At 45.2% G+C, this 288,358-nt stretch overlaps 3 protein-coding genes and 1 long non-coding RNA gene across 13 annotated transcripts; 1 reads left to right on the forward strand and 3 right to left on the reverse strand.

Moving 5' to 3' along the window:
- Positions 1-8,506: 8,506 nt before the first annotated feature.
- CTNNBL1 (catenin beta like 1) lies at positions 8,507-151,049 on the reverse strand. Its single transcript, XM_033095138.1, has 16 exons — positions 150,902-151,049; positions 123,670-123,858; positions 119,835-119,941; positions 109,964-110,103; positions 100,780-100,877; positions 93,177-93,270; positions 90,466-90,557; positions 84,835-84,907; positions 84,539-84,597; positions 82,892-83,040; positions 67,112-67,293; positions 34,777-34,874; positions 32,649-32,729; positions 18,666-18,803; positions 18,354-18,426; positions 8,507-8,709 (listed from the first exon to the last, which is right to left on the reverse strand). Exons 1-16 carry the CDS (start codon positions 150,929-150,931, stop codon positions 8,621-8,623), a joined length of 1,692 nt encoding a protein of 563 aa, XP_032951029.1. The 5' UTR covers positions 150,932-151,049; the 3' UTR covers positions 8,507-8,620.
- A 74,562-nt stretch (positions 151,050-225,611) lies between these two features.
- On the reverse strand, positions 225,612-261,340 carry LOC117015823 (uncharacterized). 2 transcript variants are annotated; one of them, XR_004421802.1, is made up of 6 exons: positions 261,245-261,340; positions 260,115-260,198; positions 237,920-237,986; positions 234,892-234,980; positions 232,402-232,482; positions 225,612-229,323 (listed from the first exon to the last, which is right to left on the reverse strand). It is a non-coding gene; the product is annotated as an uncharacterized LOC117015823 (long non-coding RNA). The 2 variants fall into 2 exon arrangements; XR_004421803.1 differs by having other exon boundaries at positions 261,227-261,259.
- Positions 261,341-261,496: 156 nt separating this feature from the next.
- On the forward strand, positions 261,497-271,895 carry BLCAP (BLCAP apoptosis inducing factor). 5 transcript variants are annotated; one of them, XM_033094584.1, is made up of 2 exons: positions 261,497-261,641; positions 269,975-271,895. In XM_033094584.1, the coding sequence occupies exon 2, from the start codon at positions 270,151-270,153 to the stop codon at positions 270,412-270,414; it is 264 nt and encodes an 87-aa protein (XP_032950475.1). In that variant the 5' UTR covers positions 261,497-261,641; positions 269,975-270,150; the 3' UTR covers positions 270,415-271,895. The 5 variants fall into 5 exon arrangements, 2 of the variants coding, with proteins under 2 accessions (XP_032950475.1, XP_032950476.1); XR_004421799.1 differs by lacking the exon at positions 261,497-261,641 and adding an exon at positions 261,656-265,048 and having other exon boundaries at positions 269,975-270,155; XR_004421800.1 differs by lacking the exons at positions 261,497-261,641; positions 269,975-271,895 and adding exons at positions 261,656-265,048; positions 265,641-266,073.
- On the reverse strand, positions 265,721-269,945 carry NNAT (neuronatin). Of its 5 annotated transcripts, none has more exons than XM_033094587.1 (4): positions 268,032-269,935; positions 267,748-267,850; positions 266,948-267,028; positions 265,721-266,725 (listed from the first exon to the last, which is right to left on the reverse strand). In XM_033094587.1, exons 1-4 carry the CDS (start codon positions 268,277-268,279, stop codon positions 266,636-266,638), a joined length of 522 nt encoding a protein of 173 aa, XP_032950478.1. In that variant the 5' UTR covers positions 268,280-269,935; the 3' UTR covers positions 265,721-266,635. The 5 variants fall into 5 exon arrangements, with proteins under 5 accessions (XP_032950478.1, XP_032950477.1, XP_032950479.1 ...); XM_033094586.1 differs by having other exon boundaries at positions 266,953-267,028; positions 268,032-269,921; XM_033094588.1 differs by lacking the exon at positions 266,948-267,028 and having other exon boundaries at positions 268,032-269,945.
- Positions 271,896-288,358: the final 16,463 nt, after the last annotated feature.

Consider the following 288,358-nt stretch of genomic DNA (forward strand, 5'->3'; position numbering starts at 1 on the left):
CCTCAGAGCAGCGGGCAGAGTGTGTGGGGTTCTTTCAGGCTCCAGCTGATGGAAGTTGTATGTGCCTCTGTCTCCCCCACGAGGCTGGGCATCCCCTGAGGGCAGGACTTGGGCTCCTACTTCCCAGAGAGGGCGTGTCTGGCCCTGAGCCGGTCTTGAGCACCGAGTAGAATGGGGGTGGGGGAGGAGAACGGGGAAGTGGGACCGGCCAGAGGCCAGAGAGCAGGAAGGCATGGACAAAGGGGGGAGAAGGGGGTATCGATGAGGGATGTAAGCAGTGGCTGGACAGTTGCTCAGGCCCACCCAGGGCACTTTGGTTCAACTCTCCAACCCCCTAAAGAGCACTTGTAGTATACAGGCACACTGTTTACTCTTTGTTCCTAAAGGACCATGGCTTGGGTGTTTGCTGATTGGTGGACTGATGCTCATGGATTTGTTCATTCATTCTGGAAGGTATAAGTAAAGGCAGATCAGTTCCCAATGTACCGTTTCCCTGGAAATAAGACCTCGCCGGACCATCAGCTCTAATGCATCTTTTGGAGCAAAAATTAATAGAAGACCTGGTATATATTATATTATATTGTATTATATTATATTATATTATATTATATTATATTATATTATATTATATTATATTACATTACATTACATTATATTATAAAGGCCCGGTCTTATGTTATAGTAAAATAAGACCAGGTCTTATATTAATTTTTGCTACAAAAGACACATTAGAGCTGATGGTCTGGCTAGGTCCTATTTTCGGGGGAACAGGGTAGTGGAGAAAGTGAACAAGGAAATACAAGGAGATGAGGATATGGGTGGGGATGACGGGACCGTTGATCAGGACTTTACAGTTGGTCAAGAATTTTCTGTGCATCAGCCTGTCGCGGGTCCAGACAATGAGTAACATTGGACAGCATCTAGAAAACTGAGGCTTGGGGCGGTGAAATGACTCACCCAAGGTCACACAGCTGGGGAATAGCAGGGTCAGATTTGAACCCAGATAGCCTGTCTCCAGCGTCCATGCCCTGTGCTCACTGCCCACATGGGTCCACAGGGCCAGCCTGCTGAAGCTTTGCTTGATATCTTTTAATCTTCGCCAATTACAGAGAGACTTTGCTTTTAGCTGCTAAAAGCAGGAGCCTGTCCTCAGGCCTTGTTCCCAAGAGAGCTGGTGTGAGGAGGGGCGGGGAGGCAGCTGGTCCAGGCCATGTCCTGTCATGGCCCACTTAATGAGCTTAACTGATAACCATGGACTCAGGCAGGTTGCCAGCCAGGCCTGTCCACTTGGCCAGCCTGTTTTCCTGGCCTTACACCCTCTGGCTGAGGGAGGGTGGCAGTGGGGCCAAGGGAGGGGCCTGAGCAGCCAGTTGTTTGAGTGCTGGCAGCCACATGACACAGCTATGTGACCTTGGGCAAATTCCTTGATCTCTGCATGCTTCCTTTTCTTGTTTGTGAAGTGGAGGTGAGCATGGCAACCTTGGAAGATGCTGCAGGGATGCAGCAAGGCGCTGGGGACAGTGGCCTTCAGTTCAGAGACTGCCTCACATACCGTAGGCACTCAGTGAATTTTCCATCCCAGTCCTCCAAAGAACTCACACTTGGAGGATTTCTAGGCTCAAGAAAACAAATACCAGCCTCAGCACACTTAAAAAGACCAGAAAAAGGCTGCTGTGGTAGGTTGGTGACCTGAACTCCCATCTGGCTCTTGTCACTAACTGATGGGGTGACTAATCCTCATTTTGTCTGGGCCTCAGTGTTCTCATCTGCACAATGGGATGGTAACAGTCTCCATCCACATCCCAGGAACATGGGGAGGATTCAATGGAATGGTGCATGTCAAGGGCTTAGAACAGAGCCAGGCGTTTAGTTGGCACGCTGTGGTGGTTTCTGAGGGCTGCATCGGCTTGCTCCTGTGTGATCTTAGCACAGTCACCCACTTTTTTGTGGCTTCTGTTTTCTCATTTGTAAAACTGAATGACTCCAAGGTGTGCTTCCCCCAGCTCTGTTGTTCCAGGAATACAGCTGTGTCGTTTACTGTTTTGAAACCCATCTAATCTGCATTCGGTGGGGAGGGGTGAGGGCGGGAGCAGGAATTGTTGTTCCCACTTCCAGCTAAGGTGAGTGAGGCCCCAATTGTCAAAGGCAAGCCACACCTCCGGCCCTGGCTGTTCAAGTTGTGGGGGTGGGACAGGAAGGACAGACTTCCCTGGGCCCTGGGAGGACCAGGGGAAAAGGGCCTGGGTCTGGCGGGGAGGGGAGTAGAGCTGAGTAGGCTCAGAATGGAAGCGGGGCCTGAGGGGGGTGGGCAGATTTATTGCAGCCATTCCTCTCCCCCTGAAGCGCCTGCTTCTAATGAAATTTTACGGCAGGTGGAAATGATACGACTCCGCCAGCCCTAAAAGCACTTCTATTTATTCATTAAAGATATTTATATACTGAACAGCTCTCTCTGCAGGCCCCACCCGACTCCTGCTGGGCCCATGACGTGGCACCCAGCCCTCAGGGCTGGGGGAGCCGGGGCAAGTGCCCCTCTCTGCACCCGGACTGACTGGCTGTGCCTCAACCCGTCTCCAGTCTCCTTGTTTCTAACCCGATCAATGTTCCTGGTGAAAAGCACCAGTATCTCCATTAGTATCTCCTCCCGGGACGAGAGTACCAGCCTCTTCTAGGGTCTCCAGCTTTCAGACCGCTCTCCAGTGTTGTCCTCCATTGAAAAAAGGGATGTTTTCAAAATCAGCTCACATCCCTTCTATGCCCAAATCTCATCCACAGCACTCAAGACCCTGCAAGATCTGGCCCCTGCCCACCTCTCCGGCTTCATCTACCACCAAGCCCTGCCTCACTCTTGGGTCCACCCACCGTGGTTTTTTTTTGGCTTTTTTTCTGGAGAATGACGGTGTTCTCTCTGCCCCAGGACGTTTGCACCTGTGCCTCTGCTTCGAACCCTCTGCCCCCAGCTCTTGGGCTTTCCTGCTCCCTGACCTCATTCAGACCTTACTGAGCTGAAAGTCACCTCATCAAAGAGGGCTTCTCAGACCACCCCACCTCAAGTTACCTAGTCTCCATCACTTTGCCTGTTGTTTGCTTCTGTATAACACTCATTAATTATCTTATGTATTTGTTTACATGTTTCAATCTTTCCCACGAGGATGTGAGAGCCTTGAGGTCAGCGGCAACGTCTATTTTGTTCCCCACACAGCTTATGATGGGTGTTTAATAAATGATGGGGTGGGGGGGAATGATACCTGGGTACCAAGAGCTGGTCACAGGTACCGGTCTCTGTGGGATTCCCCCAGGCTGGCTTCTCAGAGAGCCTCTCACTCAGTCCTTGATGGAAGGAAACGGGGATTCTGGGAGGGTGAGGGACATGTCACATGTCACAGAGGCGGGGCTGGGGGCACTGGCTCCCTACCCTTTCCTGCTCCTGGGTGTTTCCTGGGTGGGCTGCCTCCCTGAGGCCCAGGAGCTGGAGCCAGGCTGGAGCCTTCCTCAACTGTGGCTATTCTCAGCCTCTCTGGGGCCTGGGCACTTCCTGGACGCCTGCGTGAGGCCAGGTCTTGATTTAGGGGTCAGAATCGCAACTTCGTCTCCTTCCAATGGAACCTGTTTCCCCATCATTCGAGCACCGAAAGACCCTGGGTGAAGTAGAGACAACTTGTCCTGGGAGAAGCTCTGTGACTCTGGACAAACATGACGCCCAAGCTCCCATCACGCACAGGAATCCAACATGTGTATCATTCTCTCCAGTTCCACCCCAGCCAAGAGCTCCTTCAGACCCTGCCTTGCCGAGCTCAGGGTACTTGGGGCACCCAGTGAGGCACGTGTGAAGACCCCCAGGTCCTCACAGGCCCCGTGCTTACTCGTGTTCCTAATTCTCTGCCTGTGCAGTTCCCTCTGCCTCGAGTGACTTCCTACCTCTCCTTTTGTGAGACTCATGGCCAATCCTGAGGCCCCTGTGACAGTCACGCAAGATACAGCGAGGTGTAGGGTCCTGTCTCTCCCAATCCCTCTGCCAGGTCAAGGGGCCTCCCCTGTCCCACAGCCTTTGCTGACCTCTCTCGAAGCCCATTGTCGCTTTCTTGTGAGGCTGTTTGGCTACTGTGGGGAGTTCAAACGGCATTTCAATGTGGGGTGCCTGCCCCCAGCGCCCAGCATGGGGCCTGGCCCAGAGTAGATGCTCAGCCACCGTTTCCTGGGAGACGACTGGGAGGAGGCAGTGAGGCGTGACTTGGGATGCGGGCAGAGCAGGAGGTGCTGGGTGAGGACAGGCAGAGGTGGGGTGGGTCCGGGGAAGGTGGTAGGTTAGGATCCGCTCTGCAAGCATGCTTGCAGGTGGCACCTCCTCCTCACTGTTGGAGAGGGAAAGCTTCCCACAGCAGAGCAGCCAGGGCCACAGCTGCATGACTGCCCGCTCCCCCAGCCAGGAAACCCCAGGGCCTCCGTGCCAGCCGCCCAGTGGCAGAGAGCAGGGGCCCCACAGAGCCACTGTGGGCTTGTCATGAGGCCGGTGAGTGGCCGCTTCTCTGTGGCTTCCTGCATGACTCCACTAAAAGCTTCCAGCGCATTCTGTGCAGGGAGGGTGGACCCTCAACCCCTGCCGCCCTCTCCAGCCTCATGGAATCCCTTCTCTACCAGTTAGTTGGGAGATGGTGTGACTCTGAGATCAGGAGTGGGGCTTCTGGAACCAGTTTGCTTATGTTCCACTCCCAGCTCTGTCACTTTGTAAGCCACTGATTGTCTCAATCTGGTTTCCACATCTGTGAAATGGGGTTGATGATAAAAGTACCTACACCTCAGCAACGAGGGTTAAATGAGCTAATCTGAGTCAAGTACTTGGCTCATAGGAAGAGCTCGAGGAGTATTAGCTAATATGGCACAGACTCGATAAATTCATTCTTCTAAAATGCTAAATGACTTCACTCCTAAGAGAAATGCAAATTAAGACCGCAAACAGGATACACTGCTCCCAGATCAGAGAGGCAGAGAGGGAGTTGGCTGCGGCTGTGCCGGGGAGGGCGTGGGGTGGCACTCACAGACACCGCTGATGGAAGGTGGGCAAGGTGACAATACGTAGCACAGTGAAAAATGCACCTTCTCTCTGACTTAGCAATTCTGCTTGGGAATTTAAACTCACACATGTGTGAAATGACGTTCTAGGCAAGGATGTTCACTGCAGCATTATAATAGCCAAAGATTGGAGACAACCTAAATGCCCGTTAACACGATTAACTCAATTACGGTACAGCTCTGCAATGGAGCCCAGCGATTAAAGCAGTGTGTGGGGGGGACTCTGTGTTTAGCAGATGTAGAGTGAAAAGCAAGGTGCAGAACGCAGGACATTTGTGTTACATATATTTTTATTCACTTGAAAACATCAGACTATCTCCGAAAGGATATTCTCGCTAATTAGGGGTTGTGTCTGGGGAGGGGGGCGCCGGGTGACCAGGAGACGCAGCTGGCAGGAAGATTTATGCTCTGTACACCCCTGTGTACCTTATGCCCAGGTCCTGTGCGACCAGTCAAGAGAACGTAACTGGAGAAATGCTTGCCATTTCCTCGGCACGGATAACGAAGGACCGCTGCTGTGATACCACCACTTTCCATGTGTACCAAGGAGCAAGACAGATTGAAAAATGTGGCTCCGCTTTTACCTCTACTGGTGGGTAAGCAAATCTAATCAAGGAGTTTTTGCCTTTAGGAAAGTGAGTCTCATCTCCCTGTTGACACTAAATTGACGCTGTTGGTAATGGCGGGAGATGCCACCTGGGCACCGGTGCTACTGTGGGGGTGACTGGAGGATGCCTTCAAGCTTCCCTGACAATGCGTTCCCCCTCAGATAAAGAAGGATGCAGCCTGCATGCAAATCTCTCTAAATTAGACAGGGCCCATCTTGCCGCCGATGAATTCAGGCGTGCCGACCACCACAAATGGAGCAGCACGCTGCGAGAGAAGAGGAAAATGAAATCATTTCCCTCGTGAGGAAATTCTGGCTAATATTGCTTAAAGGTGAATTTGTGGCCATGTTTGGGTAGGAAAAGGAGCAGTGCCCTGCTGGGATGCCGTGCCCAGGTACCACTGAGCTATGGACACAAGGACAAACCTGAAGGGGCTTTTCGTGAAGGGGAGGGCATGGGAACCCGAGAGTGGCAGATACAGAAGTCCAATTCAGAACCACAGGGCAACAGTGGTCTTTACTGGAAGCCCAAGACGTCCTCCCTGAGGGGTGGTGCTGCTTGTGAGACAGACGGCCACTCACACCTCAGGAGCCCATCCCAGGAGCCCACAGGTTAACGAGGATCTTTGCTTTGTTCCTAAAAGCTTGGTCCCCCCCAAACCCTGGAACTGTAACCTCCTCTGACTTCCGAGGGATTATACCTCACGTTTCCCCCAAACCTTCCCGTCACAAAACCGATGGAAAAGGGGACCACTTCATGTGTGAAGTGAACGTGTGATTTCAAGCTTGCTTTTAGCACAAGGGTGTTTTGGTCAAACAAAATCTTAGGAGGCACCCCAAAATATGAAGCAGGGCAAAATGGAGCGACTATAGTGGAAGGGGTCTGGAGCCCTACCCACTCTCTCTTCTCTGTTGGCTTCTGGTGCGCTTGGGGCTTCGGTAGGACACAGCTGGAAAACTGCTGGACAGAATTCTGTGGGATAATCAGGTGGCAGCAGTTGCCTCCGGGGGTGAGGAGGCCTAGGCGGTGGGAGAGGTGAGGGGAGACTCCTCACTGTATACCTTTGTGTTAAATTTCGAACTTATGTACCAGGCATAAGCATTACCTGGTTAAAAACAAAATTTAAAAAGAAAATAAAGCTGAAGGACTAATGATCTCTAAAGTGCCAACCTTAGGTCAAAAAGTCTGTGAGGTTCTATAGGTTATATCTAGACATGCTTTATTTGTTGTGAATTCATTAAACCCCACATCCGCAGTGGAACAGATTGAAGCATAATGTCAGTCAGTGATCTGTGACTGTCTTCTAGACAGAGGCAGCCCGGTCGAGGGGAGAGCTTGGCTGGCGGAGTCAGATAGACCCTCTGCCGCTTCCTGGCCATAGGCCCTCGCCCGAGTTCCTGACCCTCTGAGATCTCAGTCTGAGCTTCAGGAAATTGGGGATAACGATGCCAGCAGGGCTGTTACGCAGGTGAGAAAGCAAGGGTGGAAAGCAAGTAGCACATAGCAGGCGTTCAGTACATAGGAGCTACTACAGTTACAGAAGAGTGAAATAAAACAATGACTGAATCTGAAATGTCACTGTACGGCAATTCTGATTCTGTAACAGGCCGTGTAACACACTCCCGCCACCTCTGCGGGAACACTCACCTCATGGAGACGATGGCCACACCTTCCTCTTCCCACCGGGTGGGCCAGGCCTGTCTTCCTCACGGTTCTATCACCAGCCCCACGCCGGGCCCGACGCAGGTGCCATCTGATGCAGAGTCCTCTCAGGTGGCTGTGTGGAGCCCTGTCCCTTGGGGTTCAACAAAAAAGCTGCGGCTGACTGACAACGTCACTCATGGGCATACACAGGGCGGGTGGCGTCCCCTGTAGCCTATTTGCTGACCTTGGACTAAAGGTTTCCTTTTAATGAAATGCAGCTTTTCTAAATCAGTTTTTCTTCCGCCGCCTCACTCACGAGGACTCTATTCTTCGTGACAGATTAAAACCATGCTCAAGGACTGCAGACTCCTACAAAGGGGGACACCAACTCCCTCATAACCCGTGTAAAATGGGTGAAAGCACAAGTCTTCTGAAGCCACAGATGTGTAAGGACAAAGAAATCACCATTTATAATGCACCTACTGTGTGCGCCTCGCTCGAGGGCATGCTTCAGTGAGTGATCCCCATAAGCACCAAGTGGGTATTAGTACCCCCGCTTTGCAGACGAGGGAAGAGCGACTCAGGAAGGTAAAGCCATTTATCCAAACTGCCCCAGCTGGTAAATGGTGTAGCCGGGATGTGGACCCAAGGCCTGTCTACCGTAAAGTGTGGCTCTCCTCCTGACGCAGGGAACCATCGGGAAGCTTAAACCACCACCAGTGCCTGGGACACCCCCTGAGAGTCTGATTTCTTCATTCTGGGGGTGGGAGTGGGGGCAACACGGATGTGTTTTTCAAGTTCCCCTCCCTCCCAGATGATGCTGACAAAGTCGGGGTTCAGGACGCTGCTGTGAGGGCCGCGCTCTCTGTCCGGCCTCACAGTGCCACGGACACCTCCCTGGGGGCTCCTGCACGCCCCACGTGCCTCGTGTTACACGTCCAGACTCTGTCAGGGCAAAAGCCCCAGCGAGCTCACTAGTCCGTGCCTTGTCCCTTCCCAGTTGCACCCTCACCACAGAGAGTACCACCAGAGGGGCCACAGGGGTCACTTGATTACCCTGAGCCTCAGTTTCCCCACTGGCAGAGTGAAGCCACTCACTGACCTTCCTCAGATGTGTCCCATGGCGGCTGCTGAAAGTGCAGGTAAAGGTTAGAGGGTACTGCTTTGCTACAAAGAATGCCAGCCCAGGAATAAAAAACACTAGCTTTAATTTGTCTGAAAGTCACACTGAGCTGTGTAAAAACTGTTTGTGGGAGGCAGGTACAGAGAAGGTCCACGCTGCACAGGGCCAGGGGCCTCTAGAAGTTCTCCAGCAAGGCCAGGATGCGCTTTTGCTCGCTCTCCCGGAACTCCGGGCTCCGGCCGTCCCCGATGTTCTCTGCATATTCTAGGGAGACAAAGGCAGGGGCAGGTGTGACTCCGAGGCGTGAGGCATGTGGTCCATCGTGGCTGGGTCACTTCACACCTTTCCCCCAAATCCCACCTCCCAGTGAGCTGCATGTCTCCAATGCCTGCAACAGCCCTCACGGCCGCAGCTGTGGCCAAATTCTGGTCTTGCATTCGAGGCCCTCAGTGAAAAGGGCCAGGCTCACTCCTCTCTCAGCCACAGCCTTTACTCACTCATTCAGTCACTACATACACGCAGTGGATGCCGACCGTGGGCAGGCACTGTTCTAGGCCAGTGGCTCTCAGAGTGTGGCCTCGAACCTGCAGCATCTGCCTCACACAGGAACTTCTGGGCCCAACCCAGCCCACTTCCTAGGAAGCTCTGAGGACGCGGCCCAGCAGTCTGAGCAAGCCCTCCGGGACCGCTGGGGCGCGCTCTAGTTTGAGAGCCACTATTTGAGGCAATGGGGATGGAGTACCGATCAAAAGGGATGACACCTCTGCTCTTGTGGAGCCCTTTGCAGTGGGGGAAACAACCCAAAAGTAAATACTGTGTTTCCCGAAAATAAGACCTAGCTGGCCAATCAGCTCTAACGCATCTTCTGGAGCAAAACTTAACATAAGACCCGGTCTTATTTTACTATAAGATCGGGTCTTATATAAGACCGGGTATAACATAACAAACATAACATAACATAACATAACATAAACATAAACATAATAACATAACATAATACTGGGTCTTATATTAATGTTTGCTCCAAAAGCCGCATTAGAGCTGACTGTCAGGCTAGGTCTTATTTTTGGGGAAACAGCTTGGTCCATCTCAGGGTGAGCAAGGACGGCTGCGTGGCCAGTGGCTGGAGCTCTGAGCCAGGGGCAGGGGCAGGGCACAGATCGCGTGGGGACTGCGGGCCGCTGTGAAGAGCGTCTCCATCAGGGCCTGTCTTCCATCCAGGGCATCCCCTTTCCACTAGACCAGGAGCTTTACTAGTGGGGGGGCCCGGCCTTACTCTCAGCTTAATGCCCATTGAGCCTGGCTGAGAGCCAACTATCAGTCTGGTGAAGAAACAGAGCAGTTGATTAGATGACTGCTCGCATATCTGCCCCCTGCTCCCGACCCGACCTGGGAAACTTGAGAGAGAACAGAGAACTCGCAGGTAAGAGGCTTTTGCATAATAAAACATCTGCGGATCCTAATCAGACAAAGACAGGAGAGAGAAAGTGTGGGAGCCCTCCTTCCTACCTCCCACCCCACCACCATGCTGGAGGAAGGGTCTTGTTCCTGCCACGTCTTCATTTTTCCTCCTTCCTCTTTATGACTTTGGACATGTGCTGGGAAACGGGGTTTGGGATTCAGACATGTGCCAGCTGTGTGTCTCCCCCCGGAAATCATCGTCTTCTGTTAGGCCCATCCATCACCTCCCACAGCAAATGGTTGTGATGTCTTCTATTAAGGCCCCTTCAGGAGCGGCTGGGTGATAGGAGAGCAGGAACAGGGCTGCCGGGAAGGCGGTGGGCTGGAGGTGAGTGGTCTCCCTTGCTCACACGTGAGTGATCTAGCTGCTGCCCCAGGAGGAAGAGAAATGACCATGATAACATTTAATACCCCCAGAGGCATGAGCTGGAAGCAAGAGGCTTAATGGATTGAACTAACACTTTGCTCTCCTAATGTACTCACCGACCCTGGAGGGAGTGAGGCGGCCAAATACTCTGATCCTCTGGGGCAGTGATTTTCCAAGTAAAGCCCGCTTCCCTGGAGGGACCTAATCCCTTTCTAGGGACGCACACAGTAGAGGAAACCAAAGTCTGTATCAGTGCCCTTGCTGAATCCCCGCTGCCAAGGCCTCAGAAGAAACACGTGCCAGTTCTGTACACAGAGCACCCATCCCACGGGCAAGTCTGTCCTCTGTCAGTGGGGAAGGAGGAAATAAGGTCAGATTACCTGTTCTCTGGAAATGGGCTGTGAATGGAGCTAGTGCGATGTGGAAGAGGGGCTGTGTCATGCGCAGTGGAATGGAAACTAACATGCAGTGAACACTGATTATGTGCCAGGCATTTGTATATGTTGTCTCATCTAATCTTCGCGGCAATCCTATAAGGCAAAGAACATCATCTCTATTTACAGATGAGGAAACGGAGACTCACTAGAGAGCTGAAGCATCTTGACTGGTTGAGGATGACAGAGGAGCTGAAACTCAAACCCCAGAATATGTGTGAGCAGTGAAAAGGCACCTAAAAAGCCACTGGGGTGGAGCCGGTCCCCAAAGTGGCATCCTCTTACCTAAGCAACATCCTCCCCTGCCTGTTTCCCATCCTTTGGGGGAAAAACTCCGGCTCTGCGAGCATTCCAAAGCATCCCAGTCCCAGGAGAGCCCCTGGCTATGAAGTCCTGGTCAAAGGTAAGACTCCAGAGGGGCTGTCCTGTGGGTAAGGGGCCACCATGGCCACAGATGTGGAGAGGGTCACAGGGGCCACACCTTCTCATGCCAGGTCAGGGCAGGTGACTGGCCAGGGTCCCACAGCGCACCAGCCACAGGGCCACGCAGAACCAGGTCTGATGAGCCCCCAGTGTTCCTGCACTGGCTCTGGCAGCCGGCACCAACTGTGCACCTCGCCCCGCACCCTTCACCTGTACCTCTACTCATCTTTGTTTCTAGAGTGGAATTCGATTTGGAGCAAATCTTGGTGGTACCAGCTACCTGTGGTTATTATAGCTGCTGCAGCAGTTTATAAATATTGAACAGATTCCTCCCAGAGGTCTTAGGAAAGAGTTCTCTTTGGGGTGTGTGTGTGTGCGTGTGTGTACACGTGTGTGCGTGTGTGTGTACGTGTGTGTACATATGTGTGTGTTTGTGCGCATGTGCGTGTGTTGCTAAAAGGAAGAATTGCAGGGTGGGGGGAGAATGAGAGTGAAAGAGGGATGGGGAAAGAAGGGAGGCAGAGGGGAAGAGGACGTGTCAGGTTGGAGAGTGAGAAAGATGGTGTACACATCAACTCCCTTCTCCACTTGCCCAGCATTTTCAAATAATAAAGGCTTTGATGGAGCTCAAAAACAGGCAGCAGTGCTGAACGCATAAATATTAAAGCAAACTTTAGACAGCAGGTTTACTATTCAGACATGGAATACAAGCTGTTCTGTTTATGTCAAAGGGGGGAGGGAGGGTGCACCGGGGCTGCTGGATGGGGGAGTGTCTTCCAGGGCCGGGGCCGGGGCCAGCGCTCCCCAGCCTGGTTCAGACCCTGGACCTTTGACTTGAACGCTCACCCTTCCAAAAATGCACAAGGAAGACGGAGAGGGGAGACGAGGAATGCCAATATTTTCCCACTGAAAACGCTAGAAGACACAGAAATAACCACAAAATGGAAACTGGGAAAGGAAAATCCTTGCGGTCTAACAGGTTCCTTAACGACACCAATGAACGTGGAGGGTCTAACATTACACGTCTCTAGAGGAGAACACTTCGCTGGGGTTAAAGACCAGAAGTTCATCAGCGATATCATTAAAATGAAACCCACTTAAAGGAGAAGGAAACTTTGCTCGCGATGCTAACAGAGTCATGTTCCTGTAATCCCGAGGACATTTCAGCTGGTCGGAGAAGCACGCCTCCTCCCCGACAACCAGGGCCCAAGGAGGCTGCTCTGGTGCTGGTCCTGCCTGGATCTGAGTCCAGGCTGCTGCCAGCTCCAGGTGAAGGGATTGGACGAGGAGGGGAGGAAGGAACCTCCATTTACTGAGCACGGACTCTGTCCCAAGCTCCCGACTGCATTTCCACCTCAGCTTTCCAGAGGGGCGGTATTCACAGAGGAGGAAAGCAAGGCTCAAACATGTTATCTGCTGACTTACCCAAAGTTACAGAGAGCCAGGGTTCACGCTGCTCTGTGCATCTCAGCTCTTCTTATTCCTGGGTTAGGTCAGATCCTAATCACCGCAGTAAAGGAAGCTAACATTACAAGCACTGATTGCGTGCCAGCCACCACGTAAGCGCTTTACGTGGTACCTCACCTAAGTCTCACAGCAACCTTTGGAAAACGCAAGTATCTCCACCTTACAGATGCAGGAACCGTGGCTGCGAGAGGGTAACCTTAGCTGCCAAAGGTCAATACACAGGCTTCTCTTGGATCCTTTCCTGCCTCCAAACACCCTGGTGGCCACAGCAGTTACGACCTGATGCAAGTCACATGCACACCAACATATGTCATCAAAAGATAAAACCCTATCAGCTTCTGCAGCTTTAAAATCGCAGAGGCAAAGCTCAGGTTACCAAGAGCCCCAGATCAATATGGAAATATATGCTTATAGGCTTCTGAGAGGAGATTTCAAGCCATGAAGAACACAAGCAAATCAAAGGGCGAGGAGCCAATTTCTGAAAGCATTTTGAAGTCTGGCTCAGTCTTTTCACCACCAGTGAGAGTTTGGAGTCAGTAATCCTCTCAACTTTCCTCTGCGAAACAGCCCAGCACCCACAACTTTCACTGGCGACTAACACATTTAAGAGACTCGCCGGCAGCTTCCATGGTAACTCCTGGCACAAGTATTTATACTAAAAAGTATCCCCAGGTCACAGCTCTTATTCCATGTCCAAGGAGACGACCACTCGGTTCCTGCATCTACCCATGGGGATCCTTCACCTGCTTCAAGAAGCCACGTCCTCACTTAGCCATCACATCTTCATAGAGACAGAACGCACAGAGGTGGGTGCGAGGGGCTGGGGGAGGAGGGCGGGGGGTGAGTGTAACATGGGTACAGAGTTTCAGTTCTGCAAGATGAAAAGGAGGTCTGTAGATGGATGGTCGTGATGGTTGCAATGGTTAAAATGGTAAATCTTATGTATATTTTCCCACAATTAAAAAAAAAGAAAAAAAAAAAGGCCAGCACCTCCTCTGTGTAGCCTCCCTGGATCTTCGAGCTCCTTTTAATCTCCCGCAGAATTCACTGTGCCTCCTTGATTCCCACTCCGTGTCTTAGCACTGACTTCATTCTGCTTTTTGTGGCAGCAGTTATCTCACCTGTGACGGGACTGTCCACCCTTCGGGCAGGGCCTCCTAAGTGTCTCATTTGTCTTAGGTGCCACCTAGCACCCGGTGATGCCAAGTGGGTGCTTTGGGAAGGTAAATGCCCTGACTTTTCTTTCTTAAACGGCTGCAGGAGTAAATCAGCCAAGTGACACAGTTAGAGCTTTCCTTTCTGCCAGATGGAAGAGTGTGTGTATAGTTCTGAGTTTGGATATGGTTTCCAACATTATGAGGGACTTGGGTAATATCCCTTAGCCTCTGTGAGTCTCGGTGTCCTTATCTGCAAAATGGAGACTGTAAGCCTGCTTTTAGGGCTGTCGTGAGAGCCAGAGAACATACATTAAAAGCCTGGCACGGAGGACGTGTGCGGGAGTGAACTCTTCCTACGGTGGTCCGATGTCCGGACCGGCACAAAGAAGCTTGAAGCACCCACCACCTCAGCGAGCACCCCCAACAAGCATTAACTGAGTCTCTTCTCTGAGCCAGTCACGGACCAGGCACCAGCAGATAAACGGCAGCAGCACACGGTCTGGTCTGCCCTCCTCTAGCTAAGAGGCCACTGTGTCCTGTGTGGGCACCACCGTCCTCAGGCCCAGAGCGGCTGCCAGTTCCAGGGGCGCTGCACTTTGGGAGCGCCGAGGAAGCGGTCTGCATAGAGAGGGGCTTTAATGAGCCATCAGTTATTCCCAGTTCTCTTGGCACCCCCAACAGAGGAGGGAGGAAAATCATGAGAAAGGGGACCGAAATATAGCATGGAGTGGGAAAAGGCCCCCGCTGGGCTTGCCTCATCAGCGTTTTCCTGAGACCTCAAGGGGTACATCAGCTGTCATCCTGCCAGCGAAACTTGGGAAATATGTAGGCCATAAAATCAAAGGGAAAAGCTTGCATATAATTAGTATGTTAAAAAAAAAAAAAGGAAGCAACCCAACTGAAAAACAAAATTAAAATCTAAGAGGACAGACTGATGAGCTGGTTTTCTTTATGAGGCTTTGTGTTTTTTTTGTGTGTATGCTTTTTGATGGAATGAAGGGTGGAGGAGGGGGAGGGAGTGAAGGCTTGTAAGAAGTGGGCCTGAGCACAGCCAGCCACCAGCCCTGCGGGAGCCTCACCCCTTCGCGACCCCTCACTGCCCCCAGGGTGCTCGCTGCACCAAGTTCAGGGGTTGCTGAGAGGCAGGCCACGCGCCAGACCCCGCCATGACTCTGCAGGCAGATGGGCTTCCCCGAGGAGGCACGGATGAGCCGGGCGGGGGCATGCCAGTGGAAGGGTGGCTGAGAACCCTTTATTATGACCTAAGCCTTCCATCTGGACAGAGCTGGGTGTTTTGTTGTCTTCTTTAGTGGCCAGTGACCTGTGATGGCCTCTTTGACCTGGGCAATGGCATCTAATTCCCTGGCTTAAAAATATCACCTCCACACTAATGACTAGCCTCTCTCCTGAGCACTAATGAGAATGTCTGCAGCACTCACTACCTGTATCCCCAGAATCACTGTGTACCCAACAGAACCCAAGGGTCTGCCCAGCAACACTCCCAACACCCCCCGCCCCCCCAATGCTCCAGCCTCCACATCCTTGCCTGTCCTCTGCTGATGTGGCCGGACGCCTTACGAAGGACACTGATATCCTGTCCTACCCAGATGAGCTTTCCCTCTGGGACGCGCTCCCTGTCCCGGGGAGAAGCCTCTCCCTGGGGTTCCACGGCACGGCCTGTGCTTCCACGACTGTCTCCTTACCACCCCAGGGCGCACTGTTCGTAACTTCAGTAGCACTTAGGACCTTCTAATTAGTTGACAGTATCTTTTCCCACTGGACTGTGAAGGCCCCAGGGTTGGGTTCTTGCCATTCCCACCTGCGTGGGAGGGCTGTGCTGAACCTGGAATTTCCAGTTCTCAGGCCTCCACTCTCATTGCTCCTTCATTCTGGAATGTCCTTGCCCTTGAAGACCCAGCTCAATGCTACTCCTGAGTGTGGAGCCCGGCACCCAGCAGTGATAGCTGAGTAGTAGTGGGAGCGTGCATTTCAGTGAGCTTGAATTATGGCCGGTCATTTACACATCTACGTCCCACAAAAGACTACAGACTCCATGAAAGCAGGAGCTGGGTGACACCTTAGGAGCAAAGTATGTAGCACTGCAGGGCTGAGGAGAGTCGCAGTCAACATTTGCCAGTTTAAATTCACACAAGGGTGGGGTTTAACTCACCAGTGTTTAAAATATTCACTGGGTTCCCATTATGTGCCAGGCATGGGCTCTAGGTGACGAGACAGGGTGAACAAAACAGACAGTGTCCCCACGTCGTGGAGCTTACATTGTAAGAGACACATGAAATGAGTAAACAAAGACATAAATAAAAACAATTACAAATTGTGGTAAGGGCTCGGAAGAAAATAAACTGGGTACTATGATGGGAAATAACAGATGCCGAGAGTGCGTGGATTCCAGCTTGTGCTTGGAGTCAGAACTGGTATATGTACTAATACACTGGCTGGGAAGGGCGAGGGAGAGAACCGCAGGGCTGGCCCTGGGTCTGGAAGGCTGGGTCTGAGGGCCTGGCCTGGACAGAGGAGGGGAGAGGAGTGTGAGTGGCGGGAACGCACACGGCTTCTGCGCAGGCCACTCACCTGCTCGCTGCCCAGACACTCAGCCAACACACATCTAGTCAGCGTCCGCTGTGTGCCCGGCACCTTAATAGGCACTGGGGAAATAAACCACGATCTGAAGGAGACAAAGGCTGGCTCACGGCAACGGAAAATTCTGAATTACCTAAGATATGTGCGGTAGGATTTCCGACAAAATAACAACATCCACCTACTACGTGTCAGCACCCATTAAAAACGCTTCCTCTTTCTCAGATCATTGTTTTGATTACAGGGATGGAGGTGCCAGGAGAAGGCTCAATGCAAGATAGTAGAGCTGAGAGTAATAAAAAGTTCTAATTGAACACGTGGGCGTAAAAAGTAAATGGCATTTAAAGGCTGGAGTTGCAAATCACTACAGCTACACCTCAGGGAGGAGGCGTCATGACACCCTGAGCAGTAATTCATGGCAATGTGGCACTGCAGATGAGAGAGGAGCATCCAGGATGCCACTATGGAAGGCAAGATGTTCATGAACAGGTCCCCCTTTCCTCGTTCTCTGACGGAGAAAACCACAAACTCCAAGGCCTCAAATGCTCCATCTGCAAAATGGGCCCAATGGCCTTCCCATTCCCACCTGTGTGGGAGGGCTGTGCTGAACCTGGGCTTTCCAGTCCCCACGCCTACACGTACACTGTTCCTTCAATGTGGAATGTACTTGTCCCAGCCTCGAAGACCCAGCTCTCACAAGGCTTCCCATGGGATTTTAGCTATTCCTCACTTATAATAATGACGATGGTAATTATCACCGTAATAGTTCATAATAGTCATTACAGCTAACATTTACCGAGAACTTATTAAGGGTCAGACATTTCCCATATATCATCTCATTTAATCCTCTCACCCATTTTATGAGGTCACAGAGCAATTGGGCATCTTGCCTGAGGTAACACAGTAAATAGCAGAGGCAGGACTCAGTTCCGGGAGCCAGATGCCAGAGCCTATGGCTCTTAGCTTCTCTTCGATTTTTTACATGTATCTTTTGTCTTCACATTTCATCTCTCACCTTTAATGGGAGTTAGAAGCCACTTACAGGAAAACCCTTTGAGTACATCTGGCCTAATCCCTCATCTTAGGAATGGGCAGAACAAGTGCCAGAAAGAGAAAATGATTTGCCTGCGGTTCCCTAGCCCATCCTGACTCTCTGAACTCAGGTGTTATCAGTTCTGCCAAGTCCAATGCGGGCATCTACCCACCGTGTGTGTCAGTCCGTGCTAAGCAGCCTGAGGGTGGGGCTGCATTGCCGAGCTCAGTTCAGGCGCCCTGCTCTGTGACAGAGCTCCCTCACTGACTATGCAGACTAGAGACCTCTCGGGAGCCACTCCAGCTGAGTCAGGTCCAGCCAAAGATGCAACTGCATTTGAGGGACTCCCCAGGGGGTGGGAGGGCAGGAGGGAAAATCACCTGACTGAGCTCTTTCTGTGTGCCGGGCACTAGTCTGGATGCTGTCATGTAGCATCTTATGAACCTCTGTAAAATTTCTTCCCGACCAGCCAGGGTAAGGCAGAGCAAGGACACAGCCAGGGTAAGGCAGAGCAAGGACCGGAAGACAGGCACGTTCTTTCTATTATACCCACTGCTTCAAACTCACTTCCTTCTGTCTTGTGTAATTCCAAGTATTTCTTGTTACTTCCTTGTTTTTTCCCCCCCTAAGTAATTTCCTTCTACTACATGCAGTTTGGAATGGAATTTTTTGCTTCTTTCTCGTTTTGTCCTTAAAAAAAATTTGTTTTCAACAAGTATTTCCAAGCTCTAGTGCTTGTCTGTTCTGTGTTTTTCAAATTCTGGAATTGGAAGGTCAGAGGCAGAGAACACCTAAGTTAGTCTACGGTATTCTGACAAAGGTGACCTGGACACACAGCAAACTGGACAACACACTTCAGCTTGCAGGGCAGAGAATGCTGGGCCCCAAGTCCCAGAGATATGAGCAGAGACTCAGAAAGAAAGCATCATCGAATTCCCCGGAGCCCCAGACACAAGCAACGTCCCACTCACCCTTGATGATGTGCCTGACAATTTTGATGGAGCTTCCTCGCATGTTTAGGATCTGGTGAACTCTCTGGCGAATCTATTATGGAAGAGGGACGAGTGGGGAGAGACAGAAAAAGCATCATTTGTCCTGGTTGACACCAGAATACACTGTACTGAAAGGGTTCACCTCCCTCCCTCCCCCGAACAAGAGGGCCCATGCAGAGTGAAGGAATTCAAGGAGAGTGTGATCCGCTTCTTTTTTTTGAGCCTCTACCTACGCAGGTGGCAAGGAAGGAGCAGCGATGGACAGGCCCATCCCGGGGCAGCCCCTCTTACCTGGGGGACATTGGCATTGCAGATCTCCGCCATGATGTAGCAGATGTGCTGCAGAACAAAAAGCCCTGCGTCCAGGCGCCGGAGGTAGAACTCATCCTCGGTGTCGTTGTCTATGATTTCTCCACGCCGGACCATGTCCTGGAAACGAATGAACATGTGGGAATAGAAGCTGGGCAGTGAGCGGAGGAGGAAAGAACAGGCTTCTATTCTGCCCGTAATACCCAACAGAACAGCAACCACAACCACCACCACAAAAGAAAACCACTCTGCCTTCATTTGTCTCCTACACTCCCATTATTCTAGAATCTTTCCTCTATTCTCATGGTTCATGGACTAGAGGCCCAGGGAGAGATGATTAAAGCCCATTTTTTTTCTATACAATGAGTCAAGGCCAAAATGACCTCATCCACATATTTAACCTAAAAAAATAGGCTGACAGGGACACAAATCTAAGGTATTTATTATCTGCTTCCACTCATTTATTTACTCTTTGGTTCCGGCCTCCATAAATAATCCTTCTATGAGATATAGTTACTTCTCTTTCTCTTCCAAATCAAACTAAAAGTAGGGAAGAGAGGTCCCCTTTCTCCACCGCTCTGTCTTGGGACCCTGGCGAAACTGAGGGCACAGGCCCCCAACATACACATATGTGTTCCTTTCGGCTCACACTTTGTCAGATGCAAAATGCTGCCAACCTTCTCAGTTCATGTCATAGTCCATCACTCCTCCAGGCCAAAGCCCTGAAAAGTGACACGCGTCTCTTTCCTAAACCTTAGTAACCCAGATCTATCAGACTTCTTGTCCCCATATCTATTCCTTTCTAGTGGATTCTTTATTTTTTTTTTTTATAAACAGCTTTATTGAGATACAATTCACATACCATAAAATCCACTCATTTAAAGTGTATAATTTAATGGCTTTTAGTATATTCAGAGTTGTGCAAGCATCATCACACTCACTGTAGACATTTCCATCACCCCCGCCCCGTTCAAGCCTCTCATCTAGTGGATTATTACCGCCTCTGCCAAGAGAGCCCTTCTCCCCACCTCAGGCCTTCACTGCCCTCCTACCTAGGGATTCTGGGGTATCTCTCGAGTCAACATTGTTTTCAAGCTGTCTCTACCACAAAGCCTTGCCTGATTATTTAAGGCTAAAGACTCCTTTCCAAAATTCCTGAGCGCACCCTCAACAAGCCACTTCAGGACACGATCTCTCGTTGTACATCATATTCACACAGATTTGAGTTGTCATCAACGCCCTCTGTTTCTCTAACTCCCTCTAAGGGCCAACTGTGAGCTCCGTGAAAGCAGGGACTGTGTTTTGTTTTCATATCCCCAGCTCAGTAAACATCCATGCAGTGAATGAAAAGAAAAGGACATCTCTGTTTTGGGTTGTCAGCTCTCTCTCAGGACTAAGAACTGGGTGAGGGACTCGTTCTGCACGACTCCCAGACTTCCTGAAGAAGACAGGTGCTTAATACGTGCTTTTGGTGACAACAATCCATTTCTTAATTCTGTCGGTCGTTTTATGGCCACGGTTCCCTCTGACAACTCAGGCTCCTGTCACTGATCGAAGCCCTTGGGACCTTGCTTTCCACTCTCCCAAACTCGAAGGACTTAGCACTGCGGTCATCAATCTCCTACAAGAATCCTTCAGAGACTATTTAGACGCAGATAATGCACTTTTTTATTTGCCCCGGGGGGCCCAGCCCATAGCCACACAAGACTACTTTTCATCTCGCTCCTAAAGGCCTAGGAAGCAAAGGAGGGCGGCAGATGTGCCAGGCCCAACACTGCCTGGCACGTCACCACCGATAATTTCCAGCCTCATTTAGTAGCAAATTCCTGGGTAATCTGGTCATGGTGTTGGTGCTCACGAGGCAGCCATGACTGATGTTTGTGAGGTGATGCTGGACTGACGTCCGAGGAGTGTAGAAACAGGAGAGCCTCTTTAGCTTCTCATTTCCTCATAATCGTAACCCCCTGCCCCGAACTCCTGAGCACTCAGCGCAGGGGGATCGGGAAGGAAAATGACTCCCGACTTCCACTCACGCAAAATGCATTTGCTGCTAATACTTTACATTTGTATAATGCTGTGGAGTTTAAAGTGTTATTATATATATATGGTCCCTACTATTAAATTTAAAGAGAGCAGGGAAGGGGTTATTATTAATTCCCTTGTACAAATTAGAATCTCAGGCACACAGAGGTTAAGTAAGTTGCTCATAATTACATAATTACCAGTTACCAGAATATGGACTCCCCCGGGAAAGGAATCCTGCCTGCCTGATTCATCTCTAAGGTGCAAAGGAAACACGTGATATGGAGTATTCAGATCCCAGACCTGCTTAGTGCCTAGTGGCAGGGTACCATTCTAAACACTGTGCTAAGGCCAAAAAAAGAATGAAAACGGAGGTAAGGGGATGACCTGGTCTTGGTCATCGTGCAGGTGAAGGTCTGTCTGGGGAGGTCACAGGGACACGGGAAACGACCACAAAGTAAAGGGATACAGTAATTACAAGTGCTGGGTGCTGATTAGTGTTGATTAAGATGTGAGGGCATCTGGGAAGAATGACTTTTTCAAGGCTCCTGATGGGCAGACACAGCGAAATGAAGGCATTCGTGTGCGAAACGGCTCACGCTCTTTGTAATTCCTGCTCGCGAGTCCCCGGCGCAGACACACAGCACGAACAGGCCTGCCCTCCCTCTCCTGGCTTCCTTCCTCCTCCCCGCCAATCTCTATCATGATATCAAGTCTAAAATGATATTCCTTACAAACATTTTCCTGAGATCTTTGAAAAATTCTCAAACCCTTCCAACTCGAAAACGTTTCCAATGAAACGTGACTTTTTTCAGTCCTTAAAACTCCCAAGCCTTGGATTTGTGCCTCCGTTTACGGCGCCTCCCAGGGCCTGCCTGGTAACAGTTACTCAGCTGGGCGTCTCTTTCCTGTGTTGGTTCTTCGGAAACCAGAGTTGTGTTTTACTCATCTTTGAACCCTAGAAGCACCTTGCATGGTACTTTTTGCATAGTAGGCTCTTGGAAAGCATTTGTCAAACAGGACTAAAAACAATGCAGGGAGAAGTTCCGTGCTATTTAATGAGCTGTGTGCGCTGACTCATATGGGTGGGTAGAAGGGGAAACATCAGGAAACGGTGAGGGACGGTGCCTGAGAGCGCTAGCTGGTGGGAGGCGTGAAGGCTGCCCAGATATGATAGGCTGCAGGCTGCACACGAGGCAGGAAGCTGTCACGAGCAAGAATGTGCAAACACCTGTATGACGAACACAAGGGCTTAAGTGTTGAGAGGCAGGCTGAGTGCACAGCTGGGAGGCCACAGTACCAGCCTATGTGAGAAGTAGATCCTATGGGGAAGAGGAGGGGAGAGGGGAGAACGAGAGGGGACAGGGGAGAGAGGAAAGGGGAGAAGAGATAAAACCCTCAGAGGTTTACACACAAAGGAACTGGAGTGGAACATTCATTCCCTTACCTGATAAAAGATTTCCTGAACACCTCACTATGGGTATTATATGACGTGCTCGGAGCAGCAAAGATAAATAAAACAGTCACATAATCAAGGAGATTGCAGTCCAATGAGGTTAACAAATATAAACAAACTGTTGTTTTAAAATGCAGTGATGGCTATTATAAAGGACCTCTCAAACTATACTGAGTGCCACAGGAACTCACAAGAAGGACAGACTAAGTCTTCCGTCTGGGGAAGGCCAGAAAGTTCAAGGGAAATGTTAACGTTTGAGCTGGATTCTGAAGGAATTTTAAAGCTGGGAAGAACATTCCAAGCAGAGGGAATAATAGCATGGATAAAGGCAAAGAAAAGTCAACTTGGCTAGGGTGGGAGAGAACAACAGTGGAAAATCACTATCATTAAAAGAGAGAAAGAATAGACTGAAGTGTGTATTTTTCTGCTTGTCAGATCCTAGCTATCAGCAGGTCATATTATTTTTGATTGGTTACCAACACTAGGCATTGTGGGAGGCAGTCTGACAATACTGCCAAACAATACCCATTGCTACCGCCATCTACCCACCTGGGAGGAGCAGCTAGGGTTTACTGAGGGCTCGTTATGTGTCAGGCTCAGGGCTAAGAGCTGCACGTATGCAGTATATTGACTCCTTTAGTGCTCACAAACATTGGGAGGCAGGGACTATTATCCCCATTTTAGATGAGGACTCGGACTCAGGCAGAGCAAGCTCTGTAAGGCCAGTGGGTGGTCGGTAGACCTGGAATCCAAACCTAGGTCTGCGTTCTTTTCATACTACCATATTTGTGTGGTATACAGATTTCAGAGTTGTCTAGAGAACAAAGGAAGATGCTAAATAGGAGAGGTAGAAAGGCTTAAGAATGGAGCTCAGTGAAATTATGTTTCTCCAATTAGGTCAGACACGCCCCTTGTGATTTTTTTCCTTTCTTCCCAGTTTTCCCCACAATCTGATCTTCTTTTTACCAAGAAGGGACATACTGTACCTTATAGTTTCTCTAAATATTGTCATCTAGAAAGGATGGACCCAAGAGAGCAATGCCAAACTCCACTTTTTCCTCTTTCTTCATAACTTCAAGACTCTGACAATGTTGAATTCGACATTCTACTTTTAAACATACGACCACATGATTTGAAAGTGAAATTTTCAAATGTATGACTGAGATACGACGATAGCTCATCTCCAAGAAAGGCGCCACCATCGCTGCGTTGAACACGCACAAAGATGAAAACAGAGATTGGTTTCTAAGACGGAGTTTCTACCCTGACAGTTTTAGAAGCATCACAGAAACCAGCAGACAGAGACGGCGGCTGCCGTCAGGATAGCACCTTATCTAACCTGGTACAACTGTGTGGCAGGCGATAGTTACCATTGAGTGCATTCAGGGAAGCTGAACACAAATATGCACTCCATGTTTAAACGGAAATCAAAGGAGCAGGATGATTATGTATCATTCTGATGGAAAATAGGAAGTTTGGGTACAGCTCTTCTAGGAGCCTCTTCTCCAGTTTTGGTATGTTTTAAAAAGAAGTGGAATGGTATGTCACCTTTATTATCCACCCCTGTCTTACAACTATGTGTGGACAGGGTCAACTTATTGGAAATGGATTGATGAATTTTTGGGTCTTTTTTGGAGTTTCTAAGATACTAGATAAAAAACTGATCTTGACACGAGGACTTGACATGGTTCTTTGGCTGTCTGCGTTGAGGAAGTAGAACTAGATGCCTGAAAGAACTACTAAGGGTATCTGAAGCTCCAAAATGGCCGTCAGTACCACTAAACTCATGATCACCTAGCTAGGTAGGGTTCAGCCTTTGGAGAAGTCATATTAAAGTAATATAAAAGCTCTAGGAGTTAACACATAAACCATCACAAACTCCTCTCTACCCCATTATTTCCCTTATACCAGATTCCACAAGAACTGAAGGAGTCTGACGAAGAACACTCCGATGGTTAGGCACTAGCAACCTACAAGTGGACTTGCTTCACTAGTGGTAGGGAAGAGCTGAATTATGCCAATTGACCAATGAGACACATTTCAAAAGTGATTAGACAAAGAAAAGAGCAAAGCCCGCTGGCCCATGCAGAGCTGAAACTGCAGCCCAACCTCCCGAGGGATTAGATCCCAGCTCTAACACTAACTTACTAGTGTCCTTCGGCAAGTCATTTTACTTTTCTTGGCCTCGGTATCTTTGCTTGGAAATAAGGAGTCTGAAATGGATCAGGGCAGAGAAATAAGGTTCATTCTGAAAGTCAACTCTAATCCCCTGCAATGGCTGCAGAGCACTATACTGGGACAGTGTTGTGAAACCGAGCTGGAGCGTAGAGGGGAAAACACTGAAAGCAGTGAGCGACGTCTGCCCTGATTGTGGGATGGAGAGCGGTCACGGGCTTCGTCTTTGTCGTCCCTGATCTGGTGCTCTTGAGGGTTTCTTTTAGCTTTGATAACCTGTGACAAATCTAGGCCTGAAGCACCTTCATAACCAGATTAACACCTTCCTGCCTGTATACGGGTATGTGGATAGACTGAAGCTATTGACTGACGCTGCTCCTGGAACTCAGAAGAGCCACTGTGAGAAATGCCTCAAGTAGGAGACAAGAACTGTCACCTCAACAGGACGTGATTGCTAGCACTGACAATTAGCCCATCTTCTCATCAATAAATTAAACTTCCCTGTAAGACAGCGACTACCCCTGGATCTGCTGTTATAGCAGACAGGCAATTCTAACATGATTTGGGCAGGTAAATCGAGTGCTCTTAAAATGGGAATATGATTAACAGAGATTAAAGAGAAATTCCAAAAATCCGGTAACCTTCTTAAATATTATACACATCTTACTTTACAAAAATTTCAGAGTGAAAATCTATATAAATGTTGAACTGCATTTGAAATAAGATAGAAAAGTTAAGATTTAAAGAAGCCTTCCATAAATTAGCTCGTTCCACTCTCACCTCTGAGAAGAGTGAAGGTGATTGTCTTTGTGAAGCAATGATAACTCAATGGCCACATACAGCACCTTCTACTTTTCAACACAGAGTATCTGCATTAACCTCACTTGCTGTATATGTCCCGTGTTGTGTATGCACAGCAAATATCATTTTCAGATTTCACAGATGGAAAAACTGAGACAGATGTCAAACGACTGTCACTGAGTTTCGATTAGAGACTTGTGGGGAATACGATTTCTAGTACAAGATCTTTTTCTACGAGCCCTTTCACTCTGAAAAGAGATGGGCCGCAAAAATGGAATAATAACAGTAGCAAAATTTCCTGAGTCTGTACTGTGTGCTAGGCGCTGTGCTAAGCACTTTCATGGATCCCTCATTTTCCCTTAAACCGCAAGAGGTGAGAATTATTACTATTTCCACTTTTCAAATGGGAAACTGAGGCTTTATTAAGGAGGTGAAATCTCACAAAGCTCATGGTTGAGTAAGTATTGGGAGACAGGATCAAAACTCACACAAGTTTGGTTCTAAGCCTGTGATCCATTCCATACCATAGTTCAAAGAAGGAAAAAGTTTTTGTCTTATAGGCCTTCTCCAGTATTAGCTTATGAGCAAATAGATGGGATTTTTTTCTTTATGCTGTAGCTGGGGACTACTGTAAACGAGGTCATCTAGCTTCTTGGCCTGTCTTTCCTTATGAATTGGAGAAACTTAAAAAAAAGGGGGAGTGCGGGGGAGCGGAATCTATAGCTAAACCAGCAAATTCCACATGCAGTTTGGAAGAGTTAAAAAGAAAAAAGATACTCTGAAAGGTTTTGTTTTGTTTATTCCATAAGAGAGGACTAGAATAAAAACTTAGATGGAATTCAGTGAACGGCGCTTTAAGTAGAACAGATTGCAATTCACAGTAGCATACGTCTGTTTGGAGGTTGCTAAAATAAACAGGTTCATCTCCAAAGATACACAAGGAGGTGGTCTGTGAGGCATCAGGTGCCGTTTCCGCAGGGGTGTGTGTGTGTGTTCCCCCCGCCACATCCTCCCTCTACGTTACTCTGTCTTCGGGAGCACGACCAAATCCCCACCTTTCCAGTGGCCTCTATCTCAGCAGGCAAGTCGCAGGCCTCCCAGCGAGCATGTGGATGCCATTTCTAATCTGCCCCTGACAGGCAGCGAGCTGCCCCTCGCTGATGCAAGGAGACAGTCATGAAAGAAGCTGCTACGAAGCCAGTAGGAATCCCTTTCACTTTAATAAGAAGGGACATAACTCAGAGCCCCACCAGGGGTCACAGTTACTGTCTATACTCATGGGCAGGCACTACCCCATCATTTAGAAAAGGCCAATTTCTTTTCTTCTTCCAAAGCAAGGGGAACATTTAAACCATGGATGAGACAGCTAAGTAGAGACGGGGGAGGCACAAACACTGGCAAAACAAAATCTTCTTCCCAGAGCTTCTAAAATAGGGCAGACTGTTAGAGAAGGATCCTAGAGACGGGAGGTCATTTTCAGCTGGGGAAACCAAGGCTGGAGAAATAGTACAAGGTATTTTTCTTTCTTTTCTTTTTTCTTTGAGAATGCACAGCTAACTGATAGCTCTGATACAAATCCAAGGGTCTCAGGCCAGAGCTTTGCCCAGAAAGGGGAAATTGACTACGTGTTAGGCCGGCCTGAACAAATGAGCATGTGCTAGGTTTTGACAAACAATTTCATTAATCTTCAAAATGATGCTCTAATAAAGCTACCATGAAAACCAGCCTCCACACCTAGGGCGAGGCGTTTCCCAAAAGAACAGAATTCGTGTGTGGCAGAGCTGGGTTTTAACCTTGGCTGTCTGACCTCAGGGTCCATATTCCTTCTGTTACCATAATGCCTCCGTCACATGTGTGTCTTCCATTTCTAAATTTACTAAACAAACAAACAAACAAACAAAAACCCACCCAGACTTCTCATTTGTACTTTGACAACCTGTCAGCTAACCTTGAAAGAACCAGGGCCTCCAAGAGTCAGTAACCCCACTGAAAGAAGAGAGGATGAGAAAAGCAACACATCGCGCTCAGGGCCACACTGCAAGGTAAGCGGCAGAGGCATGGGACTGGAGCTCAGGCCCTCCAACTTCTCCAAGGGGAGAAAGGATGACTGGCTCTGGGGAGGGGGCGGACAGGGGCAGGGAGGCAGTAGGGAGGGTAAATGGGCACACGGCAGAATCTGTGGTTCCCTAAGACAGAAGGAAGCAGGAGAGAGGAAAAAGCACCATGACACCCCTCCCCCACCACCTCTGGCTTCTACTGGCTGGAAGCTGTGTTCTGGCACATTCATGGACTAGGTTTGGGAACCACTGGTTTAAAGAACAGCTGAGAGGAATTCTCAGCAGGATTTCCTTTTTGTAAGCTGGCCCCAGAAGCTTCCAGCATAGTGAGCAGAAGAATCAATGGCAATCTCATACTTCCATTGTCTACACACTTACCCAAGTGCTTTCGGATCAAGTACTCCACATATTCATTCCTGAGCTTTATCCCCTTTTGTACAAAGCTTTAAGTGAGTTTCAAATGCCAGGGAAATAGTCAAAGTCTGTTTCAGACATCAAGTCCTGTGGATACTGTTTCATTAAAAGGAGTCCATCTTTCTCATTCCAGAATAAAGCCTGGAATGATTTCACTGTGGCAAAATTAGCATGCAATTTGTAAGTCATTACGGTGCAAAGTATGTGGTGAGAACCCTACTGAATAAACCTGCGGAGAATAATTTTCCCAGGAACTAAGAAAGATAAAACCTTTCTCCCAGGCTCTCTCCTCCTGTAAAATCCCTGCCTATATAATTATGTCTTACTTCTGACAGTCAGAAGCCAGGCTTCTCGGTACATTTAACCAACAGAAGCCAGAAGGAACCAAGGGCATCCTCCCAACAACAGGGACCTTGGTATTTTCTGGGCTGCTTCTCGTTTGGGGAGTTGGGTGAAATCTGCTGAGTCAAACATCTGGGAAATTTACGGGTCATGAACAGCTGCTCACTAGAAGAATCTTCAGAATCACATGCCCTTTAAAAGTTCATGTCCAGTCTCGTTCACCAGGAATGCCGAGCGTATGTGCAGATACGCTGTGGCCCTGGAAATGACAGGGACACTGAATGTGACATGGAAGCAGCCAGCGGGCAGCTGCCCAACCCCTGCACATCTTTGCTGGTTACAGATGATGGCAATAACGTAACCTGAACCGGACGTGTATCAAATTATCAGTTTGTCCCGTAGACTTTCTAAATAGGAGTCTTTTTCCATGTTGAAGATCGCCAGTTATGCCACAGACGCTACATAGTTAAATACTGCTGAGGATGGGGTTCATCGGAGAGAAAACAAAACGAGGGTGAAAAACGAGGGTTAAGGAATCATGTAGCCAACCCAGGACTGTCTATCTTCCTTAATACCCACGGACAGATATTAATTTCGTCTTATGAGCACTGCTCCTTCATTTACTGCATGCCAATCACTACGTAAGTGCTGAGAACATGATGAACCAAAGAGATTACAGTCCCAGAGATAAAGAATAAACAAGTAAAATAATTACAGGTGATGAAGAAGCACTGGGGACGGGAGGCGTTCCTTTACATGTGGAGATCACTGAAAGCCAGTCTGAGGAGGTAACATTGAGGCTGAGACCTGAAGGTGGAAGGAGGCACCAGCGTGAGAAGAGCAAGGCCAGAAGGCAGACGCAAGGCTATGAGGCAGGAGGAGAGCCAACATGGCAGGAGAGGATGTTAGAGAAGCAGGGAGAACTCAGATCCTGGAAAGTCTTGCAGGACTAGGACAGTAAGGAAATGTGTGTGTATGTGGAGGGGTGGTGGTGCAAACAGTCCTTATAGAGCAAAAACGAGAGGTTCTCTGGGTTACCCCTACAAGCCAGGTCCTGTGGAAGCAGCTTTCACGCGTGTTCTATCTGTGTCACCAATCCCTACATAGGTAATTCCTCAAAGTACAGAGGTTGGGGAATACGCCTTAAAAACAGAACACCAGGAAGAAGAAAATAAGGCTGGGGGCACTTAGGCTCTTTGTCCGCAGCTGGAGAACCAGGAAGCAGCCTGGCTCTAAAGCCCAGCCAGGCTCTCCCTCTCACACCCTCTGCTCCTAGAATTTAACTCAGCTCAGCTTCCCACTGCCGCTTCTCTGCTCCTGTTCCTCTTTAGACTGCAAATGCCCTATATGTGTCTCTACCTTTTAAGGCTCACCTGGAATCTTGCCTCATCCACAAAACTGCTAAGGGTGCCGGACTGACTCTAGGTGCAGACGGCTTCTCCCTGCTCCCGGGATCCCTCCAGCCCTCAGCAGCAGCGCCCCCTGGGGCCCATTCGTCTACCGGCACTTCCACCTCTCACCCCTGCCAGTGCCTAGCCCAGGGCGCCGCGCGGAGCAGGGGCCTGAGGAATATCTGCCAAATGACTGGATTCCCTCCAGTGAATTCTGGTCAACTGCAAACCATGGACACTTGCACTGTACCCCTGCAGATCTGAAGTTTACAGGGCTTCAGATGTGGCTCTAAGACTCTGAAAATGTCAATACCTGACCCTGTTCTCTAAGAATTTTTTTTTTTTATTGCCGACTTGGCAAAGTACGTGAGATATTTATTCAGCAGTGATCTGACAGTCAACGCCGTCAAATGCCTGAGAAATAAGCATTGAATCCCAGTCAACAAACATTTGCTGAGTTCCCAATGGGTGTAGGACATCCAGGTTTAATGGAGGTGGGATGGGGTGAGGCGACAAATTGTTTATGACTTACGAGAGAAGACTGCATGAAGGAGAGGTGAAAAAGAGGTCGTTTTGTTCCAAGTCACTTTACACCCGCGAGGCGGCTTCATCTGCCAGGACGGAGCCTGAACGCTGGCAGAGAGCTCTGCTCACAAATGCATCCCTCACCCCTCAGCCCGCCCCGTCTCTCGGAGCAACACGGAGGCTGCTGAGCACTAATGGCCTTGGAATGTCTGCCAGTGCCCAGCAAAACGGCCTTGGCATCAAGGAGACAGATGTTTGTCAGGGAACGGCGAGGGCCCCCGTGCCTGTGGCATGCATGCAGCTCTGTGAAAGCAGGGGAGAGTGGCTGCAGCGATTCCTCTCCGTCAGTGCTAATCAATTTCACAGCCTCTTCAATGCTGATAATAGATAATCTTGTGGGAAGCAGGCCAAGTTTCCTAATGGCTACATGCAAGCTGCTCCCTGCCGCCCAAGAGCTTACCCCATCACACACACACACACATCACCACCACCACCACCAAAAACCAAGCCTATTTCAGCTTTACCTCAAACAAAGCATCTTATGGTACCAACACAGGTCTGCTAGGGACTCCTCTTGGGACATCTGGCAAAGAGGATCCTCTCAGGAAAGGACCACCTGGCTTACTTAAAAGTTACGCAGGAATTCTAAAGGAAGCTAGGAAAACCTAGCAATCGCAGCTGCTTTTACTTACTGAGCAAGGTACTTTGCATCCTTTATGTTTAGTCTTCATAATAACCCCGAAAGGGAGATGTTATTTCCATTGTACAGAGGAGAAAACCAAAGCTGAGAGAGGTCAACTCCTTTGTCCCAGGCCTCAGAACTAGCAAGGGGCAGAGCTGCAATTCCAGTCCAGGCTCACCTGACTTCCCACCTCATGCCCACCTTTTCTACCAGGGTGCTCTCCTGCACGTAGAAGGCTGCTCAGTCACCGATCAGCCTCTCATTGTGCTTTTAATCCATTCCATTTCAGAACATGGCAGTTACCTAAGGACGTTCACCTGAACCTAAGGGGAAACGTTAAGCTAGAGGGGACCTCAGAGATTGCCTTTGCTGATACCATGTCATAGCTCAGAAACTGGGGCTACAGGAGGCACGGTGACAAGGCGTGGCTAGGCAGTCACTCAGAGGTGGTGCCTGCACTAAAATTGCAGGTGTCCTGGTTCCTAGGCGCTCCGTCTACCATCCTGAAAATCTCCTCCAGCAGGTAACACGGGGGATTCCATCAGACTTGGAGTCTAAGGGTCTCATGGCTATTTCCCTACAAAAGTCTAGGGACATTTCACTTTGTTTCTAATTATCATTCAGACAAAGAGAAAGAATATATTACTCCAGCACTTTAATAATCACTAAGTGTCCATCGTGTACGAGTTACTGTAAAGGAAAGAAAAGGTGGAAAAGGAAAGTTGAATCAAAGAACAAAATAAAGAGGGTCGGGTGTGTGGAATTAGAGGACTGTGTGTAGAACATGCTAGTATCTGAAGTCCAGCCTCAGAGTTTAGAGTCTCTGCCTTTTATCTTGTAGTATCACCGTATAAAAGATGAAAAATCCCAGTCAATCAATTCAATCAATCAACAGACATCTGAGGACTTACCAGGTTTCGGGAGCACAGGGAAATCACAAGAATAATAAACATAGTTACCTATCTACTGGCATTCATAACTGAAGGTGTATTTTGTGAAAGGGGAGGTGAAGAGAAACAGGGCACAGACAACAGGTTTTCCCCGGCTCTAGTCTCTTGCCCTGGCCTAAGGCATAGCTTGAGGGAAAATGCTAGTATACTTCTCAATGCACACAGCTGTGCTGCATAGCTGGACTGCCGCAAAATAGATGGGGGGAGGTTCTGAACCTGGCTCTCCCAGCGGAGAGCCTCAAAAGCCTCAAGTGTATCTTTAAAGCAAGAAGAGTGAAAAGAGAATGCATATAGCAAATAAAGATCAGAAGGAAAATGAAGTCTACTACAGGCTTTGCAAGAAAAGGATCATTTTGCAATGTGACCAAAGACTGAGGAATGTCTTGTCGGAAAGAGAAAACAAATCGGACATTAAAACACAGACATGAAAACCTGCCCTGATTAAGGAGACAGATGAGAAAGCTACAGAGGCCAGAGACAGCAGAGAACAAAATGGAAGCAGGTGAAAAATACAGGAGGTAGGATGACACCATAGTAAGCACAGCCCCTCAGGGAAAAACATTTAGCAGGTTTCATTTCCCTCAGCAACCGTCAGACCCAAAACATTAGGGTCTGTCATTTTGAACCTAGTGTATGGGTTTTGCTGCAATGCATCTGAGCTTCCCTTCTCTAGGTCGCCAGTTTTTCGTCTGTAAATGGGGGAACTGGATTCAATGACCTCGCACTTTCCTTTTAGCTCTTATATCCTGTGATCACCCCTGTCAAATGCTTCCCTTATAATTACAGAAGCCAGCAAATATGTGTATCAAGACACCCTCTGCCAACGTGGTACCAAGTCACAGCACTGCACCTTGATCAGACTTTCTAAGAGAAGCTCTTGTCACAGGTACTGGTACTGTCGCCCAGACTCCTGGGTCAGGCTTGGATCAATCCTACACATCCTTCCCCTTCAAGGAGTCGTTCCTATTAGAAGAGCTATTATAACCACTGGCAGCCCCGTCACCTGCTCTGCTCCTACAACATGGCAGGTGGTACATGAGGGTAGATGGCACCTTTGCCCTTGCTTGTCCTGTGGGTAAAAATAAGGTGCACAAGGGCCCCAAATGGAGTGCAGGTCAATAGCTGGCAAAAGATATGCAGGGATACGTACATGTTTTTCCCCTTCAATCTTCTTGTCGGCCACCTGCATTGCATCCAGATATTTAAAATGCAACTCCATCAGTCTGTCAACCTGAAAGCGAGAGATTTCACAGGATGAGTGAGAAGGAAAGAGAGTATCAAGGCAAGAGAACGGTGGAGTTCCTATTCATCTCACTGTCACTCCTTACAAAGGGAGACCCCCTCTACCACTTCTTACATGGGAGACGAGCTTTGCTTAGAACCCATCAGGAATGGATCAAAGAGCTGGGGCAGAAGAAAGCAAACACCACACTTTCGGGATGAGTGCAGCTGGTGAACACAGGCCTATTCCCCGAGGGTATTCCCAGCCCTTCTAGGACTCCTGTGAACTCAAGTTGTTAAAAACAAATAAATAAATAAAAATTCAAGTCCTTTCTTGCAAAGACAAGGGGCTTGAAGTTACACACTTGATATTCACTTAGAACTTGACAGAAATTTCTCTTTTCGAACTGAAACCTTTCATGTTCAGATTCTGCCCCAGAGCTGATCTTTTTTTAAAAAGGCCTGAGTAAAATCTCTTCAGTTGCTTTTGAGTCAGAAGAGAGTGTAAGAAAAACTCCTTCGGCGATTTGAAAAAAAAAAAGGCCCTGACTTTTGCTCAGCAATAACTTAAAAATCAGTTTTAAACTTAGTGAAAGTCATGCTTCAAATATGGCCTGAGGAACACTCAGTAGGTTTGAAAAAGTTTCATTTTCCCCTTAGACTTCCAAAGTATTGAAAAATACCATGAAGCCAGCCTAGACTTCTAACCTACCTTTTTACTAGTTTGGCACCACCATCGTTCTTGGCAACACTGGTGTTTACCCAAGAGCTGATAGTGGTTAACAGCAGATGTTGCTTCAACATGGCATTAGATAGTCCAGGAAGACTGGGCCCAAACCCTCTCTGGAAAACCACGATGACTCTAAGATCTTACGTATTTTCATGTCCATTATTTCCTTAAACCTTAAAAAAAAATCCTGACAAGGTAGGCAGAGACGAGAGATTGCAACCCTGATTTTAAAGATGAGGAAGCTGAGGCACAGACGTTAAATGATGTCACCAGGGTGACGTGACTGCTCAGCTGTTCTGTGCCCTAACCTGGTGGCCTTTTCACCATGCTACACTGCTCATGAAAGTGGAGAAAATGGTTAGAGGTAGGCTCAAAGAGACAGTCTTAATGTCTCTCCAAAGTGGGGAAAAAATTTCAGCCTTATGTTGGACACAGGAAGGAAAAAAATTACTGTAAATTAAAAGGGGAGGGGCTTTGGTCCTTAATTTTTACTCATCTGGAATTACTCAGTTATGTCTACTGTGATAAAATACCCAGGCTTTCTGGACTTAGGCAGCCTGGGTTCAAATCCCAGCTCTGCTTACTTCTGGTATGATCTTGGGCAAGCCGTGTAATGTCTCTAAGCTTCAGTTTCCTTCTCCGTAAATGGGAATAATAATGTATTACCCAATCCACAGTAATCATCTGATAAATGGTAGCTCTATTACTGTTAAAAATCTTATGGTTTGGCATGTTAGATAATAATATAAAACACTGAATCTCATTTACATGGTCAGTCCCATGTCCCACAGCCCATCTGGGATAGGCTGTACCATTTCCTTATCATCATCTTCATTTTGATCACCACCACCTAGTAAGACTTCATTTGCTCTTCGTCTCATTGACTCTCTTCAAGATGAGAATCAGTGTTCCCATTTTAAAGCTAGGGAAAATGAGGCTCAGAGTGGCACACATCTCGAAAGCAGCAAAACCTGGTTCAAATCCAGACATCTAAATCCCAAGCCGATGCTCTCAATCACTCCGATATGCTGTCTCCCCCCCACACCGCCCCCAATCCTATTACAATCTACTTCCTCGGGTCTGAAAATCCCCCTTAAGTGCTAGCTGATACCATCCAAGGTGCTCCTACTCCCAGGGGAATGCATCTGGAGAGGATAGGAAGAATAAGCAGACAAACCTTTGGGAGCCACAGCAATGGGGCCCAGATGCCGGAGAAGATATTTTAGGGCAGGAGCTCTCACCCAGCACCCCCTCAGGCTGCATCAGGTCGAGAGCCCTTCTCTCCCTGCCAGTCTGGTCCCATTCTCACCGCCCAACAAGCACCCACCTTCTCACTGTCATTTTCAGTGAATTTATTCAGAAGCCGGGTTCGCTGCTGCCCTCTCAGGTTCCGCAGGAGGGAAGCCAGGATTGAACAGACATGCTCTGGGTTGGGAAGGAGAAAAAAGAGAACATGCTGTGATCAGAGCAGTAATTATTACCTCTGTTCAAGCCTGGTCTGGTTCTGTTGAAGGAGAAGTAAGTAGGCCTTCCCTGACTGCTGCTCTTGATTAATAAGACAAGAACCTAAATTGTGTCACTGGAAAACTGATCTTCACATACTGCACAGAAATGTATTCAAAAGGGATGATACCCTCAAGGACAAGTCGAGCAGGTGAATCAAAACTAAGTTAGAATCTCTCTTCTGCCCGGAATTAATTGATCTTTATTGTCCACAACAGAACCTCACACTAACCCCCATTTACAGAAACAACCTGTGGACAGAGTGTGATTACTACTGGCCATGAGATGAGCATATAATGAACAGGTAAGACATGTTGTATCACATTCTCAAATTACCTTATCACTTTCCCAACTAAATATGCCAGAATTAAGTATGAAACATGATAGGGCATCGGTGCTGTCACATACATTTTGGTTCAGCTAAAACCCCCACTTCAAGTTTAAAGCCCCTGGACAGTAAATATTTCAAAATGGTAACAGTGCTTTTTGAGGTCACACAACCCACAGGCTTTTATTAACGAGATACTCTTCTTCTACCCTGGGAAGAAGAGGGTAATTGAAGGGTATATTATAGGCTTCCGTTGTTAAGGGATTCTTTTCTTTATGAAGAATTTTTTTAAAAGCAAGAATAATGACCTTGAAAAGGAGGTGGCAGAAGTCTACTCGTGGAGAAATGGCTGAGTCAAGTTTATTTTGAAATAAAATGCGCATGGTGTGGACAACAGATATTCTACTTGAAAAAATGACTGAAGGGCATCTTCCTCTGCCAACGTTACCTTGAGTTTTCAAAAATCACTATTAATTAAAGCCACCAAGTAAGCATTCTTACCGTAGCACAAATATAAGTTTGTGTTTGTTTCATTTCCTCACCTCTTTCAGAAGCATTCCCCACTTCTTCATTTCCCCCATGTCTTACAGCTGGAGTTATTTAGTCCTTAGACTATTTTCTATCTCCATTCACTTCCCCGGGGATCTCATCTAGTCCTCTGGCTTTGAAAACCATTTACATGCTGATGACTCCCAAACTCATAGGTCAGGCCTGTTCTCTGAACAGACTCATCACCCAGTCGTCTCTCTGCTCTCTCTACTTGGTGGTCTCACAGGTCCTTTACGTCAACACATCCAAAACCAAGCTCCTCACCCTCCTCCTCAAACCTGTTCCCCATTGTCTTTTCCATCTAGTTAAAGGCAACCAGGTTCTGCAGTTTCTCAAACGAAAAACAGTGAAGACATCCTTGAGTCTCTCCTTTGTCACATGACCCTCAGGAAATGCTGTAAGCTTTACCTCCCAATTCTATCCAGCATCCCATCTCTTCTTAGTACTGCCCCCACGGCCGCTACTCTGGTCTGCACCACCACGCCATCTCTTCCCGGAACATTCGACAGCCTGCTTCTGGGTCTCTCCATTCCCACCCTGGCCCTCTTTGGCCTAATCTCCATAGAGCAGTCAGAATGATCCTTTTGGTTAAAAGCTCAAGTCAGATCCCATCATTCCTCCGTTTAAAACTCTCCAGTGGCTCCCCAACTCGGAGACTAAATGCTGTGCCTAGCGTCAGGCACCTCCTGCTCCCGGGCCTCTGCACTTGTTATTCCCTCTGCCTGCAACGCTCCTCAGCAGATGATCTGCACAGCTTGGTCTTCAGGTCTAGTTTGACTCAACTGTCATCTTCTCAATGAGGCATCCCTTAACCTCCCTACTTAAAAATGCCCCAACACTGTCTATTCCCATGTCTTAGCTGCTTCCTTTTTCTCTTTAGCATGCATTATCTTCTAAAACACTGTATTTACTTATTTATTTTATTCACCGCCTTCCTTCAAATAGAATATAAGCTTCATGAAGACAGGGATTTTAGTCTGCTTTGTTCACTGCTATATTTATGGTCCCAAAACAATGCCTTGTACATAGTAGGTGTTTTGAAAATATTTGCTAAATGAATGGGAAGAAAGCCAGCTCTCAATACAAGTTTTCGGTGGTGGTGGTGGTGTGGTGCTGGTGGTGGGGGAACAGGACAAAGAAACCACTCTTGAATTCTGGATACCTTTCAAATAGCGTTCACCCTTTTGTATATAAGCGCCAATCCCAACTTCAGAGGAATATCACCTTTGCATTGCTAATATGCTCTCAAACTGTCAGTTACAAAATGGTCCTTGAAGATTTTTTGCATTTGGGAATAAGTGGATGGCTTTTTCCTAGGCTGCTAACAGTTTCAATAAAATATCTCTAAACGGTGGATTAATTATTTTGGTTTTTTTCTTGCCAGGACAGTCACTTTATTGACAGGAAGGAGGCCACCCCTCCACCCCTCCAGAGTGTTGGGTGTAAGGTCAGGTAACAGAATTCCAGGAGAGGCGCTTGCAAGACCCTTCCCGCTCTGTTCTCCCGGCAGGGGCATCAGACAAGGCTGAGGGGTGGTGGTCCAGCCAAAGCCCACCCAAGAACCTCACAGAACAAAGGGTGGTCTGCCTAGGGACTGGAGCCAACAAATTATGAGCAGAAAATCACAGAACCTGGTGATTGAGGCTGGGACAGACCTGCCCCCCCAAAAGGGGCATCCAGGCAGGAGGGAGGGGTCCCCAACAAAGCTCAGAAGAGGGGCCGGAGTCCATGGGGAGGTGGTCGCCTGGGCACTGGGGGTTGCAGGGGAGAGGGAGAATGCCGGGTGGTGGATTCAATTTTTAAGTATAAAGTTTTTCTTAAAATATGTTGTGGACAGAGGTATTTTATACCTTCTCAGGACCCCAGGTTGACCCGCAATATCTTTCTTTCAACTTTTGTATAAAGCTGGGATTGAGGTGGGGTAATCTCTATATTGAACAAAAGGAAGGGAGCAGAGAACAGGGAGTAAGGATGGAGTGAGGGAAGAAAGTGGAGAGTGGACGGAACAGGCCCTGTTTTCACAGGAAAGTGAAAAACATCATGAACTCGGGGTAAGGACAGAGACTCAAGACAGCTCAGCTCAGGGTGAGAAAGCAGGAGCAGAAAGGGACGTCTTTGGAAGTACATGTCAGGGAAAGTCCTCTGACCTCTGTGTAGGTCAAGGAGAGAAGATGAGAGGAAGGAAGAATGGGGGACATGATCAGCTCTGCAGTCTTGGGCCAAGCAGGTTGGATATGGCTCTGCTCACTTCAGCTGGTGCCCAGCTGTGGGACAGGCCATAATAAATGCAGTGAATTCTAAGCAGCTCAGTTCTGAAACTTTGAAATCACTCAGCATGACACCTGGTAACAACCTCCATGTATATAGGGCAATTTGACAACCACAGAGAAAGAACAAAAATAAATAAAGTTCTCACAGATTATCTGGGCCAAGTCTCTGTAGAGGTGGAAAAACCGAGGCCCAGAGAGAAGTGACTTGTCCGCAGAGCTAATTGGTGAAAGAGGTTGAACTCTAACTTCAGATGATTCGGTCACATGATCATTCACTGACCACTTAACTCTGTGCCTGGCCAGCGCTCAGTGTTAAGGCCCCCAAACAAACGACGCAGTATCCCTAACCTTAAGGCACTCCTTATTTATTGGGAAAAACAAAACAATAATTACAGTGCGGCGTGACAAGTTTCTTCACTTAGGTAGGCACAGAGGAGGGATATCTGGCCTAGGAGGATTCCCACTGGAGGTAACAAATAACTGAAAATCTTAAAAACAAAAACAGAAAAACAGCCAAGGCCGACAACTAAGTAGAGAAGAGGAGAGAGCATTCCAGGCAGAAGGAACAATACACACAATGGCCAATTTGGATAAAGTGTCACATATATTTGCGGGAGGCGAAGCCAGTCAGATGGGCAATGGCCGAATCCTGGAGAAAAGTGACAAGGATCTATCTACCGGTGAATTTTAAGCTGGGGAGAGACAAGACAGGACTTTAGACCAATCCTTTCGGAGATCAAGATCAGGAAAATGTTTCTCTTTCCTGAAGAAGTTTTTGTGCTTCTTATCAGGGTTCCCTCTTTGCTTCGGCTATTAGGAAGCTCAAAGGTACGTTTATACTTAACCACAGGAAGCAATTTCTTTTACTGTTTTCTTATTGATTCCCTCTATCCTCCACCAATGGATTTCAAAATAAAAACAATGGAAGCACATGGTAAAAACCAAACTATACCGAGGAACCAAACAAAAAAAGGTATAAAATGTACTCAACAAATATTTATTGAGCATCTACTAATATTTTTCTTTTCCCATACTTCTCTTACTACCCTATTCCTCTCTCTCAAGGAAAAAACCCTACAAAGTATATCACGTACATTTTCAGAGAAGTAAAAGAAATATATACATTTTTTTCATATATTCTCTACTATACCTATCCATATCAGCACACACTTCATTTTTTTTCCTTAAATGGCTATGTAGAATTCCACTGAACCTATTTATCGTAATTTAACTTGTGCCCCAACCATGAGTATTTTAGGTGGTTTCCAGTTTTTGGTTGTTGCGCTTTTGCTATTAGAAATAATGTTGCAGTGAACATTTGAGTACACACAGTCAGGCAACTTTTGCATGTGTATTCTTATGGTGAATTTCTAGCAGTGGAATTGGTGAGTCAAAAGGTAATTACATACAGAAAGGTTGAAAGACACCAATAAATTGTCTTCCGAAAAGGCTGTACCAATTATATTTCCACTCTCTCTGTGTGTGTGTGTGTGTGTGTGTATGTATATATATATATATGTATATGTGTGTGTATGTGTGTGTGTGTATATATATGTATGTAAAATGAGAGAGTATCTGTTTTCCCATATCCTCTCTCAGACTATGTATTATCCAACTTAGAAATTACAAGAACATGGTAGATAAAAAATGGTATTTTCTTCTTTTGATTAGCAAGTTTTTGTTCTTGTTATGAATAAGATGAAGCACCTTTTCTGATATTTACTAACCATTTGTATTGCTTTTTTGTGTGAACTGTCTGGCCTTATCCTTTCCCAATTTTGATTTCTATGAGCTCTTTGTAAATTAAGAATATTACCCTTTTGTCATGTATGTTGTAAATATTTCCCCCGTTTGACATTTGTCTTTTGACAAATTGTTATTCAAATCTAATATTTAGTACCACCATATTGTTTTGCTGTAAGCTGCTTCAAATTCCTATTTGAAGATAAGTAGGGTAGTTTACTGTGTATCTGTGACAGTAGGTTTATTTGAGTACGTACACAATTTTCTCATTGAATCTCACTACTAAGCTCTGAGAAAGGCACTATTCTCATCTCTGTTTTATAAATGTAGAATCCAAGGCTCAGACAGGTTAATTAATTTATGTTAGGTCATGTCCTTGAGTGCGCGGTGTGAGCTTAGATTTGAACCCAAGTTGTCGGATTCCAAACTGTAAGCTTTTCCTACTATGTTACATGTTCCCCACATATAAAAGGTAAGATAAAAGAGGCCGGAAACTAAGCCACGCAAAGTCTGAAAGTGTGCTTCATGTGGGGCTCACTGTGTCCAAAAGATAGTCACTGTGTTGCAGGGAGAGCAACACACACACACACACACACACACACACACACGCGCGCGCGTAAATTAAAAATAAAAACCAGCAGTTTTAATGAGGAAAACGCAGCAAAAGGCCATATGGAATAAGATGTGAATAGCAAACCCTGTCTCTCTTTTACTGAATTACTCTTTCCAGAAGCGATTTCTACCAGAGTCCAAATAAAGAAGAGACTTTGGGTTTTAGGCAGTTCCACAAATACTGAAACAGAACTTCTCAATCAGTTTCCCTTTTAATCTAGCTGATTAAGATGGACGAGAAAGAGCTGCAAGAGAATGTATTTTATATACCTCAACAAGACAGGAGGTGGGGTTCTGGTGGCACACAGAGGGGATCAGGCGCTGTAATTTTCAAAAAGGAAAATATACAGAAGAATCATCTTTTTGGGGGGCATTAGATGATATTAGCATGCATTTCCACAGCTCATCCCCGCCTGGTGCAAGCAGGAAATACCCTAATCAACTGGAATAGCATACTAAGAACAAATGACATTTACCCATTTGTTTGGGATTTTAAGTAAAGGACAGGTTGTCAACTTCAGGAGCCCCGAAGCTGCCTATGTCCCTTGCATCTGTCTCTCTGGGTGTCAGGGCGGGCTGTAGGTTACTGGCGACTGCCTCATAGGAAAACACTTCAGCCACCCCAAGTTTTACACACACACACACACACACACACACACACACACACACAGAGTTTCATTAGCTACTAATAAATGTAGCTTCCCCAGGAATAAATTTCAGCCCAAGATGGTGTCAATTTTTCATGCACCAAAAGATGGGGAGGGCTGCTGGCACAGAGAGCCGGGGGGATAACAAGTTTATCTGCTGGCCAACACCGCTCAGCTGCTCTGTCATTTCGACAGGAGAAAATGGAGGTGAAGGATGGCTATGGAGCTGTCACCACAGACGAGGTGGATATGGTGACTCCCACTGCAGAGAACAATCTCTACGGCAGGGCCCAGGGAGAGCAACACACACACACACACACACACACACACGTGCGCGTGGCTCCAGAGAGGGGAAGGCCGCGAAAATCTCCATTTTCAAGTCACTAGGTATGGAAGTAGAGGTCTCGGTAGAGTATTAGTGCACCAGTATTGAAATCGGGCCAGCGAGCGTCCCTGCCTGCTAGGTGTCCTACTCAACAGTCAGACAACTGGCTGCCTCAGACACTAATTAGTGGAACTGCCTAGGGGGATGGTCTGGGCCACTCTTCCCCCAGCTCAAATCTCTTCATGGTCTCCCAAGGGCAATTAGCATTGGGTTAGACCCCTGATTATATGCTAAAAGTGTGATTCCCTAAGGTGAGTTAAAAGTTCTGTAATTTCAGAGCTGGAAGGAAAATTAGATATCTTTGGTGTTAAATTCCTCTGGGGTTTTGATTATAGAAACAATAGCCCTGATAAGGGATGTTATTTGCTTTGGGTCAAAAGCACCTTTATGGGCCACTGCAATCTAGATCTGCTGTGTATACATATATACATTTAAATCACAACAGACACTTTTGAGAATCTCACGAACCCTTATGCATGCTATCCCTTTCAAAATACAGAGGGTGCCAAAAAAAATATACACATTTTAAGAAAGGAAAAAACTGTATTAAAATTGTAAAACTCAATATATACAAATAACGAAAGATGAATACAAGTCACATTTGACTTCTGCAATTACAAGAGGTGCTCAAAGTGGTTACCATCAGCATGATTTTAATAGTTTTTTCCTTTCTTAAAATGTGTATACATTTTTTTTGGCACCCTCTGTATATACACAAATGTAACAATTTCCATGAAGTTTCAGAGTGTTGCCATCTCTTAGGTGTGGCTCCCTGGTTAAGAACCCACGGTCTAGTACACCTAGATTGGAGGTCTTTCCAGAAGGGCACAATCAATCAGACTGTGGCAGTCACTCCAACCAGCTTCTGTGTGCACCATTTTTGTAAAGAATGGGATGGACTAGCATTTTCTATGTGCATTCTTTAAAAAGTATGGTCCAAATTCTAATAGCTTAACATCACCTCTCTCTGTGAGGAGAGTGATTTATGCACAGACAGGCCAGGCCTGTTTACAACTAAACCTATCAGTGTCCCATCGCTGAGAAAAACATGAGGGTACACTGCGAGGATTAACTCCCAGGATGGGCTCCAACAAGCGAATTAATTAACCTTATGCAGGGCATTAGGATTAGACAGACTTGTATTCAAATCTTGCCTGTGGCACTCGGTAGCTGGTTAAACGAAACCATGTTTAATCTCTGAGTCTTTGTTTTCTTTCTATGGCTTCCATCTGGTTAAATCCATTGTATCAAACGAGGTTATGTGCATAGTAGGCACTCAACAGACATTAGGTTGAGATCTGTACTGAAAAAGAGCATTACACAAGATTCCCTCACTTATGTACCTGCCATAGATCTCCAGCACTAGCTCCTTCCATATTGCATCCTGGCTACATGTCCACCACTGGACCCGTTTCAGTCTGCTAGGGTCCTAACTTGCCCCTCCTGAGAAATACAGGAATTTAGACTGCTTTACTTTCTTAGCTGGTAGGGCTATTTTCTATAACTCAAAATTTGTTCTAATCCTAAAATGGAGCAAGGCCAACTTCACTCAGACTCCTGAATCCCATAATCAATTAAAATGACATGCTTATGTGTGGCCGGCTATAAAGCCAATATAAGATTCTGGGAGAGCTGCAGACAGCTCTGGGGTGGGTAGTAGCTACTTACTAGTAGGCTGAAGGACATGGCATATCCAAGCAAAGATGGTCTTACCCTTTAATAAAAATAAATGTACTTGGCCACGGTAATCATCTGCCGATCTTGCTGCACTACAAGCACACACGTGATGTGGAGAGGAATTAAAAAATACCTTCTCCTTCATGAGTTTTATAACCACAGGGCAATTAATTACAGGGCATGGAGTGGTACATACACCCACGATCCCTTCACTCAAACTTCTGAGTACCTTCTATATACACGCAAACATGAGGGCTGTAGAGATGAAAGGAGATAGTCCACTTTAGAGAACTTGTCTAATGAGTGAGGCTAAGAAATAAAACGGCTACAATAGAGTACGCAGTTAGCTGTCACACACCCAATATGCCTAGCTCACGTGGGAAGGGCCCCTAATTCAGTCGGGGATGGGGTAGAAAAAAGGAGGGAATGGGTAGGGGAGGCTATACAGATTGGAAATCAGGAAGTTAGAATTGAGAGAAAAGGAAAACACTTTTCTCAAAGACTTCTGGGAGGGATGCAAAGCTGGATGTGTGACGCTGGCAAGTGAGTCGCTGGGCGCTCTTGGCTCCAAGTTTTCGGTGGTAAAGTTGGCAGATAGAAGCCAGGATTTTGGGTTCTATGGGCACATTTAATTCTTGAGGCACAGACCTGCACCGTATTCCTGGACTCTGGGATAAATGTAATTCTACTGTATTAACAAGTCTCCCCAGGCGGGTAGTGGGATGGGAGGCGCGGAACAATCCCTAATGTAACTTCCTCAACCTTCTGTGCCAAGTGAAGCGCCTCCAGATTTCAGAGGTATCTTGCTTACATCTCTGTTGAAGTTTTGGTCCTATGAGGTAGTGGGAGATTACACTGACCAGACAGGAAGAGGAGGCACAGTCAAGCTGAGCTGAGCCACAGGAGAAGGCCCCTGGGGATCTCTGACACTGATTCATTCCTTTATCATAAAATGGAATCCTACAGTGTATAAGATAACAGTGTTTGGGGACAATCAGACACTGCTCCTGCCCTCCAGGTGCCTGAGGTCTACCCAGTTTCCCCGAAAATAAGACCTAGCTGGACAATCAGCTCTAATGCGTCTTTTGGAGCAAAAATTAACAGAAGACCCAGTCTTATTTTACTATAATGTAAGAGCAGATCTTTACTATAATATAATATAATATAATATAATATAATATAATATAATATAATATAATATAATAAAAATATAATATAATATAATGTAATAGAGCGTCTTCTATTAATTTTTGCTCCAAAAGACGCATTAGAGTTGATTGTCTGGCTAGGTCTTATTTTCAGGGAAACAGGGTATTATGTCTAAAATTACTTGACAGAAAGTGACAGTGAGTGGGAAAGGGCCAGACACTACTGATGGAGGAAAAACTCTCCCTGGCAGGGGATTTGGGAAGACCGGTCGGCAAGGTGGCGCTTGAGCTGAGCCTTGAAGAGGCAAGAGAAGAGCCTTGAAGGGACAAGGGGCAATGGGAATGAGGATATTCCACGTAGGTTGACAAACATGAAGCACAGGCATTAAGTTGGAATGCACAGGGTATGAACAAAGAACTGGGAAGAGATCAGTGTGGTGGGGGGAAGGGAGGATGAAAGGTAATGAGGTTGGAAAGGTGGGGGAGGGGTGCAGATCACGGATAAATATAAATGCTGGACTATGGAAACTGGCCCCTAACCAACATCCTGATGGCCTGGCATTTAAATATTGGCCCAGCCTGGCTGGTTGGGGGATGAATTCAGGGCCACTCTGCCCACCCAGCTTCAGAGACTGCAACGGACTTCCAGCAGCCCAAATGGGTAAGAACAATATGGGTCAGCTGGCGTTCTAAGGGTGGAAATGGTCCCTGCACTTCAACCATCGGGCCCTTCCATGCCTTGGCAAGATCTTGTAGGGCCAGTTTAAAATTCAAGGCTATGCTGCAGAGCTATCTTTGTTTCCAAGGACCATCTGAGGCCATCAGCTCTTTTGTTTTAAAAAAATCGTACAGAAGTGTTCTTCTCTCATTTCTAAAATTAAAACCATCTCTTTTCTTGCTGAACCTAGCTACCCACCCCCACCCTGCCCTGAGCTCCCCCAGATGGACAGACATCCTGCTTTCTGTAAGATTCTACATGCAAACAGGCTGTTTAAAATCCCCTAATTAGATCGATCTTGACTTCAGCGGTGGTGTGTTGGAATACAGATTAATCTGTTCCATGCCTGGCACTGGCAGCTGAAGTAGCAGGAGGCCCTGTCAAATCAAGCCATAACATTACACTCCTCTGCCTTTATTATTATTTTTTCCCCTTTTTACATTTCATTATAATGGACATCTGCCTAGCAGGGAATGTGGTAACCCAGGAAGAGTCACGTGTGCGCGCTCAGCCACTCCAGTTGAATATTGATGCAAGTCCAATCAAACACTCTTCTCAAACAGATGGATCTGTGTGAGCCTCTATATATAGGCCCTTTTAACACATACACAAAATACATCTCTCTCTCTTCTTCCCAAACATTTACTGAATCCTGAATATGCAGCAGGCACTGGATTCAAGACTGGGACCTTAAAGAGGCAACATGTGCTGTCAACCTACTATGAGCCTATGTGTGCTTTACACATATTACTCCTTTTCATTCTCACAACAATCCTACGCACATGATTCCTTATTCTCCCGATGTTACAGATAAGACACTAGAGATTCAGCCAGGAAACGAAATTTGCCTCCCAAGGTTTCACAGCCAAACAGTGACCTAGTTAGTTCCATTATAATAAAACTTGATTATTTTCCTCAAGAGTTAAACACCCAATAAGCATTTGAAAAAAAGCATTCAACCTCACTAGTCCTGTAAATAAAACCTTGAGACAGTTTCACTTGATGACGTTTTCAGAATACGGAAGGCCGCGGGGAGGCGAGGTGTCCTAAGTGCTCGCCAAGTGTACTGTGACGCCGTCCTGAAACCACTCTGCTATACGATCTCCCCATAGATGGTAAGCTCCTCGGGCAGCGCATAGCTGACTCATCTATACTTTCAGTATCTAGCCCTGTGCCAGTTCAATCAATACTAAATTTGACATCCTAACAAACATCATGGTAAGTTCGCTGTGGGAAGTGTGTGTGTGCGTGTGAATAACTGACTCCCGAGAGGGTCTGGATAAGCCCAATTTTGAATAACGAGGAGGGATTTATTGGAGAGACAAAGTGGGAACGGCATTCTAGACAAAACCCAAGTTTTAAAGGCTTGGTGATAGGGAGGAGCACAGCATAGGAAAGGCTCGGGGGTGGGGGGTGATGTGATGGAAGAAGAGCTGGGATGGGGGTGGAAGTAAGTAAGAACCTCGCACACTTAACTAAAGAGTCTGGACTTTATCCCGCAGGACCTATAGACTAGAATAACCAGGGAATAAGCAGCACGATCAGATTTGTGTTCCAGAAAGATTATCCTGGGAGATTTATAGAAATGTATACCAGGGAAGCAGAACCAGATTCAGAACATGACAGAAACACATGCAACAATATATTGCAGTTGGGTGTATGTAACAGTAAATTCTCCCTAAGCAAAAACTGAAATAGTTAACGATCTTTCAGAAGGAAGCCCAGTTTCCCTGCTCCTTTCTCAGGGGAAAAAATGGAAATAGGACATAAAGAACACCAGAGTAGAGTTCAACTTTGAGAAAAATCTGTGACTCCGTGACTGAATCTGTCTCTTCATCACCTCCCCTGGGTCTCGATATCCTTGTGAACAACAAAACAGAAGTGGCCTGGACGATTGATAAGGTCCTCTCCCAATTCAATGATAAGATTCTAGTAATTGAAAAAAGATGTGAACAACTACTAAATGAGCCAGCAATACCACTCCTGGGTATTTACTTAAGGGATAAGGGTGACACATGACTACAAACATATGAACAAGAATGTTTATAGCAGCTGTATTCATAATGGCCAAAACTTAAAACAGTTTGTCAACAGGAAAAGTGTATCCACACAATGGAATACTACTCAGCAATGAAAAGGAACAAACTACTGATACATACAACAACATGGATGAATCTCCAAGACAGAACCCTGAGTGAAAGCTTTACTCTCAAAGAGCATACACTGTACAAGTCCACTGATACAAGGGTCTATATGAGGCTAGCCTAACCTTTGGTGAAAAACTCGGAACAGTGGACACCTTTGTGAAGTGGGGGAACGGACTGACTAAGGGAAAAGCATGAGGGTAACTTTCTGGGGCGGGGGCGGTGTTCTGTACCTTGACAGAGCGTGTGTTTGTCCAAAGTCTTTAAATGGTGCGCTTAAGCTCAGAGCATTTCACTCAATGCAATTTTATTTTAAAAAAATTGAACTCTAGGTTAATGATATTCATGCGGAAGTGTTTAAGGGTGAAGAGTACTGATGTCTGCAACTTAATTCCTGCATTAAAAACAAAATAGATGGATAGGAGAGGGACAAAGCAAATACAGTAAAGTGTTAAGTGTACAATCCAGGTCGTGGGCACATAGGCATTTGCTGTACAGTTCTTTCAACTTTCCTGTATATTTAAATTTTTTTCTTAAGAAAATGCTGGGAGGGAAAAGGCTAGGGAAAAAAGTGAGAGATGTGAACTTGGAATATAAATGATGAGATTCCTAAAGGTTATTTTTTCAAAAAGTAGTGTTTTAATATGTCTGTTGTTTGAAATTTTGAATGTATTTTCCACTGAAATAGGCGCACTGAAACCCATTTAACCTGAAATATAGCCAAAATTAATTCAGTGTTCTCAATTTTCAGTTGCAATGAGATTCCACAAACTGTCTAAGTACCTACTGGATGCAAAGCAATATGATAGGTGTTGCTTTTGGCTGACTTATTTTCAGTTCCCATGGGATTTCTCTCCCTCCTTTCAGAGTTCCAGCAGCACTAGGGATTTTAAAAACTGTTTAAGTGCTCTCTTAACTAGTTTACAGCCCTGTATTTGTGGGGAAATGTGCCTCACAGCAAGAAAGGGATATGCGTGCTCAAGAAACGCTTTTTTTCTGCTACACAAATATTCTCCAAGGGCTCAGAGAGAAAAGAACAGAACGACTGATGTGGCATCTAACATTCCCTCCCAGGGCTTGTGCTAGAAGCACGAAGTTCCCCAGGTCAAGTGTTCACCTGCAGGCCCATATCTCAGATGGGTTGAAGGAGAGCTCCAGGAAGGTTTAAGTACCTGCCACGTGCGTATACAAGTATCTCCAGTGGAAAAGGACTCCGATGTACAGTTTCCTATGCCTCCTACAATGTGCTTTGTCAGCGAAACCAACTCGATCCCTCCCCCTGGTTCTGGCAAGTGCCATGACGAATGAGCTGGGCACCGATGACTTCAGGAGCTTTGAGAAGGCCTGGCCAAACTCTTCCCGAGAGAGATGTTCTACGCCAAGTGGCAGCATCCTGACTAGATGAGAATGCCAGTTGCCTACCCAATCTCTCCTCTTTCTTATTTCTCACTAAAACAACCCATATTTATTTGGTAATGTGCCCAGCTTTAAAAAAAACACCCCAAAACACAAATAACAAACGGCAGCTTCCTTTATAGGTATGACCTACACCCAGGTGTGGCCATGTGACTATCTTCGGCTCAGAGACTTAAGATGAACTGGTATTTGGGACTTCCGGGAGAGCATGTCCCCTCTGCTCCGCCCCCTCCCCTTTTTGCTTTCTTGCTGTTTGGAATCTAGACATAATAACTGGAACTCTAGTAGCCATCTGAGACCATGAGGCAATCTTGAAAATTGAAGCTAGGCACTTTTATAGGTGCTTGGGGTACATTAACAGGCAAACAAACATCTCTGGTTCCATGATAAGGGTGGCGGAATAAAAGGACAGGAGGAGCCTGGGCTGCTGCCGACACTGTGAAGCTGCCAGTCCAGTCCTGCTGACCTCTGGACGTGTTTTAAGTGTGAGGGAAATAAAACTCTATGTGTTCTATTTTGTTTAAATCACCATTGTTTCCAGTCTGTTACTAGCCATCGACGGCAATTCCTAACTGATTCACTCATCCAGCAACATTCTTTTCTAGAGAGACTGTGCGTCCTGAGAGTTCGGGCATGTACCCCAAGAAAGCTGAGTGTACAGTCTCACTCATTTTTGGACCAGCCACACATCCCAGTAGGGAAAGTCCTGGAACCAGGTGTAACTGCTGGCAAAAACACATATTACCTTGCTTTTACCGCACTGTCTCAAAGGGTCTCGTTTTTCCATTATATTCTGGAGAACCTGGCTGGAAGGACTGATAGAGCTTTTTTTTTTTATTAACCCCCATCCTATTGTAACGGCAGAAAGAAATACCTGGTGTTTCAGCACGTCTTTTTTATCTCTGCATCCCTACCAATACGCATATTACCAGCACCCACGCCTGGCAGTATTCTGAAGAACTGGCACAAGACAATCCAGACACAGGGTTTCTGACCACCAGACAGACGCTTCTACTGAGACCCTTTGATGAAGACAGCGATATGTTGGCTGTGGCTGGTTAGTTTACTTTCCTACCACATATCATTTTTAGGAGTATTTCATCTAAATGAATTTAAACCGATTCTGTGGCCTAGAAGCTCTTTCTTGGGGTTTGAAAAGCACATTATATACCATTCCTCTCACTACCCACACCCAACAAAAAAAAACCTAAAAAATCTTTAGATCTTAAAATAAGACAATCACCCTGAATGTCAGTACTGTGATTTTTATTTTTTTAAAGAGGTCTTTTCAATGATTAGCTTTACTGTATTCTCAAATAGTCCTAAAAAGCTGGAGAAGCACAGCGTGACACAGTAAGTACTGCCTGGATTTGGAAACACCCAAAGTTACCCACCAATGCCAGCATTCTCCCACACCCTCCCCCGCGTCAGTGATTTTAGCACTATTCCGATTTCCCACTTTCCAAGTATCAGCCTGCCTTGGCACAGAAGAGCCAATCCTCACAGACCCAAAGCAAGGGAGGTGTTTCCACACGCCTCTGACAGGCATTCCTGGATGCCTGTTTTAGATGAGACATTCAGCTTAGGAAAAAAAGAAAAGCCTGTTCCCGGGGTATTCGGGGAGTGATCTAAAGCCTCCTCTTCACTGCTTCCCCCTTATTCACCAGTCCTGCCATTGCACTCCTCAAACAGCCACGGTCTCCCCCTCCTATGCTTCCCACATTGAGCACAAAGTCCTTTCAACTGCTGCAGCCTCTCCAACTCTTGAGCTCTACGCACTCTTCCTCCAAACTCCAGGGCTGCAAACTGATTTCCACAGAAACCACAAAACCTGCCTGCGAACCCAAGGAGGCTGTATGCTCATTTTCTTGAAGTCTGACTTAACTCTTTTTCCATCACCAGTAAGTAACACGGCAGAGTGAAGGACAGAAGGAATTTCAGTGATGCACTAATAGAGTTCTTTCATTTCTAGCTTGAGACTAAGGAACAAAGCCATTCTGTAATCGGGCACACACAAAAACTCCTCGGAAAACACGCAGTCATCTCTGTGAAAATGCTTCAGGATCACAGTCTAGCAGGATCAGACTCGTAATCGGGAAGAGAGAAAAAAACCTGGCTAATCCTGAAAAACACACTGTGTTTGTGAAGGACAATTCCATGCTCTGTTTTACTAACAGGATATAATCACCAAATGGCAAATCTATGAAGCACTTTGCCATCATCCTTCCCTCACAAGCTCATCTTTCCAATACACCCAGTGCAACCATTTTATAGTCGTACAAATAAAGAACTAAGGGCCTGAGAGATCTATGTGCCTTTACCAACATACCTTTATTAAGAGGGAAATGGTGTTATATGCCAGATTACTTTGCCAGGTGCTTCACATAGGAGGTCTGACAATTAAGTTTGCAAACTTGTTGCAATGATGTTGCTAACCTTTTTTGATATCAGAGGGATTATTCATTGTGCATTTGTACCAACTGGACAAACAGTTAACCAAGTTTACTGCTTGGAAGTGCTGAAAAGGCTGCGTGAAAAAGTTAGATGACCTGAACTTTTTGCCAACAATTCATGGCTCTTGCATCACGACAATGCACCAGCTCATAGGACAGTCTGTGAGGGAGTTTTGAGCCAGTAAACAAATAACTGTATTGGAACACCCTCCCTACTCACCTGATCTGGCCCCCAGTGAATTCTTTCTTTACCCGAAGATAAAGGAAATATTGAAAGGAAGACATTTTGATGACATTCAGGCCATCAAGGGTAATATGACGATAGCTCTGGTGGCCATTCCAGAAAGAGTTCCAACATTGTTTTGAAGGGTGGACTAGGCGCTGGCATGGGTGCATAGCTTCCCAAGGGGAGTACTTCGAAGGTGACCGTACTGATATTTAGCAATGAGTATGTAGCACTTTTTCTAGGATGAGTTCATGAACTTAATTGTCTGACCTCGTCCTCTTTCTCAATATTCATGACCACTTTTGGAGTAAATTATTCTCCCCATTTTACAGATGAGAGAAAATAAGGCCTAGAGACGTTATGTGTTTTACATCAGTTCTCAGAGCTAGTAAGAGTCAGAGACTGATCTGACTCCCAAGGCCAGCTTTCTTTCCACAGCCCCCGAAATCTGCCTTTCTAGTGATGACCTGAATTTACTAGTACCCAAGTTTCCAGGGTACTGCTTAGCAAACTGGGTTGTGAGAAACAAGCAGAGAGCCCGTTTTGAACAAAACTATAAACTGAAATGCCAAAGTCCCTTTGCTTTACACAAAACAGATGGTTTCTGGCAAAAACTGACTTCAAAGTAATTTCTGTGAAACGAATCCTACTTGTCTACCACTATGGAGTCCAAAAAGCATTCCCAAAGAAAGAGCTCCCCAGCCCGCTTCATCATCAATATTTGGTAAAGGGGAATGGTGAGCAGCCTCGGCAGATTCGGATTCGGGCATGCTGGCTGCAAATCAGCAGCCCTGTGTCCCTATTGGTAGCGGTGTTCCGGAACTCCCCTCAGCCTGGCCACAGGCTCTTCCCTCCTCAGGGACACTACCCATCCCCCACTCCACCAGGGCCACAGGAATTCTTCCTGCTTTCGGGAAGCCTCTGACACCACCCTGTGTAGTAGAGTGGGGCACACACCGGCACAGGGATCAGAAAATACAGGTTTGATGCTCCAGAATGACACCCAAAAGCACAGTAATAATCAGAAAGATACTCCTCTGGGACTCAGTTTCCCCAACTGTCTATTCGACAGTCCTCTCAAAATCTATAAAATTCTTCCCTTTCTCTAAGCCAGTGGTTCTCAGTGGAGGTGGAGGTGGGCAGAAGATTCCCTCTTGTCCACTTGGGACATTCCTACTCACTTTCAATCTTTCTAGTCCTTCTAACCTCCTCAGGGAAGATTTCCAAGGCTCTCCCAAGTAGATCAGAAGCCTATTTCTCCCTTCATTGCTTCCAGCTGCAACATGTAACTACCTCCTTTATAACCTTTGACATACGAGGTGTGATCAGAAACTATGGTGAATGTTTAAATTAAAAAAAAAAATTATTACAGTAAAAGACACATTGCCATTAGCCCCCCTCAAAATACTCCCCCTCGCTTCGAACACACTTCGCCGTTGTTTTCTTGCGAGTGTCTTTAGTTGCGCTGTCATGGCTGCCTCGATGTCCTGAATCGATTCAAAACGTTTACCTTTCATTGTCATTTTGAATTTGGGGAAGAGCCAGAAGTCACACGGTGCCAGATCTGGTGAATAAGGTGGATGAGGACACAACATACTGTTTTCATTTGACAGAAATTGCCATATCAGAGCCATGTGTATGACACGGAGCCTTTCTGTTGTGATCACAAAATACGGTGAATGCTGCTGCCAAGTGCCAGCCAACAGAAAGGCAGGGATCTTCAATATGGGAAGCGGCCGGTTGAACCTTAGTAACAGTGTGTGACAAGTTTCAACTTGTTTGGTGCAGTCAGTCAGGTGTGAGGTATGGTTGAGAGAAGGTGTGTTTTAAAGTGTGCTGTAAATCATCCTCCATCATCGTCTGTGTTACACATCGCTTCTGGTACAGCAATTTCTGTCAAATAAAAACATGACGGTGTGTCCTCATCCACCTTATTCACGGTTCTGGCACCGTGAGACTTCCGGCTCTTCCCCAAAGTCAAAATGATTCAGGACATCAAGGCAGCCACAATAGGGCAACTGAAGACACTCACGAAAGAGGACTTCCAGAGCTGCTTCAGAAAGTGTCAAGAACGATGGGATAAGTGTGTTCGAAGCGAGGGGGAGTATTTTGAGGGGAATTAATGACAATGTCTTTTACTGTAATAATTTTTTTAAATTTAAACATTCACTGTATTGTTTGATCAAACCTCGTATTGTATTACAATCATTATTTGCATATTGTCTCCCCACCTCAGGGCAGGGGCCTGAGGTGGTTCATGTGTGTCTCCCAGGGTCTAACACCCTGCCTGGCATCACTAAGTGTTCAACACATACTGGCTGAAGAACTGAAGGGTGAATGAACTCCTGGAAGAGGCCAGTTAGGTTTCCTTTAGGCCACCTTACAGACAAAGGTTTTCCCAGAGACGTCCTCAATGATGACTAGCTCTGGATGAACTCCTTCAGACCAGCCTCCTATGTCATCAGGATGTGTTCAGATGTGGGCATCTCTCATTTTAAAGCTTCATCCTGAGCTCATTATTTGTGAAAGGCCTTCTGTAGCCTGGGACTTTTGACAGAGATAGGACATGCTGTTAATACGTATTTCCAGACCCACTTCTTAAATAAAGGCTATCCCCTAGGTATGTTAGAAAGAGAGGGGAAGAGGGCTAGCATTTGTAAAGCACCTACTATGTGCCACAATAACCCTGTGAGTCAGATGTTAATATCGCGTTTATAGACGCCTGATGCTCAGAGTGTGGGAGGAGCGGCAGCCACCCCACCTGGGAGTGGGTTAGAAATACACCATTCCAGGCTCACCCCAGACTTAGTGAAGCAGAAACTGCATTTGAAAAGATCCCTGAGGTGATTCATTTGCAATATAAACACTGAGAAGCACTGTTACAGACGAGGGATCTGGGATCAATAAAGATAATGAACACGCTAAGGTTACCCAGCTGACATAAACTGGGATTTGAACTCAAGTCTGCATGTTCTGAAAGGCTGCGCTTTCCCCACTATTAAGATCCGTGCCAAGCCAGAGCTTAGAAAAATACGTCTAACTTAAGATATACAGTTGACCCTTGAATAACACAGGACACTGACCTCCCTCCCCCACAGTCAAAAAATCCACGTATAACTTCTGACTCCCCCAAAACTTAACTACTAATAGCCTACTATTGCCTGGAAGCCTTACTGGTAACAAATAGTTGATTAACACGTATTTTGCGGGCTACATATATTACATACTGCATTCTTACAATAAAGTAAGCCTAGAGAAAAGAAAATGTTATTGAGAAAATCACAACGAAGAGAGAACACATTTACAGTATTTATTGAAAGAAGTCCACATATAAGTGGACCTATGCAGTTCAAATCTGCATTCATGGGTCAAAGACATAGAAAAAACTATTCTAATAAGGTTCATTATTTCAAACATTTAGACTGAAGTTATATTACAAAAATTTCACAACCCATATTACCAAATACCAAAAAACTTGGTAACAGAGCTTTCCTGCCCTGCCATGTCAGCAGTAGAAATTTTCCTATCTTACTTCTAGAAACTACTAACAGTCTTGGATTGTTGCTTCGGTGATTCAAGAGTCATTGAACTTCTTGGTTTTCGGATGTCTCTTGACTGAAGCAAGGTATCCAGAACTTGGGCTTTAGATTCTCGCAGACATTAAACTGTGTGCGCAATTTGAGAGAGAACTTAACTTCTTTGGGGCTGTTTCCTCAGTAATAATAAAACAGGCTAATGACACCCGCCCCCCACAGCTGATGTTATCTATCTATCACGACATCGTGGACACACTGGAACACAGCAAACACTCAATAAATGTGACACTATCACCACCATCACCACCAGCAGTAACCTGGACTGGCTGACACATCATCAGGAAAAGGAGCCTGTTAACGATGCGAGCAAACACTGTTATTCCACAAGTTTGCCAGCCAGCAGGGATCCTTAAAGGAGACATGATTTATTAGTAATCAATAACATTTAAGAAAGTTGTAGGCATATTTTTTATTGATTATCAAAAGGATGTGCTTAATTTAGTTTATGGTAACCTTGCAGCAAATAGGGAACAAATTAACAATCATTTTCTTTCTACTTTGGAGCCAGGGACAAGGAAGAAAAGTGTTACAAGGAAAAAAAATGTAAGGAATGTGTAAGAGACAGGGGAAAAACACTAGATGGAATACACACCACTACAGTATTGCACACATGCATAATTTTACACTATACAAAGCACTTTCCTCATACATTATCTTATCCACGTCTCACATACTGCAAACTACTACTGTCTCCATCTTATAGGCGGGGACTCATATGGGTTCAGAGAGAGCAAATGATTTGTTCAGTCACAGAGCCTGAGCTTAGGTTATGGCAGAAACACAAATCCAAGTCTTCTGAACCCAGCCCGGTCTCCTTTCTACAAGGCTACTTGAGGAGTTTAAAGTTACTACTCTCACAAGCAAAAGCGCTCGGCTGCAGAAAAACAGCCCCATGACAGCCCACGGCAAGGGCCTGCCACCCCATCCCCAGTGGTGACGGCCCCTGCCCAACACCTATGCCTTCACAGGTCAACATCTAAAAAAGAAAACAGCTGCTTCTTTTGAACCTGCTACCTGAGAATAATTTCTGTTGGGGGGGGGGGGGGGAGTGTCCTGTTGTTTAGCTACCAGAAAAGAATGTTCGACATCTTTCCAACCTCCTTCTTATGCTAATTACAGCTCATCAGCATCTGGACACCCACAAGCACAATCAATCTGACTATAAAAGCAAGCCAAAGACATTTTCATACCCTGAAAAAACAAAAAACAAGTATGACTGCAACATGATTAAATACACAGAACATTTCCCCAGCAACCTGCAGTCTGCCGCGTATAAAAATCACATCCAATATCACAAGAGTCCGGGAAGGTGGACACTAACAAACGTCTCACACATGTAATTGTATTCTTTATGAGCAGCGACATGTATACAAGTTTATTTTCAGTTTATCCCCTTCTACATTATATCTACTGTGAGATGCCAACATTCAAATACTCACATATTTTAAAAAGATACCATTGACACGCATCTTCACTTCTTATATTATAACCAAATGAACTTAGACACATTAGCCTTCAGTCCATACCTCACTTCCTTACCATCCCGGAGTCCCAGCATGTTCACAACACTTGGAAAAGCCAATATCACCCTCCAAACACAGGTCACCTTTCCAAGAGTTAGCACCTCCATGACCTAATCATTTAACATGAGATCTATCCTAACGTATAAAAACAGTCCAGCTTTCTAAGTGTATTAAGAGACTCACCCCTGACAAATACATCTGAGACAGAATGAGTAAAAGCAGCAGGTTACAGAATAGCATATTCCATTTACACAGAGTTATATGCACACATATACAACTTCCACCCCTAACACAGATGTCTGAATGGATGGTATCCACGATGTTTTCAGTAATTAATTCTGGAAGGTGAGATTGGGGGTGATTTTTACTTTCCCTCCATCATTTTAGACATGCTTAAATTTCCTACACCAGTTAATTTTATTCATATTCAGAAAAAGCAATAATGCTATTTTTAACAAGCCTCCCCCAAAGGAAGACCTACCATGTCAAAATCTTCTCTTAGCACAGAGAGAAAGTAATCAGGATGCTTACAAAGCTTACGCTCTGAGCATTTTGGCCAGTGGTTCTCAACAATCACTAAGTAACAGGCTCTGGAGATGCTGGAAAACAGGCTCTGGAAAATACAGATGCTGAGGCCCAGCCCTCAGAATTTCTGGAGGTGGGGCCCAGGCATGTGTATGTTGTCAAAGCTTTTCAAGTGATGCTGAGCAGTCAGGGCTGAAAACTACAGACTTATGTCTCATTCTCAAGAAGGGACCGACAGGGGGCGAAAACAGGGCCAGAGTGCTGAGTGAAGTGTTTAACTAAAGGCAGGACATTGCGAGGTCACCAGATGGGAATGTTTAGGAACAGAAACCGAAGGCTGCAGCAGTACCCCAGGCAAGAGGATGCAATCGGTGGGCAAATACAGCCTAAAGGTGGAAGCCAAGAAGTGAAGAAAGTGTGGCCGGGCAAAATGTTTGGACAGAGAGAGATGGAGATTATTTATGCAGTACCGGGGCCAGGACCACTGATAACCTAAAGAAATTGAATAAGAACAGACACCCAACAGTTTAAATTAGGCCCACTGCAGGAGAGGAACATGGATTTATGGGGAGCAGAAGGGGGAGGAGGGAGAGCAGCCGTGGAAAACTCCTGGGTTAAAATCCCGGTTAAGACCATGTACTAGCTGTGTGATCTTCGGCAAATGACAACTTCTCTATGCCTCAGTGTTCTCACCTGTGCAATGTGGGTAATAACACATGGCTCATAGGGTTATTGTAAAGATTAGATGAAATGAGCTCAAGAATGTAAAAGCCTATCAAGAGTGCTCAGGAAAAAAGCCATCAAATGGGAACATTAAGAAGCATATCCCAGTAAAGGTTATGTGTTGAATTTTCATAAAACAGGGTCCACAGTTAATTACTGGCTAGCCCCTAAGTTATTTCCTCTTTTTGGTACCACCTAAAAATGCTGGAGAAATAACCTAAAAAGGGTTTGCCTATTTCTCTATTGTTGCTTCTACATTCCTGGTATTTGTTTTACTTCTACAAAGAAGATACATCGCATACTAAACTATTTCTATAAAATTTAATCAAGATTATAAATGAAAACTAACAGTCATAGTGACAAAATAAAAAATGTGCCAGTGGAAAATCCTATATCCAAAATAAGAATTCAGCTAATGCTGTCACTTAAAGAACTAGGTCTCTACCTGGCAAAATGAAAAACACAGGAGGAAAAAAGAAGTGATAAATGTTTCTTCTTCATCCTCTCCACTCAGGCCCTCAATATCAAAACTGAATTTGTTCTAAATTCGCTGAAACAGTCAAAATAACAAAAATTAGTACTATACCCCTGACCTGTAGAAATGTGGGGAGTCCTTTTTTTTGAATAACGTAATAAAATGACTGTAAAAGCAGCAATAACTGCTAACATTACGGAATGCTTACTGTGTTCCAGGCACTGTCCTAAGCATCGGACATGTATTAACTCAGTCAATTCTCTCACCTGCTCTGCGGGGCCGCAGAGGTATTCCCGGGGAGCGGAATAAAGTGCCGGTCCGCCAACATTGTGCAGACTGGTGGACCTGGGAACTCAGATGTTAAACAAGATCCTAGATGATTCTGATGGGCAGCGAGGTTTAAGGCTCACTGCAGTCTGTCCCTCCCAACTTTTATTTTACACATGACGCTTTTTTTCACTTGACATTCCTACACCTGGCTAAGTCATGCCCAACGTGTGTCTCAAGAGCCACATGTCTAAAGGGGAGCTGCTCCTAACCTCCCCCTGTCCTCTCACCACCAGGGCTGGATGAGGAACCTCTTGTACGTGTTCCCACAGTGTTTCCCACTTTCTTCTACCTTTTTACCTTGTAATATAAGTGCAGGATTTTACGTCTGTCTCCCTAGCTGGGCTGTGAGCTTATTAGTCACCTTTCATTTTTACCTTGTAATATAAACACAGGTTTCTATTTCTCCCTAGCTGGGCTGTGAGCGTGTTCACCTTCCCTCTACAGCACCAAGCCTGGCACAAAGGAGGGGTTGTGGTTTACTTAATTAAAAAAAAAATTAACGAAGCCTCACTGACCTACCTTTAGGGTTCTTATCCCTAGAAATAAACTCTGCAAGAGCATCAAATGAAAATAAAAGGGTCTTGTAACTCATTCAAGAAGTGATCAATTTTAACAGGGCTAGCTAGCATAACCAGGATTATAACTCAGGTCCAGGTGAACAGGCCATCACGAGACCTAGTGACTGGCCCATCTCTGTTAGCTTTTGTTGTGACCCAGCCTGTCAGCTACGGAATCCTGGTGCACAGCTGGGCTTCACACCCACAAGAGACAAGGAATCTGATCCTGTCTGTCAACAGGAAAACGAGGAGAGGCAGGGATGACTTTTTTGAATGGAGGCTGACAGGCAGTAACTTTACTACTCTGTATGGAACGTCCACCTGCTAGAGACTATGTGGGATACACATGACCATCATTCTTCTCACAAGTCTGAGAAAGATTTGATCAGGCTTATTGACTGAAGAGAAAGTCAAGGACCAGAGAGAATAACTTGCCCGAGGCCACCAGCTCGTTTGGGGGTAGCGCTGGGATTCAAGGACGAGGTCTGTCTGCCTACAAACACAGTCCTCCTTCCAACTCTCCGTGCTGCCTCGGGATACCCACCAGGAGATCACTGGAGTCACCTGGGTGCTGGAAGAAGTTTTATTAGGTGGGTGCAAAGTAATTGCGGTGTTTGCAATTATTTTTAACCTTTTAAACTGCAATTACTTTTGCACCCACCTAATAAAAGCAGACCTTGGCTTAATTTCTGCTTCTGTCACCATTTGTTCAAAGGTATTTGGTAATTAACAAACTCTGTGAGATTTATCTGTAAAAACAGAGATAAAAATGTCTAATTCGTAAAGTAGGTACACTTGTAAAGCCCCGAGGATATTAGTAGATGCCCAATAAAGGTGAGCTGGCCATTAGCCTGCTTCCCCCTCCTCCCTGCAAAGGAGAATAACAATTTTTTCCAGGATGGCAAATAGATCCCACATTTCACTGTCTTCCTCATTGGCAAACAACTATGCTGTGTTCTACTTGGGAAAGAAAGGCCTGAGGGTAAATTCTTAACACGACTGGAACCAGTTAGCAAACCAGATGTGCAACACTCAAAATCATCCCCTCAAGCCCGATGAGAGGAACCCCAAACCCAAACACATTACTATTTCAGCATGCCCCCATTTTGTCATCCGAGGTCAGGAATGAGACAAGCAGCTGGAGGGAGAGAAAGGGAATTGATCCAGAAACTGTTCAGTTATAAGGTTTTCAAATAGCAACAAAAAGCAACAGCGAGACATTTCCATCTTTGTTTAACGTAAAGTGCCTGTTAGCACATGACTTAATGCCATTCTTAAAATTAAATACTGTTCATCCTTCACTTGCTCATTGTTCTGACCACTATAAGCAACCCTTTGTGATTTTTAATCTTGGGGAATATAAAAAGGGGTGGGAGAAATCTTTGAATTATCTGTTTACAGGTAATATGGAGAAGTGGGGACCTGGGGCTCCCTGGTTTGTCTTCTCTGGGGAAACTTTCTGTCTTATATTCTGCAAAGGACCGGCATGTTTGCAGTCCACCTCTATGAATGGCAGATTTAGGGAGGGAAAGCAGTTCTTCAGACGAGTACTTCTAAAATGACTGGCAGAGTAGAAAGAAGAGGAACACAAATAGGAAAGCCATCCTCATCGCAGTCATGGATATTAATTAATGAAGCAGGCGCTGTGCTAAGCACTTTTTGTGTATTATTTCGTTTAATCCTCATATAGCACCCTTATTGAGAGATTCCAATATTATCCCAATTTTACAACTGAGGCAATAGAGGCTCAGAGAGGATAAGCAACTTTCCCAAAGTCATACAGCTAATACATGACAGGACCAAGACACCAACCCAAGTCTTGTCTTCATCCAAAACCTGTGTTCTTAATCACTCATATCATCATAACTGTTCTACATGCCTTAGCGCTCACTGTCCTCTCTGCCATTCCCCTCATTAGTATAAAAATTAAATACTGTTTATCTTTCAAGGAACACTTAAATGTCATCTCTTTTCTTAAGCCTTCCCAGAATCCCTAAAAGTCTGGGTTTCCACAACCTCTAATCTACCATTTAGTATAGTATGATGTCTGGGGTCAGTATTAAAATAGTGATTCATAATAAACAAACGTTTATCAAATCCCTACCCTATGTTAGACCTGTGTAAGTCATCTCACAGTAATTCTCACAACATTCCAAGGAGGAAGGTATTAATCCTATTCTTATAGATGAATAAACAGACATGTATTGCACATTACCCTGGGACACATACTGTAGTCTGATGGGAGAATCATAAACTGGTTAACATAAGAGTCCACAATTTCTAACTATAGGCATGTGTCTTGATCATGATTGTATATGGTACACAGGTGTTAAATAAATGCATTTATTCATTCACCCAATACTTGCTGAGCACCTAACATGTACCAGCACTTAACAACAATTTCCCCAAGTCATTTGCCATTTGTTTCTAATGACTTGTGCAATTTGAAAGGATAAGTAAGAGTCCCCTACACCATGATGACCAGCTCTGGGTCAAAGCACCAAGATGAGAACTAAGGTCTTCTGATTGAGAACTTTTGACCTCACAAACAATCCAGAGAAGAGCGAGCTAGTTTGGCTGGACCCAGAAGAACAAATACCAATGGCATGGCTTCGTGAAACAAGTGTGAGATTTGTCATCAGAAGCTGAGGGTCTAAGACTTAGTTTAGCTACTTACACACTGTGTGACTTGAAGTCATGATCTCCTTGAGTCTCACAATTTCCCCATCTTCAGAAGGAGAAGTTAGAAGCCTTAGGGGCTGTTATAAGCCTCAGACAGGATGGGTTGTGAGAAGACACTCTTCCACTTGCTGAATGTAGGTAATAACAACTTAACTGGTAAGCTGAAATTCCAGTGCCCTTTATTTGAACCTGTATGATACCTCCTTTCTACCAAAAGTGTCTTCCTCTCTAAGCATTCCTGTTGTTCTGATTCCGTTTAATAATGAAGTACTCTTGTCTGCTCCGTCTTTGTACATGCTAATATGGTTTTCCAGTAAATATCTGCAAAATTGCTTCCCCCCCCTTCCTTAAACTATAAACTCGTTGAGGGCCGGGAGTGCCTCTCTGATTTGGGTGGCGGCATGCAGGACAGACTCTGAGAGGGGAGGAAAATTGGGAAACTAAAGCAGAGAGGCTTACTAAGGCTACAGTGATAGTTCAGGAGAGGTGACGAGGGCAGTCAATGGCAAGGAAGAAAAGAAGAACTGATTCAAGAGCTTTTTGTAAGGTAAAATTCATAGGACTTAAGATCAATTATCCATGGGGAATGGCAGAGTTAAGCAGAGTGCACTGATTTTTACTTTGGGTGGTGGAGTGGGGAGTGGTGACATTTACCAGGGTAGGGAAACAGAAGAGACTTGGGCAATGAAGGGATGGTTTTGAAAGAGCTGGGTAGCTTATCTAGTGGGATTGCCTGCTGGTTAATTAGCTGTGCTGACTAGAGCTTGGGAAAGAGACAAGGTTGAAGATTTGGGAATCGATGGCAAAGAGATCGAGGTGAAAGCTGCGGGCAGGAGATGCGATCACCTAAGAAGAGTACATGGAGATAAAAAAAAAAGAACCAGGGGAGACGCTGCCAATGTACAAGAAGACACCTGATGGACAGGCAGAGGAGAAGGACCCGGAGACGGAACACTAGGAGAGAGCAGCTTTCTGTTTTGGGGCAGGCATTCTGTTTTCTTCCCTTTCTCCCTGAGACCTGTCACATACTAGGCCTTTGTTAAATTTTAAACACAGCAGGAGCCCCCCATAAAAGCTGGCCCCAAACAATGCCACGTCATTGCTATAGTCCACCACGGAGGCTGAAAATGTTTCCTTCTTGCCTATGTTGGCTCAACTCCCTTCTTTTCTGACTGCAGTAAAGGTTTGCCCTTTCCCTCCTCTAACCCTAGCAGGTGGTGGGAGCTCTCCTCTGCACTTCCTCCCGGTGAGGAATCCAAGAAGCACCGGCCACTGCATGCGTCCTGACGCATGGAGTCCACCAGAATCGCAAGTCTTTGCAGATGACAGCAAGGCGTTCCTTAAAGCACTGACCTGGTATCAACTGCTGTCACTGTTGATAAGGTAAAACATGTGCACATGCCCGGCACGCACACCACACACACCACACACCTACACACTGCCTGGGAGCTCACCCCCGTAAAGCTCCTAACAGCCTCCAGGGGAACCTGGAAAATAGCACAATTAACTAGAACTGCTACAAACTCAATAACTCACCAACCTAATGAAGCAATACAAGAAAAATTGGACCTATTTTAATAAGAAGTTTAAAAAGAGACAGGAAATAAAGGTCAAATGCCATTTCTGGATCCCAGCTCTTTTCTTCTCCCCTCCTATTCGGAAGCAGTCACTACCAAGGAGACGATATATATATATATATTCCGCTATTCTTTGTAAAACCCGGGAGGCAGCCAATCATGCTATTGCACACAAGGGCAAATTTTTTCTTTCCAACCATCCCCCAAGCTAAGTGCCTCCCCTGATCTATTTCTGAAGGTTTTATTATGCAAACCTGAATGGATTTCAATTACAATAATTCTTTTCCTTCTCCACCCCAACTCACAAAAGAGGAACTAAATTACCAGCAACTCTAGGTTACAAGGACAGTTTCTGCTTCTTCCCTCATCTCTAGATTCATCTAAATGGTAAAGTTCTCTCTCAACATCCCCTCTTGTGGGCTTTGGGAACACAGATGCTTTTATGCCACCCCACTACTCAGCATGAAGAGAACCCACACTCTCCCAGTCCTGCCCCAATCCAGGTCTGAGCAGTCTCTTTGCCTGGCCTTCCTGGTGACCTCTTAGAAGGATGGGTGCATGTGACGAAGGCCAGGCTGAGCAGAACCGGAGATAGGTTTGGTAGAGAGAACTACACTTCTTAAGGTGCCTCCTCTCTTCTGGCATCTATGCTAACTGAGCATGTGTCATCTCACCCGACCCTCACAAACACCCTGTGTGGTAGACCTAGCCTCACTATTGTCCAGAGGTGCCAAGTGAGGGCCAGAGAATTTAGGAATTTGCCCAAGATCGCGTGGTTGATAGCAGTGGCCCCACCTGTACCACACTGGGCTACACCACTACCAGAGGAGTCTGGGGAAGGTCCTGAGACGTGCTAAGGGCTGACACGGGACCAGGATAAACCTAAAGGAGGCTAACCCTGATATGTGACAAGCCCCTGAGCTCTGACGAGAAAGAACGGGAAGAGTGCAGGCAGCCCTCCAGAGCTTCTGGAAGGGCAAACCGATTCCCAGCCCACAGTGTTCATTAGGAGTTGCTGGATCATCGAAAGAAGCTTGTCATAGGGTGAACTCACCTACAAGAAAGTTCTATCCACAGCCCGGCTCTTAAGGATGTGGCTCTGAAGGGGAGCTGCCGCCATCATCGCCACGCCCATGAGACAAAGTGAAATTGATGGCTAGTGAAAAACCTCACTTGCTTTTGCTGCCAAATAAGCTGAGTGAAAGACACTCACCCCAGGTGAGTGACTGACAACTATCAATCTGAACTAACATCAAGTACTGACGTCAACCTTGCAGGGTTCTGAGGAGAGCCCCAAACTGATGTTTTTTTCAGGAGCCGTCTTTCAGGGAAGTGCATCTTGCAGCCAATAAACATTTCCTGTGCACCCACCACGTGCCAAGGCTGGGCTCTGGGTCCCAGAGGTGACAAGGCTGCTGGGTCCATAATCGTCAAGGCTATGAAGACAAAGTCCCAGGACCAAGAGTCCATTTAATGGGAGGCTCTCTGATGGTCGAGGTGCTCATGATATGCCTCCCCGAGAAAGTGACACCTGGAGTAAAGGGAGCCAGGCAGACAGAAAATTGTTGCCGCTGGAGGGAAGGGCCTGGTGGAAGCCTGGGGGCAGGACTGAGCTGGGCATGTCTGTAAATACTCTGGATGGCCTGAGGCTCCTGGGCTCTAACTCAGCCTCCAAAGCTAGTCCACCTGCATGAGAAGGGCCAGCACACAGACAGTCACCCAGAGGACAGGACCGGACAGAGAAATCTTGCACAATGCACCCAGCCCTGCTCTTCCTTCGTTCTCAGCCTGCCTGCATGGCGCGCGGGCCAGGTGGCCAGCAGCAGCAGCACCGAGCTGGGGCTTCCTCCGAGAGGAGGCCCCGAGCGGTACTGTCTCCTTGGGGTTCACCTCTTCTTTCTGGGTGCTCAGTTACTGAAGATGCGGCGCTCATCCTCACCAGCCAGTACAGTCCCAACGTGCCTTCCAGGAGCTGTCTCACCAGGCCATTGCCCTCACTAATATAATGTTATCAAATCCCTAAGGCGAGTACTCTGGAGCAAATGTACTGTTTCCAGCATGCCACCGGGCACATTTTTCAGAAGGAAAACAGCTGCTCACTGAATCTGTCACTTCTCCTCCTCTCAGTACCACGCACACCAAGCAAGAGCCCGCTAAGGGCCGTTTCCGTTTTCCTTCGCTTTCCTCCAGCGGGATGGAGATGCAGCATAGTCTCTCAGCAGAACCCAGCAGGTCAGCCACAGCACAGCCCTTGAGGAGTTTCCTGGGTTACAGGGCAAAGCCTTGACAATAGGACTGGTGCCTCAGAATCTTAAGGTATAGATGTCAGGGCTTCTAGTTCTCTGGTCTAGTTTCCCCATTTTATAGACCAGGAAGGAGAATGCAGTACAGAGAAGTTACATAAAGGGTTAAAGTCACACAGCTAGTTAGCTGCAGAACCAGAGTGTTCTTCCTTTCCCAGCTGATTTCCTTATCTGTAAAAACAAAGGTATCACTGTATACTTCATTGGTTGTGAGGCCTCAATAAGACAGCCCATAACACAGCAGTACTAGGACGGTGGCAGGTGACTGTCTCCAAAATGTTACTTCCTAGATCTCCAAGACCACCTACGCCCTCTCCCAGGGCCTCATTTGCTGAATCTCTACTGAGGAAACAAAAGAGCTCAGCACTAGGATTAACGTGTACAGGTGGCGGTGATCGGTCAATGCCGGATGTAAGCTGAATTGGGCTCTCTACTTGTCCTCCGCTCTCTAGTCCAGTTCTTTGCACTGCCAGTGCCCCGCTGGCCAAACTTTCTCTTGTCTCTAGAGAGCTGATGTGATCATAGGAGGTGTCACTGGAGAGGATCACAGAAGACAAGTGACATCACCTTTCCTTTAGCCACTCCAGTTGGAAGACACTAAGCCAAGTCCATCTGAGAAGTGAAAACTTTTATCTAGGAGGGTGAGGAACGCAAAAGATCCTGCAGATACCTACACCAATTCTAACAATCAATGCCAAAAAAAAAATAAAAAAATAAAAATAACCCAAACCAAGGGACAGACGTTAGCTTTTGACAAGACAACCAAATTAGTCAGCCAATCAGCCAGGTTCTCTTCCCCTCTCACACACACACCAGCTCCTCCTCCCCCTTCCGGCCCCCTCCCCACACTTTACAATAACCACCCAACCATGTAAATTCCCTGATGCAAGTGTCTGTTAGCCTCCAGTAGAACTGCCAGTGCCCATAAATCCCTGGCCTTCCAGATTGCACTGCGGCGATTTACTGGGGGGAGGGGTACAGCAGGCCACCAGACAATAGCAGGAAGAGATTGGCCTGGCAGTAACTACTGTGGTTACAGCATCGCAATTCATGGCAGCATTTTGCTGGGAGTATGCACCATCAGGGAGGAGAAACATAAAAAGGGGAATCTGGGCTGTAAATAGTTTATTTCGGCAATTCCTGATGTTAGCTGAATCATCCTTTAATACAGAAATAAATGAAAGCACCACTCTGGAGGTGACATGTGTTGTCACCTCATTACTCTTTTCAAAAGGGTCTTCCATCAGAGAGACAACTTGCTACAAATTATGGTGAAGAAAACAAAACCTTTACCCATAGACTTATTAACAGGCCAGAAGGAAATGGAACCACTAGGATGCAAGCAAGCAGAGAACCAGTGGAACAAAGGCCGTCAGTGATCTGGGGTCTCTGGGGGACTTTTCCGTACACAGAAAAGAAAAAGACAAAAAAGAAAAAGGTAGCATAACAGTCCATTCCTCAACGGCACGTCTGAGTTTTTCAAAAGTAGCTCTCATTCCCCCCGTTTCTCCTATTGCACCTAAATTAGACTGACTTCCTCAGGGAATCCTACCTTCATGTTCCTTCTCAGTGGTCCCCACTTTCTTGATCTTCCTGGGAGATTTCATAAAGAGGGGGAAGATGGTTCGTAAACCAAGAATGTCAACAAACTTATGGCAATTGTCCGTGCCCTCAGGTCCGATCATGGCATGGTCCAGTACTTTCAGGGCGCTGCTCCGGGAGACCTTCTTTTCTCTGGGAACAAAAGAGGTTTCATATAAGGCATTTCATGGGGATGTTCTAGATTTTAATAATGATAATAATAATAATAATAATGTGTATTTACTACAGTACTCATTATAATGGGAAAAAACACAGAACACAAACAACTTAAATACCCACCAATGAGCCAGTTATTACATTGTGATATATCGACACGGAATATTGTACACTTGGTAACAATTATGAGAGTATACAGTAAAATGAACGACATCTTCTGGTGAGAACAATAAGCACAAAAGGTAATACATTCAAAATTCTATATGGAGCATTATCTTAATATCAAAGATTGGAGAATTAGAAAAGATAAACTATTTTCAAGAGAAAATAAAGATGATTTTTTTCCCCCTTGAATTCAAAGATCATAGAATAATCCTGCCACCAGCTACTGCTCTTGCAGCTACTTTTCGAAGGACTATCATTTTCTATTAGGTTGGGGCAAAAGTAATTGCAGTTTAAAAGGTTACAAATAATTGCAAAAACCGCAATTACTTTTGCACCAATGTAACATAACCTTATATTGTTTCCTTGAACACTCTGAGAAAGAGAGGAGCAAGTCAGCTGTATTTTAGTACAGCTGATAAATCTACCAACCAAGCGATGACTCAGTATTTACTGAGCACTTAGTATTGTGGCAGGCACAAGAGAAAAACAAAAATTAAGACATGGCTTCTGCTTTCAGAACTATTTAAATCTATTTGGGGAAACTAAATTAATATGAAATAACCAAAGAAAAGTATAAGTCAGCATATAATTTTTTCCCCTCGCGTACTACTCAATCTACAAATATTTACTGGACTCCTCTTTTGTGAATAGGACAGATCAAGTCCCAGGGGTCATGAAGCTGAATTCTAACTGCAGGAGACAAATGGAAATGCAAGATACTTGATACTGGTTAAGTGTGGTGGAAATAAAGCAACGTGAAAGAATGGCTGGAGAGGATATTTGGGGTTCGGTAATTAAGGAAGGCCTCTTTAGGGGTAACATCTGTATTGAGGTCTGAGATGAACTGGTCATATACACATCAAGGGCAAAATATTAGAGGCAGAAGGCACAGCTTTCAGAACTATTTCAGAACTAAGTAAGTACAAAGGCCCTAAGTCCAAAACCAGACGGAAGCCTGGCATGTTTGACAGAGAACAAGGACCAGTATTCTGGCTTAGATCGGAGAAACATGAGCTGGATGAAAGGCCGTGCCACCTACCTAGTCTTGCTTGTAGAACACAATGAAGCCTCCAAGTAAACAACTAACTCTGTCAGTTAGGAAGATACAATTCAACATGTTTGTTCTGAAACCATTATGTTGTGAGTTACTTTACAGTAAGAGAGATTATATGTACTTCGGGGAGTATGGAGAAAGACAGATATATATGTAAATATTTGAAAGGAGGTGAGCAAGTGAGAGGGGTGAGCGTGGGGCTACTCATCAGTAAAGACTAGAGAAGAGTCCATCAACTTGAGACGGAAGCCAGGGTTAAGATTTTTATTATTATTATTTTTAAAAACATGGGCAATTTAACCATATGTTAAGGGTGTCAAGAAGCCAATGGTGATGAAAAGACTAAAGATAAAAAAGGGCTAGAATTAATACATGGAGCAAAGTGACTGGTCAGGCAAGGGGAGGCAAGCCTGATCAGAAAGGGGGTAACAGCAGAACCTAAAGCTCTTCATCCAATTTCTTACCTGAAAGCCAAAGTAAAGGAATTAGAAATAATATCCCTTTGGATAGTCTTTTGTAGAGGAAAGACTACTAAAACATTCCATTATGAAAGTGCTATAATGATGCCAAAGCATCTATCCTGGCTCAGACTAGCCAGCCAGGACTGGGACCCAATGAGTGGAGGAAAGGAGAGTAGGTAAAAAGCTTGCCAACAGTGTCCCGTGGTGCTAGACCACCCTGGTTTACCTGAAACTGCTCCATTTTTTAGCATTGAAAGTACAATATCCCAGGAAACCCCTCAGTCTGAGATTCCTGGTTATCCCACTTGGTGCCAAGCCCAAATATCAACAATGTATTGGAATATCCCTACCTTTATTCCCCTTGCTGTGGGGATCAATCAAAACAATCCACAGATACTAACACATGCCATTCAATACAACTACTGAGTTTAAAAAGAAAAAAAATGGTTATTACTGAGCACATGTCTTCATGCAGCAGGCACTACACGAGCTGCTCAGAATTATAAGCTCCCTGTCTTTAAGCAATTGAAGGACAGGTAAATAAAAATAATTTCAAAAGCCTGACGCATGGAAATTAAGTCCAAGGAGGTGAGAGCTAGAGATAATTAACTTTATCCGGGAGAAGTCAGTGAAGGTGTCAAATGGAAGGCGACATCTGAACTGAGTCCAAAGAATGAGTATTTGCCAGGCAGAGACGAGGGAACGACGACATTGGTGGCAATAGTGAGTAAATAGCTTGTGCAAAGGTACAGGAGGCTTGTAAGAACGTGCCACCTGAGGGAACTAGAAATCATTTTGAATGACCGGTGGTGGAAGATGACGAAGGAGAGGTGGGCAGGAACAGGCCATGGCAGGCCCTAGACGTGCTACCAGGGTACCTGGGCTCCCTGCCATCGATGTGGAGAAGACATGAAATGTTAAAAAAAGGAGGGTACTAGGTGGATACATTTCAGGTACATTTCAGAAGGCTTAATAAGGCAGCAGTGTGATGAAGGGACACCGAGCTTCGGGGCAGGGAAGACAGTAACAACAGTGTAAGTGAGAAAGGACAAAGGGGTCTGACGATGGCAGTGGCATGAAAAAGGCCTATTTGTGAGACATGGTATCTTAAATATCGGGGGCAGGGCAAACAAGACTCCAAATTCAGCAGGAAAGGGTTTTCTGCATCAAGATGAAATTCCAACAGGAAACCAGACAAAAAAAATATCCATCTGTTTTCACTGCAGCTGGACTTTAGCAACCCACTTTATAAACTTGAATTCACAAAGGTTATGACTAGGGCAGATAATCATGTGAGCACAAATTAGGAAACTGAGACACCCTTATTGTTTAGTCACTCAGGAAAAGACCTCTTGAAATGAATGACAGCCATGTATAATAACAGGGCGCCTTCAGTTACCAATCAGCATACATTTAAACCATTTCACAAAGAGCCTGGAATTGTCTGAAATACTAAGGGCAAAGGACCCTGGTTTGGCCAAGTCTCTCTCTTGCTTTTCCCCTGCCTAAGCAAATTCAATAAACCAAAGATTTAAAAAGTAAAACCCTTCTTCAGGTAGGCAGTGTAAGACATGTTTAAAGGGGGGCAGTAATTGCATATTGATCACCATTTAGGCAAGCTGCATGGAGGTGAACTTGGGAATATTCATTGGGCTTAAGTTCAGGCTTTTAGCAATCAATAGCTGTTTGGCCTGACTTTCTTGGGTTGACTTTATTTGAAATATTTATTCTACTGGAGGACAAGTCGTTTATCTTAGTCTTGTCTGGGTTCATCGGTTGTCGATCATGCCAGAACCAATGTGAACGCAGGCCTCCATGCCAGTGGGCGGTTGTGGGAGATGACTGAGCGTCCGCTACCGCTCTCTGTGCTGCCAAAGTAAACCATCTGATGAGGAGGAGTGAGGAGAGGGACGTTTCTGTTCTTGTTTTAATTAGCTTATTCTTCTTTACTATACAAAAGCACTTTTGCAATGAACATGCACTCTGAGTGTAATTTTTTTGTTGTTCATTTGTTCTTTCATCAAATATTTATGAGGCACCTAACAGGTGCCAGATATTAAGCTGAGGATGTAGCGACAGGCACAGCTCGTGCTTCTGGGGAAGCTCCGTTCACAGGGGAGGCAGATACGCAGTACTGCATCTACTGAGAACAGCCAAATACAACAGTGGAGGGGTATACAAAGTAGGCCATGAATACCGGAAGGAGGACTGACTATGTTTGAGTCGGGGTGGCGGGGTAGGAGGGTGGGGGCGCACAGGAGCTGATGCTTGAACCAAGCTTCGCTGGAGCTCTCTCCTGGACAGGCAAAAAGGCAGAGGGCATTTCAAGCAAAGGAAATAGCAGCGTTTGCAAAGACATGAGTAATCATGAACTTTCAGGGAAGTGGTGCATGGTGTTCCTGGAAGAGAACGAGCAAGAGGGGCAGCAGCAAAGCACGAAGCCTGCTGACGTTGTACATTAGAAAGATTATACTTGCCACAGAGGGTTGGACAGTATTGGGGTGGGGCAGGGAGGCAGAAGAAAGAGGGAAAATGTATTAGAGGTAGAGAGACTGGAAAAAAAAAAAAAAAAAAAAAAGCAAAGTAATAGGAGGCAAGAAGCAAAAAGGGTTGCGTTCAGACTGAGTTCAGGATGAGCTCCGTGCCTGAGAGACATGGCAGTGATGTCCCACTTGGACTTACAGGGCTGGAATCCAGGAATAAGATTACAAATGGGGGAAATTTGGGAGAATCATTAAATCTATGGGTAGTAACTGAATCAGTGGTATGAGGTATGAATAAAACTACCTTGAGAGGGTGCAGAAAATATATACAAAAGAGGGACGGAGCCCTAGAGAAAACTTATTTGAAAGACAAAGTGAAAGGGTCAAGTCCACTGCCTCCCTGACCTGAAAACCAAGGAATGAAAAAAAAGTGGGGGCGGGGGGCATTTTTAAAAAGACAGGGAACCATCAGCTAATCCTGGTAATCCTGGCAAGAAACTTGGATAATGCCATATGAAGGCATTTTTGTTTGCTTTGCAATGTAAATGATAAAGTTCACTCCCTTTTAGCTCCCAAAATATAAGATCACTTTCTAGGATCCAGGATTTAGACAGTGAGATCAATATGACTAAGTTCATAGCTGCTCTCAAACCATAGTGCCAAAGAACACTGGTGCTTTGGGAGCTGCTAAGGGACATGCCGCCACTAAAATAGAATAATGGTGGTCTTCTATGTTGCTAGACATAATTTTTCAATTTTAAATTTCTGTTCTCATCCATTTTTCATAAACTATGGGTCCCAACCACTGTTTGTCTATGCCAGAAAACAAAACAAGTATGTGTAAAACAGAGGTTAAAATTTTTGTTTCTAGCCCTCGGGTGGGCTAGATAGGCAGAGAAACCACTCACAGCATGGCTGAGCTGACAGCAAAGTAAGATCAACAATCAGTGACCAAAAAACCGGAACTCTAGAGAGCACAGGTTGGCAAACTATGTAAAGGGCCAGATAGAAAATATTTTAGATTTCACAGGCCATCTATGGTCTCTGTGGCATGTTTTTCTTTGTGTGTGTGAGTTTATGTATATACACACACTTTTAAGATATAAAAACCATTCTTAGCTTGCTAGCCATACAAAAATAGGCCTCAGCCAGATTTGGCTTATGGCCTTAGTTGCCAACCCCTTAATAAAAAGGATCAACAAAGCCCAAATGTGGTTCTTTAATTAAAAGGACCAATAAAATTGACAAATCTCTAGCAAGAATGATCAAGAATAAAGGAAAAAAAACACAAATAAACAATAACAGGAATAAATAGAAGGGGGGGGAACTACTGATTCAGCAGACGTTAAGAACAGAAGAACTAATTTTATGCCAAAAATTTGCAAAACAGGTGAGATGGACAAATTCCTAGGAAAATATAAATTTCCCCAACTGACTCAAGAAACACAAAAAAAGAAAATCTAAAACCATTTAGAAAACTGAATCAGTACTTAAAAATCTTCTCTCAAAGAAAATTCAAGGTAAAGAAGGCATCATGATCAAGTTCCACCAAACATTCAAGAAGGAAATAATTCCAATTTTTACCTAAACTCCTACAGAAAACAGAAAATTAAGGAATATTACTCATTTAATAAAGCTAAAAACAAACAAAAAACAACCTCTGATACCAAAACCTTTCCAAGAGAGTAAAATTACAGGCCAATCTTATTCATAAGTGTAAATATAAAATTCCTAAATACAGAATCCTAGAAAACATAAAAAAAGATGGGCCTATCCCAGGAATGCAAGGTTAGTTCAACACCAGAAAATTCATTAATGGAGTTTTCATTCTATTAACACTAAAAAACCATCTCAATAAATACAGAAGTATTTGATAGCACTGATTGATCAAGTATGTGACTCTGATGTCAGAAAGTGAAAAAATTTTCTTACTCTGATCAATACTCTCTCCAAAAAACTCAAAGCAAACACACTGAATGGTAAAATGCATTCCTTTTAACACTAGGGGAAGACAAGTTTGCCCTTTATTTCTACGCCTATTCAGTACTGCACTAGAGATCATAGCTAGTAAAATTTAAACACACACACACACACACACACACACATTAAAATAAAATGTGACAGAAAATAATGTTCTGAACTATTAACTGCTACTCTCTAAATCAGGCATATACGTATATCCAGTGGTTTGCTACTAAAAGTTTAACAATTAGCTCTCTAGGAAAAAAGTGCTGATTTGTTGTGCTTGTCCATGTACATGGTGTAAATACTCCTGCCATAGCCAATTTCAAGTTACCAATGTGGTGTCACTAAACTCAGTCTTGGAAGGAGATGTGTATAATCAATGAGCCTGTATGAGCCAGCTCACACACATCACTGCTTGTACATCCCTCCTCCCACCACGGACATCATGCCTGGTCGTGTGACTTTTTATGGCCAATAAAATGTGAGTGTAAGTAATATGTGTGTCTTTAGAGAAGTTTTAAGATTTATTACATCATTCAATATTTTCTCTCTGCCATGAGAGTCATATCCTATTAAACATTGCTCCTTCAGCCTGAATCCCAAAAGAAAGATGTGGAGCAGAGCTTTAGATGGCCAGTGAGGGATGTACCAAGAGTGAAAAATAAACATTTGTCATTGAAAGTCCTTGATTTGAGATTTGAGTGTTGTTACAGTACCAAAACCTTACTGATACATTACAAAGCAAAGTTGCTTAATAAATGAACAATACACAAAAGTTAATTGCATTATATCCACCAACAATAAATAGTAAGAAAATATAGTTTAGAAAGTATTTTATAAAGTATATAATATATACTGTTTGACTTCCACTTTGGGCCAAGATAGAGTAACAGGGATTGGATTCACATCCCCTCCCATGCCTAAAACAAATGCACAAAAGGACAAAATACAAAACAGTGGTTTTCAGACACCTGCCATCAGCTAGCACAAGACAGGGATCGTGGAGAGAGGGAAGCACATGCCATGAGACCAACTGGCTGCGTGGATAGCTTCTAGGCCTCAGAGCAGGGAGGACTCTGGAGAGACCCATGTGCCTGGAGTTCACAGGGCAGAGTCCCAGAACCAAGAGCTGCACAGAGATCTACAGAGGGTCCCCTCTGAGTCTTCAGTTGAGTTCTGATTCCAACATGCATGTGAGGAAATTAACCAAAGTGCAGAAAGGAACCACCTGAAAGAAGGAGGAGGAAGCAATCCCGATAGCCCGTCACTGAGGGCCAGGAATAGTTTGTGTTCCTACCAGTTACGGTGGAAAAACCTTGTGAATTCACAGTTTATCACGTAGAGTACCGGGAAGCATATTGCTTCAGTAATGACGCCAAATTAGTCACAGACTCAATGTGAGGCTGGTCCCACCTAACAGAGCTTAAAAGTAAGCCTCAAAAGGAACAAAACTATTTCAAAGTGATTTAACTACATCCTAGAACAAAGCTCAAGAATATTTATAAGGATACAAAAATAAAAATAAAAAATCCAGCATCCAACAAGGTAAAATTCACAGTATCTCAATTTCGGAAAATGAACAGGCATTCAAAGAGGAAGGAAAATATTAACCATAAAGAGGAGAAAAATCATCAGTAAAAATAACATGGATGACAGAATTGGAAGACAAGAACATTAAAAACAGTTATTATAACTACATTTGATATGTTCAAGGTAGAGAAAAGCTTCAGCATGTTATCTAGAAAAAAGGAAGATACAAAAAAAGACCCAAATTGAATATCTAGAGAAGAAAAATACGACGTCTGATGAAAAATGCACTGGATGAGAGTAATGACAGATCACACACACTGCAGAAGAGTGAGTTTGGATACATAACAGTAGAAATTATCTAAACTAAAACACACAAAGAAAAAAAGACTGACAAAAATGAATAAATCACCAATGAGCTGTGGTTGAACAAATTCAAACAGCCTAATATACATGTAATTGGAGTTCCTGATGGGAGGAAGGGGGCAGAAAAAGTATTTGAAAATATGATTGAAATTTTTTCACATTTGATAAAAACTGTAAATCCATAGATCCAAAAAGCTCAACAACGAATCCCAAACACAAGAGACATGAAGAAAACGGCACCAAGGCATATCCTAAAACTACTCAAAATCAATGAGAAAGAGAAAATTCTAAAAACATCTAGAAAAAAGGGATACATTACAGACAGAACATATGAGCAGACTTCTCATTGTAAACCAAGCAATCCAGTGGAGCAACACTCTTATTTAGAATAAGAATAAGTGGGGAGGGGGACCCTATTAATCTAGAATGCTGTACCAGGTGAAATCGTTCAAAGGTGAAGGCAAATACTTTTGCAGACAGACACAAGCTGACAGAAGTCATCAACAATAAATCATCAATCCAAGAGATGTTTGAAGGAAATCATTTGGGAAGAAGGAAACTGATACCAGATGGAAATCTGGATATACTACACAAAGGTATGAAGAGCACTGGCAATGGCAAATCTGGGTAAACAGAAAAGACTTTTTTCTGACTTTAAAAAATCACTTTAAAAGATAATTGACCACTTACACAAAAAGAACAACCGTATATAATGAGATTTATAACATATGTAGAAGTAAAATGTATGACAAGCGTAGCACAGGACCAGGAGGGAGAAATGGAAGTTTACTGTTGTAAGGCTTTTATGCCATAGATGATATGATATAATACTACTTGAAAATAGACTGTGATAAGTTAAAGAGGTATACTGTAAACCTTAAAACAACCACTAAAAAAGTAGAGGAAGATCTAATAAGCCCCCTAAGAAATAAACATGGGATAATAAAAAATATTGCAAAACTCATCAAATCATATACTTTAACTATGTGCAATTTAGCTACACTGAAATGATGAATAGCTATGAAGTCTGGTGGAAGGGCTGAGATAGGTCCTACACCATATCCTGCCTGGTAATCTTGCTTCAGTTTAATGTGCCTTTCTCAGCCACAGCACGTTCCCATTTACGCAGAGGTAACACCAGCCTGGAGGGCTGTTGGAAGAATTATTTTGTGTTTTTGAAGCATTTTCTCAGGTGCAAACTACTATTAGCCGTCTAAGAGAGAATGGTAATATTCAGTAAGCAGGGAAAAGGAAATGCTTGTTGGACAAACAACAAGGAAGACCTGTGTGTGTGCAGCTTGGAGCACAAACTGTATCAGGAATCACAGCTGACTTCTAAAAGATTTGCATTATTATTCTGCTTTTGTAGGAGAATCCCGGAGACTGAAGGTCAGAAGAAAAGGCCCTAGCTCTTAAAAAAAAAAAAACAATAACAACAATAACAAAATCCCTATAAACGACCACAAGAAAAAAATGTAAGAGTTTGGATCTACACATGTTCATTATGAACAAAACCAATACAGAACAAGGTAAAAACGAAGGGAATAAAATGTCAAGGTTAACAAAAATCCCCCAGGCTGGCCTACCTATCTATATGGTTTGGTACAAGCTCACAGCCCAGAATTGGGCCTGCAAAGACTTACTCTGCAGATGGTATACCATCGCTATTTCATTTGTTTCCTTTGTCAGAGACACTTTGCTTTAAAGAAAATTTTAGTGAAAAACCTCAGAGGAAAAAAAAAATTGGTGGTTCCTGAAATGGATGTGTCTATATGTACCCTTCTCTTTCTTTCTCTCTTTTTTTTTGCCTATACAGTTAATAACCAAGATGGGTTCACTGTATTTCTGCCATACAACCCCAAGCTGCATTTGTACACGTCCCTTGGGATCACGGTGGTCTCTTCTCTTTCTAACTGGAACAGGGTTTTACAACAGAAATAATAAGCTTCATGTCAACATTTTCAAGGAAACTGACAATGTAATTCTTCAGTCTCCCACTGCTTTTGTTGTTTCTTAAAGAACACTGAACCATTTGATACAAGGACACACTGTGAAAGAGTGCTTTGTGGTGGCAAGAAGCAAATGATTTGGAGTACAGGCTATAATTAAACCTGATATATTGGAATCTTCTATTTGTAGCAACCATCTTACCAGAGACATCTGTAACCAAGAACATGGAAATGGCAAACCAGTCTCAATCCAGGAGATAATGAGGGCATTTTTATAGCTCAATTCTCATTTTCTGCTAAATTCTAAAATGGCCATTCCCCTATAAGTATAATTTAGTTTTATTTCTATGAATTGGACCTTCTAAATCCAATCACTCTGTTAAACTGTGCAATAAATTGTGACTTTCTTAAATTTTATTTTTCTCTCAACTATCCCTGACTACAAAAATACCACTTGGCTCATGTTCTTACCTTCACCCTTCTGCTGCTAGCCAAAGACCACCTAAAACATCCTCTCTGTACCCTATCTCTTGATTTTCACACCAAAAGAATGAGGCCTAGCTGCCTGACATACAAGGAGTAGTATTTTCTCCATCAGAAACTCTGGTTCTCTCTTGGTTTCAGGGCTGCTCTGCCCAGGAGGTTCTGTACCTTCCACTCTCACCTCATCTTTTCTCTTTGTTGAAATACTATGGCCAAATGAAAAATTCCTGTTTGGTTGTGTTTTTTTTTGGGGGGGGAGGGGGGAGGAAGGATTCTATACTTTAGAATGGGTACCTGATGCTTTTTTCCACAGCATGAGTTCCATTTTTAAATATCACCTCAACAATCTTTGCTTCTTTTTCAAAATGTCTTCATCTGTCCTTTGGCAGAGAGAGAAAAAAACAATAGCTTTCTCCCCCCTTATTGATTCTGTCAAGCACTGTGAAATCCAGACACTCTTAATGCAGGAATGAAAAAAGTCACCTGACAACTAAAGTAGCACCTGAGTGGGAGGGTAAACCAGAGGGCACAGGCCTGTGAGGTAAGGGCAGAGAGGTACTAGACCTCCAAACAGACCTCGGAAACAAAAGCTGAGAGACTACAAATCTGCACGAAGGACTTCTTAGAACACTGAGTACAAAGGTTACAATAAGAAATGAACAGCTAAGCCATAACCCTAAGATACCTCGGAGGAGGATGGGAGAAGAGATTTGAGAGGTTCGAGTGTCCCAAAGGAGATAAACTGAAGTGTGGCCACTGTCGGTTTCTGCTCTCAAGCCCAGTGGTTGCCTGGGGCCAGGGGTGGGCTGGTGGGAACTAACTGCAAAAGGGGTCAAGGGAATTTTTGGGGGGGTGATACAAACTATATATGCATTAATCAGTATGGTAGCCAGTAGCCACAGGTAGCTAGAGAGCTATTGAGCATCTGAAACGTGGCTAATGCAACTGAGGCGCTAAAGTTTAAATTTAATTTCAATAAATTTAAGTTTAAATTTAAAAGAACTGATACTTGATTCAGCTACTGGGAAACATTTAAGTATGTTCCAGAAACTTAGATATGGAAATCTACTTTTCCCACTGTAAATTTTACGAAATCTAAATATAAATCAAGTATTTTAATAAAAATTTAGCATTTGAATTGAAATGTAAATGTAAAATACACTCTGGATTTCAAAGACTTACTTTAAAAAAAGAATGTAATAATAGTACTTTTAATAATAGGCTCAATAGTACTTTTTATTGATTACACGTTAAAATGATGCTTTTTAATATAGAGCGTTAAAAAGAATACATTATTAAAATTAATTTTGTTTCTTTTAACCTTTTACTATGGCTACTACAAAATATAAAACTACACATCTCACTCACATTACATTTCTACTGGACAATGCTCTTCTATAACTTCATTATGGTGAAAACTAAGGCATATATACATCTGTCAAAATTAAAACTGTATACTTCGAATGGGTGCATTTTATTGGATTAGGTTGGTGCAAAAGTAATTGAGATTTAAAAGGTTAAAAATAATCGCAAAAACCACAATTACTTTTGCACCAACCTAAAATATAAATTATGCCTCAATAAAGTTGACAAAAATATTAAATTGGGTAATATATATTGTGGACAATAAAGGGGCTACATACTAACCCTGATAAAGGGGCTACATACTAACGGCAGGCACTACAAACTCAGAGACCAAAATTAACCACATAGCATGGTCTGAACATACAAATTCCTAACGAAAAGAGGGTCATGACCGGTAGTCACATCCTTGGCCTGGAGCTTCCTTGACAAAGCTCAATTTTCACCTTGAGAGAGCCTGTCTAGTGTCTCTTTGCATCTAGAATGTCAGAGTGATCCCTTTTTCTGGACCCCTCAGGGCACAATCCACTGCACCAGATCAAGAGACCACAGAACCCTCATTGTTATCTTGTTCCCCGGATACCATCTTTACGTGCTGTAATATGTTCATTATTAACTATCCTGTACCCACCAATGTAAAAGACGTATCTGTCTCTCCAGTTTACTTTTTATCCAATTCCAGACCTTTCCCCACTTCACTTTCTCCCACCCCCTTAATCTCCCACCAATGGATTTCATGGAACCCTCCTTACGTCTCCTCCTTTGATTCTAAGGCATAAAATAAGCTGCAAGACTGCCATTCTCTGAAGCATTTGCAATTAATCCATGGAGATTTTACTTAGCAGCAATTGTCATCAGTTTGGCTCAAATAAACTCATTAAAGTTCTCTACAGGTTTGCACGTTTCTTACATTGATAGTATGTATGCATGTGTGATAATGTGTGTACATAAATGACTATCTTTCCTTATCAATAATCATACATTAAAAATTCACAGGATACAGACATGCAAAATTAACCGTTCCTCTTAATGGTTAACAAGTTAAATTATATTACAGTTATTTAATGTCGGTCTCCTTCACTAACTGTTGAAGGTGGGAACCCTGTCTTGTTCATCTCTGTATAAGCCTAACACTTAACATTGTAAGTTAACATAGTACCTTTTCAATGTTTTAATAGTTGCAGAATTGTCCCAGCCTACGTCCCACAAAACCTCTGCAAATTTCGCAGTGTTACACCCATTTTTCAGATTAAAAAACTGAGGGTCAGAGGTCAGAAAGGCTAGAGTAACTCACCAAATATCCAGAACTAGTAAGTGAAAGAGCTGTGTTCTAAACATACATTTACAACTCCAAAGTCCCTTCTTCCACACTATACCATACTGCTACCTCTCCAGGTGGGCATTTCATAACTGTTTGATGAATGCCTGATTCAAAGTAAAGATTAATGTTTAGGGGCAATGGAACCACAGAGATTTTCCAGAACTTGTCGCATTGCAGCCTCCTAGTTTTTAATGGGTCCTCTCTAGACAGAGCGATTTGGCAGCTCTTGCTAAAAGATCAGGAAGGACAAATCTAGCTGGAAATAAAAAAAAAAAATCCTTCCCAATTAAACTTTCCATTTGGGAGCCTGAAGAAGAAAAATAACATAGAACAAAGAGCATGGGAAAGAGAAAAAAGGAAATGCTGAATCTGCTAATATAGCTAATTAATGCAAAAGAATTACCTAACAGTAACTTCAGCACTCAAAAATGAAAAGTTAGGAGATCCTAGAGAGGTACAGTTTCTAAGTCTTTTGGAGCTCCTTTTTAATTAGGCTCCCCGAATCTCAGCATTCCTGTTTGAATAATCCATTTCTGGTTATTTATTCAGCTCCTCGCTGCTGCACACTACCAAGCCATATGGTTGGTATACAGGAATACATCACTTCATATCTGCACTCGACCATCCGAAAACACTGGCGATTCAGACCTTTAAGAAGCTTAGGGGAAAGTCCCTGCAGAGTATAGTTTTAAGGTTAGATGGTCCAGGAAGCCAAATGCACTTCTTTACTTGCTATTTGCTTGAGAGAAGGTGGGTCATTTCAACAAAAGGACAGGTAATTAGAAGGGTAAAGGAGATAAACAAACAAAAGACTCAAGAGAGTAAAGCTAGCAAAAATCAGCTGAACACTAAACGCCTTTGAATAATTTCAATGCATCCCCACCCTCTGCACTTTAAAATAAAGATTTTAAAGCAATTCCACAAAGGAAGACTTTCAATCAGTCCAGGGTCTGGTATGCACTGGACAAACAAAGAAGTCTACTATGTTCCTAGCCCTACACAAGCCTTTAAGAAGAAGACATTTTAGAAACACAGACGTTGGTAATCTTAAGTACAAAAACAGTTTTAAGCACAAAGATGGTCACTGTAGAATTTGTTATAATAGCAAAACATTGGCAATAACCTCCATATTAACAACAGAAGAATACTAAGTAAGCTATATTCCCTTAGAGTCCATTACACACTTATTGAAAACTCTCATGAAGATTATGTCACAGCATGGGAAACAGCATGTTAAATTTAAAGAGAAACAGTAGAGAAAATTACATATGTGGCAGGCCCCAAAACCTGTTAAAAACAGGGAAACAATTACAGAAAAAAAAAGACTAGGAATATACACCCCAAATTGAGTTCAATACTTCCAAAACTGAGTTGTGTTTGGGGGGCAGAGCCATGTTTTTTTCTTGGGGGCAGGAATCCTGTCTTATTCATTTTTATATAAGCCCAGCACTCAACATAGTATCTTACCAGTTTTGCATGTCTACATTCTAAATTGTATTTAATAGATACATATCAAATACGTAAAAAAGTTGTCAAAGAATAGTAGTTTACCAGAGTTTTCGGTTTATGTAAATAGAAGTTTCAAGACAACAGACTCTGGCTCAATTTTATACAGAGTAATTCAATAATGGTTAGTCTTCCAATCATGCAACATGTTCTAGTCTCTCTCATTTAAAAAAATTGTCCCTTGACCCTGCCCCACGTTCCAGTTACACCTCCAACCTCCCATTTCAATATTCACCTTCCTAGCCAGATTTCTCAGGAATTATTCATACAGCTGCCTCCTATTTACTTCCAACTTTAGGATTCTATGAAATACACTAACATGGTATCAACTTTAAATACTTTAAGAAATTAGAACATAAACAATAATATATACAAGGAGAGTACTATAAAGGAAAGCTCTAGAACTGTCTTGCATGTTTTCCTATCTCCTATGCTAGCCACATAGCACATGCACAATTCATTACCGAAAATAATGCATAATGATAATTTGTATGCATGAAAAATATGAACGATATCCTGCTGCTGATAACAAAAATATAGACAAACATATGGCATAGATAGGTCTATGTGGGATATAAAGAAAATTGGGCTAAGTGTAGAAATTAACATAGGATACATTTAGAAGTTAATGACTAGATTTCCCAAAACCAACACACTAAGAGAAGGAGGAAAAAGACATTCCCCTTGAATGGAGTGGGTCTATTACCAACTGACACAATAATAGAGCACAAACAGACCAAAAAAAAAAAAAAGTGCTTTTTATCCATCTACTCTCACTTTAGAAAAGACCACACATACCCCTGAAGACTCTGCGGTTTTATATATACAGGAAACTCAAGGGAATAAAAGACCACAGCTACAGGTTCTTGCACCCAGGCTAACAGAGAGGAGTTGGGCAAACAGGATGGAGAGCTAGGAGGCAGGAAACATACCTGAGCATGAGATTCATCAGCTGGAGACCTTCACCCTTCAGGAAGCGCTCCCGATTGGAACTGAGCATGAGGCAGGAACAGAGTGAATCAAACAAGTTCTCCATCATCTCCTGCTCCTCAGCCGTGCTGGGATTGTGTCTTTTAAACACCTGTCAAGCAAAGACATCAGAAAGCACAGAACTGTAAGAGGATGTCTTTTCATCAGCCAGCACCCAACAATTTCCAAAGCCTGCCTGGCATGAAAACTCCACGGTTGAAACAGAAGCTTACCAAATAAAATTCTCATCAGCTTTCATGTTATAGAATCTGGCCTTTCTGATGCATGGGTATTAAATAAATGGCTATCAGTTCATGCGAAAAACCAAAACACTCCACTGACCACTGGGTCCAAGGGTGATTGATTCATAGTTCCAAAGAGGGAGATTAAAAAACAAAACAAAACACCAAAAACCCTTTTACTGTGAGATATAACACAAATATAGACAGAGAAAACTCCATAAAAGCCATGTATAGCTAAATGAATAAGGTGATCATCCCTGAAATCACCATCTTAGCCAAGAAACAACTTTTCCAGTTACCCCCAAATCCCTCCACTTGCCCAACCCAACCACAGTCCATTTTTTCCCCTTCTAAAATATCCCACAGTCCAGAAGGGCAAATCCTGGCTCAGTATAAGGAAGGGTTTCCTAACCATGAGGGCTACTGAATTGCCTCACACAGCAGCTGTGGCTCTAAGTCATGGGAACAGTTTAAAGCACAAATTCTGTCTTTGCCAGAGATATCCGCGTATATGGCATGCTAAGAGGAAAGCCTGTTTACAGTATACGCATACCCATACAGTCTACTATAAAATGATCAATAGTCTTGCAGGAACAGGACTAAGCACCTTCCCAGAACTGAAAACAGATTCACATTTCAAAGCTCTTTTTTGGGGGGTGGAGGCCAAGCCACTCAGACTGCTGGCACCAAGACGGAAGCTGTATGCAAACTGACATCTCAGACACTCCCAACACTCTCGAGATTTTATCCAAATGATCTATTTTCAGTCCTGTTTTTGGAACAGCACAGATGAGATTGGTTTGAAGGAATATGAACAGTATTTTCAGAATGCCAGCAGAACATTTCAACTGGATTTACAGTTCTTACAATGAACAAATGGCGATTTCCGATTTCTCCTGGCCGCCCCCAGGACCACATCCTTCCCCATCCTCCTCTGTGGCCTCTCCCCCACTGCACTGGCACTTGCACTCCTTGAGCTTATCATGATCCTAAATGAATAGACTCCATTTTAGGGGCAGATTGAAAGGAAGAAAGTGAATAGTGTTGGGAGTGGGGCAACTGCCAATAATTTGGTCTTCTTGGCCCCAAAACATACACTTAAGCAGGAAGCACACCTCTTTTGGGCTCACAAATATCAGAAGACCAAGACAGTTCATACCAGATACACAGTGGGATCTGGTCACGAAGAGCAAATGACAGAGGAAAAGAGGCAAACCACATAACCTCCAGTGTAACCTCAAACCTGCCAACATACTCCAAAGGCCTTGCATCACATGGCTTATTCCTTCACACAATTTCCAGCTCCACCTCCCATTTAAAGCAGGCCATGTATCTTCATGGCAGACAGGAAGCATAAGAATTACTCACGGATAACTGCTGAAGAAGCACATCGATTCCATCCAGCTCCCCAAGCAATTCCCTGTTTTCTAAAAGGGGAAAAAAATAGAGGAAGAAAAAAAATGAAGCTAACTGTCAGATTTTACAGCCGTCTAACACTGATACATCAGCAAACAAAATCAATACAGCTTGACAGAGTACAAAAGCTGCACAGAGAGCGCGAGGGAGAGCAAGGGGATGCCAAAGGCAAGAGAGCTTGCTGTCATGATCTGAAACAAGCCTGGTTCCTATCCTAACAGAATATCAATACCGAGAGGGAGTCTCACCATCATTGTCCTGGAGCAATATGGCCAGCACTTCACTGCAATACAGTTTGTTGGCATCGAAAGGCATCTTTGCCTGTGGGGAAATAGGAGAAATGAGAAAAAATGGGAAGGGGCCTTGCGTCTCTCCCCAGGACGAATTTTTCACAAGTATTAGGATGTGAGCTAGAGAGAAGTAGAAGTTAGAAAGGGCAATGGCAGGTCACGGGTTAAAAAAAAAAAGTCTGCCTCTGTGCTAGCTCGAGAGACAAGACTCAAGTACTACACAGTAAAACCATAAATGGCAGATGGACACAATGGCTCTCACAGTCCCAAGTATGAATGTCACCTCCTCTGTGAAGCCTTCCCAGATTCCCCATTGGGAGTCCAGAGACCAGTTTGGCACATAGTACACACTCAAATGTGAACTAGATGAATGATTGAAAGTGTTGAATTTTTAAGACTAAAATCCATCACGAAGCTTTGTGCACAAGTTATAATCATAAAAGGAGGCTCTAAATTAGCTGATCCATCAGAAAAGCTGAAAAGGAAGCAACTCAGTATTTAGGTGAATGCATTTATAACAAAGTAGTTCCTTTGGATTTTTTTTAATGCTGAAAATTTAATTTGAAATCATAAACCTATCTGCTTGCGTGCCATAATCTGCCTACTATTTAAAAAGGAAACCACATTAAATATGCAGAAATGTGTTAATATTTTAACACCCAAATTACTCCCCACAACTCTTTCCCTGCTGCATCCTCAGCTCCTTGGAGTTTCAGAGGGGACACACAGACTGCAGCGATTATCTTTCACGGCTGCCCCACTGTTGCTTTAGTAGCGAGCCTCGGATCTCTCGCCTCACCGTTAACTGTGTCCCTTGGATGAAGATGCAGGGAGGAGCAAACCTCATCCATGTGTTTGTATTTAGCGCACCCTTGATCCTTAAAATGCAGGCATATAGACGACAACTGTTAATCAGCAGCAGCCTTGCTACCTCTCCAGGTTTTTGAAATGACAAATAATTTCTGTACCTGGAAAGGACAGGGGAAGTGTTTATCTTGGAGCTAACACCTCCATCACCTTAGCACCATTCACAGTTCTGTTTGGACATTGATTTTGTACTTAAGAAGGAAGAGTGGCCCCTAATGAAGCAACACCCAGCATCTTTTGTTTCCTGCACACGTCCTCCTTGTCAAGCCTAAGTGCCCCCCACAGGGTTTCAGAAGGCTGACCAGGTATGACCCATCTTAGATTAAAAGATCTGTAAACGCAAGGTCTTACGTGTGCTGACTGCAAGGTATGCTCCCTGGGCCAGCTTGAGGCCTTGTTTCAAGAAATTCAGTTTATAACAGCCAGGGTTTAAATGCAATCTGTGGCATGTTTCACATTAAGTAAAACAGTTTTATAAAAACTCAAAACAAAAGTGATACCCCAGGGATGAGCATATCCATCACCATCGAGGATTTGCTAATAAAACTACTGACTCAAATTATTGAAGTTACAAGTATTGCTATTTAAAATTACTTAAGCCACACCAACTTATATGCAGCCTTCCAAGGGTCAGGGTTCTTTTGGAAACAAGATACACTTAACTGAAAGAAGCCAAAAGACATCAGGCCACTAGAGCAATGGTCTTCTTCCATGGTTCCAATGCCTCTTATCCTCTATTTGACTTTATAACCTCCTGTCTCCAAGGTAGGGGATAGATTTTCTCTTTTTCAACAAATATTTATTGGGCACCTACTATATATATGCTATATGCAAGACAAAGAATTGAATGTGACAGCCAACAGAGGAGAATTTGACATGAACGTTGTACATTGTTATAGCATTAAAAAATTACACTGAATTAAAAATAATTTTATCAAGTAATAAAGTCACATTAAAAAAAAGGACACGAATCTGGGATCAGACACACCTAGGTTTGACTCATTAGCACGTACTACCTAACGGCACAAAGTCTGCAGTTCCCAAGTTGTGTGCCAAGGTATCACACAGGTTGAACCTGGGGCATCATATTGAATTCATAGGGGCACCATTTTCAGATTCCGAGGAAAGCATAGTGACATGTGACATCAGTTGAACACTGCATTAACTACTAGCTCCAGGTACATTTCTTTTCATGACATCCTATCTTTATGAAACTGGGTTTTGGTGGTTGCTGTGACAAAAGAACTGTGTGAAAAATCATTGTGGAATAGGAATGAGGGTGGTGGTGTTCAATCTGATTCCAAGGTTTTAGAAGTTGTGCAGAACTCAAAAGGCACACACTTCTGGTAGTAGGTAACTGTGATACTGAAGAATGAAATAGAAATATATTTTCTTTTAACCCATGTGCATTATTTTCTCAAATGGCTACTAAATTGTGAGGACATAAATATGTATTAAACTGTTTGGACCTAACTATTTAATACATGGGGCTGCTATGTCCTTTATAGCATAGGGACGCTATAAAAACAAAATTACTGAGACACAAATGGCACCATGAAAGGAGAATGGGCATCTATGACCCAAGAAACATTTCTTAGTCCCAGGTTTCCTTATCTGCAAAATAGAAATAATAAAATAACATCTTCTTTGGGGGGTTACTATGAGACTTAAATAAGATAATACGAAGTACCTACCACATAGTAGGCCAAATTACTCTGCCGCTCTAACTCAATTTCTTTTATGCTAAGTGAAAATAAGTTTCCTCATGAGGAGGATGGATTAAATAAACCAGTACACACATAACAGGCACCCAACAGCGGCGTTCCCTTCTACTGAGAATTCCTGATTCCCTCAGAAAATCTCCAGCTTGTGCCACGTGACATTTCAAGAAGTTTCCAAATTGTTCAAAGTAAATTTTTAAAAATCAAAATGATAATGTCGTCACCCTTTTTTCTTAAACTATAGGATCTTTAATTGGAAAACTGGCATGGAGAAAGACTCTAATCAGAAAGTCAAAATGATGAGGCCCCATAATTCCCCACCATTGAGCGCTGCAATGCTTCAGAGCATGAAAGGGGTGTCAGCTGGGAAGAGGGGGAGGCTTTGGAGACGCCCAGGCCCAGCTGTCACAGGCTCTCCCGTGCACTTCCCGTGGGGTTTGGGCAAGGCGCTTACTTCCTTTCTCTGGGATTCTTTCCTCATCAGCAAACTACGGATAGCAGCACCCCCTTCGAGAGTTGTTTGTGAGGATCAGAAATAATTTATGTAAGGGATGTAGAATCACACTTTGCACACAATAAACAGCCAATAAAGGACATGTGCATGGGAGCGGGAAAATGTAGTGGCACTGGTGACGACGATGATGACGACAACCAAATATTTTAATCTGGTGGGAAAAAAAAGAAACTCTGGGCAAGGGGGGATGAAGACTAATCTTTCATGTCTAGCCAAAGACAAAAGTCATCAAGGAAGCTGTATTTCTGTTTAAATCTCAGCCAGAGATGACAGCCTCCAAGCTTGCAAAATACCAAACTACCAAATTCCGAGGACATTTAATCACAACTAGGAAGAAGGAGAACCCATTTAGCAGATATAGTCTCTTAGATTTGGCAAAGTTAACCAACCGTGCTTGAAACTTCTGGAGCTCTCTTTTATCCAGGAGCCTGTGATCCTAAATCTTCCAGCTGTTAGAATAATTACAGAGTTAAGGATAGGTTTGCACTCAGCACGTACTAGCCTTGAATAAAATTAAATGTCACCTTTTTGGGAGCTGCCACTTTTTTAAAAAGTACAGAACAATTATGCTACCATCCACGGCCAGAAGCTGCAGGTGACTTCTGCGGCTCACCTCTGGTACCTGGAACACGTCGGGCAGCCCTGACAATTGTCAATGCAGACTGTGCCCTGCGAAGTCCCCACTCCTGGTCATGAGAGGCTAAGGGCTTAGCTTCAAGCAGGTGTCCATGTTGTATAACGTAGCAATTCTCAGTTCTTTTTTTTTTTTTTAGCTCACGTGTTGAATAGTGCAACTGTTTTTTGAAGCACTGATTTAATTGGGGAAAAAAGGGGATCTGAATTTTGTTTCCTTAGAAAAGGAAAAATGAAATGTTTGGTTTTGGTGTTACTTTCAATGGTACATGATCTCCTAGTAAGTCTGTATTCCCTGTTAAAAAATAAACCGTGCGGCTGTGTCTCTCACATTACTGTTATTTGCTTACCTGCTAAACCATTTAATGCAATCATCTGCAATGGGAGGCATCCTCATTAGCACAAATTAGTGTGGTTTCATTTGGTGGATGAAGAAATCCATGAGTATCTCTATACAGTGCTAGGCTACCGATACAAAAAGGAGACTCACCAGTGTGCTACTCACTTAAGAATTATTCAAGGGCTACGAAATAAACAGGGGATGATAGTTAAATAGCAAGGTTTTACTAAGCAATGTAAACCTAAATAATCTCAGGCGTAAGCACGCATCAGAATCACCTGGAGGGTTGGTTACAAAACAGGTTGCCGGCTCCGCCATAAGCTGGGCAGATTCAGCGGGTCCAGTGGTGTGGATGCAAGAATGTGCATTTCTAACAAGCTGCCAGGTAATTCTGACACACTGGGTTAGGAATCACACCTTGAGAACTGGGAGGAGACGACAATCTGACGGAGACTCAGTCCTTGTTCTTAAGGAGTGTAAGGATCGTTGGAGAAAGACAATGAGCACACAACATAAAATGAAAGCCTACCAGGTGGCGAAGGAAACTTGTTCCACAAGGGTAAGTGTCACACAGTTGTGGGTCTGCATTAGAAGCCAGATCTGCTAACTCCCACAAGAGAACCAGTAGGAACAAAGGAAAATGGTTGATATTCAGAAAAGAAAGATGGCAGTATGGGCTGGGGGCAAAGTTGTGCTATGGAAAGGGTGTGTGAAGGAAGTCTGGGGGTTTGGGTGTTGATTCTAGCTCTATCGTTAACCGCTATGTGAATTTGGGCAAGGCACTTAAATCTCTATAGGTCTCGATTTTTCACTTTTTTTTATCTGCAATAGAACTTACAAATTTCCTTTCAGTTCTAAAAATGATGGAGGCGACATGGAAGTGTAAGGGTTTGAGCTAGTTAGTGAAGGGTGCGTATACTTTAGAACTACATGAGAAAGACAGGAGTCGTTCTGCTGGAGGGAGGAGCATGAACAAAGACAAATACAGAGGTCAAAATAATCTGGACCTTCGCAGAGCAGGGGGTAGGTAAAAGACATGTCGGAAAGGTAATGAGACCAGTGTTCCACAACTAAGAAATGGAGGGGTCAGACCAGGCCGGGTTAAGGGGCTTTTAAAAATATTGTTTTTCTATTTATGAAAGTCTCCCATATACACACAGAGAATTTCTGGAAGGACAGATAAAATATATTAACAGTGGCTGCCTCTGGGAGGTGGAACTGGAAGGACTCAGCAGAGGGGAACTTCTACTTTCAGTTTAATATCTTTTGTATCACATGGATTTGTTTGTATTTACATGTTTGTATTATTTGAAGAAGTATTAAAGGCTATTTTAAAAAACACCTTCTTTTAAAACAACAAACAAAAGAGGAGAAACAAAGAAAAAGGCAAGAGGTACCAAAGGTTCCCAAACTTGATCATACAGCCCGGGTATATGATCTATGCCAACGACCCTGCATGAGCCTTGCCCAGAGTAAAGAGAGGTTCTTGCTGCCTCCCACGAAGCCAAACTTACCTTGAGCCTCTTCAGCAGCCACTGCAGAAGACCCTGCTGGGCAGCCTCTGTACACATCTCGGGCCGGAACTCAGCCATGTTTTCCACAATAGCTGAAGAGAGACAGACACCAGTCATCTGGGAAGGCAACTCTGTTCCATCTGCAACAAGCCTCTTCCCATGACAGGCATTTAATTCCTCTTCCCACCTCCCTGTATTGCCCTTAGCCAGATGCTATGTTGTCATTTTTAGATTAACCAGGGAGATGCTATGGGTTTTTTTCTTCAAGCTATGACACAAGAAAATTCGTAACGGAAAATGATGAAATTCACAAAAGGAATAAAGTGAAAGATTTTCTGTGCTAATAGGGAACAACACTAGAGCAGAACACACAAAAGGGCAGACATCTACCTAAGAAGACCCTCTTGGTCCTCACAGTACTGGAGTCCCAGAGACCCATGACTGAAGAGGCAGGGGTCTAGACAGAAGCCTTAGGAAAAAAATCAAGTGATGATGAATTCTGAGTCTCTTCCTTTCCTGATTTTCGGTTCTCTTTGTCTGGACTGCAAGGGAAGCAAGCATGATCTCCTTAACTGAACAAAACAACGTGCTTAGACGGAAAAGGCCATGCTGGCAGGGGTAACTGTCAGGTATCAGAATCAAACATAATTGGTCCTGCCATCTCCTCCAACAGCCAAAATTGCTGCTTAATAGTGAAATTAAAATTTAGGAGGCCAAAAAAAAAAAAAAAAAAGAAAGAAAGAAAAGGTATTGCATCACTATGATACCAAAAAGGTGGTATATTTTTAAAGAAATCACTTATAGTGCCATTCTAATACAGCCAACGCTTTCATTTCCTTCAGGGCCCCGCTGCTCCACATCCCAGGATATGTAATTACACAGAAGACAGAGTTCTGTGTTCTCTGAGCACAACGCCCAGAACACATCGGATCTGAGTTCTGAAGAAGAAAGGACTGAAGAAATCACCGCACCTCCTATCTCCTTCCTCATTCCTTTGCCCACGTCAGTCTCGCCAATGGCAAGTTCGAGAATGACCAGGCAGCCCCCTCAGGGAGTGGAACACAAAGCAGAGCAGCCGCAAGACCCCTGAGATGAAGATCATCACAACACCTTAAATTATTTTCTCACATAATCTAAGAAAATGAATTCATTCACTTTAGTCAAGTCATTCTGCTTCTTCTGCTTATACTTTAGATGGCTTCCTGGTGCCCACTAGAATAAAATCCAGACATCTTACCATGGTTTACAAGGTCTTCCAGAATCTGGACACATTTACCTTCTCCGGTCCTATCTCCCACCACTCCTACCTCCCACTGCTCCAGTCCATTTCCATAATACTCCTTCCTCACGGCCCTGGCCCATTCATGGCTCTGCAAATGCTACTCTCCTGCCTGAGGGACCATCTCACAGTCCTGTCAAAATGCACCTGCCTTCACATGCCGCCCCAGTGGTCCCTCCTCTTTACTTCCAGAGTGTTCTCCACCGACTCCCATTACGCCATGTGTCACCCTGTGTTATCTTTCCCATCAGTCGGCCTCTGAAGAAGAAGAACCAGGCCTAATTCATCTTTAATCTGCACCAGGGCCCAGCACAGCGCCTGACCGACGTCGGGTGCTCCAGAAGGGAGAGACAATGAGCCTCCTGAGCTGTGGGCAGGTGAGCGCGCTGCAACTAGACAGATCTCTACAAATTGCCAGGCAGGTGCTTCTTCCATCAGGTAAGACTTTTGATAAGCTTTGCAGTCAGCAAAATTCAGCGTTAGGCTAATAGATGGCAATGCCAAATTCTGGCTGTAAACTAGAGCCAACCCCCAAATTACAGATTATATTGTGTTCTCTTTCCTCTCCCTCCCTAGGTGCTACGTCTTCGTCATTCTTGGTGATACTCCTCACAGAAAAGCGTATAAAACTGTAAGAGAAATCTGTGGCGGACACAGAGGTACTGAGAGAAAATCTAATCTCATCAAAATGTCTGCTTCTGCTGGGCCTCGTTCATTTCTCAAGCTCTGCTTACAGATATGTCACCTATGGTTTTACACGACAGCGACCGATGATAAAGAGGACTACCCAAAAGCACAATTTTAAACAGGCTATTGGTTCGGCAACTTTATAGGGGGAAAGACGGGGTGATTCGAAGAGGAGTGTAGGAGGGGAAATACTGCAGAGGAATCCACTTCAATGAACCTATGATGAAAGGGCAGCCGAGTGAACGGCAGTATTTCTCCCCCAGCTGACGTGGCAAACTACACACAAGAAGAGAAAGAAATGTTACCTCTTTTTCAAATAAAAAGCCCTCTAAAGATACACAGTTGTTCAAAAGTTTGTAGTTCCACTGAAGGGAAGTGGAAAGGAAAACCAATATAAGGGAATTAAAAAATTGCAGAATATCCAAAGTTCCCAAAGCAGGGAAAAAAAAAAAAATCACGCTACGCAGACTTCATCCTAACTTTCGGAGGCCAGGGCCTGCTAAAAGGAGCCCGCGGTTTTGGTCCAGGAAGGTGAATTTCTGCTTTTACGACCCGCAAGCCCAACCAAAGCTGTAGTTACGTGAAATTTACACAAGGTCTTCGTTTCTGAAAAAGCAGTTTGGGAGCAGAAGGGAAAAGCCACCACCACTGCTGTGGACTCTGTTAGGAAAGAGGAAGGGACACGAGCACCAAGCCCCAAAACAAACACAGAGACTCGGGGGGCGCTGGGCGTGCTTCCCCTCACCCAGAGTGTTGTGGACGCCGTCTGCCTCTTCTTTCACGGACTCGTCCAGGCGCTCCAGATTCTGCACGAGCAGCGCAACCACCTGCCCATCCACCTGCAGCCACAGGAAAGCAAAAGGAGACACAGATACGTGTCACAACACAGTCCCCAAAATGTTCCCATTGCCGTACTGGCTTCTCTACTGAATAAACAAAGTAAACCATCAGCCCCCCATGGTTTACACTGTGCTCTCCCGTCCAATTGTGTCCAATTGTCTCCGTTGGGCCTTGAAGTGGGTGTGAGGCCAGGGAAAGGCAGGAATCGTTATCCCTACCTTAAGACTGAAGCTTAAGGAGACAAAGTAAAATTCAAGGTTACAAAGTGAGGGAGTGACAGGACTAGTACACTTGAACCCACACCTTCTGAAATCAAGTCCAGTGTTCTTTCTACTTTTCTGTGGCACTGTTTTTTAAAAACCTTATATAAATGCCATCTTAAAGTCAGGTCAACAGATCAGTCAAGTCAAAAGCAGGCCTGAAGACCACAGCACCGAGAGATGTTTAGTTGTTGGTAAGTTTACCAGCCACTCTACACTGGCCTCAAAATTTAGGGTTCAACTCAAAACATTCCTAACTTTCCATGCTAAGCTTTTATGAAATTATTACTTCTGATAAATTTCTAACTCCTTCTTAAAAAGAGTAGTAACATAATAAAATGCCTTATGTTTATATTACATTTGGTGCATAAAAGAAAAAGCAACTCTTTGTCTCTCATTTAATTTGATTCACACAACACTTTACAGGAAACTCCCAGTAGCCACATCGAATATTCAAGAGATTAGTGATTTAGCCAAGACCACACAGCTGCTGAGCAAAAACCAAGCTTCCTTCTTAGGTGAAAGAATGCTTATAGGACTCCACACTACCTTCTGGCATAACGTAGGGAGACTGTTCTCTGGGTAACCCTGTGGCACACCAAGGAAGGTAACTAAGGAAGCACCTAACTATCAAGAAGTGATTATCTATCTGGTAACACATTTCTAAGTCGTAGCCAATAACTGACCCTGTATCGGAAGGTAAGACCTGCTGTGTACCTGTGCTGTATACTCTCTCTCACTGTCTCAGTTCCCTCACTAGGAAGTGGAAATAAGTTGTAAAGATCCAATGAAAATATGCGGCATGCCTTACCCTGAGTCTGGTTCAAAAATTAAGGAGGGAGTTAGAATCTAGCACTTTACACCTTCTGATACCTGGTTATTCACTGGTCGTATCTCCCAGGGGCTAAGAAAAACTCACATTCTTTGAAGGCAGGCACACCTTCATTCACCTTGATAAACTCTTCAAAGTCTATACATAGCAGACACTCAGTAAATTTTGCTAAATTTAAATAAACTGATGAAACACTTTATGTACTGTAATCCGATCTTTATATATATTGCTCCATTTACTCTCATGTAATCCTCACAATTTTGCAGGTGAGAAAACAAACGTCCAGAGAGGTTAATTAGCCTGGCCAAAGTCACAAAGCATGGGGCAGAAATGACCGACGCTGGGACAATATTTTTTCCCCATCATGCCCTATCACTTTGGCAAGGGGAAAGAAGAGAGAGAAGACAGGCGAGAGAAGGAAATGATCTCATTCAATTGACACAAACAGCACTTGTACATAAGGCACTCTACAGGCACAATTCAAACTGAGCCTGAGGATGGAACAATGGGGAAGAGAGATGGATCTTGAAATAAGGCCTCTTTACTTTTCTTTGTGAAACTTAAGAGAAGCATCTGGGTGCAAGGAAAGCTGAAGTACTGATTAATTTGTGATACCTGAGTCACAAATGAAGTAGATTTTTCTAGGCTCTCCTTTAGGACCTGGTGAGGAACAATGAAAAACCACCAGCTGCGTATTGGAGGGGATACTGATACCAAAATTGAGAGCACCCATAAATACAAGGAGCTGTTTACCCCCATTGTATACGAAGGAGATATACAATCTTGCTCTCAAATCTCACAGCTAGCAAAAGCGTCACCAAAGAAATCCATTGCAATGTTTTCTTTAATTAATTGGACAATTTGGGTATGTGAGAGAAAGCAGAAAAACATCTGGGGGAAAAATATGAACCATGTCACAGTTTGTTTTTCCCCTAAATCACCCTGATTGACTTATAATCTCCCTGAATCCTGAAGCAGCAGACTTTGCAACTCCACTGGGTATCACATTGTCAGGTCTGCAAACTGCTTCACCAGTTCCAACTGCTTCGTGCTGCTTTATCTGCATTATTTGTTCCCTTTTCCTTGATTCTTAGTTATGTTTCCCATCTCTGCTGTCTGGAAAGTGGCGGGGACAGTGGCAGTAAGTAACACATGCAAATCCCAGAACTGAGTGGTTATGGATCATGGGTGTCTGGCCGGAGGTAGGTCTTTTTTCTTATACGCAAACCTAACTTCTAACAGACAACCTTTTTAAGCTTGCAAAGTGTGAAACTTTATGTTTAGCTGGATTAAATGCAATTTTATCTGATTGCAGGAAGGTCAAAGCAGTCAAAATACATTTAGCTCAGAAAACCCTTGGAAAAATATATTATGCATAGCTCTGGATATCGCCTGGTAAGAAGCATAAATTAGCATTCTGTCCCACTCCCTCTAAGCCTTGGGTCTACCACCTTCATGCCTATTTTTTGGATCTGTGACTAAGTCTGAAACTAAAAACAAACCCTGCTTAGGAATTAAAGCATCAGCCAGAACAATCCTAGCCTTGCAAATCATTACTGTTTAAGCCTGACATTTTCTGATAAGTCATTGGTTATTTCTGCTTGTAAGCAAGTCTCCCAAACAATATTCCAGCAGGTCCTATTGAGACAAAGTTCAAGGGCATCCTGTGATCAGACATCCTTTTCCACTTTCCCAGAAAGAATAAAGACAAGAGAAGAGGAGGAAATCAAAAAGGGACAGATGAGGGGGTTTGAAGGATTCTTTTTCTGTCTTGCACAATCTGCCAGTAAGTTTTTTCAAGAGTCTGACTACAGTTTTTCTACTTACTAGGAGTTCTGGAAATTTCATATTTAAAAAACAATACTGAAAAATCCCCCACGTCCACTGAATCTTGAGTAAACAGTAAGTTCTGAGGATGCATGTGGTAATATGGTTATAATGTAAAGTTTATGCCTGCTGCAACCTATCTAGTAATGCTTTAGCTCCCACTCTTGCCCCTGCAATCCATTATCCACACCGCATACCAACAGCGGTCTTTTAAAAATGTTAGGCCTATGTTACTACTCCCTTGCCTATAACCCTTCAATCACTCCCCTTCACACGGGCAATTCCTCCCAGACTTAGGGCCCACAAAGCCCAGAGTGGTCTGGCCCTGACTGCGCTCTCCCCCCTCACCCCAGCTGCGCTCTAACAGAACTGCCTGTTTTCTGTTCCTCGAATATGTCAAGCTTACTCCTGCCCTCGGGCCTTGGCATCTGTCCCATCTTGCCCTTGGTCATTCTGAATGGCTGATTTTTTCTTATCATTCAGAACTCAGGCCTTTCCCCACTATCTAATCTAACGTGATTTCCCAGTCACTCTACGTTCCATCACTCTATTTTAATTCTCTGTGTAAAAGAGAATCACTATCTATTTCGTTGTTTATTTACTGCTTCTTCTTACACTAGAATGTGAGCTCCGCAAAAGTAGATTGTCAGTTTTGCTCACTGCTAAACACCATTTCCTAGGATCCAGTATATACCAAGCACTCAGTAAAGATTTGGTGAATGAACAAATGAATTTTGCTTGGGAGCAAATATAGATGAAGGTGAGGATGTTAATAAAAATGGAAAGGGACAGAAGTGATAGGATCCAGAAATTTATATAATAAGTACCCTCAGAGCAACCGCAAACCTGCCAACCTGAGCAGCACACACGCATCGCCAACCAGCCCAAGCCAAACTAACACAGAACTTCAAAGTCTAACATTTAAGTAGGGTTAATTGAGGGCAGGAATGGGTACGGAGGGCAGTCCCTCGGCTTTCCACATCAAAGTCACTTTTATTAAACTCTTTAGAGCAACTGATGGCTCCCAGCCCCCCTGACCAGCTTCCCGGCTGAGCCACATTCACCCCCTCTGGTTGTGACCCCGCCACCCTCCATCACGTTAACGCCTCCCTATAGAAGCCAATACCTGCAGCTCTGCGGTCCTTCCTGATTCTTCCCCGTCAGAAGGGGTCACTCCTTCCTCACTTCCAAAGACACTTGCGTCTCTCACGACCACTCTTAATATTCTGCCTTGTATTATCATCATTACTTATTTCATTCTTTTGTAAAAACAACTAAACCTCTATCCTACCATGTCTTATTCAGGCCCACACCCTTCAAGTGTTTTTTGTGAGCATTTGTTTGCGAGTATTCAAAATGTGTTTTGAATATTTGTTGAAATGAAACAGAATGTTTGTTTGAGCTCAATAAACATGCATAAACATTTCACTGCGTGTACACGCTGACCTTACTAAGTGCTTCATCTGTGCCTCTATGAAGAGAATACCAGGCCTAGTCTCTTTACAGAGATAATGGTCAACATTTATCAGCTGTTTACACTGTTCCAGACACTGTTCCAAAGACTTATTAAATATCTCATTTATTCCTCACTTCAGCCCTTTGCAAACTACTACCGGTATCCCCATTTTACAGGAGAAGAAACTGAGTACAGAAAGGTTAGGTCACTTTCCAAAGGACACACAGCCGACAAGTGACAAAGCCTCCACTCTGGCCATTGCCCTGACAGGGATCACAACTCAGGAAAGACAAACTTATAGACACATGTCTATAAACAAATGTGACAAGTGCCAGGATGTACAAGTGCTAGGGGAACACAAATTCTGCTGAGGTGACAAGTCTGAAAAAAACTCAGGAGAGGTAAGGTTTAAGTGAGGCTTTGAAGGATGAGTAGGAGTACTCCCGGAGCCCAGGAGAAGCAAGGCTCATCAAGCTAGGGCAGACGTGACCAAAGGTGTGGGACCGCCAAGCACATGGCAAGTGTGGGGACTAGCAAGTAGAAAAATGGCTGTAATCTAATCACGATTCTCAAGGAGTCCGGAGACTTTTTTAGATAGGTATGCCAGAGAACTGCCACCAAAGCAATATACCCTTGCATTTACTACTCTTCAGAAGAGTCTGTTTTCCAGGCCACCAAATCAACGTGTTACAAAGCACAAACATTCACCTTTTGCATAAGTAATAGCAGAGGATGCATATCCAATTTTAAACTCCAAAGATGCCTGAGAATGCCAGGACAGCACTCTCTCCCCACAAATGTGCTATTCTATTGCTTAGGACTTCCAACTGGGAAAAAGACCAAGGCAATAACTGCAAACTGCACAGCACAATAAATTCTGCTACATGCCCTCTAGCCTCTGCTCATGCAATTCCAGGCCTCTGATATTGGCCCCAAATTAAAACTAAGAAGACAACTCAACCTTTGTAATATGAGAATACTTATCAACCTTCTTCCTGAATGCAGCACAAGTGTAGAAAAAAATAAATGGAAGGCCACCCATTGGTTCTGCTCTCTGATATTTGCTGATGGCTTCTGACTGGCTGCAGACAAGCAAATAATATATGGGAGTCTAGGAATGTTCAATTGTTTGTGAATCACACCAGCCCCAGCAACATAAAGCTATGAGTCGAAATCTTAAAATAATATAAAAACAAAACAAACAGAAAAACCCTGTATAGCAGCTATCTAATGGCTCCCCAGATTGAGGATGAACTGTTTCTTTCCAAGCAAACAATAAAATCTGCAAGATCCAGCTTGTGTTGGTGGGCTCGGCGACACCGAAAACACAAAGGGGGCTTTTATGCGAACTGCTGTTTCTGAGTGTGTTTTACAGGCAGCAGCCAGGCTAGCTGTTCCTCTCTCGTCTCTTCTATTCACACAGGCAAAGGATGGTAATTAAAATCAGCCCAGGGAATAAGCAGGAAGGCTCATTCAGGGCCACTGTAATTAACCTCTGGAAGGTAAAACTGCACAAACGACATTGTGGGGACACAGTGAAAGAGCAAGTGCCACAGCCTTCCTTCAGATGCTCCTCAAAACAAAAGGACACCCCAACATCATCCTTTTCTTTCTGCACAGTGGTTCAAAGGAAAACTAAAGGTCCTGAATTCTACAAAAGTGGAAGTTCACGCTAGGAAGAAAGACAAATGACAATAGAAATTTTCATCATACTCAAGTCACAAATGGCCCCGCTGGACTCCAGCCTCGCTCTCTGTAAGAGATAGTTCTTCATATCCAGTGGGTTCACAACCCCTTCATTCACACCAAATGCCAGCAGCGAGCATGGCACAGGGGAAATTTCTAGGTGTCAAGAACCGTGAGAGAGAATGTGTGAGGAGGGGGTGGGCAGTGTAGTAACGGCATCTCAGAATCATTTGGGACCCCAGTCCCAGCCACTCTGCTTCAGTAGGTCTTGGATGGGGCCAGAAGGTAGCCTGTCAAACACTCCAGGGGCTTCTAGTAGAAGTGGCTGCACCAACCTATGATAAACTGCAAAATCCATCAAAACCAGTACTTATTAACATTCTTACCAGAGAGAAAAGACCAGACAACAGAAAGGAATGAAAAGCAACAGAGCCCTGAGGAGGACGGTGGCTTGGTGGGTGGACAGAGCTCCATGGAAGTATCAGGGTAAGAGGCTGGGCTAGACTCACTTCTGCCACTGGGCAGCTGTGATGCTTTCACAGCCTGGGAGCCCTCTCTGATCACCGGAGAGAGAAGGAAACAGAAGGAAACAGGTGTGGGGGGCCAGGACCGTGTGGGGATCAGGACACGCCGGATGCGCAGGCTCTAACCTCAGCTGTTCCAGGGACTGGCTAGTGACCCAGTGGAAGTCTTCGCTTTTGCAGCCGGGTTCCCTCGTGTGTAAAGTGAGGCGATGAGACTAGATCAGTTCACCTCACATCTACGTAAACCACTTTTGATTGGCTGCTGCCTGGAACAATGGCTGAGGAAGATCCAGAGGCCCTGCCCGGACTCCACGAGAAGGAACGCAGGAATCAATCGGCCCTGCCTTCTTCCACTGGCAGGGCTGCAGTTCTGGCCTGGACGAGCTAGAAGGTTTGCTCTCATTTTTAATATTCTCCAATTCCCTGTCCGTAAAATAAGTAATAATGATGCTTGTCCTCACTCGCGCTTGGAATTATAAAGGCCAGAGGAGAAACGAAACATCTGTGACAACCTTTTGTAAAACGGTCAGTAGCAACACAGTTGGAGGGAGAGGGACAGGAACATGGAGTCAAAGAGAACACAGGTTCAAATCCCAGTTGTGTGACCACGGGAAGTTGTTTTGCTTCTCTAAGTCTCAGCTTCATAGCTCTTAATGGGAATAATACCCATCTGAGAGGATACGGCGAGGATTATATGCAGTGAAAAGAATGAGAAGAGGCCTCCCTACAGCAGATAGTCAAAAAATGCGAGGCCTCGACAACCCCTTCCCTAGCCGAGATCCAAAGCATAAAGTGCCCCACAAGTTGCACTGCTACTTTTTTACTCTCCTCACCCAGTCCAGCCGTGTCACAGCCAGTGTCACTCACAGAGATGTCAACGCCATACCCAAACCTGCAAAACCCCAGAGGGACGTGCAACTTACCAGAGCATCAATGAGTACTTCTGCGCCCTCTTCACTCTCATGGAGGGTGTCTATATCTGTTAATTCCTGAAGCAAATCAACCACAGCTATGGACACATGTGAGAAATGTTAAGGGTACCACACACATAATGAAGCGCCACTGACAATTTGATTAAAATATTTGGTTCCCTTCCGTTTCCTTGTCAATCGTTTCATCGCTGTTTACCTTTCATACACTCTGGTTTTATTAACATCCTTCCAACAAGGTTCTGCTCACAGTGGGCGTTTGGGAAATGGTGTTAACAAACTCGGCCTCTTTCCTCATGCTGCCTTCCTGGCAACTCATTCCATAGGTTCACCGTATTTTCATCAATTTCAAAACTTCAAATATGATCACTTGGGTGGTCGCTTTTCCGGTGAGAACTAGGTGAACATCCTCAGCCGCCTCTCATCATTTAAGTTCTTAGAACTCAGTATAATTGTCACTACCTTGTACAGTTCCCCTTCAAAGGCAGCAATGATTCTGAGATGAAATGGCTGGTGTTCACCAAGGAGTCTGCAGAGACCAGGGCATGACAAAATGATTGAAAGTGTAAAGGGAAGGATTTACGCTGCACTCGGCCAGACCCCAATCTCCCTTCCCCTCAAAGACCACGCAGCGTAGGGCATAAGAGAAACACAAACAATGAGAATTAAACACTAGGCAAAAAAGAGAGAGATTAAGTAAAAGAAAACATGAAGGCGAGAAAAGAGTTGTGTTTGGAAACTGGAAGCCACACTCAACTAAGTTTCCCTTCCCTCACCTTAGAGACACACACACACACCCCCACCTTGGTCCATCAACCTGCATTTACTGAACAAAGTTCTGTAACAATGACAAAGGCAAATCTATTCTTCCTTCTGGGTCTCAGTTTCCTCATCATAAAAGGAGGACATTAGATAATCAAAGACATTTAAGAAATTACATACCACAGGCAATTAGCAACATATAAATGAGGAATGCAGACAACATGAACTGCAGACATCCTGAAAAAGAAGCAATCAAATTGAACCGGGAGATCCGGAATGATTTGCTAGATTGGTCAGAGAACAGGGCACCTAAAAAGATGAGGGCAGGTAGTCTAGAAAGCAAAACAACAAGAATAAAAGCAGAAAGACTAGAATGTAAAAAGGCATCTGAAGAGGAAAAGAACGAGGGTTTGGGAAGGGAGGAGAGAAGAAAAGGGAGGGGAGAGGAGAGAGAAAATTATAACTGGAACCATATAAAGAAGATAATATTCAGACAGAATAACTTAATAGCTGCGTGCAGGACGCACTGAAGTCTCCTGAGTGTTGGGGGCGGGCAGATGGGAGGCGGGATGACAGCAGGTGGGGGGTGCGAGCGGTGGGCGGGAGCCAGGCCGGAAGCAGGAAGATCTGTTCATAAGCCACAGCACAGGAGAGTCCAGAAGTGAGACAACACGGGTCAGAATCGGGGCAGTTTCACCAGAACTGCAAAGAAAATAATAAAAGGACAGATACAGGACCTATTAACAAGAATGACAAGACTAACTAACGGCCAACTGATATTCCGGGTGTTTCATGAACACCTTTTGCTGAAAAATTATTTGAAGGTTCATTTCATTCATCTATAACTGACCAGCTAACTAACCATCATGAGTAAATAATTAAGCTTTCCTTATCTTATTCTTTCACTCTTTAAAATGATATTTAGCCAAAACATGGGAGTGCTATAAAACTTAATGTTGTGTAAAGAGCTTAAGGGTCTTTGGATAGAACTCCTTCACGCTTATAACCTTTATTAACAAAGTAACCAGAAAGCTTATTGACACAAAAGACTGTGTATCATACTTAACACTTGATATCTAGTAAACCAAAATATACAAGTTGTTTGACTGAATTTTTTTTTTAAAAGAAGCAGGCTACCAAATTAACCCCTAGAAACCCTGATGAGTAGGAATTAGTTCTCCCTCTAAAGACTGCAGTGGTCACCATCATACCGTAACAACCACCATTTTTATAAGTCATCATTATGTCGAGCACCGTGCTACTGAATGCTCACAACAGCATTTTAAGTGTGATCCCCATTTCACAGATAAGAAAGCTAAAGCTCAGAGTGGTTAAGAAACTTACCTCAAGGTCACTGCGATAGTAAGGAAGAATGTTTGGTTCATCTGACTCCAAAAACAATATATTTGCCACTACACTTCATATTAACGCACAGGGGGAACATATACCAGGCTGAAATAGGATCAGATTCATGTAAATTCTAGCTATTGGCCTTACCGTAGTCAGAGAGAAAAGAACTGTCATTTATTTCCAACGTAAATTATTCAAGTTCCAGGAAAAAGAACAAAATGCTGGCAACTCCCCCTCATTCTCATCATCTAAGAAACTCCCACATTTATTCTCTTAAAAAGTTCTTACATATGAGATGCAAAAATTATCTCCTCACACACTTCCTTAATATGCACGACGTTTCACCTATCCGCCCGTCCTCCATTGACGCATTCACCCACTGCAGAGTCCGACGTCTATAGCACAAGGACGTGAAACGGGCACACAGTAAGTACTGTCCTTTGAATAACACTGTGCATGACGACGTACTTATAACTAGTATGGGATGATTATTAATTAAACAATGGCCTCAAGAGACACGTGGGTTCTATATGAAAGACCAATAGACGAAGAGTCAGAGTAGACTTGAGGACAGGGGTCACGTCCTATCACTGTCACCTTTGCTTTGTATCTTTTGGGAACTCATCTCTCCCCAAACTATCACTATCCATGGAATCTTGCTGCTGCCCCTTGATTTCCTTACAGCTTAGTTTCCTTGTTTGTAAAATGGAGGTAATGATCTCTGCCCAGCCTATCTCACTGAGGAATAAGTGAGGTCACGTATGTCAAAGACCAAGTTATGTCCAAGTGCTGAGAAAATGTGCAAGCGTGATAATAACAGACTGTTAGTGAGGTCTTCCCACAGAATGATCAAAGTCCTTACTGTTGCCTTCATTTTTCCCTAAAGCCTCTAACATCTAAATTTTAGATTTTAGCTAAAAACAGCATGGTCCCCTCTTTCTGGGTCACAGTGGGTGGAAAGATCTAATTTTACAATTCAGCTATGTCACGGACATTCCGATGGACCAAGTTCTTTTTCAGCTGCTAGGGTCTTTTGGGCCAGGTATCATGTTTTTCATTGATTAGTCTAATACCATGCTCACAAATACGTCATATGAAACCTAGGAACTTTTTTTTAAAAGGGGGAAAAAATGACAATGGCGGTGGTTTTATATAGGAATAGGATAAATGTCTAATTTTTACCAAGCAAAGTCATTTCTTATGATGTTCCGGTGGATTATCTCCTTGTCTACTCTCCTGCCTCTGTTGAGAAGTCAAATAAGAAATCAGTTACCAGCTACCAGGTCTGTAAATATCTCATCCATCCTACCACTAACTGATTTTACATAAATCCCCAACTTTCACCAAATAGCATTTCAGCAAGGCCGCAATGAGTCCATAATTGTCATCATCAACTCCTGCGTAATATCATATAACTGAGAAGACGGAGGTCGTTTGAAGACCGGAAAGAGGAATAAGAGTAGAAACTAAAGACAGACAGATGAACTCTCGATCTTGATGAGAAAATTCAGCCTGGTCTGCCACCCACCCAGCATTTCTTCACAAGCAGACTCTGGGCATGGATGATAGGTTTTGCCACTGTAGTTACAATTTCATTTCACAAGGTAAAAGGCTCTCCCGTCCAAGTGTAATAGGAAAACAGAGAGCCTGTCTCTCTGCGAATTACTAAAACACAGTTTTTGATAGCCTATTTTGTCATGTCGAGTAGAAAGGCCACCCCACTCACTCCCTCTGTACCTGTCCACAACTGGGGCAATGAGCTAGTATAACAAGAAGTGAAGTCGAAAAGACTGGCTGGGCACAAAATGGTCCATAACCATTTTGGCTCTTGGAAAAAGAGGGGTGTCCACTATTTTTTGGCTCTAGATTATTTGTTTTTGAGCCTGATTTCATGTAGAGTCTTGGTACAGAAACTGAACATTAATCTTATTAACTTCCAATGAGTATGTCCACGAGGAACGTTATTTAAAAAAAAAAAAAAAGATAAAGAAGAACAAGACCGATTAAGCAGCTACCTTTTTTTAAAAAGTCATTTCAAAAAGTCACTTAAGAAAAATGAACCAGTATAGATTCAGAACATATAACTGATTTAGTGGAACAAAAAGGGGGCTTTAAAAAAATCTTTTTTCTTTTATTCCTAGACGAGGATGGTGATTAGACATAGCTCAATTAATGCAGATGAATTTCAAAACACAAACAAAATGGTCTTTTTCTCCTTTTGAAACAGCTGGCACAGAGCTACCTAGAATGAACGCGGACTCTTAATTTTATCCCAATCCTAGATAAAACTATTATGAGGGAGAAAATGCACTCATTGAACGTTTACGAAGTATCTACTAAACGCTGGTGGCCACTATAATGGACAGGGGCAATGTCCAAAGCAGGCTACAACGTCCCTAACCTTCCAGGAACATGGGATTGACCTAAAATTCACAAACAAGATTGAAAATTACATTAAGAGGTCCTTTTCCTAGACTGCCATTTTGGCACCTTTTTTCTTCTTTTTTTTGTTTAACCTAATCTGACTTTCATCAGAGTATAATTAAATGGCTCAAAAAACCCCCAGGTGGTTTATTAGTACAGATTATAAGGGAAGTTAGACCATAGATGAGAAACAAGAAGTAAATTCTTTTCACTATAACTTTGATTCTGCAAATACCAAGATGAGACCAGCGCCTAGCAAAACGACAGCTCGAGATACACAAGTCTTGTTAGACAGTACTTATAGGAAAACACAGGAGCAAAAGCCAACTCCCTCCCAGTCCAACTAGAAGAAAGCTCTTAGAAGGCCCCCACTTTGCCCAGCCCTAGTCCTGCTCATTAACTCTGGGCGTCTAACTCACAGCAGCCCTGACTACTGGACACACTCTCTGGGATAACATGGTGTGTCATGGTCAGTTTGTTCCACTTTAGCATTCTCAGACCCAAACTATTCAAGTTCAGTTGATCCCTGCTGATCTAAAAAAAAAAAAAAAAAAAAAAACAAACAAAAAAAAAACTCTGCCTGCTCCTTATTTTCCAATTCCCACAGTAACTCTTCACAAAATCTAACAGAACAACTTTGCAAGTCCTCTTGGCTTTCTAGAGTCTGAGAAAACCAAGCAGTAATTTAGAATAGTGCTAACAACCTCTCCCTAAAATTATGGGACAAAAAAGAGTTGTCCCATCAGTCCCAGTGATCGACCTGGTTACGAACAAATTTCTTCCCTCCTGCATATTAGTATGCAACCTGCTGTACTGACACCTTAAGTTCTCATTTTTCTGAATCACAAATGGATGGAGAGAAAGTAGACTTTGAGTAAATTGGGTTTAGATTACTCAACATTTTTTATTAAAGAATAGGGCACTTAGCTGGGAAGCAGCAGTCGTGATTTTTTTTTTTTTAATGGACCTGATATCCGGTAAGTGTGTCGTGACTACAGGAGCAGCCAGCAAGCACGTGTTAGCTTCCAGGATGTGAGAAATGTCAATTTCCATTGCGAAGGTAGAGACCATGAAAATAAACTTGAAAATAAACTCTCATCTCCACATCTGTCCAAAGCTTACCCACCTTCAATGCCCAATTACCTAATCACCCCCAAGCCAGAGATGACCCACACCTTCTCAGAACTCCAGTGGCCTTTTCTGAGCAGAACACTCCAAGGGCACTTATCACCACACATAGTAATTTGAGTGTTTTTGCTATTGACTGGAGTTACTATGTCCTGTCTCCCTAATAGAACCCAACAGGGCTTATCATACTGAGGAAGAACCTAGTAAATGCCATGACCTACCTACCACAAGCACTTTAGAAAGGATCCCACTGACTTGTCACTCACATTGAGAACAAAGCAAATGACAGAAAAATAGGATACTTATGGATTTGGTGCCTTTTTTTTTTTCGGGGGGGTAGCAGAAGGGGTGATCAGCCACCATCAGGGGTTTTATCCTCCCCTTGTTGTATTCCTCTTTGTTCCTTTAGGCAAACTGAGTAAATTTGGCTTAAACTAGGCTACAAAAACTGTTTAGCAATACCTTAAGAAGGTATCTTTAAGTGTACCTCTGGTTTTATTTTTCTGCAGAAACACTCCAAAAGGTTCACGAAAGGGGGGCTCCCATGCATGTTGAAATGATTTACTTTAAAGGAGGCACTGCTTTAAAAAGCAGTATTTCTCACGGGCAGCAGCTGTTGGGTCCTACCTTGCGCTCTCTCCGAATGCATTCAGAGGCCCTTCAGTACAGTGTGAGGGCTGTGCCCCTCCCGCTCTGCCCCTCACCCCCCCCCCCCCCCAAGAGGTGCTCTTCACAGACAGGAATTCCACTCTGCAGCCAACTGATGGCTGGGCTCCAGCCTCTCCAGGGAGGAGACGGGCACAGAGGCGCTGACGAGCCCTCACCAGCGGCACTGATGCAAAGCGCCAGCATCAACTCTGAAGCTGCTTCTCACGGTTGAAAGGACGAGGCACAAGCTGTTTTCTCACATCCTCTGCCTCTTAAGGTTACAACAACCCAGCCTCTGATCCAATTAAAATCCCTATCGCTTATGTTTTCTCAGGGAAGGACAAAGCCAAGATGACCTGTGCTTGCTGGGAACATAACCAGCCATGCATGGGCTTGGTTGATAGATGAAGAGTTAAAAAGATTAAAAATTTCAGTCATGACTGCCATGAAATTGTTTATTCATGGTAAGGTGTTGCGGGCAGTTACGGCTGTACAACAGTAAACAGTGAACAACCGTTTCGTGAAGAAAAATTTCCATGATAGATCACAGATAAGACAAGCAGCAGAGTGCAGCGGTGCTGAGAGATCAACGTGCCGGCAGACAGAAGATTCGTTTGATACAAGTCAAGAGGGCCTACCCTTTCCTGAAACCACTTTCAAGCAGAATTGTACTTTGAGGAGGATGACATTTACCCCAATTGCTGCATCTAATTAAAATTAGGTAATTAAAAGAATTTCAAATGCACTTTAAATTTGATGTAGGGCATAATTAAAAATCAGATTTAAAAAAAATATCATTAGGGCAGTAGGGTGAAGGCTGGCATACAAGAGGCAGGGAAAAAACCAGTTTAGCTCTCAGAAAACAGGAGGGAGATGGCAGTCTGTCAAAGTTATTACAGGGGAACTTGCTTTTTTTCTATTTAAAGACCAGAACTTAACAACTCGGAACATCTGTGCCCTGTGTCTCCCAAGCATGCCGATGCCGGGTACCACTTCCTGTGTCAGTCTTCTCCTCAGCAGGAACGGGGCTGGGGCATCGGCAGAATGTCAGCATCTTCGGAAAACTGCTACTAGTATTTTGAGTTAGCAGGAATGGAAAAACGAATGAAAGCTATGTTTCCAGAAACAAAATAGGTGATTTCTGTATTAATACACAAGGTAATGAACGACGGACCGCATCTCTCTCAGGGACGGTGTACATCCTAGAGGGAAGAGACGCGAGGCATGCTAGAATGAACACGGCTAGAATGAACACAGGGCGGGAAATCGGGGGCCTGGAGTGCTAGCCTTAACCTCAACAGCCAGCTGTCCAACCTCTAGACCTCAGACTTATCACTACGTAAGTAAATAAGGCACTGGGCTAAGTCATCTCGAAGGTCTGTTCAGATTCTAAAAATCTACCGTTCTGTGGAGGTGAACTGAAATGTGAAGGCACAACTAGAACTCTTAGGAGCAGTTTGTACCTAGAATAGAGCTGACCATGTGTAGATACCCAACATGTGTTTACTGGGGATGCTGCCTGAGCATCCAGTACAGCGTATGGTTCCTCAGGGCCTAGCCCAGTAGTGACTGGAACATAACAGGCACTCAAAAGACGTCTGCTGGATGAATTCGGAAGACCCTACCCTGAGCTCACCTGGAAACAAGCTAATTGACTAGGGTTCTTAACCATCCAGAATCCTGCAGTGAACCCTGGGGAACACTCATCAATCTGGGGACTGTCAAGTGATTCTTAATACTGCCTGACATGACAGGAAGTATCAGAAATGGCTTAAGATCACCCTTCACGAAGCCTGCATTAAAATTATTCCCTGATTTATTTCTATGAGAATTATCAGGCAGGAAAGAACCTAGTCAGACGTGCTCTCGGGAGAGCGATTACCAGAAAGATGAAAATAACACGAAGCAGCAGCAGATGTCCCATGAATATCACTCAAGCAGACTAACTACATACACATTTGTCTCTTACCTTCGAAATTTTGGATTCTAACAGAACAACTACGGCAGGAGAATTTACTTAAATGAACATAACCCGGGCCACAGGCGCATGCAAAAAACCTTTTGCGCTAAAGCTGTTGCACATCTGATAGAAAAGACAGTATGAAATTGTTTTCAAAATCACGACTCACGTTCAGTTAAAAGTAACCTTCACGAAGAGCCCACTATGTATCAGAAACTGCTTAGCACTTCTATGGTCTCCGTCCATCCTCTCAATGACGCTGAAAGGCAAAAGGTATTAACCATACTTTTGCAGATGAAAACACTAAGGGCTAGAGGGCCACCAACTTTCACACAAGAAATGAAGTGAGGAGTCAAACCTGGATTGTCTGTTTAGGTCTAAGGCTGATTCAACAAATACTAAATGTTAATTGTACACCCAACCTTTTTTTAAAGGAATTGGGAATGCGGCAGTGGACAAAAGAGAGAAAAATTCCTGTCTTCCTCGCCATTCCGATGTGCTTTCCATCACGGTTCACTGCATCCTCCAGTCTCAACCCCACTGGGCCATCTGCTAGCAGAATGATGTCTAGATCAACAGATTCAAATTCTGTCTGGCCTCGCCTCTCTACTGGGCCTCCAAATCAAGATCCTGAAAAATTAATGCTGTTGATGTATGAACAGATACATCACAATGAATTCTAGTACTAATAAGAGCAAATAGGACAATTACGGATTGCCTAAGATTTATTAATAGATATACACCAGATTTTCGAATGAATAAAGAGCAGCGTGTGTTTCAAGATGGGAGATAATTAGAATGGAAATAGAACAGCAGACGTGACAGCAAAGACAGACAGGAGAGGAGAGGAAACGGTATTCCCCCACCCTGTCAGCCTTCCTACTGAGGACAGCTTGGAAAGGATATCTGTATTATCATGTCCCAGCAAGCCGAGAAGAGACTGAACAGCATTCAGCTCTACCAGAAGGTGGTACAGGTCTGGCATGGTGGCTACCACGTGCATCTCCTGAATGATGTCATTTAGGTCCAGCTCGGATTCCATAAACCTAGGAGGGGAAAACAAGACAGCATCATTGAAGGGAAAGGGGTACTAACAGCACTGAGGAACGGCAACACAGTCCAGACAGAGACAATCTGTCAAAATGTCTACAATAGACCAACCAAGAAGTACACTCATCCAAACATCATACCATCACACAATTTCCTTGGGAAATCGATTTCCTCATTACAAAAATCAATCTTGGATGCAGAGCTCATTACAGGGCCCTCCTTACTCTTGCAGGCATAAGTTGCCTTTTATGCTCCCAGAGCCTTGTGCAGCATGAAATGACCTGCCCACAAGTCCCGTGGATTCGCTGACATTACCCGTCGGTGTGGCAGTTCCCTGTCTCCCTGAACATAGCTGTCCTCTTAATTCAAAGAGGGTTTCTCTTATTCGCCACTTCAAGGGCCAATTACTTCCCTTACCCAAAGGAAGATACTGAGATTCTGCTGCTATCCAAAACATCCACTGTCCTCCCCACCACCCCCTCCAGGGAGCTGAGTAAGAGGTAGATCCCAAGGTAAAGCAGATCCAGTCTCTGCGTCTGGTAACCACCACATCTTATGTAGCGTGACACTTCACTCACATTTCCACCTGAACCTTTCAACAGGCCTATACCCTGACACTAAGTACAGACAGAACTGCTCTGAGTTTCCCTCTGCAGGCCCTCCCCCAGTGTGTGACATACAAGAAATGACCACGAAGCCCTTGATGAACAAGACAGAAAGGTTTGTTCTGAGAAGGAAATGAGCTAATCCATGTGAAGCAACTGAACAATACTTGACTGAGAGTGATGGAGAGGAATCAGTGGTTAGACTCTGGAGCCAGACTGCCTGGGTTTGACCCTGACGTAGGCACAGACTCACTTAGCCTCTCTATGCCTCAGTTTCTTCATCTGTAAGTGGGATAATAAATGTACCTATCTTATAGGGCTACATAAAGAGTAAATAAATACATACATACAAAGCACTTAAAAAACGCCTGGTATAATAAAAAGCATGATATGTTTGCTCTTGTTTCTTCTTCTTCCTCTGCTGCTGCTGCTATTATTATTATTATTATTATTATTATTATTATTATTACTATTATTATTATTAGTCTACTACTACTATTACTGTTACAACTACCACTACTGCTATTGTTATTATAATACGTCTATCCTCCCTGCTAGAATGTAAGCTTCTTAAAGACGGGAATTACATATGTTGTCTCTGTATCTCCACAGATGCCTGCTTGACTAAATTAGGCCACAAAGAAAAGGGGCATAAGCAGGGATTCATACAGAAGTCATCAAGTACTCATCACCTTCCAGATGCTGAGGGGCTGGGCAAATACCACCTCTCCTGAAATCTGGACTCTGGAAGGAACAAAATCTGGAGACCATAATTCTTTAAAACATGCTCATATTGTAGACAATATCCCTTACCATTGTTTTTCCCCATTACTATTTTTAATCATAACATTTATATATATTTTTTTCTGATTATAAACTACTACTTTTAGTAGAAAACTAGGGGGGAAAAAAGAAAAGCCCTTGAAAAGTAAACAGAAATCATCCATAATCTTATTAACCAGAAATAACCATTGATCATATTCTGGTATGTTAAGCCATTTTTCTCAACTTACACCCTCCCTGCCCCACGCAGCCTACCTAGTACATATAGTTCTATATTCAGTTTTTGCTGATGTTGTTAACATAGGCTAAACAATTCCCCTTTTACCGTTAAACATTCTTCTACAGTAGGAAAAGCCAGATCCAACACTGCTGTCAGTCTTGCTCCTTTTCCTACAGCAAAATCCCTCACTGAGCACAGCATTTGCCCCTGCTGAGCCCAGACGTGGCTTCAGAATCCTTCTCAACATAGTGTTCCAAGAAGAGATGGCCAATCAATCACAGAGTGGGTGTATCGGAAACTCCTGTTCTAAACAATACATTTTAAAAAGCTGCATGGTATTCCCTTGTGTAGATGGACTGTAATTTATGTTACCAATCCCCCTCTGTCACACATTCAGATGGTCTCCAATTCTTTTCCCTTATAACAAATGACACTGAGTTGCACACATTCATAATTATGTTAGGATAAATTCCCAGGAAGGAAAGTACCATGTCAAAGAGTAAGCATAACTAAGCAGATTTTGATATATCCTGCATAAAAAGTACCAATAGTGTATAAAGTGCCTGTTTCCCTCCCCCCTCTTCAAAAAACAGTTATTATCCTATTTAAAATCTCTCCAATTTGAGATGGAAAATTTAACTTATTTTTTATTTTACATTTATGATACTAAGATGGTTAAAATTTTGTTAATGTTTACTAGCTATTTGTATTTCTTCTTTGCCCATTTTATATCAGGGAGCTCATCTTATTTATTGATTTATAAGCACTCTATAGGTTAAGATTAATTTCTGCCATATGTTGCAAAAAAATAAACCAGAGAAAAATATTTGCGTTTTCATTAGTACATTGTACTTTCCGACATAAAGGTTTTTAAAAGTTTAAGTAGTCAAATCTTTATGAACTCTTATTTTACATGTATCCTGAGCAAGGTTTTAGCTATGTTAAGGTCAGATATATTTTATGGTGTACTATGATGTTTACACATATTTAAATGTTTAGGAGTAAACAAACCTGAAATTTATTTCAGTGTATGATAAAGTTTGGGCAAAGATATAACTTTATTCTCTACAAATGTTTAGCCAATTGCCTCCACACTATAATCTCTCTTTTTTCCACAGATTTGAAGAAATGCCATTGCTAACACATATTTTAGTGTGTACTCTAATCTGTTTCTGGGCTTTTCCGCTCCATTTCATTGATTTGTCTGCAAATTCCTGAGCCAGGATCACACTTCCACATTGTGACAGTGTATTTTATGTCCATTATTGCAAAGCATTCCCTTGTTAGTCTTCCTTTTCAATGCTTCCTTGTCTATTCTCACCTGCTTATTATTCCAGGTAAATTTCAAAATTATTTTTGTCAAGATTCTTCCTCCACCCATAACACTTTTTTTTTTTTAAGGCTTCTTCCACTGTGCTTACAAATAGATTAGTTTTTTAGATTCCCAGTTACTCTTCACCTAACGTGTGGAAGCCCAATCAGAAGAATCATGACTTGGAAGGGCCGACATTCCATGGGGCAGTGGATCTATATAATCTTTTAACCTAATGGTCCCAGCAAACCTCTAAGGCTTATTTGCCTTAAATAGGTACTTTAAAAAAAAAAATCTGATTTCTGGAGAGTAACTTGACAAAAGGTTTTTACAGCTCACCAGGAAGAAGTGGCAAGGGAGATTGGACACCAAACAGTAATAAACAAAATCATGTTGAGTACAAGGAAAAGACTTGGGGATTTGAGTGATAATGAATGAATGAATGAATGAATGTCAGCCTGGAGAGAAGCCTCTGGTGGTATCCTACAGGGCTCCATCCTTAGGCCTGTTTGGATTCACTATATTATTTTATTATTTGTTGATCAATGACTTGAGTGAAGATATATAAAAGGTAAACTTAACAAATGTCATATAACACACAACTTACAGAGAAAGTGAGCATGGCACCTGACAGAATCAATTCAAAAAGTTCCTAACAGGCAATGATGATGGGCTGAATCTAACAGGAGGAAAATTACCTAGGATCTACACAGAGAGCTTCATTGAACCAAAAAGTCAAGTACAAATGCAGGGGGCTGGAAAGTTACAGTTTAATATGAGCACATGTGTAGAAAGAACTTGACGGTTTTAGTCAACTGTAACTGCAATACGACTCAGACCATGAGATAGTTCTGCCAGGACAGACTACTTCTCATTCTCCTCTGGATACCCAGCACTGGGCACTCTCCCTGGTCCACAGTTCAGCAAAAGACTGCAAATGAAGGAGCAGAGGAAAGAGGCTGCCACAAATGCTGCTGTGGTTTTGGGCTGCTTAAAAGAAGACAATACAGAGTTATCATGCTGAGTAGATGACCCTAAAAGTATGTGACATCTGTTATGGGAACCATTCTTTAGGAGGGAGATGGAAAGTAATTCAGGAAAACAACCGAGGTTATAAAGAGTCTGGATATCCTCTTATGTGAGAATTTGTTGAAAATCTTTTTCATTCTGAGTTGAAATCTTAAGAGGTGCCAAGTGATGAAATAGGTTTCTTTGGAAAGTTAGGTCTTTGTCATTGGGGATAATTAATAAACGGTGATATTTTTAAAAATCAAGAATTAGAAGGGAGAATGACTGCACCTTTCAGTCCCTTCCAACTTTGAAATTCTTCTAAATATACAGCTTTAACCCAATGTTCTTAAGTTTAGAAAGTCAGAAAATTATCAAAACAAAACAAGCAGACACTGAACTGTGAGCAGGGAAATAAAACAAACAAACAAACAAAATACTACTGGGGTCTGGTGTTACATGAGTAACAAGATAGAGGGGGAAATGCCTGAACTTGGGAATAAGAACCTGGGTCACACCCCTAGCCACACTATTTACTGGCTGTGTAACCACGAGCAGTGTGCCAATGAGGATTTATTAGGTACATACTAGGTACCTAACAAAAGAAATCCCCCATGCTGTCCTCATGGAGCCCCTGGCCGAGCACAAATAAAAACAATATATTTCAATGAATTGTAAGGATGTCCAGTATTGTCCAAGAGAATTGCCTTTGGAACACAGAGTATGCAAACCCAACCTGGTCAAGGGAAACAGAGAATATTAACTAACCTATCTCTAAACCTCAACTTCTTTCATCTTCCTAGCTGAATTACAGGGAGGATTCAAAGAGATGATAAATGTGCTCGACAAATCTAGGTATCCTCGAGTTTGCTATGCTGTAACAAAGAACATTTTCTTCTCTTTTTGCTGACAAAGTACAAGCCCACTCACTTAAAGCACATACTACAATATTTGTTGAGGGCTGTCTAGGGATTAAGCATACCTTCAGCAACAGACGACTCACAGCTGGGGGAAAGGAACAAGTTAGAGGCCAACGGGAACGCGATAGAGCAACATATTAAAACAGTAACCCAGGCTGAGATGGGGTCATCAATTCTGTCTGGTGTGATGGAGAACATTCTGCTAGCCTGCCCATGTACATTTGCTCAGACCTGCAGGATGGTTCTCTCCAACCACAAGCGTGAATGCTAGCAAATGACCAGCAAAGTTCAAAAATACCTATAAAACAACAGAAGCCGATGAGTCCTCCTACAAACACAAAACCAGCTATCGACGCATAGAGAACACGATGCTGCTTCCACCCAACTAAAGCAGCGGTGCTCAAAGTGGGGTCCTGCACCCCAGGGTGGGGGTAGGAGGTGGTGGGAGATCCTTTTAGGGGTCTACAAGATCAAAACTATTTTCATAATAATTCCAAAACATTACAGGCGTGCCTTGTTTCATTGTGCTTTGCTTTACTGTGCTTCACAGATATTGCATTTTTTACAAATTAAAGGTTTGTGGAAACTGCGTCAAGCAAGTCTACCGGCACCATTTTTCCAACAGCATTTGCTCATTTCACGTCTCTGTTCACATTCTGGTAATTCTCACAAAATTTCAAACTTTTTCATTATTATTATATTTATTATGGTGACCTGTGATTAGTGATCTTTGAGGTTACTAGGGCAAGACCCTCCACCGGCAAAAATATTACAGTTCACTAAAGGCTCAGATGATGGTTAGCATTTATTAAGGAATATTTCTTAATGAAAGTATGTACAGAGGGTGCCAAAAAATGTGTGCACATTTTAAGAAAGGAAAACTATTAAAATTGTAATACTCTATACCGATAACAAAAGACGAATACAAGTCACGTTTGACTTCTACAATTACAAGAGCTGCTCAAAGTGGTTACCATCCAGCGTCCAGACACTTCTGATTACAGCGAACTACTGCTTGAGCAACATTGACCAAAGTGTCCACTTATATACATTTTTTTTTGGCACCCCTGGTACATTGTTTTTTTCACACATGGTACTACTGCCCACTTAAAAGACTACAGTATAGCATAAATACAACTTTTATATGCACTGGGAAACCAAAATATTCATGTGACTCGCTTTATTGCGACACTCACTTTATGGCAGTGGTCTGGAACCAACCCTGCAGTATCTGTATTTATCTTTTGCACTCTCATTCTCTCAGAAGTGTACACTGGAGTTTTCCAGAGGGCTACACAACATGTGATGATATCATTGCCCTGATGGCCTAATGAAATGTCTGCTCATATATTCTAGGATTTTCTAAGATAAACACTTTGGGGTGTACTCATACTTTAAGAGTGCAAAGGGGTCTTCAGATTAAAAAGTTTGAGAACTACAAAACTAACTACATCTGCCCCTGCAAAAATAAAAATGAGAACTACTCATGGACTTACTAGGGAAATAAGCATACCCTACTCAATGCGATGTTTGGCAGAAAGATTACCCAGTGCAAAGCAGAGGATGCATAAGGAGAATTGTCAATTGAATCTGAAATGCAGCCAAATGAAGAGAGGCATTTTTGGGTATGCAATCAAAATGACAATTGCATATATGGGAAAATAAATTTGAATGTTTCTGATCTCAACCGGAAAGTTTCATTCAAATATGCTCTAGCAATTTTCATCTTAATTGCACCTCGCTGGGCTAGAGAATTATAAAAGACATAGCACCAGTAAGAATTCAAGAACTCAAGGTTAAAACACAATGTAGTTTCCTAACCACTTTTGGACCAAAAAAAAGGAAAAAAAAAAAGAAAGAAAGAAAGAAAGAAAAGGAAATATATATATATATATATATATATATATATATATATATATATATATATATATATTATATATATATTCTTTATGCATAATTTCAATTTTCAAATGTTCAGATTTAAAAACTAAAATAGTATATAAATTTCGTCTGGATGGAAACCACTGTTGGTTTTTTTAAAAATAAAATAACATTTTCTTAAAACTAGTTTATGAACTGTAACCCTAGAGCGTCTGTGGTATCTAAGATGTGGTACATATATAACCTGCAGAAACTCATTGCTCTAAAATGACAGAAGAAAACCTACCAAAAGTAATGCTGGTGTTCCAAGAAGTAAATTAGATTTCTTAAATTTCCAGTGTTATCAACCTATGGCATAGCTTCCTTAGGCCCCAAGCAATAAGGATGTAATCAAGATGACAGCAACTCCCTAAGATCTCATGTTTACTGAGCACCTGCAGTCTGGCAGGTACTGTGTTAGGTCCTACAAACAGAGACAAACAAGTCCACCTCCTCAAGGGACAGAGTCGAATGCAGGAAGACCGCTGAGTAAAGAAATAATAAAACAAATGGCAAAGATATTAAAGACTAATCATGATCATTGTGGGTAAGAACATAGGGAAAGAGACCTGTTGGTGGGAGAATAAAAGGATACAGTGGGGAATGTGGCAATAGCTATCAAATTTTAAATGTATCCTTCAAACTGAGAATTCAACATTTATCCTATAGAAATACATTTTACACTAAGACACATGTACACAAAGCTTCACTGCAACATTGTTCATAAAAGTATTGTTCAATATTTAAAATAACCAAATGTCCATAATAGAAAAATAATAAATAAGTCATGGTATCTACAAACCATGAACTACTATAACCAGTCACAAAAAATAAAGTAAATATGCATATATTAAGATGGAAAGATCTGTTATGTGACTGAAAAACAAATCAAGGTGCAGGATATGTACAGTATGATTTAGGTAGGAAAAAAATATTTGTGCATTTACATATACAGAGGGTGCCAAAACAATGTACACACATATTAAGAAAGGAAAAAACTGTATTAAAATTACGCTGATGGTAACCACTTTGAGCACCTCTTGTAATTGCAGAAGTCAAACGTGACTTATACTCATCTTTTGTTATCGGTATATATTATTACAATTTTAATACAGTTTTTCTCCTTTCTTAAAATGTGTGTACATTGTTTTGGCGCCCTCTGTATATGTAAGTAAGTATACAGAAAGCAATCTAAAAAGGCACTCACTGAAGTATCACAGGGGCTGTCTCTAGGTAGAGGAATGAGAAGGGGGCAGTGCAGGAGAACTTTCCATTTTTACTCTACTTATGCACTGTTGGTATTTTTTACAATGACTATCTATTCATGTTATTTGTGTAATCAAACACACACACACGCACACACAGTGCAGTATGACAAACGCTACTGTATGGTGGAAGTCAACACAAAACCTGGTAGGACTGTGGTCCTGGGAAAGCGGAGCTGTAATCTAGCTACTTCTACCATCAAAGAGAGCTGTGGCCCTAGGTCCAGGAACGGGGCTCTCCTCTCTCCACCTCCTCATGTAGAGGACAGAGAGAACACAGTGGACCACATCGGCCTTTGCAGGTTGCCATGAGGACTCGATGACCTCTGACACCTCTGTGCCTTTGTTCATGCCAGTCACACTACTTGGCATGACCTTCCATGTTCTGCTCTGCCTATTACAATCAAAATCGCTCTACAAAGCCCAGTTCAAACACCACCCCTTCTATGAAGCCCTCGATAGCCCCCAACTCGGTATTCACTGTTCCTTCCTCTATGCTCCCACAGCACTCTGTTTGTATCTCGGTTGAAGTATATTTCCTGCTACCGTGCATTTACAGTACGTCTTCCTACACCCATAAACATGAGTGCAGAGATTGTACTATCTAACTCTTCAGCGCCTACAGGCCTTAGACACATTAAGATTCATTAAAAGTGGATGCCCGGGGAGGGAGAAAGACCAAGAGGGAAAGAGAGACTTAGGACATTAAAATCTGTATAAATATGAAAATCCCTTTAGTTAGGATGGAAAACTGACTAGGAGACACCAGGTTCCTCCTTACAGCACTTCTCAGTGCACCGAGCAGCCAGTGTAGTGGCAATCATATTAATTATCATTTCATAAGCACGTACTATGTGCCAGGTACGGAGCTAAACACTTGCCACTATTCTCATTTATCTTCACAACTCTGTGAAGGAGGTATTATTTCTTTCTACAGATGAGACACCTGAGGCTAAAAAAGGAGAAGTGACTTATGTAAGGTCACGAGGGAGTCATACCCATATTTCTCTAACACCAAAGCCTTCTACATTTTCTCAACAGGAAAGCTAATACTAACAGCAGCCAAGGTCAGTTTTCTTTGGGCCTCGAGAAGAATAATGTAGAAAAGAGTTAAGATAACAGGTCTGTTCTTTACAAGGGCCTAGTCGTAGGCTGGCACCTGGGAACGTGGCTTTTAAAACGTTCCCTACCTGATAAGGTTGTTTTGCCCACCTGAGGCACTGAACGTCTGCTTTCTTTTGGGAAATCTGGAATTCTGGTAGTCGTTGTTGCAGAGAATGCCTACATGACTTGTTCTCAATAAATACTCTGGACTCAGAGTCTCACATAGGCTTTCCTGGACAGAGAAACTGCACATGTGTTGATGTATTTCACTGTTGGAGAAGGGAGCATGCCAGCGTGACCCCACTCAGTGGGAGGGAGAAAACACAGGAAGCCTGTATATGAATTTTTCCACACTCTGCCTGATGTGTCTTTTCCCCTTGCTGATCCTGTCATATACACTCAGTACCACTGACTCTGAGTGCTGTGAGTCCTTCTAGTGGTTTCCCAAACATGTGGGTCATCCTGGGACTCCTAACACAAATCACAAAAACCAAAGCAGACAAAACAGACAAACAAACAAACAAAAAACACAAACAAACAAAAAGCAAACAAAACACCTCAGAGACGGTATCGGCAAAACAGAACCTTACTTCTCTGGATTATCTGGAAACTTGATCCGCAACTCCTGGTTTTTGTATGATCTTTTTTCAAATGTAAGGATCATTTTCTTCACTGAGCTTTCATCCAACGGTTCCTCCTGTTGTAAAGGGACAAATGCAACAATTTCAGTCCAAAAGAACTTCTCATCCACGTACGCGTATTACTACTTCTTTCCGTGGCTCTTACATGCCATTCTGCCATTCATCTTTCTGGGTTAAATGTACAGTACAAACGTTATCTCCCTCACCAGAATGAGGGATAAGGGTCTACATCACATGCTACTTTGTATCACTCTGTATGTCCCACATCTAGCACAGGAAGTTCAGTTTAAGATGTTTACAGACTCAGTCGTTCAACAAATATTTCTTGAGCATACTGTATGGCATGGAATAAGCAACAATATTAGGTAAATATTATTTAAGATTTATCTTGTCCTTCTCCTTTGATGTACAGGTAAAATAATGCTCAGAGGTTTCAAAGAACTTGCTCAGTAAGTGACAGTGGCCCTGAATCTTTTCCCCACACGAGAGGTCAGCCAACTATGGTCCACAGGCCAAATTCAACTCACTGCTGATTTTTGTACAGACCATAAGAATGGCTGTTAATTAGTGATAGTCACTGCTTTGCATTTCTTCACATTTCTGTATCTGGTCCTTACTAGCTGCTGAGAAGGGACACGGACAGGTTCTTAGAATCCAGATATAGCATCAAGAATTAAAGGAAGCTCCGAGGAAACATTTAAAAACTAGTAGACCATACAGAGTTTTCTTCATGCACTGGAATACCTACAAAGGTAAATAAAATAAAATTTTGAAAACAGAATCATTTCCCCCCAAAAAAATCTATATTAAAATTTCAGAAATGTTTTCTCTTCAGTTTATTTTCCAGTTGAATGCAATGTGCTGCCATGCACTCTGCCTAATATTCTCTCCACTCCTAACTTCATACCTTTGTACTCATTGACCATAACTCACACCTAAAAGCAATAAAGAAACTGCTATTAAGAGACCCTGAAATAGATCCTTTTGAAAAGCACTGAATCATCCCACAATTTTGTAAGCACACTCAACAATGTTAGCTATTATTTTATTAAATTTCGATTTTCATGTATTGGGTTTTAAGTGGAAGATAGCTATAAATTCATTTTGGGTATGACAGATATTTCAGATTTTTATCAGTGGCTTCTGGGTCCTGAGGTTCTCTGTTGGACCCCAGCCCCTCCCCAGAGTCTACATCTTAAACAGAGATTCCCTGACATGGTGAAAACGGAAGTCAGTGCCCTGGCGCGGTCAGAACTCAGAGCCTCACTACTTACCAGCCACGTGGCAACATTCCTTGGCTGAATATAATCCTCAAACCTTTACCTAATCCAATTGATTCTACCTCGTTAAGTCTTTCCTGAATTCATCCACTTGGCATTTAGAATAAAATCCCAAATCCTTCACATGACCTACATAAGGAAGGTCTGACAGGATCTGGCCCAGATAACCTCCCCAAACCCAAACCAGAGAAAACACCCCTGTTGGTGGCCCACGTCTACTTGTTAAATGCTGGCTCTCTAGCGCCCATCAGTGCCTGGCACACAGCTGGCAGCCAGTGAAAATTTGCTGAAGGAAGGAAGGAAAGAAGGAGGGAGGGGAAGGAGAGAAGGAGGGTCGAAATATTACCTGTATCTTCTAAGGTCATAGAGATGACCTAAAGAGATGAGGTACATAAAAATTGTTTTATAAACTATATGACACTATACTAATGTAAGCTGGTATTCTTTCTATTAGCAATAGAAAGAATGTACTACTAGGATTTAACTAAAATAATCTAAATTTCTAGGAAAGGGTTAAATCACTTCCAAGCAACCTCAATATCGACTGCTTTTCTTTTCCTTGGCTAACATCTTGCCCACTCTGTAGGAAAAAACATATTAGTGTTAATACAGCTCTCAAGGGATTCCCCAAGTCGGAGCCTCTCCAGGGGATGGCCTTCCCGCCTTTAATTTCTCTCCAACACTGGGGGAAAACTGAATGATCAGTCTTCGTCATCGGCCACAGCAGTATCTCCGATAGCTCAACGTCAGAAACCAGAGGGAGATTTCAGAAAGATGAATGCTGGTGATGTAGCACAAAAAGGACAATAATATTTTACAAGTTCACGTGACTTTACAGGGGCAAACATCACTTGTTTTTCATCAAATGGGACACTGGTGGCAGAGAGAAAATAACTCCTGGACTTGTAGCCTTCCATGTGTCATTTTTACAAAGCGATCTCTTTTTCCCTGTCCCTTAAGAGAAGGGCTGGTCCCACATTACATTTCTGTCTCCCAGGCTGGAAACCATTTACCCGTGACAGCTACCAGCCTGATCCTGCGGTACCAGCTTTGCCCTCCACGGGAATTATACCTGCCAATTAACTGCTGCTGCAGGGCTAACAGATTGAGCAGAAGCTAGTGACGGGGGCGGAGGGGAGGATGTGCTACACATACTGTTTGTCTAAGGCCCGCAGGGCTGCTGCCCTCAGACAGGAAATTCGGGACTGTCTCCCACCGCACATTTCCAAAGTGACACCATCTTTTAGGAGCAGACCCCCAAATTAGCGCTGGTCTACATCCTAATGAGGAGAGAGTTACTGTCATAACACAGTAAAGACCTTTTGGAAATATGAATCAATTTTTTTTCCTCTTAGATTCACACTCCGGCTTCATTTTTTAAATCCAAACTTAGCATCGTATCTTGGAAGCAAAAAACAGCTGGCTCTTAAGAATCTATTTCCATAATTCATATCGAACAAAATGCCAGAGTGAAATAATATACAAGTTAACACTTAAGGATTTAAAAAGACATAAAAGTAAGGTCAGTCTATTTTTAATCACTGATATTTTACCTCTACTCTTTTCAGCTTCATTCATTTATTCATTCAATAAATATTTATTAAGGGTCTACCAAGAACTAGGCATTGCTCTGAGTGCCAGAGATTCAGCTATGAACAAAAGAAGAGCCAGTCCCTGTTCTCACAGGAGGTTGCGGAGGGGACAACAAATGAGTAAAATAAACACACAGGCGTTTCAGATCATGGTAAGTGCTGTGAAGAAACTATACAGAAGAAAGCAATGAGAGAATGACTTGCTGATCTACCTCAGAGATCGGAAAGATGTCTCTGAGGAGGAAATATCTGAACTGATACCTTAATGAGAAGAAACCCTCCATGTAAAGCATCAGAAGAGCATTCCAGCAGAGGGCACAGAAGTAAACAGGTCCAGAGGCAGGAAGGAGTGAGTGCAAAGGCCCTACGGCATCTTGAGGACCAGCAAATGGAAAGGCCCGTAGGCATCTCTTTCCCTAAACTATTTTTTCAGTAACACCTAAATACCCGATCCCTTTGCTCCCCCTGAACTTCTCCACTTCCGCTCCTTTGCTTATGCCATTTCAAATGTCTGAAAAGGTCATCTCCCACTTGTTTCCTTTCGAAGACTACTGACTATATTAAAGAATGCGAGCACCTTCTGTGTCCTCAGAATGGCCTAGAAAGCCGCCCTGACACTCCTCAGTCAGTACCAATAGCCCCACAGGTCAGTGCTTGGCCTTCAATTATAACATCATGCTGAAAAATTTAAACATTCTACCTGTAACGTTCTTTACACTTTGCAAAATGCTTTCCCAACTCCATCATCCCACTTAGCCTTCACGTCAACACGATGAATCCGTATTCTTAACCCCACGATACAGATAAAGCTGGCAAGCTCAGAGAAAGGAAGCATTTGGCCCAAAGTTAGACGCTCCAGAGCCTGTCTCAGGGTCAGCCATCTCAGCTCCCAGGCCACCTTTGCCATCTCACCTCTTCCTCTTCCTCCTCACCCTCTCGGTCAATAATCTGAAGTAGCCTTTTTTTGTCATCATCTGCTTCTTCTACCACAGTCATTTCCTCTTCCCGATAGCGGCCACGTTCCCGAGTACCAGCTTGTCTCCGACGCGTTTTCAGCTCTTCCTCTTCATCATCCCGGGGACGTTTTGTGCCCCTGTTGGGCTGAGAAAAAGGAAACACAGGAATTTCAGAGTTGGAAAAGACATAGAAGGCCCGACACAGCAAATATTCTAGAAGCTTTCCAGAATTCCCCAACTGAAAAGCAAGCAACGCGGCATATAATTTCTCCCACAAAACGGAGTAAAACTCTAAGTGGTATCTTTCAAACACTTAAAGAATCTACAAATACATGATCACAGTCACCTTTAAGGTAGTTGGCTTTTTTTTTTTAAATAGAATTTTTTCAATATGCCACGTTTCACTATTTCACAAAAGTTCCTGTGTATGCAGAAATCATAGGGAACAAAGTCACTTTGAGATGAGACACTAGATTAGGCTCAATTTATTTGTTAACTAAAAAAAACACAAAACAAAAACAGCCAAGTACCTTGTAGGTAACTGTAATACATACGCGTACAAGCTCCAACACAAACAAGTTTTACATAGTTTTAATTCATATGTAAGAAAGATTCCAGACATTCACCAGTAGTTCTAACAGAGAATACTATATATGTAACTTCCAAGGGTCGACTGCACTCCAAATTCCTACTTTACAGAAGAGTAGAGTTAGGCCCACAGGTCAAGAGTAGAGTTAGGCCCAAGGTCACAAAACCTGCAGCAACACCAAAAACAGAATTGGCACTTCCTGACTCCTACTGTTGGGCTCTTTCCACCATACTGTTAGGACCTCATTTTGCCTTGAACACTGCAATCCATGGAGGAGTTCTTAGTTGTTTTCCATTAAATTGGAATAAAACGGCACTACTGAAATGGGCTTCAGAGTTGAGAAGAAACAGCACTGCACTAGACATCAAACAGCCCGATGTCTCCATTCAGCTCAGCTTACTTACTACTGATGCGACTGGGGGCATTTCATTAAACCTTAGTTTCCTCATCTGCAAATAGAGATCATAACCCTTTTCCCTGTTAACTTCGAAAGGACACTTTTGTGCCTGTGTGTTTATCATTTACTTTATTTTTTCCAGCTTTACAGAGCTATAATGACAGAAAACATTGTGTAAGTCTAAGGTGTACAACATGATGGTTTGATTCACGTCCATATTGTGAAATGATTACCCCAACAAGGTGAGTTAAGACCTCTACCTCCCATAATTAGTTTTTTTTTTCTTCTTGGTGGTGAGAACATGTAGATTTACTCTCTTAGCAATTTTCAAGTATACGATACGGTATCGTTAACTACAGTCATGGTGCTATATGTTAGATCCCCAGATCTTAGTCATCTGACAACAGGAATTTTGTACTAAAAGGTGAAAGAACTCTACACTCCAACTGTGCTAAACAAATATAACAATATTTACTATGAAGTAACCCCCATGATTGCCTTCCCCCACATAAAACATTTGGGTTGGGCTCTTCAATAAGCTTTTCTTTATCAGTTATAACAATTGCCCGCACCAACAGTGTGCTGAGTGGGGTGTGGTACGTTGTTACCAAACAGAAAACAATGCCCCGTTGATTGCCAGCGTGCCCAGTTATCTGGTGCTGACAGACGAATTTCTGTCATACACGTTACACATCTCACCACGACTTACAATCCACACTGTCACTGAGCTCTGCTATCCCAGTGGGGCGAAGTCAACCCCCTCTACATGGCTGTCCCCTGCTGGGGACATATCAGGTGCTTCCATAAGTCTAAGCAGATGACATTGCTTAGAAAACTCACACTAGACAATTTGGTTTGTGGGGTACTACCTGCTACATTTCATTCTCTTCCTAGTCTCCCTAGGATAGCTTATAATTTCATATGATCATATTCTATTTCCACAAATACAAAAATCTATGATCATCATTACTGGTCTATACTTAAACAAAAAGAAAACCTCAACATGCCCGTAAACCCACACTACAAGAAAAGGGAGGTGGTGGTGCTCGTGTGCAAAGGGGGAAGGAAAGGTAGCTTTATCCTAAAGGAGGGCAGGCTCCAAACTAGAAATCTGTAGCTCCCCAGCAGGTAAGGAACTTCTGTCCCTGGGAGCTCTCATTCTTTCAGGCTCATAAAGCAAGCCCTGCTGCGATTCTGATTAGCGTGAGCCTGCTGCAGCAGCCATAGTTCTCCACGGAAAGGAGATTTCTGTATTGTTTATCTCTGAGGGCAGAGAGAAAAGGCAGTGGACCACAATTAAGAGGAGAAAGCTAAATACTGCCACAGTTAAGAAATGCAAAATGGAAAGAACACTAGCAATTTCTCTTTTCAACACATCTTCCAATCCGCTTCTTTGAAACAAACATGTCAGAGGTCGGAGTTTTTCATTTTTACCTCTAATAATTTCCATTACAAATAGCACTTTCCTTCTGCCGAACTTAAAGGCACTTATTTTAATCTTCACCACATCGCTGGGGAAGAGAAGTAGTTAACAGTTCTATTTTATAAGCAGGGAGACAGGATGCCTGAGACTCCTCAATAAACTCGTGCAAAGACAACCTAGGGCCTTCTGAAAGTTGCACCTGGTCTCTGGGAAATCGGCAGAGCTACCCTGATTCCAGGACCCTAACAGAGACAGACCTTAGGGACTTTCAGGCAAGAACATATACCCATAAACATAAGTCATACGACACCTTGGCCAAGTTAAAGTAAGTTTTGCCAAACCATTCATTCAACACACAGTTTATTAAAGAATTCCAAGGCTCGATGGATCTTCTGGCCCAGTAGCCGTCCCAGGCTTCCATTAGGGGAAGGTCTAAACAGAGACACAAGGAAAGAAAGGGCCAGCATGGATCCTTGAGACAAAAACAGCTTTGTTGATCTTTATGAATATCTAAACACAATATTCCTAAGAGGGCAACCTTTAGGTTCTCCAGCTATTTCTCTAACTCCCTTCTTCCTCACACAGGGTATTCAGCTTCGGCTCCTCTCAGAACAACTCTGAGGCAGAGGATGGCAGAACCTATTAGGATGCTCTGACACGGCCCCTTCACCAACATATCAGCTCCCACCTTCCTCTTTAACAGATGGGTAAGCCATTCAAAGGCCCTGATACATTTTATTTCAGCGTTTTTCTTTCCCAAGGCAAAATTTTAAGAACTTCTGTTCTTTACTTCTGTTCTCAACCCTCAATCGTCTCTTTTTCACATACTAACACTCCAAACAGAGAAGTTCATGCTCATTTCTGAAATTTGACCCCTCTAAATAATCAAATAATTCATTTCTTTAACAAATATTTATTAAGTGCTAACTATGTATAAGGTGCTGAGCTGGAGACAGCAGACGTAAGTGTAAATAAAACAAACACTGTTTTGCTATTAAGGGGCTGAAGAGTCTGAGTCTGAGTCTGTCCAATCAAAATATAATGCAAACCATAGGTATAATTCTAAAATTTTTAGTAGACACATTTTAAAAAGTAAAAAGAAACAGGTGAGATTAATTTTAGTAATATATTTTGTTTAATCCAATATGTCCAAAATATTATTTCAACATATATAAAAAATCACTAATGTGATATTTTACATTCTTTTTTTTTAATACTAAGTCGTTGGAATTCGGTTAGGCCCATTTTACACTTACCGTGTAATTGCACACAGACCTAGCCCCATTTCATGGGCCGAACAGCATACACAGCTACTGGACAGCACAGGTCCAGGGGATTTTCACCTGGGGGGTGGAGGGGAGTCCCTGTTCTCTAATAAAACCAAAATGGAACTGTCTTTCCAGTAACACTGAATGAAATATGGACTCATATAAAGCTGAAGTTCTGTTTATAAAAGGTCCCCACTAAAAACCGTGAGGCTATCAACCGCCTGGCCCAGAAATAAACTGCTAGATTACATTTACCAATGCTCACCACTGAGACGGTGATCAGTTACAGAAAAGAAAGCAAGAGCATCTAAGCGGGGAAGAGCCTCGGAGCTGTCCAATGGACTTCACTGCAGAGGAGCCAAAGGGCTCTGATTCCAGAAGGGAATACCACAGGCACAGCCTGTCAGAAAGGTCAAGCTCTCCTTGTGTCTTAGGCAACCAATCCCAAAAGGATTAAGTCATGCTTACCTGTCACCTTTGGAGATTAATTTGTTTTGGTCCCTGAAAGGTGTTTGGAATCCCTCAAGAAGAAGGAATGACAAAAAGAACTGTTTGTAATAAAGTCATTTCTCTGCTTCTGCTGCGCACAGGACTGGAGGAAAAAATGATTAACTCTTAACTTCTGATGGACCAGAACTCAGCCTTTAAGAATTTTTACAATCTTCTACGTTCCCTGCCTTACTCCCAACAGGTGGTGAGCAGCAGAAATGCTCACTAAGCATTTGCCACCATCCTACCAGCTGGGAGCCTTTCTAGGATCCATAAAGGATTCTCTTTTGCTCAAAGCTTATATAAGCTTCAAAATTATACATATATAAGGTGCCTTTACTTTCCAAAAATCTTGAAGCCTATTGTGTGTGCGCACGCGTGTGTGTGTGTGCACGTGCGTGCGCACGTGTGTATGTTTGTGTGTGAGAAAGAGAGAGGGAGAGAGAGCTGGGTGGATGATATATATATCCATCCCTCTGGAAATACAAATCAAGACATCTCCATGAAAGCTTTAAGAGATAAATATTAAATAATTGCAATCTGCCTAGGATCCGCCCTGCGTACCTAGACAATCTCCAACCTAAGCTTTAGGTTTCATTTTTCCCTCTCTCCCTCTCTCTCTTTTTTTTTTAATTAAAAAGCAGTGTAGCTATAATGAGGGGCTGTGGGAACATGCAGTTATATTGGGCTCAAAGTAATGTACCATAGGAAGAGGCTACATCACCAGAACAAACCCTGAATTAAAACTCCACTATGAAACCACTCCACCTCCTCAGAGCATGCGGTCTCCGTTGTCGCATTTACGGTCTGTCTTGACCTGTTAGGCCTGGGGGTGGGGGAAAAGACAGGGAACTTCAATAATAAGCAATACTGGCATCCCTATGATAAATTATGAAAACGCACAGTGCAATTATCAATGTGAGGAGCACATTTGTACCGGGATATGCCAGTGTAGATGTGTGTTGTGTGGGGAACGTCTAACCATAGCTCAATATTCCAAGTTACCTGGCTAAGAAAGGAGATAATTTTCTAAAATGTACTTTCATGCTAATGGAAGGAAAAGTATGTTCAATTTTATTCAGGGACTGGAAAAAGTCAAAGGAAATCTTCTACAACCTTACAATAAATCAGGAATTCTTCAGAAAAGGACCTTCAAAGGGGGGGTATGAAGTGCTATTTCCTAAATACCAAACAATGGGAAAGACTCAGAAATTAGAGCTGAAGAAGATAATCTAGTTTATCCCTCGTTTTATAGACATAGGGGAAATCTGAGCTCAGTGGGGTTTAAGCAACTTGTACGTGGTGAGCAATAATACGAGACTTTCCCAATACAGTGCTGTGCTTTCTTCACCATACTAACTGGTCATTCCTAACCTGTTTGCAATGCTGATATCCTGCATGAAAAATGAGTTTTAGGGTCAGATTTTCCTAACTGCAAATCTAGTCCCCCTACTTAGCAGCCCTGGAAAGTAACTTACCCTCTATTGGCTTGAGTGTTCTCAATCTGTCAACTAGGAACAATAACCACTTTTATGTAGACACGTATGTATGTATGCATGTCTCGTATGTATGCCTGCACATCAAGGGCAATGTTTCTAAAGCGCAAGCACAGTTTGGTCCAAAACAACACAGATAGTTTCCTACCTCTCTTTGAAATACTTTATTCAAAATCAAAGAAACTCAAGGTTGGAAAGGTTTTAAAATGATCGGGCTTTTTTTTAATGTCAAAATATTTGACAGACCTCAACCCCAGCTACACTTTCTCGTACCCAATGATTGAGAAAAGACAACAACAACAAACACATTACTATCTACTTGGTAACACTTTTCATTGAATGTGTGTTTTTAATTCCCACATTTATGTGTGTGCGTGAGAGAGAGAGAGAGAGAGAGAGAGAGAGAGAGAGAGAGAGGGAGGGAGGGAGATAGTGATTTTTGAGAGACTGACATTCATTCTACAGAAAACGCTGTCCTCGTACATCTGGATTCACACCCTCTTGCAATCATTCTGAGGCACGAGAGCCAGGACAGACTTCAGGAACCCTGCATCTGACCCAGTCACCTATCTGAGTTGTGAATCTCCTTTAAAACACCTCTGCTAGGCATAGGCTAGGGCTTTCCAAACACTTCCAGCGGCCAGGAACTTCACCTCCTCCCTAAATTGAGCCCCTTCCAACTCTGGATCACTAGGAGAGCTCATTAAATTGAGTAGAAACCTTTCAATTTACAGTTTTCTTCCCTGGCCCCCAATCTTTCTTCTTAAAGTGATATAAAAGAGGTTTAGTCTCACTCTTACATGAAAAAGATGCTCGGATTATTTCAGGACAGTAATCCTATTTCTTCCTCTCTAATGAGCCTTTTCTTTTTTGGAATAAACACTTTCAATATGGAGGAGGAGCATGCAACACAGGGGAGAAGAGGAAGTATAGACATAATTAATTTTCTTCCTACCATTATTTTGGGATTTCATAATTTTAAAGCTTTCTGATACCTCTTAAGATAATCAGACATATAGAATGTCACAAACCCAAGCTTGTGGATGGATTGGTCTAACCAATTTGAAATGCTCAGAAATCATCTGCTGTTAACCTTGCCCGATTACATTTTGTCAGAATAAAAGGGAATTTTCAAACATTAATTTTTACCAGATGGTAGTGAGTGGCCTGACCCAGGAGTTACAGATGAGCTGCAGTAATGAGTTTTCCCTTGCCTTTGCTGGCTGCACATTCACTGGTGACATTTTACAACTAGAACTTCTGGCTCAATCAATATTTGCAGGCATGAAACCTGCCAAAGTTAACATCAGGGATCCCTTGCAAATTTGCTTAAGGCACCAGAACTGAAAAAGCTCACATTCTCTAAGGCTGCAGCTACCATCCGCCAAAGTTTATAATTAAAAATCAAAGTCATCAGACACAGAAAATTCTACCCACCTCAAAGGGTTGTTGTGATGATTAAAACACCTTACAAAGGGCCCTGTGTAAACTACAAAGTGCTATACCAATGTAAGAAATTATCATCATATTTTTAAGAACTAGCCTAGTGAAAATTCCAGATACCATATATAATTAGATGCTATGCCTTTGCAAGACTTAAAGCTCAAAAAAAAAAAAAAAAAAAAAAAAAGTCAATGAATCATGGCAAGTTACTACGTCTTTTTCTGGAAGAAAAACCAGGTGCCAAAAATTCCTCAAGATCTCAACGCAAAGTCATTGCAAATATAAAACAGAATGCTCATTTACTTAATTCCCAATAAAAAAAAATTACAGGTACTGAGACCATAATAATTACCAGAAAATGTGGATTTTATCAATGTCCACAATAGGGGACAGGATCAATGTGTCAAAAATTAAAATCACCACCAGTCTCACTTGTGATCTATAATCTGATTGGCTGACATGTAACATGGATGTGATTTATGATTTAAATCACCAGTCACAGAGACTCTTACTTAATCAATTTTTCATACCAAAATATTCTTACTCCTTGTTAAAGCCTGTATATATATTCACATCACCTCCAAAGGTGATTTCTTTTTAAAAGTACACACTATATTTTAGTATCTATGATTTATTTTGACATCTTCTCTGATTAATTCTGTAGCTGTATTAGAAAGCTGAATGTTGATTCGGTTTCTTTATTTATCAAGGCTAACAAAGGCACATACTGGTAAAATTTCAGAAGGTAAACTACCTCCATTTTAGCAGACTTATGAATGTTTTGTCAGCTACACCAGAACCATCATCATTCATTTATTCACTCAGGAAGTGTTTACTGAGCTAATAAAACCTGAACACCACTCTATTAGGTGCTGGAGGGAATATTAAAACATCAGTCCCAAACCGGTAAGAACAGAATTACACGGATCTAAAAGAAGTAACATAGTGCAATACAAAGACCAGCAGACCAAAAGTCTGAAAAATCAGGGTTCTAGTGACTCACTTAAGAGTCACGTGACCTTTGACTTAGCACTACATTTATAAAAATGTTCTGCCCTTTCTCTGCTACCTCATAGGATTTCCTTTCGTAAGATAAGGGAAGTAAGATTATGTAAGGTAAAGATACAGGACTTCGGGGAAAAAAAAAAAAGCCTAGGATTCAATTTCTTTTAATGATTGCTAACTGCCAAGTCCTACATACACAACAGACTTTGAGAATTACTTAAAATCAACTTTGACAAGGAATAGAATCACAATTATCACAAAAGAAAAAATACTGAGCCACACATAAGCGTGTAAAAAGGGAACCAATCTAATTAGAAATCAGGAAAATGCACATAAAAAACCCCGAATAGCCAAGCAATCTTGAGAAAGATGAACAAAGCTGGAGGCATCACGCACCCTGACCTCAAACTATATTACAAAGCTATAGTAATTAAAACATTATGGTATTGGCATAAAAACAGACAGACAGATCAGCCCAGCAGAACAGAGAGCCCAGAAATAAATCCACTCATATATGGTCAATTAATTTACAACAAAGGAGCCAAGAATATACAATGAGGAAAGGGTAGTCTCCTCAATAAACGGTGTGGGGAAAATTGGACGGCCACATGCAAAAGAAGGAAACTGGCCCCCTCATAATTTAGAGATGAATAAACTAAGACTCAAGGAAGTGACCAGACTTGAGCCTGAAGCCACAGAACTGGGTCTGAAATCTAACTCTCACGACAATGTATATATAATAGGAACAGTATACACAACCTCCAAACCCCTTTCCTTATTTAGTTACAACCTCAGAAACTATCAGCTCAAAGGCATAATTTGTATCATCTCTCCCTGCTGCCATCATCTTTCAACCAACATTAAAATTCCTTCTGCTCCTTTTCTGCCCATGCCTTTAGCCAGGAAAGCTCCTTTCTGTAGTTGTTCCTTGCCCGTTCGGAAGTTCACTACCAGAAAAGCTTAGTGCCATCTCTCTATATGGAGATTTCAGTAAGAATTCCGCCCCCCAGATCCTTTGGGAAATCCACACCGGGCCCAGGGGAACCTGCTATTAACACCAGTCCATTATGAAGTTTTAAACATTAACAAATCAATATGGCAGAACTATTTCAAATTATTTATAGTTTTAAACCAAGGCTCAGCTACAATAAATTCACATTTTCTTTTGGGTGCCACAAAGGTAAGTGTGTCACAGAGGTCGCAGGGTGGTAGAGCATGCATTCAGCAAACATCAGACCCACACAGTGGTTCTGCAAGTTACCTGGCACACCTGTTACAGGTAATTATGCTGACAGAGAAGTCTCCAGACAGTGGAATGCTGCCTCTAGCGATGGACGATTTCATTAAGAGTAAAGTGGGGCAAAGAAATCTTTAATTACTTTTTCTACAAGTTGCCTCTGAGGTCATCGCCAAGATTCAAAACTGCATTCCTCTCAAATAAAAGGAGCGGTTGGGGGGAAAGGGTGTACCCCGACAGGAAAGAAAAAAGAAGATGCTTTGAGAAAATGGGAGGGGGTGGGGGGAATGAAGGATTTAGGACTGAATAAGTGAGAACCAGACGGTAAGCGAGACACAGATCATTTTGTTCATTTACAAAATTTCGGTCTCCACAGTTGCTCATTAATTCCTTCAGGGTCCGACACAGTTCTGATCTCAGGAGCCTAGGAGGACCTTAACTATGACCATTATTTCTTCTACAGCTTAAAATTTTTCCACATAAGTCTATTACATAACAGCTGCCACATTTATTTCAAGGACGACAGAACTCACTTTAAACTTTACCTTGAGTATCTTGTTAAAAAAGAGTATTTTTCAACATGGATAATACTTTAGAATCCGAAAATATGGCAGATTATATAAGATACTTACTAGCATTTGAGTGCTGAGTTAAGTATGGGTGTTATGGCCTCAATACATGCCTGTTAATGAGTCCTTCAAAAACAATGCAAATAGATGGTTTCACATCTGCTGTTGTCTAAGATGCACTTTATTTTCCTCAACTCAAAGGTTTTACTATTTCTAGAAGCTTTACAAACCACTAAAGTTAGCAAAATACCTCCATTCCCAATAAAGACAAGGATTGTGAACGAGTTATTCTTAGAGTAAAAATCTTCCCTCCACACAGAACACAGAGAACCTAGCCACGCCACGCGGAATATGATCAAAAGGAATTCGCTGGCAGCCTGGGTAAATGGCTCTTGCCACCTACAAATCCTCACTCTAAGCTCTATCCCCACCACCACAACTCTCTCAGGGAGGATCTAATATTGACTTCAGAGCAATTTTAAACTAATAAATGCTCACTTCAAGAACATTTTAGGATACTCAATTTCCTAGCAATCTAGTAGACTAGATAAGGCAAAACACACATCATGGTGGGCAGGAAAAAACTCTACCAAGGAAAGATAATTAAATAAGTGTCATAAATACATACATAAATTGTCTAGACCATCTGCCCCCCTTTTAAAGTTTTCTTTGAAGCTTGGCAGGCTTATGGTATCAAAAAAAAAAAGAATTGGCTCCCTTTAAAACAAAGTCTTAAAACAGTGCAATGGCAACTGTTTTTTGCATGATGCAAAGACATTGTTACATGTTATGATAGCTTTACTATCTGATAAAGGAAAGTAAAATGAATTTTCATAAGGAGGTTTCCTCTGTGGGTGAATCTCATGTCAGTTACCAACTCAGAGAGAGCCATCAAGGCAAACTATCCATTAGCTGTCAATTTAGAATGACTCCAGCAAGCTGGCCCCAGAGCTCCACTGATATCTTTTCAACAACCTCTTAATCTTGTTTATAACACCTGTGTTAAAGCAGCCTGACATCAATCCTACTCACTTGTCTCAGACAGAAATTACTTAGAAACTTGAGACTCCAGGTAAACATACCAAAACCCACAGAGATACACTGGCTGAAAAACCCCGAACACCAGGGGATTCAGCCAGCCACGCCTTTTCAACAAAGCTGCATAAAGCTGTATAAGTAAGCCAGGAAGGACCTCAATAGACACAGTCAGATATAAATCTCACAAAACTTCTTAGGAGGCACTGAGGTCAGAGAATCACTATTCCTACAGCTTTCTCACCAAGTGATTATCCAAGCTACATAATAATTACCATCAACTATGTGCTTATTATGTACCAGGAACTTAACATTTTATTATCTTTTTGATCTTGCTAATTCCATTCCCTGTGCCTTCAAGTGAGGAAACCAAGACTCAGGCGGCTTGCTTAGAGAATTGCCTACGGTCAAAGAGTTAGAAAATACGTAGTGGAGATGGCATTCAAACACCACCAGTCGATCTAAGCCTCCAGCTCTGGCTCTTTCCACTGCATCATACCACCACCATGTGACTGGGAAATCAACCTGCCTTAACAGCAGGATGTAGTAAGATCTGTGCTTAGCACAGATCTGTTCCCCGAAGCTACTTAAACTTAAATAAACTTTTAGCAGCTCTACTACTTGCCGTTTTAGAAGCCCATGGGTGTTTCAGGCCTGTACAAAACATAAAGCACGTAAGAAACTGGTGTTAAACCAGACCTATTAATAGGAGAACATGACCCAGTGAGAAAAAAATGGACTTTGGTCATCAGACAGCTAAGTTTGTCACTACTATGGTGTGTCACTTGGACAAATCTGTCTCATCCTTGGAAGAAAGCCCCCTTAGTGAAGAAGTGCCTAACCCAGAAAAAGTACTTAATGTTCAATAAGAAAAAATATCAAATAGAAATGGATACACCAGATACAACCAACACGAAATAAAAACTAATCTTATTTTTATTATCTCTTATTATTATTATTATTATTTGCCTATACTTCTGGATAAAGAGGAAACAGCAAGTATAGCCCACAGGAGACTTGCAGTAAATTTTTGGCAAATAAATGAATCTATCAATCTCTTGCTTTGGAGTCAGAGACAACTCACAGTCTTTAAAAAAAAAACCAAAAATGCCAGTCAAGTCTCAGGGTACAACAGTATTGGAATCACCCTTATTGAAAGTCATCTACTGTTACTTAAAGTAAGTTTCACCCAACCCAGGGTTTCCTATGACTGGGGCCACTATCATTCACAAACCCAGCTTAATCTACTCCTCCTCAAGAAAGAGGCAAGAAAAAGGTAACTGCAGAGGGGCTAAGTCTCAACCTAACAAGATATGTAAAGATACCTAAATTCAGGGCCCGATCAATAATTGGCTGCTTCATCCATTCATTTCTCACTCTTTCCTTTCTTTGGTCAAGAGACATTTAAGGAGCATTTACTATACAGCAGGCACTGATCTGGTCACGGCCCTTTAGAACGCAAAGTCCCCTGGGAAGAAAGACACGTAATCAAGTCATTTCAATAAAGAATAGTTGGGAAAGGCAGTCTCATGCACGCAGTACTTCAAAACCCCACTTAGCCGCAGAAGCATGGGCCTTGGGCCCGGAATACTTCACTACCAAGAGAGAGAGTTCATTCGGCCGGCGTCAGGCCTATCACCTGGTGTGGGAATATCTCTCCTGGTTTCAGACTCAAGGATTGTTCCTGTTCCTTTGTTCTGCTGACGCGTGCAGGTCAACGGCTCGCCAGCACACCACGGGCTTTTAGGTCGGGCTCCTTCTGAGCAAGAAAGAGGGTTGCGTGCAGGCCAAATGCCCCGCATGGCTACAGAGCAAGGGGGAGCACTTCCCACAAGGGATGAGCGTGCACTAAAGCTGGTCTTGCTATCTCTTCTCTATGTGAATAAAGCACTGTTCCATCCAGGGCTTAGCCATGTTGTGTTTTCCTTGGCAACTCCAATTCCAAGATGCAATGGGCAGAAGGCTTTGGCATCCTCCCCTGGGAATGGTAACTAACGCTCAGTGCTCTGCTCCCCTGGGTTTGAAAACCAGTACATGGTGTCCTCTGGACAAGAATGACATACATGGTAGACTGGAGGCAAGTACAAGGTAGGGTAATGCTGGCAATCTGCTGTATTCTCCTCTCTAGGATGCTTCTCTTTTTAAGTGACCTCCATCCAGCGGAGTCCTCTATCAGGGAACAGATTCTACCACCTATTTCCTGGGTATCTTTGAGCAAGGTACTAAACCTCTGGGAACTTCCTTTCCTCGTCTATAAAATGAGACTAAGAACACCGACTTCCCAGGGTTGCCGTTAGGATGAGAAGGAATAACACACAATCAAACAGCACAAAGCCTGGCTTTCAGTGGGCTTGAATACCTGGTAGTCCCCAGCCCTTTGTTTTGTTCTTCTGGCTGGGTAGCACAGGGCGGAGAAAACACGTGTTGTTTTTATTTCATTTAGAAATATGGCACTTTCCGTAAGCTCCTCTATGAGCTGCTTTTCATTCCTTTCAAATCAGGAATATACCATTCCTCTGAGTAACCCCCTTCTCCCACAAACACAAAGACAATCTGTCAATGGAAGGCAAATGTGCCATTTTCGCACAGGCAATTATTTCAAGCCCAGCTGCACACCTACCTCCCCACATTACCCCATTAGGCTCGGTGTCACGGTCCTGAAAAGAGCCGTATTCACCGCACTCATCAATCAAAAGTTTGCATGGTCCAAAGCGTCTCTGCCTCACGCAACGTGAACCACGGCTAAAAACTGCTTTTTTAATTAAATTAAGACTTCCTCAGCTCTTGCTGACAATCACAACTAGAACGCAGAGCCCGATATCAGACCAGTTAACCAGTTTCCATCTTGCGCTCATCGTGGTTTAGAGCACACAGAGGTGGTAGGGAGAAAATGACTCATTTAAACAAAATGTTTGATCTTCTAATTATGGGACAGTCTCTGAGAAGATGGAAAGTGATTTGCAATCTTCATTATGGAATCCCCATGTGATCACTGGCACATGTCAGCCAGAAGGCAAACACCATCTCTTTTTTTCATTCTCTCCCTGAGCCTTCTGTGTCCTTTTAAGTTCTGTGGGGGTGGAAGAAGAAATCTTTGGCAAAAAAAAAAAAAAAAATCAGAATTTCTTCCTCCCCAAGTTCATTATGCTGAGTGAGGTGCAAGGATCCCCAGTGAGAAGCCAGAGAGATAATATTCAGTGACTTTACACTGGCAGGCTGAACAGCCTGAGGGCCTTTGAAAGTCTAAAGTCTTATAAAAAATTGCCCAGCTCAGGTGGTGCTTAAGCAATTCTTTTTCTTTGCTGAAAAGTCCTGTCATCTGTGGTAAGAGATGCATCAAGAATTAGGGTGGTGCCCAATGGTACCTCTGGTCAAAAGGAAATCTGTTCCTCTGCAGATATGCTTGTACCATTGCTAATTTGTGTTATCTCTGCCCGTTCAGATCTCCATGTGCTAACTCAGGAGAAAAAGTCCCTGCCAACCAACTCTGACAAGTCTGATGGCAGAACTCCCAGTGGAGAATCAGCAGAAACAGCAACGGCAGGCAATTATTCCCTTTCATTCGGGAAAGTTCTTTTTAAGTTTGTTTTTAAATTTTTGAAAACAAAAAAAACATCACCATTCACAGCCACTGCTCACTGCAATCACTTACACAAAAACTGGCAGAAACTGAAATTTCTCCCTAAGCCCACTGAAAGAGATGTCCTAGAAGTAACTAGAAGTGGCTGTGCCCCTTTAATTACCCACTGTAATGCAGAACCAGACATGGAGAGGATGGCCGCAGTAGATCTGGACAGAAGAGCAGTGATATTTAATCATCAGTCCAGACCATCTGCAACTGTTTTGCCGAAGCACATAAAGTTTATGGATTCCAAAGCTTCCTACAAGTTACCAGGTGCCAAGGGCCAGTTGCATTGTCCTCTGGTCCACCGGGGGGCTGCTGGTTTCATTCTCTCCAGGCCAGGGTGCTCAACAAAAGGCACGGTGCCCACCGTTTCTGTGCCAAGCCTGGCACTAGGAGGGTGTTGCTTCTTGATTAAGCCAGGACGCAGATTAAATGTTCAGAACTGGGAGATTCCGAAAACAACCTAGGCAGGAAAGCAATTATCCCAGGGCAAGCCGGGCTTCAGCTGCAGCCCTCTGCAGCACAAAGGGGAATTCTACCCCACCTTGAACAGCTATATAAGTTGGCCGATTGCTCCCCTACAATCTCTTCTGCAGAACACAGATGAAGTGGTCTTTTTAAACATAAACCAAATTGTGTCACTCCACACCTTAAAACCCCTCATGGCTTCCCACTGTACTCACAATAATAAAATCTAAACATTTTGGGGTTTCCCCTCCTCCCCACAGCTGACTGACCTTTCTGTCTTATCTCAATTGTCCCCTCTTCACTAGCCTCAAACATGACACGCTTCCTCCCACCTTAGGCTTCTGTATTGGGTTTTCCCTTGGCCTACACTGCTATTCCCACTGTGCTTCATATGGCTAGATCTTTCTCACTCAGAGCCTCAGCTCAAATGTTACCTCCTCAGAGAGGCTTCTAGAACCTTCTGATGCCCTTATCACTTTATTTCATCAGCTCATTTTTCCCTTCATATCCCTACCTGAGTATCTTGTTTTTGTTTATCTAGTATTCGTTTGCTTGTTCAGGTGTTCTTATTTATTCGCATTTATTTTTCTTGTTTATTGTGTCTTGCCTCCCTGAATATATAGGTTGGTGCAAGGGTAATTGAGGTTTTTGCAATTATTTCTAGACTTTTAAACCGCAATTACTTTGGAACTAACCTAATAAGTTCCATAAAGTCAGGGACTGAGACTGTTTTTCGCACCACACTACTCCCAGTGTCTAATATAACATCTTGCATTTAGTTGGCATTTAATAAATACTTGTTGAATAAAGAATGAAAGGTTCAATACTGGGTCACTAATCCAAATGAAAGGTACCAACCTTCGAAAATCTGGATTGGCTCACAGCCTGCCTCTGAGCATGTGTCACCAGGCCCTAGTAACATTGGTTGGTTCATCTCCAATCCCTGGTGAATGACTGGGAAACAATGGCAAAGGGAGACTCTCAGAGCTGCAGAACTAAGCTTCTTGGGTAGGGTCTTGCCCAAACTGTTCTTTCACAAGAGGATCCAATGGGCCGGCAACAGTGGTTACCACGGGCTGAGGTCAAAGGTTGGGTCTTTAAGGCCCAGTGAAGGCAGGGTACACCATATAAGGCACACTATATGGAGTAGGCCCAGTTCCAGCCAGCCAGAGTCCTTTTGGACGAGGCAGTAGTTGGGAACCCGTGAGCAGATATGTACTAAGTCCAAAAGAAAGTGTATGTGTGCGCGTACGTGAATGCACGTGAGCTCACGCGCTTTGGGAGGAGAAGGGGAAAGGAGAGAGTGCCAAGAGCCACGCACAGGACAGGAACTGGGCAGAGGCATGAACAGATTGGAAACAAGCACACAGGTCTCAGGTGGCTGCTCCAATCTAGGTTTCAAGGGCTGGCGGGCATGTGAATTTGAATTTAAGACTAGCTTAAAGATACCGGGTCAAGCAATCAGACAGGTAAATCGCTCCCCTCCAGAAAGATAAGCAGCCATGAAAAATAAAGGGCTCTCGACAGCAGGCCAGATTAAGCCCCTCTCTCTGAGAGCTAGCTTCTCCTGAAAGACTCATTAGTGGGCAGTAGTAATTACTCAGACATTCTTCAGTCTCCAGCATTATAGCGGTAGGCAAAGAGATGCTACAGAAAATGCTAGATGCAAAACAAAGACAAGTTACACTAACGTGATTTCTAATATCTTACAGGCTTCAGTATCTAATAGAAAAGCCCTAAAGTTTTACAGTTCATCCAAAGATGACGAAGAATATTAATGGCTCATTCATCCAACAACCTCAACTCTTCACGACGCATGAAAAGAAAGCAGACAAGGCCTCAAATGTCACATAGAATCCTATCAAACAAATAATAACACTAAGCAGTGACAGCTAACACCAAAGAGGCAAGAACAAAAAAAACAAAAAACAAAAACAAAACTCCAAAACTATAAAATGTAGGCACAAAAACTCAAAATCTCTAGCTCTCCAAGTGTTTTAATGGAGTAAAAGCTTCCCACACTTCCAAAGGTCATGGGCACATTTAACACATCTTTTGGAGCAAAAATTAATATGAGACCCGGTCTTATTTTACTATCATATATGAGACCCGGTCTTATTTTACTATCATATATAAGACCCGGTCTTATTTTACTATCATATATAAGACCTGGTCTTATATTAATTTTTGCTCCGAAAGACACATTAGAGCTGATTGTCCGGCTACATCTCATTTTTGCGGAAACACAGTAGCCATTTCCATGGAAGCATTAATGTGCAAAGCGGCTGGTAAAAGATAACATGACAAACTATAGCTGCAATTCTTTTCTTTTTATCCAAAGCTGCAAAGAAAATAGCATCCCGACACGATACACCACCAGAGGACTGATGTACGGTTAACGTTTACGTCTATTAACTCTTTCACTGTGCTGATTTCAAGTTTTTCCCAAAAATGTGTCAAAAATCCACAAAATACAAAAAGTCGATCTTTTGACTATTTTATGCATTTAATAACATTTTGAGCTGCTTTGTACATAAATGACATTATTTTTACTTTAAACGTTTGTTATATGGTAACAAATTTATCATTGTATTGAATTTTAGTAAAAAATACTCAAAACATACTAAGTAGCATCAATCAAAGCATAGATAAATTAGAATCTAATGGCACTGATGACATAAAAAATTTATCACAAAATGTTACACAATATGGCATACAAAACATCTTTGTTCTTGATGGTGCAAGCCACAGGAAAACATATCCGAATATCGCAGCAAAAGAGTTTTAAAGATCCTAAAGTAATTTTAAACTCAGTTGCTCTTACTGGAAAGAGAGGGGTCAAATAAAAAACATAATCAATCCTCAATGTTATGTTACTAACAGAATGAGCGCATGAATAACGCCAAACAAACTCCTTAATACACAATCACACCTGCCTTCGGAATATGGTCGGACACATTCAGAGAGAAGCACCATAATATCTGCGCTTCAGTTCAAATCTTCCTCAGTTCGGTCAATGACTGTGGACATTGCTGGGCAGCTGAAGGGAAGTCTGTGGAGCCTGGAGCCAAAGTGGATAATGTGCTTACAGGCCACTGGTCACCTAAAAGGAGCTCAGAGATGAAAATGCACTGCAGTAGTCTCACTAAATCTTTCGCTGAACTTGGGATGAAGCGAATCCAGTTTCTATTTACCAACCCACAATGGAGCTGGGGTCCTAAAATTTAGGCCAACACTTTCAGATCAGTCACTCCTGGAATTCCACGGACAAGAAAATGGTTTTGAACTCTTCAGCTGAAATACGAGAATCAAACGGCTGACCGTGGAGAAGGTAAGAGAATTCCTGCTATACCGTCTCCTAACTCCAGTTTCTCCACGGCTATAAAAGACTTAGACAGAAACCAACCACTTCATTCACAAAGTTTAGGGGAAAGAAAAAAAAAAGGAAGAGTTTGTAAATGAGATTCCTGGCATTAGAAAAGAGAGAAACTGAGATATCCTAGTGATATTAATGAGACCTGGGAAAAAGCATTCCTGTGTTGATAACACAATCCTTGATGTCCACGGCTGCAAACTGGTGGGACAGGGTGAGCTTTCAGCTACTGACTACAGTCCAGTACTGCAGCATGTGTGGGGGACACACTGTTCTCATTTCCTTCTAGAGCATTCTAAATCTTAATCTCCAAGGGACCGATGACCTTGGGAATACTAAAGCAGCTTTGTAGAAGGCAAGAAAAACATTCTTTTTTTCTTTTGCTACAGCATGTGCATGGCTTGCAATTACATCAATAATAAAAAGTAGCAGCTAACATTTCCTGGGTACTTACTATGTGCCAGGCACTGCACTACTGCCCACTGCCCACACTGTCTCATTTAATCCTATATGAAAAAGAAAGATGGTAAAGCAGAGATTTTTTTTTTAAAAAAGATGGTGAGGCAGAGCTAAACACTATTATATAATTATATATATATAAATATTATATAATTATATATAATACATATATTATATATATAATTATATGTCCATTTTAAAGATGAAGACCTGAGGCCTCAAGGGCTCAATTAACCGAACCAAGGTCACAGCGGTAGCAACGAGCAGAGGCAGGATTCGAACACAGGCAGTCTGAGCAGAGTTCGTGTTCCTACTGCACTGAACATTGGAAGAAGCCTAATGGGCCCACTCAGGTCATGTGCTTTCAATGGTTTTTCCCAACAGTGCTGACAAGCTATTTTGAATCAGCCACAACATTCTTCAATGTTGTCGTTTTTATAGATGAAAACTTCTCTATTGGGGTAAGCCTTATAAATTCAACCCCCCACTTTAAACAATGACGACCTAGTGAGAGAGTGCACAAAGGTAAGGCTGCCTTCCTCAGGTTCGTCCCCAAAATCAGGCATCTCAATAAGACCCACCTCCAGGGAAGCTGAAATAGGTAGGACTGAATCCTGATCAGAGAGGAGTGTTCTGTTGGCCTATGGAGGAAGTCAACCCACATTCCAATGTGAGATCCATGAAGATAAAAAGACCAACTACAAAGCTACTTACTTGACCAGGTCCCACGCATCTAAACTAAGATGATGGCAGTTGAGACAGAAAGGCGGGGATAGAGGGAAGACTCCTGAAGAAGCAGCAAGTCCTCTGCAAAGCCCTCCCAACCTGCCAGCAGCAGAGCTGCACCTGCCTCTGTGCCAGCACCTCCTGTTCACGCCTCTGTAAACAGCAGTGGCACTTCGACTGGATTATCCGTTTTCAAATCTGGTAGATGTCCCCGTTAGACTGTGAGCTCCACGATCAAGAACTGGGACTTCATCATTTTCAGCTCCTAACACCTGCTTGACTCCTGAGACAGAGGAACTTGCTCACGAGCTTGTAGGATCCATGAGGAAAAGAAGCTTGTCTTTCAGCTTGGAGCCCTTTCATCTTTGAGAAGTCGCTCCAAGTCTGCTGAACAGTGACACCCCTGATTAAAAGGCAAACTCGGGGTAGGTGGCGGGGCAGGTGGAGAGATGCAGAGAATTATGTGATACCTGAACATCTGGCCAGAATGTGCAGTAGACACACGAAACTCAAATCAGGGCTAGTGACTTAAGAGTTGCCTACACAAAAGTGCTGCAAGACAGAAGAATAGATGAGTTCTAAGATGAGGAGGAACAGAGTTACGAAATCAAATTTTAGTGAAGAATCAAGAATGATAAGGCTCCAGAAAATCTTTGGCAAAGAGGGTATTGGCAACCTTCAAGAATGTTAGGTGTTCGACATTCCACAAAATAACTGACCAGTACTCTTCAAAATGTCAAGATCATAAAAGACACAGAAAATGACAATTAAATGTAATACGGAATCCTGGATAGAATCCTGGAACAGAAAAAGGACATTAGGGGAAAAACGGGTGACATTTGAATTAAGTCTGTAGTTTAGTTACTAGTATATAAATGTTAATTTCCTGGTTTTGATCGTTTTACTGTAGTTCTAAAAGATGTTAACTTTCGGGGATGCTGGGTGGGAGTATGTGGAAACTCTCTTTAGTATTTTTGCAAATCTTCTATAAGTTTAAAATCAGTTCGAAATAAAAAGTGTAAAAAAGAATACAGGTTTTATAGCGAGAGTATCGAGCAAGAGTATCGAGCATAAGAGGTCAATTCTGAAGTTAAAGATTTGAATCAAACTTGCTTGAAGTCTAACATGAAAGCAGAGATACAAGCCAGCAAGCAAACACAATGTTAGAACAAAAGCTTTCCTAAAGGGGGAAATAAACAGAGCATATTTGACGGCATGTACTAGCTCATTCACTCAATCATTAGATAATCATTTATTAGACATCATCAGTCATGGGGGAGACAATGCTAGGTGCTGGTCTCTGCTTCTCTGTTCACCGTCTAGTGTGCAAGGAGGCACATAAAGACGTGTTTTATGAGCTTCTAAAGAATGCACCAGGGGAGAGGAGAGAGGATAAGAAGGTTGCAAAGGGAGGAAATGAACTTAAGAAAAAAATCATTCGGGGGATGAAACAGAAAACGCCCTGAAATGGGAATAGCATGTGAGAATAGCTCTTTATCTGTTATTTATAGTCTCACTACTAACAAAAAGTAACTTCGAAAAGCACCAGTTTAAACTGTCATGCAAAAAGAGCCTATTTCATGATGCTATAAAATGATATCACGATTAGGATAATAGTCTCAGGGTTATAGGCCAAATGGGGCCAGCACAGAACGAAAAATGTATTTGAGCACAAAGTGTTCAGGCTTCCAATAGTTTCTTACACACACACCATCAACAAATAACACAACAGATAAGCTCAACTACAACACTACCTTAACAGAAAGAGGCAGATAATAAGAATTTCAAATGATAAACACACACAAGGAGAAAAAAATGACTATTAAAGCAAACTTGAACTAACAGTTTCTATACCTATTAGATTAATGGGAAACTGAAATTATGACAACCAGTAGTATCGAGATTGCAGTAAAACCAGGACACAACACTGCTCTTAGCACTGCAAACTGATAAAGGATTATTCCATACGAGCATAAAAGACAAAAGACTATGTATTGCTTAACAGAACCACAGCTGAAGCGACCCCATCAGCTCCTGCCACTCCCCTCCATTTACTCCATGCTTGGAACAGTTCACTCCCATGCTTTCGCTCTCACTAATCTAGTCAAGAATGACTCTCCTCGGCCTCCTTCATTACCCACAGAATTCCTATTCATTCATCAAGGCTGAGATTCCAATGTCATCTCCCTTTTCTTCAAGGACCAAACCAAAGCCATCCCCTCTCCAGGCATTATCTCATCATTCCTTTCATTGTGCTGCCATAATACTTTATTCACGCAGTTGTTGAAATGTCTGTCTTGCTCCTTCAATTATGAATTCTTTAAGGTCCAGATAATGTCTTAATGTAATTTTAGTACAACATGAAATACTTAGCACAGGAAATGGTACATGGTAATTACTAAGGACAGATGAGAAGGAAAAACAGTGCCACACAAATAGAGAAATTCACTGCAATATTATCTCCAAGAACAAAAACCTGAAAACCACCTACATACTCAATTATAGAGGAACAATGTAGGGGAAAATGGTCAGTCTATCACTTGAGCAAAAACATGCAAACATTAAAAATAACATGAAGACTATGTAGAAACACAGAAAATATTTCTGGCAATGTGAAATTGAAACTATAGAACACAAACCACAATAGATATAGCCATGCAAAATACATAAGGACTATAGGAAAATAAAAAATATTTATTGGATTAGGGTACAAGGTTTCCTTTTCTCCAATACTTTCTTTTAATATTGTTCTTGCCAGTTTATTATCATGAAATTTGTTTTATTACAAAAAAAGAAATAATTATGGGGAAAGCAGCAAGATTATAGATTGCTGTAAGCACCTGCAATCCAAGGCAATGCTATGGTATTACTGATAGGTGTCAGAAGGAGTGGGTGTCTGCAATATTGCCAAAACCAAGGGTCCCTGGCCCCAATCTGCCTCACAGAGAATACTTCTCATGTCACAAAGCAAATTATTCCCACTGAGTCAAGCTGCACTACATATGAATTCTTTATTGCAAAAGTTCAGATGTAAGAACTTTTTCCAGACATCTGTGGAATTAGAATTAATGAGAATGCCCTGGAGTTCACATACATATCTATGCAGTAGAAACTTCTCAGCCCAGAAACTGCTGGGCACACTTCTTGATGAGATGTCTAAGCCTGAAGGCATCAAAAAAGTACATTTCCATATTGGGAACATAACTGGCTTCCTCTTTAAGACTCTTTCCAACACCTCCTGTCCACATTGTAATTCTGACTTCTCAAATGAATAGTTAGCACATGTCGATGATACAAGGCATATAGAGAGGCCCTTGCTACCTAAGTTCTACTACGGAAAGAACCGGTCTCAGCAGAAAATTGGACTCTTCCCACCAAGTGGCCCCAAAGTGCAATTTAGTGAGAACCAAAACAAAAGAGGTTACTTTCAATAAACATTTTTTTGACATTACATATTTTCTTTGCTTACCTTAGCCTCTGCATTGTAGGAAAGGAAAGAACCCAAAGTTATCTAGCCCAATCCTCTTATTTTATAAGTGATAAAAAAATAAAAGAGATGTGGAAAGTGACTGGTCCTGACTTACTCAGATAAATAATGATAAAGGTAGGATTAAAACTCAAATCTTTCAGATTTTCAGCCCCAGCTCATTCTACTACCTCAAGCTTTTTTATCCTTGAAATCTCTGGAGTTTTTGGCCTAAATAATTAGTATCACAGAACTTTAAAGCAAGAAGGGATCTCCAAGAGACTTACTTAATCCCCTCATTAGGCATATAAAGAAACTGAGGCCCAGAAAGATTAAGTGATTTGCTGTCAATATCTTGGATGGCAGGGAAAATGTATAACTTAACGTCATGAGAAGGGAGAATGTCTCAGCTGGAGAAAATTTTAAAAGAAATGTAGATCATTCTAGATCAGGAGATCAAAAGTGTGGTCCCTGGACCAACAGCTTCTTATCACCTGGGATCTTGTTAGAAACGCAAAGTCTAAGGTCCCGTGGGAGACTTACTGAATCAAACTATGGGGTGGGGACATTCAAATCAGACAACTTTGTTCCCGCATGTCCCTGAGAAATGAACGTCAGTGGTCATATTGGTAACATAATCAATGGCACTTGAAATTTACGCATTCTTCTGTATGTGAACCACACTTCAATATTTAAAGTTTTTAAAAATCTGAAAACAAAATGGAAAACTAGGTTTGGGTATTCATTTGGTTCCAGTTCCATGTCCACTCCTTAGTGGCTCTTTGACCTTGTCAAGTAACTTGACCTCTCTAGCTTGAGTGTCCTTTTCTATTAAAAAAAAAAAAAATGCCCCCTACCTCAAAGGGCATGTTGAGAATTAAATGTAAGAACTTATCTGAAAGCACTTTAGCTCAGCTTCTGGCACAGAGTAGGCAAGCAGTACACACAGAGGTTAGGAGCTCTGGCAAGGAGATAGGTACTTTTTTGTATCTCATCTATGCAACAGGGATTAAAAACAGCACCTTCCTGGTTATAATGATTTAGAGAGATGATGCAGGTAAGTGAAGCATCTTTCATATCTATAAAATGCTACTGTTTTCAAAGAGCTTTCGAATCCATTAATTCAGATAATCCTCAAGACATCCACAAAAGGATGGGTGCATTTGACTGATTCCAGACTAGATTCCAGACTGTACTATCTTTCAGTAACAGGAGGAGTGGACCCTGATCTTTCAGAAAGGAAAATGCATGAATAGTGCGTGTGGGGAATGAACAGAGCGAGAAATGAGGAGATCAGAATTCTGGTTTCAACTCCGCCGCTACCTGAGCCCACCACCTCAGGGAAGGCCCTTTACCAAAATGGAGTTCATTGTTCATTTGCAAACACGTGGGTTGAATGAGGTTATCTATCACAGCTCTCCAAATAAAATCAAACTCCTTATCATGGCCCACAGGAAGGCCTACACAGTCTACCGTCTGCCTGCATCTCCAACTTCATCCCCGCCATCTCCTGCTCACTCCGCATGTACCAGTTACACTGAAGCTCTTTCTGATCCTCTCAGGGCTGCACCAGCTTCTACATCACAGCCTATATATGTGTCATTCCCTCTGCCTTGATCATTCTGCCCTTTCTACATGATTGGTTCCTTCTCAACTTTTAGTCCTTTAATGTCCATTCCTTAGAGTCCTTCCCAGACAGTATTCCCTAAATAGGTCCTGTCTCCTACTCCCGGAGGTTATTTTCTTTAGCAGCACTGTCCAATGAAAATATATGGAAAGCCACAAACAAGCCAGATATATAACTTTACATTTTCTAATAGCCACATTAAAAGTTTTCAAGAAGGTGACGTTAATTTTAATAATATTTTATTTAAGCCAATATATCCTAAGTATTATCATTTCAACACATAATCAATATAAAATTAATATATTTATATTCATTTTTTTCATACTAAATCTTGGAAATCCAGTGTGTATTTTACACACATAGCAGATCTCAATGCAAACTAACCACATTTCAAGTGTTGACAGTCACATGTACCCAACGGCTAACACGCTAAACACTGCTCTACAATATTACCTGCGTACTCTTCAAAGCATTTACCACAATCTGAATTCTTGTTTCCTCACTTATTATCCTGTTACTTCCCAACAGACTATAAGCTCCACAAAAGCAAGAACTTTGTCTGCTTTGTTCAACGTCATATACTCAGTGGACACAGCACCTCGCATAGTGAGGGGTTCAATAAACATTTGTTGAGCAAATAAATGAACCTCTTCTCGCTTTGATATTCTAAGAGTCAATGAGTACCATTAACTCCAAATAGACAAACCACTCATTCAACAACTCTCCTATTTCCTTTCTTCTTTCACATTCAATTACCATCTTAAAAAGAGAAATCTCTTGGCTGTCTCTCTCCCCATTGCTTACCGTGTTTCCTGGAAAATAAGACCTAGCTGGACCATCAGCTCTAATGCATCTTTTGGAGCAAAAATTAATATAAGACCCAGTCTTCTTTTAATATAAGACCGGGTATAATATAATACTGGGTATAATATAATATAATACCAGGTATAATATAATTAATATAATTAATATAATATAATATAATATAATACCAGGTCTTCTATTAATTTTTGGTCCAAAAGACGCATTAGCGCTGATGGTCCGTCTATGTCTTATTTTCGGGGAGACACGGTACAAGTTCTGTCTAGTCTCCAAGGTCAGTTCTTTGTATAGTAGCTGAGGTAGTGGCACAAATATAACTGCTAACATCTACTAAATGTTTACTCTTTGATAAGCATTAGTCTAAGCTTCACAACAGACCTATGTGGTAAGTACCAACATTGCCTCCATTTACAGATGAGGAAACCAAGGCATAGACAAGTTAAGTCTTTTGTTCAAGGTTATAGCAGCCAGTTATTATTATAGCAAAACAAAGATTCCAAGCAACAGGGGCTCCAGACTCATGACTCTAAATTACCTATTCTCTATACTGCAGAGCTGTCTAATACAATATGAGGCCAGCTACATAGTAATTTTAGTAGCCACATCAAAGCGGTTAATAGTTACATAGTAAATAGAGACGGGTGAAATTTATTTTAAATATATTTTATTTCACCCATTATCCACAATAATCATTTAATTAAAATGGTCAATAACCAATGTTATTGATATAATTAATATGGTCGTGTAGTCAATATAAAAATTTTACTTTTTTCATACTGAGCCTTCAAATCCAGTGTGATTTTTACAGTTCCAGTACTTCTCAATTCAGACTAGTCCCATTTCAAGTGTTCAGTAGCCATATGTGCCTAGTGGCTACTAATATTGGAAAGAACAGCTCTAGTGTCACTCACAAGAAGCCTCTTTAGGAAATTAAAAGAGGGAGGAAAATTTTTGAGCTGGGAGCTAGCTCTTAATCCCAGCTCTTACTTGTTGAGTGACTTTGGACAAATCCTTTCTGCCCTCTAGGCCACCGTTTCCCCCTAAGTACCCCGAGCAAGGGGGACAAGATTCCTTGGGACCCATCCCAGGCTAGAATTCCGAACATCTCCCAACATCTGCAGTTAACATGGTGACAGCTTTCTACACTTTAAAATCAGCTTTCACATCCACTAGTTGACAGAGTCCTCAAACAATCCTACTAGATGGTCATCACTGTCTCCGTTTGATATATACAAAACCTGAGGCTCAAACAGGGCTAAATGACTTGTCCGAAAGCCACGTTAGCCTGTCAGTGGAGAAGCTGGGGCTCAAATGCAAGAAAGACCAATGCTGTCCGACCATCACCACCACAAACTCAATGACTGGAGAAGAGAGCTGAAGGTGGGTGGTGTGAAGCTAGTCTGGGGCCTTCAGAAGAGATGAAGGGACCAGGCCCCAGGGTAGGGTGAGAAGGGGCTCGAGTTTTGAGAAGGAATGAACTGAAAGAGACCAGGAGTGTCTCGAGAGGAAATGAAGTGAAATGAGAGGCTCGGATCTCAGTGGCATGAGAAGTCAGGGGATCCGGGCCCTTGACTGAGGTGAAAGGAGGTGAGATGAAGGGATTCTGGCACTGCGACCTGCCACCCCTGCCGGAGTGAGAGTACGGTCCCCCAGCCCTCTCGTCCCTCCTACCTGGTAGCTCAGAAGTTCGCCCACATCCATGGTTCCAGGCCCAGCCAACCACTGGTTCCCTCCACTCACGTCCAAACCGTGGCCCTCTTAGCAGCGGCTCCAGCCACACTGCCGAAAAGCGCCGTGAGCGGGGCCGCAGAGCCAATGAGGTAAAAGTGCGCGCGACACGTGAGCCAGCCACACTGCGGTTAAAGACAGCGCTACCGTAAAGTGCGCTGCGTTTGCGACAGTACTGCTTCCGCCCCGAGCCTGAAGGGGTGGGGAAAGAGGGCGGAGACTTGAAGGAGGGCGGTGCCCTGAGAGAAAAGACCTAAGGAGCCAAGGTTTATCCAGCGCGCCCCAAGTGCAGGGCGGAGTATTGAGTGTTTCGCAAGTGCTGTCACTTTTTTCCAGTGACTTAGACAATTTTATCCTTATTTTATCCTCATTTCACAGATAAGCAAACTGAGGCATAGAACTGCACTGTCCAGTACTATACCCCCTAACGTCATGTGGCTGGCTTCTGAGGGCTTGAAATAGGGCTAGTCTGAATTGAAATGTGCCGTAAGTGTAAAAAAAAATATACACTGGATTTTAAGACTTCTCTTGATTACGTGTTGAAATATTTTGGGTCTACTGGGTCAAATAAAATATAGTTTCACAAATTTCTTTTTACTTTTTAAATGTGGTTAGTAGAAAATGTAAATTATATGGGTGGCTCTCTTCTGTGGGACAGTTGTGGCTCAGAAAGGGTATTGTCCAAGGCCACACAACTATTACTGGCTGAAAAACTGTTGGTGATCACATTTCCCTCTTTGGGCTTCTGTTTATTCACCTATGCAAGACCCGGTGGGAACTGGATGATCTATAAAAAGGTTTCTTGTGGGAGAAAGTCGCCCATCATTGAAGCAAATCACTCCTGGGATTTAAAGAAGGGTCTACCTTCAAAGGGTGTTAAGCCTCTCCCCCAGTCCCCTTGGCCATTAGCCCCCTGCCCTTCATGTTCATATTTGTCTTAGTCCCTTCAGGCTGCTGTGGAAAAAATATCATACCCTGGATGGCTTATAAACAACACGATTTATTTCTCACGGTTCTGGAGGCTGGGAAGTCTAAGATCAGGGCGCTGGCAGATTTGTTGTCGGGTGAGGGACTACTTTGTAGCTCATAGACGGTGCCTTCTCACTGTGTCCACACGTGGCAAAGGAGGTGAGGGAGCTTTTTCCAGCCTCTTTTATAAAAGCATTAATCCCATTCATGAAGGCTCCACCTTTATGACCTAGTCATTTCCCAAAAGCCCCACTTCCTGACACTATCACCTTGGGAGTTAGGATTTCAACTTCCAAATTTGGGGAGGACACAAATGCTCAGACCATAGCAATATTTATAACCATCTTCCCCACCCCATCTTTACTATCTCCAGTTATACAGGAATTATTTTTATTCTTCAAAGGGCTAGATCCTCTCCTTTTCTGTCGGGCTACACCTCATCCAATTCTTTCTCATCCTTCACGTCTCACATGTCACTTTCTTAGAGTAAACTCAACTCACCTTTAGTCCAAGTAGGCACTCCCTTCTCATTATTCGCTTTCCTAGCACCTCCTGTACTACACATATATTTGCTTTTGTAATTTTGTACTTAGTGGTTGATTATTGTTTATTGACAGCCTCATTTGTTGGGACTCAGGCTCTGTGAGAGCAGGAATTACAGGTGTTCACCATTAAATCCTGCTACAAGAAGCCTAGCACAGTGCCTGACACAGGGGGATGTTTCACAACGAGCCTTATGGGTCGTAGTAAGGAGACTAGATTTAATTTTAGGAGCATTGGGAAGATATTGAAAGGTTTTAAGCAGAGGAGTTTTGTGATTTGTTTGTTTGTTGGTGTTTTAAGAATCACCTATGCAATCTGCTTGGAACTGAGTTATTTCGGTGTCTTTTCCCATTCTACTTAGCTGTAAGTAGGGACTGTGCCTTGTTTGGGGAGGCAGGATAGAGTCATGGTGGGGATATGCCCTTCAGAACTGACCCTTTTAGAATTATGTCCTAGTTCTTGGTATGCTGGAGCCGACTTGTATAGACAGATGTGCAAGAGCCTATGGTTACATTTTCAGGAAATTTGCAAGCAGGTTGACATCAGCTTGGTTGCTTGAAATCAGCCATAATGGGAGTGTTTAGATCATGGAAATCAACAAATGCTTCAAATCAGGGATACTGGTTTTTCAGAGAGTTGGTTATTAAACATTTACCAACACACCACTGATTCTGGCTCTAGTCAAAGTTCTACCACATCTCCCTGTGTGCCCTTGGTCAAGTTACTTTCTCTCTAAATTGCAATGCCCTCATCTGTAAGGTGACTCCTTCATTCACTCAACAAGTATTTACCGAGGGCCTACTCAATGCCAGACATAATTCTAGGCTCTGAGGATATAGAAGTTTATAAGAAAAAGTTCCTGCCCTCTTGGAACTGACATTCTAGCTGGGAAGGAAACCTAAGGAGGAGGAAGATATCATTACGATCCTTATTTTACAGGAGTGAAAACAGAGGCCCGTGACTTCACCTCTATGTTCCTGATTGACTCACCTGTAAAGTAGCGATTCAACGGAATTTACCTCATAAGATCAGGGGGAATTTACCTGAGATGCTGCATGCAAAGCCCTTAGCACAGTGCCTAGAACAGAAAAGTGCTAATTGATGTTTGATGTTCGTATTATGAGGAGTTGAGCAGGACTGGGGGGAACGGTGGGAAAAAGGAGACATTCCTTATCCTCTTTCCTTCGCAGGCATTCACATCTTGTCTGTGTGTGTTTAGAGACCAAGCCTTAAAACACAGAATTATAAGGCAAACCCCTGTGAGAACCAGGTTCGGTGAGCACCTTGCAATGGGGATAATGTGCCCTGACATGGAAGGCTTTTTCCAGCGGAGGGGCCATTTGGACTGGGTTTAAAGGATGAGGAGTGTTGCCCACAGAACATGGTGGGAGACTGGTGACCCAGGCAGAGGAAACAGCATGAGAAAATATATGGTAGTTGGACCATTTCTTGTAGACAGGGCATAGGGTGTGTGGCGGGAATGGTGGGAAATAGATAGGAGAGGGTGACTGGGGAAGATTATGGATGGGGTCGCCAGATTTAGCATGTAAAAATATAGGATACCCAGTTAAATCTGAATTTCACTTCAACAACAATGAAAAATTTAGTATAAATATGTTCCACGCAATATTTAATATCATACTAAAAACTGTTTTGAAATTGAAATTGAACTGGGCATCCTATATTTTATCTGGCAATCCCAGTTATGGAGGATGTTGAATGCCATAGTAAGATATTTCAGTTTTATCTTGATGAGAGAGTCCATTAAAAATTCCTTGGGAACCTCCCTGGGGATGAGACTTGGAGCACACATCCTTCAGGTCTCAGCTTAATGTCACCACATCAGAGGAGTCTTCCCTGACTACGAGATCTAAGACAGTTCCCCCTCCCCTCAAGATTCTCTGTCAAAATTCCTGACCATTATCTTCAGAGCACTTGAGATTTGTGTTCCTATATTCATTTGCTTTTTACTCATTTGGGATCTGTTTTCCCTTCCGTATTCTAAGCTCCAGAAGGGCACAGATTGTGCTGTTTTGTTCACCATAATAACCTCAGAATCTAACACAATACCTAGCACTTAACTGGCCCTCACTAAGTAGTTGTTGATTTAATAAATGAGCCATTCAATCTACTGATTGATTGATTGATTGATTGATTGATTGATTCATTCATTCATTCATTCATTCATTCATTCCTGGCACTAATATTATCAAATACCTTCAAATCCCTACCCCAAATCCTAACAACATGCTATTCCAATTTTAAAGGTGAGGAAATGGAAGTCCAGAAGAGCTATGTGAATACTAAGTGAAATAAGCCAGACAGAAAAAAATAAATACCTTATGATCTCATTTATACGTGGAATCTAAAAATAAAAGACAAAACAAACAAAACAGGTTCATGGATATAGAGAACAGATTGGTGGTTGCCTGAGTGGGGGTGGGGGTGGGCAAAGTGGTTGAAAGAGGTCAAACAGGTACAAATTTTCAGTTATAAAATGAATTATTCATGGGGATGTTATGTCCAGCATGGTGAGTATAGTTAATAACACTGTATTGCATATTTGAAAGTAGCTGAGAGTGGATTTTAAAAGTTCCCATCACAAGAAAAAAATATTTTGTAACTATGTATGGTGAACAGATGTTAACTCAACTTATCATGGTGATCATTTTGCAATATATACAAATATCGAATCATTACATTGTACATCTGAAACTAATATAATGTTATGTCAATTATACCCCAAAACAACAACAAAAAACTAACAAGGGAACAACAACAAAAAAAAGCTAGCTATGTGCTATGCATCCAGCAGTCCAAAAACATGTATTGATGATACTAATTTCAGAGTGGCATCCACGAGAGAGATGGGAGAAAGGCACCACCCAAGAGACCAACTGCTGTGCTGTAACCATTTTTAAAAAATGTAATATGGAAGAATTATCCCTTCCAGAAAGTTTTTAAATAGCTGTGGGCTTTCGGTGCTCTAAGATGTAATCAGAGTTGCTTCCTCCATCTTTCATTGCCCTAGTAAATTATTTATTGGAAAAGCCTTAAAAAATATATTCTCAAAAAAAAAACACTCATAAAGTATATTTATCACCAATATTGAGCTCCTACCCTGCAATTGTGGACTGATTGGAAACATGACAGTGATGAAGAAATCCTGACTCCTCAATTTAGGCATTGAATGAGTTGGGGAAGGGTTACAGGAAGAGCAGTAGAAAGAGTGATATGTTTTCTGGGGAGCAGGATACAGTTTTGGGGGTTCAGGAGGGAGTCCCTGTTCCCTCTGCCATTCTTTCCCAAAATCTAGGTCCCCGGATCCTCTCTAATATTTTTATAAATAGTTCTGAAAACTGATATGTAGAGAGCTTAGTTACTAGCCCACAGTCAATAGAGTTTGTAACTGGCAATACTCCAATCCAAGCCTGTCTGACTATGCATTTCACAATTGGGATTTGGGCTCAGTTAAACTTTCAAATATTACTAACACTTATGACCCAGGCAGGATGATTATTGAGTGCTAAATAATAATTATCTCTCCCAGCAGGCACTGGTCTCAATTAGACACCAGGAAAATTTATGTTTTTAAATACACTGGGAGCCAAGTAAGAACTCAATAGTCATGGATATGCAGTGAAAAGGAATTAGTTCAGGGGTTTTTGGAGGTGTGATAGTAGAATTGGATTGTGTTTTTAAAAAAGTCCTCATCTTTTAACAATACATACTGAAATTTATGTATGAAATAATATGATGACTGGAATTTGCTTCAAAATAATCCAAGGTTGGGGGAGGTGTGGGTGTGGGTGATAATTGGTGAAGCTGGGTGATGGATACACTGCAGCTCATGTTATTATTCTCCTAGCAACAGGATGGCAGCAGCAGTTCCAAGAACGACAACACCAAGAATAAGAGAGATCGTCTTTTCCTGAGGCTTCTTCTTAGGGGGAAGGGAGAAGGAAGAAAGAATGCAGGTAGGGACCAACTGTGTCCATTGCACAAGGAAAGGATTCTGTGGTCAAGTGTGTAGGGCTGCAACAGCCATGAAAACTGGTCCACAATGGCTCGTAAGAATTTAAAGAGTTTCATGAACCTCTAATTCTGAGGGGCTCCCCTCATTAATACCCCACACCAATGATCTTCATGAGTCAAACCTCCCAGAGATGGCTTCATAATAAGGGCTGAAGAGATTTATGCAATCGCTAATCGGGGGTCAGTGAAAGGTCATTGGTGAAAACTCCTCTGGCTTGGGAAGTAAGTAGGCTCCTTAGCCAGTGAGCTGAAGCGGCTTAGCGCTAAGGATGTATATTAGCTATCTATCGCTGTGTAACAAGTTACCCCACGACGTAGTGCCTTAAAGTAACAATGAACATTTAGTATCTCACATCGTTTCCGTGGATCAGGACTTAGGAATCTGCTTAGCAGGGTAGCTCCGGATCAGGGTCTCTCTTAGATTGTAGTCAAGATGTCAGTCACTTCCAAGGTGGCTCATTCCCAGGACCGCGGGTTGATGCTGTCTGGTGGCCAGACACGGCACAGTGTTGCCATGTGGATCTCTCTACCTACTTGCCTGAGTGTTCTCATAACATGGTGGCTGGCTTCCCCCAGAGCAAATGATCCAAGAGAGATCAGGGTAGATGCCACGATGTTTTTTGTGAGCTAGTCTCAGAAGTCACACTGTCCATCATGTCTGCAATATCCTATAGGTTGCACAGGCCAGACCTAGTCGTTGCGGGAGGAGGCTACCCGGGCATGAATGCCAGGAGAGAGATTCATTGGGTCCATCTTGGGAGTGGAGCCTCCAATCCCCATCAAGCTTTGAGATGACTGCAACCCCGGCTGACATCTTGACTGCAATCTCATGAGACATGGAGAGTCAGAATCATTCATCTAAGCTGGTCCTAACTTCCTAATCCACAGAGACAGTGAGATAATAAATGCTGTGGTATTTTAACCTCCTACGTCTTCAGGTAATTTGTTACGCAGCAATAGATACACAAAGTCGAAGCAGGTTAGGTACCGAAGAATGATAGTTCCATCATTGACAACCACTGTGACCTATTGATAAACTAAGCATTTGACTAATACTCAAACTCCCTGAACCATTCCTGGCAGATATCAATGAAGGCAGAGGATCATAGAGAATCACAACACACATCGGGATGCTAAAAGCTCCAAGTAGTCTTGGAGGGAGAAACCTGTCTAACTTTGTATCATCCAATGTTTTCCAAGTTCCTTTTGACCCCAGAAGCCATTTTTCGTGTAACACCTGTTAGTGTCCTGAGGAAGTAGTGTTATGAGACACACACCTTAAGAAAGACTGATCTATGTCAACCTCTTCAGAAGTTTCAGGAAATCCTCTACTCCATGAAATCTCACATTTTTGCTTAGAAAAAAATCTATCCATATCTATGCACATATTTAAAAGATCTAAATGTTTCCAAGCCTGACCTCCTGAGCATGTAAATGATGTCATAGTGACATTAGTTCATATTCTCTGACTCAGGGCTTCCACCAGGGCCCGTGTAATGCCCAGCTCTTGTAAATGACTGAGTTCCTTCGGGGTGTGCATATGACCATGTATACCCCTGGCTGGTCCTCTCAAGGGATCCTATGCTCTGGCTTCTTCATTGGCACCTGCTGCTGCCAAGTCATTTGAAAGGGAGCCTCACCCCTGCCACTGGCACGGCATTGTGCTCTGGCACTCCAGAAGTGGCAAGGACCCCAGAGGTGCCATGGCCTCCTGCTTGGGTCCTCACAACAGCAGAGCCAGATTGCGTCCTGAGGAGCTATGGGGTACAGGCATCTCTCCTCAGTGCTGAGTAGCACTTATCAGCTGGACCCCAAAGCAGTTCTGCTTGTACCCTGCATCTCACCACGTCTGTCCACAGCATCTCCCTATGAGGGTTGGACTTCATCCGTGACTCGGATGAGGGATGATCAAACAGTGGAGTTGGAAGCTCCACTTCCAAGATAGACCCAGTCCGTCTCCCGTCCTGGGTCGGACTTCATTCGTGACTCGGACCAGGGATGATCAAACAGTGGAGTTGGAAGCTCCACTTCCAAGATAGACCCAGTCCGTCTCCCGTCCTGGTATTGGCGCCCTGTGTACATCAAACAGTAGACACTGTCTTATCCTCCTAATTCCCCATCTACCCTCAGGGGGCCACACACAAAACCTCAAAGAGTCTTCCCTCCTCCCCACTCCCCTTGCTCCCTTCCCCTCCTCCTCTTCTTTTCCTTCCTCTTCCTCTTCCTTCTCATCACCCCCATCACCTGGTGGTGAGGGCATTAGTCCAGCAGACTCTAAGCCCGATTAGATCCGCTGGGCCCCCCTCTCTGAATGTCACATGAAGAAGATGCAAAGGTTCTGAAACTGTATGTTAGTGACACTGGTGTCTGAGCAGGGGGCTTTGAATGGCTTGAATTTTCTTCTTTCTGTTTATTTGTATTTTCTCCATTTCTATGCTGAACAAGCATTACAGGAGTAAACAATAAAATAAATCTATAAAATCTATAAATATCTATAGAGACAATAAAATAAAAATAATTTTTTATCTCCATGCTATTTATTGAAGTTATGTGTAATGCCACATCGTCGGCTTTGTAAAATTACACACGTGTCTGCTATGGGTACACACGGTCCACCCCCCCACACACACGCCTCTAATCATCCTATTTGTCTCCGTGATAAACAACCACTGTTGCTATTTTTGGAATAGGTTTTACAGAGCTTGTTACTGTTTATATTTATGTTATATGTTTTTATTTATACCACCACCTTATTCCAGAAAGGATTTAAGGTGACTTACAAAGATACATAAAACACAGCGAGGTAGCATAAACTAAAAGGTGTAAGAAAAAGGAAAACATGGAGGAGAGCATAAAAGAGATAGGAATGAAGCTAATTCAAAAACGCTCACACAGAGTCCTGGCGGCTCACTCTGGGGAGACCACCCACCACCAGTTGGCTTCAAGCAGCTAACTAGCAAATATGAAAACAGAAAGCTATCCTTTAATTAATTGGTTCCTCCTACTGCAACCAGCGCATCTAGTGGTTTTTCAAACTATGCTCCTTTGCAACACTTCCATGAACTGGACCCAGCTGTTCTAAAAATCCAGCTGTAAAGGGCTGGTGGTTGTAAGCCAGTTCATGGAGGGCAGGGTTCGTAGGTAGACCCCTCCCTTCATATGCAGTTATCCCTCAGGGTATTTCCCTCAATTTAAGTACCTACTTCTGAAATGTTTTTACGGTGGAATCTTATCCAAGATGGTATTTGATTTTAGCACAAAATTATACATTTACTCATTTTTAAATTAATGTGTCAACATTTCATAGTATTCTGCAAGAAGGACAATGATTTCAAAATTTCTCCACCAAGAAAGTTGGGGAAGACCCAGTTCAGGCTGTCTGTAAGAATTCAATTGAGCAGCCATGTTTGAGCACCCGCAATGTACCAAGCACTGTACAGTAAAGCATATGCCTTCCGGAAACTTACAATATAGTGGAGAGACCCATGCATCTTGATATATTTTTTTTGTCACTCTGTGATTTCTTTTTGAACTAATACAGAGGGCGTCAAAAAAATGTATACACATTTTAAGAAAGGAAAAACTGTATTAAAATAGTAATAATATATATACCAATAACAAAAGATGAGTACAAGTCATACGTATACATTTTTTTTGGCACCCCTGGTATTTCCCTAAGTTTGTATCCTAAAGGCTAGGGAATAAAGATTTTTAACTGCACTCATTCAACAAATATTTATTGAAGACCTACTAAGTAGAAAGCAGCATCATTTATATTTTGCATATATTCTGGAGTCAGAATCCTGGCTCTTGCACATCCAGCTGTGCAACCCTGGGCAAGTCACTTCACCTCTCTGAGCCTCTTTCCCATCATGTATAAAATGTGGGTAAAAATAGCGTGTTAATCAAAGTAGTCTAACTGCTGTAAATAAACAACAAAATGGATGTTTATTTCTTGCTTATAAAATTGTCCAGTGTGGATGTTTGGCACGTGGCCTTTCCTTCACACATTATTGACTCAGGCATCCAGGTCCTTTTTACTTTATGGCTTCACCATCCCCTATGGCCTTGGAGACCTTTTCTTCCAGTAGGTGGCTGGGGAAAGAGAACGTAGAGAATCATGAGAGATGTATATAGAGGCTTAGCCTGGAAGCGTTATATTTTACTTCCGCCCTCCCCCATTGTCCAGAAAGCAGTACATGGACACTCCTAACTGTAAGAAAAGTCAGGAAATGTAGTCTCTCCATGGGCCCATGAAGAAGAGAGAGTGAGATTCAGTGAACTGTAAACAATCTGCCTCAAACCCTCACCTCACAGTGTTACTGAGGATTTGGTAAGAATGACTATGTCTGGCACAGAGTAGCTACTCAATTAACATTGGTGTAGGAAGGCATGTGCTGTATTTGTGCAGAAATAGCATATGTATGAAGCGTCCAAACCATGTGTCAGGCACTGGGCTTCTGTTTCATCGCTGAGGCTCCAATAATACAAGGCCAGAAGAGTACCAGAGAGTACTTTTTATAGATGGGAAAACTAAGATTCAGAGAAGATAAACAGCAGCCCAAGGTCACATAGCTAGAAAGAGCTGAGCCAGGATTCAGACCCAAGTTAGGATAACTCAAAAGCCTGTGGTCTTTTCACCAAATCATGGAATTCACAGAATATATGGATATGGACTACAGGGAGGGGGCTGCCTTGGGCCAGTCTTCATACAAGGTTGCATACAAAAGGAACACACACAAACAAAACAAAACAAAACAAAACAAAACAAAACGCCTTCAAAAGCTTCTGGCAAAACAGCAAAGCATTATTAAATAACAAACATTTCCTAACAATCTTCCTCATCTATTTCTAGCCCCTGGTCTAGTCTATATACCACCAAATCTCTCTTCTCTTATCCTTCCCTCTCAAATTTCAGTCTGCTTCTCTCTTGCTTCCTCTCCCTAACTTGTGCCCTTCCCATATGAATCAACTTAGGCTCTTAGGTTTCTTTTGAATTTATCTCTGTACCCAATATCCCAATTGGCACAAGAAAGGATACCAACAAAATCCTCATTCATCAATTCATTCAGTCAACAAAATATTTATCAAGTTCTTGCTATACAGCAAGCAGTGTTCTGGGCTCTGGGATTCAGAGTCTTGTAGGAAACACAGACATCAATCACATAATCACACAAATAAAGGCTGAGAAGAAAAGGAAGACAGTTCACTGAATGGAGAATGGAGGGACCCAGCCTGGGAGAGGTAATGGACTGCCTGGAGATATAAAGGATGTGTAGGAATTATCTAGGTTATGTGGAAGGACCAGGCAGCCGGATCAGCATGTACCACGGTCCTGTGGTGAGAGAAAGCACATCTGAGTAACAGAGAGAAGGCCAGGATGGCTAGGGCCCAGGCAAAGGTAGGCAGGGGCCAGCCCACTAAATCCTTATAAAGGGGAGAAAAGGATTTGGGTCTTTACCCCAAAGAGCATCAGGGGTCTCTAAGTCAAGAAATGTGTCTGTAAAGATGTGCTATCAGTGCCTCTCACCCATATGTGCTTACATTTCAGTGTATACTACGCAGTTCCAAATGCCAACACCTGTGTTTCTTTACCTGAGGCCTTTTTCTGAACATGCTTTGCCTGCCCGTGGAGCAGGTCAGCGGCTCCAGAGAGTTAACACCCCTTCCCACCCTCCAGAACAGCCCTCAGCCTGAGAGGATTTAGTAGATAAACACCCAACTCCCTCACTCCTCAGGTGAGATAACTCTGACCTAGGTGTTGTTCACTGGGCCCAGTGGTCCCCAGTGGGATCAAGCCCCAGGGGCCCACAGTGCAACCTGCTTCATAACCCCCTGACTGGCTGCCTTCCCTTCCCTGACTTAGTTCCCCACTCTCCTGCCAATGTTTCTTGGGATCGCTCCCCAAATAAACTCTATCCATTTGAATCCGTATCTCAGGCTTTTAGGAGATCCTAAATAAGATAGTCTATCATATGGACGATGGGTTTGAAGGCCAGGGAAGGATGAGGTAGACCAGTTGTCGAGGCAGGAGATGCTGGGTTGGACTGAGTGACTTTGGGCTGAGAGAAAGTGGAGGTAAAATCAGCAGCACCAAGCTGTACAGTGGCTGTGCAGGAAAAGGAGGGCGGTGTGAAGGCAGTCTCCCGGGCTCTGTCCTCCCTAGTAGCGAGGGCAAGGGGAAAGGTCAAGAATACATATGTTAATATTTTTGTGCGTGACACAGAACAGCTTGTAATCACCAGATTTGCCGGAACTCTCTGCTGTCTTCTCGCCCTGCCTTGACTCATCAGACTCTAGAACAACCTGGCTGCCATCATCCAGGGAAGTCTGTGTTTGCTCCTGCAGGGCAGGATCCAATAACAGTGTTCTCATCCAATAAAGGAGGCTGGTGCACAGGGACAAAATATTGAATTAAAAACAATACCAGAACCGCTGAGCTCGCGCCACCCCTGAACCATGTGTGCGTGCCTTTGCTCTGCGAACTAGTAACAGGAGCCCCAGGGAAATACTGTCCAGAAGAGCAAGGAAGAGGGAAGAGGGGGGCGGGGGGAAGCAAACTCTTAGCTACAGTTGGCTGAGTTAGCCCAGGGGAGCAAGAAACCCGGCCCTGAGCTCCTGTCCCTGGCCTTGGTCCTGTCTCCATGACGCTACCTTCAGGGAGGGACTCTGAGATCCTCTGAGATCCTCTGAGATCAGGCATTCTTGGATTTGCAGCCTGCCTCCACCATACTAGTTGACTATGACCTTGAGTAAGTCCTTAGATATTCTGAACTTCAATTTTTTGTTGTTTCAAGGCCCAGCCCAGGCCAGCACTGTACTTGGTGCTTATTTAATCCTAACAACTATTCTGTTACTATCTTACAGATAATGGAGCCAAGGCTCAGAGAGGTTAGGTAACTTGCTCAGGGTCACATAGCCAGGGATAGCCCGATTTCAGATAACGTTGTGTGAACCTTGCACATGCCCTGTTAACCATTACATGCTACTCTCCTTCAGATAAGAAATCTCCCATTTTCGAAGCGTTGGGGGATCCCCATGCCACTGGGGAGAAGGTGGTGCTCTCTCTCTCTCTCGATCTTTCTTTAATATAGCATCCAGTCTCACACCTTACTATGTTCTCTCTCTTCCTCCACTTGTTCATACCCCACTCCTGAACTCTTCACTTTCCTCCAACCCTTCACCAGCCCAAATTACAAATGTCTCTCCTCGGCCTTTGGCTGGCCACTTCCCACGACCGTCTCATTACCTTCCAGTCACTGCACTTGACATCTCGCACTTGCTCATCTCTGTAGCCTAAATTACCTCACCTGCCTCCACGGAGGCTTATCAAGGTATCTCCCAAACCCAAACCGTTGTTTTCAGGAAGAATTCTGATGCCCATGGTTAATCAACATGTCTCCACCATGTTTCAAAAGCCTGAAGCTCAGATGGGGTCCAGAATGGAGCTCAGGGTTTGGAGGTTTTAAGTATTGGGGCTGTTGAGCCATAGTCACGGACATGAACAGGGTCACCCAAGGAGAGTACGTGGGGTGAGAAGGGCAGAAGCCATGCCAGGGCCTCGGGGACAGGTTCAGATCCTGGCCAAGGCTGGAAAAGGAAAGAAGGAGGTGGTTGCACAAATCCATGATCAGGGCTCCTGGAATGGGGAGGACAAGCAAGGCCCTGGGAAGCATAGGAGCTTGGAAGGGTGTCAGTCGGGGTTCTGTCATTGGGATAGAAGTGCACGTTGAACTAGTCAAATAAAAAAGGAGATTATATTGGCTCCTTATATGGAAGAAAGATGAACTACTCCAGGCTTAGGTCGGGCAGTGGTGCCCTTGGGCCTCAGGAAATCAGGTACCCTAGACTCAGAGGCTGCTAGAAGCCTCTCTCCATCATTTGCTTCTGCTTTCCACATTCTCTCACATTCCATTCTGACTCCATCCACATCAGTGGGAAGCATGACTAGGTACCTATACCATCCAGATTTAAATCTTACAACTTGTCCCTTGGAAAGTGATTGGCTCTGTGCCTAGGTTTAAAAATCCGATGGAAGGTTTCTGATTGGTTTAGCTTTGGTTGGATGGATGTCCACCTCTGGCCCAATGAACTGTGGCCAGAGGGGTGAAGCCAAGTGAAAACATGCCTATTCCTTTGGGGACCATAAAAGATACAGGAAGGAGGCGTGGTTCCCTGAAGGGGGCTCAGCGGAAGGCGGGGAAGGGTGTGGGTGTGGCAGGATAGAAGTAGGCCCAATATAACAACAGACGTCCTTGACACCAGGAAATACTGACTTCAGCATTGAATCCAAGGCGTGCCTCTCAGAAATGAAAACCACGATGGTAGAAAGCTAAACAGAAAGTCGGACAGAGCAAGGAGAGCAAAGGCTCTGCCCAAGTCAAAGAGACCCAAAGAGTGTGGGGCGGCCCAGGGCTTCGCCTCATTGTCTGCTGGCTACAAGGCCCAGGCTGGTGTGGCTATGGCTGCTCCTGTCTGGTGGACCCTTAGCCTTTAGTGTCACCTGCTTCTCATTACAATCAAAGACCTTGAGTTGCAGAATAACTTAGTTGCTTGCGATGTGAAAGGTCCAAGCAGCCCTGGACAGTGGGAAAGTCCCCTATGTAGGTCCACCTGCGGCTGACCTAAGACCACAGAACCTCAATCCACCCATGACAACTCTGCCCGAGAGAGGCATGATGTGGCGAGCGCCATGACCTGACTCCAGCACCTCCCTTCTCCTCCGCCAGATTCACGAATGCAATTCCAAGAGCCGGAAACTGACACAACCACCAGTGCTATGGGAACTGCATTTGGGCAGTGGGGATCAGATGAGTCTCCTCTTAGGGTGAGAATGGGGTGAGTGTAAAGACTTCCACAGAAGCCAAAAATGTAATAATGAAAATAACAATGGCCATCACCAGTATGATGATATAGTTGCGTACTTATCATGCAGCCTGTACTGGGCCAAGCGGCCCTTTTTGTCTATTACCTTATTGTATCATCAAAGCCCTATGGCGTGAGTATTCTTCTCATCCCCAGGAACTAAATCTCACAGACAGTAAGTGGGTTACCCAAGGTGACCCAGCTAGGAAGTAGCCAAGCTGGGACTTGAACCCAGCTCCTGTCTGACTGCCAAGACTTAACCCCCAGCTTTAACGCCTCCCCCAGGCCTGAGCTGTGGAAACAATCGCGTGGCTTGGCATCCTCTTTACTCCTCGTGTCAGTCAGAATGCTCTGGGCTGCCAAAATGAAACCATCAACTGAGCTGATTAACAATAAGAAAAATGCATCAACTCGAAGATTAAGTTCCATTCAGCGGCTCAATGATGTGCCTTCCATCCTCCCACCGGCTCATCGTTAGTGTGTTAGCTCATTCGTTTGGTCACAAGACGGCTGCCATACCTCCGGGCATCAGGTACAGACATGACCACATCCTGAAAAAGAAGAGGCACTTTCTCTTTCTCAGAACAAGAAAACCTTTCCCAGAAGCCCTTGAGCAAACATTCCTTATATCTCATTGCCCAGAATTGTTCCCATTCATGTCTCCAAACCAGTTACTCACAGGAGAAATGGAAACTTCGTGAATGGCTTGATACGGTCCGTGATCATTTGTTTAAAATCATTTCCCCCAAAATATTCAAGGTTTTATCAGAAAGGAGAAAAAGGATGGCGACCGGCTTTGGGTAAGCAAATGAAACTGTCGGCTACTCCTCTCTTTTCTCTTTCCAATCTCTAACATCCTTTTTCTGTACCAGTTAACGTTTTATTCACCCTTCAAGAATCAACTCAAATATTGTCTCTTCCAGGCAGTCTTCCCTGACTTTTTCCCCCATCAGATCAATTGCTCTCTTCACTGTGCTTCCAAGGAAATTGGCACGAGCTCCTTATGGTACTTATAAGTACCATAAGTGGTCTTTATGACATCATTATGGAGAGCGGTCAGGCTTTATAGTCATTGGACTCAGGTTCAAATCCCACGTATGTTACTTCCTCTGTTCAAGCCTCAGCTTCCTCATCTGTAAAAGTATACATTCCTTTTTAGGCGATTTTGAGGATTAAGACAAGCAATGTGTCTGGGATGATTATCAATAATCTCCTTGGAAGGGGGGAGGGAGGGAGGAAAAAAAAGGAAACTATCAGGCTGGACGAGGCAAAACTCAACTCTCAGCAAGAAAAGCAAAAGTCATTCCAAGGTGCCGACCACACGGCCCCCTTCCCCGGAAGCTCCCCTCCCCTGGTTCTCCCAAGAAAGTCATTTGTCATCCCCAAAGTCATTTGGCTTAGAGAGAAGGGGGAGAGGCAGTGGCAGGGTCTGTATTGTGCCTGCCCTACTGCCATCCATCACCCGGCCGACAGGAACTCACCTCCCACAAATAAAGTTATGACAAGCGTCCCCAACCCATTCTTTCAGCCATCGCTTCCCTGTTTCCATCATCTCTGACATTATAAGCCATCAGCCAAGCTGTTTGTCATGCCTCTGACAGGGTCTTCGCATCTCGGGCAGGAGGGCTCTGCTAAGGTATGGCTGGATTCAAGGGTGGGTTTCTGACCCCCACCTGTCATTAGTGACCTCGAGCTATTTCACATGTGCTCTCAGAAAGGGTTTCTTTCCCAAGGGACAGGGGTCCAGAAGTTGAGCAGAACTGGAGGGGAACTGAACATTCGTCCCTTTATCCACTAAGCAAATGTTAGTGAATATCCCTCCTGTGCCTGAACCTGTTTTAGGTACAGCTGCAGCCACAAAGAGAAATCATGCACAGTCTTTGCCCTGGAGCAGTGCCTAGTGGAGGAGTGGAAAACAAGCCATGTCATGGGCAGTGCCTGAACAACTGTGGCAGAGGCTAGGGGACAATGAGAGCACAGAGATGGGTAGGAACGTAGGGAGGGCTTCCTGGAAGAGGTGACATTTGAGCTGAGACCTGCGGAACAAGGAGGATAGACATGAGAGTGGGGGTTCCTTGCTGAGTGATTCCTTGAAAGATCCCCTTCCTTCTCTGCAGGGTTGTCTACCTATAAGCCTCAAATGGCAGCCTGGAGTAGCGGTTTGGGGAAGGGAAGAGAATCATATGCCAGGCAAATGGAATGGCATGAGCCAAGATCCTGTATTAGTTTCCTAGGGATATTGTAGCAAATTACCACAAATAGGTGCCCCCAAAACAACAGAAACGTATTCTCTCACTGTTCTGGAAGACAGAAATGTAAAATTAAGGGGTTGGCCGTGCTGGTGCTCTCTGGAGGCTCTGAGAAAGAATCTGTCTCAGGACTCTTTCCTAGCTTCTGATGGTTGTGGGCAAGCTTCGTGTCCCTTGGCTCATACATGAATCATTCTAATCTCTGCCACAGCTCTGTCTTCACCGGGCCTTCCCCTCTATGTCTCTATCTCAAATCTCCTGTCTCTTTCTCTTATAAGGACATTGGATTTAGAGCCTACCCTAGCTCCAGGATGACTGCATCTGGAGATTCTCAACTTAAATACACCTACAAAGACCCTATTTCCAAATAAGGTCACCTTTGCAGGTACCCAGGGTTGGGTCTTAGACATATCTTTTTTTTAATTTTTTTTTTATTTTTAATTTATTGGGGTGACAATTGTTAGTAAAATTACATAGATTTCAGGTGTATAATTCTGTATGGACATATCTTTTCTTTGGGGGGGACACACCCTGCTCTTTCCCCTCAGGCTCAGGGATGCTAGAGGCTCCCCATTATCACTAGCCCAGAGGAACGGCCCCATCCTTTGTTGGATTCTCTAAACACTGTTGACCCCTTTGTAAGTCGCCCCTTTATTGTAATTTCCTGACATTACAATTTGAGTGCCTCTGTTTCCTTTAAGGACCGCACCTGACACACTCCGGCAGCTCGTGGCTCTGCTTGACCCTCCTCTTCAGGTGGTGAGGAAGCCCCACCTGGTAGACTGTCACCTTGGTGGCCCTCGGTAACCATGGCTCCCAGGACTGGTGCCCTTGTCCGCCCCTCCTACACTGAATGCTGGGCTTGACCATGTGCTGACAACGTGATTGGCCAATGGAATATCAGCATCTGTGATACAAGGAGGGGCTTCACAAGCACTTGCCCATTCGTGCCTAACGTGAAATGCTCCCTCTTGAGAGCCTGCTGCCATGCTATAAGGAAATCTAGGGTATCTTGCTGAAGGGAGAGACCCTGGGGAGAGGTCCCGGAAGATGACATGCCACATGGAAGGATAACTGAGATACTCCAGGTAACAGTCACCACACAGGTTCCAAATCCTGAGAAAGGCCTTTATCATAGCGGGGATGGCAGTCTGCCCCGGGGGAATGAGGCATTTAACCCTAACATTGTAGCATTGCTAGCAACCTGTAATGCAGGCACTCAGCTCCTGCTCCCCACACAAGAATGCAGGACATGTTGAGGCCAAAAAGGAACACCCACGGAGCCATGGATAGGGGGTTCATACCACTATATTCTCACTGGTGGCTGGGTTGGAGACACCGGAAGCAGGAGCCACACGATCCGCAACCTGCCGGCCCCTTCTCTGCCAACCAACCCACCCCTGAGCGTAGCCACGGCAGTTATATTGGCGGCTAATGGCTAACTGGTAGCAGCTGATGGTCACTCCGCCACAGCAGATGGCCATCTGATTACAGCCGATGGCCATCTAATAACCGAACCGGCACCTTTCCGCGTGAGGCTAAGAGCCTGGAAACTGCTCTCTGGGACTCTGTCCCCACACATCCAGTGATGATAAAAAGCAGAGTGAGTTTTAGTCAGTGTTATTACCATCTTTAAGCTTTCTGCAGAAAAATGCTTCTCTTTATTGCCTGCACCTGTGGTGGACCACGCCCACCTCCCTCCCTTTAGCCCCTCCTCTGCCCCCACTCCCTCCACCCCCGCCTTTCCCCCCAACACCTGCTATTATTGCTTTTTGGCCTTTCCAGTCCAGCCACAGCTGAATGCAGCCACACGAGAGACTCCAGTCAACACCGCATGGAACAGAAGCACCACTGTCAACCTACAGAATCCTGAGAAATAATAAATCATTGTTGCTTTAAGCCACTAAGCTTTGGGGGGGTTTGTTACACAGAAATGAATAACTGAAACACGCCAACAGCTTCAGTTCTACATTTCAGATTCAAAAGTCCTGGAATTCACTCTGATTGGGTCCCCTCTGGTCATGTGCCAGCTATGAACCAATTGCCTGACCAGGGAAATGTGATGCATTGATGGGCTTAGCCTGGGTCACAAGTAGAAACCCACTCGGACCACATGGACAGCAAGTGGGGAAGGGGAAGGGTCCTAAAGGAAGATGAGGGGAAAGGGGGCTGGATGCCAAGGACACTTTGTGGAAATGAAGCTCTGGGAAAATCATCCTTGGTGCTCCCCATCCAGCCACCATTTATACCTACAAGAAATGGATAAAAGTGGATCCCCAGTGCAAAGGACCGCTATGGTATGGTGAAAAGACCATAAAATTTTGGCCATGGACAGTACCTGGCTTCTAACTCTAACTTCCTTTTTGGAAGCTGCTTTGGGCTCTGATCAACCTCTGTGAACTCATCTGTAAAATAGGTTAGTTACTTCCTGCACAGATGGATCGTGGTGGAGGGGAAGGGGGGTGTTCTATCGTATCAGGGCTATTGTAATAAACAGAGAGGGACTGCCAGATAGCCCTTCAGAGGAGGGCGTGCTGCCCGGCATGGGGAGTGCAGTCAGTAGACAGCCTCCAGCTGACAGCGCTTTCGTGTCTGCCTCAGCTGCAGTGAGTGGCCTAGCCTTAGGGCACACCCTTCCCGGGGCATCCTGCATCCTGTGACTGAGCGAGGGCTTTAAAGGCTTGGCTGGGCAGTGTTCATTCCAGAGCTCCCTGCCGGGTTGGCTGAGGCTTTGGAGAGCCAGCATCAGTTGACTTGTCCCCCGTCCAATTCTGCTTTCTCCCTTTCCTTTCACAGGCATTGGTCCCTAATCAATATCTGGCACCCCAAACTCTGCTGATGGAGATCCCAACCTGTGATAGATGTCAAATGCTTAACCCAGCACTTGCATGTAGTAGGCAGTTGGTAAAGGTTTGCTGAGTGAACATTGGCTCTTTGCTCAGGAGAAGGAGAAAAGGGAAACAGGAGGGGCCGGTGAGGGAGGCCGGTGTAGGGTCTGCCAGGCATTAAGCAGCTGTTTCATGGAAGGAGCCCGCAGGCTGGCAGAGGCAGCTTCTTCCTCAGAAGGGAAAGAGGGTCTCTCCAGGGGCATCCTCCAGACCCCGCGCATCTGCGGCCCCGGGCTCGCCAAGCGACTCAATCAGTTATGAATGAGGCCTCATCCTCATAGCAGACCTGAAGACAGGGGCCAGTTGGGGCTTTCATCCTGGCTCGTCCTGGCCCCAAGTGAGCTGCCTGGGGTCCTGAGGCCTGACGGCCCCTGGGGAGATGACAGAGACCACTCAAGTCCTAAGGCAGAAACCTCCTCCCCTGTTTGTAGAATCTTAGGGTTCTAGAATCTTGGAAGGGGAGGATCAGCATTCCAAGGTCATCATTTCAAAACTGCCAAGAACTCTAGAGTCTTGGCACCAGAGACTCCCCGGTTTAAAGGATCCCAGTGTTCTCAGGCTGGAAGGGGCCAGCCAGGCTCTTCATTTGAGCAGTTCTCTTTCCCTGAACTCTGAAGGCAGACCCCAAATGTGTGGCCTGCAGGCACGGACCACCTTCCTCCAGGCAAGGCAGACAGACCCTCAGGCTGCCAGGTGTTGGGTAAAGAGTCAATGGCACATGGGAGGAAATGAGACCTACAGAGAGGGAGAAATGCAGGAGCACAGGTGTCACCGCTGGAAAGGGCAGTGTGCAGAGATGGCATGAAGAGAATTAATTGTGTGGGATGCACTGTCTTTATGAAAGGGAGGGCTTTAAATGAAATAATACACAGAAAGCACCTGACAGGCAGATTGCAGATATTCAATAAATGTTACTTCTCTTCTGCTCTCAGTTCTGTTTCCCATATTTCCATGTTATCCACATTCACACTGAGGAGTTTGGGGAAAGTACAAGGTTATCTGGAAGGGAGACACTGGACCGACTCCCCCTGCCCAGAAAGAATCATCCTTCACAATGTATGGAGATGTGCACTCAATACAGCCAGGACTGTGCAATGAAAGCTGCAGGAAGGACGACTGATTTCAGAGAAAAGACCAGGAGAGGGATATTTGAACTGGGTTTTGAGAGTAGAAGAGGAGTTTACCAGGCAGAGAAGCTGGCGGTGGGAGGAGGGGAATTCCACACATGTTCTGTGCCTGTTAAATGAATTGCTAAGGTCTCCTCTGATTTTCTAATCCATATCGTGGAGATGAATTCAAGCAGCTACCCACCCCAACTTTATAAATGGAAAAACTAAGACGTTGGCACATCCATGCAATCTTTACATTTATTTCCCATTACCAAAATTCCCATACCAGCAACAGGAAGGAACACTGTTTCCAGAGCCCAAGTTAGATCCTGAGGTGGAGAGAAGTTTTTAAGAGTCAGGGGTCAAAATGAGGAAAATAAGGGAGTTTTTGATAAAGCTAAATTTATTTCACTTACAGGACTGTCTTTATTCTGAATCATGTTCTTCCTACAAGGGTGGGGGAGGGGGGTGTTTAAAATGTCCTCTCTCATGGTGACAGTACATAATCATTGCTGGTTGGATTTTTTAAATGTTTTAACTTGGCAAAATAAAAAGTAACTCTACATTGCTTCTCAAAAAAAAAAATATTTATAATCTGCCAGTCCCTGAAAACGCAGATTTTCAGAACTACTGAGTCAGAAGCCATTGGTGGTAGGAAATGTGTGTGCCCATTCCTTCTCTTCGTTGGGGCTCTGCTCTGTGTCACCTCCCCAGAGGGACCCTCCCTGACAGCCCTGCCTAAAGTAGTTTCTCTCTCCTTCCCCATGTTTTCTCTGTATTCCATCTCCCTGTGTCTTCCTTTTGGAACACTTATCACTCTCTGAAAGCATCTGGTTAATTTGCATATACACTTATTGTCTGTCTTCTCTATTTGAATGTAAGAGATCAGGGGCCTTATCTGTCTTATTCATGCACTTTCCCCAGCACCTAGCACAGTTCTTGGTTCATAGTAGGTGCTGGGGAAGTGCTTGTTAAAGAGAAGAAAGGAGGGAGAGAGATGGGCCTGGGCACTCAGGCTGGAGAACACCCAGGGCATCACTGCCCAGACAAATTACTTGTACCGAAGTCTCATGCTCTTCTTTTGGAGAACAGCATCTAAGACAGGTTGGGTCACTCCCTTGCAACTCTGAAATCTCCTTTCACTTGTTCTCCTCTCCAAATCCCAAGTTCTATCTGCCATCTGCCCTGCTGTTCCCAGGTGTCTTCTAGAGACATGCCCCCACCTGCAGACAAGCTTTGTCCAGCAGACAAGCTGGCAGGTCTTGCCCATCTCCCAACGCAGCCCTGATTCTGAGAAATTTGAATGAAAGGACTTGGCTGGGTACCTGGGGGGTCCAGGAGCTTTGGAGGCAGGAAGGGAGGAAAGGGATTTCTCTAAATGAGTCTGTGATGATTGAATCATCTGCTGTCCCCTGGGATCTTCCTGCCTTTTGTTCTTTGGCTGAGATGTTGCCTCCAATCCATTATTTTCCCTTTCTTCTCTCAGACTCCCAGCCCACAGCTACCCGAGCAGGACCCCTGTGCTGGGCTGAAAAAGCAGCACAGCCCAATGTGGGCACAGAACTTGATAGTTTGCAAAGAACTTTATAGGCTGAGAGCTATTTGTAAAGCCTTCTCCTGTTTACAAAGCACTTCATCATCATCATCATCATCATCATCATCATTATTATTACTGATGTTGTTTTAATACAACTGTTTATAATCCTCAGGGAGAAATTCTTTCCCCTTATGTCTCTTCTCTTGTTAAGCAAGAGTAGAGCCTGGCTAGAAAAGTCATGGAATCAACTTTCATTCATTCATTTATTCATTCATTCATTTTTCTGTAACTTCTCCGTGTCCGGACCCTGAGGCTGGTAGGTCAGAGTATTGGTCAGTGTCTGATCAGGAAATAACTGAATATTTACAAAGGAGGAACTTTAATCTAGGGAATGGAAGGTGATGGGAGAGCTGAGAAGCCAACTGGAGACGGTGAAGCCACCCAAATACTAGCACTAGCAGGAGGCTGCCACCAGCCTAGAACGGAGGCACAGAAGGCAGAGGTAGCATTGCCAGGCCAGGAGCAGGGTCACTTGGTGGAACATGGAACAGTGGAGCTATGGGCAAGCTGCAGAAATGGAGGAGAGACACAGCCACTGCTGCAGATGTTGCTCGAAGTTGAAAGGGAGAAATACCTTGGCCTCTCCCTTCCTTCTGCCTTCCAATCTGCCACCATTGACCAAACCCAGCTGGAAGTCAGCCAAAGCAGAGGCCTGTGAAATGCAGCCTGTGGGGTCCAGCCACCCTGCAATATACAGCAGAGTGACAAAATAGGACTGGCAACAGATGGGTAAGCAGGAGATACTATGTGAGAAGTCTTAGGATGGGGTAGGAGCACACAAGGAAAGAGTCATGGCTCACCAGGAGAAATCAGAAAATGGGGTCAATTGGAGCTGGGCTTTGAAGGATGAATAGGAGTTTTCTGAGAATTAAGATAGAGAGGTGCATCTAAGTAGTGGTCCATAGACAGAGGTGTATCTGTCAAGGATGTTTTGCAAGTAACAGAAAACTACCAGCCCCAGGCCTTTACTCTTGGGGGTCCCTCTGCTGAATATGCTCTTCCTCCCTACGCTGGTCCAAGTTCTCCTTGCCCCAAATGCCACCCCTTCAGTTGCCCTTCCCTAAATCCCAGAGCTGGAAGCTACCTTTCCAACACTCACTTGTAACGTTGGCATTTGCTGATGTACAGGTAACTTGCCTTCCTGCTTCATCCTTCCTATCAGCCAGGAACTCCTGGTAAGAAGGAGTTGCATTGCCTTCACTTCTTCTCCCTCCCAGAGCACGGCACTGGGCCAGATGCCTAGCAGGGACTAATGAATATGTGTTGAATGAATGAACGAATGAATAAATGAGCTACTAGATAAATACATCCATGCCATTCCCGCTGCTTGGACTAGCACCCACCACATGTGTCATAACAATAGCCCTTTTTATTGAGTTATATCTCTGTTTCCACGCTAGATTGCACTGGAGACCTCACTGAACCCTCCCTAGCAATTCAAGAGGTGATCACCATTATCCTCTCCGTTTGACAATAGAGGAAACTGAGGTTCCTAGAAGTCAAGCAACTTGGCAATCATCCAACTCTTAAGAGGCAAAGCCAGGATTGAAGTGTGACCTTACTAGCTGTGTGACCTTGGGGAACTCATTTCAAGACTCTGAGCAGAGCTGCCTCCATGCCTAGGATTCTTGGTCTTCCCAGGCCAGCCATAGTTAACCCTCCTGTGCTCCACCACAATCAGAAATAACAATAATAATAGCATCTCATGTTAACTGAGCGCTTATCATGTGTTGGGTACTGGGCTTAACACTGTACCTTTTACACCGAAGTCCTTTGAATCTCTTTACGCTGCAGTCACTGAGTCTTGCAAGGGGGATTGTCTTATCTTCACTTTGCAGATAAGGCTACAGAGACTTGAGAATTCAGTCATTCAGTTAATGAGTGAACAAACAGTTGTCAAACATCTCCCCTTCTGGACCTTGTTAGATGTTGGGGACACACAGATAACCAGGACAGACATGGAACCTGCACCCATGGCTCTACAACTCTACTGGGAGAAACAGATCCTGAAAAACTAATTAGAAATGATTGTGTGAACACTCACATCCTGGTTGTAATAGGAGCTTTGTACTGTACTGGAGAACCGAACCTAGTCTAGGAAGCCAGGAAAGGCTTCCTGGAGGAGGTGACAGTTAAGCTGAGGTTGAATGATGAGCAGGCATTATTTAGATCCCATGTCACAAACTCTCACTCCTACAAGGGACTGTGATCAGTGATCGGCCACATTGCATGTCCAGCTTGGGTCAATCCCCCAGCACCCCCTGGATGTCCCCCTTGTGGCCAGCCACGCATGGACATACTCTTGGCTGGGATGGTGGCCTGGTCCATCAATGGGACGGGTGATAACCTCCTAGGTCACCGTTGATGAGAGAGTCCTGCCAGGCCCAGAGGATGTGGAATGCATTCAACTCCAGCACAAGCCAGTGCCTTCGGGGACAACCCTACTGGCACTGAGGCTCATCCTCAGACCCTGCTGGCAGCCTGGAGCCTTGGCAGACAGACAGGAGGAGGCGGCTAGGAGGGAAAGACAAAGAGATTTCAATTTCCATTTTGCTCCTCGTTCCCTGTTTCCAGTCCAGATGCCTCCAGATCTAATTCCGAATAAATAATTGTACTGAGTAACCCGGGTCCCTTGGTGATTAAGTAAACAGGCCGAGGCGGTGGAAATTGAATTAGTGCGGTGTGCTCAGCCATTATTACCCGCCCCTTCTCATGAATATTAATGAGGGGTTATTAAGAAATGTAAATGCCGCCTCAGGGGGTGGGAAGATAGGGGTGGGGGTCAGGGTGAGAGGACAGACTGTTCAGAAGGCAGCATGATTGAAGGCATTTTAAAAATTATGTCAGATCTTTCTCTTCCATGCTGTGGCAATGTTTCTGGATGCTTCAATTTTATGAAAACGAAGGTAAGGGAACAAATTTTAATTCGAGGATAAAATTAGCATTTTCCAAGCAGCCTTGGCAGCAGCAAGGACATATTTTACCAGAAAATGGACATTCGGGGCTGGGCGGTGCAGGGTTGGGGGAGCCACGGCTGATGGACGATTAGTTCTCTCAGTTCATCTCCAGGCAAGGGAGTAAACAAATTAATCTCTGAATGGGGAGCAGCCTGGAAGATGATGGAAGCCAGGAGGATCCATCAGTGTCTTTGCTGAGAAGCCAGAGGTGTCACCAAGGCCTCCTTTACTGCTGGTTCAGAGAGGTTAAGCACCTGTTTGAGGTCACATGGCAAGGCACGGCACTCTGGCTGGGTTCTGTGAGCAAGGTGGAAGTTTGGATTGGGGCTGTGTCTCCCAGACAAGCTTTGGGCAGAGATGTAGCCTCTCCTTTCCACCCTTATCGCTTGACCTCCAGGACCCTTGAGTTGTCTCGCCTCTGTGGTTCCAGCTTCTGCCTTCACCATTCCTTCTCAATCTGTGCTGCCAGGTTCATCTCCCCACTTTCACTACATCCTGTTTCTGCTCCATAACCTTCAATGGCTCACTATTGCCCTTAGGCTAAAGATCAAACTCCTTCTCCTGACATTTAAGGCCCCCTCGGATCTCACCATAATCTACTTTTCCCATTTTAGCACCCACTGCTCCATGCAGCTGCCATCAGATGCATACAGGAAGGAGACAAGGTGAGAAGAAAGGAAAAGAAAGGAAGATGGGAAGATAGGAAAGAAGGAGGAAGAAGAAGGAAACTAACATTGGGATCAAAACATCCCCTTATATATCCCCTAAATATTTTATATAATAATAACAATGACGACAATGATCGTAATAATTGCTGTCATCTACTGAGTGCTCCCCCTATGCCAGCCACTGGCTTAACACTACGTAGTCCTCCTACTGTCCCTATGAAGTAGGTATTGTTATCTCCTTGTTATCTTCAGAGGTGGAAACAGATATCAACACATCGTATTATTAAAGGACCGATCCAGCCTATTGGACATCAAAACCTGAATGTTTCCCTATCGCACCTCCCACCTCACTTGGCAGTCATTACTATCCCCATTTTACAGGTGAAGACAAAGAGGCTCCATGAGGTTCAATGATTTGTCCTCCAAGCACCCAAAAGAAACAAGCAGAACCAAGAGGAATCAAAGTTCTCTGAGCCAGCCTTGTTCCACCTTCATAAGCACCACTCCTGGAGAATCAGATAACATGCACTGAACAGCCTGCCGTCGATGGCGTCAGGCCTCCCAGAGGAAGGCCTGCAGATCAGTGCCCCAGCGGCGTCCACCAGATGAAGCCTGCAGCTTCATCCTGCGGGTCCCCAGACGCAGCCTTGCCCTGGACCACAAACTCCCGACCTGTGAAAGGAAGCCCAGAGGTGGAGCCCAAGAACTCAGCACCCTATACTCTGGACAGGAAAGAGTGAATCTGATCCAACTCAGGCATGTTCACGACTTATTCAGCGCGCCTCACTCCACGTGCTTGCAGCAATAAAGGCTGACAGGTGCAGCTGAGTTAATCAGAGTGGATAATAGAGGGAAAGACAGGAATCGCTGGCCAACTTGCCGCAGAGAAAAATGGGGCAAAATCATGAGACGCAAGTCAAAAGTGTCCAATTAAAGTATGATGGTGTTTAAAGGGCAGAAGCCACCTTCTCGGTCCCTTAGAAGTCCTAACGCAGTCCTGGAAGTGGGGATGTGGGGACCAGTAGTACATGAGAGAATTTCTGGCAGTACACAAATGGGCACTATTTTATTTCAGTAGGTATGTTGAATGTGTATTAGAAAAAATATAACTAGCACATAAAACCTGTGATTTGATGTATATTATCGCCTAGAATGAGTCTAAATTTCACCCAAAGAAACTATTTAATTGCTAGTCAATTAAAAGAAAAAGATTTTTAAATGGTATAGATAGAAGAAGAATATAGCAAAAATATGAAGTTGGCACTATGTGACTGAAGTTGGGGAAACAATATTCTAACTCCTTATTACTCAAAGAGGGATCCACCAATCAGCAGCTGCGGCCTCATCCAAGAGCTGCGGAATCTCAAAACCTCCCTAGACCTACGGAAACAGCATCTGCATTTTAACAAGATTCCCTGGTGATTCATATACGTGTTCACGTAGACTTCCTTTTAGAAGCACTCGTCTATCTTATTTACCAGTGCGGACAGTGAAGATGTTTTCAGATTTGGTCCCAGGGAAGGAGCACTGGACTGGGAGTCCATTCCAACCATGAGATTCTCTGACTCTGAAGAGTTGACAATCTGGTAATGACAGAAGAGGAGACTGAGGCCCAGATGTTCAAGATTGAAGTCCAAGACTGAAGTTCGAGATGGCAATGTGCGATAGCGTCAGCTCTGGGAACAGTCCAGGTCTCCAAACATCTTGGCTGGTGCAGGAGGAAATTGCTGACAGTAAAATTGCTGTCAACAGTCCTAAAAAAGGATTGTTAAAAGACATCAAAAGGAATTGAACAACTATGGTATACACCTGAAATTGATATAATGTTGTATGTTAGCTGTATTTTTTTAATAAAACAATATTTTTTAAAAAAACATCACAAGGAAAGAAAACTACAGACCAATGTCTTTTATGAATAAAGATGTAAAAATCCTCAATAAAATACTAGCAAAGCCAAGCTAGCAACATATAAAAAGGATTATACATCCTGACCAAGTGGGATTTATCCTATGAGTGCAAGGTTGGGTTAATACATGAAAATAAATTAATATAATACACCATGTCGATAGAATAAAGGACAAAAACCACACGATCATCTTAATAAATGCAGCAAAAGCATTTGACAAAAATCTAACACCCTTGTGATAAAAACACTCAGCAAACGAGGAATAGAAGGGAACTTTCTCAATCTGATAAAGGCCATCTACAAAAAAAAACATACCTGGAGGCGGCCGATGGCTCAGATGGTTAGAGCACGAGCTCTCAACAACAAGGTTGCCAGTTCAAGGTTGCCGCATGGGATGGTGGGCTGCACCCCCTGCAACTAAAGATTGAACATGTCAACCGGACTTGGAGCTGAGCTGTGCCCTCCACAACTAGATTGAAGGACAATGACTTGACTTGGAGCTGATGGGCCCAGGAAAAACACTCTGTTCCCCAATATTCCCCCAATAAAATATTTTAAAAACAACAAAAGAAACCTAACATACTTATTGTAACCGGATGCATTTTCCCCCTAAGATCAGAAACAAACAAAGATGCCTGCTCTCACCATCTCTGTTCAAGATTATACTGGAAGTTCTAGCCAGTTCTAATGAGTGTGTTACCTACAGACAGGGTTCAGCTTGGGATGAACATGAATTTTCTTCTTCTTTGTTTTAAAAAAATAATCTATCTCCCACAAAATACATGTTTACGACTTGGAAAAATTAGAAAATACAGATAAGCAAACAGAAGAAAAAAAACAATTACTTAACATGTTGTTGCAAATCATGAATGCTTCTGGCTGCCCTGCTCTGGAAAGGTAACACTGTCTTTTATTGTGATATTCCCAGCGGGTGGCTCAAGGTAGATGACCAAGGAATGCTTGTTAAATGAATACATAATGCACACACCCATTTTTAATTTACAAAAATGGGATCCTACTGTACATGCCGCTTTATTACCTCCTTTCCCCCCGCTACCAATATATTATGAGCTCCTTTCCAGTTCAATAAATATACATTTACATTAGGGAATGTAATAGATACGGCCAGACTGCAAATAGAATTCCGGGGAATCCATGAATTTGAACGGGAAAAAATTACATCCTTATTTTCCCTAACCTCTAACTGAAATTTCTCATTTCCTTCAACTTGAATGTGGCAACAAGCCATAGTAGTAGTGGCAGTGTCTATGACCTCACCACCAGTAGTGATCATAAATATTTCATATCAAAACACCATTCTTGCAGGTATTTAGAAATACTGTTGATTCTCGTTACTCCTTTGAAATTACAATGGTTTTTACACCTGCCACTAGATCTTGTTAATGAATATGTTAATAGAGAAGCGTGTATATTACTATATCAGAAATTTTAAAATATTTTGAAAATGGTATTTTACTATAATTGGTTTTCTTGAAAACGCTTAAACATCGTTTATGAGTTTAAAACCATGATTCTGAGAAAGGGTGCATGGGCCTTACCCTAAAGGTCCATGGAACAAAAAAGGTTAAAAAGCTCTGATCCAAACTATCACCTTTAAAATTTTTTTTTTATTCTGAAATAATTTTAAATTTACAGAAAAGTTGCAAAACTAGTGCAGGCACTCCCCACCCAGCTTCCCCTAATGTCTATGTGTTACACAATCAAGGAACGATTATCAAAGGCAGGAAATTAACATTGGTACAATGTTAGTAAGGAATCTTCAGATCAAATTCGAATTTTGCCTGTTTTTCCACTAATGTCCTTTTTCTGTTCCAGGATCTAATCCAAGATCCTACATGTGTCTAGTCGTCATAGCTCCTTGGACTGCTCCAATCTGTGATAATTTCTCAGTCTTTCCCTGTCTTTCATGACCTTGACACTTCTGAAAAACACTGGTCCTTTAATTTGTGGACTGTCCATCAATTTGGCTTTGTCTAATATCTTCTTAGGATTAGATTGAGGGTGTGCATTTTTGGTAGGAACAACACAGGAGTGATATTGTGTCCTTTTCAGGGCATCATATCAGGGGTGCATGATGTTGATATCTCTTTTTCCTGTACATAATGTCTACAGAGTATTCATTATACATTTAATTGGATGTAACATAATTTATTTACTCAGTCCCCTTTCATTGGACTTTTAGCTTATTTTCGGTTTAGTCTGTTACAAATACCACAACTATGAGTGTGATGGGCAGAGCTGCCTAGAGAAGTAAACAGCAGCCAGGAGTGGTGATGAGTACTCTGTCCCTGGAGGCAATCAACAGCAGAGCAGCACCAGATGCCACTCCCATTTCCCCACCCAAGAGCATCTGGTGACTCAAAACACTAACAAAATGTTCAAGGGCAACAATAAAGGATGGCCCCCTCCCCGGGGATCTCGACTCATCTACAAGGCGGGGCCTCAGCCCCATTGGAGGGCAAAAAAATCTCCCCAGAATAGGCCAGGTCTGGTTAGTATTCTGAGCTGCCTGTTCCACTGGCAGCTAATTGCCCCTAAGAGCTGAGATCACTGGAGGGGAAAATGCAAGGCGGCCTAACCTTTGCTGGGCTCAGCCAGCCAGGCAGCTTCCCAGCAGAAAGGTCTGCACTGCCACTCAGCTCTACCCCCTCTCCCTGCTGCGATTACTAATGGAGCAGGGTGGTTCAGGGTCCCAGTGCCCAGCTAAGGAGTAGCTTTGCGACTTATTCAATTGCAGGAAGGCTGGGGGTGGGGGTTGTGCAAGGGAGTCAGTACTGAACCTTCCAGCTGCTGGGTTCCTAAAATACACAAGGCTCAACCATTTTGGAAAACTCTCTATTTTTCCAATTTTGGAAAATTATCTATTTGGTAGTACCTAGGAAAGCGAACCACATGCCTTCTCGGTTACCCAACCATTCCAGGGCCAGGTATATACCCAACAAAAAGCAGCATTTACATCTACCAACAGAACGTTCATAGGAGCTTTATTCACTATCACCAAAACCTGGAAACAAGTCAAATGGCTGTCAACAGAATGGATTTTTTTTTTATTCTGAAATAATTTTTTTTTTAATTCTGAAACAAACTGTGATACAGTCATATGAAAGGATACGTTCATACGATGGCGATTAAAAAGAACAAGGTCCTGCTACATGCAAGAACATGGATGAATCTCCAAAGACCGTGTCGAATGAGGGAAACCAGACACAAGAGGTCATACTGAGTGAATCCATTTATATGAAGTTCAAAAACAGGCAAACTGTGGTGACAGAAATGAGAATGGTTACCCTTGGGAGGTGGGTGGTTTTGACCGGGAAAGGGGCGTCTAAGATGCTGTTCTATATCCCAGTTTGGGTGGGGGTTCCGTGCGTGTAAACATAAGTGAACATTTATTGAACTGTACACTTCAGTTTTTATGCTATGTAAGTTACGCATTAAAGCAACAATAACAAGATGGGTGAGAGCCAGACGTAGGAAAGGGGGCAAGGAGGTGGTGACAGGTCCCAGCTCTCTCAGGACTTGCTATGTGACCTGGGCAACCAGATCAACTTCTCCAAGTTCACTGGAGAGGGGCTGGCGACACCTGCAGCCCTCACCAAGTTGTTGTGAGGCGTTCATGAGGAGGCGTGGAAGAAACCGTTTTCGCAATTGGAACTGATGTGCACGTATTGACTCAGCCAACATGTATTAAGCACACGCGTGTGCCAAGTACAGGACTGGGCACCTAGGACAGGCAGACGGATTAGACCCAGTCTTTGCCTTGGCAGGAAGTCTCAGACTAAGCAGTGATAAAGACAACTAACCCCCAGCAGACAGTTACGAACCACCAGGAGGGTTATAGAGAGGCCAACAGGCAAGGAGACGGTCAATAACGGAGGGGGTGGGGTGGGGAGACGGGGACAGCCTCTCAGAAGAGATGACTCGAAGGCAGAGACTTGAAAGACAGGAAGAAGCCAGGCCTGCCTGCAGAAGGGCGTTCCAGGAGGAGGAATCCGAGAGGGCGAAGACTCCATGGCTGGAAAGAACCATGCGTGCTCACAGAACTGAAGGGAAGTCGTATGGCCGGTGAAGCAAAGCTGGGGAGGGAGTTTCACGGTGGGGACAGACTGTGCACAGCTTGGTGGACTGGCTAAGGGTTTGGGGTTTGGCTTGAAGCTTCCTGGAAAAACATTGAAAGGCTTTTAATCATGAAATGATGTAATTCGGGTGTGGCCGGTTGACTCAGTTGGGTCGAGCGCAGTGCTCATAACACAAGGTGGCCGGTTGGATTCCCACATGGGCCAGGGAGCTGCGCCCTCCACAATTAGACTGAAAACAACGACTTAACTTGGATCTGATGGGTCCTGGAAAAACACACTCTTCCCCGATTAAAAAAAAAAAAAATGACATAATCTGATTTGTGTTATTAAAAGAGGACTTCAATAACTAGCTAGGAGCTAAACACAAAATATTACATACTTGATAATCGTATTTATGTGAGATCCAAACATCTCACAGAACTACCCAATAGTAATGGAAGTCAACATAGGAGTTAGCTTTGAGTGTTGAGGCCTGGGAGCTGAAGGGCTGCCAATGTCCCGTATCTTGCTCTGGATGGGATGTACAAAAATCGTAAAAGTCACCAAGATGTACACATAAGATCGGTGCACTTTACAATATGCTATATGATTTGTGCATCATACTTTAATAAAAAAAAAATTTAAAATCAGCTAACATTTTTATGGGCTAACATTATTTTTTAAAGTTAGGTTTGTTGAGCTGTAATCTCCATACAATAAAATGTCCCCTTTTGAAGTGTGTGGTTGGATAAGTTTTGACAGATGTGTACACCAGTATAACCATCACTACACTCAAGATATAGAACATTTCCATCGCCCCCAAAAGTTGTCTTCTGCTCCTTTGCAGGTGATCCCCTTCCCCACCCCTAGCTCCTGGCAACCACAGGGTTCTGTGCTTATGGCTTAGCCTTTTCCAGACAGTCATTAAAAGGAATCATTTAGTATTTAGCTTTTTGAGTCTGCTTCTTTCACGTAGCAGAATGCTTTTGCGATCCATCCATGTTGTTGTGGATACCAATAGTTTCTTTTTTTCTTATTGCCAAGTAGTATTCTAGTATATGGATGTACTACAATTTATGGACCTTTGGATTGTTTCCAGTTTGGGACAATTATGAATAGAGCTGTTATAAACATATGCATGCAGGTCTTTCGTGGACATATGTTTTCATTTCTCTTAAATACATATGTTAGTAGTGGGACTATTGGGATATATGATAAGTACATGTTTAATGTTGTAAAAAACTGCCACAGTGTTTTTCAAAGTGATTGCCAGGCACTAAATACATTATCTCATTTTATTCTCAGAATAGGGGACGAAAGTGAGGCTCAAAAAGACTAAACAATTTGCCCAAGGCCCCACAGAAAGTAGATGACAGTGCTGGGTCCCCAAAGCCCCCACAGGTACACCCTACACTCAAGCTCCTCCAGAGTGGCTGCTCCCATGAGTAAGACCAGTGGCTGGGCACTGGTTTGCCCAGAACTAGGCTCAGACAAGTCCCAGACTAAATATTAGCACCGTAGCAAAGAAGACAGCAATGGACCGTGTACCTCTCCAGGAAGAAAATAATGAAAGAAGAACAAGAAAGAAGAGCCAGGTGACATGAAAGCAGAAAAAACTGCCAGTTACGAGCTAAGTATTAATTCATTTGAAGCCAGCCATTTCCCTCTGCTCTCGATGCCCCTCGGTCCCCTGGCAAGTTTTCAAATTAAATCGCGGAAGATCCTCCTCTCTCCCCTGACCCCCAGGTGGCGAGGGCTGGCAGGGGTGGTGACTATGGCCAGAGTATTGTCTGGAACTAGCAAACCAGAACCCCAACCCCATTCCTGGCCCAGACAGACCTGGACCCTGGCTTGCTGGGAGGTGGATTTTTTGAGACAGGCCTGACCCCCACAGGGCCACTGGGGGAATGGAGGTTAATGAGATTTTGATGAACCTGCAGTTTCCATTTTGCGAGGGAAAAGGCTCAGAGCCTCCCTAATTAAAGGGAACTGACCTGTAAAATGAGTCTGGGGATAGACAGAGGGGCAGAAAGGGCAGCTGAGGGAGGACAAAAAGCGAGATGGGACCCCAGCAGCCATGTGGATGCATTCTAAATGGATGGGGAGAGCAGGTGCAGAGACTGGAAGGAATGTGCCCAAGGACACACAGCAAATCAGACTAGACCTGGGTCTTTCAAGGAGTAGAGGGAATGGAGGAAAAAAACTGAGAAACAGAGAGATGGACAAATAGGCTGAAAGAGCACAGAGAGAATTCATTGACTGCACATATCAATAACAATATCTAACAGTCACTGAAGGCGTACTCCATGCCAGACTCTATGCTAAGTACCTGTCATCCCGATATCCAACTTAATCTCCACAACTCCAGGTGGTAGGTATTATTACTCTCGTGTGGGGAAACTGAGGTTCAGAGAGGTCAAGTGACTTGCCCAAGGGCACGAAGCCAGCTAGGTCTATGGACCCCATGCTCTTAACTACCTTCCTCTATGCTTGGGGCAACGCTGAGCCTTAGTTTACACATGCTGTCCTTGTGTAAATATTAATAGTGCTCCTTTCACTGTCCAAAGAGACTCAGCTTATGCAAAATATTATATGACTTCCCTCCTTAGGCTGCATCTTAGTAATTGCTTCCTGTGTGATATGCCCACCAACCCAAATATAGTTAAGCCTAGACACGGACTCTGTCTGTCATGTCTCAGAAATGAGGCAGTAGAGCACAGTGGATAGGAACTTTAGTTCTGGAGGTAGCCAAACCTACGCTTCCACCTAGATGTATGGCTTGGATTAGTCACTTAACCTCTCTGGGCTTTGGTTTGCTCATCTGTAAAATGGGGATAACCATGGTACCTTCCCATGTTATGGGGATGACTTGAAGAGAGGGGTATAAAGTGCCAGCCCATGTTTGCTAGTTACGTGGCAGATACAGGATTTCAGCCTATGCCCTTTCTGCTGCATGCTGTAGATTTCCACCATGGGCACTTGCTTTGTGTTTGCCCAGGACAAAGCTTTCTCCCATGACTCATTTTGCAGTTCCCTGCCCCAGGGCCTTTGCACAGGCTAGGGCCTTTTGTTTGCTTGTTTAGTGAAAAATTGTGCGCCCGCACCATTCTAAGCATATTACACATGTTAACGTAATCCTCACAATAACCCTATGTTTACAAATGAGGAAACTGAGAAACAGAGAGGTTAGTCAACTTGTCCAAGAGCACACAAATGTTTAGTGGCAGAGCTGGGATTTGAACCCAATCAGCCTGGCTTAAGCATCTACTCTATTGAGTACTTCCCTCTGTCCTGAAGTACTACCCTACCCACTCCCACCACTGACCCCTCCTCTGCCTCTGTTGAATAACTGCTACATCCCTTCATGCCTCTACTAAAATATCACTTCCTCCAGGAGACCCTCCCTGACTGCCCAGCCTAAATCACATTTCCCACCCTCCCCACAAAATAACCATTCATCCCACTCTTCACGTTCCTTCAGAACTGAAGACAGTTTGTTATTCTCTATTTGATCATTTGTCTTCCCACACCAATTTTATATCTCAAGCATCTGGAGCAGTGCCAGGCACATGGTAGGTGTTCAATAAATGTTTGAGGAGGAAATAAATGAACGGAGGAATGGAGGGGGGAGGAACTAGAAGCTTCCTAAGGACAGGAGCTGCCCCTGACAGTGTTTTATTGTCCCAGAAGCCTGGCCCAGGGTCACCTGGCATGCAGTAGGGCCCTCAATATTTGTTGACTGAATGTATCAGCAGCCTGGCCGACCCACTGCCTTGGGACCTGGGGCTGGGGGCAGGCAGATGGGGCCGGGCTGGGGGCTAGCTAGTGCCAGGCAGGGGGCAAGTAGGGACTCAGCCCACTATAGCTCCCAGCCTTTCCTCTCTGGCTATACCCGTGCCTCCCCCCACACACTACCCCTCCCTTCTCCCTTCTCCCTTCTTCTTTTCCTTTCTGAGATGAAGCAGTGAAATGATTTTTCTACTTGAGCAGTTTTCAATTTAGATTAAGAAAAATGTGGTCGGCAGTCACTCGGCAAGAGGGCCCAGCAGCCTCATCCCTCCAGGGACTGGGGGTTTCTCAGCCGTTGACAGAGCAGAGCTGGTCCTGCAGTGGGGGGAGTCTAGAGGGGCTTTCCCACCCCCCACCCCTGCCTTGCCCCCATCGTCCATCCCTATGACTTGGTCTTCCTGGGTAAGAGACCAGGGTTTGGAATCAGACAGAGCTGGGTGTGTTCAGGCTCTAACCCATGCAAACTGTGTGACCTTAACCAGGTCCTGTACCTCTCTGAGCCTTCTTATTTCATCCATAAAGTGGGTCAACAGTGAACCTTTAATTTGGTCCCTATCTCCCACCCAGATCAAAAGGCCCCCTCCCAGCCTTCCAGACTGTGAACGAATAAATAGCAAGGACAACATGAGGATGTTTAGTTGGGATATGACAAAGTGGGCAGAGCATCTAAATCCCAGGGTCCAGGCAGAAAACAGGAGATAGCCTGAGGGTGAGAGAAGCTCGACTGGCCAAGAATAGATGGAAGGTTCCATGGAGGCCCCCCAGGGGCCAGAGGTTAACTAGGGCCAAGGACAAAGGCGCGCGCGCGCGCGTGTGTGTGTGTGTGTGTGTGTGTGTGTGTGTGTGTCAGGGGGCAGGAGAGGAAGGATGTGGAGCTCTGGGGCCATTTAACCTCTTTCTAATCCTGAAATCTTTACTCCTGGGGTAGATTTTGTGCTGTTTGTTAATGCTGCCTTTGAAAACGGAAGCTGCTTTTATTTATGTGGGTAACTATGAGGCAGGTACGTATTAACTGTAGTTAACCAGTTCCGGAGTCAGGCACACTTGGGTCTCATTTCCTACTCCTCCCCTCAGAAGCCACGTGTTCTTGGGCAAGTTACTCAACATTCTCTGAGCCTCTCCAAAATAAATGCATAATTTTCATACTGCTCTGCTTTGTGTTGCTTTTGCAAATCAACTTTATTGAGGTGCAACTTACAAATGATAAAATGTACCCATTTGAAATGCACATTTCAATGAGTTTTGACAAATTTATACACCCATATAACCATCATCATGAGCAAGAAAATGAACATTTTTATTATCCTAAAAAGTTCTCTTGTGTGCCTTCCCAGTCCTTCTGTTGTTTTTAATATAAAAATAATGAGTTCTCTAACCCCATGACAACGAATCTTGGCATCAAATAAGCATTCCAGGAAGGTGTGCAGGGCTTACATGGTGACTGCCAGTCTGCTCCCCACCCAACACTCACGCACATACTGTCATGTAGACCCAAGGACACGTGTGTTCCTCGTTAGAAAACCCAGTACCTCAGGATGCACGGTGGTTTCCCCAAAGCTGACTGCCCATGGCGAACCACCAGACAGCCAATCTCTCCCTATGCAGATAACACCTGCAGCTGGCAACGGGCTCCCTGCGTCACTCTCCATGTGTCTTTCTATTTGACACCTCCATGAGTCTGTGAACTGCTCCAGGGAGGGTGTGTGGTTGCCACAGGTCAGCCACTGCTATGTGGCTATGTCCTCTGTGCCCTGCAGGAGCTTGGCACACAGTAGGTGCTCAATAACTAGGTGTAGAACGAATGGATAAGAAGGAAGGCTGCCAGTCAGAGGAACATACTCATACACCTCATCCAAGGGTTTCCCAAATATCTATCTGCAAGTCCTACTGTCACAAATGTTACACCTGGGTACAATTACTCAATATTCTTTAAATTAGCTCAATTAGGTTTTATTCTCTCTATGTTTGTCTCACCTTAAGAAACCACAGCATCATGGTTTGATCTGGTATAGATAGACATATAGATATATAAATATATAGACATATATCATATATATGGAACTTATTATTTTAATTGTTTTCAAACTTTTCAGAAAAGTTGCAAAAAACATTTATATACATATATATATACATATATATATATACCCCTTTACCCAGATTCATAGTTGTACACATTTTATCACATTTGCTTTATCATTCTCTCTCTCTATATACACACACACACAGGGTGCCAAAAAAAATGTATTCACATTTTAAGAGATGTTATCTTAAAATGTGTGTATACTTTTTTGGCACCCTCTGTATATATGCACAGCTATGTATTTTTGAATACACCTTAAAATAAATACCATATTAGATTGTATTACTATTCACAAGTATTCATTGCGTTCCTTACCTGGTGCTTTCCTGCCTCAGTGCCCTCAAGTGCGGCCACGTGACTTGCTTCGGCCAATGAAATGTAAGCAGAACTGCTGCGTGCCACCTCTGAATGGAAACTTGAAGAGCATCACGTGGTTCCGCCATTGTTCCTTTCCCACGTAACCAGCAGCACTCTACGCAGGGGTGGTCCGTTGCGCTGGGTTCTCAGAACGATGCTATGGAGGAGAATTAAAGCAGACCCATGACTGACACACAGTGGGAGCAAAAAAATAAATAAAACCTTATTGTTGAAAGCCACTGAGATTTGGGGCGAGGGTCCTTTATTACCACCGCATAACTTTCTTTATGCTGACAGATGCAAATACATCACTATTAAAATGAAAAATGTTTCTGTACCACCCACAAACACACTGCACATTTGAAAAAGCTGATGCTAGCCATGGTGACCCCAACAGGTATGGTTGCATAGCTCATTTAATGGAGGAGGAAACTGAGGCTCCCAGTGGTTAAGTAGCTCGCCCAAAGTCTCTCGGCTAGGGAAGGCGGCAGAGATGATACAGGGTACTGCGGCCTGGGGGCTCAGTGTAAGGGAGAGGCACTTGTCCTTTGGCAAAACAGCTCTGTCAGGGATGTCCTACCTGGACAGTCTTCTCCCCCTCATGCCCCAAGACGACCAGAAGCTCTTCCTGGCCCCATTCCTGAAGGGTCTTCTCCCAGCTGAATGCCAGGTGATTCCTGTGAAGGAGTTAGCTGCTAACTAGAGGTGTTAACTGCTAATGAAAGTGGCAGCACTAACTAAGGTATTAGCTAATAAGGATTAACACCTCTCGGGGTGTTGGCATATTAATAAGGGACCTCAGGAAGACCCAAACGATTTCAAGTGCCTGAGGAACAGAGCTCAAAAGGTGGTGGAATAATTTGGCTCTGCAATTCTTTCTGACCCTGTCGTGAGCTGAGCCCTGAGCTAAGAAATGCAGCTAACATGTCGTGAATGTAAAGGGTGACAAACAATGTAGATACATTTTAAGAAATGTAAAAAAGACTGTATTAAAATTGTAATACTTAATATAGGAAGTCTGACAATGAAGTTTGGGAACTTGTTGCAACGATGTTGCTAACCTTTCTTGATATCAGAGGGATTATTCATTATGAATTTGTACCAACTGGACAAACACTTAACCAAGTTTACTATTTGGAAGTGCTGAAAAGGTTGCGTGAAAAAGTTAGACAACCTGAACTTTTTGCTAACAATTCATGGCTCTTGCATCACGACAATGCACCAGCTCCCACAGCACTGTCTGGGAGGGAGTTTTTAGCCAGTAAACAAATAACTGTATTGGAACACCCTCCCTACTCACCTGATCTGACCCCCAGTGACTTCTTTCTTTACCCGAAGATAAAGGAAATCTTGAAAGGAAGACATTTTGATGACATTCAGGACATCAAGGGTAATACAACGACAGCTCCGATGGCCATTCCAGAAAAAGAATTCCAAAATTTCTTTGAAGGATAGACTAGGTGCTGGTGTCGGTGCATAGCTTCCCAAGGGGAGTACTTCAATGGTGACCATAATGATATTCAGCTATGAGGTATGAAGCATTTTTTCTAGGATGAGTTCGCGAACTTAATTGTCCCGCCTAGTATACCAATAACAAAAGATGAATACAAGTTACATGTATACATGTTTTTGGCACCCCCGGCACATAGGGCTTTCCAGTATACACTGCACTCAACAGATTACAAAGTACTTCCTCATCTATCATCTTCCTTGCACTTCACATCAGCTCAGCGAGGTAAGCATTGCTTTCACCAATTTGCCAACAAGGGAGCTCAAGTTCAGAGAAGGGGGACAAGTTACTCAAGGTCACTTTCTAGTGAGTGAGGGGACCCGCTTGCATCCAGGATTGTCTGACTCCTAGCTCAATGCTCCTCCCATGGACCCCAACCTCCTAACGAAAGTGGAGGAGTAACCACTGGGGGCCAGAACATCTCTGTTCACATCTGTCCTCCTCTTGGGCCTAAGATTGGCTCTCACCCCAAGGAGTCATGGGTATTCTAAGAATACCCATGACTTTCCTGCTAACTTCTATTCACCTTTTCAGATTCAGCTCAGGTATCACCTCCTCCTGGAAGCCTTCTCAGATGGTCATAGGCAGCCTTTCTTTGGGCTCCCAATATATAGAGCATGTTTTGGTCCTAATATTGCATCAAAATGACCTCTTTACAAGCTCGGGAAATCTCTGTGCGCCCAGTGCTAGGCAGGCAGCACAAAATGGAGAAAGCTGCACAAGTGCTTGCTGAATGAATAAATGAATGAATGGATGAATGAATGAATGCATTCCCACAGTTGCAGAGAGAACTCACCAAAGTGAACTGCATTGCTCACACTCCCAGGACAAGATTTATACAAAATGGCATCATTTTCATTGACAGAATAAAGAGGCAACCAACTGAATGGGAGAAGATTTTTGCAAACAATGCCTCCAATGAGGGGCTAATATCCAAAATATACAAGGAACTCACACAGCTCAACAACACAAAGACAAACAATCTAATTGAAAAATGGGCAGAGGACCTAAAGAGACATTTCTCCAAAGAGGGCATACAAATGGCAAATAGACATATGAAAGAATAAATGCTCAACATCACTAATCATCAGAGAAATGCAAATAAAAACCACAATAAGATATCACCTGACCCCAGTTAGAATGGCTATCAACAAGACAAATAGTAACAAGTGTTGGAGAGGCTGTGGAGAAAAAGGAACCCTCATACACTGTTGGTGGGAATGCAGACTGGTCCAGCCACTATGGAACGCAGTGCGGAGGTTCCTCAAAAAATTACGAATGGAGTTACCCAGCAATCCCTCTCCTGGGTATCTACCAAAAAAATCTGAAAACATTTATCCATAAAGACATGTGTGCTCCAATCTTCATTGCAGCTTTATTTACGGTGGCCAAGATATGGAAACAACCAAAATGTCCTTCGATAGATGAATGGATAAAGAAGTTGTGGTATATATACACGATGGAATACTATTTGGCGGTAAGAAAAGACGAAATAGTACCATTTGTGACAACATGGATAGATCCTGAGAGTATAATCCTAAGCGAAATAAGTCAGACAGAAAAAGCAGAGAACCATATGATTTCACTGATATGTGGTATATAAACTAAAAACAACAAAAGAACAAGACAAACAAATGAAGGGACAAAAACTCATCGACATACACAATAGTTTAGGGGTTACCAGAGGGTAAGGGGAGAGGGGGGGGCTCTAGAAGAGGGTAAACGGGGTCTAATATACAGTGATGGAAAGAGAACTGACTCTGGGTGGTGAACACACAATGTGAGATATAGATAATGTAATACAGAACTGTACACCTGAAATCTATGTAACTTTACTAACAATTGTCACCCCAATAAACTTTAATTAAAAAAACAAAAAAACACACCAAAATGGGGTCATTTTAAAGTGAAACAACAGAAGAGCTGTTCTCATTTCTTAAAAGCCCGAATATTTCACTAGCCAGCCTCAGTAGCTGATATTTGTCTCTTTGTGTGCCTCTGTGCATGTGTATGTGTACAGACTACATTCACCAATCTAGCATTTCCAAGGTATCGTCTGTGAAGCAGTGAGTGCCACATCCTGTGAACAGGATGCTCTAGACTAAGGGAGCCTCAGAACAGAGAGAAGAAGTGACATTACAAGAGCCCAGGAGGTGGGGCTGCCTAGAGGGACCCGGAGCCACAGAGGGAGAAGCTGTCTTTGCAGGACCAGGAACCATGGAGGAAATGCAGCTACTGGGGATGCTTTAAAAAGTAGAGAGAGCAGCAAAAAATAGCCTGGCTTCTCCCTCGCTGCTGCCCTCCGAGCTCTATGTGTTATAGTCTGGAGAGAAAATCAAAGAGAGGGCCTGCCCTTAAAGCTTTCAGAGCAAAGAGCATCTTTTCACAGAGTATGTTCCTCAAGATACTGTCCTACAAAATATTTTATTGGGGGAAAAAAAAAGGTTGTGAAATGCTATTAAGCTCTTGGAACACAATGGAGTCCTAGGGGCCTTCTTCTTTTCTTGTAGTGAGCTTCTCAGTCCTGGAGGTGTGCAAGCAGGGTGTGCACCAATACTGCACACAGTGTTTGAAGGGAGCCTCCTAGCTCTGGGCATCCAGTTGGATTAAATGGTGTTTAAGTCCCCCCCCCAAAGTTCTGCTCCCCCCAGTTCTATTAATGGCTCTACCCTCCTTCTACTCCCTTGAAACATGAAGGTACCTGTATGCCATCAAGACAGGATCTTTGAAGATCCTGATCAAATACCGCCTCTCTTATGAAGTCACCCTGGAAGCCCCAACAGAAAGGAGTGTGCCCTTTCAGTCACTCTGCATGGCTTTTTGTCTCTACTGAATACGGCCGGTCTGTGTTGGCCGGCTTGTGTTTGTGTCTTATCTGGCCTGCTGGACTGGAAGCTCAGAGAAAGTGGAAACTGAAATTAATACATACCCTTTATACCCAAACCAGTGCCTTGTATGTCAGAGATATTTAATAAGTGTTGGGAGAACAGATCGATAGAGAGATGAGAAAATAGGAAGGGAGGGAGGGAGGGAGGGACGGAGAGGAGGGGAGAAAGGGAGGGAAGGAGGAAGGGAGGGAGGGGGAGGGAGGGAGGGAAGGAGGGAAGAAGGAAGGAAGGAAGGAAGGAAGGAAGGAAGGAAGGAAGGAAGGAAGGAAGGAAGGAAAGAAGGAAGGAAGGAAGAGAGAGAGAGGGAGGGAGGAAGGAAAACAGAGGATGAATGGATGGATGAGAGGGAGGAAGGATGGACGATGGATGGATAGATAGATGGGTGACGGGAGTACGGATAAATGGGTGGATGAGAAGATGGATAGATAGAAGGATGGCTGGGTGGATGGATGGATGGAGGGATGGATGGATGGGAAATGGATGAGTAAATGGATGAGGAGCTGGACTGATAGGTGGATGGATACATAAACAGATATATAAAGACTGTGAGGTGCTGTGCAGTGGATGCTCAATAAATTTTATGTCTGAGCAACAAAAGGGTTGGCAGGGGAGGATGATGCTATCTTTGCAGGACATTTTACATAAGATTCAGAAACTATCAATTGTCCAGGTGAAAGAAAGGAGGAAGAGGTGATGGGAATTATGGAGCATTAAAGCCCCACTAAGCCACCCCTCAAGACTCCCACTATAGGTGTGACTACAGTAACAGCCTAAAATAGCAAGATCCTGAAAATCCATGCTCCTAAGAAGATTTCAAAGGTTTTAAGGTTCTAGGTCTCTACAGCTTAGAATTGAAGACTCCGTGTCTTTCAGAATCCTTTATCTCTAACTAATGTGCAATGCGTGGTGTGATAGGCAATGTTCTAAGTGCTTTACAAAGAGTAGCTCCTTTAATCCCCACAGGCACCCATGATGTAGACACTCTTCTCACCCTCTTAATGAGGCACAGGGATGTTAAGTAATTTGCCTCAGATCATATAGCTGTTAAGTAGCAGGATTGGGATTTGAACCCAGGGCTAGGCAGGGTCCAGAATCCACGCGTTTAACCACGCACAATCCTGCTTAAAGGAATCGAGGATCCTGTACATCTAAAGTTTCAAAGATTCAGTGCTCAAGGTTTGAAGAGTCTGCAGTTGTGAGGCTCTGAGCTTCCCCACACCCAGGAGACAGGGCCTTCATCCTGGAAAAGGCTGGAAGGAGCCTTTACAGGCTGAGAGAGGAAGGGAGGGTGGGGCCTGGCTGCCTCCTGTCAGTGCCAGCCCCGCGGATGTCAGGTGCCTGGCCGTCAGTCTTCCTGTTCACCTTGGGGGAAAAACACATTTGTGGCAGATAACAGGCACGAGGGTGTGCCGGCCCTCCGCCCGCTCCCGAGACTGATGGATGGGCTACATGGGCCCCCCCGACCTGTGTGTGTACTGTTATCTGCTCGGCCAAGGGAGGCTGTTCATCATACCGACAGCTTGGCAAGGCACACCTGCTGGGCCTGCGTCAGCCAGAGCTGCCAGCGTCCCAGGAGGAGAGAGGGGAGGTAATGGGAGAAATGGGGCAGGAGACACACAGAGAAGGGAACCAAGAACCGCGTGACAGCAGCAGCCCAGGCCCAGGATTGGACCAGAGAGTGGCACTGAATTCTGGGCATCAGGAGCTGCTTCCCTTTCTAGTGGCGCCATGGATGTGCTGTGTGACTGTGGGCTTGTCACTGAGCCTCTCTGGGCTGTAAAACGAGATTAGGCTTTTCCAGAGACCCAAGGGTCATCTTTTTTCTTCTTTGCCTCATGTTCCGTATCCGGTCACTAGGTTCCGTCAGTTTTATCTCCCGGTCTATCGTGATCCCATCCATTCCTCACCACCATGTCCACTGTGACCATCCTGGTTTTGGCCACCATCATCTCTTGCCTGGGTTCCCTGCTCCCTTTCTTGACCCTGATGCTCCTGTCTACACATGGAAGCCAGAGGAATCTTTATAACAAAATCAGATCTCGTCATTCCCCTGCTTAAAACCCATTAGTGGATCCCTATCACACTTAGAAATAAATCCAAACTCCTTTCAGGGCCCTGCAAATTCTAGCCTCCCCCTCTCTGTCCATCCTCATGTCGTACCTGCTCGCTGACTGACTCACCACGTTCCAACCACACGGCCAAGCTCTTTCCCCAGTTCTTTGCATAACTGGCCAGCTCATTGTCATCCACAGATCTCAGCTCAGTTGTCACCTCCTCTGAAAAGTCCTCCCACCCTGAAATAATATCCCAGCCCCCAATCTGACGCCATCACAGCACCTAATATATGCCCTTCCCAGCACTTATTACAACCCAAATTTACGTTGTTAATGTATTTGTGCATTTATTGCCTGTCTTCCCACGAGAATGTAAGCTCCAAAAGGTCATGGATTTTTGTCTTATCAACCACTATATTCCTCGATGTTTCCTCAGTACTAAGCCAGGTATTCTCCTCCGCCCCACGGTCTTTGGACCAGCTGTCCTTCTGCTTAGAACCCTCCTCCCCAATTGAACACCTCCTCGTCCTTTAGATCTATGCAGATTGTATTTTCCAAAGACAATCACAACACTATCTTTCATCCTACATATTCTTCATAAAATATGACCTTGACATTCCTCCCCTTGGTTTGGGGTGGGCCTATGACTCGTCTGTAATGAATAGGATGCAGTGGCAGTGACACCGGGTCTGCTCCGAATTAAGGTCGAGGACACTGGCTCTGGAGCCCTGAGCAACCACGTAAGCAGCGTGGCTGTCTGGAGGACACCATGCTATGAGGAAGCCCAAGCTAGTCGATGCAGAGAGACCACGTGGAGAAGCCCTGAGAGAGAAAGAGATGCCCAGCTGCCCCCGCAGCTCCAGCCCCAGCTGCCATCTGACCGAAACCCATCTGACCCTGAACAAGAACGGCTCCACAGAAACCAGGAGCGGCAACAAAATCATTGCTGTTGTTTCAGCCACCAGGTTCATTTGCTATGCAGCACAGATAACCAGGACGAGATCTCAGCTCATGTGTCAGTTCCTCTGGGAAACCCTCCCTAACTAGGAGCGCTAGGGTAGGCCCCCAAGTTCCTTCTTGCTTTTCTTTATAACACTTATCACAGTTGGCGATCATACAGTTATTGATGTGATGGTTGATTTTTGTCCCTCTTCCATTAACGTGTGAGCTCTCTGAAGGGGGAAGGGACCATTGTCACGTACGCAAGCACCTTGAACAGTGCCTGACATGTGACAGGTGCTCAGCAAATACCACTGACTTAAGGATTTCCCTAAAATGTCGCACCAGCCTTGCAAAGTGGGCTTTGTTCTTTCCATTTTGCAGGCTAAGAAACTGAGACTCAGAGATGTTCAATCTTTGCCCAAGGCCACACAGCAGAGCAAGATCCTAGCTTGATTTTCCTGACCCCGAAGCCAGAGCCCGTCTCCTGACAGGTAGAGGTGCTGGGATCCTGGAAGTACAAGCTGAAAGAGCCCATAAATGTCCTTTTGTTTAACACTTGGAGGAAGACAGGCCCAGGGAGGGGAAGGGACTTTCCCAAGGTCACGTAGCTCATCAAAGTTCAGGCTGGGATAAGACCCCCAGCCCATGGTCTTGGCCTAGATCTCCTCTAGCTATATCCTTGAAGCTGCCCTGAAGACCTACTGTGCACAAAGGCCAAGGCTAGACTCCAGAAGGAAAATACATTGTCCTTTTGGGGAGAGGAGAATCCAAATTTCTATGTACCAAGCCAAGGGGACAAGAAGAGCAATTGTTTATGGAAATCTACTGTGTGTCAGACAAGCCTAAAAGATCTCTCTCTCAACAAGCTTCCGCCTTCCACAAGAGGAAACTGGGGCTCAGAGAGGTTAGAGGACTTACCCAAGGTCACCAGGCATGTAAATGGCAGGGTCAGGTTTTGAAAGCAGATCTGTCTATCACCAGGGCTTCTTCCAGGATGCCAGGCTGACTTGTCAAGAGCGAAGGGTGCCTTGAAGTCACATAGAATGAGGAATCAAGGAGGGCTGCTTGGAGAAGGGAGCACCTGTGTTGGGCCTTGAAAGAAGTAGTATGATTTCTAAAGAGTGAGCTGGGGGAGAGCCTTCCAGGTGGAGAAGGGGAGTGTGGGCAAAGTCTGGAGGTCGTGATCCTGAGGGAGGTGTGTAGGCTGAGGCTTGGGGGTGGGGGGTGGCCTGTGCGGGGCCTCAGCAGCCAGGGTAAGGACTGGACTCTGCCATTCCTGCCCCCCATTGCCTCTGCCGCCCCCAGTCACCTTTCCCGGCACCCACCTCCATCACCCCACCTCAGCCAGAGCAAGGACTGGAAAATAGATGCATCTGTTTATGAAGCCCATAATGTTGCCAGCAAAACAAGGCACTCAGCAGAGCAGCTTGGCGCCTCTAATGGGATATTATTTATGTCATTTTCCTCCCAGCGCTGGAGCCATTACCGCCCGGGATGGCACTCCGTCACCCTCCACTCCCCCAGCGATGTTCCAATGTCACGCTGAAGGATGTGTGCTGCAGTCGTCATGGCTGGACCTTGGGGTAGGGGAACTGGGAGGGGATGGCAGGGCAGCCCCTGCTCTCTGCCAATTGGAGGTCAGTGGGCCCACTTCTGCCAATGGGATCTAGCTTGTCCTGAGTTGCTGTTGGTGCCGGCCATCCTGCCAGGTGTGAAGAGTGCTCCCATGGCTTCCATTGCCCTACAGGTAAAGTCCTCTGTCACCAGTCAGTCAATAAGGCCTCTGGGCTTCGGCCCCTTCCCACCTATCCAACCTCAGACAGACCTGGCGCACTAGACCCAATTTAGGCATCTTCCCAGATTGACTCAGTCCCACCTATTCCCTCGTGCTCGGTAGCAAGCCGGGCCTCTGTCTTTGTCTCATCATCTAACCCAGCTGCCTCAGTCTCCCCAGGTGACGACCAGCCTTCAACATGGCCTCCATCAAGCCAAGCTGCAGCAGCTGACACTTGGGTCCAATCCAATCTGAGGGAGGCTCTGGCTCTTTCTGCCATGTTCACATTCAGATAGAGACCCCTGTGTGGGACGTGGGATCCGGCTTCCCATAGGTACCGAGAAACAGCACACCATGGAGCAAATTGGGAGTGCTGACACCCAAGAGAGAAGAGAAAGCCACAGACTAATGGACTGTTCCAAAGAATGGAGGACCCTCGTGGCTTGTGGATGTGTCACCCCAAGTGACCCAGCACCCCACTGCACTGACTCAAAACCGTGTGACCGGCTCAGAAACATATGACCTTGTATTTGCCTTCCCTCCTCCCTACCTCACTTCCCTTTCCCCCTCCTGCTTGCTGCCCCAGAACTGCACCCCCATAAAGTGTGAGCTTCGCATCAGCCCTTGGCTTCAACCCCAACTTCTTCATTTCTTGCTAAAGGATCTGGGGCCAGTTGCAGCCTCTCTGAGCTTTAATTCCCTCAACTGCAAATGGAGAGGATAGTCCCTACCCCACAGGGTTCTTGTCAGTCCTCTGTCAACATCAGGAACGCCCGCATTTCCTCTCCTGGGGCCCCACTTTTCTTGCGTCAGACAATGGCATGTGCCGTTTTTCCTTGCCGGGAACCATTCATCCTTCATGTTGACCTTGGATATCGTCACCTGGAGGACACTCCCTCCCCCAGGAAGGGTTAGTGCCCTTCCCACAGTGCCCTTTGCCTCCTCCCTGATTTCACTGAGTATTATACTGCCTTTGTCTGTCTCACTAGAGTGAAACCTCCCTGAGGGCAGGGCTAAGTGTTTGCTCACCTTTATCCCCATGCCTGATACAGTATGTGCTACCCAAATAGTGTGTGCGACTCATCTTTCTTGAGTGAATGACTGAATGTTCTTATTTCATTCCTGCCACAACTCTGCATCGTAGGGGTTGTCATCTCCATCTCATTTTCTCCTTCGTCCATTTCTGCTTTTCTCTTTTTAAAACTCCTTCCCTCCAGGTTCTTGAGATTTATTTTGTCATATTTCTAGCACCTTGACTTGAAATGTTAATGAATTAATTGTTTTAACTCTTGCTGTCTAACAAATGCATTAAAGGCTAAACATTTCTTTCTAAACATTATCCTGTCTGCATGTCACCAGTTGGGCTATGACATACTTCCATTGCGTTTCAGGTCTGAATGGCTTGTGCTGCTTCTCCATTTTACGAATAAAGAAACTGAGAAACAAAAGGGTGAAGGCTCTTCCTCAAGGTCACAAAGTGAGAATGGAGCAGAGCTGGGATGAGACCAGGACTCTAGATCCCGTTCATTCATGCGCGCGCTCTCTCTCTCTCTCTCCCTCTCTCTCTCTCTCTCTCTCTCTCTAATGAAATCTTTTGTTTTTATTTTGAGATAATTGTACGTTCACTTGCAGTTGTAAGAAATACTACAAAGAGATAATGTGCACCCTTTACCCACGTTTTCCCAATGATAAGGTTTTGCAAAACTATAGAACAAGATCACAAGTAGGATATGGACAGGCAATCCACTGATCTTACTCAGATTTCCCATTTTCCTTGGATTCGTGTGAGTGTGTGTGTTTCTGTATGATTTTATCATATGTATCAAGGCTCTTTGCATCGTAAGATGGCACCTCCTAGTATCCCAGGATCCTGCGCCTCATTGCTGCCAAGCTCGGGCTTTCACCCTCGGTTCCTGGGAACAAGCCAAACCTTGTTAACTGTGTCCTTTCCTTTCCCTGGGCTCGAGCGTCAGCTGAGCTTCCCTTCAGGGACCCAAGCCTTTAACAGTTGACTGTACTCAGAGCCCAGCCTTATGCTTGGGGCCCCTGTGATTGACAGTCAATATCTCCAAAACCCTCTCCTGGTTTCCGTCTCACCTCTCATCCATCTCCTCCCGCAAACCACTCCTAAGCTGACCCCGCTTTTTGTAGAGTGCTGGCCCATGTGGAGATGAAGCTGGGAGCCTGCCCAGTGTGGCTTGTGGACACCTGAACAGCCCCGCCCACCTCAGTGGCTCTCATGGGAGCTGAGGGTTGGACTTCGCTTCCAGTAAGAGACCTTCCGGTACCACCTCCTAATTTTACAGATGGAGAAACTGTAGCTGGAGCTAATTTCCTGTGTGCCCGCTATGCGCCTGGTGCTTTGACACTCATTACCATTTATCCTTATTATTTTGCAATAATGCACAATTTATGAGTGAAGAACTGAGGCTCAGAGAGGGAAAGTGACTTGCCCTGGACCATAGAACTAATACATTGTGAAGCTGAGAAGAAAACACAGGGTGGTTCAACTCTACAGGTCATGAGGTTTCCATAGCACTTAATTTTAAGATAGGAATCAGGAGCATTTAGACTCTGGAACCAGACTGCCTGGTGCCATCATTTCAATTCTCTTCTCTGAGCCTCAGCATCCCAATCTGTAAAATGGGGATAAGATGACCTTAGCAAAGATTAGCCCCATATTATAGCTGAGTAGGAAATAAGGACTCAGGTAAAGTGGCTTCTTCAAAGGCCCCCAGGAAGGGGATGATGAGGGCAGAACTTGAATTCCAGTCAGCCTGAATCAGGTGCTGAGTACTTTCCACCCTATCTCCCTGCCCCCTTGGCTCTGCGATGCAGAGAGGTTTGGGTCAAGACTGAGAGAAGCATGGGCTAGATCTGTGGCTGTTGGATGGGGCCTGGCTCCTGATGGGACTTTTCCCTCAAGCCGCACTCCTGGTTCCTAGGAAGGGCCTCAAAGTGCAAGAGTTCTGTTGGCTCTCCAGAGGGCTTTCCTGTGCTTGGATAAGTCAAAGGAAGGCTGGTGAGGAAGCTTGGTGCGAAGGGGGCTCCAGGAACAGAAATGTAAAGCCAGCTGGGCCATGACCCAAGCATACTGGGCTGGACCAGGCCCTAACCCCAGCCAGAGACCTGACCCAGACAAGGCCTGTGCATACAGCCCGTCCCTGCCCTGGCTTTCCCTTCCGATGACCATGGTATCCCTGCCAGCTGGACCGCCAGCCTCCTACCAGGGAGGGAATACTTGGCACATAGATTCAGGCAGTTGTGAGCTTGAATCTCAGCTCTGCCCCTCCAGAACTGGTGTGTCTCTGAGCCTTGGTTTCTGCATCTGTAAATTGGAGAGAACACGTCCCAGCTCATGGAGTCTGTTATAAAGAGTAGAGGGAAGGGACGTAAAGAATGTGGCACATACGTAGTAAGTACCAATGAATCCCAGGGGCATCCTGGTGGCATCTTCTCCATGTTCACACACGCCCTGGGGAGGAGGTGCTTTGGAGAATCTAGTCACAGAAGATGGGCCTTGCGTTCGGGAAATCCACATGCTTGGGGAAGTGGCGAGACCCAAGGGGAAACACATTAGCCTTGGACCAGATAATCCTGGGTTGGAATCCTGTGTGACCTTAAACACATTAGCCTTGGACCAGATAATCCTGGGTTGGAATCCTGTGTGACCTTAGGAGAGTTGCTTAATTTCTCTGGACTTCTTTCCTTATCCGTACAGTGGAGTTCATAATTCCTCTCATAGGGAACATCCAGAGAGAATGGGGTTGAAGGTGCTGTGTAAACTGTAAAGTCCTGTCCAGATGATCGTGCTCTCCTTGGCCAGATATTCCAGAGCCGAGAGTTGAAAGCAGCAGATTTCCTCGGAGGGTCAAGGAAGGAGGGAGGGGGAAGGACGGGAGGATGCTGCCTGAGCCCCCGCAGTAGACTGCGCTCCTTCTGCAGGCTTCCCGTGGAGTTCTCGTAGCTACCCAGGAGAGGGGGCATTTCGCCCGGTGAGCGGCAGGGACTGACACTAAGTAGGACTCATGGCTTATTCTCTTCTCAGTCATCCCCATTTTTCAGGTAAAGGAGCACACCCAGAAGGACAAAGTGACTTGCCCAAGGTCACACCACTGGGGGGTGAAGGAGCTGGATTTCCACCACCAGGCTGGGTAGACGACTAGGGTATCTGAGGGTCACAGATATTTCAGGAGGGGGCAGGAGACAAGGGCCTCAGGTTTTCTCTCCTCTTCCCTTCCCTAGTATCCTCTTGGGGATCAGGGCGGACGTGCAGGTGACCGACGCCCCTCAGCAGAGAGGCTGGGTCTGGGTGCCACTGTCAGCCCCCAGCTGCCCCGGGACCCGTCTAAGCATCTCCCACCTGGAACAGCAGCCCTCTTTTGGCAGCCCTCTCTGCCTCCTGTCCCCCAACCCCATCCAGGCCACCTCAGACATTCTCAATCCCAGAGTTGGCACACCCCATTTTGTTCAAGCCCCTTCAGTGGCTCCCACACTCCTGGGGCAAGGTCCAAACTCCTCCCCTCAGCTTTCAAAACTCCCTTGTTCTCACCTCCTCCACCCTTCCTCTCCCACCCTGCACACACACACACTCACCAGGAGAATGCAGCTCCTCCCACACGGCTGCCTTTGCTCCTGCCATTTCCTCCACTGGGAACGCTGGCCTCCGGGAGGCTCTGCTCACGTGCTGCTTCCTCTGAGATGATACCCTTGACCTTTCACGTCAGGCTCACTTGCTCCTTCCCAGCAGATCCTCAGCATGTGGTTTCTGCCTCCATTAGAGCACACCTGGTAGTGATTGCAGATCGATCACCCTCATTCTCTGAGCACTTCCAGTACTCCGCGCTATGCTGAAGCACATTTGAATATATGCCCTCAGTGACTCCTTACAACTCTTTGACCAGCCCCATTTTACAGATGAAGAAACGGAGGCTTAGGGCTATAGGAAATTCTCCCAAGTTCACACACCAAGCAAGCCAATGCATTCTGACTTTAGAGTCAGTAATTGTAACTTTTCTGTTATGCCAATTTGCTGTGCATCCCCCCCACTTTAAGGGGGCTGGGGTCGTGTGGTTTGTTTAGATTCCACCAGCACTTAACCCAGTGTCTGCAACTGGGAAGTTCCTTTATTAGCCTCCATGTGTTTTGAATGAAGTGTGAAATAATAAAGAGTGACTGAGTCATAAACACACTCTGCACTTTGTTGAGCACGTGCTATGTGCTGGGCACTGTTCTAGGAGTTGGGAATAGAGCAGTGAGCAAAACACAAAAATCTCTGCCCTCAGGGAATCTGGTGAGAGGAGCTGGTCTGCTGGGAAGAAACAGGCAACAAAAAATCAGTAAATAAAGGATCAAGTATGTTAGATTATGAAAAGAGCTATTGAGAGAAATGAAGTGGAGAGAGGATGAGAACATAGAACATGAACATAGAGATCAGAGGCCCCTCTCCTGGGGTCCACTGGGGGACGTTAATCCAAGAGGAGACAGATCTCCATTTGTGGGGTATAGGGCAGCATGGAAGGCTAGGGTGGGCCTGGAGTGAGGTCCCCTACCCTTCTCCCCTGTTCACCCTGCCCTCACTCCCTTCACCTCTCTGCCTGATGTCTAACAGGCTCAGAAAAAAATGGCCACGGGAGGAACCATCCACCTGCCCTCCACCCCCACCCGACCGTTGTGATGCGGTAGCACTAAGGGTAGCAACGTGACGGAAATGGCAGCCAAATTACTGCCTCCTCCATTGGCCTTATTTATGATCCTCACTTTCTTCATTCCTGCCCTCTGGCCCAGAGCTGGAGGGAGGGGGTGGCAAGCTTTTCTCTGCCTGCCTGGCACATGATGACCTTGGGGACAGAATCCTTGAGAGTCCACAGAGGAGGGGTGGGTTTTGGGAACTGAGTCACTGCTAAAAGGCATATTAGGATTTGAACTCAAGTTAATCTAATTCAAAAGCATTCACTTTCTCTTCTAAAACTCTGGGCTCCAACGTGACTCTTTCCGTCTCTTGCAACTCCTAGCAAAGTCCAATGCAAATCATTAGTGGGCTGCAGACAGAGTACATAGTAGGGTCTCAAAGTAGCTTGGGCTATGAGACCAGACAAGTCTTACATTCTAGTCCCGACTGTGCCACATCATAACTCTGAGACCTCAGGCAAGTCTCTTTCCCTCTCCGGGCCTCAGTTTCTCCATCTGTAAAGTGGACATAATGACACCCTTCCTCTTGATCTGTAGTTAAGGGTGGATGAGATGCCAGGCAAGAAAGTCTTTGGAGAAAGCACTGTTTGGAGACAGTGCAGTTATGGCATGATCAAAATCCAGGAGAGGGTTAAGGAGAAAGGAGCTTTTATTGTTCCAGCAGTAGCAGCATCTTTGCAGTAAACTTCACCTGTTTACAGTCCATTAGAAGCCGTTATTGCTGTGTCTGGGGCAGATGCACACCCCTGACCTTGATGCGTGTCTGACAGCCTCAGGCAGCAATCTGGGGAGCAGGAGTCATTTTGATAGCACTTAAAGGGCCACAAGGGACCAAAGGCCTCTTCCAGTGCCCTTCTCCCCTCCCTAACTCCTGGGCCATGACTTCTGCCAGCCAGAGGACAGAGGAAGGGGCTCAGCTCAGGTTCCAGGTGCTCAGACATCCCCCAGCCCTCTTGGGGAATCTGCAGATCACTACTTTGAATTTGCAACCTTAGTAGAGCAATAATGAGTGAGGAAGAAACAAAGAGGCAGTGAGGGCTACGGGGACCTCAGAGGAGGTGAGTCTAACCCCCTCCTTGTGCCCAAGAAAGAAAGGGACAAGCCCAAGGTCAGAAGAAGAGAGCCAGAATGAGAACTAAGCTCCTGGGACTCCCAGCCCAGGCGCTGAGACGCTAATGGCAGGAATTTCAGGCAGTGACCAGTGGCATGCTGGCAGGAGCACTGAGCAGAGAGAAGGGTTTTATATCACACTATCTAGGTAGCTGCCACCTCTGGCTCCAAGCAAGGCAGACCCCGGACATGGGTGGCTCCAAGCCAAGCTTCTTCCCACCAGCTTCCAAGACCTGGAAGAGAGAGGGAGGGAGGGCATGAGATGCTGCTGCAAGATGCAAAATCAGCATGTTTGACTCAAAACCCTTGCTTTCCTTTTCTCCCCTTTTCTGCCTTCTTAAAATAGCTTTTCTTCAAAGTATTCAGTGCCCCCAGACTTTCTCTTCATTGCCCTTCAACAAACTGTATTTTCAGAAAAGAATGAAAAGCTCATTCAGACTCAAGTGTAAATGACTGACCACAGCTCTAAGGCTCCCTCACATCGTAGCAGGACTTTAAGAAGCAGGAAGAGAGCCACATGTCTCCCCTTCCCCACCTAATTACAACTCCATCTTTCACTGGTAAACTCTTATCCATCAGACCTACACTCAGGGGTCTCTCGTTCAGGAAGCCTTCCTTAACCCCCCAGGGACTCTCTGTAATACACCCTCCCAGAACTGAGTTCCTTCTCTTCAGAGACCTTTGTCTTTTGGTGTGAGTATTTGCTGCACATCTGTCACCTGCACTGGACTATGAGGTCCCTAAGGCCAACTTTTTTGCTCTCCAATATATCTCCAGCGCTCCGTAAAAATCCCTGGAACATAATAGATGCTCAGTAAATATCTTTTCAATGAATACATGAACTTTTGAGTGAATGAAACTTGAGGCAGCTATAAAGGCTGGTCTCTGCCTTCACTCCATGAAGAACAGCCCCCCTGAAAGCAGTGACGCTCTTTTATGACACTAGTGGATCCTGTTGGTGCCCTATTCTTACCCCCTTTTTTCAGGCAGGCACACCATCCGCCTGCTGCTATAGGATTGAATGCCTCCTCAACAGCTGCTCTTGTCTCTGCAAAATTGCCTTCAGCTGACCAGGACTACCTCTTCTGAGAGGTTACAGCCTCCCTCTCTCACCCTGGGGAAGCTCACAGCCAGTGATGACCGACAATGTGATACAAAAAGCTGGCCTTGTACCAAGTCAGGGACAAACCTGTGCTGCCATTTATACTCCAAAGGCCCCTGTGTGTCAGGCCAAGGGCCTTTACCTGAGATAACATCCTTGGCTTGTCCCCTTCCCTTTCCCTCTCCTGTTCCCCTCCCTCTTAGTGGTTTTTCTTCAGAGCACTTCCTCAATAAAACCTATGCTCAGAATCCCTCTCAGGCTCTGCTTCTAGGATCCCAACCTGAGACCAGTGCTTCCCAAGTCTGTCATGGGCTTTCCCTATTGGGGAGTTAATATTTATTAAGCACCTGCTATGTGCCAGAGTCCATGCTGGATGCTTTACAGCTCTCATTTAATCCTCACAACCGCCTGATGAGATAGTTCCTGCTATTATCTCCCATGTTATAGAGGAAGAAATGAAGAGTCAGAAACAGGACGTGACCTGCTCAAGGTTATACAGTTGATAAATGGTGAAAAGGGGATTTGAACCCAGTTCTAGCAAGTGAGGTGAGGACGGCTAACTATCATTGTAAAACAGGGTGACTATAGTTGTCACAGCACAGAAGAGAAAGGGAAACCAACATTGTCAGGAGTTGGGGAGTATGGTAAAGAAGACTTCCCAAAGGAGGAAACATTTGAATCTTAAAGAATGAATAGGAGCCTTTCAAGTAGATTAAGGGGAGGAAGGGCAGGCAAGACAGAGAGAACAGCATATGCAAAGGCAAAGAGGCAGAAATAAGCATGTATGTCATGTGGTTCCAGCAAAGAGTGTGAAATACATTGACAGATATGCTGCAGACATAGGCTGGGGCCAGACCCTAAAAGGCTTTGGGCATGAAGATAAGGACACTTTGGGTGTGCAGATATAGGAAGTTAGATGCCACTGCTGGGTTTTAAGCAGAGGAGTGACATGGTTTATATCTGTTTAGGGAAACTACTCATGTCCAGGATGGAAAATGGATTGGAGAGGAAGACTTGAGTCCAGGAGGCTATTTAGGGGAAAGAGGGTGAGGTTGTATTTTAAGGCTATGGGGATAAAGTAGATAAATTCAAGAGAGAGATTTGGGAGATAAAAACAGCAGGTTTAGGGGGCTGGACATGGGAGATGAGGGAGAAGGTGGAGTCTGGGGGAGTGCTCAGGTGTCTGTGTTGGGTCGTACTGCTTGCTGAAGTAAGCAAAAAGGGCAGGTTTGGGTATAAGGATAATTAGCTCAGTTTTGGATATGCCAAATCTGAGATTTTCTCCAGGGAACATGGTTCAGGGGATAGTAGACAAACCGCCCGTCTCTCCTATAGCTCAGGAGAGAGGTGGGAGTTGAATTTCTGTATCAGAAACTCTGATTGGCTCTTTGTGACATCATAGAAATGGGGGTGGGTAGTGACTGAAGCCCTTGAACATAAAAATATTGAAGGTAAGTAGTCTAACTCAGTCTTTCATGTTGAACTTACTGTCCCAGGTGAGTTTCCCAGAATTGAATTCTATCAAACTAAGCTCTGTGGACTTTTTCAAACATTTTTAGGCTCATGAGCTTCCTGCTGCCAGGTGCCTCCTCCGCCCATGGGCTCCCCTCTCCACCCCTGCAATCCTTTACCCACCCCTCCCCCACATCACCTTTCCAAAAAAAGAAAGGAGGAAAAAAAAAACGGTGGAATGGACGATTTGGGAGCTGAAAACCTCCAAATGGGGAGGTTATATCCTCAGACAGCAGCATCAATCACCACATTTTCATTATTAAGTAACATCGCGGTTTGCTGGGCTGATTCTGCACCTTATCTGAACCTAGCAGCTGTGCCCTAAATTCCAGCCGTGGCGCCTGTCTGCAGGAATTCAGTTGCCTGTGTTTAAAATGAGTGTTAGCATCTATCATTTCCCCACACCAAATGGTTTTGTGTCTGTGGTTGGCAGCACTAATCCGTCACCAGGGTACTCCACTGCCCAGCTCGATACCCTCTTCGTCACCGTTGGGGAGAGAGGAACGAGAGGCCCCCAAGATGGGGGAAATGTCACTGTGAGGACAATTGCAACATTTGAGACTCTTTCACCAAAAAAGTAGGGGTAGGCGGAATGCCATCTGTGTCAATTGCAGGCTCTGACTTCCTAGCCCATTGGTTCTGGGTCTTCCATCACCCATTCTTTGGGTCAGAGTGAGTGAAAGTTGATGGGACTTGGACGGAGCAGACAGCGGGGCATGGCTCTGTCCGTGGTGCTGAATGGTTTCGGTGCTGTCCGTGGTCTTTCAGCTCTCAAGGGTGTAGAATCACAGCGATTGTACTGACGAGGACCATGCACCATCGGGGCCGGTATGTCTCAACCTCTTTCCAGAGTCCAAAACCTTTTAGGTCCCTCTACTCAGAAAAATATGCAAACCCAAAACTCGTCTCATACATACCAACATTAACCTATTATTTCATGGAGTTCATGGACCCCTGGTTAAGAATCTCCTATACAGTTTAACTTCCTCGTTTTGCAGAGGGAGTGGCTGAGCGTTATGGAGAGGAGGCTTTTTGCCAAAGTCTTCAGATTGAATAGTTAGAATTTGGGGCAGGGTGAATGAATCAAAAGGAGTGAAATATAGTTGAAAAAAAGAAGGGTTTAAGAGCCAAAAAACCTGAGTTTAAATCAGCTAGTCGTTACTAGTTGTGTGGCTTGGGACAACTTGATACACTCTCCAAAATTCAGTTTTTTCACCTGTGTACCTGGATGATAACATCTAGTTTATAGGATTTCAATAACGTGCTGTGGTGGGTGCTGCCACGCACCTCCAGATCCCCTTTCAGAACCGAAGGATTTATTATTTCACAATGGGGGTGCTCCTGGCAGAAAGTGACCAGCTGCCAATCCCCTACAGGAATTGCCTCAGCTGAAGAAAGCTGCTTCACTTAAGATAACACCTCTTCCGGGGCAGCCTGCATCCAATATCTGATCGATATGGCATCGTAAAGGCCCACCCCAACTCTGCACAACTTTGAAATATCATCCCCACTTCAAGTCACCCACAGGGTTGGCTGAGGCCTCTGTCGAGCCTGTATCACAGCTCTACTTTCCCTCTGGCCAGGCCCTTCCTTCCTCACCTACAGGTGTTGGCCCTAACAGCACTTCCTAATAAGCACCTTGCAGGCTGGTCTCCATCTCTGAGTCTGCCACAAAGGGAACCCAGTATGTGACATAAGATCAGATCAGATCCTGTTGGTTAAGAGGCTCTTTGGGTGTCTTCCTGATGTTGTTGTCATCTGAGTTTAGAAGCCAGGACTCCTGACTCCTAGTCAAATGCTTTACTGGGCCCAAAAGCTATTAGTTCCAGCCTTTCCATTGTCCCATCCTCTTCTCTCTCAGTTCACTGACTTGCTGCCTCTTGTAAGAAGAAGATACTTGGGCCACTGTGATTCTTTCAGTCCAACGCTCTTCCTCCAGGTTTCAGAATGCCTCAAACTGACCAGGCAGAGATGCCTAAGCTACTTGAAAAAGTGTCACTCAAGCATCCTCCTTCCTGCTCCACCCTGGAGATCCTCACCTTCCCCTGCTCCCCGCCCCTGCCACATACACACACCATATGCTCTTGGTTCTCAAGAGATGCCTGGACAGTAGCAGCCATATCTGCCGCCAGAAAATTCACATATTCAATATTCAGCCAATGGCTGAATGAGCATGTGATATATGTAAGACTCTGGGAAAAATGGCGTCCTGTCTTATCTTAGGGGGCCTCCAGGAATACATACATTCATTCATTCACTTGGTCAGTCAACCAATAGTTATGGAGCCAAGGCTTCTGTTGTGCCCTGGGGGAGAGAATGGTGAACAAGAAAGATGTGATCCTTGCCCTAAAAAGATCAGAGCCTAGCATCTCCCATTCCAGTAGGATTTTTCCCCCAAGGTTTTGTTCCCCCTTAGTTATCAAGGAGCTCTTCCTTCTGCCAATCAAAATCTCTCTGATTTTAAACTTGTCACGTGCTTGTTTTCCCATTTCGTGTGGCTCTTATCTCACCTTTGAAGAGACTCCTCCCCACCAGTCCTTACATATCTCTCAGCTCCTCCTTGTTTTTTTTTAAACCAGAATCATGTTCTTAGGATATCTCTAGGTTGAATCAGACTGACAGTAGAGGCCAAGGTCAGAAGACCATTCACCCACATTGGTTCATTGGCATCACTTGGCGGCCAGGTGGTGTCTACTCTTAATCTTTCCCCACCTCCCGGCCTGACCCAGAGGGTGGGTGACACTGCCCATCGCCGGTTGAAAGCATTTTCCTTTATAAAGGACTTCCTTGCTATGCTTAGTGTACCGCTGCAAGGAATAATTATATTTCCTGTTATGAAGATTGGAAAACTGAGGCACAAAGCTGAGAAATTACTTGGCCAGGGTCATACTGCTCTCTTGAGGTTGAAATTCAGCCAGTGAACTGAAAGTGAGAGACTGACACATGCAAACACACAGGCAGGAAGAGCAAGCGACAGGTAAGGAGGGAGGTGAAGACAGGGGGTAAAGAGAAATGTAAATGGGGTCAGAATGAGAAAGAAGCAGAGGAAATGAGAGAGAGAAAACTCAGCCCAAATGATGACTTCTTTGCTTTCCAGAGGCATTTACCTTTCATTTGACCTTATAAGAATCCGTTTGTGTTGAGATTTTTAAATGGAGAACTTTTTTCTTTTTAAAAAACATCCCTATGCAGTTAGCACGGTTCTATATTAATTTCTATTCATGCCAGTGGGTTCGGTATTTATTCTTCTCCAAAATCACTGAGTTGGAAGGGACAGGGTGAAAGTCATTTGGCTTTGTGTTTGTCTGGATTCAGAACCTGAGGCCCAAGGGGTGGGGATGAGGTGGGGTGTGGGTGGGGGTCAGTGCAGCAGGCTGAAAACTGGAGGGGGCAGTGCTCACAGTGTTGTCAAGCACCTGTCTTCTGTCCAAATCACATTGCACCCTGCGTTGTCAGCTCGAAACCTCTGTGTGAGGGGGCTGGTGGGTAGGCCAGAGCCATGAACCCCTGACGATTCAGCCACTCAGCATCTTAAAGACGGTGTCTGAACTGGACCTTGAAGCCTATGGTAAACTGAAAGTTAGTGTGGCCAAGAGGTCACGTTTGGGCCTGGGAAGCTGACTGGCTGGGTGTGGATCCCAACTTCACCATTTACTGTTGGCATGAACCTTCCTTCACCTCTCTGGGTCTCAGTTGCCCTCATCTGCAAAATGAGACCAGTAAGAATGATGACAGCGTGAGGATTAAGGAAGTGACTGTCCATGGAGACCTCAGCACAGAGCATGGCACCTAGCAGGTGCTCATTAAGTGTTTGTGGATTGAATGAATATAGTTCATACACTTGCCCAGGAATTCTGCAACAAGAAGAGGCACGGAGAAGTGACTAGGTATATAGGTTCTGGAAACAGACAGACCTTGGTTCTAACTGTAGTCTATTTTCCTGTTGTCTGGGAGTCAAACTGCCTGGATTGGTGTGTTTAGCTTCACCCCTTTCTTGCTGTGTAACCTCGGACCAGTCAATGACTTCTCTGAGACTCTGTTTATTCATCATTAAAGTTGATGTGATAATAATACCTACGTCATCGTGTTTCTGGGAAGACTAAATTGGAACACACATATAAAAGGCTCAGCACGCATCTGGCGTACAGTAAGAACTCAATGAATGTTAGTTAAAAACAAAACACGCCCTTCCATAGAAATTCACAAAGCAGCGGCAGGCTTTGAAAACAGATGGCAGAGCAGGTGTAAAGGCCCGGAGGCACAAACAGGCACAGTGTAACAAGGAGACTGGAAACAATAAGGCAGGAGTGGAGCAAAGAGGGAGTGGCCTTTGCCCATCCCACATCCTCTCTCTCCCCACCCCCTCCAAGGCCGATGCCTTCAGGTTTCCTGAGATTCCTCCTCTGACCACCCTGTCAGAGTCTCTGCATAGTCTCAGTGCCCGAAGCTTGTTTATTTTCTTCATATATCGTTTTTTTTGCAACTGTGTATTAATTTCTTGATTTATGTCTGTCTCTCCCAAGACTGTAAGCACCATTAGGGACCCTATCTCTAGTACCTTGTACAGGACCTTCCACACAGTAGACATTCAATAAATATTTGGTGAAAGGAAAGAAGCAAGGGAAAGAGAGAGGGAGTAAGGAAAGAAGGGGGAAGGAAGGAAGGAAGGAAGGAAGGAAGGAAGGAAGGAAGGAAGGAAGGAAGGAAGGAAGGAAAGAAGGAAGGAAGAAAGGAAAGAAGGAAGGAAGGAAGGAAAGAAAAAAGGAAGGGAGGGAAGAGGAAGAGCGAGATCATGAGATAAGGGTTCTTTATGCCCATTTTACAGATCTAAAGAGGCTCAAATAGGTCATACACACACACACACATAAGCACGCATGCACGCACACATAAGCACGCATGCACGCACATGTACACTGGTGCACGCAGGCAATTTGTCATCCCAGGCAGGCCACATGCTTGTTCCCACTTCTACGACTTGTTCTTGGCACCTGGAATGCCCTCCTTCCCTTCCTCAAATCCTACCTATCATTCAAGGCCCGGCCCCAGCCTCCTCTCCTCCATAAAACCTTCCCTGATCATCCCAGCCGCAGGCCATCCCTCCTGGGCAGCTCATCTCCTTCTGTGAGTTGAGACAAGTACAAAGTAGGCTTGTTTGGATGTTCGTTCCTGGTCCATTGAGGCCGATAAACTCAACCCTGTCCGCCCAGCAGCTTACTAGACGGCTCCCAGTTCTTACAGTGGCCTCCAGGACCCTGCACCATGTGGCCCGACTACCTAACTTCATGCCTTGCTACCATCCTCCCTTCTCATCCTGCTGCAGCCACCCGGTCTCCTTACCAAGCCTGACATGTGCCAGCCTTACTCCCGCAGCAGCATCTTTGCCTGGGGTGCACTTCCTCTAAAGATTCACATGGCTTGTTCCCGACTTCTTTTGAATTTTGGCTCCAGTGCCCCCCTGTAAGGCCTGTTCTGACGACTCGATTTATTTGCTCCCCCTCGGTCTCCTATCCACTTTCTTATTTTGTTTTCCTCCACAGCCCTTGTTGTCATCTAATGTAGCATATATTTAACTTATTTCTCTTGTGTATTATCTATCCCCTTGATTAGAATGTCAGCTCCCTGAGGGCAGGGATTTTTGTCTGTCTTGCTCACTGCTGCATACACAGAGCCTAGAACAGTGTCTGGCCCATAGGAGCAGCTCAATACATACAGAGGGTGCCAAAAAAATGTATACACATTTTAAGAAAGGAAAACTGTATTAAAATTGTAGTATTCAATATATACTGATAACAAATGATAAATAAATACAAATCACTTCTTGTATTGACTTCTGCAATCACAGTAGGTGCTCAAAGTGGTTACCATCAGCGTCCAGACACTTTTGATTACAGGGAACTACTGCTTGAGCAACGTTGACCAAAGTGTCCACTTGTAGACATGTTTTTGGCACCCCCGGTACTTATTGAATAAATGGCTTTCAGTTTCTTCATCTGTAAAATGGAAATACCTCCCTAAATCATGACATTATAAGGATCATATAAGTTAACAAAAGTAAAGTGGTGCTTAATAAATGTCACCACCCCCGCCCCTTAACTAGGTTCCCTGCCAGCTCAGAGATTCTATATAAGGTTATAAGGTCTCTAAAGAGTTTTACTGTGAGTTGGCTACCCTGCGAGTTGCTACTGTCCTTCTAATGGCAACTGCTGGAATTACCGGTACGGTGTTCTGGAAGTACAAACCTGTTGTCAGGGGCCAAGCTTAGAAAATCCCCTTTGAAGGGTAGCAAGCATGCCCAGAACTCCTAATCAAGTCTCCTAGGAACAGAGCAGCCACCAGTGTCCCAGACATGTCCCCAAGCCTACATCTACCTGCTGCAGGTTCCCCTTTCCCCAGTGCCTGCCTCTGCTCATTCCTGGGTCTGGTTTTTAATTCTGTTGTGCTATCTGCCTTTGCCTTCCTTATCCTCTGCCTGTCATGGAGGGGTTAGTTAAAGTGTCACGAGCGATGTCATTTACAGCCTCCTGTTGCTAAGCAACAGACCCAGGTGAGCCCTTGAACTTCTTTCTGAGCCACTGAAATGTAACTGGTAGAGTGATAGGGGCCCCGGCTGAACTATTTTATCACCTGAGATGAGCTGCGGCCCGGTGGCCCTATTCCCTCTTGGGGCGCAAACAGGACTGGGGCCCTGTCCCTCTGGGCCCCATTATCCTCAGCCTCCCCTAATTGACCAGCTCTGCTCAGGGCCTCCTGGGTGTCCAGCCTCAGGGTGCACATTCCCGGCAGAGATGAATCAGACCTGTCTCGGCCTTTGAGGGCCTCCCTGTCTCAGCGCAGAGGGAGATGTGCAGCCAGGCCAGGGATAGTCCAGAGAAGGTGACTCTGTGTCTCGAGGGACGAACAGGAGTTGGCCTGAAGCTTTCCAGGTGAAGGCACGGCTATGCAAATGCCTAGAGGCAGGAAAAGCCCGGGCTCCTTCGGGCACAGGCTCGTGCCCAGAGAGGTGGGAACAGCGAGAGGGCTCTGCCGCCGACTCCCTATGTGATTTCAGCTCTGTCCTTGCTTCTCTCTGGACCTCGGTTTACAATGGGACATGATCGGGGCAGAGATTGGATGAGCTCAGAGTTTAACCAAGTATTATGTGCATACTCCGTGCATGCTGCTTGGGGTGTGCACTAGGTTTTGCGTGTTTGGGGATCAAACTCTTTTATTTGAATAGTTTCGAATTTACTTTAAAAAGCGTTAGAAACCTATATAACTAGTACAATAAGCAAATGATGTGACATATTCCTTTAAAATACTTTTATTTGAGTTCTTGACAAACAAGTTATTTTAAAGGAAAATATGAAGGAACTAACGGTACAGGTGGTATCTAACGGGTGATCCAGAAATGGGCAAGATTTCAGAAACACTAAAGCAGCCTTTGAAGGCTCTTTCCTCTCTGCTGGCTACAAAAGGACTAAGCTGCCCAGTGTTCTTTGTTACTTCTACGCCACAGGCCCTGGGGCACCCCACCGAGTAGATCACCTTTATTTCACAGATGGATCACATAGGCGCAGAGGGGTTACTCCGTAAGTCTGTGGTTTGGAGAGCTGGGCTTTCAGCTGTGCTCACTCTCCATGCCTCACGGACCACGCTCACCGGTCTCTCCCAGCTCCCGCCCTCCGCAGGGTGTACACTGAATGATCCCTGAAAAGTAACCGGAAGCCCATCTGCAACGTCAGCCATGCTGAAGCCAGCCTGCCGTGAGACTTCGGGCCGTTGTTCTCCCTCTCCAGACTTTGGTTTTGCCATCTGTACAGTGGGAGAGTGCCCAGTGAGGTTGGGGGAGGGGCAAGGTCACTTCCAGCGACTTGTTCCTGGAGTCTGAGTTTCTAAGAGCCTCTGAATGTCCAGGAAGCTAGGGGAGGAAATGGGGGCGGGGGCAGCTGCAGCACCTCAGGCCTCATTTCTGTGCAAATTGCTCTGAACTGCAGAGACCCAGAAAAATGATCCCAGCATTGCCTTGACCGAGATGTCCATCTCGTCGGGAGAGCTGGCTTGTTTAGGCCTGAGGGCACCCTTCCCTCCCTGCTGCCAGATGAAGGTGCCTGCCTGACAGGGCGACCACCTGTCCAGTTTTCCCGGGACCAAAGAGTTACCGAGATGCGAGATTTTAAGTTTTAAAACTAGGATGGTCCCAGGCAAACAGGGACAAGGTATCTCCCTGCTGCCTCACGCCACGCCTTGTGCTGGCAGCTTTACTCTCCCATCCTCCTGGTGTCCTCATTTTCCAGAAGAAAAGAGCAGAGGTTCGGAGGGAAATGACTTGCCAGGCTCAGAGCTGCCAGTGGTGGAGCTGATTTTCAAATCCAGGTGTGGGGTGTCAAAGATATAAGCACTTGACAGAAATCCTTTCATGGCCCTAGAGTCTGAGCGTCGGATAGGCCAGGGGGCGTCAGAGAGGAGGTGGGTGACTCTGAGCCAATATCAAGGCCCTGTTCTCTGGCCCAGGTTCTCTGTGTCCAAAATGACATTGTCCTCTTTTCCACGAAGGTCAGAGACTTGAGCTATGGTGCCAGCCCCACCCCTAACTTGTTGGGTAAGTTTGAACAAATCATTTGCTTCTCTGAGCCTCAGCTGTTTCTAACCAGAAAATGGAAAAATTATCTTGAATTATCTTCTAAGATTATAAAGCTATAAAGGAGGCTTAGAGATCATCAGGTTGAATTGCCTCTCCATAATACAGATGAGGAAAATTGAGGCCCAAAGAGGGAAATGACTGTCTTGCAAATGCACTTGCCTGTGGTAGTAGAGAATGTGGTCAAAATTCAAAGAGGAGCAGGGTTAACATGAAGAGAGAAACACAGGGAGGCCGAGAGAGAAAGAGAGGGGGGCACGACTGACCTGACTTGGTTTCTGGATCTAGCCATGCCTGAAGTCCACTTAGACATTCTAGTGAGTAAGCCAGTAAATTCCTTCATTTACTTAAGCCAGCTTGAGATGTATGTCTCTCACAACCTAAAGAGTGTTAAGTAATTTATGCCAGCTCCTATACCCTTCCAATTCAGGGATCTGGGGATATGTGTATTAAGTAATTAACTTAGTCATCCATTTAACAACCATTTATCAGCACCCACTATGTAATAGGTACTGTGCAAGGGGCACAGTGTGGATATAGTGATAAACGAGATACATGGGGGCGTCTCAAAGGACTCACAGCCCAGTTGGGGAGGCAGACAGGAAAATAAATTAGTGCAATGGAGTATGATGGAAGTCTGCAGAGAGAGAGAGGCTGAGACACCATGAGGTAGACATGGGGGTGTCCAAACAGGCAGGCAGAGATGGAAACAATGGTATGCTCCTTGGAAATGATGTGAAATGGCTGGGGGTGGAAAGGGGTGAGAGAGGCCGAGGAAGAAGAAGCTTCTGTGTGTGGAGCTGCAGTCAGTCAAACACAGATCAGTGCCTGCTCTGTTACTTAGTCCTGGGTGAACTTGGGGGGCTTCCAAGACGAGCAAGACATGATCCTTCCCAGGGTGGTAGGGGAGCCAGAAGCCCATGAACAAGCGTGATGGAATATTATAGAGGTTGGGGGAAAAGTCCGTCTGTTGAAATACTGAGGACAGTGGCCAATTCTAACTGGGGAAGGGGGTGTCAGACAAATGTTCTTACACAAATCCATCTAAGCTGGGTCTTATCAATGAATGGGGGGTGAGCAGGGATGGAGAATGTATTCTAGGTGGGTTTTTCGCGGCGGGGATGGACAAGGGTGTAGAGCTGTGGGCCGGCCAGGCAGGTAGCCCCAGGCAGGCAGACGGCGTGCAGATCCCATTCTGCTGCTGCTTCTGCTTCGTGTGGGTTTTCCTCAAAGCAGCTCCTGGGACGAGGATCTGGATGCAGGCGGTGCATCTGGGAGGTGATCCCAACACAGTGAGGGAGCAGGAACGTGAGACCAGGAAGGGAAGGAAGCCGATACAGGTATGTCCATGAACAGGCAGCTGCTGTGGGCAGCTGGAGCTCAGTCTCATTAGGACCCTCAAGAGAATGTGCAGAGCAGGGGACAGAATTGTCCCCTGGGGGGCCAGGAGGCTGGCGTCCTGCCCTCGTTGATTGAGAGCTGCCCCTGAGGTTTTAGCTCCCTGTGCATCCTGCCTGTCCCTGTGGGCTCAGCACACTCCAGCAGGCCAGAGAATGCCCTTGGCATTCTCCGTGGGGTGGAGGGTATCTAGGACCTGGGCCTTATGGGAAAGACAGAGACAAGGGCAGGTGAGTGAGGGGGAAGGCTCAGCCTAAGTAAGGGCAAAGAGGCAGGAAGGTATAGGGCGTGCTGACGGAGGGGCGAGTGTTAGTGTGATTGTATCTGAAATGCAGACCTCGCTGTGGAACTCTCTTTGGAATCAGAGTTATCCTGGCATGTCCAATTTGAGACTATATTTGAGTCTAAAGATTTGATAGCACAGGGTACGGGAGAAGCCCTCACCCCTCCAAATGCTGTCAGTGTATATTGTATAAACCCTATCAGGGTGGGTGGGGTGGGTTCCCCAGAAGCAAAGATTCCCGTGCACGTGATTTATTACGGGAGTGCTCCCCGAGAAGAGGAGGATGGGAGTGGGGGAAACTGGACCGGGAAGGGGAGGAAGCCAAGATACATGCATTGATTACTCATTGCTGCATAACAAATTCCCCCAAACTTGGAATCTGAAACATTTATTGTCTCATGGTTTCTGTGGGTCAGACATCCAGCAGTGGCTTAGCTGGATGGTCTGTCTGGCTCAGGGTCTCTCAAGAGGATGCAGTCAAGGTGTTGGCCAGAGCTATGGTCATCGCAAGGATTGACTGAGGGAGGATCTGCTGCTAAACTCACTCTTGTGAGTGCATAGTTCTCCAGTCCTCACCGGCAGCTGGCCAGATATCAGATCCCTGCCACCTGAACCACTCTGTAGGGCGAGTCACAACGTGGCAGCTTGCTTTGCCTAGAGCAAGAGAGACCCCCCAAACAGAAGCCATGGTCTCCTTACAACCTAATCTTGGAAGTGACATCATGTCACAGCCTACACTCAAAGGGTAGACACTACACAAGGGTATGAAAACCAGAAGGGGAGCACTTTGGGACTATGTTAGAGGCTGCCAACCACAGTGAGATTTCAGGCAAAGCCCCAGCCTCAGCCTGGTCCCACAGGGAGCTCTGGAGGATAAATTACACCTCAGAGTTTGTCCAATGTCAAGGCAAGGGAACTGGGGTTTCCTACCCCTGGACCAGTGAGTCATTGACTAGTCCCCCGAGGTGGGACTTAATATCCAGGCATTTCAATTGTTCTATGGGCAAGGCAGCCCCAGGAGCCCAAGGACAGGCCTCTGAAGAAGGTCACAGGGGTGAACTATTAGAAGGAAAGAGCACAGAAGTTGGGGGACACACACCAAACCAGTAAAGGAGATCATGGTGGAGCACCGATCCTGTCCCCTACAAGGGTAAACCTGGAAACACTTAACATGAAAGACTGTCTGTACCCTTTAATCATCAATCCCAAGTCTAGAAATTTCTCCTACAGACACACTGAAGAAACATCAATAGGGTCTGGTTAACTGAATTACAGTCCATTCACACACTGGATTATTACATAGCTGTTAAAAGAACTAATATGAAAAGATCTCTCAGACACATCATTAAGTGAAAAAAAACCAGGGTGTAAAATATCGACTGTATTAGGGGAAAAGTAATGATACATATATACCAGGGTGCCAAAAAAATGTATACACATGACTTGTATTCATCTTTTATTTTCGGTATATATTGAGGATTATAATTTTAATACAGGTTTGCCTTTCTTAAAATGTGTGTACATTTTTTGGCACCCTCTGTGTATGTGTGTATAGATACATAAATTAAATATAAATATAAATACACATATACTTGCAAAGGGATGGAAATTTGCAGGTAAGATAAACAATAAATTATTATCGGCGAGAGGGAGCCTGACAGCCTGACTGGGACAAAGCCATTTTCATTCTATGTCTTTGGTAATAATTGAATATTTAACTGTTTGCGTATACCTCTTTTATAATAATTCTTAAACTAGTTTTCACACAAAAGAGACTGAATCTCTTGTATGTTTGTGACACTTCCAGTCACCTGACCCTGAGGCTCTGAGGACCCAGCAGAAGTGATTTCACACCCAGCCCAGAGTTGTCACTGGGAAAAGTTTTGGTTTGGTTCAATGAGATTGTATCATCTGTCTAATTTGCTTCTGCTTTGTGTTTTGTAATTTACTCTGAAGATTAGATTGCATTTAATATTGCACTCTAAAAATTTTCATAATAGCCATTGGCCAAAAGCATTCAAGATCTGATTTTGACAGCTGTGTAAATTACCAGCCTGCACCCACTTGTTCCTGTCTTGCCCCATCCAGGCCATCTTTCCCACGGTCACCTCCAGAGCTCTAAGCAGTAAATCCAATCCCATCATTCCCATGGCTGCTGAAGGCTCCCCAGGACCCCCCACTGTCCTCGGCAGAAGTAATAATAATAAAAGCATCCACTGACTGTGGTGCAAGCCCTGTGCTCTACATGGATTATCTCTTTGAGTTTTCACAAAATCCCTAGAAGACAGAGATCGTCTAAACCCTTTTAAAGGTGAAGAAACTGAGTCACAGGGATGTGAAGTCATTTTCTAAGTTCACACAGCCAGGCTCCGGCTGAGCCCAAATCCAGAATCCTGTTTGTCTTAAAGGGCTAGATATGGGTTGAGAAAGCACAGACAGGGCTGCAGAGGTCAGTATGACCAGACCATAAAGTGCCTTGGCAGCCAACGCTGAGGCTAATGGGAACCAAGGAAGGCTCTATCCTGCATCCTCTAGTCTTTGTCTAGAATGGTCTTAGGTGCCCCCTTAAGACCTTCATGGTCATTCCCCCAAAAAAGAGTTTTCCTGGTTTTCTAGCCCATAGATATTCATTCATTCATCCAACAAATTCCTCTGTCAGAAACTGTTACGCTGAGGGACGCAGACCCACACAGATAGGGTCCCACCCTCCAGGAGCTCTCAGTGTCCATCAGCAGTGACAACTCAGAGATCCATGTTTGGGGCCAGAGGGAGCTCAGGGGGTTGTAGGTGCACAAAAGAAATATCTAAACAGTCTGTGGAGGGGGTGGGTCAGGGTCAAGGAAGATTCCCTAAGGAGATGCTGCCTCAGCTGAGCTCTGACGGGAGCAGATAATGAGGTGAAATGAGGGAAAGTGGTGGGAAACGGGAGAAAACGCATTCCGAGCAAAGGCACAGCATGTGCAAAGGCCTGGAGAAGAGATGCAGGAAGAGATTTTGAATTGTCTACCACCGATCTCTCCTGCCTGGGCCTAGAGCAGCGTTAGGCCCACAGTAGGCGCTTCATAACATCAGTTGATTAAATAGAGCGTGGCACATTCAGAGACCTGCAGGTGATTCAGGGCAGCTAGATTATAACGTGTTAGGCAAGGAGAAGTCAGGCCAAGGCTGGGGAGGACTGTAGGGGCCAGATTAGCAAAAGTCTTGAATGTCAAGTTAAAAATTATGAGCATCAGAGAACCATTGGGTCATTTTAATGTGGGAAGGGGAGAGGTTGCTTGGTTGGATTGGTTTCTGAAAGAACCTCTTGTGCATCCGGTGGAAGATGAACGGGAGGGGACAAGGCTGGAAGCTGGCAAACCAGTGAGGAGGCTGACGCTGTCACTCTAATGAGAATCTTACCTTCTAACAAGCTACTGCGCTGTCGCACTGCCCACTCAGGACTATTGAGAACCCCAGAACCTTGTCCAGTTCAGTTCCATCCCCTAGGTTGATTCTAACCAGCATGGAGGAGATCCAGATATTCCCCTCCTAGATCCAGGCACTATACCTCTAGTAATTCAGCCAAAGACGGCACTCATGTCCAGGTGAACATGAGGTCTTTTTCATACCTTTCTAATTAACTGAAGCATATAGGCATGTCAGTCATTATTCAGTCAAAGAAACAGAAACTACTCTAGATATTTCAGGCAGAGAGAAACTGAATGCATGAAATTAATAACAAAGGTGTTGGGGGTCGGGGAGCAGAGGAGCAAAATGTAAAAGAGGATGATCCTCAGTAATCCAGAAGCAGCTACCCCTGGGGATGGGCCCACAGGCCAGCACTCACTGCTGAGTGGCCGCAGGAGCTGCCACAGGCATCAGGCAGGAGCCACTCCAGTGGTCACTACCGGAACTCCTGACACTGCTGGAGCCCACGTTTGTTAGTGGTCAGCTGAAGTTGTCTGTTGCCGCCACTGCTGTGTAATCTCCTGCTAGGACCTCCCATTGACGGAACCTAGGGGCCCCAGCTGATGAGACCATCTGGGAAATGTAGTTGGCAAGCTTCTAGCCCAGCAGGAACAGGAGAGTAGAGAAGTGCAGTGGGACTGACAGCCATCAGCTAGTAATTGAGCCACAACGCCGCCTTGGTTATCAGAGCAAGCAACAGAAGGACCCTTTTGACAGCGTCAGGCAGAAGGGGATGGATTTATGTCAGGTAATAAGGTGGAAGCTAGAGAAATGTTGGGGATGGATAAGCCCTTCAGACCCGGGTGTTTTGAAGTTTAAGGAGCAGCAAAACTCTTTTCCCAGACGTGGCAGCTGCACGTGTCTGAGAGCGAGTGGTAAGAAGACCTGGAGCACGCACATCCAGGCTCTCTCTGCAGCTGGCCCCTCCTCGACATAGTCCCCTGACAGCCCCTAAAAGGACGTTACACAACCATCTGACTCTGAGGAACTGTCTTGTGCTAGGTCTGAGTTTATAAAGATGACCGAGTGACAACATGGAACGCTTAATGCCTTTGAAAGAAGAATGTATTATTGACAGCTCCTGAGAGAAGGAAGCGTGCCACACCACATGGGGCCACACAAGGAAGCTAGGTGTGGTCAAGAAGCACGAACAGGAGCGAGGGAAAGACATAAGCCACAGCCCTTACTGGGGTTTCCACAGGCAAGGCAGGGCAGGGCAGCATAGGCGTGTAGGGTTGGTTGGTTTGAACAATTCCAGTGGGCTTTGGGGTATAGGGGCTCTCGGTCCTAGTTGCCTGGCTCCTGTTCCTGGATTGACCAGGCAGGGGAAACGCTGGCTTGGTGTGTGCGAGTTAGATACAGGAGGCAGTTCAGGGTATGGGCCCTGGAACGCAGGGGAGACACAAACAACATTGGTCATTCGTTTGTCTCTGTAACAAATGGACACCAAACAGACAAATGCAGCATCTAAGAAAACAGAGTTAGCGTAAGAACCTGGTGGAAAACCACTGACTTTGTCTTGTTCTTACACCCATTTTACAGATGGGAAAGAGGAAAGGACCATTCCAAAGTTTTACACTGAGTTTGCGTCAAGATGAGGACTCAGGCCACCTCTTCTCCCTCAGCCCAAGCCCCTTTTTCTGACTCCTTTAGGCTGGTAAGGTGTTGGGAAGTATCTGTAAGGCTAGATAAATCACTCCCTGTACATTTTTTACCCTATCCTTCCCATACCAGCTGTCTGTACTGAGCCTCCAGCACGGTCAGCTTTCTTGGCCCGCCCCAAACTAGCCAAGTCCCACTGGGCAGCAGATGAGATCATCACCTCTCCAATGGTGGCTTCAGTGTCACTATGGCTCTACCTCAGCAACCGGTGAGTCCAATCGAGCAAGCGTAGAATGACATGAGTAATCCCGGACCACTGCTCATCAGGCCTTTTCTGCCCAGCTCAGGTGGAGAGGAAATCGACCCTTGCCCCCTACAGACACACACACCCCACTTTCAGTGTGTTCTCATCCCTCAGGCCTCGCAGTCATGTCCCTTCCATGGAGAGGCCTTCCTTGACCATCGCACACGAATTATTTCCCTGCAGATAACGTCTCTCCCAATATCTCTGTTTGTAATATTACATAACGTGGGTGTTTATCTCCCCACCGGATGTTGCTTCCTGAAGATGGAACCATGTCTGTCTGATTTCAACTTCACCTCCCGTGCATCAAACATCTAAGGCGCTCAGTGAGTGAATGTTGAATGAGTGAATGAATGAGAATGAGGCTCAAAGAGGAGAAATTACTTGGAAAGGCTGGCAGGGGTAAGGATAGATTCTGGGCTGTTTCTCCTGCCTCTCTCTCTCCCCAGGAGCTCAAGCACCAGGAGGTGGATTTAGCCTTTGGGGAGGCTCCCTGCCCTCCACTGTCCCCCTACCTGGACTCTCCCATCCCCATGCAATGGGAAGGCCCAGGAGTCCTCCCCATGACACCTGCCCTTGCCCCTAGAGAGAGCCCTCCCCACGGTGGGGGGGGCGTGTATCGGGACTGGGGGGTGGGGGAGGGAGGTGTGGGCGAATGGCCCCACCCCCACACCAAGCCCTTCATGGGGAGGGAAAGAGCGCAGCCCCCTCACCCCCGCCTCCACCAGGCCGCTGCAATCTGCAGCCCGACCTCAATTAGCCCCAAGCCTACGCGCGCCAATTACCGCGTCAATCACTGCGCCAGAGGCAGCGAAGGGAAGAGAGGGTGGGGGCAGAGGAGGGGGAGGGCCACGCTGGAACAGCCCTGCTGGTCCTGGACTGGCTGAAACCGGTCCAGGCTCCCGGGGAAGACGCTGCTCAGTCGTCTTCCCCTCCTAGCTTATACCCGGAACTCAGGCGACCTCTTTCATCATATTTTGGACTTCTCACAGATGGAGGATTGGAGGGGCTCTTCCACCCAACCCCAACCACGTCCCGATGCCCCACTCTGCTCAACCTCTCGCTACCCTTAGTTTCCCCACCCACTAGATTCTAAGCTCCGTGAAGGAGAACTGGTATCTTGCCTGTCTTGCACACCCTAGACACCCAATAGTGAATAAATAGTGACATAAATAAAAGAGCAAATCTGTTATACGGGAATCAAAATAATACTGCAGAAGACAGTTGTGAGGATAAAGCAAGATGTCTAGCAAATTATACTGAATTGGCGCACAGTGAGAGCTCGAGAAATGCTGTTATTGTCTCCAACCATTTAGTCAAACGACGTGTGATGGCACCGTCTTTGTGCCAGGCTCTGGGCTGGATGCCGGGGACCCAGCTAGGAGGCGGATCTGGTATACGCAGGAGTTCACGGTCTGTTCCTTTTGACTAGATTGTTAAGGTTTGTATTCTCCACATGATGCTTCATTTTACAAGCCCCAAAGCTTTTTTGACCTTGAAAAATATGAGGTGAACGCACAAAAGGGGAACAGAAGAATGGGACAGCTGGGTAAGAGCAACAAGGAAATGAAGCAGTCCCAGCTCCTATCCTTGAAGAATTTCCTGCTCCACAGAGAAGACACACAACACACAGGGTCCCCTAGTTTTTAGTCTCCCCACATTCTTTTTCATCCTTCCTTCTTCTGATACATTTGGGGAACCCCTTCCCTCCCCAACTTTCTGTTTGTGGAGGCGCTATGGTTATGATGCTGCTCCAGCTGCGACTCAGGTCGGCCAATCAGACTGCTCCATCAGCCTAGCCATAATGATCGGTCCAAGGACGGATATGTGGCCCCAGCAAAGCCCATCAAAGTTTGCCCTGGGATTCCTACAGGGACCCTGGAAGATAGACTCTCAGATAAGGTTGCTAAAATGGGGGCTTGAGTCCGGAGTCGCTAGTGGCCATTTTATGGACGATAGAGAGAGCCTTTTTGCATAAACAATGCCACAGCTGGGAAAGATGGGGAGAAAAACACAGAGAGACACTGTTTGAGTCCTTAGTTCTATCAGTTACATGAGCCAACAAATTGAATTTTGCTCAGGCCAGTTTAAGTTCGTTTTGTGTCAACTGCAACCAAGGGTCTTTCATTTTCCAAAATGGGCATGTCTAATTATCACAGTCAAAAACTAGAGAGAGACACTCTTAGAAGTACTCAGGTAAGAGGGGATGGCCATTGTTTTCTTTTCTGTTCATTTATGCTTTGTATTATTTCTGCAATGACAAGTGTTACTTTTGTGACAAGAACAAACGAGCAATTATTTAAAAACAGATAATTCACCTCTGACATTAAAACATAATAATGAGTGAAAGAAGCAAGGCCCAGAAGTTCATACTGTATGATTCCATTCATATGAAGTTCAAGAACAGGCAAACTGTGTCTATGGTACTAGACATCAGAAGAGGTTACCTCGGGGTGGGGTGGAGGGCGAGGTGTGCACTGGGAGGGGCACAAGGGAGCCTTCTGGAGCAATAGGAACATTCTCTATCTTGATCTGGGTATTGGTCACACAGGGGTATACACACATGTAACGTCATTGAGCTGTACGCTTCAAGATTTGTGTATTTTACTGGGTGCCTGTTCAACACAAATTTTTAAATAGGAAAATAACATGTACTCATATCTCTGGGCACCTTATCGTTCCACAAACCCCATACACGTAGTCTATTATCCCACTCTAATTTTACATGGAAAATGAGAAGTCTTTTCTTTATTGGGATTCTAAAACACAGTAACTTAATAAAACCATTTAAGTTCAACATTAAAATAATTAAACACAAGATCACAGGGGGCCCCAACCTTCTATCACCACCTCTGGAAAGTCTTTCTCCCCTGCTGAGCCTTCTCACCACCCCCATGGCACTATCTCAGAGTAAGACATGAATTAGTCTGGTAGATTCAACAGAACTGCATCCTCTTAGAGCAAAGAACAGAAAAGCCTTGCTTTCCCTGCAACTTTGCAAAAGTGATTTGTCGTATTAATGGGCGGAACCTTCTCCTGGATTGATCCCTCTTTCCACAGGACTAATTATAGATTTATTAATATTTATGGTGCTCTCGTCACAGCCGATAGCTCTTATTTGAGGACATTAAAGCCTTATCTCACTACCTCCAGGAAGGGACATTTGAAGCCAGCTCTAATTGGATGACCCGCAATCAAGATAGAAGGGGGAAAAATGACAATAGCTCGCCTGTTGCCATATATTAAAATACGGTCCGCCCAGCTTAATGATTATCTTTAGAATTAATAATCTTGCTAGCCCAGTTTGGGCCCTAATAGCGGGAAATCGTATTAAATACTAGGCTAAGAGCAATCAGCTTTTTGTTAAGGCTAATGGCCCTGCCCCGGGCTGTTTCTCATCTCTGATCACTCTGTTTTCCTTCCCCAACAAAAGGCCACTTTGTCCCCATCACTTGTCATCCAAAGTCAGCATCACCTCGTGCTGTTTCCTGCTGGGGCTCCCGCTGCTTCTTTCACCCTCATCCAATCCATTTTAGGTGTTGCAGTGAGATTTATCTTTGGATGATGCAACTCTGGCCCTGCCATGCCCTACTCTACAATCTTTGCCTACGCTCTAAAAGGCATGAACACAATCCAGTGCCAACTGCTTCATACTTCGTTGCCTTCAAGCATCCAAATCTTTAGACAATTTCTTCTTTATCCCCAAGACATACCCCTGGGGTTTGAGAAATAACATGGGTTTGGAAATTGTACTACCTAGAGTCAGATTCCAATGCTACCACTTTCTAGCTGTTTGACTTTGTGCAAAATGCTCAGCTGCTTTGCACCTCAGTTGCCTCATCTGCAAAATGGAGATAAAATATGGTCTACCTCATATGGCTTGTTTGAAGGACTGCATGTGATCAAGTAGGCAAAGTGCCTAGCCCAGGGTCTGGCATACATCAGAATAGGAATGCAGTTAATGCATGTACCCACCCTCTTCCTAATTCTTTACATCCCTCTGCCTGGAGTGCAGAGGAGTATGGGGCATCAGAGCTCAAGTAATTGAAAATTCAAATTCAGTCCCGGGTGATCTTAGTAGGTGTCTCAATCTCTCTGAGCCTTAGTATCTACATCTAAAAAATTAATATAATAGTCTCTACTATCTACTGCTGTTATGCGCTTTAAATAAAACAATGCAGGCAACACACTTACGTTTATTAGTATCTCCAGTCTTTAGGACAGGAAACATAGTAAGTGCTCAGTAAACATTAATTATGCTGTTGTTGCATTCCTAGTCATCAAAGCACCAAAGGCCTTCTCTGCCAGGAAGCCCTCCTGTACCTCACCTTTTCTGACCCTGTCTTGTAATGTTTTGTACTTTCCACAGATCATTTGGATGCTTCCATCCCCTCCCACCCGCCAACCCCCAAATGGACTCTGAATGCTTAGAGACCAAATCATGCCCAGCTCTGCACTCTCTCTCAAGGACCTCGGTGCCTGACATGAAGTTTGGCACAGAGCAGGCACTCAAGTGTCAACAATGACCATAATGATAGCTGCTAAGTACTGAATTCTCACTATGTGCCAGGCACTGCAGTAAGTGCGTTAAAGCAATTAACGCTTTCAGCAATTAAATTTTAACATTCGTAGCAATTAACAAGTAATTCACTGCTATAGTGGTTAATGGCAGTTCATTTTTACCAACAACCCCCCCATATGGTGGGTTCTATTAAAGTCTCCAGTCTATAGGACAAAAAACTGAGGTGTGGAGAGGTGAAATGACCTGCTCAGGGTCACACGGTTAAGAAGTAAAGGAGTCAGGGATCAAGTACAGCCTGGAGGCTGCCAGGAGCCTTTGTCCACCATCATTAGGGTGCCGGAGTTGGCAGAGTTTCCCTAAGCTTGTCTCAGGCAGACCCAGTAGGCAGAACTGTGGTTCTCTTTCCCCAAGATGGAGACCAGCACTGGCTCTGTGCCCATCTCTGTGCTCCCCTAATATTTATCTCCTTAACTTGAGCACTATTATCTTCATATTATAATGGTGGCAACCAAGACTCAGAAAGGTCAAGTGACTTACCTAAGGTCACACAGCAGATAAGTGGAGGAGCTGGGATTTGAACCCAGGTCCAGCAGCTCCAGTCTCCTTCAAGATTGGCAGTCTCAATCAAAAGTATGAATTTTTTGCTCCAGTTTTTGCTGGACTGCAGCCATATCCTGACCTCTGTGCCTCCTTCCTGGGAACTTGGCACTCTGCCCTGTGGTCAGCAGCCCGTACTCTGGGTCTTTCCTGTGCCATCCAGACCTCTCTCCTTACCATCAGCTGGGGCTCTCATTTTAACACCAACAGATTTGCCTTCCGGGGTCCAGACCCTGCCCTGCCTCTAGCCCTTGTCCTTTTCAGCTGAGGGCACCTGAGCCCACCTGGTCTCCCTGCTTAAGCTTCAAAACTTGAGTTCAGGAGTCAGAGGCAGGCATCCACCTGAACTCTGTTTTCTGACAACTGACAATGTGTAATAGCAGACAAATGTGCAAAGAGCAAGAGCTGTGGGGTCTGGGGAGGAAGGATCTGCCTGGGAGGAGGAGGACAGGCTGTCTGAAGGAAGGGATTGTGAGCTGGCCCTGGAGTCGTTGAGTTCACCGGGCAGAAGAGGGAAGCCAATGGCTTGGAGGCGGAGGGAGCAGCAAACACGGGGAGGATAACATTATCCTCCAAAAAGAGCCTGATTGGCGCCTTGGAGTGGCAGAGGCCAGAGTCAAAGACAGTGAGTTCAATCCACTGGGGGTGGAGTGGGGATGGGGGTTCTGTGATTCCAGATGTACAGGGACTGGGACCTTGCCGTGTAGAAGCGTCAAGGAGCAGTGGAGCGAAGAGCTGCCCACGTCACTTTCCAGCTCCCTCCCAGAAGCCATCACCAGGACAGCGATTAGGTGCTGCCGACAGGTGCCAGGCAGGTTCCCGCTATCACTGGCGAGGCCCCTGACAGCCGCTCCAGCTGTCTCCCATCAGAGAGAACACACATCTGAGACCAGACTGATGAGGTTGTCTCCAGACAGGTGGCTGCAGAGGGAGAGAGAGGCGGGAGAAGGGAGCTAGTACAGTGTACACCCTGCCCACCTCCCCAGGGCCACCTGGGAGGAGGCTCTTAATCACCAGAGAGCCTCTAAGGGCTTTTCTCCAGCTCCCTTGACCTCACTGGCACATGCACTGGCACAAACATGCCCTTCAACAGGTCTGAGAGTCCAGGTAGGCACCATGGGACAACTACATATGTGTGCATGGACACTGACAGGCATGAGTGTGCTAGATGCGTCTGCATTGGAGTACACATGTGCACAAACTTGTGTACATTCACACCAATTCTCAAATAGAAAAGCTTCTATAGGCACATGCATGCAGGCATCATGCTTTGATTCATGCACGTTAAGGATCACGAACCTGTGTGCACCCATATTCACGCATGTACACACAGTGTCTAAAGCTGGATTCCTCAAAAGACTCTAAGACAGGGACTTAATGCAAGTAGTTGCTTTAGGATGGCAGGAAGCACAGTGAGGAAGACAGGAGACAAGGAAGATGTGTTCATGAGTGAGTTGCCCCTAGCAGTCCCTGGGGATGAGTCCTGCTAAATCTACCTGGAAAGATGATGTGGAACACACCGGAATTGTGCCACTGAAGGGCAAGGAAGTTGGGGTGTTTCTCTAAAACTCCTGTCCCTCACTGGTTGTTTATTGCTCCTGGACATTAACTTTTCTGCACTTCTAGGCAGAACACATCCAGGAGATGCCCTCAGATGGAGACACAGGAAGCCAAAAGCATAGGCAGGAGCTGCCTGCCAGGGACGTACAAGGTAGGCCAGGAGTCCGAGTGGAGCACTGAAAGTGTCTGCCCCACACAGGGCTTGCCCCAATACATGTGCTGTCAAAAACATGTATAAAAGAGGGTAAAGAAAACATGTGAAACAATGAGATATCACCTCCCTTCTAGTTTTTTATTATTTACTTCCTTCTGCTTGCTTTGGGTTTAGTTTGTTCTTCTTTTTCTAGTTTCTTACGGTAGAAGTTTAGATTATTGATTTGAGGGCTGTCTTCTATTTTAATATAGGTGTTTTCAGCTATAAATTTCCCTCTAAGCACAGCTTTAGCAGCATTCCCTCAGTTTTGTTATGTTGTGTTTTCATTTTCATTCATCTCAAAATATTTCCTTATTTTCCTTGTAATTTCTTCTTTGACCCATTGATTATTCAGTGGTGTTATTCAATTTCTACATGTTCCTCATTTTCCTAAATTCTTTCATTATTCATTTCTAACTTTGTTTCATGTGGTCAGAAAATACACTTTGTATGATGTATATCCTCTTAAATTCATTGAGATTTCTTTTGTGACTTAACACATTGTCTATCCTGGAGAATGTTCCATGTGCACTTGAGAAGAATGCTGCTGTTGAAGGGAGTATTCTATAGATGTCTGTTAGGTCAAGTTAGTTTATGGTATTGTTCACATCTTTTATTTCCTTGTTGATCTTCTGCATAGATGTTCTATCTATTATTGAAAGTAGAGTATTGTTGAATTGTCTATTTCTGCCTTCAATTCTGTCAGTGTTTGCTTCATATATTTTGGGGCTCTATTGTTAGGTGCATGTGTGTTTATAATTGGTATGCATTCCTGATGAACTGACCCTTTTATTATTATAAAATGTCCTTCTTTGTCACTAATCACAATTTCTATCTTACAGTTTACTTTTTCTAGTAGGATAGCCTCTCCAGCTCTTTTTTGCTTCCTGTTTGCATGTTATATATTCTTTCATCTTTTTACTGATAAACTAGGATTTATGCCTGTCATTTTGCTTTGTTTTCTTACATTGTTTTGTTCCTCTATTCCTCCAAAACTTCTTTGTTTTGCATTAAATAGATCATTTCTAGTGTACCATTTTAATTCTCTTGTTGTTTCTTTTATCATATTTTTGAGTTATTTTCTTAGTGATTTCCCTGGTGATTACAATTAACAACTTAACTGAAAACAATTCAGTTTAGATCAATACCAATTTACTTTCCATAGTATACCAAAACTTTGCTCTAATATAGCTCTATTCCCTTTCTCCTTTTTTGCACTATTGTTGTCATACAAATTACATCTTTATACGTTATAAGCCTGTCAACGTAGTTCTATAATTATTGCTTTATGCAGTTGTCCTTTAAATCAGGTAAGAGAAGAAAAGAGTTATAAACAAAATTACATTTCTACTGTCATATATTTACCTGTATACTTATATTTGCTCTTTATTTCTATACTCTTTGTTTCTTCATGCATACTTGAATTACTGTTTAGTGTCCTTTCATTTCAGCCTCAAGGATTCCCTTTAGTATTTCTTGTAAAGCCAGTCTGCTAGTGACAAATTCTCTAATTTATGTTTTTTTTTAAATCTGGTAATGTCTTAATTCCTCTTTCCTTTTTAAAGGATAGTCTTGCTGGATAGAGAACTCTGGAAATCAGTTCCCCCATCTTCAGGGATTGTTGTTGTTTTTGTTGCTGTTGTTTGCTTAGTGACCTTGCTGAACTAATTCTGTAAAGTCTGTATTCTTTGCCATGTGTGGTCAATGAAGTCTCTGCTCATTTAGCTTAGTGATCAGCTAATGATTGGACAAAGGTTTCTTAAATGCCCTGAATCAGTAAGTCTCACAGCTTTTGTCATGGAGGCTCCGTGTATGTGTTGAAGGGAATTTAAATTCTGCCTTAGCTTTCACTTCTTGCTTACACAGAGTCTCAGGTCAGCCAAAGGTAGAAGATTATGGTGTTGTCATGTCTGTCCTAGGCATGCACATGCACCTGGCTTCCTAGATTCCCAGGAATATGTTAGAGCTTTTCAAAGTCCCTTGCCCCTTCCTCCAATTTTAAAAAATATTTTTGGTTCGTTTCTTCTTAGCTCCAACTGGTAATGATGCCTCAGGCAGTTGTAATGTTAAACAATCGCCTCTGATTGTTTTCAACAAATGTCCTTGGAGATAGACCTTTTGCGCAGACAGAGCTCTAATTCAGGTCAAATAAAGACAAGTCCTGAAAATGAAGCTTTTGAGCAAGCTGCCAGACAGGTCAAACAATGACAGTTCTCTAGGGATAGAGCTTTTGCGGAGTTCCAAACCTGCTCTGTCCTCTCTAGTTGCTGCTAGGCTGCTGGTTTACTGTGGATGCAAGGCTGTTGGTTTTCAGGGCTACCACAGAGCTGAAAGAGGAGATGGGATTAAGGCAAGTTAAAGCATCATAAAACTCACTGTGCTTACCAAGATTCAGCCATTTTTCTTGAATAAATGCACCTTGGATTGTTGTCTTTAGTTAATTTCCAACATTCCAAAAAAGTGTATTTGAGAGTTTTTTCAGTGTTCTCATTGCTTTTATGGAGGAGTAGATTTTTGAAAGGCCTTCCTCCACCATTCCAGAAGTCAGCCACCAGGACACTGACTCTTCCTAGTATCTTTTGCAGTGTATGAAGTTTTTGACATATCCAGGTATTACCCAATAAAAAAGTGAAATATATACAAAGGCAAAAAAGAGTATGTACACACACATTGATGCAGGAAACCATATCTATAAGTGTATTAATCTGTCTGTGACACATATTTGTTCATCCATGTGGGGGAGTAACAGGGTCAGCTCTGTACTTCAGAAAGTTCTACCCCACTCCTGGTTGCAATGAGGAACATGAAGAGGATAAGATGGGAGGCAGAGAAGACAGGAAGAGACTGGGAGTTATCTGGGAATAGTGAGATATGGCCTGGACTAGGTCCAGGGGTAGCTACACATGTCCACAGCTAATTACCTCTGGGGACCCCATGTATACACAGGTCCAGGCACATGCATATGTAGCTACATGGTTCATATGTTCAGGCACGCATGCTTTCTGGAAAATGCTGTTGGAGTTAAAGAGAGACGTGGTACAAATGCCCCAGCAGTGTTGTGGGACTGGATTGTGAACCATAAGGGGACTTGGTGAGGACAAGATTCTGGAGGGGAGGGTGTGAGGAAGGTGTGGTTTTTCCAGAACGGGTCCAGCCTGACAGAAAGGAGTCCCTGGACCTACCAGCCTCCTTTCTGTCAGGCTGGACACATTCTGCTCTGGGACACCCTTTTCTAGCTATGCACACCCCATCCTGGTCCTTCTGGCAACTCATCTCTGGAGCACAGCTTTAATAGCCACTGGGGCCCCTTCTTGGTCTCCCTGACTTGCTATCCACTCTTCCTGTGTCATTGCAGGTCACTTCCATCCCCTGTGAGCAATTTCTACAGATGAGGGTTATGTTTGTTTCTTGACCTGATCCACCCCTGGAATTTCTCTCAGCTTCAGCTCTGGGCCACTCAGCGGCAGGGAACACACAGTCAGAGGCTGGAAACTAGCTGGTCAAGCTCCTGGGTGTCACAGACACACAGGATCATCTGAAAACTCTCCTGACACCAAAGATTCCAGGTCTCCTACGTCCAAGATACTACAACTCAGGATTAAAAACACTACAATTTCTTTTTCTTAAAGATGATTTCAAATGTCTAAAGAATAATCGAATGAAGATCAATGTACTCACGACACAGTTTTAACTTATATAAAAATTATGCCTGACTTGTTTCAGTTTCTGCCTTTTTTTTTTTTCAGACTTATTTTGTCAACAAACAAATATATTCATCCACTCTCTGGTTGTTGAGCATTTGGGTTGTTTCCAGGTTTTTGCTATTGTGGGCAGAATGGATATGAGCTTACTTGTCACGTCTCCTGTGGTGTATGTGCAAGAGTTTCTCATGGGTATATACCTGGGAGTGGAATTGCTGAATATTCAGCTTTATGAGACGCTGCCAAACTGTTTTCCGAAGTAGTTGCATCAATTTGCACTCCACCAGCAGTGTCTGAGAAATCTTGGGGTTCTATCTACATGCTCTGCTATCCTCATACAATAGAATGCTATCCAGCAGCCAAAATGAATGAACAGCAACAAACAACAATACATATGAATCTCAGCAATATCACAGTAAGTGAAAGAAGGATACACAGGGCAGGCCACCCTTTAAAAAACTCTATAAACAGCTTACATACGTAAATACGCACCTACATATTTATTTATATATACATATTTTATTAACACCTTCTCAAAGAAATAAAATGTTATAGCTACAATTGAAAACCCCTGCATATACCACTCCCCAGTTCAATTCCTTTCTCTTTTTCCCCCAGCCCAAAGGAGATGCTCTCAGGGAGTAGGCTGTGTTGCCTTCCTATCCATCCACATTTTTATATTTTAACTGCTTATGAAGGTATCCACACTGTTGATGAATTTTTTATATTGACATAAATGGCATCAAATCATACACAGCCTTCTGCAATTTGCTACCCCCACCCCACTCACCGTTATAGCTTTGAGATTTATCCATGTCAATACATGTAGCCGAAGTTCATTACCAATAACTGGTATCATCAATTTACTAATTCACCACACTTTTTAAAAAAATCCATCTTTCTATAGATGGCAAGTAAGTAATATAGAGTTTTTGTGATTTTGAGATTCAAAGTCCCCCAAATTGTATCATTCTAATATCTCAGTGTAACGCCATGCTCCTTTTGAAATAGAAATCCATTTTCTTATTTCCTTACCCTTGATTCCACCCGCGTTGTCCAGTTGGTGTCTCCTGGTCTTCAGTTTGCAAAGGTGCAGCCCCGAGGTGCGGAGGTAGGAGTTGGGACTAGGAAGCAGAGGCGGGAGAGAGGCTGATGGTCTAGGGAGTGACCAGGCTCTCAGTCACCCCTGAGACCCCCACGCAGTCCCCTCAGGTGGGCTTCAGGAGAAGAGTCAGAGGGAAACCAAGAACCCTTAAAGCCACAGGCCCTTGAGGAAGGAGTCCCACCCCCATCTCCAGGGCCGAGGGTGATGACAGAGCATGCAGCTAGGTCCGGATGACCTGAGAGCAGCAGGGACTGGTGCCCCATCAAGCTGAGCCCTAGAGAAGAAAAGTCTGGGCACACAGGCTTGAGATGGCCTCGCAGAAGCCCCCATGCCGGGCGTGGTACAGGAGCATTAGGGAGAGTCACCAGACCCAGAGTTTGTCTCCCAGCCAGCAGCACACCCTGGTGACCAGCAACAGAGCATGTCTGAGGGTCAGTTATGCTCCCTTGTGGCCTCCATCAGTCCCCAGAATGTCTTCCAACCCCTGAAAGAGGGAAGCCCAGTCTGCCTGGGTTTCTCCCACTGTGGCAGAATAGGGACTCCAAATGGAGATGACATTGTGTTACAAAAAAGCAAAGAAAGCTCCATTCCTCATACACTTGGGCATGGATGGAGAATTCTGCCTACTGCACTCAGAGTCAAGGAATCTAGGATAATAAGCTTTCCAGGTTCCCAAACCTCAAGGTTCGAGGGCAATTTGAAAGTAGGAAAACTCTAGCGTTGTGGCTCCCAAGGCCTCTGCCAGGGTTGTATCCATTTTCCTGACTCCCAGGGCCCCTTCGGGACAGATAAAGGATAAAGACGTTTGCAGGGAGCCCCCCCCCCATTCTTCTCAACCCAAGATTCTTCTAGGCCTTGACAAGGCAGGGCTCAGAGACCCCAGTCAGTTGCAGCTGCAGTGCCTTCCCTTGCAGAGACCCTCGTCCACTCCCTGTACCCGAGGAGAAACTGAGGCCCAGAGAGGGCCTGATATTCCCTGTCACACCATCAGCAACACAGGCCCACGCCACCTCACACACACTCTTGTCCCCTCCTCAGCCCAGGCTGCCTCCCACCCTCTGCAGAGGACAGGAGCCTGGGGTGGGAGTCCAAGGTCCCCGGGAATGTGTCCCCCCTGACTGGCAGTCATGGCTCTCTCACTGCCAAAGGTTGCCATCCATTTTCTGTCCACCACCTCATTTATCTGAAAACCATGAAGAAAAATCACTCCTGTCTCTCTGCCTCCGCTGCCACTGTGATATATAGCCTCCATCAGAGCCCGCTTCCCCGGCTGGCACCTTCCTTCTCCCCCAAACTCCCCAAGGCTGGGGTCAGAGGGATGGAGCAATACTGAGCAAGTTAGTGGGGTGCACTTTCAGAGACCAGTCAGGACACGATGTCCCTCCTTGTCTTTCTGGAGGGAAGGCAGTGTACACATTACTGATCATTGCTGTATGACCTTGGGCAATTCATGTCACCTCTCTGTATAACTCCCCGCCCTCTTCCCCAAAAGCCACACAAGGTCTATTTACAGCTCTTACTTCATTTGCTCTTTCCATCATCTCTGCAGGGTATCTGATGAAAATAATCCTAGTTTCTATTTACCCTTCATGCCAAGCTCCATGCTGGGCACTGGGGACCCATAGCCACTGACCTTAACAAGCCTCAGTACCGCGTGACAGAGCCAGACATGCAAAAAAACAAAAGTGCCACCCCAGTGTCAGAAACTTCCTGCATACATGGGTGCCTGAGATGAGGAAGGGGGTCCCTCGCTGAGAAGTTGGAGGGGGGCTGCAATGGAGACTGGCGTGTGTGTGTGTGTGTGTGTGTGTGTGTGTGCATGTGTAGCTCTGAGGAGGTAGTCTCCGAGCTGGGCTCTGAGCCTCTGAGGTTAGGACCATGGGCTCTGGGGTCGGAAGGCCTGCACTAGCATCCTGCTGTGTGACTCTAGCCAACTTGCTTGGCCTCTCTGAGCCTCTGCTGACTTCTGGAGATCTGGAATGGGAATCCTTTGTGGGGGGCTGTGAGTGCCAAGTGAATAAGGCATACAAAGTGCTAAGTGTACGACTTGGCACAGAAGGTTAGATGATATGTTCACAATTTGTGAAGGGTGCTAGGAGTTTGCCTACAGGACAAGGTGTGGGCAAATGGTCTGGGCAGAAGGAACAGCTTATGCACAGGTGTGGACATTGGGAAACCTGAGCTGCTGGGAGCTGCTAGAGCTTAGCATGTGTGGCAGAAAGTACTGAGAGAGGAGGCTGATGGGGACAGGACTTAAAAGGCCGGGAACTTGAATACGAGCCGAGGGTAATGGGAAGCCATGGAAGGGTCTCGAGCAGGAGCGTGGCCAGATCAGATTGAGTGGTACGAAGACTCCACTGATGGTAACTGGGGAAGAGCCGTTGGAGGGATCAAGCTGGAAGTCAAACCCTGGTCTCCCTTCTCCAACGCCCCTGCACATTTCCAGTAGGATGTCAAATCCTTTGTGAAAACCAGAGCTCAATTTTCCTGAAGGCCCCAGGTCCTGGTGTGCTTCCCATCTCCGATAAGAGTGGGGGAAGTGGAGGTGTCCAGTTTCTCCACTGGGCAGATTCTGGCTGGGGGTTGGGGCGTAGGGGCGGGGCAGAACAGCCCCCACTGTGGGGGAAGCTCACAGCCCTTCCACTGCGGACTCGGTTAAGCGTTACTCCCTCCCAGGAGCTGCGGCTGTCAGGCGTGTCCAAACTGCGCTCCTGGCTGCCTCCATTTCACATCCCCTGGGTAGCACAGACACTGTGAATGGACCGGAAATTGAATGCAAAATCAAAATGCAGCAAATAAATGGATGCAAAAGTCATTTGGAGCCAATAGTAAGAACCATCTTCAGACTCTGAAGCTGGGAAAGTTCTGCCGAGGTTGAGCTGCCCTGGCAGAGAAAGGATTGTTAGACTGGGCACCCCCTCCCCCCACCTTCACTAGCCCCAGCTCTCTTCCACTCACCCACGTTACTGATGATCTTCAAGGCCACCCAGTTCAGCGCCTCAGCAAGCAGGCAGGGAAACTGAAGCTTGGAAAGAGAGGACAGAGAATTAGGGCCCTAGAGTCAGACAGATCTGGGGTTTGATCCTGCTCCTCCAATATCAAGCACCTATGACCTTGGATGGGTGGCCTGATCCTCAGTTTCTTCATCAGAAAAATGGGGAGAAGGCCCTCACGGTCTGGGACTGTGGTGCATATGGAAGGGTGCCCAGCAGTGAATGAGAGCTCCGTGAGGCTAGTGGTCATACCAGTCTTTTTCACTGTTCTATCCGGGCACCTACCCCCTGCCCAGCACGCGGTAAGTGTTCAAAGCCTACCTGTGGATACATACATAGATGGTGGATGACTCTGCTAAGAGCTGAGTTCTGCCTCGTTTGCTCATATAGCCCAAGAGTCTTGAACAGTGCCTGGCTCAGTACTGCACACAGGAATGGATTTCGTATTAAACTTCAACTTCCTCCTCCCCGCAATTCCCCTCACTGAAGAGCCCCAGCACCCCACATCCTCCAGCTGGGCTCCCTGCAGGCTGCAAACTGACTTTTCATTCCCGCAGGGCCCAGAGAGCAGAGAAAACGTTGCAGGAATATCTGACAGTCACAGACACCAGCAATGAACTTTATGGCTCACAGCGCATGTTCCCTGCGAATGTCTTTGTCAGCAACCCCCGACCCAACTTCACAGACAAAGAGAAATTCAGAGACACATGTGACTTGCCCAGAGTCACTCTCTGTTGAGCAGGGACAACAGAGATTAGAATGTCAAATCCCTTTCTCTGTGTGTCACTTATTCCTGCAATAAAAGAACAATGAGCACCCGAGGGCTGGGTCAGGCTGGGAAATTTTGGGTCTCATTAAAGGCCCTGGTCTCTACTCCGGGAGCTGTGAGGGAACAGGGGCAGCAGGCTGAGAGCTAAGGCCCAACCTGAGCCACCAGGAGTTGTGGGGAGGGGACTGGGGAGGGGGGATGAGGGACAGAATGAAAGACGCAGAGGAGCCACTGGCTGGGGCCACTGGGCAGCCAGGATACAGCAGAGAAAGGAGAAGGGGCAGAAAGAAAGGGAGTTACACCAGAAACATCTATTAAGTACTTACTGTATACCAGGCACCAAGAAGATAGCAGTGAGCAAGACAAAAGCAGACAAGAAACTTTCTCTTTGGTGGGGAGACATTAAACAATTACCCTATTTGTAATCATTTATTACAAATAGGGCTCTGAAGGGAAGGAACAGGTTCTAGGAGTGTGTGACACAGGGACAGAAGCTGGGCCTGGGGGGTCAGGGAGGGCTTCCTGGAGGAGGTTGTACTTGAGCTGAGATCCGAAAGATGAGGAGGGAGAAGGGAGGAGGGAGGGCGGGAGGGTCGAAAAGAGAAGAGAGGAGAGATAGTGTGGTAAAGACAGAGTCAGAGGAAGAGAGTTTGACAGAAGATGATAGACAAAGAGAAGGAGCCAGAAATAAGGGAGAGAGTTGGAGAGCAAGGCAGGGAGAAGTGAGCCAGATTCAACCAGCTGGACAAACTGACACAGAGAGGGCTGGGGAAAGAGGGGGGACTAACAGAGACAGGAAGAGCCAGGGAGGCAGGGAGGGTGAGGGAAAAGAGAGAGACCACAAAGGGCTCCCAGCTCCCACCCACTGCCTTCTGGACTTTCATCTCTGATACAAGGGGAACTTGAGCTCCCCTGAGGGAAGCCTGGGGCGGCTAGGCTGGAGCTGAATAATGCATTTCACGTTGCAGGACTGTTTCATCTTTCCCTTTGTAAACTGGGACTCCAGAGCTGAGTGTGGCTGCAGCCATTGGGGATGTGGGGGCAGGGGGGGCTGCTCCTGCAGGAAGGCAGGGCTGGGACTGGCTGGCCAGGCATCCAGGACAGAGCAGGGCCTGAGAACCTCCTCCCTCCCCCGCCCCACCCTCCGTGAGGGCCTCAAACTGATTTTCAGCTGGGATTGAGTTCCTGCCAAAGAGTTGGCTGTCAATTAAGGTACCTGTTGTGAAGTGGTGTTAACTGTTACTTAAGGTGTTCACTGTTCACTAGAGGGTTCACTGTCAACTAAGGCGTTTTGTTAAGTAGTACGTTTGCAGTTACTAGGGTGCTAACTTTCACAGAGATATCTGCTATTAACTAGCGTGTTCAACAAGCAAGGTTTCTGTTAAGTAGAGTTTGCAGTTAACCAGTGTGAACATTTCAGGAAGATGCTGGCTGTAGCCGAGGGTTTCCAGCACCCCCTAAGGGGTTTGTTGACAGGGTGTTTGCTCTGGCCCCAGCTGTGGTGCTTCGGTGGGCATGTCCCTTCCTCCACTACCTTATTCCCAGAGGGCTTCCTTCCTCCCAGGCTGGGGCTCCCCAGTACAAATACAAGGACCTGGCTTGACCTTAGAACACCCCCGCCCCCGCCACATCTTAAACTGGCTCCCCTGAGAATCCCACCCAACTCCCTGGTCCGAATCTTATTTGACAACCAAGATGGAAAGTAGAACACCTCCTGGAAAGGCCTACATTTTTTAAAAAGGAACATTTGAAATATACACGCAGCCAAATGACTACGGCGATAATGGAATGACAGGGAGGTGGAAAAATTGTTTCTTGGCTCTGAAATCCTGCAGAATGGACAGGCTGTGAGCTATTTTGGTGGATTTCCTATCATTTCAGGCTTTGACGGCATATGCATGTATCTGCTAGGATACCAGGGGCACCACTCATCAGTCCTGTCCCTTCCGGCTGAAGCATCCTGTGGGGTGACAACTGGACAAGGGGAGCCTCAGTGCTGCTGTGCCAGGATTCCTGAAAGGACCCTGATCCAGGCGGCCAGAAGAGGCCTGGGGTCTGACCGCCGAACAGTCACCGCCTTGCTGGGCAACACTCATCAAGTCATTGCCTTCTCTGGGCCTTGGGTGTAAAGTGGGGTTTAACCAGCAGATGGTGGCGAGTCCAGCCAGCTTCATCTTTTGGGACTGCTCATTAGGGCCCATTTCACAGATATAGAAAATGAGGCCCAGGGAGGTGGCTCGGTTCGAGGTGTCTACCCAGCGTCCTCGAGACCCACCCAACTCCACTCAGCATCCTTGTTTCTCCCAGCCGGGTCCCTCCTTAGACCCTGAGAGCCTCTCCCACCCCAGGGCAATGGTGATGACAGAATGGACTGGGCGGGGACTGGAGGGGGTGCCAAGGCTGCTCCATCAGGCCACTTCCTGGGGCCTCCAGCTCCTCTGCCACCCAGACTGCCCGGTTGGGGCCAGACACACACTCACACACATTTGTAAACACACTCCAGGTCTCTTAGTGTAAAGACCAACCCCCAACAGACCCTGCCCAAAGCCCTCCTCAGCTCACCTGACCTCTACTCTCCAGCCATGCTGCCTCTTCACAGAGCCTCCCGAGGCCCTCACTTCTCCAGCGCCCGGGCCTGGGCACGTGCTGCTTCCTTGATTGAATACACCCCTCCTCAATCTCCTCTTTGCCACTATGCCTATTGACTGGCTCCTTCTCAGCTCAAATGCCACTTCTCTGGGAAGCCCTCCCTGTGCCCGGTCCAGCTCAGATCTCCCTGTTTTATGCTCTCCTTGGAAGCACTGGGCAGAGTTGCAACGATTAGTTGTGTGAGTGTGTGACGTTTTTCTCTTTCATCTCCACTAGGGTAGGAGCTCCCAGAGACCACATCAATCTTGGTCTCCTTTACATCCCCCATGCTTGGCACAGGGCATGGCTCAGGGGCGCACCTCATATGCATTCATGCAATGAGCAAATGAGTGGATAAAGGTGTGAAGGAATGATATCAAAGATTCATACATACACACTCAAAGAGAGAAAGAGAAATACGCAAATACACACACACGCACACACACACACAGACACACACACACACACATTTCAGGAAACCTGAAATCCAATCCTCCTTGCTCCCCTTTGACTAGGTGACACAGAGAAGTAACTTGGCCACTCTGAGCCTCAGTTTCCCCATTTGTAAGATTAAATAAAGAAATAACCCCTGGAGTGAAGTGGGGAATGAAACGCACTAGTGAATGGAAAGTGCCCCCACAGCTGCTCCCAGCACAGGCTGCCCATTCCATGCACGTACACTCAGCCGCAGCACAGATTCTCGTCCCCAGGCCAGAGGCAGAGCTTGCACCTGGCACCCCAGCTGGTGCCTCTTGGCCTGGCAGAGAGAACAGCTGTGGCTGTCAGTCCTCACAGTGGGCCATTCTGGACCAAACACTTGATGGCCCCTTTCTGATTTAATTCTCTCAACAGCACCATAAGGGAACAGATACTTCTATTCACCCCATTTTACAGAGAAAAAGACTGAGGCTCAGAGAACTGGCCTAGGATGTTTGGGGGGAAAGGAAGATGGTCCTGTGAGAGCCCCTTGTCTGTCCTCTGTGTCCAAAGAGATCTCTTAAAGTCTTCTCTCGCTTTCATTTTTTTCCTACAGCTGCTGCCCTGCTACTAGCAGCCTCTGCCACCTCTGGCCACTTCTCGTCCCCCACCAGCCGTCATCTTCCCTTTCTCCCAGAACAGGACACAAGGAACTGGGTACAGGCCTCAGCTTGGCCTGAGCTCTGCCCAGCTCTGCCATTCACTAGCTGTGTGGTGCTGGACAAGCTATGCCTCATTTTCCCCATCTGCAAAGTGGGGGTGATAATAATACCACGTGGAGTTGTAAGGAATAAATGAGCTACTCCAAGTGCAGTGCATACTACTGAGGCCCACCCCCACCCCTTTAGCTTGTTCTGTGTGTCCATGCCCCACCTCTTTGGGTTGTCGCTAATAAGCAAACCTTATTTAGAGGCCTGACCTCAGCCTACAGCAAGCTCGAAGTACCTGGGAGCTTCTGTAACCTTGGAGTCACCAACAGCCAATGACTGACAGGTGTAGCAATAGGGAAACCCAGCTTTATTTCTACGTAGGACAAACTCGGAGGCACTCTTTACGCTCCAGAGCTCCCCGGGGGATCAGGGTGCTCCCTTACTAATGCCCTTCCCTGGGAATCTTTATTTCTGGGTCTGCTTCTGAGGACCACCATCTAACCAACAAGTCAAGCCATTTAACATAGGCCAGGCTCAGAAAAAGGCTCAATCCATTTTAGCTACTATCATTTTATTTCTTGGCAACTGGAAACAAATACCTGTGCCTCTCTAGGTCTTAATTTCCTCATCTGTAAAATGGGCACAATGAGACTTTCTCTGTGTATATCTTCACTGAATAACTGAGTGAAGAAATAAACAAACGCCCCACCTTAGCTGAGGGGGTGGCCCTGGGTGACAGGACAGTGTTTGCCCCTCCTCATCAGTGCGATCTCCCAATCCCAGCAGCTAGGAATCCTCATCTCTGCCCACTCCATGCTTCGCTGGCCCAGATAAGGAAAAGCAGCCCTCAGTCTCCAGATGTGATGCTGAGATCAGCCCAGTGCTCTTCCTACTTGAACAACTGCCCTCATAGCCACAACCCCTGCAACCTTTCTGGGTTCTGTTACTGAGGGTGTGCTGGAGCCAGCTTTTGCTACGTCACAGAGGAGATTGTTAAATTTTCGGGAATCTGGAGAACTGGTTGTTAAACAGTTGGCAACTTCAAATCCACCATAGTGGGAATAATTTACACAATGGAAATTGGCAAATGCTACACATCTGCCTTTTTCTTTTTAACCAGGCTCTTACCTGAGCCCTGATACTGTCTGCATTTAGAAAATATTTTATTTGGTATTTTGAGCCAATCCATTGTGTATAAATATATAGCTATATAGAGATATATAGGTTTCATTATCCCCTTCAGAGCTCCAGAGAATGTATTCTTTTAATATGTGTGATTAAGTTAAAAAAAGCTAAATTACTTTGTTTCTTGCATGTGGTCTTTTCACAGATTTCTTTTCCATGGGTAAACATTCATCTTAGGAAAGAAAAAGAGATTTCACATCCACCTCTTTGTGCCTCTGCCCCCAACGTTCCCCATAGAAAGGCCCATCCCAGCCTTCCTTTTAAAGATTTCTAGACTCATAGGGTCCTAGAAATATTGACTCCCAGAAACTTCAAGATACAGGCACTGTAGATCCTGGAATCCTGAAACCTTTGACTCCTGGATCTTAGACTTGGAGCATCCCAATTAGGGGAGTCACATCTTATTCAGGGATTTGATTCGGGAGTTAAAGGTGAGCAAGTATTCTAGCCTGTTGCAAACTTCCTCTTGTACATCCTTCAAAGAGACCCATGCTGGAAGCCAGCCAGCACTCAGTGAGTCCAGGGATGGAACAATGCTCCGCCTTTTCAATTGAGCAGAAGATCAATTATGTAAATTAGTAACTATGTAACCATATGTAAATTTGCATGTTATTTAAATTTGTAAATTAATAATTATGTAATTAGTAAACTATGTATCTTTAAAGCCTGAAATTTCACTTAAGGTGACAAGATACCCACACGTACCATGAGAGGTACCTGAAAGGCAAAGCCACATACCTGCCATTTTATATTCTCATGGTACACAAAGAAACCACAAATGCTCGTTCTCTCTGTCTCTCTGTCTCCCTCTGTCTGTCTGTCTCTCTCTCCTTCCCTCCCCACCAGTCAAAGCTAAAGCTTTATATAGTAAATTAAAATCATAGAAATTTGGGTTTGGAAGGGACCTCACAGCCAGGCCCTGTCAAATGCTGAAATCTCCCTTACAGCACCCCCCCAAAAGTTCATTTAGTCTCTGTTTGAATTCCTTCAATGGCAGGCAACTCACCACCTTGCAAGACAGCCTATGTCACTTATGATCACCTTTAATTATTTTGTTGGAACAAGATGTACCTTCCTGTGTCTCTGATCATTAATAAACATCTCACAGCTCCTCCCCTGCTGGAGCTGGGGCACATGGGAAATCAGGCCCTGCCTGGTTGGGAAGCCAGTGTTGAGACAGAAATAATGCTCTGGACACGCAGAGAAGGACCAGTTACTCTAATGAGCCTGATTACCCCTTCGACCCCAGACCAATTTTGCATGTCATTTCTGAGTATTCATGGACCCCAGAGTCCCATGATCCAGTCCAAATCTCTTAGAGTGTAGATGAGAAAATCGCAGCCCAGAAACGGTTCTGACTTCCCAAGGTCAAGGTCACACAACACCTGAGAGGCAGAATCAGGATCCAAACCTACATTTTCTGCCTCAAATCCAGCAGACTGCCCTCCACTCCATTCCCTTTTTCCAGCCAAGCCTAGACCAGCCCAGAGTCTGAGATGTGAAGCACAGCTCCCCCTCCACCCTCCCACCCCAGCTCCCACACCCATCACTGGGGTTGGGTTGTTAGATCTGCATGGCAACCCCCAGCCTCTCGGAGCCTCAAGAGACCTGGTGCTTACCCAGGCCACTGAAGGGGCGGACAGCTGGGCTGGGTGATGGGTGGTTTTAATATTTAAACACAGTTTGCCGCTGCACAGCCAAAGGCAAAAGCAGCTGCCTCCTTTTTCTTCTCCTTCCTCTCTTTCCTTCTTTCCCTTTTTTTAAATCTTTAATGTCTCCCGCCAGCCACCAGTGGGGGAGGCGTTGTTTGAGTGTCATATATCAAAGGGTTGCCACAGCTGGAGGGATATTCAGAGCATTTCGAGCCAATCCATTGTGTATAAATATATAGATATATATATATATAGGTTTCATTATCCCCTTCAGGGCTGCCAGAGAATATATTCTTTTAATATGTATAATATATTTGAGCTGCTACATGACTCACAGCAGGGGAGGGAGGGAGGGTGGCCCACAATTGACATTTCAGAGGCATTTCCAGGGACAGAGAAACAGCTAACTTTTTGAAAGAGGAGGGCTCTGTTCGGCTGAGGTTAGTCTCTGGGGTCCTGTCACCAGGAGGGCACGTGGTCAAAGGCACAATCCCCACCCCCGGCTTGGGCCCAGCACTGATATTTACTTGGTCCTTGGAGATGGTTCATCTGATTCTTTTGGGTATCCGTAGCTTTGCACTGTGGTGTTTGGCATAACAAAGGATTTGGGGGCAACGTTTCCTGGATCTGTGGCAGCCTAGGACGTTCAGGGCTGTATGTTAGCTGTGTGACCTTGGGCAAGCTGCTTAAACTCTTTGAACCTTGGTACCTTCATCTGTAAAAGGATAGCAGGCCTGCTTTGCAGAGTAAAAGCAGATCATGTATGTGAATATGGAAAGAGAGTATCAAGTGGGAGCTCACGATGGGGGATGTGACTCAGTTATGGGGGCGGGGGAGGGGGGTGAGGGAAGCCTTCCCTGGAGAAGTGATAGTTGTGCTGAGACCTAAAAGATAACCCCAGACGAAGAGGGTCAGGGAGAGAGAACGTTCCATGTACCTCTCAAGCCTGCCAAGGCAAGGGACATTTGAGGCATTTGAGACCCGCTAGTGGGATGGGTCCAGAGTGAACAGGGTCGGATGCCCTCAGCTGGCAGACTTAGCTTGGAGCGCGCCCAGGGCCCAAGGAGCCCTCAGGGCCTCAGCCTTCCCAGCGTTCACCTCTGCAAGTGCAAGGACTTCAGCCTGTATCCTGTTTTTCTTGCCAGTTGCTCTTGGTGCTTCCCCCAATCACTCCCAGGAAGCAAAATAATGTCTCCTTTGGTAGCTGAGCTTATGTAGAAACAAGGTCAGAATTAAAAGATGACGTGTTGGGGCAGCCAGTTGGCTCAGTGGTTAGAGCGCAGTGCTCAAAACACCAAGGTCGCCAGTTCGAGTCCCACATGGGCCAGTGAGCTGCACCCTCCACAACTAGATTGAAAACAACTTGAATTGAAGCTGATGGGTCCTGGAAAAACACACTGTTCCCCAATATTCCCCAATAAATTAAAAAAAAATAAAAAATAAAAGGTGGCTTGTTTTTCCCTGGAATTTCTCAGCATCTCTGACTCCGGCAGCCTCTGCTCATTTGTCTCACTCGGGGCTCCCTCTTGACTCTCCTACATCTGGCTCTTCCTTCACCTGGGTCTGGCCACCTGGAAGAGGACGACAGAGGTCACCAGGGACCTAGTGGGGACAGAAAACCTGAGCTCTGGGGCAAGAGCTCTTACCTATGGGCCCAGGCCAGCTGAATCAGCACCACCTGGGACCTTCTGAGTCCGTAGATTTGGGGCCAGGGAACCGTATTTCTCAATGCTCCAGGGTGATGCTGAGTCCGGGCCAAGTTTGGAGCCTTAATCCTTGAGCCCAGAAGCATTACCCATCCCCAAAGGCAGGGGAATATGGAGGGAAGACTGGAGGGAGGGCTGGATTCTGTTCTGGGATTCCTGTTCCCTCCACTAGTTCTTAAATTCTATGACCCTCTCAACCTGCTTTCCTCATATCCTTCCCCATTTGGCAAAGAACACTTCCAACCACCTAATTTTTTAAAGCATCATCTGGGACTCCTCGCTGTCTCCTACCTCTCATCTAACAACAAAACCCATCACCCCTACTTTAAAATATATCCAGAATCCTCCACCTTCACAGCGATCACCCTGGCCTGAGCCACCAGTATCTGTTCTCAGACTTAATGCAACAGCTTCCTCTCTGGTCTTCTGGTTCCCATCATGCCCTGCCCCAGCCCATTCTCCACCCAACATCCCAAAGGATCTTTTGCAAATATGAAGCTGATCGTGTTCCTTGCCCTACTTCACCCATTCCACTTGCCTCACCTCTGCATGGCTGGCTCCACCTCATCTTTCAGGTCCTGGTTTGAATGTTGCCTCATTAGGAGGCCCTCGCCTGAAGCTCCAGCTAAGAGTAGCCTCCCCTCCTCAATTAGTCTTTCCCTGGCTCTTCCTCGGCTTCCTTCACAGCGCGGATGACACTTTGTAATTATTTGTTAGTTTATTGTTTACTTGTGTGACAGTCTGTCTCCTCCCTCTGGCTGGTGAGGTCCCCGGGCGGGGCCTCATTTTTCTGCTGACTGCTCTATTCCCAGGACTCAGCACAAAGCCTGGCCCACAGTGGGTACTCAGTATAAATTTCTGGAAGAATGGGAGGTCGATATTTGATTGGTCCAACTCATCATTTTGACTCAGACTGCTTAGATAATGAAAATACACTCTTGGGTCATGTGATCGTCTCAGGATTCAAGTGCGCAGTGTCTGGGAACAAGCCATGGTCTCTTCTAGAAATGGTTGTGTCTGGATGCAAGGATAGAGTCCTTAGGACACTGGCCCAGCCACCTCTTAAGCCTCCAGCCTGAGCTAGGATGAAGCAGAACGGAAGGAAAAGAACTGGAGGTTTCCTGCATACCCATTTTATGGATGACTAAACACTCCTTCTGCCCCTCGCTCACACTGGGCAACCTCGCGAGGGTTTCACCCCTGGGCTCACAGACTTCCCAGCAGTTAACGAAGGTCTCTGAGCGGGTTGAGGTCACTGGGTCCATCTTTCTGCCTCGGAGCAAGGTCTGAGCAGCCCAATGAAACAGTACTCCCACCCTATTTCCTAGAGACACCTGCCCACCCTCATCCCCCCCACCAGCCAAATCTGGAAAGAGTGTGGTGCGGTGGGAACTGGGATTTAGGAGATCTGAGTAGCCCACCTCCCCCTTTCTGGTTTCCCTTTCTGAACAATGAAAGGATCTTGAGGCTATGAGAGTTTCAGAACCGGCTGAGCCTGGGCTCGCTGGTCCCAGTCCGCCCTCCGCCCACAGTCGCCCAACGTTGCTGCGGCGCCGCTTTTCCGCGGAGCGCTGGCGCCCCCAGCTGGATTGAGGAGGGACGGCAGCCCTGACTCTCGCTGCCTCCGGTTGTCTGCAGGCGGAGGGCGGTGCGGCCTCCCAGGCAGGGTCTGCAGCGCCACGGGCCTTGAACCATAGATGGTTAAAGAGTCACAGACATATAGATATACAAAACCCTCAGGCCTCAGACACTCCAGGCTCACTCTCAAACATGGACACCCGGGCCCTTCCCATGGTCCCAGAAACCCAGAAGAGCAAAGAAGGTGTGGCTGGTGGCAGAAGGTTGGACAGAGCTTGGACACGTGGCTCGGGATATCTATGTGCATGTGTGTGTGTGTCCCGGAGGCCCTTCATGGAGTGCGGGTAAGAGGGAGGGGACAGGCCTGCATAGACACCCCACGAGGGAAAGGCACCCAGTCACCCAACGATGGGAAAAGTGCCACGTGCAAGGGGCATGGTGAGATCTAAGGGAGAGGAGAAGAGGTAGACTCCACTGTCACATGTCAGCGTTCCAGGAAACCCTCAGGGAAAAGTGTGTGTGGTGTTCAAGACCTCTGGCGTGGCTGTGTCGTTATTTCCACTCTCCCGTGAGTGTTATTCCCCTGCAGGGTTCAGAAAGTATGGAGGTCCCCTGGAACCAAAGCAAGAACCTGTGGCTGGGAAGGAGGACCCGGAAGTCAGCAGCTCCCTGGCTTGGAACCCTTCCTTTTGGAAATCAGGCTTGCTGGCTTTTTATTCACTCAGCGTGGACTTGCTGAACACCTGCCATAAACCATGTGTTTGCTGGGCCCTATGCACGTGCAGTGGGGAAAACAGACCATTTTACAAAAAACAACAAGTAAATAAGAAATATGATGCCAGTTGGTAATCTAGCAATTCCACTGCTAGTTATACCCAAGAGAAATGAAAACATATGCCCATACAAAGCCTTCACTTCATAGCAGCTTTAGTCCTGATAGTTGGAAGCAGCCCAGGTGTCCATCAACAGGGAAGTGAATCAACAACTCAAGGTACAGCTATACGATGGAACGCAGCTCAGCACTAAAATGGAATGAATGACCGACACCCACAAGAATGTGTATGAATCTCAGAAACACAATGCTGAGGAAAAGAAACCAAACACCAAAGAGTACGTGTCAAACTATCCCACGTATGTGAAATTCTAGACAAGGAAAAGCTAAGTGACAGTGACAGAAAGCAGACCAGTGAGTGCCTGAGACACGGAGGGAGCTTTCTAACTGAACCTTTTGGTGGCCAGATGACATAGCAGTCACTGACAAGCCTAGGCCATCAGCACCCACATGCCCGGATGATTTCCCGTGTCTGCTTGGCTGGATGCAGAAGACAAGCCAGGAGAGTTAAAACGCAGGGGTGACCCTCCCTCATTGAGGACCAGAATTTAGAGGATTAAAAACCCCATCTTCCACCAGGGCGAGAACGAAGGTGTAGAAGGGAGGTTCTAAGGGCTCAAAACTTGAGACTCTCACTCTCAGGGTTGTACAAGTACAGTCAGCACCTGAGCGTGAGAACCTTCTTCAATGCTTTTATAACAGCTTTATTGAAATATAATTCGCATATCATAAAGTTTACCCTCTTAAAGCAGAGGTTTTTAGTATATTCACAAAATTGTGCAACCATCACCACTATCTAATTCCAGAACATTTTCATCACCACCAAAGAAACTCTGTACCTGTTAGTCAGCCACTATCTCACCTTCCACCTCACCCCCAGCCCCAGGCAACCACTAATCTACTTTCTGTCTCTATGCGTTTGCCTATTCTGGACAGTCCATAGAAATAAAATACATTTTGTGGTCTTCCATGTCTGGCTCCTTTCAATTAGCATGTTTTCAATGTTTTCATGCCACGTCGTAGCATGTGCCAGCACCTCATTCCTTTTTATAGATGAATAATATTCCATTGTATGGATAAACGCCATTTAGTTTACCCATTCATCTGTTCATGGACACTTGGCTTGTTTCCACATTTTGCCTATTGTGAAAAATGCTGCTATAAACATTCCTGTACAGTTTTGTGAAGATGCATGAGGTCTGACAATTAAGTTTGAGAACTTCTTGCAATGATGTTGCTAATCTTTTTTGATAGCAGAAGGGTTATTCATTATGAATTTGTACCAACTGGACAAACAGTTAACCAAGTTTACTATTTGGAAGTGCTGAAAAGGCTGCGTGAAAAAGTTGAACCTGAACTTGTCGCCAACAATTCATGGCTCTTGCATCACGACAATGCACCAGCTCCCACAGCACTGTCTGTGAGGGAGTTTTTAGCCAGTAAACAAATAACTGTATTGGGACACCTCCCTACTCACCTGATCTGGCCCCCAATGACTTCTTTCTTTACCCGAAGATAAAGGAAATATTGAAAGGAAGACATTTTGATGACATTCAGGACATCAAGGATAATACGACGACAGCTCTGATGGCCGTTCCAGAAAAAGAGTTCCAAAATTGTTTTGAAGAGTGGACTAGACACTGGCATGAGTGCATAGCTTCCCAAGGGGAGTACTTCAAAGGTGACCGTAGTGATATTCAGTAATGAGTATGTAGCACTTTTTCTAGGATGAGTTCATGAACTTAATTGTCAGACCGTCATAGTTGACAGACTACCAGGGCACAGGGGTTTGTGTGGAACCCCAGAGGTTGCTTGCTTCCTGAGTGTTTACTGGGCGCCATGCCATACACTGTGCCAATCACTATATCTGCATAAACAGCATTACAACCATGCCAGGAGGGAAGTACTATGATTATTTCCACATAGTGGAGGAACCTGAGGCTCCACGAGATAGAGTGACTTGCCCAAGTTCACATGGTTCATGAGTAGTAGAGGTGGGACTGGAATGCTCTGGGGGACCCTAGAGACGTCCTTGAAGCTGCTGAGCTCTGCTGGGTCCGCGCAGTGGGGGCTGATTCCAGGCCAGGCCTGGGCTGAGGGCTGGGCCACCCTGGCCTCCTGGGCCTCCCCTCAGGATCCAGGGCCCTGCTACTCAGCAGTCCCCATGGAGGGGCCTTGGGCAGGGCAGTCCCTGCGAGATGTGAGTGGGAGGACACTAATCATCCAAATAAGAGGCCATCGCAGCCCTGCTCTTGTTTTCCCTTAGTCCCCAGACCTCCTTCCTTGCACCCCCTGGAATGCCCTCGCACCCACTTCTCAGAACCCTGGAAAAGAGGCAAAGGGTATGGGCCAGGTGGAGTGTTAGTAACGATTTCCCTGCCTGAAAAATAATCAGCTTCTCCCTGTTTACAACCCTGATAATCCTCGAGGTCTCCTCCAGCCTCCTCCCACAGTCTCTAGCCTCGTGAATAAGAGGTAGACAGATGGAAGGAGGACGTCACGGTGAGCGTGGCATTGGAGTGGGGCTCAGGGAAGATGGGGGAGGTGGCATTCGGACAGGGATCTTTCTGTTGGGGGTGAGGTGCCCCTCAGACTTAGAGAGCCCTCTTATCTATTTGTGCTTAGGACTAGACAGTAGCTCCTGGAATGCCATGAACTGTTGAGCAAGTTGTATGCTGCACAGAACACTCAGCCAAGGAGACCGAAAGCCAGCCCTTGCTTCTCTCACTGCGGAACGGTACCCACCCAGAGGAACGGGTGACTTTTTCTGATTCACTCAAAGATGTTATATGGGCTGCAGGTTAGTCTGTTAATGAAGCAAAAAGTCTTAACATGTTCCTTACAGAGCTTAAGTGCTTTATTTTAACTTAAAACACATAAATACACATTTACTCTCCAATCTTTGGACACACGTCCAAGTCCTTTTCTTGGAGGAGTCCACCGATCAGAATTCCAGTTCACTACCTACGTCTATGATTCCCAATGTTGATGTCTTGGAAATGGAATGCGAACTTAAGAGTCTTGTGAAATTACCTTCATGCAGAATTAGTGTTGCTAAAGGGGTACGACCTCCTATTCTCCCATCTTACTGCTGTCCTTCCTCTACTAGCTTTTTCAGCTAGCATTTATCAAGCATTTACTATGTGCCAGCTTGGTACGAAATATTTTTCATGCATTGTCTGTCACACTAAGAGGTCAGAATTAGCCTCACTTACTGATCACACCATTTCTCTGTTTATTCAACTCTAAAACGTATTTTTTACCACATTGCTAAAATTAGGGGTTTTACGAAATATAGATCAAATGAAGAAGCCATGATTTTTAAATATGTTGGGTTTCTTTTTTTTACAATTTTAACTTTCATTCTGAAATAATTTCAAACTTACAGAAAAAGTCAGAAGAATAATGCAAAGAACTCCCACATGCCTTTACCCCATAATCACTCAGAATCACATATTGTTAACATATTGCCATATTTTCTTTAAAATTCTGTCTCTCTCCCATATATATGAATCATTTGAAAATAACTTACTAATATCTTGCCTCTTTTCCCCTAAATATTTCCTAAGAACAAGGATATTTTCTTACATAATCATAGCATAACTATTAAAATCAGAAAATTTAACATTAAACAATACACAATTATTGAGTTCATAGTCCACATTCAAATTTTGCCAAGTTTCCCAATAATGTCCTTTGAGGCACATTTTTTCCAGTGCAGAATTCAATTCAGAATTACATGTAGCATTTAGTTATTAATCTCTGTAGTCTCCCAAAGTTCCTTTGTTTTTCTTTCTTGACATTGACATTTTTGGATAGTCAGGTCAGTTATTTTGTAGAATGTCCCACATTTTGGTTGTCTCATTGTTTTCTCACGATTCGATTTAGGTTATGCATTTGGGGCAGGCAGACCACATAGGGACAGCCTTCCTGGTGCATCCCATGGGGAAGCACACGTGTAAGTCTGTCGTGTCACCGGACTGTTAACTTTGATCACTGGGCTAAGGTGGGGTCTGTCTGGTTTCTCCATTATAGTTATCATTTTTTCCTTTGCAATTAATACGCTATTTGGAAGGAGTCACCTTGAGACTGTAAATATTCTGTTCTTTATCAAACTTTCACCTAAAATTTTCACTGCCATTGATGAGTCTTACTCACATTCATGCATATTGCTATTAAGGTTGCAACATAGTGATTTTCTAACTCCAGCACCCCTTCTGTATTTATGAGTTGGCATTCTGCTATAAGGAAGAGTTCCCCCTTCTGTCACATTTTTTTCTTTTTTAACAATACGGACTCAGGGATTCTTACTTCATACAGTGGGAACTAGTGCATTACTGTCATTATTTATGCTGATGTTTTATTGTCACAAAGAGGCAGGATTTGAACCCAGGTCTTTCTGGCCACGCTTCTATGTTCCATACTGCTTACTAGCCATGTTATCTTAAGCCAATCGCTTAACCTCTCTAAAACTCACCTTTAATATTGGGAGAATATAAGAGGCATGTGTGATGAATGACAAAGATCCCAAAGGAAAGTCTGTGGCATTCCCCCTCAGCTGAGTCCTAGGACTAACCCCCTGTCATGCGGGGTGTCATGCGGGGGTCTCAGCTCCCGCTCCCCACATAAGAACGCAGGACATGGTAAGGCCAAAAAGAACACCCACGGAGCCATAGATAGGGGACTCATACCCTATAGTCTCGCTGGTGGCTGGGTTGGAGACACAGAAAGCAGGAGCCACACGATCCGCAACCTGCTGTCCACTTCTCTCTGCCAACCAACCTCACTTGCTAGCTGCAATCCGCCATGCTGACTGCAATCCGTGGTTGCTAGCTCAGCTACCCTCTTCTTGCTAGTCCCCACGTATTTTCTGCTAGCGTAGCCACGGCAGTTATATCAGTGGCCAATGGCTCACTGGTTACAGCTGACAGCCAACTAGCCACAGCTGATGGCCATCCAATCACAGTTGATGGCCATTTACTACCTGAGCCAGCACCTTTCCACGTGAGGCCGAGAGCCTGGAAACTGCACTCCTGGCTCTGTTCCCACACCCCCATCCCCTGCCAGGACCTCAGTATAATTCCACTCAACCAACTTCAAGCTGCACCAACCTTTTGCCTGGTCCTCTGCTAGGGGCTTGGCACACACAGATGGGTCAGACCCGGCCCCTTTCAGACTGAGGTTGATCCATCCAACCGTGTCCCAGAGTGAAACAACACAGAGCAGAGCCACAGCTGAGCCGCAATGGACATGTAGCATGAATGAGAAATAAACACTTGTGGTCATCAGCCACTGTGGCTTTGGACAGGTTTTACAACCTGATCTATCATCCCCTGTCTAAGGTTCTGGAAGTACAACAGGGACTAAGACTGACTTAGTCCCTGCCCTCAAGGGGCTCACAGTCTACTCGGGAAGACAGACACTAACCAAATGAATAATTATTGAGTCGTAATGATGATAAAGGCTGCAAAGGAAAAGCACTTGGTACCAGGACAGCCTCTATCAAGGGTACTAGATCTTACCTGGAAAACCAGGGAGAGCTTCTGAGGAAGCAACAGTGAAACTCAGACCTTAAGAATGAGTTTGAGTCAGCCAGGTGAAAAAGGGCAGGCAATGTATTCCGGCAGTGGGAATAGCATGTGTAAAGGCCCTGGGGCAGGAAAGGGCCCTCCTAGGTTCCTGTATTTTCCAAGCTTGCTTCTTCAATTTGCCTCTCAATTCTCTGATTCCCCAAGATCCTGCTGATACATTTCATTTTTTACTTAAATTAGCTGAAATTTCACCAATGGAATATACACTTTGTATTTTAGGCAAGAATTTTTGGCTACAGTCTACCCTCTTTTCTCAGGGGCATATCAACCAGAGTCTCTCAAATAAATTCCCACCCCAATGAACTCATTAGGTAGAAAGAAATTCCTGAGCTAATGTATTCCTGGGCTCATCTGGTTTCTCCAAGGAAAAGTCAAAAGAGTATCCTTTTGCACAACTAAGGATTGAAAAGCAATCTGATTTCCTTTTTTCCTTTTGTTGCTGCTTCAGAAGGAGTCATTTGCACTATTCTAAACCCTTCCAGGGCAGCAGAGCCCAGTGGTTTCTCTCAGCAACTCTCCTCGCACCCATTACCTCCTCCCATCCCTGTGTCAGGGGTAATTTCCCAGCATAATCTGAGCCAAACAGAACCCCCAAAATAGAATCACTACCCTCTGGGGTAGATCTGAACTCAAGATAATCTCCCCAAGTCTGCTCTTCCCTCCATCTTACCATTTCGGTAAATCCATCCATTTTTCAAGCCAAAATCCCAAGAATCGTTCTTGATCCCTTTTCTTACCCCGTCACACCTAAGTAATCAGCAAGTCCTGACAGCCCTGCCTCCAAAATAATGTCAAAAACTAGCCCCCCTCCCCATATCATCCCTGCCTCCACCCTCAACCAATCCACCACCACCCACTGTCTCCCCACTTCCTCGCTTGCTCTTCAATCCATTTATGTCAGTTGAATGATCTTTTAAAAAGTCAAATCTTCTGCTTAAAGACTTTCAGCGGCTCTTCATTGTGTTCGGATAAAATCCAAATTCCTCACTTGGCCTGTAGAGCCCTGTCTGTGATGTGACCACAACCCAGGTCACTTCCCTCTTACTCGCAGAGATCCAGCCAGACCGACCCACTTGTGGTTTCTGGAACAGCCCTGATCTCTCACCTCTGGGCTGTATCAAATTCTATCCTCTGTGCCCATAATACCGTCACCCATATTCATGATCCAGAAAGCTCCCTCTTCGTCCTCAGGGATCAGGTTAAATGTTACCACCTTCAGGAAGCCTGTCTTGGCCACACCCAGACTAACTTAGGTCTTCCTCTGTATGATTCTTCTCGGTCATACAGTGACAGGCTTGTAATCTCGTGTTTCGTTTCTGGCTCATCTGCCGTCGGACTGTGCGCTCAGTGAAGTTTGGGACTCTTTTCTGCTCACCACTGTATTTCCTACAGCCTAGCATGATGTGTGGCTTACACTAGGTACTCATTAAGTATTTGCTATAGGGATGATTGACTGAGTGACAGCTGAGATTCTGGAATCCAGCTTCATACCTCGTCTTTGGCAGGCTCCCATAATCTTCTCTACGGACTTGGCCCCTTGGGAAAGAATAGCTCTCTAGGTCCTCAATTCTCCAAGGGATATTGGGAAGGCGGGGACATTTTATAGCTTATCCAAGCATGGCGTCTAAGCCTCATTAATTATCCCTAAAATAGCTATTGATTATAATTATGTTCTGTACAAGGCAAGAATACGATTTTTCATATTTTCCCAGTATTCATCCAGAGGGGCTAAACATGCAGACTCCAGGGTATGTGGACTGGATTCAAATCTGTTACTTATAGCTGTGTAACTTTGGCAACCGACTTCATCTTCCTGAATCTTCCTTTCCTCTGCTGTAAAATAAGGATGGTAACAATCTATTCTTTATAGAATTATATTGAGAGTTAACTAAGAGCGTCCATTTAACGCTCAGTGTCTGGCATATAGGAAGACCTTAATAGACCATTATTGTCCGTCTCATTAATGGGTTGACGACACTTTTGTATGAATGTTGGGCATTCCCCCATATCACCACTAGGTGTCAACATAGACTTGGCTAAAAGAGCAGCACTAGCTGTCCAAAAGTAGGGAAGTCCTAAGAAGTCTGAACAAAAGGGCTTTAGAGTTGGAGACATTGAAGACAGAGTAGGCAGGGACCTTGCAAAGTCATGACAGATTTGAACCCACTTTTTCTGCCTCCTTAAGGATGGTAAAATTAAGGGCCATGGTTGGGAGGCCCTGGGCTAGCCTATTTTAGCCATTTGCAGTAATAGGTATCTAACTATGTGTGCTAACTATGTGACAGGTGCTAGTCTAAGCACCTAAAATGAACTCATTGAATTCCCAGAAACAGCCATATGGGGTAAATTCCAATGTTTACCTCACTTTACAGATGGGAAAAGTGAGGCACAGGGAGGTTAAGTAACTTGCTCAACAACACACAGCTAGTAAATGCAGAGTAGGCTCAAAACCCTGGCATTCTGGCTGCTGTCAACGCTATTCCAGAGCTTGTTTCTTTGGTCACCTTGGTAATAATGTTTCTTATTACATTTTAAATCTTTTTATATTACATAGCTTCCTTGGTGATTTGACAAATAATTGTTCCATTACTGGTTAAATTTTCTGAATCTAAGTCTTGGGAAGGAAATAATACTGATTTTCATAAGAAGTGATTGTCAAACGGAGTGATGATACAGAAAAGTAGGTATTGTGGTTTCACAAAACATTGTTCTGTAAATAACATACACTTTTTGGCTGATTCTTTCTCATTTAGCTCCAAATTTGCCATCCAGTTCCAACTGAATTCCATGGAGCTGGTATCAGCTAAATCGGAGTCTTGGAGGACAAATGAGAAAGGGAAGAGGTTGGCCTGGTCATTCATTCATTCATTCATTCATCCAACAGCTACTGCCTCCTCCTCCCTGTCAGGCCCTGTACTGGACTCTTAGGCCAAGAAATGACCTATAAAGAGTGCTGCCTCAAAGAGCTCACAGTCTAGTGAGAGTTAACAGTCATAGAAAGTACGCACACATTGGCACCGCTTAATTGTCCATCTCCTCAGACTGATGGCATTTGTCTTATTCACTTCTCTATCCCCCATGCCTAGCACAGGGCCTGTGACATTTTGTGAGCTTAATAAATGTTTGCTGAATTAATGCAAAGGCTTCATGGAGGAGGCGGTATTTGATCTGGGACTTTGATGACTGGAGAGGCTCTTGACAGGTGAAGACAGGGGAGAGGGGACACCTCCTCAGAAGGGATGGACAAGACTTGCAGAGTGTGGAGCAGGAGAGAGCAGGAGTTACGTATTAAGTTTGGGTGTGTGGTGAAGAGGGCAGGTTGGAGAGGCCTTGGCAGGAAGTTGAGGTCTATGGAGCAAAATTTTAGGGCAGAAAGACCTTCCTGGTCGCAGCTCAAGTCAGAGCCCAGCTTTGGTGCCATTTCTACCACCAGGAACTGAGCTTGGAGGGTAAAGCAGACTTGTGGATACAGAAGAAGAGAACGACCTGGGCAAGAACCAGCCCTATGAGTAAGCAGCCCTGCCTCACCTTCTCCAGTTTTCTGGGGCTCCAAAGTGGAGAGGGCTGGCCACTGAGACCTTGTCAGTGTTCAGACCTGGCATTATGGTTACAGGAAGGCGGAGTTCCGCCAAAACGGACTTTCTGATTCTGGCTCAGCAGCACACATCACAGGACATGGGCTGGCAGGACCCCTTCCTCTCTTTTATTTTTCTTAGGGTATATCGTACATAAAGTCCCCTAAAATTAAGGTAGAACTTGAATTTTTATCCGTGGCATCACCAACCTGATTAAGACACAGACCTTTTCCAGCAGCCCAGAAAAGTCCCTCTTGCTCCTTTCCCATCTGTCCTCCCCATGACCCAAGTCACGACTATTCTGATTCCTATCACCATAGTTTAGTTTTGCCCTTGACAATATGTACTGTTTTTGTGTATGGATTCTTTGAGTCTACATACTGTATAGGAGATTAATCCGTGGTGTCACTTGTGTCAGTATTTTGTACTTTTATATGTAAAATATAGTATTCCATTGGATGAACATGCCATAATTTATTAATGCTCCTGTTGATGGACATTGGACTATTTCCAGTTTGAACTATAAATAAGTCTGCTATGAAAATTATTATGCAAGTCTTTTTGTAGACATAGGCACTCATTTCTCTTAGAATGAATCCAGGAGTGGAAATTCTAGGTTATAGCATACGTGTATGTCTAGATTTAATAAAAACTGCTGGTTTTCTGAAGTGGTTGCACCAATTTCCTCACCAGCTTTGAGCAAGAATTTCAGTTGCTCCACATCCTTGCCAACACATAGCCCCTTCTTTTTTCTCTCAACAAGAGTTTCCACCATAAAACTGGTGTTGAATACTGGGTGTTCCGGGCATGGATGCACTGATCCTGAGCCTATAAGCAGCAAGATAGAGAGAGGCCACAGCCGGTTTGAGTCTCAGCTACAGAACACATGGACAGCTTCCTGATGTGGCTATGACCCCAGGAATTGGCATGGCCATCTTAGGACCCTGAGCACGAAACCAACATGAGGACAGCAGAGCAGAGATGAAATCAACCTGAGGGAGGAAATGTCCTTGATTACTTTGTCAAACTACTCAATTAGAGTGGCAGGCTACTTATTTTTTATGCCAATTCATTTAGGGTGTGTGTGTGTGTGTGCGTGTGTGTGTGTGTGTGGTGTTGTGATGTACTGTTTGGAACTTGCAACATAAAGGATACAGTCCATAGCCCTCCTTGAACCAAACCAAAAGGTGCCATTTCTGTCCCCACAGGAGTCAGCCCTACTAAACATGCTCTCCTTCTTGAAACCTTCTCTCTGGGATCCCATGCTCACCTGGTCCTTCTCCTACCTCAATGGTCACTGCTTCTCAGCCTCCTTTCTTGGCTCCTTCTACTCTGCCTACTATTTTATTTACCTTCCCTACCTTGGGATCTCATCTAGTTCTATGATGTATCACCTGTGAGCTGATGTTACCCACATATGTTTCTCCAGTCCAGACCTCTCTTCTGCGCTCCGGTCTCATATAAAACGGCATATTGAGGCTCTCCATCCAGATGCCGCCCAGGCATTTCAAACTTACCTTCTCAAAGCCAAACTCTTGATCTTTCCCCTCAATCTGATCTTTCTTCAGCCTTCACCACCTTAGTCAAGGGCTCTTTCACTCCTTTATACAAAAGGCAAAAACCTAAGGGTTATTGTCGATGCCCCAGCATCCACACCCAATCTACACCCTTTACTTCTCTACCTCCCCAACCTACCACCCTCTCCGAGTCATCATTACTTTGCACCTGGAAAGCTGCAACAGCTCCCAAGGGCCTTCCAAGCCATGCAGCCAGGGTGGACTTTCAGAAACCCGAATTTGGTCTCGTTCCCCTGATGACAACGGCCTCTCATTACGCTCAAGATAAAATCGAAATTCATCAGGGAGCATCAGCTGCTCTACTCCTTGCTCACTCACCCTCCCCCTACTCCTTCCCACCTCTACATCTGGGACAAGTAGTTCCTTCTGCTTAGAACATTTCCCTTCTCTCTTGCCCTCTACAACTTCTAGTTGTCCTTGGACTCTCTGCCTAAATCCCAGTTTCCCAAGGTGGGTTCACCCTCAGCCCTCATCCTTCACCCTGCATTAGGACGCCATTAATTTTTCATAACACTTTTCCTCCACAGTACTTCCCATGATGCATAATTCTATAGATTTGATTAAAATGATTCACAGATAGTGATTATTTGATGACTGTCTTTCCTCTCCCTTCCCCCAACTCTCTTCCACTAGACTGGGCAGCGCCTTGAGGTTAGAACAGTGACTATGTCACCCTCCATTCTACCCTCTTGCCTTTAGCACTGCACTTGCACATAGTAAGCGCTCCAGGAATGTGCTTCATTAGCTAATAAAAAAAACACACAGACTCAGTCAATCCCCATAACAACCCTATGAGCTAGGCTAGGCATTTCGTCAGACATGGGGAAGCTGAGAGTCGGGGTAGGGAAGTGGCTTGCCCAAAGTGTAGGGCAGGGGGAGGAGTGAGGTCCTGACCCCAAGTCAGGTCCTGAGTCCTGAGCCCAGATTTTTCAGCTCCACTTTGACCTCTTGATGAAAGGGCCAGGTAGGGGCCGGACTTTGAGCCACGAGAAGGTTTTCCCGTAGTACACGGGTCATTCACGGGGACCATAGGGAACAACAAGCTCACTTACAGAGGCTAAGATACGCACCCTCAGCTCTCAATGAGTAAAGATCACAATCTGCTGCATATGCATGAGGGGGCCATGGGCCCGTGATTCGGGGCTGCCCAGGCTGCGCCTGATTGGAAATTCGTAGGGCTTGAAGACTTCAGAGCTCCCAGAGTTCCGCACACGGACGTAGCATGCCTTCAAAGAGTTATGTGGGGGCGGATATTGAGGGGATATCGGGCGAGAGGGACCGCAATTTGGGTCGTACGATCAGGCATCTTCCGTAGAGATCAATCCCAGAAGGGGTCCTCGGCCGGCTGGACTAGAAGACGAAGGGGGCGTCTCCCCTGCTTCCTGCGGCGTCCGCGGCTCGCTGAGTTGGAAGCAGGTTGCGACAGCGAAGGCGACAGTGGCGGCGGCGCCATGGCTGGGCTCGCAGGTACCGTGGTGTCGGCATCTTGGGGGAGGGATGAGAGGCCCTCAATGCGTCCGCGCCGCCATGTTGTCCCTTTGGGGTCACCTTAGGCGTCTCCCGGTCCCTCCCTGGGGTTTTCCGCGCACTCTCGGGGCCACCTCTGTTCGTTGTCACGTGATTATCCTCTTTGGGACCCGGCCTGGGCCTTGGGGGTCCCCCTTGCCGGCCCGAGGGCGGGTCACGGAACTCCTGGCTTCTCGTTCTGGCCTCCAAGGTCAGCGCTCGCCTGTCTGCTCCCGAGATCGGGCAGGCAGAGAGCTGGGGAGCGCGGGGCTGGGGGGCGCGACCATCCCCTCTTCAGCCCCGGGGCCCATGGCAGGGGACCCAGCTTCTGAGAGGCCTGTCACTCTGTCCCCGCCACTTCGGTTGCATTTTTTACATCAAAAGGAACGTGGGGGAGAGGAGAGAAAGGGTCTCCTGCCCCGGGCCTCGGCTTTGGTGTCTGGGGTGATAGATCGACGCTCTGCTTTGAGTCTCGGGTGCTTCTTACTCCCTCTAACTTTGCATCAAGTCTGGACACCCGTTGCCTTTCTTCCAATATATATGGGGAGTGGCCCTCAAGGGCAGCTGAGGAATGGAATGGCTGGCACACTAATGGCCTGGGAAGAAGAATGGGGGGTGGGGGAGAGTTGCTTTTTCCTTCCCCTTTCCAAACCTTCTTTAATTTCCTTCCAGGCCTCCGTGTTCCTTTTCAACACTGAATGTTGGAACAGACTGAGGTCTGTCCTAGGAAAAAAATGGTTTTTCTTGTTTATAGGTTTGGATCGTGTTTTATCATCCCTTTCAGGGAACTGGTGTGTTGGGGACAGCTTCTGTTTGCCCTGCCTGACATGGTCCATCCATCCCCTCAGGCTTCTGCACGGGAACACCAAAGCCAGGACCAAAAAAATGTTCCAGCTTAAGTGCTAATGCCAAGGGTTAGATCTTGTTTATGTGTTTGTTTTAAATCAGTGGCTAATTAATGTCAAGCAAATCTGTTCAAAAAGTCAGAGTCCTGGTTGGTTTCCAGTGACCAGATCAATTCCATATCTGAAATTGGTCTTAGTAGAATTGCTGCCAAAAACAGTTTAATGTTTTATCTGTAATATGTTGTTTCAAAGAGGAATCTGGAAGTCTGGGTTTGGTCATCTTTTTGTTGCTGTTCTCTTATATTTGAAACATGCATTCCATTCAAACCTGTCGCTGTGTGATGTACCATGGACCATGCGTTGCCTGCCTCTCTGACTTCCCGTTCTGGGAATGCTCAGGAATCTAGATCCTGCTGGGCTATGGACCCTATGGGAGGGAGAAGGGGACGAAGGGTGGGTGAACAGGATCGTTCCCCGAGAGGGAGTGACATGTCTCTGGGAAATATAGAGGAAGTAAGAGGTCACCAGGGGAAAAGAGACTGTGATTAGACTAATGTTGTACACACAACATTGTGTGTGTGTGTGTGTGTTTGCGTGTTTGCGTATGCACGTGTTCGTGCTTGTGCACGTTTAAATCTCTGAGGGTAAAATTAACTGCAAATTCAGATTCTCACTTTAGGGTGCTGGCTCCTGAGTAGATACAAGTTTGAAAATAGATGTCTAGCAAAGGCTCACAGCAAACCTTCTCCCTCACCCAACCCCTGTGTAATAAACTGTTGCTGTCCCGCAGCGGAAACTCAAGAACCTTGTCCTCTCTGCCCGTTCCTTCAATCATAATCTAAATTCTCCACGGAGAGAGGTAACTGTGTCACATAGCACCCCACACCTCTGCAAGTCATGGTACCTGAACTCCCCTGGGGCTTACCTTCAACTGGTTAGGCTAAGAAACCTCCTCCTTGGGGCAGTCTCGCCTGTGGCTGCAGTCCCACACCTCTGTCCCAGGCCCATCACAACTCATCTGCTCTATCCTTGGCCTTGTGGGGGCGAAGTCTTGGGGTGATGGAGACACTTTAGGGAAAGGGGAGGCCTGTGGACAGTTAGCCCTGTGAACTAAGGGCTTTGCAATAAAACTAGTCACTTCCAACGCCCATTGCTGTCTATCAGAATAAAATGTTTTAATGGTATCACTTCTGAAAACATTTTATAAACAAGATGTGTTTGGACCGGACTTCTAGGCATCACACAGGAATAGAAAGTGAATGCATTCCTCTGTCTTCTCTGTTGCGTTGTGTTTGCTGCCAAAACATGAGGGTTTGGGGATGGGGGAAGTGGACATTACACTCTCAAGCCCACCCATGTGGGTGCAGCCCACCAGGGTAGTCCTTGCCTAGAAATTTGTCACCTCACGGCAGCATGCTCCGAACCCTGCTGATGGATGGATGGAGGAAGACCCACAGATGGGCTTTGGCAAGATCACCTGGAAAGTCCTGGGGCTGCCAGCAGCTTCCTGCTGTTTAAAGAAGGCACAGGAGGCTAAGGGGGCCTGCTGTGTACAGAGCAGCCAGGTCCTTCCATTCTGCTGCAGCTTGTCTCCCTGACCCCAGCTCCTTTATAACTGGGCTGACATTAGAGCATCTGGGGCAGTGGGGCCCTGGGCACATCCCTCGAAGGCTCTGAGGGGAGGGGCAGCCTTCATTGAGAACACATGTTGAAATACGTTCATGGTTCTGGGATTTTAGTGTGGAAAACCACAGACACTCCCAGACTTGAGGCCTGCCAAGAGCTGGGCTTCAGAAGGGAGGTATGTCCCTTGCCTGCTGATGAGTCACCCTGGGGCAAGAGGAGACGTGCCTCACCTTCAGGCTGTGGTAGAAGCTGGAGCCACCCAGCCTAACTCGGTTTGTACATCCCCATTCCAGTTCTATGAGTCCTGATTGCCACTTGGATGGCAGAATGTTTCTAGTATGTTAGGGTTCACTGGGACCTTAGCAGCCCTTTACAGAAGGGAACTGATGGTGAGGGGTAGGGGGACCTGTCCAATTTCCCTGGATTGATTGATGGCAAGCCAATACCAGAACTCAGGTCAGCACCTTCTACCCCCATAATTCTCTGATGCTGAACGGAAGTTATAGGTGCTTCTAGAGGGCTGGCGGTTGGGTGGAGAAACGCAAGGGGCTTGCTTAGGGCAGGGAAACATGATTAGGTTCAAGAGAGTGAAGTGCTGTGTGCTCCAGAAGTGTTTGTGACAGCTGTGACTAAGGGATTTGAAAAAGTGGCAGAGAGATTTATGGCCTTCCAACTCCCTCCCTGGGTGTTGACCCAGGAAACAGGTGTATAGTGACAGGGACACATAAAGCCCCAGACAAGGCTGAACAGGCGGCAGGGCCATTTGCTGAGGCAGTCAGCTGACCCCATGTAAAAGGAGCCCTGACTCACTGAGGAGTGGGAGAGAGGAGTGTGGAATCGAGCAGCCAGCCAGCCCGCCCACCCTGACATGATGGCAGGGCAGAGCCCAGGGACCTGGTAAGCACCCCTGAGAATATGGAGGCTAATGCTGGGAGAATCAGAGAACCGGTCATGGAGAGAGTGAACTAGAGAGAGGTGCCAGGGTGGGGTGGGGGAGGAGACCCTGGAGAGCCGCGAGGCCAGGTAGGATGGGGGCCCTGTGGTGGTCCTGGAGATTACAGAGCCCGGGGGCGTGGGCAGCACCACAGCTCCGCTTGTCCCACACTGACTGTCAAGTCAGTGCCCACCCTGCCCAGTGCTCATTTCCTTGGAGCTTCTGAATGGTGATAAGGCTGTATGTACTGAAGTCCTGATAAACCCCCTTGGCCCCTGACACCCCATTCTGAGGGCTACTCCCACCATTCCCCTCCTCCCATCTTTCCCAGTGATTATCTGCTGAGGCCCCTTAACCCAGGACAAGTGAAGGCACCCAGCCCTCTCAGGAGGGGTAAGTGGTCCCTTATTCGGAGACCACAAGTGAAGACCTTTCTCTTTGCAGAGAGGGATGTGGTCCTTTATCCCAGGACAGTGTTAAGTTGAAATGGAAGTGGGTGTGTGAGGGTCCCCGTGTATTGCCGTTTTGTTGCCTCCCCCTCCCTCTGCCAAGCAGTGCGCCCATTCTGCAATGGGCACATCAGCCCTGTCTTAGAAGTAGGTGCTGAAGCCGCAAAAGAAGTGACAAGAGACAGCTTTTTGGTGCGCCTCCGCCAGCCCGCAGGGTCCAGGGACACTTGCGAGACAGGAGAGGTACTGGGTTTTTATTTTTTGTCGAGGTGGTCCCTGCCCTCCAGGAGCTTACAATCTAGCTGGGGAAACACAACTAATGCACACTTATACAGTCAGTACAGTTAGCAATTACCACAATATTGACCACAATTGCGTGAGACCAGGGGAAAGCAAGATCAGTGAGGGGCTGGGGGCTCAGAGAAGGTGTTTTAGTAAAGATGGGATTCGTCTACGGGCCGAAGAGGTCCGAATTGAGTGACACGTTTCTTTCGGGTGGGATGCGTTTGGGAGGCAGTGAGGGGAAAGGGGGACTTGAGGGAGCAAAGGCAGCAAGGCTGGAATGCACGTGCGTGCCCTGGGCGAGGGACAGCGCGAGGGCCCCACTCTGCTTCTCAGGCCTCCTCCTCCTCCTTCCCCCACGCCCTCCAGGCCCGCCACACAGGCACGAAGTTGGTGCCTTGTCTGCTGCTCGGAGATTCAGGGCTTCTGGCTGGTGACGTTGGCATGTCCATTCTGCTGGCTGGTGTGGTTGTCTTGATCTCGGCGGTGGGGCTGAGATGTCGCTGTCCCGACTTGGTCCAGATCAGAATGCCTATGCCCAAATCTCAGAGGTCTGCTCCCCCCAACCCCCTCCTCCCTCTACCCCGCCACGCAGGGCAGTGGGACGGGTGCAAAGGGGTTGGGAAAGGATCTGGTATTGTCGTCATTGCCGGTGCTGCCACTCCCGGGGCCTACCAGCCCCTCACTGACCTTGGCAAGTGCTCCTCTGGCGAGAGAGCACAGGGGACCCCCCATTCCTGCGCGGCACTGGCTCCCATGCTGGGCGAGATGCACAGGAGCACCTGGTGACGCGGCCGCCCAGGGCTGGGGGCTGGGGCCTCAGTTGGGGGCTCGCCGGCGCTCTCCCAACACCTGCCGCCCGGTCCTCGACACGGTGTATGCCAGCTTCTGCAGGGAGTACCTGAACACCTGTAGTGAGAGACCCAGGACCTGCCCTTAGAGGCGGGCACCCGCAGCCTGTCTACAGCGCTGCTGTGCCCACCCCCACCCCACCCCCGGCCCCGCCCGCCTGTCCAACTAGGAGAGGCGGCCCGGGCGCAGCTCGTCCACGAGTCAGGGCAGCTGGAGCTTTTCCAGCTGTGCTGAAGGCTGCATGGCGGCCAGCTGATTGGACCCACAACTTAGGTATACCTCACTTCTTGCAATGGGCTGGGTCCCTGGAGGATTTCGAAAAGCGAATCCTACCCAGTAAATGCAGCATTCCAGGAACACCTTGAAGGAAATATGCGATTCCTTTGGCAAAGGATTCCTTTAGCAGGGAATTCTTCCTGCAAAGGGTGCTTTTAGGGTAAATGATTTTAAGGAAAGCGCTTTCTTTTGGTGTCTTTCTTTTTACACAAAGCATTTTGCCCTTTTTTTTTTAAAAAAAAATAAAGCAAATTGGTGTTTTTGGAAGCGCTTTTTTTCTCTTCCATTTTTCCTGCGAGGAGCCTTTTCCTCTCATTGTTTTCCTCAAAGCGCTTTCATCCGATTCATTTTTCTGTTAGCTCCTTTGTCTAATTTTTTTCTGCAATGCGCTTTTTACCTAATGCATTTTTTTCTGCCAAGTGCTTTTGTCTGATTTATTTTTCCTGCAATGCGCATTTTCTTGAATTCATTTTTTCCCGCGAATTGCTTTTTTTCTAATTGGTTGTGGGTTGGGTTTGGGAGGATTTCTTTCTTTTTTTCTTTTTCTTTTTTTTTTTTTTTTTTGCGAAGTGCATTTTGTTTTGTTTTTTGTGAGGAGTGCTTTTTTCTAACTTATTTTTCGTCCCACCCCCGCAAGCGCTATATATATATATATATATTTTTTAAAGAAAATTTCCCCGCAATGCGCAGTTTTTTAAAGCGGAAAAATTTCGCTCTGCGAGCTGTAAAGTCTCTTTTCGCCAAAACTGAAGTGCCCCGCCTCCCTCCTGGGGTCGAGTCTGGGTGTAGCGGTTTTTTCTTACCACGTTGGTCGCTAAGAGCCTCGGCGTTCGTCGGCGGCTGGCGCCCGCCGCGCCCCAACTCTTTGTTCCCGGCCGGGCGCGGGCGCACTGAGAAGGGTCTGCGCTAGGAGGAGGGCGCAGGGAGCGGGTGGGGGCGCGTGGTGCTGGCCGCGGCACTCGGGTAGGCAGGGATCGCGGCAATCAAGATAGGACAGGTAGAGGAGACGGCAATTGCGACGTGGGCTTGCCGGTTCAGGGGCGCGCATCAGGACCCCCGCTCCCACCCGGAACCCAGGCACACTTACCTGCAGCAGCACGCGGAAAATGTACCAGCCGATGATGAGCAGTTCAGCCGAGGCTGCCGCCACTGCCGCCATGGTTCCGAGAGTGCTGGGTGGGTGGTTGAGAGCGAGAGCTGCCGAAGGCCGCGGGTTCGCCGAGCTCCGCTAGTCTCTCGGAGTCCGCTGTTGGGCGCACTGCCGCAGCCGCGGTTGCCGCGCCTTAAGTATCCACCCACCATTCGAGTGCGCATGCGCTTTTGGGGGGGTTCCATGAGGAGGGGTAGCCAGGGGCGCTCCTCATTCGCCAGGAGAGGAAAAAATAATCCATCTGCTCTTTCCACACCGACCCCCGCCTCCTGAGTTTCATCTTAGCCCCTTTCCAGAAGATTCTGCCGTGCCTGCCTTTAAATTTTAGTGTAAAATGGAGGGGAACTGCAACTCTGAGTAGCGCTAAGGGCAAGGGCAGGGGGTGCACGCCTGTTGGTGCGGAGCCCCTCTCTTCGAGCCGAGTGTCCAGTGCCACACCACAAGCCACCTTGGGTATGGATGGAAACCTAATTTAGAGAGCGATCATCTGCCCCGCGGAGGAAGGAAAGATCCCCAGGAGCCTTGGCTTCACAAACCTGTGCTCAACACTTTTTCTAATATTCAGTGCGTTGTAAGCCCACGCCCTCTGCTTCACGAGAGTCGCTGAGCGCCTAACCTGTCCCTGATTACTCGAGTCCCCCTTCTTACGGTTGTAGATCTACGGCGGTGGCCGTTACAGGCAGCCTAGCCAGGGCACTAAACTCTAGGCGGGAAAGCGGTAGTCACCGCGTATCTACCCTGTAGGAGGTATGCGGGAGGGATTGGCACCTTTGTATGCGCGGAAGGGATGGGATAAGCTCTCCCGAGAAGTGTTTGGAACAAGCTCTGGGATAGTTTGCTGCTGGACAGATCATTTCAATCTGTCTTCTGCACCCCTTCCCCCAGGCCCTTGGTAGGTCTTTCTCAGCCAGCGAAGTTCTTTGTACCAGTTGTGCTGGGCGGCTGGAGTGGGGTTTTGCTACCGCCACCAGAGGGTTGTGGCTGCCGTAGCTCCGTTTCCACGCACAGCGGGAAGATCTGAACGCGAGTGAGGTCCCCGTGCACCGATGGCCCTCCGCTGGAGAGCCCCTCTCTCCAGCGAGCTGCCTGGTACAGGGGCCAACTGGCATTTGCCCCTATGTGGATAGAAAATTAATTTTGATTAAAAGCTCACAGAGGTCAAGTTCTATACAAGTGCCAGCAGCAGATGGAGTGTAAGTGATCCAAGCGAGGTCAGTTTGGACGAAGTAGCATGATGATTTTTTTTTTCTCTTTCTACATCGACTTTCGAAGAAGTTGGCTGGTTTGGACAAAATGACGCCAGGCTATTTGAAAAAGGCAAGCTTGTCCCAGGCTGCCATCGCAAAACGAAATATTTGGTGGTGGTACTGCCGCTGCAGCTTGCGAGGATCCATTGCTTGTGATCTCCGGTGGGCAGTGAGCCTTCGCTTTACTCGCCTCTGACACCTGCTGTGAGACAGAACCCTGTCCTTATCCTGTGGGGGCACAGCGGAGCCCGTGGCCGCCGGTGGCAACCACAGGGCGGTATTGTGAGGTCTGGACCCCTTGAGGACGGGCCGCAGCCCCAGGAGGCGATACATGATCTCTGCTGGGCAGGGCCCAGGCAAAGCCCGTCCACTGTGCCGGACCTGCCGGAAGAGCCCTCTGGTGGAGCCCCTGAGAAGCCCAGAGGGAGATACCCCAGGAGGCTTCCTGAAATGGTGACTTGGAGAAGAGTAGACTTTCATGGGTGGGCAGGGAGGAAAGGGCATTCACATTTGCTGTTGTTAACCATGATCCATTTTCCCAAATAAGTATACATTCTGTTCCTGTTTTTTTTTTTTTTCCTGTCTGTCTGTCTGTCTTTTTTGTCTGTTTGTTGTGTTGACTTTTCTCTTCAGGATCCTTGCTGCCTTGGTGATCCCGGGCTGACAGCCAGAGAGCACAGCGGCTCAGCTCCTGCAGAGTGAGGGTTGAAGAAAGCAGAGGGCAGCTGCCCACGCCTGCTGGCTCCCATTAGGTCGGTTCCTGCAGCGGTGCCCGGCAGCCTTGGCGAAGGCCCTGCCCGGCAGAGATCATGTATTGCCTCCAGTGGCTGCTGCCCGTCCTCCTCATCCCCAAGCCCCTCAACCCCGCTCTGTGGTTCAGCCACTCCATGTTCATGGGCTTCTACCTGCTCAGCTTCCTCCTGGAGCGGAAGCCTTGCACAATTTGTGCCTTGGTTTTCCTGGCAGCCCTGTTCCTCATCTGCTATAGCTGCTGGGGAAACTGTTTCCTGTACCACTGCTCCGATTCCCCGCTTCCGGAATCCGCGCATGACCCCAGCGTTGTGGGCACCTAACAGCCTGCCCAGTTAGCTTTCCAAGGAAGCAGAAGACGGGAGGGGAGGCATTGACATAGGTCATAAAGCATTGGAGTTTCAAATCCCGCGGCCCGCGGGTGCCACATTCCTGACGGCGCCTTTTTGGCCTGTGACGTTTTATCCTTATAATGTGAATAATAGCACTGACCAGTGCTTTTATTGTAGAGTCCTTTAGTCGTGGGTGGTCTTGTGGTTGTGTGTGTTCTGTCCCCATCTTGGTCCCAGCTGGCAGGATGGCCACCCCCTCGCCTCATTTCTGCGAGGAGTCTGCACCCATCCTGGTCCACTACCCCAGCATGACCTGGGCAGATAAAATGCCAGTCTCATTGTCACCTCCATGACCCCTCCTTGTCAGGGTCTCCTCCCTTCCCAGAATGTTCCCGACTCCTCAGTCCCTGTCCTGATGGCCCTTTAGTTCTCTTCTACCCCTTTCCTTTTTAGGGGAGCACCTGTCCAAGACAGGGCTCGTTTTTGCACTTATCTCGAATTTAAAGAGATTGCTGACGCCCAAGAGCCTCGCTTTTTCATCTTCCTTTCCTTGGTCGGCAGGCTAGACAGAAACACGTCTTGACTGTTTGTTGTTCACAAATCTCCAGTATTTTTTCACTTCGTTTTAAAAAAAGAAGTAACAGATACGTGTTGCTCTTTCCCCCGGGTGCCTGGGCTCATGCTCAGGCTCACTTCCTTCGCCCTGCCTCCGGCCCTCCTCCGCTGTCCCGAGGAGGGGACCTCACTGTGTCTCCTGTGATTGCTCCGCAGGATTGAGGGGTGGTGTGTTCACGGAGATCTAGCAGTCCCCGGCCGAGTGAATGGGAGAGTACCTGTGTGTTTCCTAACACCATGAGCCCCCCTCTTGATAGGTGTTTGGATATTTTTTGGTGTGCCGTACGTGTGTGTGTACGTGTACAAATCCATGTGTATATTCCTTTTAAAGAAACTTTATCGAATGTGTTCTGATTTTAAGGTTTAGCAATAGCTAGCTATCGTAGGTGCCGCTGCAGTTTTTATTTAGCATGGGGATTGCAGAGTGACCAGCACACTGGACTCAGAGGTGGTTCAGACGAGACAGAGGGGAGCAGTGGCCATCGTCCTCATGCCAGGAGCTCCTTCAGACCTGCACATGTAGACTGTACATTGTGAAGAATACACGGGAAGACTTGGTGACTGTCACTGACTTTTCTGCGCTTCCATCACAAGTGTTGGCACACGAGACTTTCTCCTGGCCCGGCCCACTGGGGATCGGCGTGGTTGCCCTTCTGGTCTAAACCATCCATCTTTCTCTCACCTGAGCAGGGAGGAAAGTGGGCCAAGCGGAGGACAGAGCTGGAGGCCGTCCACATAGGGAATGGGACCGCGAGGCCACACTTGTGGAACATTTGGACTGCTATTCCAGAGCTTTTATTTCTGGTGTGTTCGTTGCACAGCTGTTTGAAATGTTTAATAAAGCTTTATAAACTTTACTTTGTGGTTTTATGTGGCTGCAGTCCATTTGGGTCGTGGTGTTGGATTTCTAAGTTGGTGGGGTGCAGGAGGTAGCATGGAGGGGCTGAGTCCTTGGCGCCAGAGTACCTTAGCCCGAAAATTTGATCTGCTCTCTGGAGAGCAGATGGTGGGGTTGGGGAAGGGGGAGCAGAGGGCAGGCCAGGCGGCGAACAGGAGGGAGTCTGAAAGTTTTCAGAGATGAGACATTTGCGTTTCTCAGCTCCCATGGCTTCTCGCCTGAAACCGTTTCCCTCCATAGGAGATTTGAGTAACCGATCCCTTGACAAACAACATAAGACAGCTGGAGCTCTAATCATCAAGGATTTTTATGGTGCTGCTTTTGAAGTAAAAATAAAGTGAAACCCCTTATGGCGTTCCAAGTGGAAAAATAAATAAGACTGGCCATCCAACCTGGGGGGCTCAAGCAATGGCTGCAAGCACCACACTGGTGCAGTTCAGTGTCGTCGGCGTCCTGTGGCTGTGACCTCTGAGACAAAGCAGGGTAGCTTGTCAGTGTCCCGTGCTGGGTGTCCACCTCTCAATCTCTTCTAGAAAATGTAACAGGAGCTCTGTGCAGGGCACTGGGCTGTGGTGAGGGTTTATTGAGAGAACAGTTGCAAAAGGGCTTGGGTAATTTCATAGAAGTTCACCTGTTCTACCTAGATTGTTTTTCATTTCTTGCTGTCAAGTTTTATGTAGTTTTCTCCTGTCCTTCTAAATCTCCCCATTGTCAGTTTTTCATTTGTTTCATTCCTAACGTTGCTTGTCAGTGCTTTCTCTTTTCTTGGTCAAAACTTGCCAGAGATTTTGTCCATTGTAAAGGTATTCTCAAAGAACCAACCTTTTATGGATTATATCTGCTGAGTATTTTTCCTATCTGATTCTCTAGTGCTTCTATCTCTGAATTCTTTTCTGGGTTTCTGGATGTATTTCGTGGTTCAGCAAAGTCTTGACAAGCTGAGGAATCAGGCACGCGGAAGAGTCGGTTTGTTCAGCAAACACTGAGCCCCTGTACCGTGCTTGCTGGGGATCTCAGGGGCGAGACGAGGCCTGACTGTCCAGGACCACGTGATTCTAGCCTAGTGGGAAGACTTAAGAAAATAGACAATTGCAAATTCCAAAAACAAAACAAACAAACAAAAAAGGCTTTTGTGGCCCTACTCTCCTGTGGAGACACCTGGATGATAAATGAAGCCAAGATTATTGCTTATTTTGCTCTCCCTCAGAAAGCAGCTTTCTGTTGTAGGTCAAACCTTGCTTAAGAGTCACAAACAGGCCTCCCTCTGAAAGATTTCTGACCCTTTCCAGCAGGGCGCCTGCAGCCCACCCCCTCCCCAGGTGACTGCCACATCAGCATTCTGCTTGCCCACCAGTGCTTTCCACCTTGCCAAGGCAGCCCTGGCAACATCTCATCCCCCTTCCTGAGATGCTTTTTAAGAAAATGAAAAGTAGATACATCTTCTGGAAAGGAGCAGCAGCACCAGGCCGTAGCAAGCCACGTTCTGCAATTCTGCTGGTCTCTGGGCTCCTAATATGACATGGTTTCTCACGAGATAACTGGTAACCGCAAGACCCCGTGAGGCCTAGCTCTGGGCTTCTTTGGGAACTGGTCTGTGCCCTGCTCTGGGCCTCAGTTTCCTTACAGGCGAAATGTGGTCTTCCTAGCCCTCATAGACTAGGAACTTAGAGTCCTCTGGGATCCACTGGAGAAAGGTGACTGAGCCCTGGGAAGGCGGCAGTGCCCTTGCAGGACAGCCTCCGTATGCTGGAGTCTATGTACCACGTGAGCCCAGATTTGCCTCTGTCGGGAAGCCTTCCTGGACTTCATCCCTCTCCTTGGAGATCGCTTGCCTAGAGGACTTTGGTCAGCCCTCTGTGGAGTGCTGGCGTTAGGGTTAGGCAGACTTCCTCTTCCATAGTGACTGGAGGCCTCCTGTCTTCCACGGGGGTCGGAATTATTTCATCAGTGGGTCCTTGTCAGAATCCCATGCAGGATTAGGCCTTGGGGCCACATGGTAGACAAGGTGGACATTCTGTGCCATCAGAGAGTCATCCAGGCTACTGAGAAAGGGGACGACATTGGGTAGATAATCATACATGTATACAAACTATGGCTTGCGGCAGGTGCCATACAAGGATTCTAAGGGGATCTGACATTCTGCTGGGTTGGTATTCAGGCCGAGACATGAGGACGACTGTAAATGTTTGAGCAGTGAAATAATCCATGAGATGTTATTTCCCACCATCTAATCAAGTATCTCTGTGCTTCAAGATACTGGGCTGAAAGTAAAATGAAGGACCACTAGTATCTGGTTACCCTAGAATCAAAACCCAAAAAGGCTTTTTGGGATAGAGCTCAGTCTATTTCAAGTTAGAAGACTGTGTTGGGAGACACAGGGAGGGTCTAAGGCTGACGTGGTGGTGGCAGACCCCAAAAGTCAGCCCTGAGAACTCTTCCGTTTCCAGCTGACTGGAACCATCACAAACAAGGAATGGGGATCCGGGGTGACCCAATCAGAACAGCATTCAAGGTGGGATGCTTTCAGAAGGGAACAGGATAGCATTTGAGCAGTGAAAGCAGCAGCGTTCTCGAGAAGGCCGTTGTCCATCTCGGGTGTTGGGTGTGGGAAGAAGTAGCTCTACGAGTGATGGTGGGTGAGGTTGGGAAGGCAGGAGGAGGTAGGCTGGGGAGAGAGGAGGACAGAGAAAGATGATAGAAGCAAAGCTGACTCCCACTGAGTGGCTGCAGGAAAGGAGGGCAGAGAAGGAGTCTCACCTGCGTCCAGTCGGCTGGCAGAGCCCGAGCCCGAGCCCGAGCCCAGTCTCCTGACGTCCAGTACAGAGCTCACGCCTCACACTCACCTGCTCTGAAAAGAGAGAAGAACTAGGAAGCGCTTCCCTCGGCAAGTGATGGAAGCCCGTCCTGACTGTGAGAGATGTTTGTGGTCTCAGCCCAGCATCCATGCACCCCAGTATCTTCCTGAAATCCAGAAGAGAGGCAGAGTTTGGTCTGCCAGGCTTTGGGAGAAGAATTCTGAGTCTTGAGAAAAACTTTGATTCTAGAGCAGGCTCAGGGTGAAGCAGGAAAGCTGGCTAAGCAGCGGCTAGAGGCTTCAGACAGAAGTCCTTGGTCCCCTTTGGGCTGTCAGGACGCAACAGTGGGTAGAGGTGAACTTGGGGAACAGTTTAGGACTGATGAACCTTCAGAGGAGAGGCTTCTGGGAGCCCCAGGCTCGAAGCCCTCGCCTTTGCACTGCACCTCCCTGAGCCTCAGTTTCTTCCCCTTTACCATGGAGACAATAACATCTACCATAGCCCGGCTCAGAGTGAAGGAACTGACCCTTACTGGGCTCGGGCCTCGCAGGGGTGCGATCTGATCATCGAACTGTCCCACTCGTGCAAGGACCAAGCTCTGAGAACCTGATGCAGAATAAGACCAGACCCTCCTTGAGTGGCTCGGCCCAGCAGGAGGGAAGGCTCGGAGACAATCCTGGAGGCAGATAATGACAATGCCACATGGTCCGGGCTGGGGTGGAGTTAGGGGGAGAGCTCGTTTGGAAGGGCATACGGCAGTACCTCAGCGTGCATTTCCTTATTTTTTACAAACCCCCAAATGACAACATCTTGAAAGGGAGAGGAACACCACGGCACAGCTCTTTTCTGAGAGGCCAGAATCCTGGCTCTGCATCCTTGCTTGGCCACCAGCTTCCCAGGACCTTCCATGGATTTTTTTCCCCCCTCTCAGAGAGAGATCACTACCTGTCCATCCGTTTCTTCATAACGATCCAGTGTAGGGATATGTTGAGTGCTCTGTCAGATACGAGCTGCACATGACCTTTCTCCAGACTAGTCCTTTCAGTGGTTCGGGCCTCTCACCTCTTTTCCCGGGCAGTTGTGCAAAGTCTGCACTTGGATATGTCACCACTTCTTCCAAAGCTAAATCCTCTGGCAGATCCCTGCCCCACACTGATAGTGGCAGCCCCCCCCACGTGGGGTAGAGAGGCAGGGAGCTGAGGCCACACTCTGCTGTCTCTTCTCCAGGCCTGTTTGCCCATCTTCTGGGAAACATCAGTGAACTTTACCCTGTTATTTCAGTCTTAGAGATTTTGATTGAAAGAAAGTGTGTTACAACAAGCAAGTGTTTAGCCAAAGGATTTTTTTGTGTTAAAGAATAAACTTTAAGTCCCTTGGGTGCAGAACTGTCAAGAATCTTAGATTAGAGTCAAGGCAGACTTGGAAGGGTCTCTGAGGTCGGAAGACAAATACAGCCCTTCAGTGGTTCCTTGTCACCTGGGCCCCATCTTAGCTTGGCCGTCAAGACCTTGCACAACCCTTGACAGTGGGGAGTGGTCCCCTTGACCAGGCCCAGGACCTGCCTGACCAGACCTGGCACAGAACTTGCTGGTGGGCAGGCCAGGGGGTGGATGGAGAGATGGCCCAGTCCATCAATCTGTAGACTCCCTAAGGAATTAGGTGGCCCAGTCTTTCCTAAAAGTAGTGGAATTGAGTTTGCCTCCCGAGTCTCCTCATGGCAACTCTGAAGTGACTATATTTTCCAGCCTCCAGACTAACATTTTATACACAGATACCACAGACACTAATAGCTCACAAAGATGTGTGAGAAGAACCTCACCTAAGGCTCCCCAGCTCGGTGTCCTCCCTGTGGCAACAGGTAGCCATGAGTCACCCACACACACACACGTGGCCTCAGTTTCCCCATTTGCAAAATGAGATGGTTGAACTAGATAGCTAGTCCTTGAGTTCCTTTCTAGCTCTAGCATCAACCTTCGTATGCCCTGGTGCCTAGAGCAGTAATTGGACAAAGAGCATGGTGACCCCAGGATTGGGGTCAAGTCCACGTCTTGGAGCATGGACAAATCGTGGTGATGGCTGCAGTCCCCTGGAAGATGAACTTGGCAGGAACTGGCTGAGAGAGTTTTCTGCTGATGGTGAGACATCCTGGCAGAGTGTGTGCAGGTAGGTTGATGCAGGTGAGGAGTGGGGCTGGGCTCTCCCTCTCTTGTGATCCCCGAATAATGTTTCCTTGCAGAATCGGAAGCCTCCAGGACTGGTGGCTTCTGTAGTCATCCATTCATCTTGGCAAAGTAAGTGAACCATCTTTTCACACACTGCTCTGGCAGGGCGTCCAGAAAGGCTTAAATGCCTCTTAAATGCCTCCCCGTATTTCATTGTCACTGTGCCTGGAATCATACCTTCCCAAAGCCTTCTGGTTCCCTGTCCAGGTGGCGTGTTCTCTGAGAAGGCTGTGCCCCTGAGGTCATCATAATCAACCAGGAAGAGCTTAGCTCAGAGAGGCATGAGGAGAAGGCTTGTCCAAAATTGGGGCTCTGACAATTGAAAGGAAAATAATAATTTGTTTCCCATCTCACCTCAGAACACACACCCAAATTTAGAAACTATTTTAAAAGACCATAAGGAGCTATGAGCCAATTAAAAACCAGGGGGGAAAGGAATTGGATATTTAACAAGTGTCTGGATGGAGGAACCCCAGCAAGTTAACAACCAACAAAATGACATCAAGAAAGCAAAGACCAACCAATTTGACTACATCAAAACTAAATATTTACAAGTCAAACAATACCACCAACAGAACCAAAAAGCAGAATGGTAAGGTATTTGCAGACCCATAATGTGTAAAAGAACACGCTCAAAACCTTAACAGTAAAAATGCAACAGATAAGTATATAATTCACCTAAACACAGTCTATAGGAGAGGAGATAGAATGGACAAAAAAAATTTTTTGAAAAAAATTTATCTTCATATTTTAATACCTATCACCACGCCTGATGCAAAGTAGACACTCAGTAAATGTTGTACAAATGCAGAGGGTACCAAAAAATATATACACATTTTAAGAAAGGAAAAAACTGTATTAAAATTGTATTACTCAATATATACTGATAACAAAAGATGAATACAAGTCATGTATATACAATTTTTTGGCACCCCTAGAATACGGGCCATTTACACTTTCCTGAAACTTTCATCTCTCTCCTTCTCTTCCACTATCATATTACTTTCCAAAAAGTTTACACCAATTCACATGCGCAACCACTGAATGATACTGCCTGTTCCATTGTATCCTTACCAGCATTGGGTATTCTTAAACATTTTTTCCTAATTTGTTGGTAAAAACTTGTATTTCCTTGGTGTTTTTCATTGTTGATCTTCGGTTATTAATGAAATCAAATAAGATATAGTGTCTGCTCTTGGGCATACAGTCAAAGAGGTAAGAACGACACACACTAAAATGCTATGTAGTAAGAAGATGGCCAGAGATACGCTTGGGACAGGCAGAGCATGGAGCAGCTGGGGGCAGGGTGATGCAAGTGTGAGGCTTTGTGGGAGTATCCGGGGGGGTTCCTAGAAGAGGTGCCTGGATGAGTGGGAGTTTTCAGAAGTGGGAAGTGGATGAACTCATACAGCTCAGGCTTGCCAAAGCATGAAATAAGAGGCAGGGGATGGAGAAGGCGGGACCAGATCACACAGTGCCAAGTCTGTCTACTTGAAGAGTTTGGGCTTTCTCCTTTTGACAGCAGGAAGCCACTGAAGCATTTTGATCTGACAAGTGCCATGGTAAGATTTCTGTTTTAGCATTGCTTGAAGACAGTTGGGGTGCAAAGGCCAATGAGGAGATGATTGCCTTGGTCCAGGTAGAGAGGGCAAGTCCTGAATTAGGGTGGGGGCCAAGAGGGTGGAGAGAAGTTAAAGTAAGGAGACTCTGCTAACGACTAGTTGCTGGGATTAAAGAAGGGGAGCCAAGGATACCTTCTCTGTTTCTATCTTGGGTAACTGGGTGGATGAGAGAATACCCAGAAGACGGAACAGGCTTGTGGGCGGTGGGGAGGCTGAAGGGGGATTGTTGAGCTTAATTTTGGGCAAGCTGAGTAAAAGGTGGGCATCTAGGTAGAGGCAGGTAGAGGATTTGGATCCAGCAGGAGATTTGAGCAAAAGATTTGGGTTGTGACTGGTGGTGACTGTAGCTATGGGCTTTGGTGAGGTGGCCCCAGGAGAATGTGGCAGCTGCAAAGAGAAAGGGGGGTCTGGACAGAGAACCTCTTCCCCGATTTAAGAGGTGGGAAGAGAGAAAGAAGAACTCACAAAGGCAAAAAAGGAAGTCAGACAGAGATGGAAAAAGTACCTGGAGCTTGTGTTGGCATGGAAACCCCGGGAAGTGGAGCGTTTCCAGGAAAGAATCAGCAGACAAAAGAGAAAAGCCAGTTAAAGGACTGAGAGCCCACTGGACGGAGCAATTAGGGGGCCCCCAGATCCTCACAGGAGCTCAAGGTGGGCAGAGGAAAATGAAAGGGGAAGAAAAGTAAGCAGCACGGCCTCCTGTTCCTGGGAAGTTTGGAATACTGGGGAGAAGCTGCTAGAGTTATGATTTGGGCCAGGGAGAATTTCTGAGCTGGGTTGAGAGGAGGTAAGGATAGATGTGATAAAGGAGAGTGAAAGGGCTGTCACCTAAAGTCCTTCTGTCTGTATAAATCAGAGGCAAGATCAAAGCACAAGGGTGGTAAGGAGGAAAAACATCCATTGGTGGTGACCTTGACTAGAGCTGTTGTCAAGTTGGAAAGTCTATGTGCCAATTTGGAGCTCACAAAGGAAGTGTGGGCATCTCTCAAGGGGGATAGATGGAGAACGAGGGATGAGCTGAAAAGAGAAGGTGCAGGGTTTGCGGAGCAGGGCCAGACACTGACTGGTGACTGGCGCTCCTGGATAGCTGCAGGAAGAGGTTTCTGCTAAGGGGCCGGGGGCAGAGGAGAAAACCAAAAACGCAGCGTCTTAGAAGCCCAGGGAAGAGAGAGTTTCCAGAGGTCAGGGTGGCCACTGGTGGGCCGGATGCACAAATTCCGGGAGGTGAGGGCATCCCTGGGATCCGGTCTTTGGGGAACTTTGCAACAGTAACTTTGGGGGAGGGGCAGAAGCCCACCTGTGTGGGGATGACCTGGAGTCTGGTTGAGAAAGCAGGAGGGGAAAAGAGGACCTGGCGGGGACAGTGGGGTCCGGGAAGGTACTGTTTCTTACACGCTGACATTTGGAGGGAGGAGGGCTGTGTGAGCCCTGGTTTGAAGAACAGGGAACAGGGACAAGTAGTGAATGAAAAGGGCCCTAGAGCTCTGGGATTAAGTGCAGAGGTGAAGGGATTAGTTATGTTGGTGGAAAGGGACAGAACTGAATCCTGTACATTTTACCAGGTAATCTGATCTCCATGTTCTTCTGGCGGCTTTTCTTGCTGCCCTCTGGGTACTTATTACAGCTCTAATTAGCGGTGGTTTCATCCTTCCTGTTCTGGGGCTGTGTCTTATTCATTTTTGTACCTTTCGGCACCTAGCAACAGGCAGCAAACTAGGTAGAGGCAGAATAATTACTTTCTGCTTGAAATCAAATGTCTGCAATGGAGGTTCAGAATTTTTTTTTATCAGAGATTTTGTGACAATTCCCAGGGAATTGATGAACAAGGGAAAAAAGTCAAGGTTGAGGCTGTCTGGAGGTGAGGCTATCTGGGTGTCAGCAAATGCACTCTGCACTCCAGTGTGGGCACAGCCCTTTACAGTTTATACGGTGGGGTCATGACCGTTGTCTCATCTGGTCATTGCAACCCCATCCTCCCACCCCTAGTGAGGCAGACAGCCACCATTAGCCCCATTTCACAGGTTAGGAAGCTGAGACCCAGAGAGGCAGGTTAGAGGGAGAGAATGATGGGCAATGAAGTGGGTGGGAACGGGGGTACAGTCTTAAATGGTCTTAACCACCACTACCTGGTGGTGTCTCGTAGACATCGAATAATTCTATTTCTTCCATATTTGGACTAAAGTCAAAGTCAAGAGAGAGCTTTGGTCTAACTGGCTGAGCTCGAGCCGCATGCCACCCCCTGACAGGACGTGGGTGATGAGAGGCCAGACCTAGAGGAGGGGCCTCAATGGCCCTGTGTGAGTGAGCAGCCCAGGTCCCATCACAGCCACATAAAGTAGGGAACAGGAAGTTTCCCTAAATGTAACAAGGGACATTAGGAGGTACTAAGGGATGCCAGGAAGCCCAAACCCCCAGTCATCCATTATAAGAAGTAACCAGCCCAGAGGCACGGAGGAAGCCATGTCCAGATGAGAGGGAGAGGCCTGACCTAGACCAGTGGAGATGGAGAGAAATAGATCAGAAACGTGTAGTAGATACAAACCAGGAATAATTGGTGAATGATCAGCCATTAGAGTGAGAGAGAGAGTAACGACAGGGTGACTCCCATTTTTCTTGGATAGATGGTGGGGTGGGTGGTAGGGAGGCCCCTGGGATGGGGAACACAGCTTGGGGAGCCAGTCTGAGGAGCAGGACAGTGGACTCAGATGCAGCCAAGGGATCAGGGTCACAGCCAGATGGAGCCCAGTAGACACTTGAATCTGGGATCTGGGGCTCAGGAAGAAATTTTCCTGGAAGTACCAGCCCAGGGCCATGGCCACTCAGAGAGTAATGGGAACCCTGAGAATGAGTGAGATCACCAGAGAGAGAATGGGACAGGTAGGACAGGGCCCAGGGCAGAATCATGAGTTACAGTGACATTTAAGGAACCAATCAGGTGTGGGCAGGCAACAAAGGAGAAAGAGAAGCAAGGGCCTGAGAGATGCGACAACTAGGAGAGTGGGTTACCATGGCGACCAAGGTAGTGAAGAGTTTCAAGGAGAAAGTAATCAACACTGTCAAATGCAGCTGAGAATTCCAATAAGATAAAGACAGAATTTTTTCTTTGGATTTGATGATTGGTAAGCTTTTGTTGACCTCAATAGGACCATTTTGGGGAAGTGATGGGACATAAACTAGACTAATGTCAAGATGTGAGAGGGAGGTAAATCCATTACTAACAGGCTTTTGAGGAGTCTGGGAGGAAGACTTCAAGATGTGAAGAATAGGGGTGGGGAGGTTGAACATAGGAAAGACGTGCGCAAGTCTCTAGGCAGACACCAACTCCCAACGTGCGATAAGCATTGTTTAGTGACCACAGTTTAGTCATTCCACATTTTCTAATTTAACATCTATTATGTGCCTGGCAGTATGCTTAGCACTGTGGATACTTTGGTGAATGAATTAAAATAGACAGAATCTCTGTTCTCATGGAGCAAATTCTTATGGTGGTAGGGGAGAAACACACGAATCAGATCAGATAACCACACCGATATTCGTACACAATTTCCGACATTGGCACTTTGAAGGGAAGGCACTGAGTGCTGGAGGGTGTATAACGAGGGGACCCGCCAGCCCTAGGCCCACTCCAGGAGGTTTCCCTGAAGAGGTAGCACTTGAACCAGGTTGTTAAGAAGGGGAAGGAGTTAACGGGACAGAGCAAATTGGGGTAAAGCATTCTGGGTAGAGGGACCCAGCCTGTGCAAAGGGAAGAGAGGTGAAAGCGGAGAGGCAGGCAGTGCTGGCTGTGCAGAGCTTTGGAGGCCTGGGCTGAGCTCTGAGTACATCCTGAGACATACGTAAGGGAAGCAGGGTGGAGCCCTGCCCTCGTATGTCGCTGTAATCTGACCGGCTGCTCTGTGGAGAAATCACAAGAGGTATCCTAGGTCGGCTTGGAGACCAGTTAAGAGGCTTTCGTTGTCACGGTGGCCAACATCTGGACACAACGCACACATTCTGGTTGGGCTCGCTGCTGGGTGAAATAAAGAAGGGCAGGGAAAAGAGGAGGTAGTGAGGATGACCTCTGAGTTTGTATCTTGCCTTACTTGGTGAGGTGGCAGTGCCGTTCTCAGAACTGGAGAGCCCTAGAAAGGGACTGGATCTGTGAGGCAGACCACAAATCTGGGGGTAGACAGCCGAGATGTCCGAATGAAGATGGGGAGGAAGTAGCCAAATGCATATTTCCGGAACACAGAGTGAGAAGTTAAAGAGACCTGTTCAGAGCTCCCAAGGGATCCTGGGTGGAACCGTGCATTGAAGTAACATCAGGATTCTGGAGTGTTCTGAGGCCATGAGGACTGCTGAGGAAGAAGCCAGAAACCGAGCCCAAGGAGCACCAACATTTAGGGACTGTAAAAGGAAAGAATTCTCCTAGGATACAGAGAAGAAAGGACCCGAGTGGTCTTTCGGCAGAAAGCTGGAATGGTCAGCAGTGGGTATGTACAGAGACATCGGGGGACAAGAGCTGATCTGTGAGCCCCTCCAATGTGCACAATCACCGTGGCACCCTCAGAATTGGGCAGCATGGTGGCACACCCCAGAGCCCATGAGAGATTTCTGGGGACCTTTACCAGAAGCAGCTTGGGGGTGAGAGAAAGGAGGAGGGAGCAAAGTCTAGGACTTTTTAATCCTAAAGGAAAGCAATGCTGGCATATGAATCTTCCGAGGGAAGTGAGTCTGAGTGATGAAGCGATTAAGGATGGAGACAATTAGTGAAATGAGCTCCCGAAGGGGCTGGGATCAAGTGTTGAGGTGGATAAATTAGTTTGGGGCAATAATGTGTATTTGACTGAAAGGGGCAAAATTAAATTATTTACCTTTTAGAGAGTAACTTGATCTCCTTGTTCTTGTGGGAGCTTTTATCTGACCTGTGTAATCACTACAGTGCTAAATAGCACGAGTTTTCTCCTGTCTCCTGGCTAGGATTGTGTCGTATTATTTTCTTGTGTTTCTAAGCACCTAGCAACAGGCAGTAAGTGCTTTGGGTACCGAATCAGTATTTTCTGCCCTGAATTCAAATATCCGAAGTCAACATTCAAACTTTTGACCAAAAAGAATATATGACAATTCTTCAGAAATTATGATGCAGGAAAGAATTGGGATGTTAAGTCACAGGAGGCAGGGTTTTGGGTGGGTAGGTGGAGAAAAAGTAGAGGAGTCGGCTCCTCTGTCTTTGTAAGTTTTGTGCCATTTCTGCATATTTACATTCACCATCTGATATGAATTTCACATCCCCACACAAGACACAGCATTACCCCATTTCATTGAGGAGGAAACAGAAACCGGAGAACGAAGTGCCTTACTGACACAGAGCACAAGCGGCTGGAACTGGTTTCAGACCTCGGTCCATCCAGTATCTCAGTCCTTCCCAGGACCAGGTTGAGCTGGAGAGGAAGAAGGGTCTGCAAGGTCCGGGTGGACACGGTGCTTACAGAGGGTTGGAAGTGCAGTCCAACTGGAAACCTACCAGATGTTAAAGCATCCTATCAAACTGCATGATGAATGCACTGGAGCAGGTAACGCTCTTGTTAAGAAACCTCCCCACCATGCAAATGAGATATGAGTTCAGACAATTAAGTTCGCGAACTCATCCTAGAAAAAGTGCTCCATACTTCATTGCTGAATATCACTATGGTCACCTTTGAAGTACTCCCCTTGAGAAACTATGCACCAATGCCAGTGCCTAATCCACCCTTCAAAGCAATTTTGCAACTCTTTCTGGAACGGCCATCAGAGCTGTCATCGTATTACCCTTGATATCCTGAATGTCATCAAAATGTCTTCCTTTCAATATTTCCTATATCTTCAGGTAAAGAAAGAAGTCACTGGGGGCCAGATCAGGTGAGTAGGGAGGGTGTTCCAATATAATTATTTGTTTACTGGCTAAAAACTCCCTCACAGACAGTGCTATGTGAGCTGGTGCACTGTCGTGATGCAAGAGCCATGAATTGTTGGCGAAAATTTCAGGTCGTCTAACTTTTTCACGCAGCCTTTTTAGCACTTCCGAATAGTCAACTTGGTTAACTGTCTGTCCAGTTGGTCCAAATTCATAATGAATAATCCCTCTGATATCAAAAATGGTTAGCAACATCATTGCAATAAGTTCACGGACTTAATTGTCAGACCTCGTAGACATTCTATATTTGCATCTAAAATTTCTAGATTTCAAAAGAATGTTTGTCTTGAACCCATGTGAAATGTGTATTCACGTATGATGTGACACAGAGATCTAATCTGACCTTTTTCCAAATAGATAACCAGTTTGGCAAGTGTCATTTATTGTCCCCACACTATCTTTTCTCCCAGTTTCCTATGTCTAGATTGTATTTAGATCTGTTGACCTATTTGTCTACTTCTAGGCCAAGGCTAGCAAAGCTTAATTTGACTACCTGATAAGGTAAGCACCTTTCCCTTCCTTTCCCTTTATTCTTTTTTAAAATTACCTTGGTTGTATTACACATTTCCTTTTTCACATACAGTTTTAGAATCAGCTTCTCAGAGTTCCATGGAAAATAAATCCTGTTGGAATTTTGAGTGGGATTGCATTGAAGGAAGAAAGAACATCTTTTGGATATCAGTTCTTCCCATCTGTGGACATTGTATCTGCCTCTGTTTAATCAGAGTCTTCTTTGTTTGGTTTGATTAGTAATGCCTTTTAATAAAGGTTGGTTGCTTTTGTCATCAAGGTTTTTCACATTTCTTAATAGGTTTATTCCTGAGTACCTTATCAGTTTTGTTGCCTTTGTGAGTGAAAAAAGGTTTCCTTTTTTTTTCCTTTTTGCTTTCCAAATTTTAATCAATTTACTAATCATAATGCTTTATTCGCAAACATACTCAGAGTAAATGTGCTTTGTCCCTGGGCACACAAATGAGAACACAGCACACATGTAAAGCAGAGCTAATTGGCTGGAAATGAATTAGCATTTTTGAATTAAATTTTAATTATACAAGTAATACATGAATATATTTTCCTTGAAATGAAATTAAAGCGTTACAGATAAAGAATGTCTACTGACCTCCCTCACCCCACCTCCACCTCCCGCCCCTTCCCCCGTTCAGAGGTAGTTGCTCTTAGACGTTTGCTGTTTACCCAAAATCTTTCCCTGTGACTGTTGAAACACATCTTTTATTCTCTTTGTGTGTGTGTTTGTTTGCATAGGATGGTGTGTACACACTGGAGGTATTGCTCTCATCTTGGTGTGCCCTGCGAGCCTCCCGGTACAGCAGCAGGCGGCAGGCAGTCATACCGATTACACCATGTTTGATTTCCTTGCTTCCTAATGATTGACGATTAAAATCTTCCCAGTGTTGCTCCATCAACACAAAACTGTAAGCTCTCCCTTGGACATTACCCATTTGCACATGTACAAGTATTTCTCTGGGAGATACTTAGAAAAGGAATTGATGGGTCATAGGTTATACACATCTTAAATTCTAATAGAGACTGCTAGAATGTTCTTCCAAGTGTCACACTAATGCACTCTCCTGCCAGCAGTGTGTGAGAGTGTCCATTTACCCAGATCATCTCCAAGTTCTACATTTTTAACCAGTCTGATGAGTGAAAAATAGCATCTTGCTTTAGTTTGCATTTTGCTGAATTACCTGCAAGACTGAAGTCTTCATGTGTTTACTGTCCATTTCTATTTCTTCCTCTGGATTATTGTCCATACCCTTTGCCTATTTTTTTAAGGGTTTTTTTTTTTGTACTTTTGCTATTGATTTTTAGGAATTCATTACGCATTTTGAATACTAATACCTTGTTATGTATATTGCAAATATTTTCTACATTGTGATTCTTGTCATGTAATCATATGATACCTTTGTCTTAGAGAAATATTATATTCTGATACAAATGTATCAATCTTTTACACCTTTTTTATAATCTTATTTAAAAAAGCCTTCCCTACATCAAGGTCAAAAGCATTTTCTGTATTTTCATCTCTAAAATGTATGAATGTATTACATATATTTAAGCCTTTATATTATATATAAAAAATAAATTCCATATCCATGAGTCTCAGCATCTAACTTTAATCCCTTCCCACCCCTCAATGGATAGGTAATTGTCCCAATACCATTTGTGGAATATTATATCATTTCTCCACTGATTTAAAATTGCTCCCTTTGCTTGACACTAAATTCCAGGGCGGGTCTGCGTCAGAGGCCTTCTGACCCACGGATCTATTTGTCTATCCTAAGCTTGATAATATGCTTTGCTAACTGGTGGGACAAATCCCACCTTCTTTGTTGTTTTTGTGTAATTGCCTTGGTCATCCTTGCGTATTTGTCCCATCACATGAATTTTAAAATCAGCCTGTGAAGTCTGAAAAAAATTTCTGCTAGGATTTTAATTGGGATTACATTGAGTTTACGGATAAATTTGAAGAAAATTGACATCTTTATCGTACTGAGTCATTTCCCAATGCTCAGTGCTATATTTCCCAGTTCTGGTCATCTTTTATGTTTTTCAGGACAAATTTTACGGTTTTCTCTGGTTAAAGTCTTGCATTATTTCCTGATAAATTTATTCCTTATTCTCGGTTTTGCTGTCAACTGAGAACAGGATCCCTTCCCCCTTTTGTTTGGCCCTTGTTTTTCGTATTCTGTTGCAACCCATTTACTAATCACTGTGCCTGATTTGCAGACACACACGCAAAGTAAACGTTCTTCCTCCCTGAGCACAAGCATACGGCACAGCCAAACACACAGAGCCAGCATAGGTGGCTAAAAACAAATTAGAATCTTTTCACATTATACTTTAATCAAACAAGTAAAGCATGAATACATTATCCTTATTGAAAGCAGAACAATATGAATATAGCTAAAGTTTCTTTTGCCACCTGAGATTCTGGTCCCTTTCCCTTCCAGAGAACTGGCCACTATTCATAGTTTTATGTACTTTTTTAATTACCACCCTCCATATAGTACTGATGGAGACATTTTGAATAAATTATACCAATTCATAGGTATTGTACTGTAGCCTTCAGTTTTCATTCCATCCTACATTTTTGAGATCTACCCGTACTGGTTGGCATAGCAGCTCTTGTTCGCTCCTTTTTACAGCTACATAGTACTCCTTCACATGGCTGTACATGTTTCCCCTTTTCTAATATTCATAGACCCTGAGGGTTTCCCCCACTATCATGAAGAATGCTGCCAGGAACATCCTCTTGAAGTGTTTCTGTAGGGTCGGTACTCAGAGTGGAATCTGGCCTCTAAGTGTCCACTGGGTCAGTTTTAATAGACACTGCCCGAGTTGGCTTTGGAAGTGCTGTGCCAATTTAAACTCCTTCCACAAGTAAATGAAATCCATATTTTTCCCAACCATCACCACCTTTTAAAGTTTACAAATCTAGTGGATGAAAAGATGGTTTCTTCTTGGTCTGATTTGTGTTTTCATAAGTGACTGGTCATACAGCGGTCTCCTCACAGGTTTCCTGGCCATTTATATTTCCTCCTGTTTGAATCATCTGAGCTTATCCTTTGTCCATCTTTCTTCTGGGTTGTCTTTTTTAAATTGATTTATGGGAATTCTTTATATATTCTTGATATTAATTCCCTGTCCACTCTCTGCATTGAACATGATTCCCTACCATTCGGACCCTTGTCTTTTAACTGAATCTTTTATTACAGAACTTTTAATTTTTATGTCAAATTTGACTCTTATCTTGCCTTAAAAAGGCCCTTCATCAACTAAGATCACAACCGTTTTTCCTACCTTTTTCTAAAGATTTCATAGTTCTATTT

This window comes from Rhinolophus ferrumequinum, chromosome 23, assembly GCF_004115265.2.
Source record: "Rhinolophus ferrumequinum isolate MPI-CBG mRhiFer1 chromosome 23, mRhiFer1_v1.p, whole genome shotgun sequence".
NCBI lineage: Eukaryota > Metazoa > Chordata > Mammalia > Chiroptera > Rhinolophidae > Rhinolophus > Rhinolophus ferrumequinum.

Coding starts and splice junctions, on each gene's coding strand:
- BLCAP (XM_033094584.1), top strand. CDS start 270,151: ATGTATTGCCTCCAGTGGCTGCTGCCCGTCCTCCTCATCCCCAAGCCC.
- NNAT (XM_033094586.1), bottom strand. CDS start 268,279: ATGGAACCCCCCCAAAAGCGCATGCGCACTCGAATGGTGGGTGGATAC. Junction 267,029..267,747: donor GGCTCTTAGCGACCAACGTG/GTAAGAAAAAAC, acceptor ATTTCCTTCAAG/GTGTTCCTGGAATGCTGCAT. Junction 266,726..266,952: donor GACCCAGCCCATTGCAAGAA/GTGAGGTATACC, acceptor CTCTCACTACAG/GTGTTCAGGTACTCCCTGCA.
- CTNNBL1 (XM_033095138.1), bottom strand. CDS start 150,931: ATGGATGTGGGCGAACTTCTGAGCTACCAG. Junction 84,598..84,834: donor ATTGCTCCAGGACAATGATG/GTGAGACTCCCT, acceptor TTCCCCTTTTAG/AAAACAGGGAATTGCTTGGG. Junction 83,041..84,538: donor TGCTTCTTCAGCAGTTATCC/GTGAGTAATTCT, acceptor TTTGCTTGACAG/GTGTTTAAAAGACACAATCC.